Here is a 284340-nt window from a genome sequence, read left to right on the forward strand (position 1 = left end):
CTAGGAGGGGTCTGGGTCAGGAACATTGTTAATATTGGACCCATGAAGTCAGACTTCATGATATGCAATGTGCTGTCACTGCCATCTGTTAAATATAGTTTAGTGAATTTCTGTGCTGGGTAAAGGTGCTGGATTAATAGTCTTGGAAACTGAGGTTTTATATTAACCAGTAAAATAAATGCAGTAAAAGAAGTATCTGTGCAAGCTGCTCCCCACAGCCTAACCTAGGGCTGGGCAAACTATGGCCCGTGGGCCGGATCCAGCCTACCAGTCATTTTAAGCCAGCCCTCGAGCTCCCGCTGGGGAGCAGTATCTGGGGCTTGTCCTGCTCCAGCATTTCAGCTGGGGAGCAGGGTCGGGGGCTACTCCACACAGCTCCCAGAAGCAGCAGCATGGCCCCCCTCTGGCTCCTACGTGTAGGGACAGCCAGAAGGCTCCGCTTTGCACACTTCCCCTGCCCTACATGCTGCCCCTGCAACTTCCATTGGCTGGGAACTGCCACCAATGGGAGCTGAAGGGGCGGTGCCTGCAGCTGGGGCAGCATGCATAGCCACCTGGTCGTGGCTCTGCGTAGGCACTAGAAAAGTAACATGCTGCTGCTTCCAGGAGCTGCTTGATGTAAGCGCCACCCAGAGACTGCACTCCTGAGCCTCTCCCCACACCCCAACCCCCTGCCCCAACCCTGATGCCCCTCCCACCCTCCAAACCCCTCAATCCCAGCCCAGAGCACCCACCTACTCCCCAAACTCCCTATTCCCAGCCCTATCCCAGCCAGAGCCCTCCCCTCCTCCCCACGCAAACCTCCCACCCAGCCTGGAGCCCCCTCCCGTACCCTGAACTCCTAATTTCTGGCCCCGCCTCAGAGCCCTCTCCCCCAACTAGGGCCCTCACCCCCTCCAAAACCCCAACCCCAATTTTGTGAGCATTCATGGCACACCATACAATTTCTATTCCCAGATGTGGCCCTCGGGCCAAAAAGTTTGCCTACCCCAGCCTAACCAGTGTATTTCAACCATGATCTGGAGGGAACATCTGCAAGGATGAGAAAAGGGTTCAGTGTCCATAATAAATTCAGTCCTTGGCTTCTGCTATCATTGCCAGTGGTTGTGATGTCTTTTTTCTATGAACGGGTACCCATTAGGGAGTGACCACCGATTTACAGTATTTCACATAAGGCCACCAGACCGAGAAATTCTCTTTGCTAGCCACCAAAGCCTTGATTTTCTCTGTGCTGTGTTTGTACTGAGCCTGACTCAGAGACTGTAGGGGATGCAACATACTTTGCAATGCCATTCCCTTCCAGAATAGATTAGAGCAGCCCTGATAGGACATTTGGCAGTCAGGAAAGCTATCAGCATAGATGATGTGCTACAGGTCACACCTTGAACCAGGGATAGACTGGGATTTGTACCCTAATTGGGGGGAAAATCTCACTTCAGATACCTTGGTTCCCTTAGTCCCTTGCAGGGCCAGATTTAGGGGCAAGTGACCGAGGCAACTGCCTGAGGTGCCAGGCTTTTGGGGTATTGGGGTTGAGGTGCTGTTTTTGTTTTATGACTTTGATGCATGATTTGTGTGCAAATTTATCATCTTATATGACAGGGATAAATCATGCATGCAAATTGTGCATCAAAGTCATGAAATGGGCTACAAATGCAACAAAAGTAAGGTATCCAAAAGTTTAACAAATGGAGGGGGCAACATTTGGTCTAGGGTCAGTCCTGGTGCCTTGTTCTAACCACTAGACATTGCTGCCTCTGTATATACATTATTGTATGCAGTGGGGCTGTAGCTGTGTAGATCCCAGGATATTAGATGTAATATTTTTCATTGGACCAACTTCTGTTGGTGAGAGAGACATGCTTTCCAGCTTACACTGAGGGCTTCTTCAGGAAGAAACTGTAAAGCGTGTCCCTCTCACCAACAGACGTTGATCCAATAAAAAATATTGCCTCACCCACATTGTCTCTATGCAGCCTTCCTTCAGTTGTTAAGATAGTTCTGAAGCCGGCGGGATTATGGTCTCTTAACAGAGAGTTTGTGTTGGGGGAAGGGAGGAGAGTGGATCCCATTCTGCTGAAGTGGCCAGAGGGGTCATTTTTCAGCTGCAGTCTCAGACAAGCTAATTGTAGTTTGCCCAGAAGCCCATTTCACTTACAGGAAGATGGCCAAGAGGTTTCTTTACCTCCAGTTATTCTTAGCACACTGAGCATATTGCCTGCAGCCCCTCATGTTCCTCATTACACCTTGTTCCTGTATTTCTCTTGACTTTTAGCTGAACCCAGCGCATGGCAGCATTTCCCCGCAATAAAAATCCACTCTTGGGTCTTGTCCCTGATGGACTGGAGCGACCCAGCCAGCCTCTCTTGCTGGACTCCTGCGGAATATAAATGAGTTATCGAGCGACTCTTAGTGGTTCAGAGCTACTCTTACAGCGGGAAGTTACAGAGAGGGAGTGCCGCGGAGAGACAGAGACCGGGGCAGCAGAGAGCTGGTTTCCTTCTGACACTGGATGCTCCTCATCAGTTTTCACGCCACACGAGCCCTGTATTGTGCTCGAGGAAAACACAGGGGAAAGGACGATGGCACCATCATTTTTGGGTGACACCTGCCTGGGATTTTAACCTTCTCCCTCCTAACACATCAAAAACCAGCCTTTGCCAAGGTTCTCAGAAACGACTTCATTGCTTCTTGCTAGCCGGACAGGTGCAGGCAAGTGCAGTTCAATGCGGGCTTGGGGATTTCTTCAGCACGATCACGAAGGGTATATGCTCTAAATGCCTACAGCACTGAGGACTCTTGCAACTTCTTATGTGATGCATTTGCACAAAGGGAGAATTCCTCATTTAAGATGGGTAATAAGCAAACGATATTTACTGATGAACAGCTAGATGCCTATCAGGTAAGATTCCTAATTCTGCATTAAGGAGAAGGGGGTGATCTGAATTTGCTGCTCTGGTTTTTGATGTATGATCCAACTTAGCTTGTAGGGACATGTTTATCCTTTACTGTCACTCTCTCTCACCTCTTATACCTGTTAATTAGACAATTAGTGGGGGTTTCCACGTGCATATAAATCTAGTTCCCTATCCCGGTGCAAAAAGAACTCTTCCCCCTCCACCTGGAAGGGGAATCAAATCCCAGACATGAAAAGGCCAGGAAACAGAGATTGAAGTTTGTGACCACAGTGATAAATGGGAGGTTTTAGAGTGATCCTTGCATTGAGCATGTTTTTAAAGAGATTGTGTCAGATACACTTGCACTTTATGTCCCTGATTCCTTCAATGGCAAAGAAATTTATACCGGTCAGTTTCATGTCTCCTAACAACTATGTACTGCACTCACTGCTCTTTGAAGAGCTAGAGAGGTGTTTCAGTTTTAATCCGTTAGATATGGTTGCCCTAGGTTTGCTCACACTTCTGGGTGGAAATATTCCTTCTCCCCTTGACAGAGAGAGATCTGCATTTTGGGAGCAGCACTCTCCAGAAGTGACAGTTTTTTGAATACAGCATGTCACCTCAGTTGCATTTTTCTCTCCCCACTAAAGTCTTTCCCTATCTCCATTCACAACATCTCAGCACACTGCAGAGATGCCTGAAGCAGAGTGGGGAGCTGCCCACACTAACTGGCATCTTGCACAAATCCAAGAGAATAAAAGATAACAGAATGTAAAATAGGAGAAAGCAGAGAAAAAGGGGAGCTGTATAACCATCCTGAGAGGTATAGAGGGCTGGCTGCTCTGTTTTCTTCGACAAAGGGTTTATAACATTGCAACATTCAGCTTCTCTCCTGACCCAGGACCTGATCTAAAGTCAATAGTCTTTTCACTAGCCTCAGTGAGCTTTGGATCAGCCTTTAAAATGGAATGCATAATTTCAGAAACTAGATTCATTTAGAACAACCCCAGATGGGGATGTTCTCAGATTTCTTAATATTTAACAAATACTGAAGTAGGCAAATAGCAATGCTCTTCTATACTTTGCTTGTTACTTCTCACCTTAAAACAGCTCTCCCATGATGAAAACAGGATAGTTTCATAATACAATATGAGAATAAATACATTCACACACTGATCCAATATCCTGACTGGATTCCTCCCTTTCATAATGTCACAGACGTGTGCTTTGTCATGTTCATATACTGATCACAGCAGCATGCAGGGAAGGTCCATTTAACCTCACTTAGTTGCTGATCACACCCCAACCTGCTATCGGTCATCGCAGTATATTCTGTAGGCTCAGCAAGCTTAACCAAGGCTATGTTTATAGCGATGCTCAACATGCTTCAGAAAGGGAAATAAGAGATCTGTAAAACACCTAATGTCTGTATTCCTACTACCAATAAAAGTGAACACAGAGCAGAGACCCAGCTGCAGTAAAACAAAACAAGACCTGAATGTAATTAACATGAACATCTTGGCACAAGCTGGCAAATGTTAGAGCTGAAATGCCATCCTTAATTCATTACACTTCATCTAGAATTTGCAGCCCATACCTTTCATAACATCGGGAAATTTATCTCAGACTCTTGCAGTAGCTAGGCACAATGGGTTGAGTTAGCCTATGGAATTCCTCTTCTGCAGGATGTCATAAAATTAATTAAAGTCACTGGATCTTTAAAAGGGCTGGATAATTTTATGACCAGTAATAACATTTGTTTTTATGCGTGTTAAGAACAGGGCACTTGAATCTCATGCTTCAGGATATCAGCTAATCACCTCATGGGTCAGGAAGGAATATTACTCATATATACTGTGCAGATAGGTAGGCAAAGTGTTTTGTTGCTTATTTGCCTTCTCTGGAGTATCAGTTATTACACGTTGCTGGGAGCATGAGTGAAGGAGCAGGAGACCCTATCCTGCTTGTCTCATTGAGGGTAGGAGGGCTACCTGCATGAGTAAGGCAAACAAGATTTAGCCTAAGGATGGAGTTTAAGCCTTTTTCTTTGAATATCCCAACTTGGGTAAAGTAATTGCAGCTTCCAGGTTACTCAGGCAAAAAGCCAAATTCCCTGTGCTGGTTATTCCCATCTGTGGATGAAGGACTTCTATGACACTCACCTCAGAGCTTCCTTTCCATTCTTCTCTGAGGGCAGATTCAGGGGATCAGTGTTTGGATCCTGTAGATCTGTATGGAATTTGGGAGAACCACCATAGCCCTGGGGCATCCACACAGAGAATTCTTTCCTCCACACTGCATTGTGTTCTCCCACTCTTCATCCTGAACCACAGGAGTCATGTGGAGTGTTCCACAGGGAAGAGGAAGAAGCCGCATAACTCCCTGCATACTCCAGAGTAATTCCATTGAAGCTGAAGATTTACATCAGCATAAGTGGGGCAAGATGTGACCAAGAGTATGCAGTAAGTTATGCCGTTTTTCTGTCATATACTTGGCAGTGGCCCCATGGCTGCAGTAACTTACATGCTATGCTTTGTAGGTTTGGGGAGGTGGAGAATAGGCTGGAGACCTGCTGACCCACCTGCCCCCCTTTCCACCATTGAAATTCTTCAAAGATGTCTCTGTTGTGCTGGAGGCAGGGGAGCATGGAGTACTGGGCCAACAGCTTTTTAAAATATGGACTTCCCATTGTTTGGAAACAGTGGGTGGGAATTTCAAAGGGGCCTAAGAGAGCTAGGATGCCAAATCCATTAAGCCTAGGAGTTCCAGATCTAAATAGAAGAGCCTCGACCATTTGAGCTAAAGGACCAGTTCCTTATAGTATATGGAGTATATAGATTAGAGTACTCTTGATATGCACCTGTGTGCATGTAACTCACAGATGGTCTTTATAAAAGAGAGAACTCACCTCAGCAACATCAGGATTGTGGATTAAAAACATTACTCATTAAATGTTGTAAAAACATTTAAAATGGACCTTGCAGCTTGATCAATTCTTATTTTGCACTTCTGGTAATTGGAATTAGGTAGCTTTTTTCCCCTCCTCTATCTATCTAGGCCAGGGGGTAAGCAAGCTATGTATGGCTAGCTGATCTTCATTGGCACTCACACTGCCTGGGTCCTGGCCACCGGTCCGGGGGCCTCTGCATTTTAATTTAATTTAATTTTAAATGAAGCTTCTTAAACATTTTGAAAATCTTATTTACTTTGCATAGAACAATAGTTCAGTTATATATTATAGGCTTATAGAAAGAGACCTTGTAAAAATGTTAAAATGTATTACTGGCACACAAAACCTTAAATTTGAGTGAATAAATGAAGACTCGGCACACCACTGCTGAAAGGTTGCCAACCCCTGAGCTAGGCATTTGTACCATACTCATCACAGTGGCATCTGAATGACTTCTTGGCAACGGAGGTATTGCCTTTTTATACGTAGTACTTCAATAGTCTATACCATATAGGCTTAATGAATTGGTCATTTATTTCTTGCTTTTAGATCCAGAAATTTTGGGTTCAATCATCCAAAAGAGGATCCGTGTGTCATTACACTATATAATGTGTTTTAAGGAAAGGTTTTTATAAGTCTGAAGATGAATATTTGACTGAAACTGTAAGAGAGCTATGTAGTGAGACTTGATCATATTTAAACCCTCCCCATCTCTTATTTTAGTGAAAGGTGGAGGCAACCATCACAATTCTACAAAGCTACAAATCTCCTATTACCTTCTCCTATCATTTGGCAGCCTTTATTCCCTTAGTGTAGTGCACCAGTTGATAGCTCTTTAAATTATCATAAGCACATTGAAAAGCTTTGGAAATTTAAAGGAAATGGGCTTTTGCACAGATTGGTTTCCCAGCAGAACTTCATGTCTGTTAACAGCTATATACTAATAGGAAAGTGAATCCTGCCAGGGCTTTCTGCTGCCATTGCCCTATGCTCAGGTTGGTGAAATCATTTAAACTGACAAATGCAAAACAGAAGTAAGGTCTCAAGGAGAAAAGAGTAAACATTAGTCAATAGAAAAGAAACATTTCTCTAACAAAGTGTATTTTAAGATTGAGCTTTTAAAAGCTCCTAAGAGACAGTGAACACTCAATTTCCATTCAAATGAAACCCCTGGTGGCTTTTGAAAATCTCATTCTCTGTGTCTAAGGGCCAGATTTTGTCACCCGTACTCACACTGAGTAGTACGTACCTAACATGACTTTGTGGGTGTCCCCATGATTTAATTCAGATCATTTGTGGGCAATTGTCTACACATGCAAGTTCGTCCAGAATATGGTAGGGCTTGAATTTAAAGCAGAATAGCTATTCCAGAACACTTCCACTTTCACTGATAATTTGGAAAAGGGCACTCTTATTCTGGAATAAGAGTGTCCACACATGGAGTTATTCTAGAATAGCTATTCCAGAATAACTCCATGTGTAGAGACACCCTAAAATAAGCATGTGAGGAGTCCCGGTGTCGTCACTGGAGTCAGACTACACACACTCACTCACTCTCTCTCTAAAAGATAAGTATATATTTAAGTGTTTTCCTGAACTGGAGCCTTAGTCAAGTTCATGCTTGTGAAAGCTGCCACATTGACAACCTGGCAAACAAAGTTTTATGTCTATGCACTGAGCATGTCAAGCTCAGGCAACACCATTGTAAGGTTCCTTTCACCATACAGCTAATCTGTGTCAGCCCTCAGTTTGGGGGATCACGGCTACGGTGGGAGGGTGGTTCTGTCCTGTGTCATTGGCCTTGAGGCTGACACTTCCAGGTTCCAACTGTGATGTGGGCAGGGGCAAAAGTAATTTTAAGGACTTACCAGAACTCTGGAATCCTTAGGAGGGGCAGAGCCTCAACCAGAAGAGGCGGGGCCTTTAAATCCCTGGGTGCTTTAAATCAGGATTTAAAGGGCCCAGGGCTGGGGCTGTGGTAGCAGCAACTGGGAGCCCAGGCCCTTTAAATCACCCTCAGAGCTACCAGCTGCAGAGAGGGCTGGGTGCCCCGTGGGTGATTTAAAGGGCCTGGGGCTTCAGCTGCTGCTACCACAGCAGAGCCCTGGGCACTTTAAATCATCATCAGAGGGGGCCCTGACCTCTGGTGGAGCTTTAAAGGGCCTGGTCCTCTGCCGCACTAGCGGCAGCTGGGAGCCCCTGGCCCTCTAAATCACCACCAGAGCCCTGCCGCCGCTACCCCACGGCTCCAGCAGCAGGGCTCAGGTGGCAATTTAAAGGGCCCCAAAGGGTAGCAGCAGTGGGAGCCCCAAGCCCTTTAAATTGCCACCCAAGCTGCATTGTCAGAGCCCTGGGATAGCAGCGGCAGCTGGTGGCTCAGGGAGTGACTTAAAGGGCCTGGGACTCCGGCTGCCGCTATCGGCCTGGGCCCCTTAAATCATCCCCAGAGCCCTGCTGCCGGAGCCCTGGGGAAGCGGCGGTGGTGCTCTGATGGCAAGTTAAAGGGCCTGGGGTGGTACTGGCGGTCAAGCCCCTGGCCCTTTAAATTGCCGCCAGAGCCATGCCACCACTACTCCAGTGCTCCGGCAGGCTCCGGGGATGATTCAAAGGGCCTGGGGCAGTAGTGGCTACCGGAGCCCTGGACCCTTTAAATCGTCCTCGAAGCCCTGCTGTCGTAGCCCTGGGGAGGCAGCGGTGGGTCTCTGGTAGCTATTTTAAGGGCTGGGGTGGTAGCAGCTGCTATAGCCCTGGATCCTTTAAATAGCTGCCAGAGCCCCATTGCCGATACCCGAGGGCTCCGTGGATGATTTAAAGGGCCCAGAGTGGTAGCTGCGGCAGGCGCCCAGGGGCCTTTAAATCGCCGCCCGAGCTCTGCCGCTGCTTCCCCAGGGCTCCGGCAGCAGGAATCTGGTGGCAATTTAAAAGGCCCGGGGCTCCAGATGCTGCTAGGAGCCCCAGGCCCTTTAAATTGCTGCCGGGGAAAGCAGATCTTCCCCGGTATGGTGCACTAGCTCTTGCTGGTATGCCATACTGGGGCATACTGGCTTACTTTCACCTCTGAATGGGGGTTCCTGCTTGCTAAGAACTAAGCTGCAACTTCCAACTCATTACACATATGGCAGGGAACAACAGTTAGCTTTTGACAGGGGTGAAAGTAAGGTGGCATGGGCCAGTACAGCATACTGGTAAAAAGTGGCACCAGTACCAGCCCCTCCCACCTTACTTTAAAGCACTGTCGCGGCATAAGGACCCTTCTTAAAGCGCTGTCACAGCAGCACTTTATCGTTGCTGCCCCTTTTGCTCCCCCCCAGACTGCCAACGTGCGGGAAGGGGCAAAAAGAGCAGCTGCCCCGGGGCTGGCGATTTAAAAGGGCCTGTGGCTCTAGCCGCTGCTGCGGTAGTGGCAGAGGCAGCCAGAGCCCCAGGCCCTTTAAATTGCCGCTGGAGCCAGTAGCGTACCTAGCAGGGTGCTGGGGAAGCAGCCACTTCCCCTCAGCACGTTTTCCGAAAGCAGCACCTGCTGGGCCAGCGCTGAGGGCAGCACGACCAGAGGAGCCATGGGTGGGGGCGGCAGGCACGGCTGGAGGAGCGATGGGGCTGGCTCCTCAGCCATCGCGTCCCATGCTCAGCACAGTCCCAACATCGCCGCAGCCACCATTAGCAGGCCCCAGCCACGCCGCAGGATCGGGAGTGGGGTGCTGAATCTGGGGGGTACTCGCCTCAGGCAGCTCACCACAACTGGCGACCAGCCCTGGCTGCTCCTAGGTGGAGGCACAGCTGAGTGGCTTTGCGTGCTGTCTCTGCCCACAGGTGCCTCCCTTGCAACTTCCATTGGTCATGGTTCCCAACCAGCAGAAACTGCAGAGCTAGTGCCCGAGGTGGGGCAGGGGCAGCACGCAGAGCCGCTTGCTGTGCCTCCGCCTAGGAGCAGCCTGAACAGGTTGCTGCTTGCGGAGAGCCACCTTAGATGAGCGGCACCCAGATCCAGCACCCTGCACCCCCTCCCATGCCCCAACCCCCTGCCCTGAGCCCCCCTCATACCCAATCTCCCTCCCAGAGCCCATGCCCTGCACCCCCTCTCATGCCCCAACCGCCTGCAGGCCCCATGCCAACTGGACTATAAACTGGAATCTCAATGAAGATCAGAAATGACAGTTTATCAAGCTTTCCGGTTGGTGAAGTGCCAGATAAAACAGCTTTTACTGTATATGCTAAATAGTAATAATAATAACAAACAGCTGAGCCATTGGCTAATGTTAGCTTTTAGCTCAGACTATTTCACATCCCACATGCCCTCCTTTGTAAAAACACTGATCACTACAGGGTTAAAAGATCAATTGATAAGAGCAAGGTACTGATCTGAAACAAATTACTTTTATGGCCTACCAAGAAACACCATTTATAAAATAAAAACAGGTCAGGAAGTTACATTTAATGGTTTTTAAAAACTCTGCTTAACCCAATCATAAGTAGGGTGCATAAAGAAAATAAAATCTAATCCTGGGGGGCTAGATAGTGCTACCCTCACTCACATTAGGTGGTTCTTTACTCCACAAGCAGTCCTATTGAAATCAATGGAACTATCCATAATGGAAACTACTATCCAACATGAGAAAGGGGATCACAATTTGGTTCTTGGGCCCTGATGTTACACACATGAATAGCCTCTAGGGTTGCCAACTTTCTGTTAGCACAAAACCAAACACTCTAGCCCTGCCTCTTCCCTGAGGCCCCACCCGTGTCCCACCCCTTCCCTGAGACCCTGCCCCCCACTCACTACATTCCCCCTCCTTTGGTGGCTCGCTCTTTCCCCACCCTCACTCACTTTCACTGGGCTGGGGCAGGGTGTTGGGGTGCGGGAGAGGGTGAGGGCTCTGGGGTGGGGCCAGAAATGAGTAATTCAGGGTACGGGAGAGGGCTTGGGACTGGGGTAGGAAGTTGGGGTGTGGGAGGGGGTGAGGGCCCTGGCTGGGGGTACTAACTCTGAGGTGGAGCTAGGGATGAGGGGGTTGGAGTGCTTGGGGGTGGGACGGAAGGATTCAGAATGTGGGAGGGGGCTGCGGGTTGATGCAGGGGTTTGGGGTGTGGGAGAGGTGAGGGGTTTGGAGTGCAGGAGGGGGTATTGGCTCTGGGCTGGGGATGTGGGCTCTAGGGTGGGGCTGGGGATGAGGAATTTGAGGTACAGGATGGGGCTCTGGGTTGCGGGGGGGTTTGGGCTTACCTTGGGTGGCTCCTGGTCAGTGGTGCAGGGGGGCTAAAGCAGGCCGTCTGCCTGTCCTGGCTCCGTGCTGTGTCCCAGAACTGTCCAGCAGGTCTGGCTCCTCGGTGGGGGAGGAAGCTCTGCAGCGTGTACTGCTCTCACCTGCAGGCACCGCCCCCCAGCTCCCAGTGCTGCCCCCCCATTTAGGAGTCAGACCTGACTTTTAATGGCCCAGTTGGCAGTACTGATTGGGGCTTCCAGGGTCCCTTTTCAACCGGAACACCGGACACCCGGTCACCGTAATTAGACTCATTGACTTCAATGAGACTCATAGGAGGCAAACCAACGTCCTGATCTCACATTTCATATTGCCATTGAACATATACCACATTAAATTACTTTTACTGTCCATCAAATTGCAGCTGCAGTCATTCAAAATAACAATATCAAGATCTTAAGTGTTCTTATGTGACATTCTAACAGCAGATTTTAAAGGCAAAGCTTTACCAAAAACCAATGAATATAAAGCAGTTTTGCCTTTACTACTGTAAATTATCTTGCTACAGATTTAGGTAATCTAGATGTTAAAGCCTACATTGCACATTCTTAGTGTGTGTGTTTTTCTGAGATGAATCAAATGCCCACTTAATAGCTACTGTCGTCAATATAGACCTAGCTGGCATTTTGTTGGTCAGTTTTTTAAATTTGTTTGCAAATACAGACCCCAGTTCAGCAAGGTACTTAAGTATGTACATAACTTTAAACCTGTGAGTAACCCAGTTGACTTCAATGGGACCATGAATGTGTTTAAAGCAAGTGCTTGAATACTGTACTAAACCTGGGCCGTATTGATTTAGAATGATAAAATAAATTTCAATTTCACAACAGCTCAACGATAGTCCTAGGGACATATTTTTATCTGTACAGTAACTGATTACATTTGTAGAACATTTGGTGATCAAATCTTAAAAACCTACTGGAATCCCAAGAAAAATGGCTGAATTATTATAGTTATGAAAAAAATCACTAATAGACAGTGGTGGAAATGAGGATACTATTTGGAGATGATATATGTTTCAAGTGGCAAGAACTCCTGTACGCACTCACTTTGGGCAGACTCTGGTTAATTCATTATGTGATTCCCTCATTGTGTGTTGGCAAAATCTTCTTTGCCTAGTGCAGTACAATATAAATTTTGACATACTGTGAAAAATAATTAGGAATTTTCCAAAGTAAAACCTCTGGAATAAATCTTTTAAAAAAAATCTAAAACAGATGCAAGTGTTGCTGCATCAAATATTTCTTGTTTCTGGAGGCTGCTTTTGGAATTGAAATAAAATATATATTTAACTTTTAGGGGCCTGACCCTATTCACATTAAAATCAGTGGCAAAACTCCCCTTTGGTTTCAGTAGGTGAGGAACAGATTCTTGTTACTTTTTGCCTCAGTTTGTCATCCTCTTCTGGGATAATTGGATTGATATGACCCTTTTGCATGATTATTAGTCAAGGTGAGTGAGGTAGTATCTTTTACTAGACCAACTTCCGTTGATGAGAGAGAGAAGCTTTTGAGACACACAGAGCTCTTCTTCAGGTCCTGCGTACATGATTATTAGTTGTATTATAGTAGCACTTTGAGGTCCTATTGTGATAGAAACACATTGGAGCAGGGACTGTCTCTTCCTGAGAGTTTATAATCTAAATAAACCAGTGTCGAGCCAAAGGGAGGGTGGGGAGGAACTCGGATACACTCAATGAAGCCACACCAGGTGCATAAGTATAACCAGCTTTATTGCCAAAGTATAATAACCTTCCCAGCCTTCACATGTTACTAAATACGTGCTTTCCAGCAAGCAAGCAAGCATCAATGCTTACACCTCTTCTGCTACGGACAGTCCCAGACCCTCTAGCCTTGTCCTTGAGAGCTTGTAGCAGGTGCTGCTCCAGCGTGGGGAATTCCTGGGCACCCATAAGGCCAGGGTCCACAGGTGAGACTGTTCATCTAAAGCAATTCACACAGCCATTTTTAATCATCACCTCCTTCTAAGGTGGTGGCGGGGGAAGGGGGGGTATTCACCCACAAGCAGGCTCTGGCAGGAAACACTGCTGTTTTCTGTTTCCACACTTCACGGTCTTAGGCCTCGCTTATCACTTCACTTGTTTATTCAGTCCAGTGGCTTCAAGGCAGCCCAGCCGATCAAAGCCAGTTCACTACTAGCTCCCCCCAAAACCATTCTGAAACAACAGCCCAAGGTAACTTGTGGTCAGCCCCAACAACCAGACACACAAAGAGTGGGAGAGCAGAGACAGAGGCCCAGATCCTCAAAGGCATTTAGTTGCCTAATTTCCATTGATTTCAATGGGAGTCAGGCACCTATCTACCTTTGAGGATCTCAGCCAAAGTGACTTGCCCAAAGTCCCAGCAGCTTAAGTAGCTCAGCAAAGACTAGAATCCAAATGTCCTAACTCCCATTCTTGATCCCTACTCACTAGGCCATTCTACCTTCTACTACTATAGAATAAATCTTTCCCCTACATATTAACTTTTAAATGATAGTAATCACTCCAAAACCACACTGTGTGGAAGTTATGATTCATTTGGAGTTGATCCATTGACTGCAATTGTGCCTCACTTAATGAATAAAAAGCATGCACATTTTCTACCATAATATTTGCCTGGTTATTTCATCATTCTTAGAATCCTCTAATGAAGCTGCTGCCAGTTCATAATTAGGGTGACCAGATGTCCAGTTTTTGACCAGAACACCTGGTCTTAGGGGATCCTGGTAGCTCCAGTCAGCACTGTTAAGGCAGGCTAGACCCTACCTGTCCTGGCACCACTCTGCGTCCCAGAAGCAGCCAGCAGGTCCAGCTCCTAGGAAGGGGGGCCAAGGGGGTCCGCACACTGCCCCTTCCCCGAGCACCGGCTCCACACTCCCATTGGCCAGGAACAGGCCAATGGGAGCTGAGAGGATGGTGCCGGTGGCGGGTGAGAGCAGTGCATGGAGCCTCTTGTCTTGCCTGCCTACTAGTTTCAGACCTGCTGGCCGCTTCTGGGGCATGTGCAACGTGTCAGGACAGGCAGGCAGCCTGCCTTAACCCCGCTGCGCCACTGACCGGCAGCTACCTGAGGTAAGCCCCTTCCCCATCCCTGAGCCCCACCAAACCCAGAGCCCCCTCCTGCACCCCAAAGCCCTCATCACTGGCCCCACCCCAGAGCCCATACCCCCAGCCCAGAGCCCATACACACTCCTGCACCCTGACCTCCTGCCCCATCCCTGAGCCCCCCTAAACCTGGACCCCTCTCCTGCACCCCAATGCCCTCATCCCCAGCCTCATCCAGAGCCTGCCCCCAACCCAGAGCCCTCACCTCCTGCACCCCAGCCCTGAGTCTCCCCCCAAACCTGGAGTCCCTTTCTGCACCTCAAACCCCTCATCCCCAGCCCCACCCCAGATACTGTACCTCCAGCCCAGAGCCCTCACACACCCCTGAACCCCAACCCCCTGTAACAGCCCTGATCCACCCTAAACCTGGAGTCCCCTCCTGCACCCAAATCCTTCATCCTCAGCCCAGAACCTGCACCCCCAACCCAGAGCCCTCACCCTCCCTGCACCCAACCTCCCTGCCCCAGCCTACAGCCCGCTCCCACACCCTGAACCCTCATTCCGAGCCCCATCCCAGATCCCTCACCCCCTCCTGCACTCCAGCCCCCTGCCTCAACATGCAGCCCTCTCTCGCACTCCAAATTCCTTGGCCCCACCTTCTAGCCTGGAGCTCCCTCCCACACCCCAAGCCCCTGCCCTAGTCCAGTGGGGGTGGGGGAGAGCGAGCCACCAAGGGAGGGGGAATGTAGTGAGTGGGGGTAGGGCTTCTGGGAAAGGGTGGGGAAGGAGGCGGGGCCTTGGAGAAGGGCCGGGGCTAAGATGTTCTGTTTTGTGCCATTAGAAAATTGGCACTCCTATTCATAATAAATATACCCTCTATGAAGCATGTGCAATATAAAGAGCAGAAATATACACTTGTAGTCTTTCAGGTTTATTTATCCTTAAATAATTGATGTGGTAAATATGCATTGTGGTAACCTCACAAACCTAAAGCTTTAGTCTCAGAGCATCATCATCTTTGAATTCCTTTGTCAGTCTTCCTGCATCCCCTTCTTGCTTTCCATAGCCCAACATGAAAATATTTGCCCCCAGAATTAGTGAATGATTGGTTAGTATGTTAGTCTGGATCTGTAAAAGCAGCAATGAGTCCTGTGGCACCTTCTAGACTAACAGAAGTTTTGGAGCCTGAGCTTTCGTGGGTGAATACCCACTTCGTCAGATGCATGATGCATCCGACGAAGTGGGTATTCACCCACGAAAGCTCAGGCTCCAAAACTTCTGTTAGTCTAGAAGGTGCCACAGTACTCTTTGCTGAATGGTTGGTTGTAAGTCACTCAGTGGGCTTTGCTGCTGCCATTCATAAACTGCAGGCTACACTTCTGTGGCTGGCAACACCAGCAGACTCCACTGAGGGAATTGCATCCTATGTACTCTGGGGCCATCTATCATTGCTATGCTTTAAATGTATGTTTGATATTTTTGTAAAAGTAAGTATCAGCATTTGCAGCACGATTATCTATCTCCCTAACTGTTAATGCTGTTGAAAATTTGCAAAGATGCAAATAATAGTTTACAACAAGGTCTTACAGCAGGGATAGTCAATTATTTTTTATCAAAGTCCAAATTTCTTGGTCAAGGTCCGGACTCCAGAGAAAATAATATTAAAAAAATGTAATAATAAGTAAAAAGATTTCTTGGTCTGTTCAAAAGCTTCTGGAGGTCTGGATTTGGCCTGCAGTCTGCCTGTTGACTACCCCTGACTTCCTGGACTGGGAGAGAAACTATCTGCAATCATGTCAGTGGATCATTGCATCTCAGTACCCCTAAGGTCTACCACTGTGTTAGCATAAATCCTCATCCACCAACTGTGGCACATTCATGGACACAGAAAGCCCTTTCTCTCCCCTTATTATATTAACACATATAGCAGCCTCTATAGTGTGTTGTGTGTATATCAAAGCACTTTCTAAAGTTGGGTAGAGACAATTAACCTCATATTATAAGCGAGGCTGAATGACTTGCCCAAGGTCACATACCCAGTCAGTAGCAGAGCCAAACCTGATTTGCTAACTCAGTGCCTTATCCTTTATATCATAGGACCCTTATAAACTTGACCAGTTCAGCTCATCTGCTCCCTGTGCCTCTCCTGAGCAGAGGGTCTTCCATCTCTCAGGATTCTCAGTTAACATGTCCATCCACACAGTAGCACCCTAATCCAGATTATAGCTGTATTTAAACAAAATGCTGTTAAATTAAGGACTGGAGGAAAAAATGCCTGAAGCTAGCGATTTTGTAGTCCGTGCTGAGGAGCGAGATGGTACGTCAATTCCGTAAGTCGTGGAGGTTCCCCCTCTTCGGCAATAAGGTGAGCACGGCTCGCTTGCATGAGAGAGGGAGGACCCCATTCAGCAAAGACTCGGCCCAGATGGTGACCAGGTCTGCTAGCAGGAGGCATTTACATTTAATTTCACCTAGTCACATGCTCTGAGAAGCTATGCTGGAAAGGTCTACAATTTACAAGGCCTAATTACAAAAGGTTAAAGGGGTGCACTTGTGGACCTTATGGAGGTAATGTCCAGGCTCTTGTTCTCTCAGTGAGTAGCTCATGATGTGTCAGGACACCTTAACTCCAGAAAGAGTGTCAGTAAGGGAGACCCTTGTGTTGAAAGTACCCTAAAAGCATGTCTGTTCCTTAGCTTGGCCTTTTTGCTTTCCCTTCAAATTGTCTGTTTCATGACTCCTTGGAAAACTTCTGCAAAGCTGGACCAATGTCTCTTTATCATAGGGATTCAAGGCTCTGTCCTAACACACTCAAGACTGTATCCTGTGAAGGGCACTTCTCTGGCCATATAGTGTGCTGGATAGCTCATGAATAGTCCCTAAAAATCTGTATACAGAGCATGGCACAACGAGAGTTCGTTAAGGGCTCTGCTAGCTAATGGCAAATCTAGAGACACTCTGGCCCTGATTCACCACTGCCTTGTCACTTATGTAGATATTTAAACCTGTGTAAAGTGGAGGTGAAACTGTGCCATTCTCACTTGGTGATGTTTTCCACTCACTTTGCATGAGAGCACTGTAAATAAGTACAAAAAGGGTACTAGAGTATCGGGCCCAGTAAATTTGCTTGTGGTCACATTAAAGTTAATGGCAAAACTTTCATTTACCTCACTGTAGTGGGGTGACCACCCACTCCAGCCTGGAAAAGGTTGGAAAAGCCCTGCAGAGGGCTGGTGCTGGGCACGGTAAAACCCTGGCTGACTGCCGGAAGTGGCTACAGCTGGGGCCACGCCCAAAACCGAGCAACAGGGCCTTATAAGAAGGAAGAGAGAGACCTTCTCTGATTGGAGAGGGAGACAGGCCTGGCTACTAGGGAACTCACTCAGGGGACTTAGAGTGAGGTGGAGCTGGGAAACCCTAGGCCAGCAACTCCCCAGGCTGCAGGGCCTAGTTATAGGCCCACCTAGGTATTGAGTTTGCAGAGGGGCAGCCTGAGGATGGAAAAAGGCAGCCAGTCCAGACCCCTTTCACTAAGATGAGTGGCTGATACTGCAGTCTGCCCAAGTGAATGGGGGTTAGATGGAGACTGGGCAGTAGCCAAAACTGAGGCAAAGTGGGGATAGTGGGTTGGGGGTTCCCCAGGGAGGGAAGACCCAGATTGTACTGGGGGCAGCACCCCAGTTAAAGGGGCACTGGGGTCCAGGGAGGGACATGGGGGCCAGAGGACAGGCAGATCACTGGCCTGCAGAGGGTGCTCCAGAGCTGGATGAGCTAACTCCTGGAAGTCACTAGCAGGAGGTGCTGCAGGGGTGAGTCTGCTCCTCTACACGTGGTGGAGAATGTAGGCAGGGTGGTCTGCCCTGACCCAAGGGACTAGAGAAAGGACAGCAGGGGATGATGGACCTGGAGAAGAAAGGGCTGTGGGGGAGCACCCCCTGACCCTGCTCTCTCTGGAAGAAGCCCCAGATGTACTGGGACAAATGGGGGAAACTGAGGTGCAGAAGGCCCTGCCCTGAGGTGAGATGAAGGCTGACACCCCCCCTCCCCTATCAGAGGGGCCTGAACTGCAAGGAGAGCTGGGGGAAACTGAGGTGCAGGAGATTGTGCTAAAGTTGAAAGAAACTCTGAACCCCAGCCAGATGCACAGGGGGAGCTGGGGATAGGGGGCTTTCTGCCCTACAATTGGTGTGATGACCTGTGGGTGGAAGCAGAGATGGGCGGGGGGGGGGGAGCACCACTCCTGGAGAAATGCTCCTTCTGTGAGAGAGAGATGAAAAAACCATCTGGGCTGCTGGCTGGGAGTGACCCAGCGGGGAGGGCTCCCCAAAAGAGCCTCCTTTGGGGGAATGGTGGAAGGGCTGAGAGGCCAAAGGTGGCCTGGGGTGCTGTTCTTAAGGGGGAGGGTGTGTAACAGGGTGCTGGACTAAGAGGCACTGAACCAGCCTCTGTTAGCTCAGAACCTGCTAGTGCAGCTCCCATTCAGGGTAACTGATTGGAACTGGCAGGGTGTCGCTTATTAAAGGAGCCTATGCGCAATCACCTGTGAGTCTGCTGAGAGGAAGGCCTATAGGCTGACAGTAAGGAAGTGAAGGCAGGGAGAGAAACAGCAGGGTAAGGAACTGCTGCTCCTGGCTAGCAACAGGCACTAGCTGTCCCCAGGCTGGCTACCTAGCTGCAGTTGATTTGTATATAGATGGTGGTGGGAATCAACACAGGGAAATAAAAGGACACTGGGTTGCAAAATAAGAGGTCTCCGGCTAACTTGTACAGCAAGCAAGAAGGCGCTAGTCTACACTCACTGATAGCAAGATTGAACCCTATATCTGCAGTTCAAGCTTTGAAACTGCACATCAGCCAAAGGTCTTGTGTGAATCTGCTAACTGTACTTGTGCTGTAAACAGGTAAGATATGTATTGAACACTTATCTGTATTAGTTTTATTCTTGGTGGCTGGATAGAAGTCTTCATTATTTCAAACTTCTTTTAATGCTAGAACCAAGAATTTATGTCCAAGTTTTAGAACTATCCTATTTTACAGCTTGGGTTGGAGTCAAGTCTCAATCCTGCTCCCACTGAAGTCAATGGAAGTGTCCCCATTCACTTTAAGGGGAGGTTTAATGGGCCTGATTCTCCATTGGCCCTGGCATAGGTGTTCATAGTGCTTCTATGCAAACCGAGGGCCAACCGCTACCAGATTAGAATGGTGACATCATATCCCCACTTTGCTAGGTGTAAATATGTATTATTAAATTATAAACATTTAGGTCTGATCTACAGAGTTTATTAACAAAATCTGTTCAAAAACAATTCAGCAAAATTGGTGCCAAAACTGTAGACCAGCCCTTGCACTGAGAACATTAAGAATGCAAAGTGAAGCACTCAAAAGTTAGGAAATACTAAATTATGGTTATCCATGCAACCTTAATTCAGCCCTCTTGTACACATACTATTTTTGCCACCGAACCCCAGCTTTAGCCAGGGCTTTATCTTGCATCATTAAAGATAATTGGAACTGTTCCTTTAGTTTGAAAGGGAGCTGGATAAAGTGCTCAATGCTGAGCTTGGACAGTAAATGAAGCAATTTTCTAGTCTGTTTACATTTTTCTTTTTTTTAAAAAGCCCTCAAAATTCTGCCAAGTGCATTTATTTATTAGACATCAATAGAACTCTGGGTGTCAGAATTCCTGGGTTTTCTATCTTGCTCTAGGAGGAGTGTATGTTATAATGATGAGACCAGGGGACTGAAATTTAGAACTCCTGAGTTCTATTTATAGTTCCACAAGAGAAGTATTTTCCAGTATTTAGAGCAAGGGACTAAAATTATGGCTCTTGGGTATTTTTTTTTTTAATCTGTAGGTATCATAAAGGTAAGTATGCCAAAGTAGCCCAATTTTACTGAAAGCATATCCAAGCCTATAGATTTGGCGCATTCTTTGTGAGAAGCAGTGTGGCTTAACACAGTGGCTCACAACCTTTCCAGACCACTGTACCTCGTTCAGGAGTCTGGTTTGTCTTGCATACCCCTAAGTTTCAGCTCACTTAAACTATTTGTTTACAGAATCAGACATAAAAATACAAGTGTGACAGCCACATTATTACTGAAAAATGGCTTGCTTTCTCATTTGATATAATTATAAAATCAATTGGAATATAAATATTGTACTTGGATTTCAATGTGTAGTCTATAGAGCAGTATAAACAAGTCATTGGCTACATGAAATTTTAGTTTGTACTGACTTCACTAGTGCTTTTTCTGTAACCTGTTGTAAAACTAGGCAAATATCTAGATGAGGTGATGTATCCCCTGGAAGACTTGTGCATACCCCCGGGGGTACGCATACCCCTGGTTGAGAACCACTGGCTTAATGAATGAGAGTTTGGTGTCCTATATTGGAGATCTTGTTTCTAATCCTGGCTTTGCCAGAGTTAATCTATAAAATCGTGAAAATGATACTTGGTTCCCTCATTGCGCAGTGGTTCTCAAACTTTTTTTTCATAGACCACTTGAAAATTGCTGAGGGTCTCAGCGGACCAATTAATCTTTCCAAATGTTGTTTGTACCATTAGCTAACTATATTGTAAAGCGCTTTGGATAAAAGCACTATAATTAAACAAACTTAATTTTTTTGTCCTACAAATAAAAGCACACTACTCATATTTTAATATCAGTAGTCTTACCTTCCTAATGTGAGGTATGTGACCCTCTACCCTGCTGTGGCAGCCACCAAGCTGGGACTGGGAAGGAGGGTTGGGGGTGGGGTGACATTGATTAAGATGCAACCATATAGAACATGGTTGCAATCAAGGTCCTATAGTGACACCAAATCTTACATAAAGGGGTCATATAAGGTGTTTAAGACAAGATTATGGGTTGCTGGTTATGATTATGCTGTCTATATGTATGTATCATTTTGTAGTTGAAGTTATGAGTATTGGCTCTATACTGTCTGTATTTCAAACTTATGCTATGCTTCTGGGAAACATCCCAGACAAGTGGGTATTAGCTCTGCCTAGCCTGCTTGATGGCCTATTAAGGACCATCAGCTACACAATTGACCCATTGAGAGAAGGCAGATACACCTTGTAACTCAGCAAAGTATGCAGGGACTTGCCCATATGACTCCAGACTTCATTTTGCTGTAATCTTACATCTGGAAAAGACTATAAAAGGCTGATGCCTCATCTCCATCTTGTCTTCAATCCTGCTTCTTACCTCTGGAGGAACTTTGCTACAAACTGAAGCTCTGAACAAAGGGCTGAATGACCCATCCCAGCTGTGGATGTACTCCAGAGACTTGATTTGAACCTGCAGTTTATTCTATCACTGCTACAAGCCTGAACCAAGAACTTTGCCATTATTGTATGTAACCAATTCTAGCTCTCCATCTAGATCTCTTCCTTTTCTGAATAAATCTTTAGAATTTAGATTCTAAAGGATTGGCAACAGTGTGATTTTGTAAGATCTGATTTGTATATTGACCTGGGTCTGGGGCTTGATTTTTTTGGGATCGAGAGAACCTTTTTCCTTTATTGAGGTGTTGGTTTTCATAACCATTCATCCCCAGGATGAGTGGCACTGGTGGTGATACTCGGAACTGGCATATCTAAGGGAATTGCTTGTGTGACTGGTGGTTAGCCAGTGGGGTGAGACCAAAGTCTTCTTTGGCTGGCTGGTTTGGTTTGCCTTAGAGATGGAAAAACCCCAGCCTTGGGCTGTAACTGCCCTGTTTAAGCAGTTAGTCCTGAATTGGCACTCTGTTAGGTCCCGCCAGAACCGCATCGTCACAGGGGGTCTCTCCCCTGCCACAGTAGTCACCCAGTTGGGGCTGGAACGAGGGCCATCTCTCCCTGGCAGCTGCAGTACTGGAGCTGGGGAAAGTCACCTTTTTCTCTGGCCGCTGCAGCCCTGCACATCCCAAATGCTTCCCACCCCGTCTTCTCACCCCCCTCACCCCAAGACCACCACTTCACCTTACATATGTATCTTCTCCAGGGTTCAGCCATCTAATTAGTGGAGCCTGCCTGCCAGTTCCCTCTAAGGTGCACAATCTGTGGACCACCTGAATGGAGCTCATGGACCACTGGTGGTCTGCAGACCACAGTTTGAGAACTTCTGGCACAGGGAAATGAAGCCCTGCCCAATAGTAAGGGTTGTATAGTGCAGAGGGTGGGATTGGAGCTCATGGCTGCTTGGCTCTCAGTCTATGCCCTTTTTCCTAGACCAAAGGGCATTTTGGTGAGGAAAGTAGGAGCAGGCACCCTTTTGCCAGTGTTCTTAGCATTTAGAATTCAGTGTTCACTTTGAAGGGCTGTGGGATGCTCATTAAGGCCTGAGAACATGTACAATACAGCCTGGAAGGAGATCAAATTGTACCAGAAACTTGTACATATGCACAAACGATGATTTTCTGTGGCTTAGATTTTGGCTTAATCTAGAGAGATTTTTCACAGGGGCAGCAAAAAGGCATCTCTCTGATCCTAGGACTATATTGTTCTGCTGAAATTCAACTTCCTCCTGCAACCTTGTCCAAACCTTGTGCACCCAGGAAGGGGTGGCTGGAATTTATCCCTGAAAGCACAAGATGGTTATTAATCCTCCCGTAAGAATGGAAGAGAACCCCTCCCCCTTTTCTCTTAAACTTCCACCCCAAAAAAAACCTCTTTCAAAAGTCATCCAAATTAGGGTTAAATTTAAGAATTGATTGCCTTTGCTAAAAGGCCAGCACTTCACTCTTGCTAATTAAGGCAACACATAATACACTACTTGGAACAAATTTCAGATTGAGCACATTTGAACAGACTCAGGACATTTAGGCCTAGTGTTCAGGGTAAAGGTGATGGGGTATGGGAGAAAGAGAATTCTGAAAAGTTAATTGGACTTTGGTTGGTTTATGACCTAAAGAAGCTCAGTATATTCACTGCCCCAGTCAGATATACAGAAAAAAGAAACTTTACTAATGAAGGTGCATTAGTAGATAATGTGCACCTTTGGTTGTAGGACTTCTAAGGACATCAATGACCCTTCAGCAGACATCTAATTAACTTTTTTTTAAGGGCATTGGGACTGCTTGTATTGAATGTTAGGCCTACATAAAAGGAGAAGACATCCTCTCAGTGGCTAAAGCATGTAACATTGTGCATTTCCTACTTGGAGAGCAGGATCTTGGTTCCAGAAACTTTCACACACAGAGAGCACCTCTAGTGGGTTGAAGGTAGTTCAGCCATCTGTATAACAGTGGGGATCAAAAAGGAGGGGAATATTTTGGCCGGGGTCATGGGGAATAAACTCTTCAGGGCAAATTTTCAGTTTGTGTAAATTGTTATAACTTGGTTTACTATGGGCATTTACATCAGCTGAGGATCTGCCCCTTGCTTTTATGAAAAATGCCATCAGAGCTTCAATACCTATGCAGCACAGACAGGTGCGTGGTTGGTAAGGGTCTGGTCAGAAAGACCCACGTGCAGTAATGTACATGGTAGTAAATATTCTCTCTCTTGGAAAGATGGGGTGATTCTATTGGGATTTGAACTTCCAGTCTGAAGGAGGCTGGGTATTGCCAAACTAATACATAGACTACTAAACCCGTGTCTCTCCCAGCCCCATTCACCCTCCACTATGAAGGAGGTAATATAATGTGCTAGTTTACTACTTATTCTTTCTCATTATATAATTTTCTGTATGAATGAAATTGCCAGATGAAAATTAGATGATTCACCTCCACGTTTATTCTGGCCAAAAGTCTTTAATTAAATTGGAATTAAATTGCCAGAGTTCCAGCCACTACAAAATTTAATAAAATTATTTACTATATGCCAGGTGGGATCAGCCAATCTTCTCAAATGCAAAACACTTTTTAGACATTGGGCTGATATTTGAACATGCAGTCCTGAAATAAGTTTATAGACAGTGTGTTATGTAAAGTGCCTATATAAAGGGATGATGCCTTAGTTACTAGAGAGAAGCTTGAACCAAAATCCAGGATGCAAACATCCATGAAGTTTCTATGACAGAACAAACCAAAACTGCAGCTATCAACATATCTAAACTTTGGGATAGTTTTAATCATATCTACACTTTGCAACTGGGCAAAGCCAGAGTATGGAGTCAGGATCCAGGAGTCAAAACCTGAGGTCAGAAAGTGGAGCAAGTAAGGTATTAGGCAAGGAAGGGCTCCAGGTAGGGACAGGACCAAGGCAAGACTAGGTGCAAGGCAGGAGCAGGGTAGCACAGAAGCAGGTACAGTGGTGGGCATAAGTGTTGAGAAGATAGCAAGCTGTTGCTCTTGCTGGCTTAAGAGCCACCCTGCTGGCCTCAGCAGCCAATCAAGGTGTGTGGCTAATCAAACTGCTGCTGCAGACCAGCTGTACTGATGAGGTTGCCTCGAGACTAGTCCTGCTGTAGGCCTTAATTCCTGATGGTTACACTGATGGCATTTTCATCCTCTAGACAGACAACCTAAACTCCTTCGTACATTTCCACCATAACTTCAACAACCACCACCAATACAATAAAATTTCTCTAGAACATTCTCATATTAGCATCAACTTCCTGGACTCCACAATCAGCTTCAATAATGGAACCCTACAGACAACTATATACAAGAAACCCACGGATCACCACACCTACCTTCACAGATCCAGTAACCACCCCAAACACACCAAGAAATCTGTTCTCTACAATAAGGCACTCAAGTACCACAGAATATGCTCGATGACAAGATCTGGAAAATACACCTTAATTCACTTAAAAACACCTTCACCCAACAAGGACACTCCATAAGAGAAGTAGGTCACCGCATCATAGAACTGGCCACACAAATACCCTGAGAGAACCTTCTTCAATACAAAAATAAAACCCCCTCCAATCACACACCTCTTGTTGTCACTTGGAACCTATATGGGATATCATCAAACAATTACAACCCGTACTTGATGGGGACCACATCCTAAAAGACATCTTTCCTGAGCCCCCTCTTCTGGTCTTCAAATAATTCCCCCAGCCTCTCCAGGCTCATCTCTAGAAGCAAACTCCCCACAGACCAGGACCCACAAACTGAAACTGTTCTTCTGTCAGGGTCTGGTGCCAGATGCAAAACCTGTAGCCATATCTCAACTGCCATGATACAATGCCCCCTACACCACACCTTTCAAGATCCATGAGTCTACCCATGCCTATCACAAAATGTGGTGTGTAGTAAGAAGAGGGCCTGAAACAGAAGCCCTTGTATCAGAGGCCTAGTATGAGTCCTGAGCTAAAATAGTGGTCAAAGCTTGACACACACACAAACACATTCCAGAAGGATGGTGGCAACTAGCCCTCTCAGAGGGGCAATACTTAACTTATTCGTATTGGTGTATAAAGAGGTATCACAAAAGGAGTGTCTTTGGCCAGCTGATGGGGGAATGGAAAGTCCAGCCATTCACTAAGCTGCATCCATTGTCACAGGCATACATGTGCTAGTCTAACTGAAGGCATTGATCTGGGGAGCTAGGACTGTGCTTCGTTGACAATAAACCTGACCAAGTGCCTTCATACCTTAACAAATCTTGTGGTCATTGGGCGGTTTGCTCAAGGTCTGCTGTGCCAGCTACTTGCACAGAACTGGGATGGCACACAGAGGGAACCCAGGCAGCCAAACAGCTAACAGCATGGTGTACTTCTTCCAATGCACTAAATGCCCCAACAACAACTTATGTGGGTGAAACAAGACAATCATTCTTGAATGAATTTACAAAGAAAAATGATAAAAGACAAAAATATATCTTATCACCTGTGGGTGAACACTTTTCACAAAGTGATCACTCTATATCTGACCTTTCAGTCCTCATCCTCAAAGGAAACCTGCACACCTTCAAAGGACAAACCTGGGAGCTTAAATTCACAACTTCGCTAGATACTAAAAATCATGAACTGAACAGAGTCACTGGATTGATGGTTCTTACAATAATCTGTAATCCACTTAATCCCTCCCCCAGCCTTTTCCCCCTTTACCCTCTCCCATAACTGGTGAGATGTTAATGGGTCACTTCATCTTGAATAGTCCCTTGAAATATGTTAACTACTTATGCTAAACAATCTGTTCTACCTTGTATATAGCTGTGATACTCTGAGTACATTTCCCGAACCTGAAGAAGAGCTCTATGTAGCTCAAAAGCTTGCCTCTGTCACCAACAGAAGTTGGTCCAATAAAAGATATTACCTCACCCACCTTGTCTCTCTATACCACTGTAACACCCCATTGCTATGTTCAGACTTGGCTGAGGGACATTGTCATGGCCCACCTTTGTTATAATGTGTGATGTATTTTTTCCTGGATGCACTGTGGAAAGCCATGTAAAGGATGCAGTAGCAGAGGTCTCAACATGGTGATCCTGGAAGTCACTTCCAGTTCTATGTCCTATGTCACTATGGTTTAGGCTAAGGCTCTAACAGGATTAAAACATGGCTCCCTAACGTGATTAAACCATGCTTTTTTCTGTCCCCACACTCAAAAAGAAACTATGTTATAAAATAGCTGAGCCACCACTGTGTTTCCAAATCATCTTTAAATGTGTTTATTTCAGGAATGTAGAGCAGCTTAAGTCATTCTTAAAAGGTAATTTTGTCCTTTTCATCTTTGCATCCACTTGCACATAAGACCCCCATTAGCTCGCTAGTTAAATAACAGTTTCCACTGCTTTCCTGAGTGTATATAATTACAGGAAGATTGCTATTGACAGCATCACATTTATTTGTCAAACTACACCAGCTGTTCTTTGGTAAATTAAGTGTCTTTAAACGATACCTTGACAGTAGGTGTTACATGTGCTGGAATTAATGAAGACTTAACCAGCTGGCTCTTATTTCACTTTGTGCAGTTCCAGACAATGTGACATAACTGTCAGCAGCTCACAAGGAGCCCTTCGATTGTGCCCCTGTAACACTATTCTGTTACACAATACACGAAAGGAGGAGCAGCCTTTCCTACCACTTCGTATAGATAGGAGCAAGACAACTTAATAATTGATGGAAGCAGGTGTGATCGCCTACCTGGAAACCTGAGACAGCCTAGAGGATGCTGCTACAACCAGCTATTGCTCCTTCTGGAAGGAACAGGCAGTTGGCTAAAATGATTCTCAGTGAAGGAATTAAATGATTTTTCTTCAGGGGTCTAAAGAGCAAGAGTATTTGCTTCCCCTACCTGCTCTAATCAGGACATCTAACGGGTCAAACATTATTACTTTGTCACTAACTAACTGTGGAAAATGCAATATATTTTACATTATTTACATTAAAAAGAAAATAATTAAGGCCCAATTCCTCGTGCCAGCCTGATAAGCTGGGCACTGGAGTATAGTGGGGTGGAGCAGGAGGAATCTTCCTGCCAAGCCATGGAGCTGTGCTGCTGAGGCTCTGCTCCCTTCATGTGCCTCAGCCACAGACTGGAAGACCAGAGGATGTCCATTCCCTGTGTTTCCTCCCCAAACATTGCCCCTAGCCTCTTGTCCAGGAGAACTGTACGAATTCTGCTAGCAGGGAACCCTTCCCAGACGTGGAGGCTGGGGCGAGATTTGCTCCAAGTGAATGACATTATAGACCAGTCAGCCTAATTTTGATACCTGGAAAGGTACTGGAATACATTAATAAACAATAAATTTGTAAGCACCTACAGTCAAATAGGGAACAGGCAACATGGATTTATCAAGAACAAGTCATGCCAAACCAACCTAATAGCCTCCTTTGACCAGATTGCTGGCCTTGTGGATGAGGGGAAGCAGTAGATGTGATGTATTTTGATTTTAGTAAGGCTTTTGACAGTCCCACATGAAGTTCTCATAAGCAAACTAGGGAAATGTGGTCTTGATTAATTTGCTATCAGTCTATGCTGGAGGAAGGCGCTGGATTAACAGAGCTGGTGAAGAGGAATTTTCTCTTTATCCACAGAACTGCACACTGCAGTATGGTCAGTGATAGGTTATGTTTCCCCACAGTGCCTGACAACGTAGCCCATCCTTCACCTTGTGTTAGATCAGCAAGGTGCTGAGTACTCTGGCCTCAATCCAGCAAAACACTTAGGCATATGCTTAGCAAGTGCATTGATTGATTAAGGCCAGAGTGCTCAGAACCTCACAGGACTGAATCCCAGGGGAGCTTGCTGATCTAGGTGTGAATTTTCCACGGTCCATTCAGTTGTTGGCCATTACTGAGACTTCCACCAAGGGCATCAACTAGAAGCAATAATGATGATGGGCTCTTTGCGGTATGGTCAGAAGTGCCAATCCTCAGGAGGAAAAAAAAACATTCATATGAATGTTTGTAAACAGTGACTAAAAAAGAAACAGACATGGTTGAACCAGACAGCCCTCAGAATCGCCATGAGCTCTGGGTCCTGTGCTTGGTTGTAGTCAGCCAGCTCTGCTTTGAAGTTTAGTAAATTATTTCTATCTATGCAATGGCTTGTCTCTCCAAATACCATTGGGAAGAAGGTGGATTAATTTGTAAGCTCATTGGAGTGGGACCATCTTTTTGTTCTGCGTTTGTGCAGTGCCTACGATAAGGGAGTCCTGGTCCATCACTGGGGCTCTTAGGTGCTACCACAATATAAACAAGTATTAATAATAATTGTTTGCAATTTAGTTTGCTGTGTATATTTTGCAGTACAAATTTAAAAGTTAAGACAGATTCCCCCAAGTCCATTTATTGCACGTTTTTGGCACAGAGCTCTTCTTATTGGTCTTAGTCCCCTTTCTAGTCTGGTCATCTCACAATTCTGGGGCTAGCCTGAGCAATGCTACACGTAGCATGTATAGCAGACATGATATGTTTTCTGATGTTTCAGTCCATCAATAAATAAAACCCTTCTGACAGTTGCGTCCTCCGTTTTAGGTCAGTTCACATTTCAGTTATTTTACAGCCTACATTTCCCAACACCTCATTGTGAACCCAAACCAGGCTATGCATAAGTTTACCTTCTTTCCAGGAAGGTAGAAGCCATTTTCTTGCAGTTGATAAGTGTCTCTCTCTCTAGTACAGTAATGTGTTTTCTTTTTTAACAGGATTGTACCTTCTTCACTCGGAAAGAAATCCTTCGGTAAGCAGATCATATTCCATTCTTCCTTCATAATTTGTATGGAAAGGGCCAAATTATGCTCTCCTAACTCATGTGAGGAAACTCATTAAAGCCAATGTGAGTAAATGAGCACAGGATTTGGTCCTAAAACGTACCTATAATACACAAATGTATGAACTCACCAATACCCTACTAGCTAGGGAATCAGTTCTGCTACTGTTCTTATTGTAATACTGTTACATTGGCAAGACAGGTGATAGCAAAAAACCAACTCTTGTAGTACCATGGCAGGGAAAGTCAGGGAAGTCGTTCCTCTGTTGAATGCCTGCCAACTTGTACTGTCATCTAAAATAACTTCGTAATTGCTAAACCTGCTCAGTTTAACCACTAAGGGCTCCATCCTTTCTTGTTAATGAAAGTTTTGCTATAGACTTTAGGGTGAGCAGAACAGGTGGGCCTGAAATTGTAGTGACATTAAAATGTGCTGGTTTATGGACAGCTTAATTTTCTTGATGATACTAGGGCCTAATCCCATCCTTCTGAAGCAGGCAAAAATCTCATTGACTTCAGTGGAGGTGTTTTGCCCGCATCAGTAGTGCAGGATTGAGCCATACTCTGATCATCTGTGAGAAATGTCAGGTAAAAGGTTTTTGTCTTTGCAAATGTTAGGAGCTGTGTTGAGCTCAGGAATAAATGTGTTCTGTATTGAAAACATTCTTTGCCTTTGCCTTGTGTCTGTAAAACTCCGTGAGTCAAATGTTCAATGAGTTCTGTCCACAAAAGACTAAACGGTTCCATGATGAGTACGCAGTTATTGGGAAAGTGGAGGTGAATTTTAGCCAATAACTTGGATTATCTCACTGCGCACAGAGGAAAGGATGCAGTCCTGTCCTGGGCTTCCTCAAAGCCACTGAGAGATGCATCCACTTATGCTGGGGCTGATTGTGTCCCAGGTCTCTACTGTCTGTAAGTTATTATCTAAAATACAGCAGGGCTGTGGGAGAGCATTTCTGTGATGTGAATTGGCTGGATTGTACTCACTCTGAGCATGGGTGCAAGAGCCAGACAAACCCAGTCCCTGAACATAAGGTGTGAAAAGCTGTTCCAAGCTAGCACCAAGACAGGCACTAACTTCTTCAAATGTAGCTGCAACAGGTGTAGCAGCTGCTACTCTCTCATCTTAGGCCCCCAGACATTGAACCTTTCTCAGGTGCATACTGTGATGGACTCAGTCACAGAGACCTCCTTGGGACTGTCACCTGATGTGCTGAAACTACCTCTGAGCCCATTTTCCCTGCCAGCTTGGGACTCCAGAACCCTGTCTTGTTGAAGCAGACACTCTACGCCACTGCAACACAGCCCAGGATCTGAACCGTGCCCCCAAAGTTGCAGACTTTAACCAAAACTGCTCAGCAGGTTTCCTACCTCCAGCGCCCAGACACTCAGTTCCCAATGGTATCCAAACCCAAATAAATTTGCAGTACTCTGTATAAAGCTTATACAGGGTAAACTCATACATTGTCCTCCCTCTATAATACTGATAGAGAGATATGGACAGCTGTATGCTCCCCCAGGTATTAATCACTTACTCTGGGTTAATAAATAAACAAAAGTGATTTTATTAAGTATAAAAACTAGGATTTAAGTGATTTCAAGTAATAACAGACAGAACAAAGTAAGTTACCAAGCAAAATAAAACAAAACACACAAGTCTAAGACTAATACATTTAAGAAACTGAATACAGGTAAATCTCACCCTCAGAGATGTTCCAATAAACTTCTTTCACAGACTAGACTCCTTCTTAGTCTGGGCCCAATCCTTTCACCTAGTACAGTTCTTGTTAGTTCCAGCTCAGGTGGTAACTAGGAGATTTCTCATGACTATAGCTCCCTTTGTTCTGTTCCACCCCCTTTTATATCTTTGGCACAAGGCAGGAATCCTTTGTCTCTCTCTAGGTTCCCACCCTTCCTTCTAAATGGAAAAGCACCAGGTTTAAGATGGATTCCAGTGACATGTTCACATGTCCTGTGAGACTTCATTACTCACTGGCTGGCACCCACATATACAGGAAGGCTTACAAGTAAACAGAGCCATTTACAACCAATTGTCCTGGTCGATGGGAGCCATCAAGATTCTTAACCACCATTAATGGCCCACACGTTGCATAATTACAATAGGATTTCAGAGCAATACTTCATATTTCTAGGTCTGTATACAAGAATGATACATTCATACAAATAGGATGAACAAACTCAGTAGATTATAAGATTTGTAATGATACCTTACAGGAGACCTTTTGCATAAAGCATATTCCAGTTACATTATATTCACACTCATAAGCATATTTCCATAAACATATGGAGTGCAACATCACACATACCCCCAGGAGTTCCTGCTGGGGTTAGGCAGCTCTGCACCATTCCCTAGCAAAGTCTGTGGCTAAAAATTATCCCATAGGTTGTGATTTGTTGTAGACCTGGCTGTAACTTCTTTGAGAAAGTTGTGTACCCCCAGGAACGATACGTTATCATTACAGCTGGAAAGACGTCATTTCTGTGTTCAGTGTACCCTACAGAAAGCCATGCAGATAAAATAAAAATGAATGATAATTGTATGTCCAGTCAAGGCTGCAGGACTCTCAGTTCTGCTGAAGGACAGCAACTTAGACAATAACAGAATTTGTCACAATTGGTACAGAAGGATGAAGTGGGCACCAAACTAATGGACAAATTGTAATGTAACTTTTAGAAATTGTTCAGTGATATTCCTGGGAGTGTGATACTGGGAGAAAGCATATAGTTTCCTGTGAAAATTCAGCCTATTTATGCAGACATGGCAGCAGTGTATTCATCAAGAGCTCTGTAAAAATCAGCTGATGTTGCACTCCTATTGCACAGGTTAATTTGATTCTCATATGCCCACCAACGCACACTTTTATACACATTTCTAAAACGAACTTCTAACACCACTTCCCTCTGTGGAACTCAAAGCACTTTGCAAACATTAATGAATTAATTGTAACTGGAAATAATTATGACGATCTCCATTTTAGATAGGGGAAACTTAAGGACAAAGAAGTTAAGTGACTTGCCCTGTTTTATACAGGAAGTCTGTAGTTAGGACTGAGTCTGTAGATAGGACAGGGAGTCTGTAGTTAGGAATGAGTTAGGACTAACACACAGCTCTCTTGATTTCCACTCCTGGACTTTAATCTCAAAACCATTCTCAGCAGCACGAGGGTGGAGAATGCTTTTGATCATTCCCACGTTGCTGAAGGAGGTGCTGTGTGTAGATAGGATCTGGAGAACAAAAGGCCAGAAAGTCTGACTTAATTTCTGAGGAGAATCTATTAAGAAATATTGATCTGGGAGAAGGCTATAAAACTCTTTAATAAGTTAGAGGCTTTGACATTTAAGCTGGAGTGTGTTACAGCAGGCATCCTTCAGATGCACTCTTAGGTGACACAAAGTTAAGTGGTTTACATTCAAGGTTCTGATCAGCTGTGAGTTGCAATTTCATAGAGACATGTTAACAGAAGGTCAGAATGTTTGAACCTTTTTTAGGTGTGGTGATTTGCCAAGCCTGATTCAAAGCTGCCTTCTTTCTCTCTGGAGTCATTTCTCTCTCTCCTATTAGTTCATTTCTGAGGGCATGCTGGAAACACTCAGTAATAGAACCAATAGCCTGAGAGAATCATTGGCTTCATCACAGTCAGTGATGGGATGAATTTCTGCTAAACATACAATATGCAGGATAGGCAGTCCAGAGAGAAAAAATTACATACCAGTGAAGAATTCAGAACACCTGCATTAAAAGCCTGGCTGACTGTGTCTCGGGTGACAATCAGTACTAATGTGTCAACTAAATTTGTGGCAAGAATTCAATATTTGGGATAGCTGAGTGGTTTGAGCATTGGTCTGCTAACCTAGGGTTATGAGTTCAGTCCTCAAGGAGGCCATTTAGGGAACTGGGGTAATATTCTGCTGGGGATTGGTCCTGCTTTGAGCAGGGAGTTGGACTAGATGACCTTCTGAGGTCCCTTCCAACCCTAATAGTCTATGAATATTTGGAAAAAACAGATGTAGGCTCAAAAATGTGGATTCCCAGAAATGAAAGGAATTAAGGATTTAATTTTCATCATTAAAGTTCTTATTCTCAAACTGCTAAAGCTGAACATGCAGAAGAATTTTTTTTTCTTATCAGAGAAAAACTGCTTTATACCCACCCCCCTCACAGCCCTGCACCAGTGACCAGCTTACTTCAGCTGTCTGTATCTGGGCTAGAATCTCAGTTGTGCTGAGTCTAGACTCACTGCAGAATGGGAAGGAAAGGCCACCTTTGTGCTTCCAATTCTGGGGTATCCGTGGGTCAAAATGGCCCCCAGCATAATTTAGAGCAGCCTGTGCCATGTATAGCGGTCCCAAGGTAATCACAGTAATCTCAAAACTGGCAAACTGTAGCTTTTATACATAATTTAGAACAACTTCTGTGGTCTTATTGCTTCGCATGGCACAAATCTGTGTAATATATTGGTTCATGAAATTTGAACAAGCACAGTAATGACTGAGGCACTAATGACATTTAACTGGATTTGAAAGAGACAATGTTAGAGAGCAAATTTCCAAGTACATACATACAGATCATGGTTAATATGTTATTGTAGGTGAAACTTTAGTTAAAACTCCTGATAGGTGTCTGTACAAAGAAAATGTTTCTGCAATAGCGACTAAACGGCTGGAGAAATAGTTAAAATGGAATAGGTTCAGATGCTTATATGATTTACAAGCTCATTTGAGCACATGTCCATTTTATGTGCTACTTGCTGATGTGGCAAGCAATTGAATCCATCCTTTGTTTCTATAAAAGTAAGGCTGATTAATGTTGTCCTGCTCCAGCTGGCTGATTGAACCCACAGCCAATCTAACTGCATTGACAGGCAGTTGTCAGTGGTGATGAATCTCTATAGAGGCAATGAAGTAATTTGTTCAACAGGATCCTCCCACATGTTAATGTTCTTATCTCTTTGGCCCACTGCCAGATTGGTTGCCATATGTCATTGTGTAGGTCTCTAGTCCCTGTTACACTGACTGGGGGTATGTCTACATCTACAATTTTGCAGCGTTGGTTGTTACAGCTGTATTAGTACAGCTGTATAGGGCCAGCGCTGCAGAGTGGCCACACTTACAGCAACCAGCGCTGCAAGTGGTGTTAGATGTGGCCACACTGCAGCGCTGTTGGGCGGCTTCAAGGGGGGTTCGGGGAACGCGAGAGCAAACCAGGGAAGGAGACCAGCTTGCCCGCGGTTTGCTCTCGCGTTCCCCGAACCCCCCTGCAAACCGCAGGGAAGGAGACCTGCTTGCACGGGGGTTCGGGGAACGCGAGAGCAAACCGGGGAAGGAGACCAGCTTCGCCGCGGTTTGCTCTTGCGTTCCCCGAACCCCCCTGCAAACCGCAGGGAAGGAGACCTGCTTGCTCGGGGTTCGGGGAACGCAAGAGCAAACTGGGAAAGGAGACCAGCTTCGCCGCGGTTTGCTCTCGCGTTCCCCGAACCCCCCTGCAAACCGCAGGGAAGGAGACCTGCTTGCACGGGGGTTCGGGGAACACGAGAGCAAACCGCAGGGAAGGAGACCAGCTTGATTACCAGAGGCTTCCTCAGGTATGCTGGGATACCTGCTTATTCCACGGAGGTCAAGAAAAGTGCTGGTAAGTGTCTACACTTGATTACCAGCGCTGGATCACCAGCGCTGGATCCTCTACACCCGAGACAAAACGGGAGTACGGCCAGCGCTGCAAACAGGGAGTTGCAGCGCTGGTGATGCCCTGCAGATGTGTACACCTCCTAAGTTGCAGCGCTGTAACCCCCTCACCAGCGCTGCAACTTTGTGATGTAGACAAGCCCTGGGTCTCATCATGCAAAGGATTTGTGCAGTTATCAGTTTCTAGGCTCAGGAGATTTTGTCCCGATGACTCTGAATTAATAATATTCTATTTCCTTGGAATCATAATCATCTTGATTTTTTTTAAATTACTTAGCCTTTGTTTTTAAGAAGGCCCCTTCACAATGATCCCTGTTAACATTATGTGATCTTAGTCTCACAAGCTGAGAAGTATTATCTAGCATGTTTGATCTTCTTAAGCAATCTGACAGAAGGAACATCTAAAAGATCATTTGTAGAAGATAAGATAGGTTTCTGCTTATTGTGGTCATTGTTTGTCTCAAAAACATTTTTTATATATGCAGCCATATAGTTCAGTGGACAATCTAGAGATAGATTGAAGCCAGGGCAGATGAATTACATCACTTTTGTTAAAGCAAAAGTTTTCTTTGGAGACTTTTCCCTACAATATTTCATTTAGTGAATCTAGCTGACGGCTCTAGGGACAGGAGGTCTTTGTCCATAGTTAGAGAGCAGACAGAAGCAATACAAGCTTCCTCATGCCACCCTGTCAATGTGTCTGATCCATGACTTAGAAGGGAACACGGGGACTATGGCTCAGATTCTCAAAGGTATTTAGGCACCTAATTCCTATTGAAGTCAATGGAGTTACATACCTAAATATCTTTGAGGATCTGGAATTATACCCATTTAATCATTGGCCTATTCACTGAGACCGATAGAGGAATGCAAAAGTAATGGTGTTTTGTATGATCTGGAGCATGTGCACTATGACAGAGAACTGGACTGAGACTATCAACTTATTTCACATAAACAGTAGAACAACCTTTACAATTGGTAGGGACTATTGGTCACTACTGAATTGGGTCAATTATGAATGAGCAACCCGAGGAGATAGGTTCTCTGTCCCATTATCGCTTCTCTGATTCATCCAATTACTCAGCTATATTGTTTTAACCTATGGTTCAGACTGTGCTGTTGTAATGTCAGGATCAAATCACTTTGTTATGGAGGCATAAATACTTTTTGTCAGTAACCATCTGCTCGACATAAGGTCCCTACAAACAATTTTTCATGTGCTTAACTTTAAGCAGGCAAGCAGTGCCTCTGATGTCAATGGAACTACTCAGACTTAAAGTTTAAGCATGTGCATAAGTGTTTGCAGGATCAGGATTTAAGAGAATGCATCAGGCGAATAGCACTGCACAAGTTTATTATACAAAAGTCAAGTTTTTAATAGTGGTCTCTCATCAACTGAGACACAGTAGCAGTTCATTTCAATGTTCCTGGCATTACGAGGAAGAAGAGCCGCCAAAGTTACATGGAACAAAAATCAAGTGTCTCCTTGTGCTGGGGAGGCACAGTGACAATGGGTCTCCTATCACTTCTTCTAAGAGGCTGGCAGGCAAAGAGTTAGTTCCCTAAGTTTCCTTCTCTCTACTTTGTTGTGTGCTCATAGGGTTGATTAATATTAGGGTATGTGATGATCCTGTAAAATTTAGGCTCTGTTTCAGTTTTATTTTTTGTTTAACCTAGGCGATTTACCTGGGAGGTAGGCACACACAAAAAGACTCAGTGAGGCAGCAAAAGACAACCACAAAAGCACATTTGTCATGGTTAGTTTTGTGAAAAATCCTTTGTGCTCTCTTCTCTTTTGTGGAGTTTTCTCAATACTACTAAACTAGCGTGAGCATCACCCTTCTAAGCCAGTGCGTGGGCTCTATTTCCCCCATGTAACATAGATGGTTATGCAACATGCTTATGTTTAGCTTACAGCAAAATATCCAGTAACATACTTGGTCCAAAATTTAGATTTTGTGTGAACAACCTTTACCAAGTGTAAGAGCACTAGGAATGCGGATGTGATTTTTGTAATTCCAATGGAAAACTTTTGTCTTCTTAAAAAAACTAAAACCAAAACCACCTCAGAGGTGTCTGCATCCCAAATGATGCAGTCTTGTGCTAGAGCATGGAACCTAAAATTGAGACTTGTATGAAGGATTCAAAGTTAATTGCCACTTTTGAATATATGAGTAACAAAAAAATTTATTGATTAGATAGTAAGCTCTTTGGGCAGGGGACAGTCTTTTGTTTGTTTGTTTTGTTCTGTTTATACAGTGCTTGGCACAAGTGATCCTGTTCTCTGAGTGGTGCTCCTAGATACTACAGCGACACAAATGATGCATAGTAATGATATTAGGAACACTGGAATTGCCATAACAAATCAGACCAGTGATCTCTCTAGTCCAATATTTGGTGTCCAGCAGTGCCGGTGTCAGCTGTTTCTGAGGCAGATGCAAGAAACCCTGCAATGGGTAACTATGGAATAACTTGGCCCCAGAGAAGAGAGATTGGGAAATAAAACATTAGTTAGATGCTTGTAGATTTCAAGGCTAAAAGAGACCATCTAGTGTGACCTCCTGCATAGCACAGTCCCTACAATTTTACCAGCTGTAACCTGCATTTAATAACCAGGAATGGTTTGTGATCTGAAGCATGAGGGTATATATTCCATATTGCCAGCCCCAAACATTGAAAAATCACGAGTTAGAGTCTAAAAGATCATGTGATTTCTAAACATAAGGTTTTTCGGGTGCTTTTTATTTGGTTTCTGGTTTCTGAGCCTGTAGAATTTACATTTTCATGCTTCTTCCACAACCATGAGGGCTAGTAACTGTTTTAAAAAATGAAAGCTGATATTCTCATGTAATAACATGACTCCAGGAGCTGGGGCTATAAGAAAATCAACAAATATTGTGAGACTCTTGATACAATCATGAGTTGGTAACACTGATATCCCACCCAAAACTCTTGGTCTTTTAAATATCCTTATTATAACTCTGGACATTCTTAGCCATATAACTGTCCAGTCTTTTTTATTAGTTTTTCTTCATTGTCCAAGCTCAGTGAAATGCAAAAATTAAACAAGCAGTGAGAACTAAAATAGAACTTTAAAATACTTTCATCTAGAACAAGGTAAGATGTCAGTAGTACAGGCAAGGAAAATTGTTTTAAAATAGGATTGTGCTCAGAGTCCTTCCTTAATATTAGGGAACCCCAAAGTCAGAATTTGTATATAATTATATGGAAACAATCTATGGGCTTCAGAATTATTTTCTCTCGCAACATGTATAAAGGCACATAAGTCTTAGCACTGTATGTTGTCAATATCACATGTATAGCTTTGTGTAGCAAATTACTCAACTTGCTCTGGACAGTGCTATGGTTGAAAATTCAGGGCTAATTTATCAAGGATAATTGACCCTGAAGAAATCTGTAGCCTGTATTGCTTCTTATTCTGCTACTAATTTGAAAACTATAATGAGGAAAAATGACATACAAGTTCTTGCACTGCAAAAATATATGGTGATCTAATAGCACATTAGTAATACATAGTCACAAATAATGGATGAAGATGAAGAACAGACTCCTACAGAAAGCTGACAGGCAGCAGTTTATGTATCAGTACTCTGGGGGAGGAAGGGTTGAGTGTGTGCAGTATCAACAAGATATGACCTCACTGAAAATGGGGTCCTTGGTATTGATGGCAATAGCTAGGTGTCTAATTTTGTAAATAAGAGCCACATGTTCTTTCTTTTTGCTCCATCACCCCTAGGCGATTTGTAGGGCAAAAGATCTCTCTTTTCTTCTGATCTGCGCACAGTGCACAATATTCCAAGTGGCCCACTTCTGAAACATGATATTACATTTGCCTTTTTCAAACGTTTATAATTTTGGCACTTACTCTTGAAGAAAAATACCTAGTAGTATTTCCCCCTGTAAGATATATTGTGATATGGTGTAGAGGGGCTCATTGAACCTATGAGTCATTCCTCCAACAGAAATAGGTGTCCTGTTCAGGGATCTACATGCAGATTGGGGGATAGAATTCACCTCCTAACCCCAGGGCAGGGCACGAGGAAGCAATCTAATCTAGTTGCAGAATACTAGATGGGAATCAAAAGACTGCAGTTCTGCTCCCTGCTCAACCACTGACTTGCTTATGTGACCTTGGGCAAGGCACTTTATCACTGTGCTTTTCATCTTTAAAATGGAAATAATGAATCTTATACTCCTTTATAAAGTGCTTTGAACTCTGTAAATGAAAAGAGCTTTATAGTAGCTAGGTAGAATTATTTCTAACATACCTATCGCCTAGATCCATAGGCTCTGCAGCCCCTAAAATCCCTAGGCTGGAATAGGAGCTCTGATTCTTGGGCACTCACTAGATCAGGGGTTGGCAACCTTTCAGAAGTGGTGTGCCAAGTCTTTGTATATTCATTCTAATGTAAGGTTTCACGTGCCAGTAATACGTTTTAGTTTTTAGAAGGCCTTTTTCTATAAGTCTATAATATATAACTAAACTATTGATGTATGTAAAGTAAATAAGGTTTTTAAAATGTTTAAGAAGCTTCATTTAAAATTAAATTAAAATACAGAGCCCTCCAGACCGGTGGCCAGGACCCAGGCAGCGTGTGTGAGTGCCACTGAAAATCAGCTCGTGTGCTGCCTTCGGCACACGTGCCATAGGTTGCCTACCCCTGCTCTAGATAATGGTTTGTGGACATCAGATCAGCTTTTATTGTGGACCATGGCTACACCTCTTCCCTTTGCCCAAACTCTTTCCCCTCTCCCTTGGGTGGAGCTTGTGTGAATCCCAGCTAAACCACTGACAAGGGGTGTGAAGTGCACCTGATAGGTGTTGGATTGAAATTCACCACTCAGCAGATGGGTCTAACAAATCTGTTAAGGCAAAACACCAGCAATCATGGATCAGTTAATTACAATTGGGCAGCAGATCGGGACAATCTAACTGTTGCAGAGGTGAAAGTAAGCCTGTACAGAGGACTGGTAAGAAAAGGAGACTGCCTGAGGGAGGGAGAAGCCTGCTCCCTGCAAAAGAATAGTTTAAACTCAGCTGTTCCCTGAGTGGTTCAGCCCCCGGGGTTAGGAGCGGTTTCTGCCATCCTTGTTAATTTCACTCACAGTAGCTGGGGGGAGGGTGTGTTTGACCATGGCAGGGGTAGTCCTTTTCTGCCCCTGGGATGAAGGGATCTCTCCAATATTAATATACATAACAAATATAAGCATTTGGCTGCACAGCTTAAATCCAGAGCTAATAAAAGCACGTGGAAGGGGAAAACTCACTGTCCTCCCTCCCCCTCCTCCAGCCAGGCTGCAGACAAGGCTCTGCATTCCTCTCCCTCCCCCAGCAGGGGTTCTCCTCTAGGCTTTAGCTTGCAGTAGAGAGACTGGCTGAGATGCCTGCTGCTGCTGCCTGCATAAGAACAGTTTAAACTCAGCTGTTCCCTGCGTAGTTCAGCCCCCAGGTTTTGGAGCCGTTTCTGGCATCCTTGTTAATTTCACTCCCAGTTGTTGCGGTGGGAGGAGGGTGTGTGTGACCATGGCAGGGGCAGTTCTTTTCTGCCCCCGAGATGAGGGGATCTCCTATACACAAAAAACACAATCAAAATCAGGAACAATTTCCAAGTTCAAATCTATCTCATTCCCTCCCCAGCAGAGGATCATGGTTGTGATGTCCAAACTGCTTGCAGATCATCTTTGAAATGTTACTGAACCGTGCAGGGAACAACTGAGTTTAAACTGTTCTTATGCAGGAGGCAGGATTCTCCCTCCCTCAGGCAGTCTCCCTGCTGCAAGCTAGAGGGAAGCCCCTGCAGCTGCTGAATGCCAGGCAGGGAGAAAGCATGGAGCCTAGTGTCAGCAGCCTGGCTGGAGGAGGAGGGAAGACACAGAGAAAAATGTGACAGTGAGTTTTCACTTTATCAGGCTTATTCCAATAGTAAAGTTTTATTATAGGCAGTACTGGTAGTAGTAATAGTAGCTTTATTTTCTCTATCTATGTCATGCAATGGGAGGGATCCATGAAGTATGTAGGAGAGGTGGGTTGCTTGCGATTGGACCATATGGGTAAGAAATGTAAATTACTTTCACCCCTGCCCAAACCCCAGGGCTCCCAGCTGCCTCTGCAGCTGGTAGCTCCAGGGGTGATTTAAAGGGCCCGGCTCCTAGCTTCAGCCAAATCCCTGAGCCCTGTAAATCCTGATTTAAAAGCCCTGGGATTTAAAGGCCCCACCTCTTCTGATAGAGGCCATGCCTCTTCTGGTTGAGGCCCCTCCCCCTCTGGAGGACTCTGGAGTACCGATAAGTCCTTTAAGTTATTTTCACCCCTGCACTATTTTCTTTCCAGCACTGGACAATTCAAAGCTTCTACTTCCCTTTATTAAGCTGATTTTATATAGCTTTTGCTGGGGGGGGGGTTCCTAATACATATGTATTAGTTTCTCATTTCTCTATCAGTTCTCCAGCCCTGTCGTAAAAGTATTGTGCCAGCTTCCAACTTTATGCTGATCTTTTCTAGCTCTGTAGTTGCTTGCATCTTCTGTTTTCCTCACAAATCTGATTACTCTGCAATTTCTTACACATGTGCTACACTTAGAGTGACCAGACATCCCATTTTTAAAGGGACAGTTCCATATTTAATCCCTCCTGCAGGTGTCCCAATTTTTTTCTTAGAAAAGGGCAAATTTTCCCAGATTTTCTGTCTCCCCCCATCAGTACTGGCAGGTCCTACTGCTGGGCAGATCCTTGCTCGCCAGCTGCCTGCTGACCAGCAGTGAGTGGCAAGGTCCAGTGATTGACAATGGGGATGGGTGTGTAAGGCTGATGGCAGGGCACAGCTGCAGTGTGTATGGCCGGTTGCTCCCCCTGCTGGTCCATTAGCACAGTCCCTGCTGCGTGCTGGCTCTCAGCCAGCAGGATCCTGCCCCCCATCCCATTTCTGGATGGCACTGGCTGTGAGCTGCGGTGGCTGGTGAGTGCAGGTAGGTGCTAGGCAGTGGCCGGTTACATGTCACCTCTGCTGCCTACACATTGTCTGTTTACCTGCTCCCCCTCTTGATGTCCTCTCCCTGCTTTGCCCCTTCACTGCTCCTAGCCCCTCTGCTCCTCCATATCCCCACCAGTGGGGCGTATCCTGCTCCCAGTGCTGTGCAGAGAACCAGACCCTAGTTGGAGTGCTGAGCCTGGCTGGAAGGCTCCTTCCTTCTCCCACTGCCTCTGGCTGGGCTGGTGCCCTGCGAAAGCCCAAGACCCTCCGGACTAGGGCACTGTCCATGAGGAGCCGAGCTCTGCATTTGCTAAAGCCCGGCACAGCACTGGCATGGGGAAGCCTCTCCACCCCTCAGCTAAGCTCTGTAGTGGCAGGGGGAAGTGATTTCCAGCCTGTTCGTGCCCCAAGCCTGTAGTCTCCACAGCAGTCCCCTGGGCAGGGGCTTAGCACCCTTTTCACCCACTCCGTCCCCTAGGCATGCTCCCCTGCTAAGCCACCTCAGGGGACAGGTGGCAGTTGGGTTCTGTCGGTGGCCAGCAGCAGCCTGGAAGTGTTAGCTGCCTTTCGACACTGTGTGAGCAGGAAGGGACAAGCTGCTTCCAGCCATAAGGGAGCGGGTGGGAAGAGATGAATTCTGCAAAGACATGGGCCAGGTCATCCCTCCCTCCCCCTTCCTCCACCTGTCTCATGGCTGGAAGCAGCTCCCATCCCTTCCCTCCCACATTAGTGCCAAAATGCTGCTGCTGGCTACATTCTGATATGGCAGAAATCTGGGGATGGGGGGCATGAAACCCTGCGTGTCCCCACACATGTTGCTTCAGGAAGACATGGCACAAGGAGAGGTGGGTCCATCCTGGGGGGCCTGCCAGGCATAGAAGGTGGGGAGCACCAGGCAGGGAGGGTCGGGTCGGTCGGTCACTCCCCTGTGTGGGAGAGGTGTACAGGAGTGTGTGTGTGTGTGTGTGTGTCATCTCTCCCCGTGTGAACCCTAAAGCTTGAAAGATAAGAAGGTAAATAAAACAACTACGCCATATTTATTTTTAACAGGGGCTCAGTCAACTTGATATTAATCTGAATGTTTGTACTGCATAGTGCTGATTGCCATTGGACTAGCTTGAACATGAGTCATTTTACCAGGTGTCCCGTATTCAGCATAGGGAGATATGGTCACCCTAGCCACATTACATATGGTCAAACTGTAACCCTTTTAAATCCCATCAGGCTTATATGAGGCCTAAATACATCTTCACTACCAACAATAGGGAGCTGTCTACTCCTGTACAGTGGAGAAAAAGGCCTTCTATTCCTATTGGTGAATCTTCTCCTATCTGGATAGTACACTGGTGTGAACATAAGAATGGCCATTCTGGGTCAGACCAAAGGTCCAATCAGCCCAGTATCTGTCTACCGACAGTGGCCAATGCCAGGTGTCCCAGAGGGAGTGAACCTAACAGGTAATGACCAAGTGATCTCTCTCCTGCCATCCATCTCCACCCTCTGACAATGAGAAGCTAGGGACCCCATTTCTTACTCATCCTGGCTAATAGCCGTTAATGGACTTAACCTCCATGAATTTATCCAGTTCTTTTTTAAACCCTGTTATAGTCCTAGCCTTCACAACCTCCTCAGGCAAGGAGTTCCACAGGTTGACTGTGCACTGTGTGAAGAAGAACTTCCTTAAAAGCTTTCCCTTCAAATCTAGGACTTATAATCAATAATACTCTTACTGAATCAGCTGATGGAGGTTTTTTCTTTCTGCTGAAAGGCTGGATGGCTAATGGATTCTGCAGTACCGTTGATGTCCTTGCTTAGTTTTCATTTTGGTTGCATTGGGTTCAGTTCCTCTCTGTTTCCAGAATCCTATCATTAATGCCAATGGTGACACCAACATGACTTCTTTTTAAAACTGAATATAAACTAGCAGCTGAATTTGTTCATATGAAAGTCTTTGGGAATGCTCAGGAATCAGCTCCCTTGCTTGCCTGCTAGGCTAACTTGCAGTAACCTGTCATGGCTATGTTTGCATCTACTCCATACGAGAGGATTCAACGTGCTTTCCAGTTTCATTCATGCAACAACTTGCAATGGGCCAAATTCACACCACCCCTCTTGTGCACACACAACCCAAAATAGGGTGCCTGGAGAGGAAGTGCAGGGTACTCCAAGCCCTTCTTCTGGCTTCATCAAAACCAGTTCAAACTCTACAGTTTCTCTGCTGTTAAAACTGTAGAGTGGGTGACTGAGTCAAAGTGGGGGCTGGTGCAAAGGAACAGGATTGGCACATTCATAGGCTCCCTGATGCACCCCTCCCCCACTTCACCAAGATCATTCCATGCAGTGGTAGGAGTAAAGGGATTGGAGGAGAAGGCCTTAAGTACACAGTAGCTGCTTTTACAGGGATGAGGTCAGGTCAGGACAAAGGATGAGGCTGAGGCACCACTTCTCAACACTTTCCACTAGAGCTCCTGTGCAGTCTCAGCCAAAGATAAAGTTACCTGCCTGAAAGGCATCAGGAGTTAGCGAGGATGGATTATCTCATAGTGAAGGTCACTGAACTGAGATTAAGGAGGTCAATCCTTGTGTCTGCCATAGATGTCTTGTGTGACCTTGGACAGGTCACTGAATCTCTCTTTGCTTCTATTCTCCACTTATAGATATGGGGATAAATAATACTCGCTCTGTCTGGCTTGTCTATTTTGATTGCAAACTCTGCAGACATAGGTGCCAGAAACTAGCGATACTGGAGGTGCTGCTGCACCCCCTGGCTTGAAGTAATTTCTATCATATACAGAGTTTACAGTTTGGTTCAATGGCTCTCAGCACCCCCTCTATACAAATTGTTCCAGCACTGCTGCAGAGCAGGGAGAGTCTCTTACTGTCTGTATATACAGTGCAGAGGGGCCCTGATCTTGGTTGAAGCCTTTAGGCTCTGCTGTAAGATGAATTGCACATAGTACTGCCCCTGGCCCTTTCTTTAAATGAATACTCTTTCAGGTGCATGGAGCCTCGCTAACTTAGGGAGGTGTAATTCACCAGCATTGGTTAAACCTGGCTTTACAAGTCGAGTGATTAAAGAACTGGGAAAGGAATGTACTGAATGTTGCAAATGGAAAATTGTATTTAACTTAGAACCCCTAAATGAATCGGGGGAAATAGATGTTTCTAGAAAACAGAAAAAAAAATGTACAACAGTGTAAACAGAGCACTGTCTTGACCTGCTCTTATCAATCCAGTAAGGCACCTGGGGATAAGAGATGACACTAATGACACCAGAAATGGTAACAATTTATTATGAAATTCAACTAGCTGCATTTTCCTGTGACAATTATCTGTTGTGATACATCACAGTCTGACTGCCTCAAAACCCTAATATATCCTGAGTATCATAACAGAAGTTGTGAGGAAGCAATATTTCATACCAGGCTGTTATGTTTCCCTAGACACACAGTCCAAAGCATGCGCTTACAGCCTAGATGACTTCGGTCACATAAAGAAAATAAGGGGCTGATCCTCGGATAGGACACCATGTAGGGAGTGAGGGAACCCCGGTCTAAAATGCCCCTTGCAGGATCTGGCCCAAAGAGAGAGAAAAGTGCACATGTCCATGAGAGAGAGAAAGCAGAGTGTGAATCTCAGATCCTCGCATTACATAGAAAAAAAGGCTTGTACAAATAGACATTCTTGGGGGCAAAGGTTGGGGCTAAACCCAGTGAAAATGGGTTATTCCATGGGCTGAAAAGATGCTTGTGTCTGATGCACAGTGTCTAGAACAACAAAAACATGAGAATAGCACTATCAAGGGCTGAAAATCATGGGAGGGAGGAAGGAAGGAATGGAGGCTTCTTTGGATCCTCATGTTTCCTCCTCATCCTACTGTGACAGTTCTGAGAAACTTTATATCTATAACCAGCATACATTATCTGACAGACAGTAACCCAATCAGTGGCATTTTATTTACTGTATAACTGTCTTCATTGAGTGCAGAGTATTATCTGCAGAATAGATCAGAGTGGGAGTCAGTTAACTTCCTGTTGCTAGTGTATGATCTTGGGCAACTGAAATCCTCTTTCTTTCTGCCATAGTTTTGCCTTCTGTACAATGGGGATAGTACTTACCTGCTGTGATGGGTTGGATCACAGAAATCACCTTGGGACTGCCAACTGATGTGCTGAGACTACTTCTAACCCATTTTCCCTGTCAGCTTGGGACTCCAAAACCTTGCCTGTTTGAGACACAAACACTAGCCTACTACAAACACAGACCCAGGTCTGAACCATGTCCCCCAAAAGCTGCAGGCTTAACTGAAAACAGCTTAAGAAGTGTTCCTGTCTCCAACACTCAGATGCCCAGCTCCCAGTGGGGTCCAAACCCCAAATAAATCCGTTTTACCCTGTATAAAGCTTATATAGGGTAAACTCATAAATTGTCCACCCTCTATAACACTGATGGAGAGATACGCACAGCTGTTTGCCCCCCCGCACAGATATTAATACATTCTCTGGGTTAATTAATAATTAAAAAGAGATTTTATTAAATACCGAAAGTAGGATTTAAGTGGTTCCAAGTAATAACAGACAGAACAAAATAAATTACCAAATAAAATAAAATAAAACATGTAAGTCTAAATCCAATACAGTAAGAAAGTGATTACAGATGAAATCTCACTCTCAGATATGTTCCACTAAGCTTCTTTTACAGACTAGCCTCCTTGTAATCTGGGTCCAGCAAACACTCACACCCCTGTAGTTACTGTCCTTTGTTCCAGTTTCTTTTAGGTAGCCTCTCCACCCTGCAAAGGATATCTTTTGAGCCAGCTGAAGACAAAATGGAGGGGTCTCCCAGGGGCTTAAATAGACTTTCTCTTGTGGGTGGAGACCCCCTCCTCTCTCCTATCTAAAATCCAGCTCCAAGATGGAGTTTTGGAGTCACACGGGCGAGTCACGTATCCGTGCATGACTGAGTTCCTTACCAGCCAGGCCACATTCTCTCAGGAAGCTGATCAACTGCTTCATGGAGGCTATTTAAAATTAAACAAGTACATAGCCAATATTTATAACTTTGAATACAAAAATGACACGTGCATACAAATAGGATGAATATATCCAGTAGATCATAACTTTTACAGAGATGTTACATAGCATATCTAGCATAAAACATTTTCCAGTTATGTCATATTTACTTTCATAAGCATATTTCCATAAAGCATTATGGGTTGCAACATTACACTTGCCTACCAGGGCATTGTGAGGTTGAATTAACTACGCATTGCAAAGTGCTTTGAGAACTTTGGATGGAAACACTTTGAATACAACTGTTACGTGTTGTAATCACTGAATATATCTCAGTTCTCCAATCGCACTTTAACTTAAATTATACTAAATGTAGATTTTCCACTGAAAGATGACTGAATACACTTACTTCGCCCAAGACCTATACACTATGGAGAAGGATTAAAGTCTAGATACCAATAATGATCTTAAAGCTCTGAGTCAACAGCATGGACTTCATTCTAGACCAAACATTGCCTCATTTTGGTGATGGTCAATGCACAGGGAAGATTTGGTTTTTTAAAATAATTTTAAAATGTATTAAAATAATTGAGTGCAGAGCTTAAGAACAAGTTGATTTAAAAAATGCAAAGCTGTCAGAAAAGGCAGTTGCAACCTACACATAGCAACACACTTGCTGGATAATATTTTCTACTTATGACTAAGGCCACGGATTTAAGGTAAAAATGTGCAGATATAGACCACCGAGCAGTGTGTGTGATGTGTACCCCTCTGTGTGCAATCCGCAGAGGTTACGAGTCTGTTAAGTCCCCAGAAACAGCCCTTGACTCTTTAGCTCTAGAGGTTGAGACTAAAGCATTTTGCTCTGGGAGCTCCTAGCTCAGTCTTTGTTCATGATCAAAATGGAAACAGTCACACAGAACCCCGGTAGGAACATGGGTCTATTCAGACCTTTCTATTGTCTTCTTGCCTCAGAACCACACAGATTCTGTGCAGCTCACTCAGCAGAGAAGACATGTGCACAACCTGTCTCTAATTGCTGATGATAACAAATGGTTAAATTGTCCTATGTAAGGCAGCCGGTGAGCTATGGTATTTCTGTTATGTGTTTTGTCAATCTAATTTTCCGGCAGACAAGTTTTTATTCCGGTAATAATGTTTCTGTTAGCAAGCCTGTCTGTTTCTATTTCTCCCTCTAGAGTGGTATAATTTGGCAAATACCCAACTCTGCAAGTACAGGTGTTCAGGAATGCTTGGCTCTCCCAGCCAGAACACACCAACTCTGTAAATAAAAGTTATAATGCTTGAGATGGACTGAGTCTGGCCAGCAAACTAGTGGGGGAACATGGTGCCAAACAGCATGCTGCAGAAGGGGTGGGCAAATGCACCCAACAAGCCTCAAAGCCTGCAAAGGAGGGAGAAACTTATGCATTCTCTTCTCTGCCCCTTATATTACAGGATCCCTTCTGTGCCTGCCACCCAGGGGGTGAAAGATATGTGCGGCTCAACATAGCATGAGCTTAGAGTGGATTTCCAAGCAGAAATCTGCCTAGGAGTCATACTGGCCATACCAGCAGTGACCCCCATCTAAGGGGCTGGAAATCCTCCATTTAAAGGGAACAAGTGCAGCAAACTACTGATGAGGGAGCATGCAGCTCTTACTAGTGCAAGCTGCAATGCGGAAAATGGGGAGCTGAAACAATGCAATGGCTCTTGTTCTATACACACATACTTACAACATCACTCCACATGGGGTGCTCAAGAGCCACACAATTAAGGGGAGAAACCCCCTGTATTTTCAGCTTATAGGGAAACTCATGAGATTGTGCCCAGCAGACTGATTTTGATGAAGCTCTGTTAGTAGATTGTGGATCTTCCTACCCCACATGAGAATAGCATATAATCTGAAAAGTCTGTAATGCTGGCTCTAGTTTTTGATGGTTCTGGTTTTTAACTAATGTTTCTAGTTCCCTGATTAATGGAAAATGTGGCTTCCATACAAGTTTTCATCCCCTGCATCCCCATTCAGGTGCGTCTTTTTGGCAAAACTTTCCCCTTTAATACTCCAGTTGGGATGCTTCTTTCCTGGCAGTCTCAGCTGAGACAGGGACTGAACTATTCTGCTTTCCAGGATGGTTCCTAGATGTCAGAGTTGAGACACAGTGGCAAGATGGGGAGTGTGGGAAGGGTGCATAGTGGAAAGAGGAATACGAGATTCTTAAACAGTGCTGTGAATTCGTATGCCTGTAATGTTGGGAATAGCCACACTACATTTGCTGAAAGATAAAGAACAAATCCTCCCTAATGCATGAACACAATGTTCACAGTAGTTTAATTATTCTAAAACAAAAAGGTCGTCATGGCTGGCTCAGAAGCTTGTCAACACAAGTAGAGTAGTATGTGGTTTGAAGTGGAAGTGGTGGCGAGGTCAGTGGGAAAATATTTAATATTGGTTTGAGTGGCTCTACAATTTACTTACTGAATTAACAGAAGGAATCAAGCTACATTTGACATATCCACTAAAAAATTGTCTACATGTCCATCTACCTGCCCCTTCTCTTTCCTTTCCCTTTCTTATACTATTTTATTGTAGACCTATTGTTTATAAACAATAAGAAGTTCTCCAGTGTATTTCTGTAATCAGGAAACAAGAGAGTCTGGATCCATAATACATCAGCATAGTGATGGATATCATACAAACTTCTTAAACTTCTCAAATGCCCTCTTGGGTACAATCCCCCTCCTTACTAATTTTTCTAGCCTTCCATCCCTCTATTAGAGAACAATTAAGTATTGAGCTGCAGGTCCCGCTGGCTGGGGTTCAGTCCTGTAGTCTCTGATCTTGTTTTCTCTCTATTGTCACCCTGAGGTCCAGATCTAGCGGTTGCCCCATGTTTCCTGTTATGAGGCTGCTTCAAGTGTGTGGTGGCAGCACCCTTCTCTGCTAGGTTGTCTCAAACTCTTACAACTAGGGCTGTCAAACAATTAAAAAAATTAATCACGATTAATCACGTGATCGTGCTCTTAAACAACAATAGAATGCCATTTATTTTAAACATTTTTGGATGTTTATTACATTTTTAAACATTTTCAGTTGCAACACAGAATACAAAGTGTACAGTACTAACTTTATATTTTTTTTATTACAAATATCTGGACTGTAAAAAAAATATTATTTTTTAATTCACCTCATACATGTACTGTGGTGCAATTTTGCTCTTTATCATGAAAGTTGAATTTACAAATGTAGAATTATGTACAAAAAAAACTGCTTTCAAAAATAAAACAATGTTAAACTTTAGAGTGTACAAGTCCACCCAGTCTTACTTCTCGGTCAGCCAATCACTCAGACAAACAAGGTTGGTTACAATTTGCAGGAGATAATGCTGCCTGCTTATTGTTTACAATGTCACCCAAAAGTGAGAACAGGTGTTCGCATGAAACTATTGTAGCTGGCGTTGCAAGATATTTACATGGCAGATGCACTAAAGATTCATATGTTCCTTCATGCTTCAACTACCATTCCAGAGGACATGCTTCAATGTTGATGATGGGTTCTGCTTGATAACGATCCAAAGCATGTTCATTTTCATCATCTGAGTCAGATGCCACCAGCAGAAGTTGATTTTCTTTTTTGGTGGTTTGGGTTTGTAGTTTCTGCATCAGAGTGTTGCTCTTTTAAGACTTCTGAAAGCATGCTCCAAACCTCATCCCTCTCAGATTTTGGAAGGCGCTTCCAGGGCCGGCACTACCATTTATGCAGCCTAGGGAATCGCCTAGGGCGCCAGAATAAATGGTGGGCGCCGTTTTGCCGGAGGGGGTGGCAGGCGGCTCCGGTGAAGCTGCCACAGTGGTGCCTGTGGAGGGTCCGGTGCTCTGCAGCTCCGGTGGAGCTGCCGCAGTGGTGCCTGCGGACGGTCGGCTGCTCGCGCAGCTCCGGTGGACCTCCCACAGGCACGACTGCGGCAGCTCCACCGGAGCCACGGAGCACCGGACCCTCCGCAGGCACCACTGCGGCAGCTCCACCGGAGCCATGGGACCAGCGCACAGGGCAACGAAATTGCCGTCCACCTAGGGTGCTCAAACCCCTATCGCCGGTCCTGGGTGCTTCAGATTCTTAAATCTTGAGTCGAGTGCTGTAGATTCACTGGGTCTCAGTTTTTTTGTGTTCAGACCACCACAGTGTGCATCTTTCCCTCCATTTTAAAACAGTGTTACAAAGGGATAGTTAGCTACCAATTCCATTATCTTTTCTGTCTAAACCCCTTGGCCAATATTTTTCACATTCATATGCCTGTTAATTTTCAGGAAGTTAATCTCCTTCCAATATATCTAGAACCTGGAGAATTCATTCTTATCTCCAGTTTTCTAGAAGCAGTTAAAAGTTTTTATATGCACAATTTAAATTCACCACTGGCATAAGCAGCTACAACTCTATTGACTTCAGAAAGACCGAAGGATCAGGCTCATAGTGACCAACTCTTCCATAGTTGCACTTCATGCCTTAATCTCAAATAGCCATGTAGCAATGTAGATTTTCTGTTTCTTTCAGGGTTTAAACCTTCACTGAGATCTTTCTTTGTCTTGTCTGATAGACAATACTGACCTATAGTAAAATTCACTACTGGAGTGAAGCAGCGCAACTCCATGGATGCCAATGGAATAGTGCCCGCTTACACCAGGAGCAGACTTGGCTGCTGCTGTGATTTATCCTGACCACATAAGCGCTTCAGTGGGAACTGTGAGGGTGCATAACACCTTGCAAGATTGGACCCTAAAGTAAAACACAGAATCTATTTGTCCACATAGGATAGCTAATGTACAGAGAAACCTACTAATACAAATGGATTGAAAATAATGCATAAAAATGAGTGTATTGAATGGCACACTCTCACTTGAGCACAATCCATCTCTGAAATGTTGTTGCTTTTTTCATAAGCTTGAAGCCATATTTTGCACTGGAAGAAAATAGTATTGAGAGGAGCTAAGCTGCTTTGTTGCATTATCTTGCGATGGTGATGGGCTGATACGAGTCACTAGTGAATGGTGAACTGGGCGCTGAGCACACAGCTGGTTTATAATGAGAAGATGTCACCTAATCAGCATTTCACTTGATACTGATAGTTCTTTCCAAGACACACCATTGTCACTGAAATCGCTTGTAATTTTCTATAAATATGCAAAGTAATCTAGCATTCAATTTTGGATGTTTTTATTTAAATGATTCACACTATTAAATGTGTTGGAATAGATTCCTGATGTATAGGAGAATATATAATAATCTGAATAAATATGTACAATCTAGTCTGGCCTTGCTTCTACTACTAGCTTATAATATTGTGAAAGCACTGCAGAGTTAATGAGATGTTTAATGTATTAGGGTCGAATAGCCACTAAAGCTTCTACTTATTTCCAATCAATGAGCCATTACCAGCTTTTATCTTTTGTTTTCAGCACTCCTCCTTGTGTGGCGTTCTTATTACTAAGGCAGTGTAGCCAGCTATAGTGTGGTGTCATTGCCTAGCATGGGGGGGATTTATGGGTACCAGGCCAAAGAAGAGTTTGCTTGCCTTGGGGAAAATCTGAGCCTCGCTCTGATAAAAAAATTGACAGCAAATGAAAACAATCACTGCAGCTGTGAGAGCTTGGAAATCCACTTGGCCATTTTACTGAAAGAATAGGCTCTCTAAGCCCACACATGTGAGGTCAGAGTCCTGGGATGCTCCCTTCCTGAGATCTGTCACCAAAAGAGAACCCACAGTGTGTCTGCTCCCTCCTAATCACCTCCACAGTACCAACTTCTTCCTTTCCCCTGTCCCCCCAGCCACCAGAACACACATTGCATCTGAGATCTTCACAGGGTCAAGACTGAACAGAGTACAGAGTAGATGGATGCTTATCCCTCCCTGATCCCTTTGAGATTCCCTGGAGAAGATACTATAGCCTGCAGGACTGCTGCAGTCAACGTAGCAAGGGAAGTGGGAGCTGCTGGGGGCTAGAATGAAGGTGGCTTCCATGTGGTTGGGCCCCAATTTTCCCCCAGATCCCAAGGGTTGGGACAGACCCTGATACCTTTTCTAGGGGGCAAACCCCACGTTGCCCCCTTCTGACAAGATATGGAGTTTTTCATGAGAGGGGACAGGACCAGAGTAATTAATGCAATTTCAAATTATTTCCAAATACCCCTCCTCCTTTGAAGGCCACGGAGAGCTCAGAATCTAGGTAATGTGAGAGAGACCTTCATCTCCAGGCCACTGATCCATCAGATCCAACTCAGGCTGGTATGACCAGAGGTCATCAATGAAAGATGAAGTGATTTCTGCTCCTGTAAGAAGCAGCAGTGTTAGAGCTGCTAGCCTTTAGCATAGAGGTTGATTGATGTGCTGTATTAATTTGGGATTAATAATAATTTTCAGCAAGAGATGACTCTCAGCAGACAATATTCCATGCAGTGCCATTCACTGCAACTTTTGGGGAAATGGTAGCTGAATCTGACTCTCAGCACTGAGAACTGTACTTGTTCCAAATAGTGGTTGTTGCATGACTGACTGACATGATTATCTGCCTCATAAAAATAGGAGAATTATGGTCCTGAAATGAAGCAAGTATTCAGTTTAGGAAATAGCCCCTCTATACTCTGGCTTTTACACTGTAAGATTGATTAGAAATGCATTCAGCTCCCCTGTCAAAATCAAATCTGAATCCATGTCTGCAGAAGTGAAAAGCTAGTGCAGGAACCCAGGTAAACTGCAGCTTGTTACTAAAGCACATTCCTGAATGACAATCTAATGATGCCATGCTGCATAATCAAAGCTATTCCACTCCTTCATACACTGTACTCTGTCTGCCAGTTCTCCATTAAGGTCGATTGTAGAGATTGACGATACAACACTCAGCTCCCATAAAGCACAGTGTGTGCTTACCAGAAACAGCCTTCTAGAGAGGAACTGGTCTGCTCAACAACACAAGTTTTCAGGGGATTTGAAAATGGAGTTAATCTTTGCAGCTTGAATAAAGCTAAGTGGAACCTAATATGTGCCCTCTTTTGGCAACAGAAGCAGGCCTAAGCTAGAATAAGATAGTAATAGAGAGGGAAATAAAAATGAATGGAAAAGACATCCAGTATCCTTGATCATGACTGAGCAGCTGCCCCTCTCTTCCTCTAAAAGATACTTTACTTAATGGTGAATTGTTATCCTGGGATGCGTTAGACACTTGCTATTTATATTAGACAAACACAGAAACAGATGTGCTATGCTAGATCTTTCTTGTATTTTTCTTCTCCTTCATTCGGAGTTCCATCATTTCCTGATTGTGTCGTTTCTCATCTGCCAGGATCTGCATCTGGATCACTTCTGCATTTGGGACATAGGGGAGAAGGGGCTGAGTCCCTGCTTTTTGGTCATAGTCCATGAGCAAAGCTCTCAGCTCCTGATCTGAGGTGGGTTTTTTTTCTTAAAAAACAACCCCTTTTGTGAGCACAACTGCTCAAGGTCTCTTCTGTCAAGACCCTCAGGGTATGGCTACACTTGCAGCTGTACAGCACTGGGAGTTAAACCTGTCTTCCTATAGCTGAGTAGGGAAAGTGCTGCAGTCTGTCCACACTCACAGCTACCAGCGCACTGTCGTGGCCACATTTGCAGCATCTGCAGCGGCATTGGGAGCGGTGCATTATGGGCAGCTGCAATATGCTTTTCAAAAGGGATAGGGTGGGGTGGAGTGTGACAGGGAGCGTGGGGGAGAGAGAGTGGATTTTTGGAGCCAACACTGTGTCAGCAGCTGCCTTGCAAGTTCCGGCCCCCTCCCTCACCTCTCTCTCACTCACTGAAAGCAAACAAGAGCTATTTGTTTTTTTCCTCACAGACCAGATAAGCAGCTGCTCCAAAACGGATCTCCCCCCCCTACCTGCCGCGCTGCTTCTCTCCTCAAGCCCCCTCCATCCCCCTCTCTTTAAGCAAACACTAGCTGTGGGCGTTCTAAAGGGAGCCCCCCTGCCTGCCTCTGCTCATTCACAGCAAACAGGAGCTGTGTTTGGTTTTTTGATAAGCAGCTCCGGGAGCCCGCAGTTCACAACAAAACAAAGAGCGGGACCTTTACTTAAAAGGATTATGGGAAGCTTCTGGAGGTCAGTTACAGCGTACTAAGATTATTCCCTGTTTACACTAGCGCCCCAGTGCTGCAGCAGCAGCACTATACTCTTTATTCTTCTCAGGGAGGTGGAGTACAAGCAGCGCTGTAGCCACGGAGATACAGCACTGTATGTGCCTTGCCAGTGTGGACGGGGAGTGAGTTACAACGCTACAAAGCCACCAACAGCGGTGTAACTCTCAAATGTAGCCAAGGCCTCATATGTTTGTGGTTCACCCATTGTAACTAATCTTTAACCCTTAAAACTCTCAATATAAAACTTTAATTTATTTTGGGTTCTGATCTTAAAGGCCAGTTGGCCTGTGGCATGTGAATCCTGCAAAGACTACACTAATTGTCATGGTGCCTGGAGTGGCTCACAGCTAAGAATGCCAAACTCAGGTCAAACTGTCAGAAACCAGGGCAGACACTCCAGACTGCTGGTATATTCTATCATTAGATTTCACTCAGCCAGTAACAAAAGTGTACTCGTGGCTCACTATACAGTATTAATTTTACCATGGACATATAAATAGTCCCCTGATGCTCTGTAGCTTTATTACCCTGACAAACTGGACTTTGTGATAAAGGTTATTAAAACCCAAAACCACATACACTAGGTTCTTCCAACCCCAAAGAATCAGCCACTCACCCCAGGTCATTGGATGCTTCTGGATCTCACACCAAAGACTCACTGTAGCCAATTTTCTTTAGTAAACTAAACTAAAGATTTATTAGCTAGGAAAATAAATTAGTTATTAAAAGATTAAAGCAAATAAAATATGTAACAGGTGAATTAAAGTTTGTAAGTCCAAAATGATAGTAGAGAGTAGTAATCTGCCAGTCTCTTAGAGTCTTTTTATAAGTTCCTCAGGGCTTCCTAAAATGTCTTTTGGGGACCTCTGTCTGGTATCTTGGAATGCTCCCTGACAGAATTCAGATGAATTAGAGATGCAGAATCATTCCCAGTATGCCTTTTTATAGTTGAAAACAGTCTTTAGAAAGTGTTTTCATCACCTCGTGGGCTTTGCTTTGTTGACTAAAAGCAGACAAAGTCTGTGGATCTTCCATTGTTTTTCATATAATGACCCATGCTTAGAAGTCAACAGTCTTCTCATTCCAAGTTCTAAGGCTTCAATTCCAGTTGATAGGCTATTTAGAGATAAAGTAAACACAATGTGATGGCCAGGAACAATTCTTCATTAGATTTTACAAATCAAATAACTTTACATCTAAACATTTAAATACAGGCCTTTTGACCTAATGTTAATTAAGTAGCATTGCATACACAATGTAAAGGTAATTACAGAGTTACAGGACATGGAGAAAGGATAGAGCAACAACAGGTTAATTGAGTTAGACTAATATACATTAAACAGGATGTAGGTAGATCAGGGCCGGCGCTTCCATTTAGGTGGCCTAGACAATCGCCTAGGGCGCCAAGATTATTGGGGGGGGCGGCATTTTGCTGGGGGGGGGGCGGCAGGCGGCTCCAGTTGACCTGCTGCAGTCGTGCCTGTCATAAACAGATAGCTAAGGGTTAATGTCTCTTTCACCTGAAGCACCTGACCAGAGGACCAATCAGGAAACCGGATTTTTTCAACTTTGGGTGGAGGGAATTGTGTCTCTGTGTCTTTGTTTTCCGTCTGCCTGCTTTCTCTGAGCTTTGGAGAAGTAGTTCTACTTTCTAGTCTTCTGTTTCCAAGTGTAAGGACAAAGAGATCAGATAGTAAGTTATATGGTTTCTTTTCTTTGGTATTTGCATGAATATAAGTGCTGGAGTGCTTTGATTTGTATTCTTTTTGAATAAGGCTGTTTATTCAATATTCTTTTAAGCAATTGACCCTGTGTTGTATCATCTTAATACAGAGAGAACATTTGTACTTATTTTTCTTTCTTTTTATATAAAGCTTTCTTTTAAGACCTGTTGGAGTTTTTCTTTACTTCAGGGAAATTGAGTCTGTACTCACCAGGGAATTGGTGGGAGGAAGAAATCAAGGGGAGATTTGTGTGTTGGATTGCTAGCCTGACTTTGTATTCCCTCTGGGGGAATAGGAAAGTACTTTTTGTTTCCAGGATTGGGAACAGAGAGGGAGATTCACTCTGTTTGGAACGATTACCCCAGGGGGCACACAGACCATAAACCCTACAACCGAGGACAGCCAAAGACCCCACATACCACCCAAGTAAAGCCACAGATACCCTACCCTTCAACCTCACCAGTCTCCAGTAACTCACCTCGGCCCAGTGACCCATCAGATGGAAGATGCTTTAAGTGTAATGAACTGGGACATATCAAGGCCAAGTGTCCCAAGAACACCATGCGAGTGCAATTCATTACACCACCATCACACCAAAGATCCCCAGGCCCGGATGCCTCTCAAATACCCTTGGAGCGAAGGGAAAATTTGAGAGTGGGCGGAAAGAAGGTTACTGCGTGGAGAGACACGGGGGCACAAGTGTCAGCTATCCACCAATCCTTCGTTGACCCCAAATTCATCAACCCAAAGGCCAAAGTTACAATTTACCCCTTCATGTCACAAGCTGTAGACTTGCCTACAGCTCAACTGCCTGTCCAGTACAAAGGCTGGTCAGGAATGTGGACTTTTGCAGTCTATGACAATTATCCTATCCCCATGCTACTGGGGGAAGACTTGGCCAACCAGGTGAGGCGGGCCAAGAGAGTGGGAATGGTTACACGTAGCCAAACCAGGCAAGCTTCCAGACCCATTCCTGTTCCTGAGCCGTCCACAGAGGCCCCGTCTGTGTTACCAGAGACCCAGACAGAGGTAGTGGACCCGGATTCCATGCCAACCACTGAAACAGCCACAGCACCTCCAGTCCCAGGCCCGGAACTGGAACAGCAACCAGCACCAGCAAGTGCAACCCCATCTTCAAACTCAACGCCAGAGGGCGCCAGCGAGCCAAAACTGGCAGAAGCAACAGACAGCCATACCCAAAAGGCTCAGCCGGAGCCTGAAATACCCTCAGGTGCACCAGCGGAGAGCGGTTCACCAGCAACGGAAACAACCCCATCACCTACATCGCTTCCAGAGGGACCAAGCCCAAGTCCACAGTCTGAGGAAGAACTGGTGACCCCAGCCTCAAGGGAACAGTTCCAGACTGAGCAGGAAGCGGATGACAGCCTTCAGAAAGCTTGGGCGGCGGCACGGAGCACCCCACCGCCTCTCAGCTCTTCTAATCGATCCCGGTTTGTTATAGACCAAGGACTTTTATACAAGGAAATTCTTTCTGGTGGACACCGGGAAGAATGGCAGCCGCAAAAACAGTTGGTGGTTCCAACTAAGTACCGGGGGAAGCTCTTAAGCTTAGCCCATGATCATCCCAGTGGCCATGCTGGGGTGAACAGAACCAAGGACCGGTTGGGGAAGTCCTTCCACTGGGAGGGGATGGGCAAGGATGTTGCCAAGTATGTCCGGTCTTGTGAGGTATGCCAAAGAGTGGGAAAGCCTCAAGACCAGGTCAAGGCCCCTCTCCAGCCACTCCCCATAATTGAGGTCCCATTTCAGCGAGTAGCTGTGGATATTCTGGGCCCTTTCCCAAAAAAGACGCCCAGAGGAAAGCAGTACGTACTGACTTTAGTGGACTTTGCTACCCGATGGCCAGAAGCAGTCGCTCTAGGCAACACCAGGGCTAACACTGTGTGCCTGGCCCTAACAGACATCTTTGCCAGGGTAGGTTGGCCCTCTGACATCCTTACAGATTCAGGGTCTAATTTCCTGGCAGGGACCATGGAAAAACTGTGGGAAACTCATGGGGTGAATCACTTGGTTGCCACCCCGTACCACCATCAAACCAATGGCCTGGTGGAAAGGTTCAATGGAACTTTGAAGGCCATGATACGTAAATTCATCAACAAATTCTCCAATAATTGGGACCTAGTGTTGCAGCAGTTGCTGTTTGCCTACAGGGCTGTACCACATCCCAGTTTAGGGTTTTCACCATTTGAACTTGTGTATGGTCACGAGGTTAAGGGGCCATTACAGTTGGTGAAGCAGCAATGGGAGGGGTTTATGCCTTCTCCAGGAACTAACATTCTGGACTTTGTAAGCAACCTACAAAGCACCTTCCAACACTCTTTAGCCCTTGCTAAAGAGAACCTAAAGAATGCTCAAGAAGAGCAAAAGGCCTGGTATGACAGACATGCCAGAGAACGTTCCTTCAAGGTAGGAGACCAGGTTATGGTCTTGAAGGCGCAACAGGCCCATAAGATGGAAGCATCATGGGAAGGGCCATTCACGGTCCAAGAGCGCCTGGGAGCTGTAAACTACCTCATAGCATTTCCCAATTCCTCACTAAAGCCTAAAGTGTACCATGTTAATTCTCTCAAGCCTTTCTATTCCAGAGATTTACAGGTTTGTCAGTTTACAGTCCAGGGAGATGATGCTGAGTGGCCTGACGGTGTCTACTACGACGGGAAAAAAGACGGTGGCGTGGAAGAGGTGAACCTCTCAACCACCCTGGAACGTCTGCAGCGGCAACAAATTAAGGAGCTGTGCACTAGCTTCGCCCCATTGTTCTCAGCCACCCCAGGACGGACTGAACGGGCATACCACTCCATTGATACAGGTAATGCTCACCCAATCAGAACCCCACCCTACCGAGTGTCTCCTCATGCCCAAGCTGCTATAGAACGGGAGATCCAGAACATGCTACAGATGGGTATAATCCGCTCATCTACCAGTGCATGGGCATCTCCAGTGGTTCTGGTACCCAAACCAGATGGGGAAATACGCTTTTGCGTGGACTACCGTAAGCTAAATGCTGTAACTCGTCCGGACAACTATCCAATGCCACGTACCGATGAGCTATTGGAAAAGTTGGGACGTGCCCAGTTCATCTCTACAATAGACTTAACCAAGGGGTACTGGCAAGTACCGCTAGATGAACCTGCCAAGGAAAGGTCAGCATTCGTCACCCATGCGGGGGTGTATGAATTCAATGTCCTTCCTTTCGGCCTTCGAAATGCACCCGCCACCTTCCAGAGGCTGGTAGATGGTCTACTAGCTGGACTGGGAGAATTTGCAGTTGCCTACCTCGATGATGTGGCCATTTTTTCAGACTCCTGGCCCGAACACCTACTACACCTGGAAAAGGTCTTTGAGCGCATCAGGCAGGCAGGACTAACTGTTAAGGCCAAAAAGTGTCAAATAGGCCAAAACAGAGTGACTTACCTGGGGCACCAGGTGGGTCGAGGAACCATAAACCCCCTACAGGCCAAGGTGGATGCTATCCAAAAGTGGCCTGTCCCACGGTCCAAGAAGCAGGTCCAATCCTTCTTAGGCTTGGCCGGATACTACAGGCGATTTGTACCACACTACAGCCAAATCGCTGCCCCACTGACCGACCTGACCAAAAAGACCCAGCCAAATGCAGTTAAGTGGACTGATGAGTGTCAAAAGGCCTTTACCCAACTTAAGGCAATGCTCATGTCTGACCCTGTGCTCAGGGCCCCGGACTTTGACAAGCCATTCCTAGTAACCACGGATGCATCTGAGCGTGGTATAGGAGCAGTGCTCATGCAGGAAGCAACAGATCACAACTTCCATCCTGTCGTGTTTCTCAGCAAGAAACTGTCTCAGAGGGAAAGTCACTGGTCAGTCAGTGAAAAGGAATGCTATGCCATTGTGTACGCCCTGGAAAAGCTACGCCCATATGTCTGGGGACGGCGGTTCCAACTACAAACTGACCATGCTGCACTAAAGTGGCTTCATACTGCCAAGGGGAACAACAAGAAACTTCTTCGTTGGAGTTTAGCTCTCCAAGATTTTGATTTTGAAATTCAACACATCACAGGAGCTTCTAATAAAGTTGCTGATGCACTCTCCCGTGAGAGTTTCCCAGAATTCAGTAGTTAAAAAGTGTTCTTAAAATGTAGAAGTCTGTTAGTTATATACTTAGGAGTATATGTAAAGGTGTATGTGTTGTATTAATCTGTTTATTTTCAAGTTCTAGAAGGAAATCGCCGCCAGTGAGATTCCCCACTGTCTGCAATTTGGGGGGCGTGTCATAAACAGATAGCTAAGGGTTAATGTCTCTTTCACCTGAAGCACCTGACCAGAGGACCAATCAGGAAACCGGATTTTTTCAACTTTGGGTGGAGGGAATTGTGTCTCTGTGTCTTTGTTTTCCGTCTGCCTGCTTTCTCTGAGCTTTGGAGAAGTAGTTCTACTTTCTAGTCTTCTGTTTCCAAGTGTAAGGACAAAGAGATCAGATAGTAAGTTATATGGTTTCTTTTCTTTGGTATTTGCATGAATATAAGTGCTGGAGTGCTTTGATTTGTATTCTTTTTGAATAAGGCTGTTTATTCAATATTCTTTTAAGCAATTGACCCTGTGTTGTATCATCTTAATACAGAGAGAACATTTGTACTTATTTTTCTTTCTTTTTATATAAAGCTTTCTTTTAAGACCTGTTGGAGTTTTTCTTTACTTCAGGGAAATTGAGTCTGTACTCACCAGGGAATTGGTGGGAGGAAGAAATCAAGGGGAGATTTGTGTGTTGGATTGCTAGCCTGACTTTGTATTCCCTCTGGGGGAATAGGAAAGTACTTTTTGTTTCCAGGATTGGGAACAGAGAGGGAGATTCACTCTGTTTGGATTCACAGAACTTGTGTCTGTGTATCTCTCCAGGAGCACCTGGAGGGGGGAAGGGAAAGGGGATTATTTCCCTTTGTTGTGAGACTCAAGGGATTTGGGTCTTGGGGTCCCCAGGAAAGGTTTTTCAGGGGGACCAGAGTGCCCCAAAACACTCTAATTTTTTGGGTGGTGGCAGCAGGTACCAGGTCCAAGCTGGTAACTAAGCTTGGAGGTTTTCATGCTTACCCCCATATTTTGGACGCTAAGGTCCAAATCTGGGACTAAGGTTATTACAGTGCCTGTGGAGGGTCCGCGGCTCCGGTGGACCTCCCACAGGCACGACTGCGGCAACTCCACCAGAGCTGCGGACCAGGGGACCCTCCGCAGGCACAACTGCGGCAGGTCCACCGGAGCTGCGGGACCAGCGCACGGGGCGGCGAAATGGCCATGCACCTAGGGCGCTAAAAATACTTGCACCGGTCCTGAGGTAGATGAAGACAAATACAATTAACATCTATTCTAAAGAGTGAATTGACTAGATATACAATAGTACCTTTTAACATTCTTTTGAAGCTCACCCACCAATGAACTGGTACACTTAATACTTCTTTGAGGTCTTGACCTGAGCTAGCCAGCTGCCAGAGCCACATAAACCACCTCCTATTTCCCTAAATACACACCAGAATGCAACTTTAATTCTAGATATTATCAGCTAAATTATGAACCAGTGGCAAGGAGAGATGCACAGTTGACTACATAGGTGTACATAAGGTAAGTTCAGGGATAAAACTGGTGGAGTAGAGCAGGTCACATGTTCAGAAGTGGCCCTTCCTACACTTTTTAGAGGTCTGTGTTCTCTCCCCCTAGCATCAGTCTCCACATGCTAGCAGAGCTTTGAGGGGTGTGTCTGTGGACGCAGTCCAGTTTCAGCAGTGATTGCATCCCATAAGGATGCAATGGGTACCTCAAGGAGCCTCCTGCAATCTCTTCCTTACCTCCCCATGCCAAGGAAAACTGCCCTGAGAAACTGAGATTACCTTATCTATAGGGCAGGGGTTCTCAGACATCATTGCACCGCGACCCGCTTCTGGCAACAAAAATAACTTCACAACCCCAGGAGGGGGACTGAAGCCTGAGCTCACCCAAGCAGCACTGCTCTGGGCAGCGAGGGCAAAGCTGAAGCTCAAGGGCTTCCGCCCCAGGCAGGGGGCCTGCAACCTGAGCCAGGAACGGCGCCAGGGTTTTTGGCGCCCTAGGCACAGGGCCGGCTCACCGGTCCCGCAACTCTGGTGGACCTGCAGCAGGCTTGCCTGTGGATGCTCCACCGGAGCCGCGGGCCCAGCGGACCCTCCACAGGCATGCCTGCAGGAGGTCCACCAGAGCAGTCTGCCACCCTCCCAAATCCTGGGCGGTCGCCTAAATGGAAGCGCTGGCCCTGACCTGAGCTCTGCCACCCAAGGCTGAAGCGCCTGGGCTTTGGCTTCAGCCCTGGACAGTGGGAGTCCCGAGACCCAGCAAGTCTAAGCCAGCCCATGCAACCCTTTTCAAAGGGGATTGCAAACCACTTTGGGGTCCCGACCCACGGTTTGAGAACTGCTGCTATCGGGAAAATGTTCCACTCAGAAGGTACATTCTCAGCCTGTGCACAACAGCATTATCCTGCCTTAACTGTTTATTCACCTCACAGTGTTTAATCACAACTAGAACTGTTACTTGAGCTAAAATTCTACTCCCTCTTCTCCTGTACTTTGCACAGTCATCCATTATCCTGAATGAAATGTTTTACAATAAAGCAATTGCTTGTAAAGTTCAGCAGGTGATTCATTCACTTGATCCCATCTCCAAAGATTCTCAGAAACCTGTCAATACGTCCTGTCTGTCAGACTCCAGAAAAGAACAGGGACAGCCTTTGTTTTTTGTCTAAAAGGTTAATTATTTACAGGAAGTAGCTGGAAATCCTATTCCTCTTCAGCAGATGTATTCCCAGCTCTCCGTGCTCGAGATCAATGCTGGAATAAACAATATATGAAAAAGCATAGAAAAAAATCAATAGATGCATTTTAGTAAAAACATCATGGCAGTGAGATGAAAAGCCAGGTGATCAGACAATTGCCTGGGTGAGAGAAGAGATAGAACTTAGGGCTGAATGGGAGAAGTTTGTGACTGAGTTTCAGTTTAGATTGTCAGACTTGCCTCTCCCTTCAACTGTAAGCCAGCTAGAACTAAAGCCTATGGGCCCAATCCTCAGCTGGAAAAAACTGAGGTACTGGTTCATTAGCTAGTAGATGGATGGGTCCAAGAAGAGAGATCTGATCTGTGATGACAAAGAAACAAAGCAAACAATAGAGAATAAAATGTCATTTTTTTCTACCATTGGGATGGTGGCATTTGAACCCTTTCTGCCCTTTACCTCACAATGCCTCTTTTGTCTCTAACTCTCTGGTGTTTTTATGGGGGAGTGGAAGGAGGGAGGACAATCAGATGGGAAAGCAGCTCAGTCAAAATTACTGTTAATTATTAAGCCATTTATAGAGCACCCTGCCATGTGTCCCTGCTTTCACAGCTAGCATTGGCAGAATGGCTCTGATAAGCACCTGTTTGTTGTTAGTTCAACTGTCTTTAAAAATAAATGTTTGTGTGTCTTCATAGAGAGACTTCCAGATAAAACACATAGGTGCATTATTACCAAGTACAGGAAGGACAGATATTCAGGTACATGGTGCTGTGTTTTTCTACCTAAGAATATGCATTTTCCTTATGATTCTAAAAACTGAACTTAGTTCTCTGATCAAAAGTATTGTCCAGTTCTAAAATTCTGGCCATGCTTCCTGGCAGTAGGGCAAACTGGAATGGGTTTTATTTACGATCTCTGATAAGCTAACCACATGGAACATACTCCTTTCTATGTCTTTCTGCCTTGTTGTGTAGCTTAATCATTCTAATAGCCTGCCAAGGAACATTGCTTGTAACGTTCCCTTGGTGATGCCTCCTAACATTCATGGACTGCTGAAATGCCACAAAGAGATGCAAATGTACTTCAGGAATATCGTTTTCCTTTATACAGTTGCAACAGCTAAATGTTTAAGCAATGAGAGAAGCACAAGCAAGGAGACATGATGCATTAGTCAAGGAGGCACCACTCTTGCACAATTTTACTTCCCAAAGTGCTGTACAAGGAAGCTAATTATGTGAAATGGGTCCATGGTAAATAAGATGAGCACTATCGTTGGACTTACACTGGAAGACACAAGTGGCTTGGTATTCTGTGGGACAACAAAAGCAGTGCTGTAATCTAATGCGAAACTCAGTCACTTTTCTGAACAGGATGAGATTGACACCACCATACTCTTATTTTGCAATTGAAACTCACATATCAAGTTGAGGAGCCATATCAGAATTTGGACCATTTCTATATAAATGGATTGATTTGGTTTCTCTGGACAGGATAGGGGGTTCATTAGCAGGAAAGGTCCTTTTATTACTCTTAGGGTGTGTTTACTCTGTGCTAATGTTGTATATGTCACAAAAAGACTGAGTCTCCGTCTTTATACTGAGCAAAAATAATGGCTATTCCAACTGCTGTTCTCCTAACCCTCCCCACCACCCACTCACTGAGCCCTTATCCATTCCTCTTATTTTAAAAAGTCAGATACTGCACACAAACACAAGTCCATGACAGCTGGGATACATCATTGCCATGTCTCACACACCTGCCCAATGTGTTGTTCCTAGCAGAATGTTACTTGCACAGGGGACATCATTTATTGTGACACCAGTTAATTTTGTGAGCAGAACAAGACGCCTTTTTATCTGTACCAAAATTTCACTCAAGATCGGGTGAAATTCTACGCTCTGTGTTGTGCAGGTCAAACTATGATACTAATGGTTTTCTCCCCACGTAAAATTTATGAAACACAAACTGTTGCTCTGATTCCAGCAAAGCATCCTAAAATGAGCAATGGGGAAATGCAACTTTGCTATGGCTACCTAAGAGGTCACATTAGTGGCTGTGTTGAGGGAAGTTCTGATGGATGGACAGCACAGAAGCCAGATAGCAGGGGACTAATGAGAGAACTGGAGAAGAGTAAATCTAAGCAATACGAATAGGCACACTTCATTGTAGGTGTGCTTTGGAATGGAGTCCAGAATGATGCCCAGCTATCCCATTGACAATACATGTGGGGAAGCTTGGAGGGAATGGAATACCATATTTTTGTAGAATAAAACACCACTCCAGTCTCTGAAGGCTACAAAGGGTTAAAACATTAATTAATCCTAAAAATTAATATTGGTTTGAAGTTTTTGCTTTCAGCTGCTTCTCCCAGTGCATTTAGAGAAGCCCTTGCAAATGCTATTTAGAGAACTGTTTAAAGCTAGAAATGGCTGCTTTATCCCAAAGTGCACAGTATTTATGAAATTGCATATTGGACAGAGTCAGAAAACTATCTGTGTGATAGCAAGTGCTGCTGAAATGTGATGAGGTCAGTGGTATATTTAATTTCCTGGATGGCACAATTTTTGCTGTGCATCATAGTTGAAGATATTATTTTCTTAAGATGCAGGCAAAAAATGCTAGCAAGACTTGGACACTCCTTTTATGTTCAGCTCCATCTGCTCTTTGCGATACTGCCATGGCTATAGTGAGAGCGGGACTCCAGAAGGAGCTGCCAGCAGGATATTTTCCATGAAGACACCTTGACTCCAGAATGTGATTCCTCACCTTGGGGTGAAACAGCTCAGTTCTTATATAAAGAATATCTGTTGGCTGTGGCGTTGAGGCCAGGCTGAGGCCTCAGGAGGGAGAGGTTTTAGAGGGGTCTTGTTGCTTGAATTACTGGCTGGTTGAATTAATTCTGTTGTGCAAGGGCTCAGTACATTGCCGTGTCTCTATGTGGTTTATCGGTCCTCATCCTTGAAGGAAACCTTCACAACACTTTAAAAAGACAAACTTGGGTGTTTAAATTCATTTCTCCGCTAGACACTAAAAATCATGCACTGAACAGACACTGGATTTATGGTTTATTATAAGAATCTGTAATCAATTAACCCCCTCTTTTTGTCCTATGACTGCAGAGGTGTTAACAGGCCGCTCTGCCTTGAATGGTCCCTTATAATATGTGCTAACTACTTAAAATCATAGAATCCATAATGTTAGCAGGGACCAAAAGGGTCATCTAGTCTAACCCTATGCCAAGATGCAGGATTTGTTGGCAGGATAAGCTCAATAATCCACCTTGCATTTTGCTGTGATGCTGGAATTACCTTTCCCAGATCTGAAGAAGAGCTGTGTGTGGTTCGATGGCTTGTCTCTCTCACCAACAGAAGTTGGTCCAATAAAAGATATTACCACACGCACCTTGTAGCTGTCTCAGTCCCAGGCTATTAGAGAGACAACTACTCTGCATACATAATGTCTGTGAAAACTATTATTTTAATTGTTTCCATGCCTGCTGGTGGGAATAGATTTATCTAAACTGAAATAAACAAAATTAATAATAGCAGTATTATTATTTTTATTGCAGTAGCACCTAGGAACCCCAGTCATGGACCAGGGCCCCATTATGCTAGATGCTACATAAAGACATGATAAAAAGACATTCCTTGCCCCCAAACAGCTCATGATCTCAGTATAAGACAAGACACAAACAACAAGTGGATACAGACAGTGGCAGTTAAGTATGCAGCACCTAACATCTTCACAGTGTTTTACAAACAGTACCTAATCTCTGTTCATGATTAGCAAGAGTACGAAAGTTTCTTCCTTGTGCAATAGAAAATGAACCCATACTATTTTGTTGCGAAGTTATCTTAAGGAAGCTAAAGGTTAATATAACCATCAAAGAAATACAATATAATTATCAGGGAAATGTAGGCTAAAGTTGAAGCAGAGATAAATACCTGCAAGATACCCTTACTGACAGCTGGAGATTAACCACTGGCTATCCTCACTCTGAATTGTATCTCCTATCGCATGAGAATGTGAGAAACAGTTTTCCTTGAGTCCCTTTCACACTGACGCCACAGGAAGTGCATGAGAGTTTTGCCATTGATTTCACTTGAGCCAGGATTTCACTATAGGAGTCTGACTTTTTTTCTGGCCCCATTCTATCATTATTCATATACCTCCAAACCGCAGCACCAAAACTAGTTAACTGAAGCTGTATGACAGAAGGCATTGTAAATGTATTTGATAAATCACAAGCTTGCTGACAGAGGGCCATCCATTAGCATGTAACCACATTCATCATACTATGAGTGTGCTGAAAGCAGCTTTTGCACGGTGATAAAGAAAATGTCATTTCAATAGTTGCTGATGGTTATATGAGCCAGAAGCTGATTCAAATGAGCTTAGAGAACTTTCTAGTGTGCTGCTGAATATGACTGTGGTTCGTTGGATTGTTTAAACTAATGCATCTCTAAAAAACTCTTCCCTATTCTTTGTCTGTCTAAATAGCAACCTGATTCATGTCATTGGATTCTTTTCATGATCAAATATAATACCAACTAGATCTACAACAGATGGGAGCCCTGGGTGTTTTTATATGCTTATTTTTCAGCACTTGATGTCATAAGTGACCTCTGACAAATGTGTGGAAAGAGAACATAATCTCAGAAGAGCACATACTGCAAAGCATATGATGTCCTTTGGAATGTTGCTCAGAGTAAAATTAAAACATCTAAGGTGCAGTGGAGGGGATGAAAGAAAAAAACATGGGGCCACAGGGAAGCAGAAGTAAAGAAATGAGATTATAGGGGGCACATCGTAGCTTTCAGGTTTGATCCACTTTTATTGCAGGTGATCTTGAATCCATCAAGTATCACTTGAGAAAGTTTATTTGTGGCATTTCTCGGGTGCCTAACACCTTGGTGTCTAAGTGCTGAGCGAGTTCTGAAATTGCTGTGGATTACTCAAAAATAAGATACTAGTCAGCATGGTGGAACAGGGTCCTTGGTGAGCATGCAGAATGTCATGATGCAGTGACATCCTTGATCATGATGATGCTGGGTTATAATAACATTGTGTAGTATCATGACTTACCAAGAAAACATCCTAGCATGAACATCCTGATCTTGTGAGTCAGGAGCTTGTTCTGTGGGACAGTTTAGGAAATTGGCAGCCTTAGAAAAGAGATGAGAATAAGACTTGGGGCCTGATCCTTGTAGTTAGTGGAGGCTGTGTACTCACATACCCCTCAAATCAAGCCTGTAGTCTGGGAAACAATAAGTATCTTCTCGGTAGCTGTTATTGTTTGTAAATAACTATGCACAATAGTGCAGCTTCATGAGGATCAACCCAGTGTAGGGGCCCCTCGGTGAGTCAAACACAAGCCATTGGGCTCAATATAGGCGTTACCGGGTAAAATTCTATGATCTGTGATATACAAGAAGTCAGATCAGATGATCTGCTGCTCACTACTGGCCTTAAAATCTATGAGTTTATGATACAGAGCTAGTGTAGAGTCTTCTATGCTACCTCCCCTTCTCCTGCTCCTGGTGCAGCAGGTATAACTGGAGGAGAAAGGGGACGTGGCTAGAGCTTCCTTATCCTCCAGCAAACTTTGGTTGCTGTATCAGGCCCTTGTGCCTTTTGACAGCCAATGTAATTTAGAGCAGCTCTTAGGCTGTTCTGTGTTATACCCGGCGAGCAAAGAGATGCATAGACAGGTCAGGCATCTTTGCAATATCCGCCCTGAGGTGCACTGTGTGATCCTTAGCCATAGCCAAGGCTCTGAGCCAGGATGTATAATTCTGTCCTCTGGGGTTTGGTGATTATCTGCAAGCTAAGCAGTGGTTTATAAATGCTTTATATGTAATGTGCCTAGATTCCCTTGATGAAATTCCATCTGTAAATGTACATAGATAGGCTATATCATACTGTCATTTCATACTAAGAACATCCTATAAAAACCTTCCAATAAATTGAACCTGTAAAAGAAAAATATGACATTCATTTTTCTACTAAATGCATAAAAATGACTTTAGTTGAAACAGTACACATGGAATCTTGGAAGCATAAATGAGATTTTTAAGGGATCTAGAAGTGGTTAACTGTGTTTGATAGCTGTGGGGACATTGACTTCTCTTAACATTTTGCTCTTGAAAACCTTTGTAAAACAGTCTGGCCTACATGTGACACTAAAGAGCACATCACAGCTTGACACAACTTCTCTGTGAAATGCACTGAATGCAGCTCAGAAGAACTGCAGAGAACCAGCTGACAAATTATTATGCTGATGCAGATCAGCCTTTATGAGACCCTTCAAGTATTTCTTGCTGTATAGCTAGGTGATATAAAATATTTAGGCACAAATTGTTGTATAAAATCACTTCAAGGGGCACTCGACTAGATGGCATAGGGAATTGGTACTGTAATGCAATCTTTCACTTGTAGATCATTGATGCTGATCCAAACTAGGGGCCAAATCCTGCAAAGAGAATGAGAATTGTCCTTATCTTCCCATGGGACTAGTCCTTACTCAGGTGTGTAATGCCATTAAACTTTGTGGAGCTACCTATTCATAGATTCCAAGGCCAGAAGGGACCATTGTGATCATTCAGTCTGAGGCTGTTAGTGAGGGTGTGCGGGATCAGACAGCAGGTCAACAGTAAAGAGCCTTTGGCATTGTTAAGTGAATACATGCTCTCAGTAGCAACTACTGAGCACCCTTGCTGTATTTTCCAGTACAGCCCAAAGTTAAGTTTCCTTTATCTCACTAGAACATATAGCAAATCAGTGTCAGTGGCAAAACGACTACATTATCCTCCTCTAAACCCTGTCCTTAAAACCCATTTATACCATGCTGCTGGCAATGATTAAGGCAGCTGGGGCACTATGCCCGCTGCTTATTACACTAATTATAACTGACTCTTTGTTCCTCCATGTGTGTTTGTATCCACCTGTTGTCTCTCATCTTCATTAATCTGTAAGCTCTTTGGGACAGGCACTATGTGTACAGCACCCAGTACAGGGGAGCCTGATCCCAGAGCAGGGCCCCTCGGTACTACTGCAATACAAATAATATTGTGAGACCAGGTGTCATAAACGGATAGTTAAGAGTTAATAGAACAGAAGTACTTCATGTCTCTTTTGCCTGTAAAGGGTTAACAAGTTCAGCGAGCCTGGCTGTCACCCGACCAGAGGACCAACCAGGGGACAGGATGCTTTCAAATCTTGAGGGAGGGAAGTTTTTGTGTGTGCTGTTAGTTTTTGGTTGTTGTTCTCTCTGGGTTTTGAGTGACCAGACAAGCAACCAGGTTTCTTTCCAATCTCCCTGATACAGGTTCTTATAGATTCAAAATAGTAAGTACTAGGTGATAAGGCGAGTTAGGCTTATGTTTGTTTTCTTTACTTGCAAATGTGTATTTGGCTGGGAGGAGTTCAAATGAGTATTTGGCTGGAAGGCGTTCAAATTTGTATTTGTATACTTAGGCTGGGAGGGTATTCCCAGTGTCTATAGCTGAAAGACCCTGTAACATATTCCATCTTAAATTTACAAAGATAATTTTTACTGTTTTTTCTTTCTTTAATTAAAAGCTTTTCTTGTTTAAGAACCTGATTGTTTTTTTATTCTGGTGAGACCCCAGGGGACTGGGTCTGGATCCACCAGGGAATTGGTGGGGAGAAAGGTTAATTTCTCTCTGTGTTAGGATTACTTTCTCTCTCAGGGACAGTCTCTGGGAGGGGGACAGAGAAGAAGCGGGGAAGGTGAATTTTCCTCCCTGTTTTAAGATTCAAGGAGTTTGAATCACAGTAATCTTCCAGGATAACCCAGGGAGGGGAAGCCTGGGAGAGGCAACGGTGAGGGAAAGGGTTTACTTTCCTCGTGTTAAGATCCAGAGGATCTGGGTCTTGGGGATCCCCGGGCAAGGTTTTGGGGGGACCAGAGTGTACCAGGCACTGGAATTCCTGGTTGGTGGCAGTGCTACAAGTACTAAGGTGGTAACTGAGCTTAGAGGAATTCATGCTGGTACCCCATCTGTTGGACGCTAAGGTTCAGAATGGGGAATTATACCATGACACCAGGGCTTTTCTGAACTATCGCAGCTGGATTCTGGGATACTGACAAGTGATTTCTCCGGTATTTGCTTCTTTTTTGCTTTCTGTCTCGTGACTGGATCTCTGACACACAGATGGTCAGGGCAACCATTGTCACTGAGCGAACAATTTGTAGCAGATAGTGTGTTATAATTTCACCTCTTTCCCTATATGTGAATTGTCCACAGAGAGCTAATGATTTTTTCTTAGCTGTGGTGTTCTTTAAAATTAGTCACCAGACAGTTTTTGCAAATAATGTTTGGTCTGCAAGTTGTTTGAGAGCAGTTCATTGTGCATATATAAGGCCCAGAATCTGATCTCAGTTGATTGGGCACAAGGTATTTAAGCTCCTTGAAATCAGTGGAAGTTAGGAGCTTAAATACCTTTGTGGATCTGGGCCACTGTTCACATGGGATGATTCTGTTATAATCAGTTTGCTGAAGCAAAGACTCATGTTTGCAAATTCAAAATTTGTTTCCTGCTAACGTTCTTCAATGTTTTCTTTAAAACTGTCTGTTTCTGCAAATGCTGCCACCCGTAAACTCATTCACTGGGCTATTTGCCATGAAAGGACACAAGGATGCCATTGTCCACTGGGGTGACCACAAGCACAGTCATATATCCTTTGTCTTTTAAACACCTTTTTGCCCAGGTCATTGACCCTCGAGGGGTATGTTTATGCTGCACCTGGGGCAAGCCTCCCAGCCTGGATCCACAGACTAGTGTTAGGGGGTCTCACACTAGGATGCTAACAATAGCTGTGTAGACATTGCTTTGATGTTGCAGCTCAGGCTGTATCACCCCTGCCTCAGGCTTGACAGCCCAAGCTCCAGCCCTTAGCTACAACATCTACACAACTATTTTTTGTGTGCTAGCGTGAGCCCTGCTAACATAAGTCCGTGGAGCTGGGCTGGGAGTCTTGCTCTCATAAGCAATCTAGACATATTCCAGATGACCCTGTTCTTGCATCACTGCATATCAATTGCATAGACATACCCTAGGTGATCCTGTTCTTGCGCAGTTGCACAGCAAATACATCTAATGAATGGCCATGGGCCACATTTGCTGTGTGGACATATTATATAAACTGGATCTGAACCACTCACAGACTCACCAGTTCCATACCTAGCTTATTGTATACTGACACCTGTGAATGCCACTCCTGCTTTGCACCTTGATAGGGGTCTAATGGATATTATTTGCCATGTACTGGATAAAGCTCTCTTTCTTCTCAGTAGTATGCAAAGGTTTAGAGAAAATTATGAAAGTAAAAATAATTAAATTCATAGATCTAAACAGTGAAGGGGATTTATTGCAGCACGGGTTTACCAAAGGTAGATAATGCCAGACTAATCCGATTTCCCTCTTTGAGAAAATAAATGATTTTTTGATAAGGGATGCTCAGTAGATCTAATATATTTGGACTTCAGTAAAGCATTCAACACAGTTTTAATTCAGTTTAATTCATGTAATTCAATTAGGGAAGGTGTGGTCAGTACAAACATTGTAAGGTGGCTAAGGAATTGGCTAAAGAGAAGAAAACAGGTTGTGCTGAAAGGTGAATTATTGTATTGGAGAGAGATTACAAGTAGAATTCCTTAAGCATCAGTCTTGGGAACAATCTTACTCAGTATTTTTATTAATGGCCTTGGCAGAAGAAGTAGGAGTGTGCTAATGAAATTTATTGCTGACGCAAAGTTGGGAGGCATCGTCCATAGAGAGGTGGATTGAAGTATTATACAGGAAGATTTGGATGAACTTGAAGACTGGACTGACAGCAATGAGTGGAAATTCAGTAGTACAAAGTGCAAGGTCATCCCTTTAGGGTCTAATAATAAGAATTTCTGCTACAAGCTGAGGGCTCATCGATTGGAAGTGACAGAGGCCATGAACATATTCAGGCTGGAAATTAGACTATTTCTAACCATCAGAGGAGTGAGGTTCTGGAACAGCCTTCTCACAGGAGTTGTGGGTCAAACAACTTAGTTAGCTTTGAGAGAGCGCTGAACAAATTTGAGTGCAACTGTATGATGGGTTGCTTGTGATGGTGTGTGGCAGGGCTCAACAGCCATGGAGCTCACTTCTGGTTTGTATCTTATGTTCCTAAAGCTCATGCTTCAGGGCTTGAGCCAGCCACTGGGAAGAATAAGGAAGGGATTCCCCCTCCCCCCCCAGTGTATTCTTGGAGGTTTTTTATCTCTTTCCTCTGACACATATGGGATGGCAGTGGCTGGAGATGGGCAGGGTGGGCTAGGGCTCTGCGGTGGCACCAAGCTTTCTCTCTATCAGGTGCTTGGTTGTCTAGTTCTTGCTCACATGCTCAAGGTCTAACTGATGGCCATATGTGGGGTTAAGAAGGAATTTTCCCCCAGGTCACATTGGTAGTGACCTTGGGGTTTTTTGCTTTTCACTGCAGCGTGTGGGAGTAGGTCACTTGACAGGATTATCTGGGTATATCTCATTTAATCAATTCCCTGCCATTATGCACTCTGCCTCGAGCACTGGTGCACTTTGATCCCTCTCATTCTCTGCCTGTGGCACATGATAATTTAGTCTCCTGTGGGTCTCATTTCCATTGGTCTCATTTCCGTTGTTGGATTTAGTGTGCTGGGTGGTGGTGGTGTACTCTGTGATATACAGGAGGTCAGACTAGTTGATCCTTTCTGGCCTTAAATGCTATGACTCAAGCAGCAAGACTCTTGTTTTAATAATAGTAAATGGAGCCTAGAGCAGCAAAACAATGTGAGCCTGTTTACTGAATGGAATGGAATGGAATTAGTTGCTTAAAGGGCTTCTTTTTCACTTGTTTGCAGGTTGCACGGCCGATACCATGAAATGGCACCGAACATTGTGCCCATGGACTACACCAAGGATCCAGATGTTAAACTACCTATACAGCTTATAATTAACATGCCTGAACTAAAGGTATTGCTTCTAACTGCTTAAAAATGGTATCATGTTAAATTTGCCTCAAGGGAGTGAGTTTGTTACCATGGTTGAGTGATAACTAATGTGAGAAGCTGAGTTCCTCCCCTTCCTATTCCAGGCAGGACCAATGTCAGACATTGGAAATTATTTATGTAACTACAGGAAGTACAGACTTCCCCTTCACCCAGGGAGCCAGGCCCAGTACTTGAAAGGGTGGAGAGGTGTCTCATCATGATGTCAGCTGCATGTATGCAACTCCTGTTGAAATGGATGGAAGCAGTGTGCAAACAACTTATAGGGCCCCCCAGGAGTTCCTGGCTCCTAGCTCTGTGCTCAGATCACTAAGCCAGTAAGTCTTTCACTGTGATCTGTGGAGAACTTGCTGGTGGTCTTCAGAGAGTTGGCTTATCACAGGTGCTGGTTCCTCTTCCTTGTTTCCTGATGCTAAATTACCTAAAAAAGAAGCTGAGAACACACTAACTACTCCCCATATTACTTTTCCATATAAGCAAGAGCTTGTGTTGCTACAGGAGTATCACATGATCTTAGTGGGAGGAGAGGGTGTCCATAAGACAATCAATATGTGGTTTACATCATGCAAAAATTTAGAGTGAGAAATATGAGTCCGCACATCTATCCTTTATCTAGTACAGCAATTAAATGTACCATAGTTTAATAGGACAAATGTAGATTGTTAGACACCATTTAACCTTTTGAAGCAAAGTATTGAACTGCACCAGTTATGACAAAATGTTTGTTTTCTATGTAATATAAAATAGGTTAATAGAATTTCTATGTACTATCATGCAAAAACCACAGTCCACTCATTGCTGCCAGCATTTGAAGTGTCACCCAAATATTTAGGGAATAGTGCAAAAATGTAACGGTGGTCTTCATTTCAGTGGTTTACAAAATCTCCATAATGTAGCACAGCAATCAGCACCTAAATGGAAGCAAAAGCAATTGCAATATTTTTGTGAAAAAATAAATGTACAGTTCTGAAGTCAGCATGCATTGAAATGCATTTAAAGCCAAACTCAAACCAAAGTTCAGTATTATTAGTCCCCTGACTACCGTGTCTGGTGCATGCTCAGGGCAGGGGCAACATCATACATGTTCTCAGAAGCCCATTTGACTCAGAAGAATGTATTTATTGAAGAGCACTTGACGGTATCTAGAAATACATAATTTGTTTAATGTAAATAGAGAAATGAAGGGCTTTCAACCTGTAAGGATTTATTTTATAAAAAGATCTTTTAAGACTTTTTTGAGAACTTCTGGCATAATTATGATTTGCCAGAGGCCTAAAACATGCAGCTCCGTAGTAGGATTCAGGAAGAAAATTGGAGGTTAACCGAGGGTTCTTTTGTCTGGGTTACTTTGATTTCTTTAGCAAGATCAACCCATAAGTCTTGTAGTATTTATAAATTCTCATTATGTGCTAACCCTTTAAGAGGCATAGAGAGGGTACAAGACGAAGGCTTGAAAGAAGCTTTCAAAAGTTGTTACCAAAAATGTAACAAAGAAACACTTTACCGAAAAGTTCAGAAAAAAGTCCTCATGTGACTCAATCTTTTAAATGCCATCAGTGTCATAAATACCATGTTACCAGCATTATAACATATTGATATTCAAATTTTATCACACCTCACTTTTTTGAAATTAGTGATTATCTACCTTATATTGTTTCAAGTCACAATGTGTGATTTAACTCATTACTCTAAAATTAGGACAAATAGAATTTCTACTCTGAAGTCCAGCTGTTCAGCCACTAGCTCATGAAGCTAGGCAACTCAGTTCCACCCAGAACAGAATCCAGCCCCAGAATGGCTTTTATTAATTAAGCATACCAGCTTTACAGGAAGCCTGTACCCTTGGTTGCCATAATTCTATGTATCCAACCAAACATTCCCTGGCACCTCACAACTCATATCTTAAGAAAGTTAGTGCTATTTTAACAATGTGAGACAACGTGGATAATCCATGAATCCAAAAAGATTCCCTGCCATGTTCACCATCATATATAGCATGACAGTAGCAACAGAAGACAAAATGAGGGCAATTTGAGGTTTATTACTTATATACAAACCTATAATATACACAATATTCCAAGACCCATTATTCTTCTGAAACATTCTGTGAAATGATGTTTTAAAACATAATGTTGAATTGTTAATTTTATCATTTGTCACAGTAAAGAACATTTTAAAAGCTCATAATATGAATAGACTATTTTGGAGCAGTAAATATTTATTTCAGAACCCTTTTAATCAGTCACCTATGTCCTTTTACATGAAATATCCTGTTATTAAAGCTATAAAATATTTTTCATAGAGCTCGAAGCATGTGTTAAAGGTGGGTAAGTGTTATTCCTATTTCACAGGTAGGTATACTGAGGCACAGAGATTAATAGCCACATTCTTAAAATATGGCCTTTAATTTTAGATACCTCAGTTTTTTAGTGGATAGCTTTAGACATATTGACTAAGCTTGTCTGACTTCAATGCCTAAAGTTAGGCTCCTAAATCCATATTTCAGTGCTTAAATCAGTGGCCTGATTGTCAGAAGTGTCCAGCACCCAGCAGAACAAATTACATCTTTGGGCCAGATCCTCAGTTGTGACAAGATACAAGCAGTGCAGCTGAGAGGGGAGAGGAAACAAAGGTGGTTTAAAGTCTCCTTTTGCTGCTCCCCAGCCCTACAGCCAACCCTTAGTGTAACTTAGAGCAACACCCAGGTTGCTTTAATTTATGTGCCTTTGCCTGTGACCTGAAGAGGACATTCCAGCAGCCAAGGGTCTATGGCGTGCAAAAGTAACCTGTTCACACAGGCTTCCTTCTCTGGCTGCAAGGGTGGATGGCATAAAGCCTCTCTGGTGGCTCTGTTATTCCTAGGGAATTTCTGATGCTGGGGGAATAATGAGAGGGCCAGATGCACCAAGTTTCCAGTTGTTGTGTGTCACTCAGATGGTGCAAAGCAACTAGAGTGGGACCAAGAATTTGGCCTCTCTATAGCTGTCTGTATCAGATAAGTATGCTTATCTGTAAAATGGGAATAATACTCACTGCTCTGAATTGCTGTCAGATTACTGGATGAATAGTGCTATACACAAGTGCAAAGTATTGTTGTTTGGGGTACTATATTATACATCAGATAGTGCCAGTTGCCAAATCTACGTTGACTCAAAGTGAAAGGTGGTTGATCTGAAGAAACTAACCAGCTCACATATTTGATAAATAGGAGGGTAAAGCAGCATGTGTGTCACATTTAACATACTTTTTCAGAATGGAAATATGTCCCCAGTTGTGTTTAGCCTTCTACCTGCTGCTGCTTTTTCAGAAACATTGCATGCAAACTGAATTATGCCCCTGTCAGAAATGCACTCGTCACTCAGGGCTGTTTGATTTAGAAACAGTTTCTTTGACTCATCCATCCCCTGCAAGGACATTTTACGTAGATATGAAATGTCTCTCTCTAATCTGTCATACTGGAAGCTCACCCATCATGGAAGAATCTAAGGGCTTGTGGAGTTTATATGAAGAGTCAGCACACTTTCCATTTTACATAAGCACCAGATGGAAGAAATTGGGTAACTGAAGAGCTCTGGGTATTGGTGATGGGATATGAAACCCTTTGGCTTTACTTCAGTGATATGAATCCAGAACTGGATGGCACCGACAAAAAATGTAACTGTCAGATGGTGGTTAGTGACCCTACAAGAAGTAAGTTATTAGGACAACTGAGAAACCTCAGTGTTGCTCCCATGTGATGTCAGTCATATGAGATGGGGCCATTGGCCTTGAGAACTAATCCCCAGAGTGACCAGAAGGAGTCACCAGCTCAGCAGTGAGTGGTGCATCCAGTGACAGGCCCCAAATGATGAAGTCTCTAGGAAGCTATCTACCATGAGAGAATATCAATTGATTAGGTATAGTTCCAATAGAACATACTTATTCCTAAATTACTGAGGCATAAAACAGAAGTTTCTTTTAAAAGTGTGATTAGAATTTGAGTTGCAGGAATAAGACTCCCCCTCCTAAGATTAAGGCAGGCTGCCTAAAAGAGAATAGGATGTAATAGTGTTATATAGTTTCTTTATGGTTATATAGTGTTGTATAGTTGCTTTATGGACCAGAGTTCTCATAACTACCTTTAAATTCAGCAGAATCTATTTGGTCTTCTCAGTGAGAATATGCAAAACCTTTCAGGCTTCTTGGTTGGCTTTGGGAAGGGGTTTATAGGAGAAAGGAGCTGGATGAAACTTTTGGAACTTGCTTTTGTGAAAACGGTATGACAAAACTCAGTGTCAAATTTGTGGTTATTACACAACAGTTCATTTTTCAGTTTCATAAGAGTTTGTAGATTTCTTGAAAAGATTGCTGTCAGCTTGCAAATTTTTCTTGCTTGAGAAACTGACTCTTAGACTTTTTGTAAAGAGATTACCTATATTTCAGTGGTTGATGAATTTGCTACCTGTGGGGAATTTCGTTTGAAGGAGGGTATTTGATTTCCTATTTTTGCCAGGGCTGTCTTAAAAATTATTTGTATTTATTTGTAGTGTGGCAGCACGTAGGAGCTCCAGTCATGAATCAGGACCCCATTGTGCTAGGGGCCATACAAATAGAACAAGAATAGCCCCTGCCCAAAGAGCATACAGTCTAACGGCTGTGGTCCCTTGATTTATGTGCAAAGAAAAGATGCATAATCTAGTTCTGCATTTGCAATTTTTCCAAATGTAATGCCAAAGAGATTGCTGTATCGGTCTTTCCCATCAGTAGCTTTTCAGCATCTTAGAGTTGAAGATAAAGCTAACATCTGAGTCTCTCTAAAAAGAAACAAACAAAATATCTATTAAATTCTAAGTACATTTGAGAGATTTCCAGTATACCTGGCTTTTCTTCTACAATTTTTTTTCTTTTTGTATCATTTGTAGTTACTGCCAAGGCTGAGCTCAGCACCACAGCTGCAGGATCTGATAAATAGATAGAATCAATAATGCACTTTTCTAAATTAGATTCAGAGGGAATTAGATGTAGAGGAAGAGGGATCACTACTACACACACTAATGGTTGAGCCAGGCTGAATTTAAATACAACTTCCATAACTCAAGGAGAGAAAGTTTGTTGACAGTCACAAACCTTAATCTGCCAGGAATCGTGCATTAATTAATGATAAAGTGAGAGAAGAGCTTCTATTGCCTGAGGAGGATTCAGTGTTGGGACAAGAAAATATATACATGTATTAGGCCAGATGCTCAGCTGATTTAAATCTGTGTTGTTCTATTGAAGTCATAGAGCTATGCCAATTTATCCCACCACAGTGGCTGTTAAATTAGGTTCTAGATTCTCTAAATTTTAACATTTGCGTTACATAAACACATGTTAATATATCAGGGGTCTTTTTTTTAGTCCTAAATGGGCAGCACTACTAATAGCCTGGACCTTGAGGATTTTTGACATTCAGCTGAAACATGCTGAGCAGAGGTCTTCCTTTACGACCAGATGGCCACATCCAACATGGTCATTTTGTCCTATACAAACCATGCCTGACTATAGCTTCATGACTGAAAAGCCATTGGTAACTTCACTTTCTAGAGTTAGCTTATATTGGAGAGAGTCTTTTTGTTCCACCTGCTGTCCACAGTGCCTTAGGCCCTGGTAATCCTATCAACCTGCTCCTGCAGAAGCATTCACATTGAACCATTCCACTGAGGATGGTTGGACCTCCACATCCCTCTGTGTTGGCTCCAAGGTCCCCAGCACTATTCCCTGAGAGGGGGCTTGCAGTGCAGGGATGCTCAAGGCCATTTTTACACCTTTGATTCTTCTCCCTGTGTTGATGTGGCTTGTGTGCTCTGTCCATTGGATCATTCACATTTAAACATTTTGCTCCTTTCTGAAATGTGGCAAATAGTAAAACAGAAACCCAAGAACTGCCACTGGATAAAGCAGCACAGACAATAAGAAAAAGCCTTTAGCTGGTCATGAGCTGGATTTTTGAGCAGAGTGTTAGGTGCCAGAGAGCTGCAGCAATTCTTGATCAGGAAAGACACTGTGCTGAGCTATGGATACAATTGTCCCCAGTGTCTTTTGTTTGCTCCCTATGGTGAAATGATTACACATTTGGCTAAACTATGTCACTGCAGTTAGCAATAGAAAACATTTATTAGATCATTGCATCTATTCCCCTGCCTTAGCTAAAGAATTTATCAGATATTAACCTGATACCTAACATGATCTTAGCTAGCATCTAAGAGCTGTGTGACAAGCTCAAGCTCAAATTTTGGCATTTTTTTCATTATGTAGGGGAGGTAGCTTGGTTGATAATCAAACAGACAGTTGAGCATCCAGATCTATAAAAGAGGAAAGTAGAAACAAAAGAGACTTTAGTCTGGCAAAGGTATGCATGCACGTTCCATGTGTCACTCAGGTTACTAGGATATTATTATCCTTATTTAGCATCATGCATGTGTATTGTGCTTTACAAGCAATAATAAAATAACAAGGGCCTGTGTTCTGCTAGTTACACTGTGACGTTGCACCCCATAATGCTTTATGGGAATATGCTTGGGTAAAACATTCCAGTTACGTCATACAGGGTAAAACAGATTTATTTGGGGTTTGGACCCCACTGGGAACTGGGCATCTGGGTGTTGGAGACAGAAACACTTCTTAAACTGTTTTCAGTTAAGCCTGCAGCTTTTGGGGGACATGATTCAGACTTGGATCTGTGCTTGCAGCAGGCTAGTGTGTCTGGCTCAAACAAGGCAAGTTTCTGGAGTCCCAAGCTGGCAGGGAAAACGGGTTAGGAGTAGTCTCAGCACATCAGTTCCTAAGAGGTTTCTGTGATCACATACCCGTCACATACACACCTACCCACAATGAAATCAATTTGGATGCACAGGTATAGCTTAGGGCAGAATTTGTCCCAAGTTCCCTCCCTAGAGAAGCTTAGAAAGTAGTGGAAAAGAAATTACTAGAATTGGGTAAGACCACAAACAATATTCAGTAAATATTCCTTTAAATCTCTCAGAAAACTGATAAAACAAGCTACGGACAAGAATTATTTGCAGCAAATATGTGGTAAATTCATTTTGATTAATGAATGCAGCTGAAAACATTTCAGTTTGCTCAATAGAAATACATGGCCATAGGTGACATTTGTCCAATTACTTAAGAATTAATCATCAAGCGCTAGCAATTCCATCTTTCCCTTTCTAGTCAAGTGCTTTATTAGAATCCATATCCACATGAGTAAATTAGTATTTTGGGGGATGTCAGTTGATAAGGGACCTTTTTAAAGACTACAAAGATACTTTTCTCCTGCTTCTACATCAATTATTGCACTACTTATTGTAGATGCAAGTGAGGTCAAGACTTTTCTTCTTTTCCATACTATATTCAAGGCCAAGTGCTGACATAAACCATTCCTAAAATATGTGCTCTCTAGTCAAGGAGTCACCTGGGAATGTCACAGAGTGACAAGTCTTTGAATAGCAATGTCAAAGCTGAAACATAGGAGATTTCGTGTAAAAGCAAAAAATGGCCAATGAGACCTAGGGCCATAGAGGCTGGGACTCTCATCAACATCTAAGGATGTTAAGAGTCCAGCTAATATCAGTGAGAGATGGGGATGTAATTCCCAGAGGCTCCTCTGAAAATCTTAAATTGTGTCCACACTACCCCAAATTCAACCTAGCAATGTCTATTTCAGCACTAATCCCCTCGTCAGGGAGAAGTACAGATATCGATTTTAAGTGCCCTTTAAGTCGACAAAAATGGCTTTGTCTTGTGGACGGATGCAGGCTTAAATTAATCTAAGGCTGCTAAATTCGACATAAACTCATAGTGTAGACCAGGGTTTTGTCATAATGCCCTTGTCTACAAGTATGACTCCTCTTGGTATTAGCATATGGGTCTTAAGCATTCCAGATGAATCTGCGCTATTGATTTACATAACACAAAAACATTTATAATGCCATCTTTCTCCATCCCATTCCTTATGCATACTAGCATCCTTTTTGATACTTTGACTACAGCTGCACATTGAGCTAACACCGTCATTGAACTGTCTACAGTGATGTCCAGGTCCCTGAGCTGACACTGTGAATTGAAAAGGTGTATGTTTTAACTCTGAATATTTGTTATCCATATAAATAGCCAATCCTTTTTTGAATTTTGCTAAGTTATTGGCCTCAACGACATCTACTTCAATTTTTTTTCCAATGTGCGTTGCTTTTCATATGTTAACATTGATTGCCATCATATTGCGCATCGTAGACTATAAAACTCCCTTATACATACCTGGAAAGACAGACAGGATGGACCCAGACATTTTAAAAATATTTAAATAATCATCTCCCCAGCCCTTGGTTATACAACTGTTTTTTTTATCAGCAGATGATGGGTCACATCTGCTAGTGAACATTTTAGCTGTTTAAAGCATCCATCCATGATATGAACATCTCAAGTTAAAAGTAGAGATGGGCCCAAACCAAAATACCTCAAAATTTGGGGAACTTCTCATTCTGACCAGTTCAGGCCAAGTCCATTTCTGTTTAAAACATCCTGACATGACCTCAGTAATCCACATAGCATATTATTCTCTTGCTGATGCAGTGAAACTCCTCCATTAAAGTCAGTGGGGATTTATGTGCAAACACGGAAGGGAGAATACTCTCAAGATTTGTTTTGATATTAAGGCATTTCTTAATAACAACCAAGCCACTCCTGTTTGGTTATCTTGACCTGTTCACAGCCCTGAATATTAGTTTACTTATCTGTGCCTTCTAACTTCATATTTCCAATGTGCAATCAGCTCATGCTCGCAGTACACAGTGTTCTGAATTCACTGATTGAACCACAGATAAATACAAAATGGATCGGATTAAAGCAGAACATGAATGTTTTTTATAAAAGGCTTTGGAGAAAAATGATAGAGGTGTAAACAACAAATTGTATGTCACAATTCATAACTAGAATGGCAGAAAAGCTTACATATAATTACACATACTGTAATGGCCAGGTGCTGCCTTGGTGCATTGTATTCCAGGACTGCGTTTCATAGTATACATTGTAGCATGTCCAAAAATCAATGGAAAGGGTAATGGTTATAGTAAAGGTGGGTTAAAGGGTGGGTTAAAATAATGAGCCTAAAGATTAATGGCAAATGTAATAAGCCCATCCAAAGGAGTTCTGATGATTTCAACTCACCAGACCAAAGTTCAACAGTCTATTAGATTGCAAAATTCTCAGCATTAACGGTTCTTTCCTGCTTCTCTCTCTCCCTTTAATTTATATGGTAACTGGACATAAAAAGCTTTTTTAGCAAGCTAAACCCAGGTTTTGAATTTTACAATGGCTCTTTTTTAAACAATTAATGCTGAAGGGGACACAAGAAACTAGGAAGGAACACAATCCCAGTTTATGTGAAAATGCTTTTCCTTTTAAATATTATGAAACCTTAATCTGTGCTCTTTAGAGCAGAGGTAATGGAATTACGTAAAGGATTTGAGAAATATCTGTTAAAGTAACTAATACTTTCCATTGTGCAAGCTAAAGCTCTACCTCCCTGTATACCTAATACGGGGAAGGTAAAGGAAAGAAATAGATATAAGAAAGATTTAATTTTTTTCATTTAAATTTAAAAGGCAAATATACAGAGTTATTTAAGAAACATACTCAGGCCCCATTAATCCATGCTTGGATGTCCGACATGTTAAATTGGTAACTAGTCTTATACAAATGCAATAAACTTATTCTGCAAGTATGACCATGTCTTTCACTTGTGCTGCTGAAGGTCCCAAGTTTGATCTTCACTGATGTTAAGTATATATGTATCTGTCCAGCACCAGTTCTTTACAACTGCTCCCTCTGATGTGTCAGACTACAAATGATACTTACATAAGATCCAGCTGTAATGAAGTATCTGAGGGGTAGCCGTGTTAGTCTGTATCCAAAAGAAAACAACAACGAGGAGTCTGGTGGCACCTTAAAGACTAAGGGTATGTCTACACTATGAAATTAGGTCGATTTTATAGAAGTCAATCTTTAGAAAGGGATTTTATACAGTTGATTGTGTATGTCCCCACTAAGCGCATTAAGTCGGCAGAATGTGTCCTCAATACCACGGCTAGCATCAACTCGTGGAGCAGTGCACTGTGGGCAGCTATCCCATAGTCCTCACAGTCTCTGCTGCCCATTGGAATTCTGGGTTAAGCTCCCAATGCCCGATGGGGCAAAAACATTGTTGTGGGTGGTTTTGGGTACATGTCATCAGTCACCCCTCCCTCCCTCCGTGAAAGCAGTGGCAGACAATCATTTTGCACCTTTTTTCCTGGGTTACCCATGCAGACGCCATAGCATGGCAAGCATGGAGCCTGCTCAGCTCACCACTGCTGTTGTGAGCATAGTAAACACCTAGCGCATTATCCTATAGTATGTGAAGAACCTGGCTAGGAGCCACCAGCATGAGGACGATTGTGAGGAAGACATGGACACAGATGTTCCTGAAAGCACAGGACTTTGCAATTGGGACATCATGGTGGCAGTGGGGCAGGGTGATACAGTGAAACACCGATTCTGGGCCCGGCAAACAAGCACAGACTGACTGGACCACATAGTGTTGCAGGTATGGGATGATTCGCAGTGGCTGTGAAACTTTTGCATGCATAAGGCCACTTTCCTGGAACTTTGTGAGTTGCTTTCCCCTGCCCTGAAGCACAGGATTATCAAGATGAGACCTGCTCTGACCATTGAGAAGTGAGTGGTGATAGCCCTGTGGAAGCTTGCAACATCAGACAGCTACCGGTCAGTCAGGAATCAGTTTGGAGTGGCCAAATCTACTGTGGGGGCTGCTGTGATCCAAGTAGCCAAGACAATCACTAACCTTCTGCTAGCAAGGGTAATGACTCTGGGAAATGTGCAGGTCATACTGGATGGCTTTGCTGTGGTGGGGCAATAGATGGAATGCATATCCCTATCTTGGCACTGGACCACCTTGCTAACCAGTACATAAACCTCCAGGGGTACTTCTCAATGGTGCTGCAAGCAATGGTGAATCACAAGGGACGTTTCACCAGCATCAATGTGGGATGGCCGGGAAAGGTGCATGATGTTCACATCTTTAGGAACTCTGGGCTGTTTGAAGCTGCAAGAAGGGATTTACTTCCCAGACCAGAAAATTACTGTTGGAGATGTTGAAATGCCAATAGTTCTCCTTGGAGACCCAGCTTATCCCTTGCTCCCATGGCTTATGAAGCCATACACAGGCAGCCTGGACAGTAAGGAGCAGTTGAACTATAGGCTGAGCAAATGCAGAATGGTGGTAGAATGTGCCTTTGGATGTTTAAAAGCTCGCTGGTGCTGTTTGCTGACTAGGTTAGACCTCAGTGCAACCAATATTCCCATTGTTATTGCTACTTGCTGTGTGCTCCATAATATCTGTGAGAGTAAGGGGGAGATGTTTATGGTGAGGTGGGAGGTTGAGGCAAATCGCCTGGTGGCCAATTTTGAGCAGCCAGACACTAGGGCTATTAGAGGAGCACAGCTAGGCATGCTGTTCATCAGAAAGGCTTTGAAAACCAGTTTCATGACTGCCCAGGCTACAGTGTGACAGTTGTGTGTGTTTCTCCTTGATGCAAACCCACCCCCTCTGTTGATTTTAATTCCCTGTAAGCCAACCACTCTCTCCCCTTCAATCACAACTGGCAAAGGAAATAAAGTCGCTATTGTTTTGAAACCATGCATTCTTTCTTTATTAATTAAAAAAAAGTGAGATAACTGATAAGGTAGCCCAGGTGGGGTGGGGGAGGAGGGAAGGACAAGGCCACATTGCTAATTGTAGCCACACTACAAATCAAAACTCGTTGAATGATGGCCTTCTGTTGCTTGGGCCATTCTCTGGAGTGGAGTGGCTGGGTGCCCTAAGCCTCCCCCGTCCCCTGTTCTTGGGCATCTGGGTGAGGAGGATATGGAACTTGGGGAGGAGGGCAGGTGGTTATACAGTGGATGCAGTGGTGGTCTGTGCTCTTGTTGCCTTTCCTGCAGCTCCACCAGATGCCTGAGCATGTCTGTTTGCTCCCCCATTAGCCTCAGCATCGCCTCCTGCCTCTGCGCATCATGCTCACTGAATGCTTTCCTGGCCTCTGTCACTGTATGCCTCCATGCATTCAGCTGTGCCCTATCAGTGCGGGAGGACTTCATGAGCTCAGAAAACATGTCATCTCTAGTGTGCTTTTTTCGCCTTCTAATCTGCGATAACCTCTGGGACGGAGATGATAGGGGAAGGGTAGAAACATTTGCACCTGCAGGGGGATAAAAAGGGAGAATAGAATTTAAGAAGATATATTTCTGAGAACAAAAGGGAGACTCTTTCACAGTGAATCAAGCAATTCACAGCAGACAGCACATGTGCTTTAGGTACAAGGTCACATTTTGCCTTTTATATTGAGTGCCTGCCGGTATGGTGACACATCACACACAGCTGGGCAACAGAATTTGGTTTCCAGGCAGCCATGGTAAGCCAAAGGGTATGTGGGGTTGACTTCTTCCACCTTCATACCATGCGGCAATGGTTTCAAACTGCAGAGCCTTCCTTTCCCGTAGCAAGCAATGCCGGCTGGGTTTGCTGTATAAAAGGAGGAGCTGCTGTTTTTGGGTGGATGTGCAGCACACCCCTCCTCCCACCCCACCATGTGGCTATTCTCTGAGATGATCCCTTTTAGCCAAGTGCAGGTTGATACATGCCCAGCATGAACGGGGTCCTTTTACTGTTCCCTTACAAAAATTCCCCTATTTGAACCAGGTGACCATGAATTATATCACTCTCCTGAGGCTAACACAGAAAGATATAGACTGAATGTTGCTTGAATGTGAGCAAAACCCAGGACCATTCACTGCCATGCTTTGTGCTGCAATGATTCCAGGCTACTTTCTACTGGCTTAGCATGGTAAAGTGTCCTACCATGGAGGACAAAATAAGGCAGCCCTCCACAGAAACCTTCTGCAAAGGCTTTCAGAGTACCACCAGGAGAGCTTCATGGAGATGTCCCTGGAGGATTCCCACTCCATCCCCAGACATGTTAACAGACTTTTCCAGTAGCTGTACTGGCCACAAATGCATCCCAATTCTTCAGGGAAAATCAAACATTAAACACAATTGCTTTTAAACCCTGTAGTGTAGTTACAAATGTGCACTCACCAGAGGTGCCTTCTCCGGCTTCAGGGTCCAGGAACCCGCCTTGGGAGGGTATTGGCTTCAGGATGATGAAAAGGTCCTGGTTGCTAGGGAGAATAGATTCTCCGCTTGCCTGCTGCGCATTCTCCTCCTCCTCCTCCTCCTCCTCCTCTTCCTCATCCACAAAGTCCTCCTCCCTGTTGCATGAGACTCTTGCCTTGCAGATGTCCACAGACAGTGGTGGGGTAATGGTAGGGTCCTCCCCTAGAATGCCATGCAGCTGATCAAAGAAGTGGCATGTATGAGGCTCTGACCCGAAGCGACTGTTTGTCTCCTTTGTCTTTTGGTAGGCTTAACTTTCACGCAGCACTGCTGTGTGTCCCTGTTGTAGCCTCTCTCCACCATGCTGTGCTATTTTTGTTGTATATATCAGCATTTCTTCTTTTTGATCAGAGTTTGGCCAGCACAGATTCTTTTCCCCATACAACAGTCAGATCCAGTGTCTCCCGTTCGATCCATGCTGGAGCTTGTTTGCGATTCTAGGACTGCATGGTCACCTGTACTGCTAAGCTCACCATGCTGACCAAACAGGAAATGAAATTCAAAATTCCCAGGGCTTTTCCTGTGTACCTGGTTAGTGCATTGAAGTTGAAAGCGCTGTACAGAGCGATCACATTGGAGCACTCTGGGATAGCTCCCAGAGGCCAATACCGTTGAATTGCATCTGCACTACCCCAAATTCAACCTAGCAAGGTCGATTTTAGCACTACTCCCCTCTCCGGAGAGGAATACAGCAGTTGATTTTAAGAGCCCTTTAGGTTGACAGAATGGGGTTGGATGTGTAGAGGCATTGCTTATAAAATCGACCTAAGCTCGTAATGTAGACCAGGCCTAACAGATTATTTGGGCATAAACTTTCGTGGGTAAAAAACCCACTTCTTCAGGTGCAGTCAACTTCATATAAAGTGGAAACCATCATTTACCTCAGAATGCCAGTTGTGTGCCTGCAGTGTTTTCCTTTGAAGGCTGCTGGGATTGCTTAAACTCATTGCTGTAGGAATGCGTAGTGATTCGGTATTGGCAGGAGAGCAACATCAACAGAACGATTGTTACCATTAAAATAATGTCACTGAGTTTTTAAAAATGACAATAAGATTTCTTCCCTAATGTGTTACTAATTTTTATTTGCCATTTGTCATGACTCATGTCATTCTGTCTTTCTCCATATTTGGTTTCGCTTCATTGTATAGAAGCACTGAGCTGGGAGTTGTAGAGTGATTTAGGAAGGTAGGGCTGCTGCTAGCATTGTATTTTCTGTTTGACTTAGGAAGAAAGGGTATGAAAACCAGATACATCAGATAATTAATTGCTCCTAAAGAAATAGGGTACTATGGAAGTGTGGTATGCAGGGATGGCTCTAGCTTTTTTGCCGCCTCAAGCACGGCAGGCAGGTGGCCTTTGGCGACTTGCCTGCGGGAGGTCCACCAGTCCCGCGGCTTTGGCGTACCCGCCAACGAATTGCCGCCAAATCCGCAGGACCGGCGGACCTCCTGCAGGCAAGCCGCCTAAGGCTACCTGACTGCCGCCCTTGCAGGGACCGGCAGGCTGCCCCTCCAAGGCTTGCCACCCCAGGCACGCACTTGGAGCGCTGGTGCCTGGAGCCGCCACCGCTGGTGATACCAATAGTATATTTGGCCCATGACTGTACAATACCACAGTCCTTTTTGTACCACATGGATTCTACAAAAATCTGTGGAAGTTCATAACAAAGAAGTGGGCCTTAATTCAAGTTTACCAATCCAGAGTGTCCCTTTTTATAAGATATTTGATTTCCAAAATGTACTGTTTATTTTCAGTAAAACTTATAGTGTTAGTTCAATATGATGCAGTTGCAAAACAGACTAATATCATTCTGGGGTGTATTAACAGGAGTGTTTGTATGTAAGACATGGGAGGTAATTGTCCAACTCCACCTGGCATTTGGCACTCAGTTTGAGTATTGTGTCCAATTCTGGGCATAATGCTTTAGAAAAGATGTGGACAAATTAGAGTCCAGAGAAAAGCAACGAAAAATGATAAGGTTTAGAAAACCTGAGCTATGAGGAAAAGTTAAAAAAACAAATGTGTTTAGTCTTGAGAAAAGAAGATTGAGAGGGGGATGTGATAACGAGGGTCCTACCAAATTCACTGTCAATTTTGGTCAATTTCACGGTCATAGTATTTTAAAAATTGTAAATGTCATGATTTCAGCTGTTTAAATCTGAAATTTCACAGTGTTGTAATTGTAGGGGTCCTGACCCAAAAAGGAGTTGTGGGAGGGTTACAAGATTATTGTAGAGGGGTTGCGGTACTGCTACCCTTCCTTCAGAGCAGGGCTCCCAGCCAGCAGCTGCTGCTTTCCAGCTGCTCAGCTCTGAAGGCAGCGCTGCTGCCAGCAGCTACGCAGAAGTAAGGATGGCATGGTATGGTATTGCCACCCTTACTTCTGCGCTGCTGCTGGTGGGGCGTCGCCTTCGGAGCTGAGTGCCTGGCAACCAGCCACTGCTCTTCAGCCATCAGCCACCACTCTCCAGCCACCCAGCTCTGAAGGCAGTGCAGAAGTAAGAGTGGCAATATTGCACACACACACCCCAAATAACCTTGCAACCCTCCTGCAACTCTGTTTTGGGCCAGGACTCCCAATTTGAGAAATGCTGGTCTCTCCCTTGAACTCTGTATAATATAGGGTAAAAGCACATAAAAGACCAGATTTCACAGGGGGAGACCAGACTTCGTGGCTGGTGATGCGTTTTTCATGGCCATGAGTTTGGTAGGCCCTACTGATAACATTTTTCACATATATTAAAGGAGAACTGTGATCAATTGTTCTCCATGTTGACTAAAGGTAAGACAAGAAGTAATAGTCTTAATCTGCAGCAAGGGAGATTTACACTAAATATTAGAAAAAACTTTCAAAGTATAAGGGTAGTTAAACTCTGGAAACAGCTTTGTAGGGAAGTTGAGGAATCCCCATCATTGGAGGTTTTTAAGAACAGGTTGTACAAACACCTGTCATGGATGGTCTAGGGTTACTTGGTCCTGCCTCAGTGCCAGGGCTGGACTCAATGACTTTTTGAATTTCCTTCCAGTCCTACACTTCTATGATTCTGTTTCTTTTTTGAATAAAAAGGGTGGCATGGATTCATATTTTTCCTTGTAGACTTTCTGTTCAATTCATTTGCTGCCCAGAACTTAGAGGCAATACAATATATTTTTTAAATGATACAGCCCATCTTGGTCACTTTCATTTTCCACTTACAAAGATATGTAAATATATTCATGTGGTTTGTTTGAAAATATATACTCAGCAATATATATACACTAAAATGCCTGAGTTGGCAAACTTCGAAGTTCTTTGATCAGAGATACCAAGGCCATACCTACATTAGCAAGCTTACAGCTGCACAGCTGTACTGATGCAGCTGTGCCATTGTAAGATCGCTCATGTAGCCACTCTATGCCAATGGGAGAGAGCTCTCCTGTCAATTTAATAAAACCACCACAATGAGCGGCAGTAGCTACGCTGGCGAGAGATGCTCTCCCACTGACATAGCGCTGTGCACATTACCACTTATGCCAGCAAAACTATGTCACTCAGGGGGCTGGGTTTTGTTGTTTTTTTTCACACCTATGAGTGGCGTAAGTTTTGCTGACATAAGTGGTAGTGTAGACCTAAGACATAAGTGGTAGTGTAGCACAGAATTACCTTAAGATAAGGTCATTCATTTGACTGTGGCCCACGCACTGAGCAGCACTATTTCAAAGTCAGTCAGTTTTTAAATTACCCCTTACAAAAAGCCATACTTCTGTGAGTGACATAGACTCTTAAGTCAACAATGACCAGCTGATATGTGGTGGTAGGCCTGGGAGTGATATTATAGAAGTGTTTTAGTATCTGCTACAGTGTCAGGTTTTTGTTATACAGTAAAAGCTTTATAATCCAGTGTGTTGGGGAGATGGGGGAGGGAGGTGCCAGCTTGTTAAAAATTCCAGTTTACTAAGCGTTATACTTAACAATGGAATACCAATTTTCAAAGAATTAGAATACAATAAAATAAATAAAGTATAAAATAGTATACAGGTACTCACCAATCCAGTAGTAATACTGCACTTCAGAGTGGCTGGCTTCTTGAAGCACTTAGATGTATACAGGTAAAGTTTTCTATACAGTAGGGTTATCTTATGACAGTACATATTACTATGGGCAGCGCATGGCATACACCGAGATCACTAAAAATGCACTTAACATTAAAACTATACTGAATGTAATTTAATCTTTCTTTGATGATTCAGAAGACACTTCAGGATCTTCCTGTGCCTCAGGGTTGTCATTATCAATATCAATTATCATAGTAGATGTGGCAGGTGTAGGAGACTGGGCTGAATCTGTAAAGACCATATGACCAAGAGTGCTGGAACAATTTTTATAGTGGTAGTGCTGAGAGCCATTGAATCAAATGTTAAGCCCTGTATAAAATGGAAACCACTTCAAGCCATGGGGGTGCTGCAGTTTAGCACCTATGCCTATGACACATCCTGGAAGCGGCTTTTTTAATAAATCCCTGATGATAGCTTGCTTACTTGTCTTCTGCCTCTTTTGCATAAAAGTAGAGTGCAGAATGTGCAATTGCATAACCTCCTGGACAGTATACTAGTCCCAGTTACTAGACTGAAGATTTGTATTGGGAGATATTAGAAATGCTGGTTAATAGAGTTTTCTGGTTGATAATGTGCTGGATAACACAACTTTTACTGATCTAGATTTTTTAAAACTAAACAATTTGCATGCAATCTTTACAATTCCCTATTATTTTAGTTAACTCATCCAGGGCCAAATTATCCTTGCCTGATTCACACAAGTAGCTCCATTGATTTCAATGGGACAACTTTCATGAGTAAGGTAAGCAGGATTTGGCATCCAGATCAGTGTATCTGTGTGGCTGTTTACCTGACCTGCCCCCATCCTATTCTTCACACCAGCCTATTTTACCTCCCAGGCTGCAGTTTGCAGGGGGGAGTCTGGAGGCTGCACTATGTGACTGCTGTGCTTGTGGCTTTCGTGAAGTCCCAGGTTCTAAAAATAAACCTATGTGTTTTATGCAGGAAAACCCCTTCAAGGAGAGGATTGTGGAGGCCTTCTCAGAGGATGGAGACGGGAACCTCAGCTTCAATGACTTTGTGGACATGTTCTCTGTGCTCAGTGAAATGGCTCCTAGAGAGCTCAAAGCAATCTATGCCTTTAAGATCTATGGTAATGTCTGGGGATACTGTAGATAAATGGCTCCATTAATTCAGATTAACTGTCTACCTAGGAGAGATGTTCACTATCAGTTGTGTGCTTAGCCAAAAAGCAAAATGGCTTAATTTTGCAAGGTACTGAGCATCATTGTCATCATTTGCTGAGCCAATCAACAAACATGCACTTAACTTTAAAATCCCCAGAACTACTTGTATTCTTGAAGTTAAGCACATGTAGGATCAAACCCTAGAAGAGATGTTTTGGTATTAGAGATGACTTTAGTGTAATTCAGGGATCTTCCCTGCTAGATATACTGTATTATTTAGTCCACTGAAATGTCTAAAGATCTTGTGGTATGTCATTGTGATAACAGCAAAGATGGTAAATAAGATTGTTTCAGACTTCCAATATCAATTAAATTCTAGAAACCGGAAGACCATCGGAGAGCATGATGTTTACACAAAGATAGTATCTGAATTTTTCTCTTGCTTTTTTCTTCTGGCCTGTTTAGATTATCTTTGCACATCTGATGATTATCTGTACAAGTCCACAGCTGATCATTATGATGTTCATAGGCAATTCTCATTTTGTGTTTCTAATTTTAGACACATGGAAGAATGCTAAATGAAGCACTAATGGTTCTGAAAACATGACTCAAATCTTTTTATATTAGCACTTAGGCAACATTTTTGTAGAAAATATTCTTGTTGTTGCATCTTTGCACAACAATTTCCTGGGAGAAATCCGCTTCATGTGCTTTCCAGGAAGTTTGCAAAGCAGTAATAACAAAGCTCAGGCAACAAACTGCTAATTTCTATAATAATCAGAAGGTTGAAAGTTCTTTATTAGCTAGAGATTAGTGGCTATATCCTGGGGTCCAGCCAAAAAGCATTGAGCACAAGTGAAAAAAGGTAGATGCATGAGTGGACAAGACAGCATATCTCCACTCCCCACTGTCAGTACAAAATTACCGCCTCAGCTTGCCCTCTCTTTGAAATAGATCACACCTTTCCAAGTTTAAAGCAAGGTCTCCCCTCCTGGAATCTCACGTACTAAGAAGGTCTCCCTGCCTTTTTCCAGCTTCCGCCCCCTCCTCCGAGTGATGCCGGGAGCCAGCAGGGCAGGGCGGAGCAGAGCAGGGTGGGCTGGGGCCGGGTCACTCACTGCTGTTGGCGATAGGCCCCCCGCTTATCCCTCAGGCTGCCCTGGACCCTGCGTCCCACTGAAGCGCAGGACCCCTCAAAGCACGGTAAGCCCAAACATCGGTGAAGCTGGGCCCACGTTCCTAAATATTGATGAAGCAAGGGCACCATGGGCCCATATAACTCATCCCCTATGCCTGCGTAGGGTTTCCTTAGTGAGAGCAGAGAGAGGCAACCACTTGGCTATAGCCCATCATAGAAAAGCAAGCAGGAACTAAACCTGCTACGTGTACATTTTCTTGCCAGATAACCTACTAAATCTTGAGGCATACAAGGCTGCAAATCTAACAGTTCCATCAGGCTTGGAATATTGCTACTCAGTGGACAACTAGGTTCTGAGTTCATGTGACCATGGAAGTGCTACATGGAGATTTATTGGCAACTTATTAGCTGTTTGTATTTTAGATGGAGCAGTACAATAATTTACTATTTCCCCCATCACTTCTGTGGTTGGTGTCTCAAAACATCAGTGTTAGCAGAAACCCAGACTGAATGGTAACACTAAAAATAGTACTCTGCAGATAGAGTGCTTTGTTTTCAAAGTACTTTCTAAACCTTAATTGATCCTCCCAAGTATTTGTTATATGGATGGGGAAGCAGACTGCTGTGTTCTTGATAAGGCCTTGATTCTGTGAGTTACTCCATGCCATGATCTCCTCTGGAAGTTCACATATTGCAGGATCAGTCTACAAGTATGGATGTGAGTACGCTGCCTGATAATGGTTGACCCACAAAGAATATAAGCTCTACTAAACAGATATATATACACGCTGTCACTTGCCACAGAAACTGGGTCAGGTGTCTTTGGGAGAATCCAGATGTTGACCAAGAGCTTTGGATTTGAATTAGATGGAAATGCTCCATATTTGGTCAAGTACAGCATCTTCTGAATGCTGGCCTAGTGCTTGCTTGTACCGTACAGAATCAAGTCCTGTTGAAATAAATGAGAGTTACCTGTTGTGAGAGAAATTGGCCCCAAGTTTGCTGGGGTTGAAGACATACGTAAACACTTGTTTAAACTGTTTTCTTTTGTACACATTTTGTTAGAGTAAATTAATCTGGAGAGAGGTATTAACAATCTTCTTTTCTTTCTTCCTTTTCTTGTTTAGATTTTAACACAGATAACTTCATTTGTAAATCTGACCTTGAAAAAACCCTCAACAAGCTGACACGGGAAGAGCTAACAGCAGAAGAAATCACTCTAGTTTGTGAGAAGGTGATAGAAGAAGCTGATATGGATGGTGATGGGAAACTAGCATTTGCAGACTTTGAAAATATGATTTCCAAAGCACCAGACTTTCTCAGGTATAAGAATTGCCTTAAAAACTATCAAATGTTCTTTCTTTACATATTTTGTTCCAGTTGGAAAGACGACGGCCTTGCCAAATGTTGACATGCTGGAGTAACATTTGACAGGCTCTAAGGCTGAGTTACAGTTTATCCTCTTTTGAGGACAGAAAAGCAGTAATGCTTAGGGTTTTTTATTTACACGTCTGCCCTGGTGTTCAGCCAAGGTCTCTGCACTTTCTCCAGGATCAATGCCTTGCCTATACTTGCCTTTTTATATTATTATTCATTATTATTATTATTTATTATTATTCTGGAAAATCTCCTAAAGTATAGTGTAAGCGGAAAGACACCCCTGGGGTCAGATCCTCAGTGGTATTTAGAAACCTAACTCCTATTAATTTCAATGAGAGTTAGATGCACAAATACCTTTGGAGGATCTGAACCCAAGTCCTTCAGCTGCAAACTAGGGAATGACCTCCACCCAGAAATCCCTTACTTTACTGACTATTTGAAGACCAAGAACTCAATGAGTTTTGATTATCTTTGCATTTGATTTTCTTAGATATTTTCTTAGATGTTTTGATCTTTTAAAAGCTCAAATGATACTGTCCTCAGGCAGGTCCACTGACAGCAGTTCCAGGCCCCAGAACAGTCAATGGGCCCCCATGCACGCACAAGCCATGTCTGCGCAGATGCAGTCCTCCTGACATTTGGGTGGTGCTGCTCCTACACTGCTGGTGCCCAGCGAGCTCTTCCATCACAACCAGGGCTTCCATATGCTGCTCGGTAGGGTTGCCAACTGTCTAATCGCGCAAACCCAAAGACTCTTGCCCCTCCCCTGTCCTGTCCCTTTTCTGAGGCCCCACCCCTGCTCTCTCCATCCCCCCTCTCTCTGTCACTCACTCTCCCCCACCCTCACTCACTTTCACCAGACTGAGGCAGAAGGTTGGGGTGCGGAAGGGAGTACAGGGTGCAGGCTCTGGGAGGGAGTTTGGGGCAGGAGGGGGGTGAGGGGTGTGGGCTCTGGGAGGGAGTTTGGGAGTTGGTTGCAGGCTCTAGCTTGGGCGGGGTGTGTGTGTGCAGGAGTTGCCATTGTTGTCAGGGATGGCTGTACCACCTCACAAGGCAGCTGCATGAGGGGAACCCATGCCAAATTTTAAGCAGCTGAGCCCTGTAGCCCTCTCTTTCCTTTCTCAGACCTCTTCTTGTATATTTAGACTGGCCTCCTCCCTGTCTCGCTGCTTGCTCTTTAATGGTACACTCATTTCCAGCTCTGTTCTCCCTGAATGACCACTGTCCTATCTCCCAGCAGACCTGATTCCTAGTTACATCACCCTTATGCTCTCTCATTCCCTCCAGCTGAGGAGGCAAGCTACACCTGCCACAGATGAGGCTGAATCCCCAATCCCCTTAAAGGGACAGCTCACCTTGTGACACCTGTGTTCTAGGAAATTTGTTCCATGAGACAATGTTAGAGACCCAAATGATGTAGACACATTCTTTCTTTGAGTAATGGACCTCTATGGAAACTCCTAGCCCAATTGCATTGCCATGAGTATTACTTAGGGGAACTTGGTCTTTCACTGTGCAGGACAGTTTTTGGTCATCATCTTTAGATCCTGAATGAGAGGGCAGACTGTTTCTAGATTTGTTTTTGTTGTTTATAGTTGTAGCCATTATAAGGAATTTAACTTAGCCATTATGTTCATAAAGGGATACCAGTCCCTTCCAGTTCTTCTTGGAATTCTCTGCTAACAAGGAACTGGTAGTGCTACTGAAATGCCCAGATTTGTTTCAAATAACATGATCCATGGCACAGTAAAACAGTCACAGAAACACATTGCTGTCCTGATGATATATTGTATAGAGGACTATGACAATGTTAATGTCCTGGAGATGACTGTTTCATTGTGGAATATGTGGAGTGTAGATCCAGACTTCCAGGCAAACCAGATTCCCACTCCAGCAACAGCCATATGCGAGATCACTATCCCTTCCTCTTGATGAATTTCAAAATGGCGCTGTATAGTAGACATCTCAGTACTTATTATAAAAAATTGTCAGGTAGAAGCAGCCCAAGTGGTATCTTCCATCATGAGTAGATGCTTAACTGTGAGAATCCCTAAATTCACTATTTTCTGGGGTTCTGAATATGAAGGTTCCTCTGTAGTAAGGCTGGCATCAAAGTTCCTACATTTAAACACTTGTCTGTTAAACTTGCTGATTAATCCAATAGTGGTCTATGATCCTCATTAAACTGCTCCTCAGTAGGATGTGGCAGCAGAGGAGCAGAAACTTCATTCTGACCAGTACCACTTGCCAATATCTGCTGCTCCACAGTCCTGACTGTCATGGGCATCGCTTTCTCTGGCTCTTTTTTACTTTTTTACAATACTGCCACGATCAGCCATTGGCAGCTCTGTTGTCCAATCTACTGTGGACTTTTCCTTTTTCTGGATTCTTTTTCACCACATTCAGCACTGTCACAATCGGGGAATTGGCAACTCCGTAACCCTGTCTGTCATGGCTCTTTTCTTGGTTACACATTCTGATGCCACATGAAACTGCTCAAAATGGTATATCCATTTTGGCCGCACTGATTTATCAGCAGTTACAGCATCTGCAGTTGTTATAGGAGACATTAGTTCGTTGTCCTTATTCTGCTTCAGACTCAATGTATGCTGCTTCTGTCCTTTAAGGTAGTTTGATCTGTCTCTCTGTCCCTGTAGAGCTGCCCCCCCCACTTTTCTGTTTCTAGAGCTCTGTGCTGCAGCTCTCCATGGGCTCTCTCTAGGGCTTCGTGTTGCAGAGTTTATTTTTCTGTGTTCTCCCTCTTTTTGCCCTTGTCATCTCTTCTCTAGGCTGGAGCTCTTCCTGCTCTCACAGCCCTTCTTCAAGCCTTCTCTGCTCTCTCTCTGTTCAGCCCCAGCTTGCTCTGGGCCTGCTCCAGTACTGGCAAGTGAGTAACTCAGACTCTTCCCTCTCCCTGCAGAAGAGTTACACTGACCTTTTTCTTCCTTTTCTTTTTTTTCTTTCTGCACTCTCTCTCTGGAGATGGATCTGGCACAGCTAATGTGAGCCCAGAGATACAGGACTGCAAGCCCTTTAGCAGAAAATGATCTCCTATCCAGAGGTCCCTCAATTTATTAACTTTTTTACAACATGCTGGTCCTCTATGATAACAAGGGGACCATAAAACCTATGAGTAAAAGATATCTCCCTACTGTGCACCAGTACTTTCACCAGTGGAATCAACAGTGGGAGCACTAGCACAGGCAGAGTACAGACATTTTGTCTAAATCCTGCTCTGAGCACAAAAGCTTTTAAAATGAAATGGAACTCCTTTGTTTACAGATGGGCTTGCAGTATCTACTCAGCATTGCTACGCCCACTGGGCCTGCAAAATGCTGTATTATCTGAAGAACACGCTCTGGGATCTGAAAGGGCAGTGCTTACTCTGATAAGAAAAGACCTGACTTTTTTGGAGAGGGAGGGCTGGCTAACAAAAGGCCCAGTGCTATGAGATGCAGAGAACCTCCTGTGAAGGGCAGATTCCCCTCAGTTCCCACTGTAGTCATGAGGAGATAAGGATGCCCGGCACCTAATGGAATTAGGCCCTCAACTTATATTGATTTTTAAAATTATAGAACGTTTAGGGCTGGTAGAGAAAAGAATTAAACTAAAGACCATCCTCTTTCTGGAACAGAAATGGGAAATATGTAACAATAAGTTTTTCAGGGCCTGTTGGGGCTGGATTAATTATATTCATTGGCATAATTTATTGAATGTAAGTCATGATTAAGGCTGTGAGTCTGTCATGGAGGTCACGGAAGTCACAGATTCCATGACTTTCTGGGACCTCCATGACTTCTGCAGCCTGCTGGTGCTGCTAACTCCAGGACCACCCAGCACCTTGGGAAGCCCTGGGCCAGCCACACTGGCTACTGCTCTGGCAGCCCCAGGCAGTTGGTCCCTGGCACTGCCCTGGAGCAGCGGTCCAGGACCGGTGGCAGTGGGACCCCAGACCGCCCCCTGCCAGGACCAATGGGACACCATGCCATCCCCTGCCTAGACCAGCAGTGACGGGGCTGTGGGGCCCCAGGCCACCTCCCACCCGGACTGGCAGTTGCAGGTCCACAGGCCAGCCCTCCACCCCCCAGCAGCAGCAGAGCCCCGGGCCAACCCCACTCCAGCGGTAGCCGGGGGGAGGTGCCTGCGCTGCCCCCTTCCCCTCCCCACCAGCAGTCTTCAGGAGCGATCCCCTCCCAGCAGGTAAGATTTAGTCATGGGTATTTTTAGTAAAAGTCATGGACAGGTCATGGGGCCATGACTTTTTGTTTATTGCCCCTGATCTGTCCATAACTTCTACTAAAAATACCCATGACTAAATCTTAGTCTTAGTCATGATTTATGAATATATATGAAAACATTGTGGTAATTTGTCCTCATGAAATTAAAGCCAGAGACTACAGCAACTGTATAATTCATACTGGTAATACAGAACCAATTAAAATAATTAAATACTGCACTCTTTTCTGGATCTGCAGTTACTTTTGTTTTTTGTTTTGTTTTTTGGCAATTGATTTTCTTTTGTTTTCTAAACGCTACTTGGGCCTATTACTGAGCAAGAAAGATGCCCTTTAAGCAAAGAAGGGAAAGTTGAGCTTAAAATCAGAATCAAAATCAATTTAGCTCACACATACTAGTTTTTCCAACGTATTGGACTTCTGGAAATCATGCATGTTTTCCCTTGCATGTTTCATATTTAAAGGAACCTTGTGAAAAGGCAGAGCTTCCACTTGTTCATACACCTCTACCTCGATATAACACTGTCTGTCTTCGGGGTGTGAGTGGAGCATCCATTCAAGTGTCCTCCTAACAAATAATCACTGCTAAAAAGGCCTATGGGGCAGGGTGGGGTGGAGGTTGGAAATGGAGCCATAGGATCTGCACTTTTGTGACCACAAATGCCTGTAGATGGGTAAATTCCACCCTTCCCTAATTCCTCAGATTTTGTGCTGGGAGGACTGAATTATACCAGTAATGTTTCAGACGGGACTGAACCAAGACCACAGACCTAAATACTCCAAATTTTGAGGAAGATCAGATTTAGATTCAGACCCTATTTGTATTACCAAAGCCCCAAGTATGAATTCTCCCTCTCTTTTGTTTTGGCCCTGAGCTTTGAGGCTTGGGCTCATCTGTCCCTAATAATAATTGCCCCTTGTTAACTTGAATCTGAGATGTTTTCCCCACAACTCTTTGTTCAGACATAGAGCATTTTGTTAGTGTGCACTGACTGGACTGGTGGCATTGATTTTAAAAAGAACAACAGAACAAGGGAACTTGGGGAGAAAATATATGTCTAGAGAATTACATGGACTTTACAAACACTTGTATTGTAAGAGATAAAAAACAGGTAAAGCCAAATTTGGACTGTTAATCTTGGCACCACTGGTTAGTTTTATGACTTGTAAGTAGCCTGGAGGACACACAGCAGTTACATGTATTTATTCAGCACACAAAATTTGAAACATGTCACACTCCAATGAAATTTTATACTGTATTCCACTCATACTGACTGGGAACTGAGTGCTGCATACCCACAGGGACATCACTTGAAGAAGGTCATTGACAATGTACAACTCAAGAGGAGCTGCCACAGTGTCAACGAGAGAGTCTCTTATACATTAAAGGCTGCATGTCAGGCATCACTTGACTAATCAAGTGTATCAGTTTGAACAATTTTAGTACCAGGTACCCAGGCAGTTGAGCATGTCCTCTGAAATAATAGATAGCATTCTAATTCTTAACTCAGTTTAAAAAAAAAACAAAAAACTCCTTTGTAAATTTCTCCATGTAGATTCATTGTTTTTTCCCTTACAGTAGGAAATGCTGCAACTATACATGGAAACCTGGTAGAGAGAATGGATCAGCTACGAGGGATGAGGGCAGGCATGAGGGCTCTGTAGAAGCTGTAGTTTTATAGGCAGCTTGTGCCTCCACTTTCTTTACAGCTGTACAGTGGAGACTTGCAAACTGCTGTCCTAGAACTCAAAGGCAGCTGAGGATGCTATACAATCCCAGCAGCTCCTGAGAGAGGATGAGGCAGTGGAATGTTTGTCACTGTTGTAATAACCTTACTCCCAGATTTGGACCTTAGCGTCCAAAATATGGGGGTTAGCATGAAAACCTCCAAGCTTAGTTACCAGCTTGGACCTGGTACCTGCTGCCACCACCCAAAAAATTAGAGTGTTTTGGGGCACTCTGGTTCCTCTGAAAAACCTTCCCTGGGGACCCCAAGACCCAAATCCCTTGAGTCTCACAACAAAGGGAAATAATCCTTTTTCCCTTCCCCCCTCCAGATGCTCCTGGAGAGATACACAGACATAAGCTCTGTGAAACTACACAGAGTGACTCCCCCTCTCTGTTTCCAGTCCTGGAAGCAAAAAGTACTTTCCTATTCCCCCAGAGGGAATGCAAAGTCAGGCTAGCAATCCAACACACAAATCTCCCCTTGATTTCTTCCTCCCACCAATTCCCTGGTGAGTACAGACTCAATTTCCCTGAAGTAAAGAAAAACTCCAACAGGTCTTAAAAGAAAGCTTTATATAAAAAGAAAGAAAAATACATACAAATGTTCTCTCTGTATTAGATGATACAACACAGGGTCAATTGCTTAAAAGAATATTGAATAAACAGCCTTATTCAAAAAGAATACAAATCAAAGCACTCCAGCACTTATATTCATGCAAATACCAAAGAAAAGAAACCACAGAACTTACTATCTGATCTTTTTGTCCTTACACTTAGAAACAGAAGACTAGAAGGTAGAAAGTACTTCTCCAAAGCTCAGAGAAAGCAGGCAGACGGAAAAACAAAGACAAAAGACCTCAGACACAAAATTCCCTCCACCCAAAGTTGAAAAAATCCGGTTTCCTGATTGGTCCTCTGGTCAGGTGCTTCAGGTGAAAGAGACATTAACCCTTAGCTATCTGTTTATGACAACTGTAGCCATAGAGTCCCTGCACCCTTTCTTTTTTTTGCCACAGCGTGTGGCATTTTGGGATGGTGGCAAGGGAGTGAGTGGGTGGCTTGCTGGTGGGAATTGAACTGTGGATGTAGGTGAGAGAGCAGATGGATGGAAGAGCCAGTACACAGTTAAACAGTTACATAGGAGGTATAAAGCGAAAGCTAAGGGAGAACAAGGGATCTCTGACAATACGGATGGCTCAAAGGACTATGTTAGCTATCCTCCTCCTTTCCACCCCAATCCCCACTTTAATAACCACTTCTGTCCCAGTGATGCCCTGCTACCACGGTGGTCTCACAGAGCCATAGGCAGCCAGCTGTATATCTATTCTAGGGCAAGGCTGGCCCCATCTGGCCTCTGGGCAGCATAAAGATGACTTAATGCTGGCCCCTCTGGTGGTGCTTTGGTTGCAGGTTGAATGAGCCACAGGATCCTTGCTTTCCCAAGGGAAGAGTCTGTAGAAGGAGTCTTGCAGTGCTCAGACTTAAGTGTTCATGATGAGGCATGCCCTGAAGTGATGGACTTCCTTCCAGTCACTCATAAAAGCCATCTGGCTCATAGCTTCTGACCCTGAGCCTTGCAGCTGATCTCTTCCGTATTTAAATCCTCTGTTGTGCAACACTGATACAAATGCATGTGCAGTCTCAGGGCCAAGAGAAGGCTGCATGCTGTGTTTTCTCAGTGGTTTCTCTTAGAGCCACCATGTAATGGCTACAGGAAATGAAACAGACAGTTCCCAGGAGCCTCTTCTAAGCAAGCCAGGCTGCATTCTGAACTTGGAGTCGCCTTTATTTGCTGCTTTATTGTTTGATCATTAAGAGACATTCAGCAGCTTCACAAGTCTTTGTTTACACTTAGCAGCAGAGATGGTTGAAAGGTTCAGGATTCAAGCATGAGGATGAATCTGGCATAGGGTAGGGGTTCATGAGATTTCTGCTGTCTGATCTGCATCCATGTGATGGAGTAGGGACTGTCTGTGTGGGGGATGGGAGAGCAGGGGGTGACTTTAGGTGAGGGGCATGCGCTCAGCCTGTAACCTGAGCTAGGCAGGGGGGAGGGGTCTCAGCACCTTTGCCCGGGAAGCTGGACAAAGGAAGGGACCGGCTGGAGGGAGTTGGGTGAGTTCAGTTTTGGTTTGGGGCTGCGTGGTTGGAATTCAGGGAATCCCAAGCTGGGGACTGAGCTCCCTGAACCCCAGAAGGACTTGATTGAGGGGTCCTGGTTGTGCGTACACGCTCCGCTGTGTCCTTCATTCCTGTTGTCCAATAAACCTTCTGTTTTACTGGTTGGCTGAGAGTCACTGTGAGTCCCAGGAAGAGGGGTGCGGGGCTGGACTCCCCCACAATCCGTCACAATCCAGACTGGAAAATAGTTTCCTTCTGTTTTAAATGGAACCTGGAACACATATTGATGGGCATGTTCAAAGGTGGAAGCTGAGCGTTCACACTCCACGAAATTCATCTCGCTATGTTTTTGAGACTGTGAGAACATGAGTATGATGCATCATTAGTATTGTTTCTAAAAGCTATGCCTACCTTACCGCCTGTTTGCATTATTTTTTGTAGCTGGACTTGGTATGTTTAATTATTCACTGAAATAAGGGAATTATATTATTATTAACCACAGCAAAGCATACTGCCAGCACATGTTGAACAACTGACCCTAGCCTCTCCTCTTAGTGCACCTCTGTCCCAAACTGCACACATCCTCCCCAGTCTCTCCTTGGCACTCCTATTGAAATGCGATGACCAATCATGCTGAATCTCACAAAACTTGCTTAGTGTCAATAAGATGTAAATGTGCATTGAACAGGGACTAGTGCTCAAAGTTTGTATACTAATGATAGACAGAGTGGACAGTAAGTTGACTGGCAGCTTCCATTTCATTGGCTAAAGATCCAGTTCTATTCTAGGTTTTCAGTGGTACTGAAGCTTTTTATTTAACAGATGACACCTGCTGCACCTTCTGTGTACAATATAGTAACATTCCATTGGACTGGTTCTTTGACACTGTATAAGGTTTTATGAAACATTGGGTGGCCAGCTGCTCCTCCTTCTCTGCTGTCACCAAACCATGGTGCAATACTTCGCTCTGATACTTCCTGTACTATATATACTGTGGCATGAGTGTATCATCACTACACAGAATGTCTCAAAAAATCCTTGACTGCTTTTGGGTCTAGGGCTGCTATTCTACATACTCAGTCATATGCATCTCAGATTAGTATGGCCCTTGTCATTTTTTCGATGCACATTTTGTGGAAGGTATCATTTTCCCCTTTAAGAGAGAGAAATTGGCATTGTTGTGACTTGCCTTTTCTAAGTTACCATTTGGATGCCTCTGTATATCCCCTTGTTACCTTGATTACTTCTTGTATTGTCTTGACTGGTTCTCAGGGTCTGTACCTGATCTGTTTATACAATAGGAGGCATTTATTAGAGGTCTTCATTACCTTACTCCTCCTGTGTGCTCTGTATCCTGGTCATACTTGAGTCTTATACTGAACTCTGTGTTCTCAGTTGTTTACCCTTGGTTTTGAAAATCTGCGCAAGTGTATTTTTAATATGAGGCACTCAGATTCAACCCGCAATGGGGTAGGGATCTACTTCACAAACTACCATCACAATAGGGAGACCAAGAACTGAATGGGTCACTGAGACTAAACAGCTCTCTCTGATGGTCCCTTCAGAACCTAGGCTGGAGCCTGCTATTTGATAGCAGTGCAGCAGAAGCTTGCAATTCTTACATCTGCAGTCTGATTGCAAAGCTTCCAGTGTTTTTGTTCTGCCTTTGCTTGCAATCTCCAAGGGCTCAATCATGAACTTTGCAGGGTAAGGAGAAACCATAGGGTTGCCGGTACCTCTCCCACACACATGGGCAGAGAGTGGGCAGGCAGGGGTGGAGAAAGGACAGAGCCAAGACTCCACCCTTTCAACTCACTGACTAGCTTAACTGAATGGTTACAGAGGGGGAAACTGGGACCCTGCCCTGTTTATGGGGCAGTGTAACAAGCTAGCCTTCTCCCCAGCTCACATAGGATCGACTGCCACACACAGTCTTTTCCCAGGCAATTTTATTTTCCTAATATAGACTAAATGAACAAAATCAGTTTCTCAGCTGACTCTGGGCTACCATTCCCAGGGGATTCTCCCTCTTTTCTCAGTCTTCTCTGCTTCAGGGCTTCCTGCAGGAATGTTCTATGCTCTGCTTACTGAGCACTGCTACCCAAGGCTTTCTTCTTGGGGGCTCTTTTTCCCCACCACCTTGCCTCCTCAGAGAGTCTGGCAACCTCTGCTGGGGAATTCCTGCTGCACCTGCTTCTTGCAGCTCCTTGGCTCTGACTCTCTTGTCTCCCTGGATTGGCTACCCCTATTTTGCCACACCGTTCTGGCTTCAAAGTAGGCTTCTTTTGAGTGCCTCACACACTAAGCCAGTCTGGAAACTTACCCAGTTCTGGGGTCTGATGGAAAAGGCCTTCAAAAATGTCTCCAGAACCACTCAGTCCATAATTTTCTCTGTGGAACTAGTCTCTGGGCATAACCACTAGGCAGCCAGGTCCACTACCCATGTTCATGCCCTCCACAGGAATGACTCAGCCCAAAAATAGTGCTGGTATGCCTCCAGAGTCAGTCCCAATCTGTCTAAGACAGCAGCCTTCACCACAGGATAGGAGCGCCGGCTTATTGCTCAGCGCTTGGTAGGCTACCAGCCCCGCACCTGTCAAACCATGCTATGTGGGATGCCCCCGTGAATTCTTCCCAATCCACTGCACTGGGCACTAACTAGAAGGTACATAGGGTGGCCTCTGCATCTTCTCCCGACCTCAGCTTTGCCAGTCCAGGGATCAGCCAGCTCAAGCTACCCTAGGGTTTTTGACTGGAATACCCAGTCGAAAAGGGATCTGGCAGGCAGCTCCAGTCAGCACTGCCAACCAGGCCATTAAAAGTCCAGTCGGCAGTGCTGTGGAGGTAAGGCTAGTCCCTACCTGTCCTGACTCCATGCTGTACTACTGACGGAGAGCCGCCAGAGGTAAGCCCATGCCCCAACCCTGAGCCCCAACCCTCTGCCCCAGCTCTGAGCCCTCCAAACCCAGATACCCCTCCTGGACCCCAAACCCCTCATCCCCAGCCCAACCCCAGAGCTTGTACCCCCAGATGGAGCCCTCACCCCACCTGCACCCCACATCCCTGCCCCAGCCCAGAGCCCCCTCCCACACCCTAAACTCCTCTGCCTCATCCCCAGCCTGGAGTCCACTCTGCACCCCAAACCCCTTATCCCCACCCCACCCCAGAGCCAACACCCCCAGATGGAGCCCTCACTCCACCTGCATCCCAACTCCCTTCCCCAGCCTGGAGCCCCCTTCCACACCCTGAACTTCTCTGCCTCACCTTCAGCCTGGAGCCCCCTCTGTACCCCAAAGCCCTCATCCCCGCCCCACCCCAGAGCCAGCATCCCCAGATGGAGCCCTCACCCCACCTGCATCCCAACTCCCTTCCCCAGCCTGGAGCCTCCTCCCACACCCTGAACCCCTCATTTCTGGCCCCACCCCAGAGCCCACCCCCCCAGTTAGAGCTCTCACATCCCCCACATCCCAATCCCCACCCCAGCCCAGTGAAAGTGAGTGAGGGTGTGGGAGAGTGAGCCACCGAGGGAAGGGAAATGTAGTGAGTGGCAGGCAGGGTCTTGGGGAAGGGGGCTTGGCCTCGGGGAAGGGGCAGGGCTAGGGTGTTCAGTTTTGTGCGATTAGACAGTTGGCAACCCTAAGCTATCCTCTCTAATACCAACCAAATTCCCCAGAGTATCTTGGGCCAGCCACTGCTGTAACCATTCTTGTTGCTAAAAATGAGCCTCTTGCCACCGCTGTTGAATGGCAGATGTGCCTCTTGCTGTTTCTGGAGGCTCTCCATTAACTGAAGGAACCTGGGCTTGGGCTGGGGCCGTTTCTGTTTCTGCTGCCACTGTGCCCTTACCAACAATTTATCACCTCCTCCACCTTGCCTGGTCACCCAAAATGGGTGGGGTATTAGTCAGTGTGCAGAGGCTTCAATCTCCCCTCAGTTCCAGAGACCAATTGTCTGCCCACAGTTTCCATCACATTTAACAAGCTGGTCTTCTCCCCAGCTCACAGAGACCCCACTGCCACACCTGGAGTCTTGCCTCCCGTCCAGGGGATTCTGCAAGCTGGCCTATTGCTCCTGATTCTTTCAGCTCCCTGATTTTCACTCACTAGGCCCAGATGCACTCTTTTAAACTTAACTGGGGTCAGCTGAACAGTGCAGGAAAGATAGCAATTTGCCCTAAGAAGCATTGCCTTTGATTTCCCCCAACATTAAATGTTTGCTTATTCATTGATCTCAATTATTTCTGGTATAACAATCTTGATTGGCCATTCCAAACATTTACTGCTCACTGAGTGGAACAATATTTCCTGTCTCTGGACTGAATTTATCTCAAACTCCATTTATGGCCTCTGGTTCTCTTCTCTATCCAGTGCCACAGGCAGTAATGGTCCTGTAAGTGGCAACTATCTTCATAATATTGGAGTGTGGTAGTAAAACATTTTTTCTCTTTATAAAAATGCTCCTGTGAAGTTCTCCAGATCCATGGAGGAAATACCTACCCAACCATGTACAGATACAGCCACATTTGCAAAGATACCACTGATTTTGTGTGCCTCCGTTTTCTAATACTCAATTTGAGACACACATTAGCCCTTGTTTTTAGAGATGCCTGAGCACCCATTGACTTCCGCTGTAGTTTTGGGTGGTCAGCATCTCTGAAAATTAGGCACAAAGGATCTCTAACTGAGGCACTCAAAATCCAGGGCCACTTCTGAAAATTGTGGTCCTTCTTGAACCTGATGTTCAGAGATCCTAAGTGCCTGCAGTTTTCAGTGACTTCCACTGAGTCTATGGGCATTCAGCATCTCTGAATATCTAGCCCAAGGTATTTCAAATTTGGCACTTAATGTCTGATCCCTTTTGAATATGCTGGTTATACTGGTTTCATCTACTGATCTAGTGTCAGTGACAAAGGACCCCGCCTCCTATTTCTCATCCCCCTCCCCTTCCAAGAAAGCAAATCCTTCAGGTGATTAGAGTCAGAAACTCGAGACTCCTGGGTTCTGTTCCTGACACTTCCACTGGTTCATTGTGTGGCCTGTGGTAAGTCTCATAATTTCTGTCTCACTTTCTTGTTCTGAAAAATTGGGACCTCACTTCTGAAACACTTTGAGAACCTCCTGTGAAAGGTGCTAAGACAAGAGAAGTCATTCTTCCACTCTACTCTGTGCTGGTTAGGCCTCAACTGGAGTATTGTGTCCAGTTCTGGGCACCGCATTTCAAGAAAGATGTGGAGAAATTGGAGAGGGTCCAGAGACGAGCAACAAGAATGATCAAAGGTCTTGAGAACATGACCTCTGAAGGAAGGTTGAAAGAATTGGGTTTGTTTAGTTTGGAAAAGAGAAGACTGAGGGGGGACATGATAGCAGTTTTCAGGTATCTAAAAGGGTGTCATAAGGAGGAGGGAGAAAACTTGTTTACCTTAGCCTCTAAAGATAGAACAAGAAGCAATGGGTTTAAACTGCAGCAAGGGAGGTTTAGGTTGGACATTAGGAAAAAGTTCCTGTCAGGGTGGTTAAACACTGGAATAAATTGCCTAGGGAGGTTGTGGAATCTCCATCTCTGGAGATATTTAAGAGTAGGTTAGATAAATGTCTATCAGGGACAGTATTTGGTCCTGCCATGAGGTCCCTTTCAGTCCTAGAATCTATGAATCTATAAGTACAAAGCATCATTATCATTATCATTAAAATGAAGCCAGTTGCATAATTATACAAGTGATGGTTATATCATCCCTATGCTGCCTGTTGGGAAAACGGTGAAGGCCAGTTTTATATTCAGATGCAGGAGAGTGTTTTTAAATATTTGCTCTTGCACATACAACCAACCATGGATTTTTTAAGCCATGCCATACAGTTATGCGCTTGTACATATATACAGTCATTATCTTTGGCACAAGGGCCCAGCATTTGTCCTGATACCGGCTGAAGTTCACTCATAACATAGTGACTTTTTTCTCTCATTTTTCCATTTGCAAACCTTTATTTAATGACACTGTGTGGGTTTAATCTCCTAGAGACAGTCTTCCAAGCTTTGTATTGCTGTCAAGGAGATGAAGATGCAGTAAAGTGTATTGCCTGATTTGCACTCCTGTGCTGAGGAAATGATTTTTTTTAATACTTTGAGAAAACTCAGCTATAGTCTCTGACCAGGGCAGAGGAAATATGCATTCTTGGCTACTATCCCAGAAGCTGAATAAGTTGTAAATGATAGTGACAGTTGCTAGTTCAGAAAATTTGATCCCACTGGGTTTATTTCACTCAAAAATGTTATCATTAAGAGCCTCCTTGTAGCTTAATGGAAGCATTAGCACTCTGAACTGGCACTGGCTAAGTGTTCTGTTCTACAAGACTGGTTACGTTTTCCACAGGAAATTGTTTTATAAATCATCATGGAAGCTTTAACTTATTTTAAAGCCTGAGGTTGATACACAGCATAGCAATTTGAAACGGGTCTTGAGAAAAACATGATATTAGCAACACGCCAGAGCTGCCAAAACCAGACAGGGAAACAATAGAGAGGATAAAAAGAATATATCCTGATGGGAGATGTACCATCTCTGGACCTTCATCTTCTGCCTTAATCCATTGGAAGCAGAACAGTCTACACTTTGGTCCCAATCCTGTGTGAGGTTGAGGGCTCTCATCTTCCACTGAAGCCACCTCACAAGAGGCACTTAGCTTCTCACAGGATCTGTCCCACAATGCAGATTTTTCAGATCTTAAGATGTAAGACTAAAGCTGGTCAGGGACCTGGGGGAACAGGAGGGCTATTGCAGAAAAATTTGAAAAAATGGGGGGAGAAACATTATTGTCTTTAAAAAAAACCCTAAAACTCTACAATTAAAAACTTTTTTTTTTTTGAGACAAACGTGATTTCTCCCTGGAAACCAGATGCTTTCTGTGCAAAATTTAGTTTACTCAAAAACCCTGTTTTCCATCAAAAACAGTTGTGATGGAAAAGTTTTGACCAGCCCTAACAAAAATGCTTTCCCAAGCAATAGATGGGTTTTCTTTGTTCATGGAAGCTGCAGGTTCTGGGCACTTAGATTTGAAAGTGCTAAAGGGGATTGGGATTAGGGGAGTTACTAGGCACGCTAGCCCTGGAGTTTTAACTGAAACTGATTTAGCATCCCTTTTTTCAAAACCAATCATTTGGAAGCTCTTTGACAAATGCAATCTGTATTTTACAGTCTCCAGGCTAACGGTCCAGACTGGGGTGCACCATCTCTGCCTGTGCCATAGATTTAGATTTTTAAGGCCAGAAGAGACCATTTTGATCATCTAGTCAGAGCTGCTGCACAACACCCATAGGGCTTCCTTGGATTAATTCCTGCTTCAAATCCAATAGCTGTGATTGAGCTAGAACAGATCTTTTAGGAAAACATCCAATCTTGATTTTAAAAATTCTAGAATCCGCTATAGCCCTCGATAAATTGTCCCAGTGGTTCATTACCCTAACTGTTAAAAATCTGTTCTTTACTTCTAGTCTGAATTTGTTTAGCTTCAGCGGCACCAAGTCAAATGCCTTACCAGAGGCATCTAGACAGACACGGTGGATGAGGTACCATTTATTGGACCAACTTCTGTCAACATTGTTACCTTTATCAACCAAGTTTGTAATCTTATCAAATATGATATCAAGCTAGTTTGACGTGATCTATTTTCCATAAACCCATGTTGATTGGCGTTCATTATATTACCCTCCTTTCATTCTTTATTAATTAAGTCCCATATCAGCCATTCAATTCTTTTACTTGGAATCGATGTAGTCCCATAGATCTATAGTAATTCAAGTCACCTTGGTTACCCTTTTAAGCTATTTGTCACAACATTAAATTTCTTCCAATCCTCTGGAGCTTCCCCAGTTATAAAAGTTATTAAAAATCAGCATTAGTGGTCCAGGTTCTCCTGAGCCAGCTCTTTTAAAAACTCTTGGATGCAAGTTAACTGGACCTGCTGATTTGAAAATGTCTAACTTCAGTAGTTACTGTCTAGCATTTCCTTAGCTATTGTTGGAGTGGAAAATATTTAATCTTCCATTGATATGAATATATCATCTGGTTTTTTCCCAAATATTCTAGTCAGAATAGAAATATTTATTGAACATTTCTGCATTACAGTTGTCAGTTCTACTAGTTCCAGCTAGTAATGGACCAATACCATTGTTAGGGTTCCTTTTTTCCAGATACATTGAAAAATTTCTTATGACTGTCCTTAATTCTGTTGGCAATAGATTCTCCTTGTGTCCTTTTTGCATATCTTATTGGTTTTCTGCAGTTTCTAGCTTATCGTTCATATTCATTGCTATCAACTTCCTCTTTTTTTCATTTGTTATATTGTTTTTAATTTTTATTTTTGCTTTCACTACCTCTAAGCCAGCCTGTTTTTTTTAATTTATTTATTATGGCCTTCTTTCTCAATTCTGGAATTGTGGCTTTTTGAGTATCTAGTGAAATGTTCCTAAACAGCTCTCAATTATCATTCATATTTTTCTGTTTAAATTCTTTCTCCCATTTGATTTGGCTCATAATTATTTTCAGCTTTGTGAAATTTTGCCCTTTTAAAGCGACCAACAGTACGCGTAAATTAAAATGTCATACAGACAATGACTTGTTTATACTGATCTATGAACTGAAATGTAAGTACAATATTTATATAGCAATTGATTTATTTTATAATTATATGGTGTCATAAACAGATAGCTAAGGGTTAATGTCTCTTTCACCTGAAGCACCTGACCAGAGGACCAATCAGGAAACCGGATTTTTTCAACTTTGGGTGGAGGGAATTGTGTGTCTGAGCTTTTGTTTTCCGTCTGCCTGCTTTCTCTGAGCTTTGGAGAAGTAGTTTCTATTTTCTAGTCTTCTGTTTCCAAGTGTAAGGACAAAGAAATCAGATAGTAAGTTATATGGTTTCTTTTCTTTGGTATTTGCATGAATATAAGTGCTGGAGTGCTTTGATTTGTATTCTTTTTGAATAAGGCTGTTTATTCAATATTCTTTTAAGCAATTGACCCTGTGTTGTATCATCTTAATACGGAGAGAACATTTGTACTTATTTTTCTTTCTTTTTATATAAAGCTTTCTTTTAAGACCTGTTGGAGTTTTTCTTTACTTCAGGGAAATTGAGTCCGTACTCACCAGGGAATTGGTGGGAGGAAGGAATCGGGGAGATCTGTGTGTTGGATTGCTAGCCTGATTTTTGCATTCCCTCTGGGGGAATAGAAAAGTACTTTTTGTTTCCAGGATTGGGAACAGAGAGGGAGATTCACTCTGTTTGGATTCACAGAGCTTGTGTCTGTGTATCTCTCCAGGAGCACCTGGAGGGGGGAAGGGAAAAAGGATTATTTCCCTTTGTGTGAGACTCAAGGGATTTGGGTCTTGGGGTCCCCAGGGAAGGTTTTTCAGGGGGACCAGAGTGCCCCAAAACACTCTAATTTTTTGGGTGGTGGCAGCAGGTACCAGGTCCAAGCTGGTAACTAAGCTTGGAGGTTTTCATGCTAACCCCCAGATTTTGGACGCTAAGGTCCAAATCTGGGACTAAGGTTATTACATGGTGTAGCAGCGGTGGGATATAGACAGAATCCAGAAGCCAGTAGGAATATAATATTTTTCTTTTCTCTGCTAAGGGCTTTTTAGTAGAGAGAGAGCAGTTGGTTTTAAAAGGGAACCAGAGAGAATTTTTTTTTCTGCTCTCTCTGGCAGTTTGTGGCTTGCATGTTAAGGGTCTTTTGTCATGCAATAGCCCTCCCATTAGGAGGCAAGTACCAGCACTTATAGGCATGCAAATAAAGTGGTTTTTCTGGTTTCCCTTCATTGAACATTAGCTAGAGAGAGAAAAGGAAAAAAGCACTGTTGTTAGGCAGACTTCAGGAGGCAACAGAGCCTGCAGTTCAGAAGATAAACACCGGAGGGCACCCCAACACAAGAAAACAGGAACCATGACTTCTAAGGCAAAAATTGAGGCCGAAGAGCAATTCAAAGAAGCTGAACACAGGCGACAGATGGAAATGAAAGAAAGAGAAGAACAAATCAAACAGGCAGCACACAAAAGAAAACTAGAAGAAGAAGAGTTCGCCCACCGAAGGAAACAAGAAGAAGAAGAGTTGGCCCACCGCCGAGAAATGGAAAAACACCAAAAAGAAATGGAAAAACAACAAAAAGAGAATGAAGAGAAGGAAAAACAGAGAAAACATGAACTGGAGTTGGCAAAAGCTGGGCTGCATGTGCCAGCCAACCCTAACAACCCGGCGCCCATTATTGCTCCACAGCACAGGAAATTTCCCACCTACAAGGCAGGTGATGACACCGAGGCCTTCTTGGAAAATTTTGAAAGAGCCTGTCTTGGGTACAGCATTCCCGAAGACCAGTACATGGTAGAATTGAGGTCACAGCTCAGTGGACCTTTAGCAGAGGTGGCAGCTGAAATGCCTAAGCAGCAAATGAATGACTATAAACTTTTTCAAACCAGGGCCAGATACAGAATGGGGATAACCCCAGATCATGCCCGTCGGCGCTTCAGAACCCAAAAGTGGAAACCCGAGGTGTCATTTCCCAAACACGCCTACTACATTGCAAAAAACTATGAGGCCTGGATAACAGGAAATAACATTCAAACCTTGGAAGAACTAAACCTCCTCATACAAATGGAACAGTTCTTGGATGGTGTTCCTGAAGACATCACACGGTACATACAAGATGGAAATCCCAAAGATATCGCTGAGGCGGGGGAGATTGGAGCCAAATGGATGGAACTGGCAGAAAGCAAGAAAGCTACTGTCAAGGGGAACGATTACCCCAGGGGGCACACGGACCATAAACCCTACAACCGAGGACAGCCAAAGACCCCACATACCACCCAAGTAAAGCCACAGATACCCTACCCTTCAACCTCACCAGTCTCCAGTAACTCACCTCGGCCCAATGACCCATCAGATGGAAGATGCTTTAAGTGTAATGAACTGGGACATATCAAGGCCAACTGTCCCAAGAACACCATGCGAGTGCAATTCATTACACCACCATCACACCAAAGATCCCCAGGCCCGGATGCCTCTCAAATACCCTTGGAGCGAAGGGAAAATTTGAGAGTGGGCGGAAAGAAGGTTACTGCGTGGAGAGACACGGGGGCACAAGTGTCAGCTATCCACCAATCCTTCGTTGACCCCAAATTCATCAACCCAAAGGCCAAAGTTACAATTTACCCTTTCATGTCACAAGCTGTAGACTTGCCTACAGCTCAACTGCCTGTCCAGTACAAAGGCTGGTCAGGAATGTGGACTTTTGCAGTCTATGACAATTATCCTATCCCCATGCTACTGGGGGAAGACTTGGCCAACCAGGTGAGGCGGGCCAAGAGAGTGGGAATGGTTACACGTAGCCAAACCAGGCAAGCTTCCAGACCCATTCCTGTTCCTGAACCGTCCACAGAGGCCCCGTCTGTGTTACCAGAGACCCAGACAGAGGTAGTGGACCCGGATTCCATGCCAACCACTGAAACAGCCACAGCACCTCCAGTCCCAGGCCCGGAACTGGAACAGCAACCAGCACCAGCAAGTGCAACCACATCTTCAAACTCAACGCCAGAGGGCGCCAGCGAGCCAGAACTGGCAAAAGCAAAAGACAGCCATACCCAAAAGGCTCAGCCAGAGCCTGAAATACCCTCAGGTGCACCAGCGGAGAGCGGTACACCAGCAACGGAAACAACCCCATCACCTACATCGCTTCCAGAGGGACCAAGCCCAAGTCCACAGTCTGAGGAAGAACTGGTGACCCCAGCCTCAAGGGAACAGTTCCAGACTGAGCAGGAAGCGGATGACAGCCTTCAGAAAGCTTGGGCGGCGGCACGGAGCACCCCACCGCCTCTCAGCTCTTCTAATCGATCCCGGTTTGTTATAGACCAAGGACTTTTATACAAGGAAATTCTTTCTGGTGGACACCGGGAAGAATGGCAGCCGCAAAAACAGTTGGTGGTTCCAACTAAGTACCGGGGGAAGCTCTTAAGCTTAGCCCATGATCATCCCAGTGGCCATGCTGGGGTGAACAGAACCAAGGACCGGTTGGGGAAGTCCTTCCACTGGGAGGGGATGGGCAAGGACGTTGCCAAGTATGTCCGGTCTTGTGAGGTATGCCAAAGAGTGGGTAAGCCTCAAGACCAGGTCAAGGCCCCTCTCCAGCCACTCCCCATAATTGAGGTCCCATTTCAGCGAGTAGCTGTGGATATTCTGGGTCCTTTCCCAAAAAAGACGCCCAGAGGAAAGCAGTACGTACTGACTTTAGTAGACTTTGCTACCCGATGGCCGGAAGCAGTAGCTCTAGGCAACACCAGGGCTAACACTGTGTGCCTGGCCCTAACAGACATCTTTGCCAGGGTAGGTTGGCCCTCTGACATCCTTACAGATTCAGGGTCTAATTTCCTGGCAGGGACCATGGAAAAACTGTGGGAAACTCATGGGGTGAATCACTTGGTTGCCACCCCGTACCACCATCAAACCAATGGCCTGGTGGAAAGGTTCAATGGAACTTTGGGGGCCATGATACGAAAATTCATCAACGAATTCTCCAATAATTGGGACCTAGTGTTGCAGCAGTTGCTGTTTGCCTACAGGGCTGTACCACATCCCAGTTTAGGGTTTTCACCATTTGAACTTGTGTATGGTCACGAGGTTAAGGGGCCATTACAGTTGGTGAAGCAGCAATGGGAGGGGTTTACGCCTTCTCCAGGAACTAACATTCTGGACTTTGTAAGCAACCTACAAAGCACCCTCCGACACTCTTTAGCCCTTGCTAGAGAGAATCTAAAGGATGCTCAGGAAGAGCAAAAGGCCTGGTATGACAGACATGCCAGAGATCGGTCCTTCCAGGTAGGAGACCAGGTTATGGTCTTGAAGGCGCAACAGGGCCATAAGATGGAAGCATCATGGGAAGGGCCCTTCACGGTCCAAGAGTGCCTGGGAGCTGTAAACTACCTCATAGCATTTCCCAATTCCTCACTAAAGCCTAAAGTGTACCATGTTAATTCTCTCAAGCCTTTCTATTCCAGAGACTTACAGGTTTGTCAGTTTACAGTCCAGGGAGAGGATGCTGAGTGGCCTGACGGTGTCTACTACGACGGGAAAAAAGACGGTGGCGTGGAAGAGGTCAACCTCTCAACCACCCTGGAACGTCTGCAGCGGCAACAAATCAAGGAGCTGTGCACTAGCTTCGCCCCATTGTTCTCAGCCACCCCAGGACGGACTGAACGGGCATACCACTCCATTGATACAGGTAATGCTCACCCAATCAGAACCCCACCCTACCGAGTGTCTCCTCATGCCCAAGCTGCTATAGAACGGGAGATCCAGAACATGCTACAGATGGGTATAATCCGCTCATCTACCAGTGCATGGGCATCTCCAGTGGTTCTGGTACCCAAACCAGATGGGGAAATACGCTTTTGCGTGGACTACCGTAAGCTAAATGCTGTAACTCGTCCGGACAACTATCCAATGCCACGTACCGATAAGCTATTGGAAAAGTTGGGACGTGCACAGTTCATCTCTACAATAGACTTAACCAAGGGGTACTGGCAAGTACCGCTAGATGAACCTGCCAAGGAGAGGTCAGCATTCGTCACCCATGCAGGGGTGTATGAATTCAATGTCCTTCCTTTCGGCCTTCGAAATGCACCCGCCACCTTCCAGAGGCTGGTAGATGGTCTACTAGCTGGACTGGGAGAATTTGCAGTTGCCTACCTCAATGATGTGGCCATTTTTTCAGACTCCTGGCCCGAACACCTACTACACCTGGAAAAGTCTTTGAGCGCATCAGGCAGGCAGGACTAACTGTTAAGGCCAAAAAGTGTCAAATAGGCCAAAACAGAGTGACTTACCTGGGGCACCAGGTGGGTCGAGAAACCATAAACCCCCTACAGGCCAAGGTGGATGCTATCCAAAAGTGGCCTGTCCCAAAGTCAAAGAAGCAGGTCCAATCCTTCTTAGGCTTGGCCGGATACTACAGGCGATTTGTACCACACTACAGCCAAATCGCTGCCCCATTGACCGACCTGACCAAAAAGACCCAGCCAAATGCCGTTAAGTGAACTGATGAGTGTCAAAAGGCCTTTACCCAACTTAAGGCAACGCTCATGTCTGACCCTGTGCTCAGGGCCCCGGACTTTGACAAGCCATTCCTAGTAACCACAGATGCATCTAAGCGTGGTATAGGAGCGGTGCTCATGCAGGAAGCAACAGATCACAACTTCCATCCTGTCGTGTTTCTCAGCAAGAAACTGTCTGACAGGGAAAGTCACTGGTCAGTCAGTGAAAAGGAATGCTATGCCATTGTGTACGCCCTGGAAAAGCTACGCCCATATGTTTGGGGACGGCGGTTCCAACTACAAACTGACCATGCTGCACTAAAGTGGCTTCATACTGCCAAGGGGAACAACAAGAAACTTCTTCGTTGGAGTTTAGCTCTCCAAGATTTTGATTTTGAAATTCAACACATCACAGGAGCTTCTAACAAAGTAGCTGATGCACTCTCCCGTGAGAGTTTCCCAGAATTCAGTAGTTAAAAAGTGTTCTTAAAATGTAGAAGTCTGTTAGTTATATACTTAGGAGTATATGTAAAGGTCTATGTGTTGTATTAATCTGTTTATTTTCAAGTTCTAGAAGGAAATCGCCGCCAGTGAGCTTCCCCACTGTCTGCAATTTGGGGGGCGTGTCATAAACAGATAGCTAAGGGTTAATGTCTCTTTCACCTGAAGCACCTGACCAGAGGACCAATCAGGAAACCGGATTTTTTCAACTTTGGGTGGAGGGAATTGTGTGTCTGAGCTTTTGTTTTCCGTCTGCCTGCTTTCTCTGAGCTTTGGAGAAGTAGTTTCTATTTTCTAGTCTTCTGTTTCCAAGTGTAAGGACAAAGAGATCAGATAGTAAGTTATATGGTTTCTTTTCTTTGGTATTTGCATGAATATAAGTGCTGGAGTGCTTTGATTTGTATTCTTTTTGAATAAGGCTGTTTATTCAATATTCTTTTAAGCAATTGACCCTGTGTTGTATCATCTTAATACGGAGAGAACATTTGTACTTATTTTTCTTTCTTTTTATATAAAGCTTTCTTTTAAGACCTGTTGGAGTTTTTCTTTACTTCAGGGAAATTGAGTCTGTACTCACCAGGGAATTGGTGGGAGGAAGGAATCGGGGAGATCTGTGTGTTGGATTGCTAGCCTGATTTTTGCATTCCCTCTGGGGGAATAGAAAAGTACTTTTTGTTTCCAGGATTGGGAACAGAGAGGGAGATTCACTCTGTTTGGATTCACAGAGCTTGTGTCTGTGTATCTCTCCAGGAGCACCTGGAGGGGGGAAGGGAAAAAGGATTATTTCCCTTTGTTGTGAGACTCAAGGGATTTGGGTCTTGGGGTCCCCAGGGAAGGTTTTTCAGGGGGACCAGAGTGCCCCAAAACACTCTAATTTTTTGGGTGGTGGCAGCAGGTACCAGGTCCAAGCTGGTAACTAAGCTTGGAGGTTTTCATGCTAACCCCCAGATTTTGGACGCTAAGGTCCAAATCTGGGACTAAGGTTATTACATATGGTAAACATGAGAAAGTAGGCAATTTTTCAGTAATAGTGTGTGGTGACGCTTTTGTATTTTTATGTCTATTTTTTTGTAAGCAAGTAGCTTTTAAGTGAGGTGAAAATGAGACAAATCAGACTTCTGAGAGGGCTACAGTAGTCTGGAAAGATTGAGAGACACTGTTTTAAAGCACCAAGTATATATATTACTGGTTGAGGATTTATTCTGTTTGCAAATAACAAATACAATCAAGTCATGATCACTTTCATCTAAGCAAGCATTAACTTTTAATTCTGTGATCACTTCCTCTTTATCTGTCAAGAGGTCTAATAGTGAATTTTCCTATGTTGGATGCAATAGTTTTGGAGTTAAAAAATTGTCATCTATAATATTCCAGGTGGTGGGTAGGGAAATTGTACTGGCAGCATGAGACCTCTAGTTAGTACATATCATTCAGGTTTAAGTCCTCCATGATAATGCAATTTTTTTTTCCTACACATTTTAGATAGGTGCTTAAAGAGCCAATCATCCTGTTCCCTAGTGTGATTTAGTGCTTAGTAGCAGACACCAACTAGTATCCAGTCTTGTTCTTTATATGAAGTACAAGATCATTTGCTTGTGAGTTGTCAGTGACTTGGAAACAGGTAATGCCATTTTTTATGAATACCACTTCCCGTCCCCTTATTCCACTCAATGCTTCCTTAATCGGTCATAACCATTGATTGTAACATTCTAATCATATGGCTCTTCCCACCCAGATTCAGTAATACCAACTAGATCAAATTAATGCTCATAAATGAGCAATTCCAATTCCTCTTGTTTATTACCCAGGCATCTGGCTTTGGGATATAGGCAATTTAAAGAATTTCTTCTCTTCAGTGGTTGAATAAGTTTGTTCTTGACATCAGGATTTTCTATTACATGAGGTTTCATTTGTTCCTACTTTTCATCATCTTGTTTTGTTGTGAGTTTAATGCCCTCCCAGATATTCTACCTAGACTGTCCTCTGGAAGGTTCATTGTTCTTCTTCTGAATGGAGGCCACCCAAACTATACAGCCCCTTCTGGTCCATCTTCTATGGGTAATGTTCCACCAAATCAAAACTTTCGCCCTGATATCACTTACCTAGGCAGCACTTTGTTTTCAGAATCTTCACAACCAGTGTTCCATTGCTTGCCATCACAGTACTGAATGTAGAACTGTACTGAGAAAGAAAACCTTTCGCATTTCCTCTCTAAATTCCCCTCTTTGCTGATCCTATTCACCTGCTGAATTTGCTGGCAACTGACTTCTGTACTAAGCTTTTCTACTTAACTCCACCCCCTCACTACCAGCGGGGATTAACCACTCAATACACTTCAAACATAGGGCTGATGACAGACCCAGAGGTCCCACTCATGCAATCCTCACAGAAACACAAACAGACCTGTCTCACCTGGCCTTTCAGGGACCCTGAAATGTTCTGAAGCTGCAGAGGACCTACTGGGGCAAATTAAGCACTGGTATTAGCAGGCCTTCCCACCATGAGGTCAGTTCAGTTCCATCTATCTTATTCCAGGACTGAATTTGGCTCACTGAACAGATATTTCTGGGAATATGGACATTCCCTCTCTCCCACCCCTTCCCCTCAAAAAACCACAGGACTTGACAGGACAGGACTTGTCCTACAGATAACTAGCAAGTACAAATGCAGAGTCCAGCCCTGGATCTTAACCATACCAGGGAATGGAAGTACAGATGTCATTTCAGAACTTGATCATGATGCTAAGGCTCCATCAACCTCAGGTCTCAGTAACTTGTTTATATTCTGCCGATGTCATATGAACTCCAGAATGAGTTTGCATTCTTCTTGTCTTTCTATTTGAGATAGATTCAGGTGACAACATTCAAATCCAGTACTAGGGTCTTGATTCAGTCCAGCACAAAGATTGAAGCCATTTGCAAATTTCTGGTCTGAATCAGAGCTTGAATGTAAGATTCCCCTGAATTCCATAGGTCTTGGTTTGTAACTCCACCCTCTACAGCACCATAATTACGAATGAATCAGTTACTCTACTGTATTCTGGAATAAATTTTTCTCTGTTTCACTGTTATAAATCCAGATCAACACTACTGAAATCAGCAGAGTTTTTCCAGATTTACATGAGTGTATGTGAGAGCAGAATTTGGGCTTATACACACAAGAGAGTGTTAGACATCGCAGTGCTCATTGCTGAGAGACTAATGAAATCTTCCAGCGACAGGGATGCATTCTAAACTGGCTGACCTTGTCATCCATTCATGTGTATAACTCTGTAGTCTGGTTTACAGCCAGAACCGGAACCAAAAGTCTCTTTAATTAAAATTTCTAAAGAACAGCTTGGTAGACTGAGCCTTGGGTTAATGGTTTTGAAGAACTTCTGGAGGTCAACTGCAATACAATGCAAAGGGGCTCTAGAAATCATAGTTGTGACAATATTGGACTAGATCACTACTGCTATGTAACTCCATAACTAATGCTGCTTTGATTGTATCTTTAAGAACATATTACCACCCTGTGTTTACTTAGCTTTATTGCAAGGAGAAAGGAAAATATGACACTACTACTGGGAAATGCATCTATTTTTTTCTTATGGTACATTGAGGTTTTGAGTTTGAACTTGTGCTGTGTGATCCTTTCTATCCATTCCCCCTCTATAAAAGTGTCCCTGTAAAGCCAGGCTTCCAGAGTTGTTCATCCATGATAACATGGTGAAAATCTTTTTAAAGGGCAGTACTTTCCCTCCTCAGAATAGCATCACTATGCCCCAAGTACTGACACTTAACACACAGTTTGAGTAGTTGGGCTTCTCTCTGAAGGCCAAGAGAGAGAAACTCTTCCCAGGCCATTTCATGGCCATTACTAAACAGTGTAGCCTAGCGTATAAAAGCACTGGACTAAAAGTCAGGAGACATGGGTATCGCCACCCTGCTGGGTCTTAAGCATGTCACTTCACTTCTCCGTGCCTCAGTTTCCCCCTCTGTAAAATGTGAATAATGATACTGACTGTTATTACTACTGTCCTGAGGCTGCAGAAGCTTCCTAGTGTAGTGGTGAATCCACCAGCTGTGTTCCTACATGATTGGCAGGGAAGTAGGAGCAATGCAGTGTACAAGGAGACCCTGCAGAGCTTGGCTCTCTGCCTCCCAAAATCTTGTCCCTTCCTTCTCCCCCTCCCCCTCCCAACCCACACAGTCTGTGGCCCTCTGTACCTGTTGAAAAAGGACAAGGGTTTAAACAAGACAGAGCACCTCTCAAACCTCATTAGCTATCCCATCAAAAAGCTAGACACAGTGATGTACCAGGCTATACCTCTGTGTGCCATATGTTTAATTGTCAATAGCTCTGGTAGCTTCTTGCTTTGTGAAGTTATATAATGTTTAGTGGCGAATAAGTTAACATGCTGTCCTGTAGTCTAGCCACAGTAGATAATACAAGCCCCACCCAATGCTGAATATTAGTCACCTAAAGCAGGGGTCTCAAACTCAATTTACCTTAGGGCCAGTGCCAGTCCTCAAATCCTCCCAGCGGGCCAACAATGTGACTGAAGATAGTGTTCAGAAAAGAAAATGTTTATGTTGTATTTTTTATTTTGAATTTCTTAGAAATAATAAAACTGCCATACAACGTTATACAGTTCTTAGCCTGCCAGATGGTTTTTAATGTTTGCCAGACACCTGGCAATGCTTCAGTTCTGTCAGTTTGTTGATATTTGGCCTCAGTGACTGATCAGTTGAAACCTTCGGATTGCAGCAAGGTGTGCATCAGATAGTTGTGTTCAGCATTTTGACTTGTTTCTATTCATTGTGGAAAAAAGTGTTGCTGCCTCCATGGCTGACTCTGCCTGTCTACTAGTGATGGTATCTCTGTCCCTCTCCCTCAGCCAATGGGAGTTGTGGGGGGCAGCGCCTGCAACAGACATTGCAAGCAGCATGGCTGAATGCGTCTCTCCTCTGTGGGCCACAGTAAGGAGGTTCTCGGGCCACAGATGGCCAGCGCAAGGCCGGTGCTACCATTAAGGTGAACTAGGCGGTTGCCTATGCTGCCAAGATTTGGGGGTGCCAAAAAGATGTGTCCTCAATTTTTTTTTTACAGAGGTTCCTCTCCGAGCTTGCGGTCGCTGCTCCACTTCTCCTTCCTCCCAGACTTGCAGCGCCAATCAGCTGTTTGGCGCCGCAAGTCTGGGAGGAGAATTAGAGCAGAGGCGGCATGCTCAAGGAGGACACGGAGCAGAGGTGAGCTGGGGTGGGAAGGTGCTGCATGGCTCCCGGGAGGAGGGAGCTGCTGCGGGCGGAGGGGGGGGCCTTAGGGTGGGGGGGAGCTGCCGCAAGGGGGGCACCTCAGGGTGGAGGGGGGGCGGGGAGCTGCCACAGGGCTGGGGGGGAGGGGCACAAGGTGGAAGTTTTGCCTAGGGCATGAAACTTCCTTGCACCAGCCCTGGGCCAGTGGGCCGGGACTTTGAGACCCCAACCTAAGGGATCTAACCAATAATGACCTCCTGAGATTGCCCCAAATAAAAACTTCTCCACATTCAGCAGAACTGCCAGAACATCCCCACCAGCCCCAAACACAGACAACACTAAGCAAAGAGGAGACCAGGTAACAGTCTTTCCTGCCATATCTCCAGTTACTTAGTGAAATTGTACCTGGGATGAATCCTGCCCATTGTTTCTTGACTGAGTTGCAGAGAGAGGAAAGGCAATGTAACATCCGACACAGCTTTTCCTAGAAGATCCTCCTTCCAGCAGGTAGAAAAATAGTGTCATACTGTGGTGTTCTAGGTCTCCATGCTGGCAGTCATTAATGACCAAGGCCCCAGTTCAGCAAAGCACTTTAGCACCTGATTGAGCAAAATAGGACTTCAACACATGCTTAAGTGCTTTTTTGAAGAAGTAAATTAGCCACTACAATTAAATGCATGCAATTTGCACATTGACACCCCTCATTTGATAAATAATGAGTTAGATCCAAACTGAAACAGCAGATCTCAAAACCTTCTGCCACTGGACTCTCAATAACCAAGGCTGAGCATTCTACTTGGGCCCATCTCTGAGAGACCAAACTCCCCCTGTATCTAGTTTTGGAAGAGTTCATACCTGAATCTTCAGCTTTCTTCCCCTGGGCCATCTCTAGATAAGCTATTGTTTTGTGCCATTAATTACCTTCCTGTCACACACTGATTGAAACTGGAAAGGGAACTCCCTGCTGCAGAAGGTCAGCAAGTCAAATACTGTGTCTGGATTTAAAAAGAGTGGAATAGTTTTGTGGTCAGCACTACTTCTCACTATCTTTCTAAGAGGGTCATTTCTAAAACAATTGAAGATATTAGCGCTTCCAGGAAAACACCCTATTTTATGTTGTTAGGCACTCTAAGAGAAGTATAATCCAGCCTTATGCTTCATGGTATAAACAAATTACTACAGGGTCAGGAAGGGGTTTCCCTTTCACATATAACACTGTGCGGTTGGCACAGTTCACCTTCATCTGAAACATCCATATTTGGATAAAGGGCATGGTGGACCAGTGATCAGTTCCATCCCTTCCCACTTTTCTCCATTAAAAGGGGCTCTTCAAGAAAATCCCTTGTATAATGACAAGTGTTGATACCTCTTAATCTCTTTTTTCTTTACAGTACCTTCCACATAAGAATCTGAAGATGCTGGTATGAGCCACTGTTATCAGAAATGACTTGACATCAGTCCTGCCTCTCTGAATCTCAGGCACTTTGGGGGCTTTTGTCCTCTTATTATGGCTTCTTAGAACTCGGCAACAAGAACTGAAAACATTCTGGCCCATGGGGGAAAAGACTCATCACTGATCTACAAGACCTTTGGGATGTCCAAGTTTTTATCTTCAATGTTGTCCAACAATGGCATTCTGGAAAAGGATGGTTGACTGAGTTTTTTTAAACAAGAGAATACTATTAAATGTATTTCCCTGTAGTTTTTATATTTATGAAAATTTAATATTATTCTTCAAAGCAAAAAAGAAAGACAGATATAAGCTATGGTGATTTTCCCAGAGGTTATTAATTGAAAGAAAGCACTGGCCTTAAAATAATAAGATGCCTCCACCATTCTGTTACACAGCTGGGGATCATGCGTGGAAATAATTTGATTAAAATTTGCAGTCACGATCAAATTCAGGGTGTTGAAGACAACCACATACTGGGCTTGCCATTTAGGGCTGAAAAATGTCAGGTTGCTGGGTCTGGTGCTTAACCCTCAACCAATATTTTATGAATTATCATATCCTTATGAAACTTGAAGTATTTTGTATGACATCTGCCTAAGTGATTCACTTCTTCCCAAGACCAACTTTAAATTGTGTCTTTGTTCTTCAAGGAGGTCTTGCCTTTTCTCATGTCTTGGGCTGATAATGTTGGCTAGAAGAATACTGTCATCTGTAGCCCCAACAAGCACAGCACCAGTACCAAGGACACAAAAAAGACATTTTTTTAAACCAGCTATGCAATTTTTCTCATAAAATGCATGAATGCAGCTCTGTATTTCTCTCTCCTACCCTTCCTGAAAATCAGCTTTGTCATTCCTTTTTTAAATTCCACCATTGGTTAGGTACTGGAGCATGACGACAATCATACTTGTATAACTGTTCTAACAGTCAAAAGAAGGGCTCTGTCATTTACATGGCTTCTGTATCAAAGTCACCTACAATTAAAACATCTTACTGATTTATCATTCTTTGAGGATTTTTGTCCTGAGCTATAATATGAACATTAATTCCCTTTTCTGTCAGTATTTTCCTCCAATCAGTGTAATCTTAAATCTTTCAGGGAATATGTGACTGTCTGAAATTTCTGTTGTATATTGACCTAAAGAGCTCCTTGAAGGAGAGAGGGGGAACCCAAGGGTAAAATGTTCAAAAATACTTAAGTGAGTTAGGCGCATGATTTCAGGTATAGCGGTGTCTATCTATACACCAATATACCTGAGGTCAACCTCTGCATCTGGCCTGAGGAAAGCAGAGGATCCTCTGCTGCGGTGTTTCCCATCCTGCTTTGCCTCCTCTTATTTCTTTTATTTAGACATTTGCTACTGTATGTTCTTCTGCTGCTTGATTGTGACAATTTCCTCTGTGTCAGCAGGCGTACGATGCTGCAGTCACCTGACTTCTCTGACACCTCTTGGAACTCCAGGACTATATCCTACACATGGCTCCGCTTATCTGGAACCAGGATCATACTCCTACTTCCTGTTGGCTGGCTCATCATGTCATTATGCATGCTAGAAGCATTGATGTCACACTACCACTGGATGGCATCATAACACCATCTCCTGTCCTTTCTCAGAACAGAATTCTGTTCTACCAGGTCTTTATTTAAACATTCCTCTGACATGTATGATGTCACTGTGGCCTGTATGAAACTATATTAAAAGAGGAAAATTGTTGTTTCAGCAGAGATATAGTACCACAGAGAATTACATAGGAGTGCTGTATCTGATTAGACCTGTGATGCACCTAGTCTAGTATCTTGCCTCTTGATACTGGACAGTACCAGGTGCTTTGAAGGCAGGTACAAGAAAACTCATACTGGACAATTTTATAGAAAAATTTGTCCATAGGAGAAGTATTTTTCTAACCCTCTGACATTTAGAGGTCAGGGTTATGCCCCAATACATAAGGATTTATATCATACACTTATCCATATACAGCAACTCCTCGCTTACTGTTGTAATGTTCTTGAAAAATACACCTTTAAGCGAAACGATGTTAAGCTAATCCAATTTCCCCATACGAATTAATGTAAATAGGGGAGGGTCAGGTTCCAGGTCATTTTTTCCACGGGATACATTATATACATATACAGTATAATTTTTAAACATTTTTTTTTAAAAAAACTGTATAATACTGTACTCACCAATGATTATTGTGATGCTTGGTTGAGGTGGTGGAGTCAGAGGGTGAAAGAGGGTGGATCATCCAACTGCTCCTCTTGCTGTTCTTTCCAAAGTGCCAGGCAGTGCTCGACCCCCAGCTCTGCCCCAGGCCCACCCCTGCTGTGCCCCTTCCCCCAAGGCCCTGTCCCACTCCACCCCCAACCTGCTTCTTCCTGCCCCTGCTCCACCCCCTCCCACGGAGCATGCCGTGTCCTTGCTCCCCCCTCCCCCAGCCTCCTGAAAGCTGTGAAACAGCTGATTGCTGCAGGCAGGAGGCATGGGGAGGGATGGGGGAGTTGCTGATCCGTGGGGCCACCGGCAGGTGGGAGGCGCTGGCACAACCCATTAGGCGACTGCGGTGCTAACATTTGGGGGGCGGCCACCGCAGGGTCCGGACCTTCCGCCACCTCTGTCAGGGGCGGCATTTCGGGGGCAGGACCTTTTGCTGCCTAGGGCAGCAAAAAAGCTGGCGGTGCTCCTGGGTGCTGGTGGGGGTGGAGGGGAGCTGATGGGGGGCTGCCGGCCCACCCTGGTTCCAAGCCCCCACGGCCAAACAACATTATAAGCAAACATTGCGCAACTTTAAACAAGCATGTTCTCTAATAGATCAGTGAAGTAACAATGAAATAATGTTAACCAGGATGACATTAAGTGAGGAGTTACTGTAAAAATATAATCCATTGTTGAATCTTATTAAGTTCTTGGCCACAATAATATCTAGTGGCAGTGCATTCCACAGGTTAATTATGCCAGTAAGTAAGTAAGCGTGTGTGTGTGTAATTTTACCAATTTAAATATGCTAACTTTCAGTCTCATTGCATGTCCCCTGATTCTTTTATTATGAGAAAGGGTAAGTACAAGCACCCATTTTTTCTTCTCTGCACCATTTATTATTTTGTATATATTTATTGTGTCCCCTCTTACTTATTTCCTCTCTAAAGTCTGAGTCTTTCAATACACAAATCTTTGCAAGTCTCTCATAATTTTTGTCATCTATCTCTGAACCCTTTTTATTTCTGCTATATCCTTTGAAGATATGGTGACTGAAACAAAATGTATTATTCCAGGTGTGAGCAACCCATTGATTTGTATAATATTTTCAATATTTTCTATACTGTTCTTTACAAATCCTAATATCTTGGTTACCTTTGAACATGGCTGCACATTGAGTACAGGTCTTAATTAAGCTGTGTATAATGATCCACATGTCTTTGTCCTGCACTGTTACAGTTTATACAGAGCCTACTAATGTGAAGGAGTAATTCAGATTAATCTTTTAGATGTGCATTATCCTGTGCATTGAATTTTATCTGCTTTGTGTTGCTTGTTCACCAACTTCATTGAGTCCCTCTGAAGTGCCTCACAGTCTTCACTGACCTAATAATTTTGTGTCATCTGCAAAATTTTTATTTCAGTGGGACTTAAGCACATGCTTAAAGTTAAATATGCGTAAGTACTGTCCTGAATCGGAATGCTTTTCAGAATTGAGGTCATCTTGATGAAAGGGTCCATATCACATTACCTGTCCCCTGAGTAGGCCAGAACCTGATGCAATATTTTTTTCATTTCTAGATTCTGGCTAGATTAGCTATTCCAGGTAAAATATTTGAAACTCCCTAAATATAAATTAAAAAGTGAGATAATGTTATGCAGAAAGCAAGAGTCACAGTAGTGTGAGAGACTTGAATGAATTTAGATTTCAATACCACCTGATATCCTGGAATAACAGAGGAGAAAGGAAGCCGGAGGTACAGTTGTATGTCAGTGAAAATGTATAGTGGAAGGAATTGCACTTGTCAGCGCAAGAGAGCCATAATGAATCAATTTGGGTTGAAATAACAGAAGGATTAGAGGACTTATAATGTTAGTGCACTATGCACCTTCACTGCAGGCCAGACAGTGGAATGAAATTTGATGATGAGATAAGGAAGGCATTAAAAGATAACAGGATTATGATTATTGGTGATGCCCTTCAAAATAGGTATGATAGAGACAAAAAGGAAGGGCACAGTGAAGCAGGGCTGAGCAAATGTCCTGCTTTTCCTTTCTGAATCTGGTTCCACTTATGTGTGTGTGCGCAATATTCATGGAGAGAGATAAATAACACTAAGTGACTATCAAATTCCCTCCAGTGGGGAAGAGGAGGAGACTGATCTGGTTGGAATTTAAAGGGTATCAGTATTACAGGAGAAAGTGCCTGTCTTTCTTCAGTTCTTATCTCTAAAAGAGCTCCTCGCCTTTCCACAGTCTGGAAGAAGAGGAAGCAGAGGAGGGAGCTCCTCGCAAATTCATTGCTGCCACCCACTTCTCGAAATGCCCCATGTTTGTGAGACTGGTGACAAGCCAACATTATGGTAGTTCAGAAGCTCCACAGAATACACCTGGGATCAGTCTGGCCCACTGTGTTCGTGTTTTCCTCAGTCAATAGATCCAGATATTTCCCTCAACATAAATCAATAGCTGCTTGTTATACCCATTTTATGTATAGCTAAGTGGAGACAGTGAGTTGCCCAAAGTTACTTAGCAAGTCAGGGATTGCCAGAAACAGAACACAAGCGTCTGGCCTCCTAATCTCATACTGTAACTTCTAGGCAATCCTATCTTTCATCTGTGTATGCTTTTGCATATAAATATTTTGGTCCAGACTGGCTGCCTTTATGGTGTCTGCAGATTGTGGGTGGAATTCTGCATAATTGAAATGTCTACTTCGGTGGTTGATTGTTTCCAGTCTTGATTTTATAGGAGTTTCAAAAATCTTAATTGTTTTCTTTGTCAGAAAAGACTGAGGGCCTGATTGTGCAATCTTTACTCATAGGACTCATGAAATTAGTCATATGGAAGACAATAGTAAATCTGTTATTTACATTGGAAGTTTATTTGGAGCAGGAACCTATCATCTTTGTGTGTGTGTCTGTGACTACAATAAAAATAATGATGGTAGGATTGAGCCCTGTAATCAGGGTGCCTAGGCAACCTCCCCTCTCCTCCCCCCCCCCCCCGGCTTGTGCACCCAGCTGCAGGTCCCCATTGTTGGATGCTGACCCTCCAGCTATGGCACGTTTGAATCCTACCCCTTCCAAGGTAGCAGAGTCCAAAATAAAAGGATGACAGTTAACTTAAAATCAGGGTCACCCGAGGATTGGTCAAGAAGATCTTGCCCTTCTACCCAGAGCTTGTCACTGTGCAGTTAATCCTTTTAGTCTGTCTTCCTTGAGCTACACATCCCATCCATGGGGAGGTGCATTCAGGTAGCATGTTGGCTCAGGCTCTTGTCTGGAACCAGGTTTCCCTCATCAAGGAAGAAGCAGAGCTCTGTTCTCCTTCCTGGTCAGCCCTGAACTGGACTAGGCCTCCTTCTTTTAACTCCTCTCTCCTTGCCAGTCATTTGTTGCCGGTGTAGCAGGATGGGCTGGCTGAATACGTAAGCTCTCCTCAGTGCCAGCGTGGGGCCCATCTGCTCCATCCTAAACTCCTTATTATCAGTCTAGCACTTTCATTCCATTTCTGTTGTAGAAGCCAATCCAACCATTTAGGATGTAAGAAATTTTTTTCATGGTTTTTAAATAAGCAGACTCAATTAAGGCTGAATATCAGGAGAGTGTTTCTAGCTGGGCCAGCTGTTAGACTGAGAAATGGTCTCCTAAGCAACGTGATGGAAGCACCATCGTTTGGGACATGCAGTAATGTAATGGTCAGTGGACTGCAGGGAACAATCCCAGCAGGGCTGCTCGGAGGATTCAGGGGGCCTGGGGCAAAGCAATTTCAGGGGCTCCTTCCATAAAAAAAAAAGTTGCAGTTTTATAGAATACTATATTCTCATGGGGGCCCCTGTGGGGCCCAGGGCCTGGGGCAAATTGCCCCACTTGCCCCACCCAGGAGGCCCTGAATCCCACTAGGGCAGAAGATGGGCTAATAGGGCTTTTCCATCATGTGTCTATGAAAATAAGAGCTGCCTGTTGTGACAGTGCTTCAAACCCTGTCATGGAAGTTTGCTCTAAAACAGAACCACAAATATTAAATGATTATCAGCTCTTTGGGGCAGGACCTATCCTTTTGTTCTGTATTTATACAGTGCCTAGCACAATGAGTTCTGGGCCATGACTGGGGCTGCTAGGTGTTACCGCAATACAAATAACATACAACTGTTCAGTGAAGGTGACACCATCATCCACCATAACACTGACAATAAAGGACAGAGTGAGACTGCCCAATTTAAAACCAGACTGAGTGAATGCATTTTAGTATCTGCTGTAGATTATACAAATGTGTCACTAACTCCTTCTTCCAGATCATGAAAGAAGATGTTAGGGCCAGGACCAGCCCTACTCCCTGTATTACCCATTAAGCCCCTCCCCACAATTTGTCTTTGGTCCTCCACCAGTAACGAATCCATGTGACTGTACTCCTGAGAGTGAGTTTTTGGGAGATAGTGTAACAAAGGCATCGCTGAAGTCAAAACACACTGAGCCAAATTGTGCCAATTAGGCACTGAAACATCCTGGGGCTGCTGCAGAGCTGTATTCAGGTAGGGAGCTGCATTTCAGACACAAGCTTCTCAGTGCACAGGGGCTTGTACATAGCCTACACTGTCTTTAGGGTGGTGCAGCCTGCTTCCCCCAAGTCCCCTCCACGGGGAGGGAGGTCAAGGTGGGAGCAATCCCTGCCCTCAGAGTATAGGGAGTGTGACCCTGCCTTTGAGTGCTCTTCCCTCTTCTCCCAACACAAGTGCCAGCCTCAGTTGGACCCATTACATGTGCTGCTTTCCTTTTGGCCACTGATTTAATTGTTCTGTCAAAGACAGTGATCAATGTCAGCTGGGAAGATTTACACTGCAGAAGCCCAGAGCTGCTTACAGTTCCACTATTCTCCAGATGTTGAGTGGGTCATTTTTTTTGAATAATTATCCTGTTTTTCTTGAAATGGAAGTCAGGCTTATGGAGCAGACATTGGAAGGCATCCCTTTGCTTTCCCTTTTTGAAAATTAGTCTGTTGTGCCTTCATTCTGGCTGGCCTTGATAGTGGATTCCAGGCTGCAGGCTCCCAGTGATGCAACGTCCACCTGCAGGGGAGGACACAGTAACTGGAGCTACTTAAGACAGCCCAAAGCGTGAGCAGTACTGGGCAAGGAGGGTTTGGGCCAAGGCACCATGTCTCTTAGGCAATCTCCCCTAGCAGGGTTCCAAAAGACACCTGTCCTGAACTTAAAGCTGCACTCTACTAGCAGAGAACCTGTGGCAGGATGTCCATGATCCATATGCCTGGCCCCATTCTGAATGACTACCCTGGAACAGCTGCCCTGCCCCCCACAAGCTTGAGGGGGGCACATTACCCTCCACTGCACTCATGTCCATTTTAGGATTTGGCAGCCTTTGCTAGACAGATGGATTTTATTTCATTCCTCCCATTATATTTACTCCCAAGGGCCCTGGTCCAACTCCTGATAGAGCCAAAAAGTCTTACCAGTGGCTCAGTGGGTTTTAGACAGGGCCACAGTCTTAATTTCTCAATATTTGTTTTGCTGAAATCCAATCCCCTGGTGCTGTTGTGCCCTGTGAACCCATTCATTTATTAACCCATTCCTGGCTATGTTGCCTCTTGTGAATCCATTCCTCACTACACTATTAACCTATTCCTGGCTATGCCACCTCCTGTGAACCATTCCTTACCTAGCCATGCCGCCTCCTGGGAGCACCTTCCTCGCCACGCCGCCTCCTGGGGACCCCTTCCTCACCACATCGCCTCCTGGGGACCCCTTCCTCGCCACACTGCCCCCTGGGAACCTCTTCCTCCCCACACTGCCCCCTGGAAACCCCTTCCTCGCCATGCTACCTCCTGGGAACCCCTTCCTTCATGCCACCTCCTGGGAACCTCTTCCTCACCATGCTACCTCTGGGAACCCCTTCCTCCACACTGCCTCCTGGGAACCCCTTCCTCGCCATGCTACCTCTGGGAACTCCTTCCTCCACTCTGCCTCCTGGGAACCTCTTCCTCGCCATGTTGCCTTCTGGGAACACCTTCCTCCACACTGCCTCCTGGGAACCCCTTCCTCATCATCCTGCTTCCTGGGAATCTCTTCCTCACCATGCTACCTTCTGGGAACCCCTTCTTCACCACGCCACCTCCTGGGAATCTCTTCTTTGCCATGCTGCCTCCTGGTGACCCAGTCCTCACTATTTTGCATTCATATTGCATTGTAGTTCATGGCCACTACTTCTAAGCTTCTCTACTACACTCACTTCTCTACTACACTCCCTCTTACCAGTTGGTTTCCAGTGGTTTCTCCTCTATAAGGAAAAGAAAGCTAGAGGGTGACAGGGAACAAAGAAAAGGGGGAGGAAACAATAGTAAACGTGCTAAAATGCATGTCAGCTGCTATGTGGGGAGTGGTTTAAAACAAAAAAAAGACTTTAGTAGGAGCTACAAGAGCTCAGCACCTTGGAAAAGATGCTCAGCACCCTGCAGCATTGGGCCCACCAGAGTAATGGAAAAGTCTGGAATAGTTTCCAAGTAAATAATTCTCCATCAAGATGAATAAAAAGTGACTGCTCAGAGAAGGTCCAGGCCCAGCCAGAGGGAATTTGTTACTGAGCTAACTTTCAGAGAGAAAAAGGTTGGGAGAGGCAGCTGGCTAACAGAGGATTTTCTCATACAAGAGAGGTTATTAGACTCTTGATGTATGGATGTTATCAATTTTGATGTCATCAGCCAACGTTTACAATCTTGTTCCCTTTAGTTCCCTACTAAGGGATAATAAGAAAACAAGACTCTTCTAGACATAAACAAAACAATACAATGGAAGGAGAAACATCTCTCTGAAGATGACTTTCCCTGTTGGATGCAGGTGCAGGGTTGGAAGGCTGCACCTTCCATATAGGCAGTATCAATGGAAAAAGCATACAGCCAGGTCTTGGGGAGAGGGTGCAAGGAGCCTGGAGCATTCACAGTCCTGAGTCTTGCACTTCCTGAGTCACAGTGGCCAATGTTACTGAGTAATGTGTGATTAAGGATTAATGACAGACTGGAAACTGTTGGAAATATATGCCTTCTAAACTAGTGGAAATAATTTCAAAAGCATTGGGGGTTAGTTGCACCTGTTAATGAGAACTGAAGACAGGTGCAGCTTTACTTTCCTGGAACAGCAGGAAGCACAATCTATTTTGCCTGTTCATGCAACCTTACATAAGAGCACCCAACCCAAGCTCTGGGCACCTTTGACAAACTCTTAACATTACTTTCATACATAAACAGACTCTGGCAATTACCCACAGAAAACAGCACTCCCCCAGCAGCAACATGAATATAATACAAATGTAATGTGCCCCACCCATCACACCACCACCAGAGACCCTCTCTCACTATTCCCCAATCTCTCAGCTCCAGTGGAAGATATTTTCACAAAAGTCCCAAGCATTAAGCACTGATTCATGTGTTTCTAAATTCCTAAGAATCTTTTGCTATCCTGTTTCTATCATTATTCAGGATACTAACATCCATCAAGTGAAAATTCTCTTCTTCCATAGTTTAAAGATGAAAGGCAATTTGGTAATCCCCTATCTGGATTTCACAATTGCCAGAGTGGTGGTCATGTGCCTGTGATATGTAAAAAAGAAAGTGCTATGTGGGAATAGAAGAAGAGAGGAGAAATTAGAGAGACTGTATATTGGATCCCATAGTGTGGCATATGGAGTGAAAAGTTAAAAGCAGATTTCAGAAATGCACTAGATTAAAAGAACATATAATGCAGCCTTTCCAATCCCTTATCACCACCTTATTAATTGTGATTCTGAAATTTAAAAGACATAGATATGGATTCAAACCCCCTTGTACTTTTAGGAAGTTTTCATTACTGAAAAGTAAGTTGTCATTACAAATATTTCATCTGCAAGTTTCACAGTGATCTGATTTCTGCCTCTCAGGGATAATTACTTCATCACTGAAATTGTTCATGGACAGGAGGAGGAACTGAAAATCTTTCATTGTACCTGTCATGATATAATTCCCCACTCTGAACCTTAGTGTCCAAAAGATGGGGTACCAGCATGAATTCCTCTAAGCTCAATTACCAGCTTAGTACTTGTAGGGCTGCCACCAACCAGGAATTCCAGTGCCTGGTACACTCTGGTCCCCACAAAACCTTGCCCGGGGACCCCCAAGACCCAGACCCTCTGGATCTTAACACGAGGAAAGTAAACCCTTTCCCTCACCGTTGCCTCTCCCAGGCTTCGCCTCCCTAGGTTACCCTGGAAGATCACTGTGATTCAAACTCCTTGAATCTTAATACAGACAGGAAAATTCAATTCCCCCCTCCTTCACTCTTCCCCTCCCAGACTGTCCCTGAGAGAGAAAGTAATCCTAACACAGAGAGAAAATTAACCTTTCTCTCCCCCTTCTCTCCTTTCTCCCCACCAATTCCCTGGTGGATCCAGACCCCGTCACCTGGGATCTGACACCAGAATGAAAAAACAATCAGGTTCTTAAACAAGAAAAGCTTTTAATTAAAGAAAGAAAAACAGTAAAAATTATCGTTGTAAATTTAAGATGGAATATGTTATAGGGTCTTTCAGCTATAGACACTGGGAATACCCTCCCAGCCTAAGTATACAAGTACAAATTAAAATCCTTTCAGCAAAATACAAATTTGAACTCCTTCCAGCCAAATACACATTTGCAAATGAAGAAAATAAACATAAGCCTAACTCACTTTATCTACCTAGTACTTACTATTCTGGACATATAAGAGACTGTATCAGAGAGATTGGAGAGAAACCTGGTTGCACGTCTGGTCACTCTCAGAACCCAGAGAGAACAACAACCAAACACTAACAGCACACACACAAAATCTTCCCTCCCTCAAGATTTGAAAGTATCCTGTCCCCTGATTGGTCCTCTGGTCAGGTGATAGCCAGGCTCACTGATCTTGTTAACCCTTTCCAGGCAAAAGAGATATGAAGTACTTTTGTTCTATTAACTCTTACTTATCTGTTTATGACAGTACCATAATCAGTCATTATACAAATGGTCTTCCCTTAGATTTGTATGATGAAAATGTCAATTGACATAGACTATATCATTGACATAATCACCACACCAAGATCAGGGACCCGTGCTCCATTCTCCCCTTTCCTCCAGGACTCAGATTTGTTAAATGCTCTGTGAATGAGTCAAAGGTCTTAGTGGGCATAAGACATAAGAAGACATAGACATAAAACATAAGAATGGCCATACGGGATCAGACCAAAGGTCAGTATCCTGTCTTCCAACAGTGGCCAATTCCAGGTGCTTCAGAGGGAGTGAACAGACCAGATAATCATCAAATGATCCATCCCCTGTTGCCCATTCCGAGCTTCTGGCAAACAGAGGCTAGGGACACCATCCCTGCCCATGCACAATGCCTAATGTGTGCTTACAATCCAGAGGGAGCTCCTGCATAGGCATGTGGGGAAACTATCCCTGATTTATGCGGGTGTGAGCATGTGCAAATCAGACCTGTGCATTCCTCAAATGTAGGCTAAAGTGTCCTCCCTTTTTGCTTTAACTTTTTCCTTCTCAAAGCCACTGCGTCCTTCCTCAGGCCTTCGACTGACCTCAGTGGGCATTCTACCTGCATATGGACTTCAGAACTAGGCCCTCAATTACTATTTTAATGTAAAGCAAGAAACTCCAAATAGTTGTATACTAGTAGTGTAAGTGTGGTGGGCTTTTGAGGGAGAGGATTGGATAAGCTCCTATAGGTTAATGTCCTAGCAAGCATTTATATAGGATCATTAAAGTGAGTGATGGAAAAGACCCACCAGAGCATCTGGACCATTTCCTGCAAACATATGACATAATCCCCAAAAGAGAAGCCGGGTGGATAGTAAGCTGATACTAATGTTGAAGTAATCTTTACCAATATATCCATGCTACTTTAACAGTGCTTAGATGTTACAGAGATAGGTGCATTAGAAATGCCTTTGATAGATTCCATTTAAATTTTCTGCAAACCTTTATTTCCCTAAAAAAGCAAATGGTCTTCTGCAGATCCAGTAGAGAAGTCTACTCCCTTCTGTCTTCATGGCAGGATGGACTGTTACAGAAAAGGAGAGAATGATGGGATTTTAGCTAAAACAGAAATTTTGTTTTCAGAATATGAATTTAGGCTCTGATCCTGCAATTGACCTCAGTGGGTCTGCACATGGGAGGAGAACTTCACACAAACAAAGCCAGTTCAGGATCGTTGACTCAACTGGAATATTATGAAGCGAATGTGAGGGAAGTTGCTCCACCTGAAGAAAGGGAGTAGTAAACATGCATGATCTCAGAAGAGGGTTTGATTCCAGGAAATTCAATGAGGCTCTTCAGTTACATAAACGCCCTGGTGTGTTATATAGACATTTCAACGACCATAATTATTTGAATGATAAAAACACAGATCAAAATGAAATGGAGATACATTCTCTAGCATAAATTTACATTTCTTAATGACGTCAATGGCACTAGGCTTGATATTTTCACTGAGTATTCTTTATGCACTGATTTAGCTTTGGCCTTCCATTGAACTCCGTAGTAAATGTTCCTCATAGAAGCTGGGAATGAGTCTTATAGGAGTGATTCATTACCAGTATTTTTTCATTTTCAGTTATTTCCAGTCATTGACATAACAGAAGCCAGCGGTGATGCGCAAGGAAAGAGAGTGGAGTCCAGAAGGCTGACTCCACATCACTGGGCTTTTTGGACCTTCTCAGAAATTCACAAAGTCTGATGCTGAGGATATTAATGCTATGAGTCCAGCCTAAATCTGGCTAGAAAGCTACTTGTTTATCTCAGTGTGGTGGAATCAGGATGGATAGCTGATAGCCAAAGACAGACAGGTGACTTTTAAAACCTTTTAAGCCAACAGAGGTCAACAGAAAACTTCCCATTGACTTCAGCAGGCTTTGGATCAGGTATGTAAATAATATCTTGCTTTATTCAAACATAGGGGTGAATAAAGCAAGTAGATGACAAACCAAAGAGGGCAGATGACAAATGGGCTCTATTTTCTGTAGAACATTAGTATGAATTCCCCCCTCAAAGAGTGTATGAAACGAGGTTTGCTGCAATGCCAACCAATCTTCATTATTGTCTCACTGCACTGTTCAGTGGGTGAGGTGCAAGAAGAGAAGACGCTAGGCTCATATTTAGAAAATATGTTAAGGGAAGGTTTGGATAGTAGTAGGCACTAGAACTGAGGGGAGCAGTGAACTTTTGTGGTTCACAACCAGTCTGGTAAACCTGGGCCATTTTTAGGTAAGGTGGGACTGGATTTCAGGCAACTCACATTCTGCTCACCGGGGGAGGGATTTCCAATGTCAATTGGTATTCACATGAGGCTCAGCAGTTTCAGCCAAGTTCCCCTTTGACTTCTCCAGCCAGCACCTTCAAAAGTCAAAGCAGAACTGCCGAAGTGTGAACTCTATACATGAAAAATGAATAAGGAGAGTTACTGAATACCCCATGAGCCAGCACTGCTGAGGCCTGGTGCTCCTAAATCTGTCACTGTGGCCTGGTCTACACTACGCGTTTATACCGATTTTAGCAGCATTAAACCAATTTAACGCTGCACCCATCCACACAACGAGGCCCTTTATATCGATATAAAGGGCTCTTTAAACCGGTTTCTGTACTCCTCCCCGACGAGGGGAGTAGCGCTGAAATCGGTATTACCATATCGGATTAGGGTTAGTGTGGCCGCAAATCGACGGTATTGGCCTCCGGGCGGTATCCCACAGTGCACCACTGTGACCGCTCTGGACAGCAATCTGAACTCGGATGCACTGGCCAGGTAGACAGGAAAAGCCCCGCGAACTTTTGAATTTCATTTCCTGTTTGGCCAGCATGGAGAGCTCACCAGCACAGGTGACCACGCAGAGCTCATCAGCACAGGTAACAATGCAGTCTCTTGAGAATCGAAAAAGAGCTCCAGCATGGACCGCATGGGAGGTACTGCATCTGATCGCTATATGGGGAGAGGATTCTGTGCTAACAGAACTCTGTTCCAAGAGACGAAATGAAAAAACATTTGAAAAAATTTCCAAGGCCATGATGGAGAAAGGCCACACCAGGGATTCAGTGCAGTGCAGAGTGAAAGTTAAGGAGCTCAGACAAGCCTACCAGAAAAGCAAAGAAGCAAACGCAAGGTCTGGTGCAGGGCCGAAAACATGCCTCTTCTACGCTGAGCTGCATGCAATTCTAGGGGGGTCCACCACCACTACCCTCTCCCTGTCCATGGATTCCGAGGTGGGGGTGGTAATCTCAGCCATGCTGAGAATTCTGCGGACGGGGAAGATGAGGAGGAGGAAGAGGAGGATGAGCTTGCAGAGAGCACGCAGCAGTCCGTTCTCCCCAACAGCCAGGAGCTTTTTCTCACCCAGACGGAATTGCCCTCCCAAGACACTAGCCCAGACAATGAAGCCATGGAAGCGACCTCTGGTGAGTGTACCTTTGTAAATATAAAACATGGTTTAAAAGCAAGCGTTTTTTAATGATTGATTTGCCCTGAGGACTTGGGATGCATTCGCAGCCAGTACAGTTATTGGAAAAGCTTGTTAACATGTCTGGGGATGGAGCGGAAATCCTCCAGGGACATCTCCATCAAGCGCTCCTGGAGGTACTCCAAAAGCCTTTGCAGAAGGTTTCTGGGCAAGGCAGCCTTATTCCGTCCACCATGGTAGGACACTTGACCATGCCATGCATGTAGCAAGTAGTCTGGTATCATTGCATGACAAAGCCTAGCTGCGTATGATCCCGGTGATTGCTGGCATTCAAGCAATATCCTTTCCTTATCTCGCTGTGTTATCCTCAGGAGAGTGATATCGTTCATGGTAACCTGGTTGAAATTCAGGAATTTAATTAAGGGGACAGAGATGGCCATTCCTACTGGGCTGTTTGCCTGTTGCTTAAAAGAAATCCTTCCTTGCAGGTAGCCAAGCGGGGGGGAGGAGAATGGCGCTGAGCTTTTTTCGCGTTTGGCTAGCAGGGATCTTCTCTGCTACCAGCCACGTGGTGAAGGGGTAAGGGGGGGTGATTAGCAGTGATCTTCTATGATACCAGCCACGCGGTGGGGGGAGGGGTAAAACGATCATCTCAGAGAATTGGATTGGGGGGTAGTTTCTGCTGCTGCAAGTTAACAGGAAAGAAGCAGCACTGAATGGGCTTTGCTTGGTATTTGGGAAAGGAGGGCACTGTGTATATGAAGGCTGCAGAAGCCGAAAGACAATGGCTTACCATGGCCGCATGCAAGCTGAATTCTGATGCCCGGACCTGCGTCTGTGAGATCTCTAACACCAGAGCCGCAGGCACTCAATATTAAGATGCAAAATGCGACCTTGTAGTGAAATCACATGTGCTATGTAAGGTAAATAGTGTTGTTCACCGTAAAAGAGTATAACCATTGTTCTGTAAAATGTATCTTTTTAAATACTTGTCTCCCATTTTTCCCTCCCTCATGCAGCTGCACATTTTTCAAGCCTCCCTACTCCATCCCGAAGGCTATCTCAGATAAGGCGGCGGAAAAAAAAGACACAAGACTAAATGTTCTCGGAAATCACGGAAGTGACCCACCATGAAAAAGCTCATCTGAATGAGTGGAAGGACGTGGTAGCAAATTACAGGAAAGATGCCAGTGAACGTGAAGACAGGAGGGACCAACATGAGGATAGGAGGGACGAACGTGAGGAGAGGAGGGACGCTCGAGATGAGAGGTGGTGGCAGGAAGATCAGTGGTGGCGGGATGCAATGCTGGGGCTGCTGCGTGATCAAACTGACATCCTCCGACGTCTGGTGGAGCTTCAGGAACTGCAGCCCCTGTGTAAACACCCTCACCGTGTTCCATATCTTCCTCACCCAGACACGTAAGAACGCTTGGGGGAAGGCTTCGTACACCTGCCCACTTCACCCGCATGGACAGCCCAACCAAAAGGCTGTCATTACTTTGAAATTTTTTTAGTGGCTTTTTCCTTCCCTCCTATCCTCCTCCCAAACCACACCTGGGCTCCCTTGTCAGTTCTCTCCCTCTTTTTATAATGACTTTTTAATAAAGAATACATGATTTTTAAATGATAGTGACTTTATTTCCCTAAGCAAGCTGTAATCGAAGGGGGAGGGTGGGTTGCTTACAGGTAATGAGTCAATCAAGAGGTGGGGTTCATCAAGGGGAAACAAACACAACAGTCACACCATACCATAGCCCGTGATGAAACTCGTTTTCAAAGCTTCTCTGATGCGCACCACTTCCTGGTGTGCTCTTCTAATCGCCCTGGTGTCTGGCTACGCGTAATCAGCGGCCAGATGATTTGCCTCAGCCTCCCACCCCGCCATAAAGGTCTCCCCCTTACTCTCACAGAGATTATGGAGCACACAGCAAGCAGCAATAACAAAGAGGACATTGATTTGGCTGAGGTCTGAGCGAGTCAGTAATGTGCGCCAGCGCGCCTTTAAACAGCCAAATGCACATTCTACCACCATTCTGCACTTGCTCAGCCTGTAGTTGAACAGCTCCTGACTACTTTCCAGGCTGCCTGTGTATGGCTTCATGAGCCATGGCATCAAGGGGTTGGCTGGGTCCCCCAGGATAACTACAGGCATTTCAACATCCCCAACTGTTATTTTCTGGTCTGGGAAGTAATTCCCTTGCTGCAGCCGTTTAAACAGAGTAGTGTTCCTGAAGACGCGAGCGTCATGAACCCTTCCTGGCCATCCCACGTGGATGTTGGTGAAACATCCCTTGTGATCCACCAGTGTTTGCAGCACCATGGAAAAGTACCCCTTGTGATTTACCGACTGGGTGCCCTGGTGCTCCGGTGCCAAGATAGGAATATGGGTTCCATCTATCGCCCCCGCCCCCACAGTTAGGGAATCCCATTGCAGCAAAGCCATCCACTATGACCTGCACATTTCCCAGAGTCACAACCTTTCGTAGCAGCAGCTTAATGATTGCTTTGGCTACTTGCATCACAGCAGCCCCCACAGTAGATTTTCCCACTCCAAATTGATTCCCGACTGACCGGTAGCTGTCTGGCATTGCAAGCTTCCAGAGGGCTCTTGCCACTCACTTCTCAACTGTGAGGGCTGCTCTCATACTGGTATTATGGCGTTTCAGGGCAGGGGAAAGCAAGTCACAAAGTTCCATGAAAGTGCCCTTATGCATGCGAAATTTTCACAGCCACTGGGAATCATCCCAAACCTGCAAAACTATGCGGTCCCACCAGTCTGTGCTTGTTTCCTGGGCTGAAAATCGGCATTCAATAGCTAGAACCTGCCCCATTACCAGCAGGATCTCCAAAGCGCAGGGGGCCGTGATTTGAGAGAATTCTGTGTCCATGTCCTCATCACTCTCGTCGCCGCTCTGCTGTAGCTGCCTCCTCCTCACCTGGCTTTGCAGGTCCTGGTCCAGCACAGACTGCACGAGAATGCGCGAGGTGTTTACAACGTCCATGATTGCGGTCTTGATCTGAGCAGGGTCCATGCTTGCTGTGCTATGGCGTTTGCACAGTTCACCCAGGAAAAAAAGGCGTGAAACGGTTGTCTGCTGCTTTCAGGGAGGGCAGGGTGAGGCTGTACCCAGAACCACCCGTGGCAATGTTTTTTGCCCCATCAGGCACTGGTATCTCAACCCAGAATTCCAAGGGGTGGGGGAGACTGCAGGAACTATGGGATAGCTACGGGATAGCTACCCACAGTGCAACGCTAGCCTCAGTACATGGACGCACACCACCGAATTAATGCGCTTAGTGTGGCCGTGTGCACTCGACTTTATACAATCTGTTTTACAAAACCGGTTTATGTAAAATCAGAATGATCCCGTAGTGTAGACATACCCATAGTTACAATGAAAGAGTTCACTCAATCTTTTCAAAGCAACCTTCTTTGTTATGGGCTGCCCACATCTAATCACATTGCTTCCTTCAGAAGAAAATAACAAACTTTCTATCGAACCCTGTAATTTCTGGTATAATTAGGTATTGAGGTTTATAATGTTAATAGTCATGCCAAGTCATGCCAAGTAGCCAGCATCATCCCTTTCTCCCAGGAACATTTCCCTTGGTCCTGCAGCCCAGGACTCAAGCACAGAGAGATGTTCCTGCTGAGTTGTGCTGATGTGCTCTGCGGGTACCACACAGCACAGAAGAATGTGCATCATGCCTAGCACAGTGATCTGGCTCCTGTACACAGGCCCCTCTGAATAGAGTGTGTGCTATCTGGAGACTGATATGTCTGGTGAAATGGTGCGGAGGCCTTATCCAAAATCCAGCCATACATTTCTTGGTAGCAGGAAGGCTATTAAATTAATAATTTTCTGTTAGTGGCTTTTTCTACTATGTCCTCTGTTTAAGTTACACCAATGACAGCTACTCTATTGAGATGTACACAAAACCTTTGAATTTGGCCCATTGGGGTCCCAGTTATGTTTCCCTTTTACTCACAATGAGTAGCATCGTTCTCTACAATAAGTCCCATTTGTATCACTGGGTCAGTTGCAGACTAAGTTGTTAATCAATGTTGGTAAAGCGGAGTGTACCTATTTGGTGTAATCGGAGAGTATCTATTGGGTTTCTGGGAAGTGGGTGGGCAGAAGCCCACCCACTGCTAAAGGATCCCTCCAAGCCTAAGGGGAGGACCCACAGGACCTCAGAACCCCACTGATTTCGGGGGACAACTAATAAAAGAACAGGGACAGGAGTGCAGTCAAAGGGTCATAAGAAGGGAACCTGACGGGGACACCGAGCAGAGAACCCCAGACAGCGCCCACTGCTCCTCGAAGGCATCAAGGGAGCCAGTGGATGTAATCAGAGAGTATCTATTGGGTATCCGAGAGGTGGGCGGGCGAAGCCCACCCACTGCTAAAGGATCCCCTCCCAGCCTAAGAGGAGGGACCACAGAACCCACTGAGTTCGAGGGACAACTAATAAAAGAACAGGGGCAGGAGTGAGGTCAAAGGGTCATAAGAAGGGAACCTGATGGGGACACCGAGCAGAGAACCCCGGACAGCGCCCACTGCTCCTCGAAGGCGTCAAGGGAGCCAGTGGATGTAATCGGAGAGTACCTATTGGGTGTCTGGGAAGCGGGCGGGCGAAGCCCGCCCACTGCTAAAGGATCCTCCCCCAGCCTAAGGGGAGGAACCACAGGGCCACAGAACCCACTGAGTTCGGGGGACAACTAATAGAAGAACAGGGACAGGAATGAGGTCAAAGGGTCAGAAGGAGGGAACCTAACGGGGACACCGAGCAGAGAACCCCGGACAGCGCCCACTGCTCCTCGAAGGCGTCAAGGGAGCCAGTGGATGTAATCGGAGAGTACCTATTGGGTGTCTGGGAAGCGGGCGGGTGAAGCCCGCCCACTGCTAAAGGATCCCCCCCCCCAGCCTAAGGGGAGGACCCACAGGACCACAGAACCCACTGAGTTCGGGGGACAACTAATAGAAGAACAGGGACAGGAGTGAGGTCAAAGGGTCATAAGAAGGGAACCTGACAGGGACACCGAGCAGAGAACCCCGGACAGCGCCCACTGCTCCTCGAAGGCGTCAAGGGAGCCAGTGGATGTAATCGGAGAGTAGCAGGGTGGTTACCGTGTTCCTGCCCTGAAGGGCTTAAAACAGCCCTGGGGGAAAGTTGTGGCTGGGAGCTGCTAAGCTGGGCTGAATGGGAAGTGGCTGCAGCTAGGCCATGCCCCAATCAGGCCACAGCTGGCCTGTATAAAGAGACTGGGAGCCAGGAGCTCAACAGTCTCCCTCTGTTTTTAGAGGGAGAGTGGCCTGGCTGTAGGGAGCTAGAGGTGGGGGTACTTGAGTGGAGCAGGGCTGAGGAAAGGCAGAGGAGCTGGGGAGCTCTAGCCTGGAAAGCCCCAGGCTGTAGCCTAGTAGAAGGCAACAGGTACTGGGAGTTGCATAGGGCAGCCCAGGGGAAGGCCAAGGCAGCATATCCAAACACAACCTTGCCAGTGATGAGTAGGCTGATACTGCAGTCTGCCCCAGGGTGTTGGGCTAGATGATGACTGGCAGTAGCTTTATACTGAGGTAAGGTGGGACTAGTGGGTGGGGGTTTCCCAGAGAGAGGAGACTCTAAAAGAAAGGCGTTACTGCCAGGGGGCAGCACCCCAGCTAACAGGGCACTGGGGTCTGGGAGAGACACAGGGGTCAGAGGGCAGGTGGATCACCAGCCTGCAGTGGGTGCTCTGGAACTGAAACAAGCTAATTCCTGGAAGTCAGCAGCAGGAGGTGCTGCAGGGGTGAGTCAGCACATCCACACTGAGATGGAATAAAGCCCTGAATGTAGTATGAAATGAAACTGAAACCAGAGCCGTCTAACCTCATTGTGCCTGGTGCACCTTTCCAGTTGAGGTTTCTTGAGTGTATGCTATCCACAGCAATGAGCACTGGGGTTTTTATGAAGAGTACTGTTCTTTGAGTGTGCACTGTATGCTCATTTCCTGTAACATTCCGCAGTGAACTCCTCTAGCATTTGCCATCATGCCCGTGGTTGAAATGAGTACATCTTGTACATATGGTGGCTGCATGCTACTTGCCAGCAGCATTTCCTTTTCCTTTGGCATTACTGAATGAGCACTTACTACAAGTGTCCTGATAAAATATTCACTAGGAAATATGTACAATAATGAACAATATTTTGAAAGTGTCATCAGCAAATGCACCCCAGCTCCAACCTCAGCCTTTTGAGAATTCCAGCCTCTGATTTGCTGCTTTAGAGGCTTACTCATTACTCTCATTTCTTTAGAGCCAGTCAGAGGATTGAGTTAGTGGAATAGGTCTGGCATTAATATCCTTGTCTTTCTGGCCACATTATGTTTTTCAGGTGCTACAAAGGGAATGTGCTTTTGGTTCTGATTCTGATCATGCTGATGTAGCCCACGAGTAACTCCCCTGAACTCAATGGATTGGTACTGGTGTAAAAGTTACATAAGCTAGAGGAGACTCAGATCCATTGTCTGTATGTGTATTCATTTTGTTATGTGTACTACAGTAGCATCTAGGAGTTCCAGTCACAGGCTAGCACCAGGAACTCCATTGTACAAAGAGCTGAGAAGGGAAGTAATATCTGCATTCCATCAGCTGGCAGCTTTTTATTGTCCCTGTGAGCAGATGTCTTTCCCAGCTTGCCCTAAAAAAAAAGTCTATGCATGGTATAGAGTCAAAACTCCACACTTTTCCTTTGGCTTGACTTTATTAAGAAATTAGTAATACACAGTTCATCTCAACTGCCTCCTTAGGTTTGGCTACTCCTAGGGTTCTAATTTCAGGTCTGATGAGTTCATACTTTAAATCCTCTCTCCTCCAAGAGCCACTCTCACCTCCCTTATAGCCAGTGGGGTAATGAGTCACCTGCCTCATTGAGTTGTCAGGATCCACTTAACTCTTTCCCCAGCAGAATAAATATCTGCTCACAGGTTGGGCAGTTCAAGCAAACACTGCCATCTTGTCCAGATTCAATTTTAAAGCCGTTACTAATAAGAATACTTTGCAAAAATGCATTCCCCCTTTAAGAGCATAGAGGGATGGGTTTGATGATCTCATGACACCCTTCCAGCCCTACATTTGTATGATTCTATGATTCCCCTCCAACAAATTCTTGGCCCATCCAGCATATGCAACCCAAGTTAAATGAATGCAAGTATCTTGTTAGCAGCCACCTACTACATAAAAAGATTTAAAATGTTATTTTCCACTTCTTTAGTGCAATATGGCCATGCTCAAACATTCAAAAGTCATTAATCAGATTTAGTTTTTAAAAAATCGAGATTAAAAAAAGTTGGATTTTTTTCCTTCTGAGCTTTTAGCCTTCACATTTACAAGCTTTTTTTCTACAGTCATGGGGCCTAGAAACATTTTTTTTAAATGAAAGCAAAAATTCTTACATCATCAGAGGACACACAGGAACTGGGGTTTTAAGAAAAATACCAAATATGGCAAGATTCATAATATGGTCACAAAAGCTAGCAACACTGCTAGCATCTCCCACCCAAGTGTCTCATAACCCTTTTATAAAGATTAACTAATTAAGCCCTTGTCTACCCACTCCAAAATTGAGCCTGTGATGGAGCATGTGACCCCACACAGGCTCCAAAAGAGTTAATGCAGGGGTAGGCAACCTATGTCATGTGTGCCAAAGGCAGCACGTGAGCTGATTTTCAGTCGTACTCACACTGCGTGGGTCCTGGCCACTGGTCTGGGGGGCTCTGCATTTTAATTTAATTTTAAATGAAGCTGCTTAAACATTTTAAAAATCTTATTTACTTTACATACAACAATAGTTTAGTCATATATTAGAGTTATAGAAAGAGACCTTCTAAAAGTGTTAAAATGTATTACTGGCATGCAAAACCTTAAATTTCAGTGAATAAATGAAGACTTGGCACACCACTTCTGAAAGGTTGCTGACCCCTGAGTTAATGTGTATCTGAATTGCCAGTTAACATACTGGGCTGTACCTGGAGGAAGAGCTAGGCTTAACTGAGGATAAAACCCAGCTGGTGAGAGGCTGGGTGAGTAACTATAAAGAGAGGAAGTTGAAAGCAGAAGGAGCTGGGGGAAATAGTGCAGATAAGAATACTAGACAAATATCTGAGGAATGCTGGGCATTAAGCAGATGAAATGTAGCTCAACACAATAAACTGCCTCATGCTGTTAGTGTTAAAATGTGAGTAAAAAATTCATTGAAAATAAATGACTAGAAATTAAAATCTATAGTTACGGGGTAGTAAACCATATCTGCAAAATCATCTCCCTGGATGTGGATATAGAATTATATGATGGAAATAAAGGGGAAGAAAGTGTCATCCTGTATAACAGATAAAGTTTGACAGTGGCACAGGAACCAGGGGGCCAGGGCCCTCCCACTCTTTGTCAAGGCAGACCCTGGCCCCTTCCCCTCCGAAGCCCTGCCCCATGTCCAGGCCATCATGGAGCCCAGCCAGGGAGCCCAGGAAGCTGGGAGCCGCACAGGCCTTCCACCTGCCTGCAATGCGGAGAGGGCTGAAAGCCCCTTACCCCCTGGTCCCCAAGCCCAGGGCAGGTGGAGGGACCCAGGCGCCCCACAGCTGCCCACGTGGCTCTCCCTGACCCGGCTCTGGCCAGGGTGGTGGGGCCTTGGAGCCACAGCCTGGCCATGGTAAGAGCTGAACTGCAGGCAGCTGTGGGGAGATGGGGAGCCTCCACCTACCCTGGGTGGAGGGTCCGGGGGAGGCCTCGGGTGGAGGCTGTTCTCAGTGGGTCCCCTGCACCATGGGCAGGTGGAGGGTCTGCCACAGCTGCTTGCATGGCTCTTATCATGTCTGGGTTGCGGTTCCAAGGTCCCACTTTCAGTGGAAGCCAAGTTGGGGAGAGTCGTGTGGGCATCTGTGGGGAGCCTGGGTCCTGCCACCTGCCCTGGGGGGTAGGGACATGGGCAGGGGGCTGCTTTTGGCCTTACCCCAGGGGGAGTCCCCAGTCCCACTCTGGCTTCCAGCTTGGCGGGGCCTCGGGGATGGGAGGGGCCTTGGAGGGGCAGGGGACCCCAGCCCCCCCCCTCCCTTTTGGGAAAGCTCCAGCACCCTTGGTGTATAAGTTTACATATGGTAAGTGGAGTCACTTTTGCATTGCCAATATATACTGATGGGTCTAAATATAAAAAACAGGACTAGTGGGAGCAGCTTCTTGCATCCCTGAGATTGGAGTTAGGAAATCTAAAAATATCTACTTTTGTAGCCATTCTGACAGGTGAATTGGTGGGAATACTGTTAGCATTAAACTGCATAAGTGTGGTACTAAACTGAGACCTATGAGAATAGCATAGCTGAAGTTGACGTATCTTAGTTCGACTTACCTCTCATCCTCACGGCGCGGGGTTGATTGCTGCTGCTCCCCCGTTGACTTTGCTTCCACCTCTTGCCAAGCTGGAGTTCAGCAGTCAACGGAAGAGCAATCGGGGATCAGTTTATCGCATCTACACTACCCGCGCTACATCGATCCCCGATAGGTCGATTGCTACCTGCCGATCCAGCGGGTAGTGTAGACGTACCCTAAGAGATTAAGGGCCTGATACTGCAAGGTGCTGAGCTCTTACAAAGTCCTTCATTGGGAGTTGAGGGTGCTCAGCACCTCACAGGGGGCTGTTAGCACTTAGAAACCCAGAATCCTGACTCACTGTTCCCCAGCTCTAACCACTGCAAAACATCCTCCCTTCCCCATCCCCTCCCTCCTTCACCTCAGGTAAAATGTAAAGGGAGTGGAATATGTGAATTACAAACTAATCTGCTGCTGCAGAATCTAATCAAGTCATTATTACAAATAATGTGACTTCTGTGTTTGGGGCTGTGGCTTCTAATTAATTTCCATCTTCTGTCACACTAAGGAGGGGAAATGATGCATTGGCTGCTGAGGAATAGAGTCAAGAGCACTTCCCTGGTCTCTCTATGACAGATTTGTTCTGCCCCCACATAGGACCCTTAATCACCTCCATGACTGCTGAGGCAGCTAATTTCTAAACTCTTCTTCCTGTACTTATGACTTTTTAAACTGAAAAAAGTCAACTGGGGTGATCATTTTTAATCAAATTTTTAGAGCATTTATTTTTCTTGCAAGGGATTTTTTTCCCCCATCTAGTGTGGTTTTTAATTCTCTGAATGTCCCCTTACTCTTAAGCATTCTGTAGATGATGCTGACTGTGTATGTATCTCTTTATGATTAAATTCATGTATATATTTAGGACACAGGCTTTGTTTGGTTTTAATGATTCTTGTTGGATGAAAATTAACCTCTGACTTTTTTCTGTTTTCAGTTATGATTTATAGCCATCTGCAATGCATAGTAGTGATTCATAATCTGACTCTTCTGAGTCTTCTAGCTATGTGTTTTGAGATTGTGAAATATATCTTTAAAAATATAACAAATAACTGTAGGCAAGCTTGAGGAAACATCAAGAAAGGTATGGGAATTTGGCTCTGATATTTCTTTGAACAAATGTGGTCAATAAATCAGACTGGCAAGAAATTATACAAGAACAGGCTTTCTTGCAAGATTCCCAGTGCTGCTTGATTTGGATGAGAATTGATGTATCTTTTCATGATATTTCTCCCTCCAGTCCCTGCTGAAATGAAGAAGTTCCGAGAGATGCAAACTTTTGCTTTTAATTTTAGGCAAAGATTCTGATGGGTTGTTATGACAGACAGGCCCCACGTACAAGTCTTAGATTTGGATTTTGAATCTCAAAGTTTTGGGGGTGTTCAGATTATGGGTTTTGTTTTAGACCACTATACAGCTAGGCTGCACAGGCAAAATTTGAATTTAGAATCTCCCTCAGTTTAAGGGGGTTGGATACAGTAGATGGGAATGCCTGATTCTTCCCTCAGTCCCACTGGTGTAAATTATGAATAACTCCACTGAAGGCAGCAGTGTTATAGGTGTAAGATCAGTGTAATTGAAGGGAGAATCCAGCCTGGACATTTGGGTCTGGCCCAAATTTAATTGTTTTACCTGAACATGTTTACCCATCACTAGCTTAAAATGGTCTTCACAATAATTTAGAAGGAGTGTTATGTTCTTTAAGGACATCTGAACAGATAAACAATCAATTATCTAAACTTCAATAGGGGAAAAAATATCTGCTAGATTGGGTAACTTTCACTCCAGTTTCCCAATTAATCTTCCCCATGCTGTGGTAGTTTCCATTCATATTGTATTAGAGTAATACATGGAACTGCATAGCATATGGTACAATTGTTTCATATTCCACTTGTGCACAAAAGACCTTGCATTTAGACAATCTATATCTGATCTGCCCATGATGTGGCAGTGGGGAGGAATCACATTGACTGGGTTCTCCATAAATACATCACATCAGAAGAAGCAAATTGCCTCAGCTCTGACACACTATAGGCCAGATATCTCTGCTCATGCTTAACTCCCTTCCTGACTAGTCTGGAGGCTGAGGAGCATGAGCAAGGCTGGCTCCTCTTTGCTGATCAATCACTCACCATGATTAATAATACCTGGAGGATGCTTCTGAGATTATTATTTATCTTCTGCAGTTCCCTGTGAACGTTGCAGTAGGTAGTCCCCAGCAGCTGTCTGCGTTCTCAGGAACAGAAGGGGCTGTGTCAATACATTCCCATTAGTCCCCGATAGCTTCCATTCTGGGCTACATAGGACTCTTGAGACGATTTAAAACATTGTATATATAGGCAGCAAGATCCAGGAAAGGATAATGAGCCTGAGCCTGTGTGATGGCTACCATCTCACCCAATACACTTGGGCCTTCTAGAGCTAAAAGCATAAGCTGCTGTAAGTTGAGCCCAAGAGCCAAGGATCATTAGCTGGGGTCTGTAATAACGACTCTCTTCTGCAGATTGGCACAGGTGGGACCCATAACCCAAACTTACCAGTGGGTTACGTGACATACTTCCTCTGCTCAAAAAAACTCCCCCAAGCATCTGAGGTCCATAGTGGTTTGAATCCAGGATGGGCCCCCACTTGTGTGACAGCTGCCATCTTGCCTGACACACCAGGGTCTGAACCAGGGACCTACAGAGCTAAATGCACGCGCTGCTACAGCTTGAACTAAATAGGTTGCACCAACTTGCTATACCTGGGGACTGTAGCAACTACTATCCCCTGCACATCTGTACAGAGGAAGAACTGTAACACACTCTCTCTCCACCTGAAGTCAGTGTCAACTCTGATTAACTTCCAAAGGACTAGAATTTGGACCAATGCCTTTAGAAATGCAGTGAAGCTGTTTGCATAATTGGCCAGGTGATGGAAAAAGCTCCTTGGCAATTCTTTTTTTTTTACATTTATTGTGAATTTGAAACCACCTGTTGCAATTATAGGCTCAAAGTCTCAATAGGCAGCCTCAGTTGTATGTGCAAAAATTCACTTTTGCAGCCAACAGATGCACTAGCAAGTCTTGTGGGTGCAGCTAGCAAGGTCAGTTGAAATGTAGAATGTGACACAACATGCTATTGGAGCTCTAACTTTGAGCTACTGAACCACTAAAACTGCAAGTACAGGAACTACTATAGTAAAGAATATTCAAGATAAAACTACGTTGCTCTGGATCTTATGTTTAATGTGGCCAATTTGAGTGGTGTTGTGTGCATGCACATTTAGATTTCATGTCCCAGATCCTTGACTGCAGATGAGAATCCCATATTGCAATGCTCCGCTCAAGCTGAGCCTCCCATTTTGAGTTAAAATTTTTGGTTATGCCCCCCAGAACCCAGACAGGCTGGGTGGCCTGCTGAGGTGAGTCGGGGATGGAGGTGGTGGCACGGACACTCCCTCCTTGAGCCCCACCATGCAGGGCTGGCCCAAGCCACCTAGTGAGTCTGCTCCTGCCCCCTAGATGTTCCTCCACACATCCCCTAGGGAGGCTATGACCCACAGTTTGAAAACATCTAGAAGCTGTTGCTAAATAGAAGGCAGAAATCTGGGGGGGGCATGCCCCCGTGTGTCGTCCTGTGTCACCTCTGGGGTGTATGTGGTAGACAACATTATTTGGAAAGGGATACGTAGCTTCCAGCATTGGAAAACCACTGCCTTAGTGTAAAATGGGGAAGTGGGGGCTGTGGGAACAGAAAAATGTGTGGGTTAAAGTTACATAGCTGCTGAGTAATCCTTAAACACCAGGCACACATGCCAATGGGAAGATTAACTAACATAATGGCTGTGTAGCATATTGGTAAGCACCAGACACACAGTGCACACCAGGCAGGGACTCAGAATATTCCCCAAATAACACAGATCCACATTTGAATGTGATGCATCTGTAAATCTATAAATCCCTGCAGTGTGGTGAGCTGATGAGCACCTACAAAATGTCTTTTCTAATGGCAGCACTATTCGGTGTAACTGTAAGATGCCTTCCGACAAGAGTAGCCTCTATCTGGAAACTGTGGATCACCTTGTTGGCTTGTGCTAATGCCTGCTCTGCAGTAAATTGAAAGTAACTCTGTTTATGTCTATTAACCTGATCCCACAACCCTTACATCAGCAGTCCACTCAGTTTCAACAGGATCACTGCCATGAGTAAGCACTGCAGGATCAAGCCCACTGATTTTTCTCTCACACCAATTTTACACTAGTCTAACTCCACTGTTTTGAATGGAGTTGTTCTGGATTTTGTGCTGGTGCAATTAGGCTCCAGAATAGGCCCTTAGGTTTTACCAAAAGAGAATGCAGTTTGCTGTGTCACACTTAGGGCATTTCTCCTTGATTTGAAGATGGGCTTATGGGTGGAGCAGCTCCGCCACTGAAACACAGGCACACTGACAGAGCACTAGCAATGGACTTGCGCCAGGCACAGGGATAAGGCTATAAAGAAGAGTTCTTAGAAGGAGAGTGAATAACTCTCCTGCCCTGTCCCCATCACACACAGTATAGTGATCTGTTTCTGCAATGACTATTTCTAAGTCTGAAGCTGTTCCGCAAAACATGCAATATCACTATTATTGTGTGAAAAGAACCACAGGCAGTGAAATAAATTAATTTTAATGGCTCTGAACAAATTACATACAGGATATGAATGTTTGTATCTCTGCAAGATGCAATCTTTAGAGCTCTGATTGAAAAGATACATGCAGGAAAGAGGGCACATTTCCAAATAAGCTACAAATAGCAGGATAATTTATTTTTAGTTACTGTGATGGGGCATCTGCCCCACACTGGTGGAGAAAGGGTTAAAAGCAGTCCTGGGGAGGCTGCGCAGCAGATAGCCAATCAGATAGGGGCTGCAATGAGCAGCCAATCAGGGCAGAGCAGGCCCATATATAAAGAGAGCTGCAGGGCAGAGAAGATGCTAGGGCTAAGGGGAAGTGGCCAAGGGAAATGGATGGTGGGAGTTGAAGTAGTGGATGGGCCTGGGTCTTCCTCCCTCCCCTCCTGAGGGGAGTGGCCAGTAAAGAGCTGCAGTTTGCCACTGAGGCAAGTAGCTAGAACTTTGGGCTGCAGTTGGCCATGGAGGCTAGTGGCTGGACAGAGGACAGCTGTTCCCCAGGAAGTGGGGGAGAATGGAATGGGGTATGGCTGGAGGGCTGTGTCCTGAAGAGGATGCTGTGATCCTTGAGGCAAGGGGGGTCTGGAGCAGAAGTGATGGTGGTGAGACACCACCGGAGGAGGGTGCCCTATGAAAAGACTGAGCTAATTCCCAGAATGACCAGCAGGAGGTGCCACAGTGGTGAGGTGAGACTGTTACAGTTACACATCAGAAGCATTTAATTCTAAGTCCTAAGCAAAAAGTATGAAAGTATTGCTCTATCCTCAGCATTCAGTGTGGTGATTTCAAAATAAATAACTACATCAACTTAAGTTCAAAGGGCTTTATCCTGCTTTCACTTACATCTATGCAAATTAGGAATAACCTGAGCAAATAAAGTTTAATCAATATAAAACTGATGTAGGATTAGAATCAGTCTGAGGTTTTTTTAAAAAATAGAAAAATAACATTGAAATAATTTACTGGCATTACTCAATTACCTGTGTCATGAGAGTTGTGTATAAAAAGTAAGGCTGTCAATCACAAGCTAACTGCAATTAACTCAAAAAATTAATCATGATTAATTGCAGTTTTAATCGCACTGTTAAACATGAGACTACCAATTGAAATTTATTAAATAGTTTGGATGTTTTTCTACATTTTCATATATCTAGTATTCTGTGTTGTAATTGAAATCAGTGTTTATTTTGATTACAAATATTTACACTGTAAAAATGATAAACAGAAGTAATAGTATTTTTCAATTCACCTCCTAAATGTACTATAGTGCAATCACTTTGTCCTGAAAGTGCAACTTACAAATGTAGATTTTTTGTGTTACATAACTGCACTCAAAAACAAAACAATGTAAAACTTCAGAGGCTACAAGTCCACTCAGTCCTACTTCTTTTTCAGCCAATCGCTAAGACAAACATGTTTGCTTACATTTGCAGGAGATAATGCTGCCCTCTTCTTAGTTACAAAGTCACCAGAAAGTGAGAACAGGTATTTGCATAGCACTTTTGTAGCCAGCATTGCAAGGTATTTACATATCAGATATGCTAAACATTGGTATGCCCTTTCATGCTTCGGCCACTATTTCAGAGGACATGCTTCTATGCTGATGATGCTCGTTAAAAAAATGAGTTAATTAAAATATATGACTGAACTCCTTGGGGGAGAATTGTACATCCCCTATTCTGTTTTACCTGCATTCTGCCATATATTTCATGTTATGGCAGTCTCGGGTGATGATCTAGCACATGTTGTTGTTAGTTTTTAAGAACACTTTCCCTGCAGATTTGACAAAATACAAAGAAGGTACCAATGTGAGACTTGTAAAGATACTTACAGCACTCAACCCAAGATTTAAGAATCTGAAGTTGCCTTCCAAAATCTGAGAGGGACGAGGTGTAGAGCATGTTTTCAGAAGTTTTAAAAGAGTAACATTCCAGTGCGGAGACTACAAAACCCGAACCACCAAAAAAAGAAAATTAACTTTCTGCTGGTGGCATCTGACTCAGATAATGAAAATGAACGTGCATCAGTCTGCACTGTTTTGGATGGTTTTCGAGCTGAACCCGTCATCAACATGGACTCATGTCCCCTGGAATGGTAGCTGAAGTATGCGCATCTGGCACATAAATATCTTATGATGCTGGCTACAACAGTGCCATGAGAATGCCTGTTCTCACTTTCAGGTGACATTGTAAACAAGAAGCAGGCAACATTATCTCCTGCAAATGTAAACAAACATGTTTGTCTGAGCGATTGGCTGAACAAGTAGGGCTGAGTGCACTTGTAGTCTCTGAAGTTTTACATTGTTTTATTTTTGAATGCAGTATTTTTGTACATAATTCTATATTTGTAAGTTCAACCTTCATGATCAAGAGATTGCATTACAGTATTTGTATGAGGTGAATGGAAAAATACTATTTCTTTTCTCTTTTTACAGTGCAAACACTTGTAATCAAAAATATAAAGTGAGTGCTGTACGCTGTATTCTGTGATGTAATAGAAATCAATATATTTTAAAATGTAGAAAACATCCAAAAATATTTAAATAAATGGTATTCTATTGCTTAACCAAACGATTAGTTTTTTTTAATCTCTTGACCACTCTAATAAAAAGGTGTTTGTGTGTGATGTGAATTGTGGAACCCCGGTCATAGACCAGAACCTCATTGTTTTAGGCACTGTACAAAGAACAAAAGCACTGACAGTCCTTGCTTCCAAAGAGCTTATAGGCTAAGAATAAGAGTTACAGGTTTCTACAGACAGACAGGGAACATATGTTCATATATGCCAGTAGTTCTTATTACAACAAGGTCTGCAATATTGTTCATAAATTTGTATGATCAATAAAGTTGTTGTTGCACTGCAGGTCCAGGATTGCTTCCTAGCTGAATAGCTCTAAATTGGGTCCTTAGAAACGGATATAAAAACAGTGCTGTCCCTGTTGCTCTACCCAACCAAGGACACACAAGGCAAGATGATGCACACTTTCAGCTAATCCACCCAATCTGTCTCTCTCCCCTATTCCAATTTAAAACTGTTTGTGACTGAGGCCTGGTTCACACTACGCAGTTAAATTGATTTTAACAGTGTTAAATCGATTTAACGCTGTACCCGTCCACACTACAATGCACTTTAAATCGATTTTAAGGGCTCTTATAATTGATTTCTGTACTCCTCCCTAACGAGAGGAGTAACGCTAAAATCGATATTAGCATATCGATTTAGGATTAGTGTGGCCGCAAATCGAAGTTATTGGCCTCCGGGCAGTATCCCACAGTGCACCAGTGGCCGCTCTGGACAGGTAACTGAACTCTAATGCACTGGCCAGGTATACAGGAAAAGCCCTGCGAACTTTTGAATTTCATTTCCTGTTTGGCCAGCGTGGAGCTCTCATCAGCACAGGTGACCATGCAGAGCTCATCAGCACAGGTAACAATGCAGTCTCCTGAGAATAGAAAAAAAGAACCCGCATGGACCGCACGAGAGGTACTGGATCTTATTGCTATATGGGGAGAGGATTCAGTGCTATCAGAACTGCGTTCCAAAAGACAAAATGAAAAAACTTTTGAAAAAATTTCCAATACCATGAGGGAGAGAGACCACACCAGAGACTCACTGCAGTGCAGAGTGAAAGTGAAGGAGCTCAGACAAGCCTACCAGAAAACCAAAGCAGCAAACGGCAGATCCGGATCAGGACCAAAAACATGCCGCTTCTATGCTGAGCTGCATACAATTTTAGGGGGCTGCGCCACCACTACCTCCTCCTTGTCCGTGGATTCCGAGGTGGGGGTTATAATCTCAACCATGGATGAGGATTCAGTGGAGGGGGAAGATGACGAGGAGGAAGAGGAGGAAGAGCTTGCAGAAACCACACAGCACTCCATTCTCCCCAACAGCCAGGAGCTTTTTGTGACCCAGACGGAATTACCGTCCCTGCCCTCCCAAGCCACTAGCCCAGAGAGTGAAGCCATGGAAGCGACCTCTGGTGAGTGTACCTTTGTAAATATAAAACATAGTTTAAAAGCAAGCGTTTTTTAATGATTGATTTGCCATGAGTGTTTGGCATGCATTAGCAGGCATTAAAGTTACTGGAACAGTTTAACATGTCTGGGGATGGAGCGGAAATCCTCCAGGGACATCTCCATCAAGCGCTCCTGGAGGTACTCCAAAAGCCTTTGCAGAAGGTTCCTGACATCCTCCTCCGTCTGGTGGATCTTCAGGAAGAGCAGCGGGGTCACAGAGTGCCGCTCCAGCCCATGTTTAACCACCCTCAGTACTCACCATGTTCCATATCTTCCACACCCAGACGTGTAAGAACATGTGGGGGAAGGCTTTGTGCACCCGCCCACTCCACCCCCGTGGACAGTCCAACCAAAAGGCTGTCTTTACATTGATATGTCCTTAATGGCCTTTTTCTTCCCTCCTATCCTCCTCCCAAACCACACCCGGGATACCTTGTTAATTCTCTGCCTCTTTTTATAATTACATGCTTCTTAAACGATAGTAACTTTATTTCCATAAGCAAGCTGTAATCGAAGGGGGAGGGTGGGTTGCTTACAGGGAATGACTTTTAATAAAGAATACATGCTTTTTAAATGATAGTAACTTCATTTCCAGAAGCAAGCTGTAATCAAAGGGGGAGAGTGGGTTGCTTACAGGAGGAGTCAATAAAGGGAGGGAGGTTCATGAAGGGGAAACAAACACAACAGTCACACCGTACCCTGGCCCATGATGAAACTCATTTTCAAGGCTTCTCTGATGCGCACCGCTTCCTGGTGAGCTTTCTAATCGCCCTGGTGTCTGGCTGCGCGTAATCAGCGGCCAGGTGATTTGCCTCAGCCTCCCACCCCGCCATAAAGGTCTCCCCCTTACTTTCACAGAGATTGTGGAGCACACAGCAAGCAGCAATAACAAAGGGGACATTGGTTTGGCTGAGGTCTGAGCGAGTGAGTGAGTAATATTCTCCAGCGGGCTTTTAAACTGCCAAATGCACATTCTACCACCATTCTGCACTTGCTCAGCCTGTAGTTGAACAGCTCCTGACCACTGTCCAGGCTGCCTGTGTATGGCTTCATGAGCCATGGCATCAAGGGGTAGGCTGGGTCCCCCAGGATAACTACAGGCATTTCAACATCCCCAACTGTTATTTTCTGGTCCGGGAAGTAAGTCCCTTGCTGCAGCCGTTTAAACAGAGCAGTGCTTCTGAAGATGCGAGTGTCATGAACCCTTCCTGGCCATCCCACGTGGATGTTGGTGAAATGTCCCTTGTGATTCACCAGTGCTTGCAGCACCACTGAAAAGTAAACCTTGCGGTTTATGTACTGGGTGCCCTGGTGCTCCAGTGCCAAGATAGGGATATAGGTACCATCTATCGCCCCCCCACAGTTAGGGAATCCCATTGCAGCAAAGCCATCCACTATGACCTGCACGTTTCCCAGAGTCACAACCTTTCGTAGCAGCAGCTTAATAATTGCTTTGGCTACTTGCAACACAGCAGCCCCCACAGTAGATTTTCCCACTCCAAACTGATTCCCGACTGACCGGTAGCTGTCTGGCGTTGCAAGCTTCCAGAAGGCTCTTGCCACTCGCTTCTCCACTGTGAGGGCTGCTCTCATCCTGGTATTATGGCGTTTCAGGGCAGGGGAAAGCAAGTCACAAAGTTCAAAGAAAGTGCTCTTACGCATGCGAAAGTTCCGCAGCCACTGCGAATCATCCCACACCTGCAAAACTATGCGGTCCCACCAGTATGTGCTTGTTTCCCGGGCCCAAAATTGGCGTTCAATGGGTAGAACCTCCCCCATTACCATCAGGAGCTCCAAAGGGTGGGGGCCCGCGGTTAGGGAGAAATCAGTGTCCAGGTCCTCATCACTCTCGTCGCCGCGCTGCTGTAGCTGCCTCCTCCTCTCCTGCGTTTGCAGTTCATGGTTCACCATAGACAGCACGAGAATGCATGAGGTGTTTACAACGTCCACAATTGCTCTACTGAGCTGAGCAGGGTCCATGCTTGCTGTGCTATGGTGTTTGCTCAGTTCACCCAGTAAAAAAGGGGCAAAATGGCTGTCTGCTGCTTTCAGGAAGGGAGGGGTGAGGCTGTACCCAGAACCACCCGCGACAATGATTTTTGCCCCATCGGGCACTGGGGTAGTAACCCAGAATTCTAAGGGTTAGGGAAGACTGCGGGAACTATGGGATAGCTATGGGATAGCTACCCATAGTGCAACGCTCCGAAAATTGATGGTAGCCTAGGACCATGGACTCACACTGCCGAATTAATGTGCCTAGTGTGGACGCATAAAATCAACTTTATAATATGTTTTATAAAACCGGTTTAAGTTAATTCGAAATTATGCTGTAGTGTAGACATACCCTGAGGGATTGCTTCCTCACAGGCTTGGGGGAGAATTGGCATGGGGTGGCCAACTTCCTTATGTGCTTCATGCTCCTGGGCTTAGGACTGTAGGCAGGAGTGAAAGGAAGCTGGTATGCCCCAGTATGGCATACTGGCAAGAGCCGTTATTCCATACCGAACTGGCTTCCCCAGGCAGCAATTTAAAGGGCCTGGGGCTCCCAGCAGTGGCTCGAGCCTCAGGCCCTTTAAATTGCTGCCCAAGCCCCACTGTCGGAGCCCTGGGTAGCAGAAGTGGCCAGGACGCCCGGGTCTCCAGCAGCGATTTAAAGGGCCTGAGGCTTTGCTGTGGTAGCGGCAACTGGGAGCCCTGGCACTTTAAATCATCGCAGGAGCCCTGCCACTGCTACCCCAGGACTCCAGCAGCAGGGGTCTGGTGGCAATTTAAAGGCCCTGGGGCGGTAGTGGCAGCTGGAGCCCTGGGCCTTTTAAATTGCTGTCCGAGCCCCATTCCTGGAGCCCTAGGGTAGCTGCAGCAGAGCTCTGGTGGCAATTTAAAGGAACCGGGGGTCCGGCCACCACTACTGCCCCGGGGCCTTTAAATCTCCGCTGGCTCCAGCAGCGGGGCTCAGGAGGCGATTTAAAGGGCCCAGGGCTCCCAGCCTCCACTACCGCAGCTGGAGCCCATGGCCTTTTTAATCTCGATTGAAAGGGCCCGGGGCTCTAAAGGAACAGCCTCTTCCAGTTGAGGCCCCAGCCCCTGCTCAGGACTCTGGAGTACCAGTAAATCCTTTAAGTTACTTTCACCCCTGACGCTAGGTCAGTGCCTGAATTTGGTCCTAAATTCACATGGCTCAAGTGAAAAGAAAATTGAAGTGGTGCAGTTTTCTGTGAACTAGGGGCTTTATAACTATCTGACAAACAATAGGTATTATTCACTTTCCAGCATTTCATCTCTCGTTTTGCTTTTATAAACAGTAAAGGCTAAACATGTCCCTGGTTAAACCCACAGGCGCTGGGGAAATTACCCAAGGGACGAATTTGTCTCTGTGTGTTTTTCTATGATCTTTAGTCTAGGTTAAATGGAACAAATTTAAAACGCCTCCTTCATGATTTATTCTTCTTGTCAGCAAAAAAAAATCTTCTTCGCTTGTCCATCTGCCAATAAAAAAAAAAGGAGAAAGCATGTATTTTAAATAGATGGAAAGAAATAGTTCCCAAGTCTCTGACAGCACAGTTGAATATTCTGTATATTTATAGTCATTAATACTTGAAAACTAGCAAATACACAGATTCAGTGACTGGAACAAACCACCTCCAGATGTTAAACTTTTAAATATACTTTTATGTGTTTAACCATAGACTTATATTAGAGATTAAAAAGTTCTATTGGGCCCATCTGGTCCATCCAGTCCTGTCTGTTTTATACAGTAGTTATTATACAGTAATTAATGCATTGGCCACTGTAATTTTGTATGTCCAAACCAAGGGTCCACCACCTCTCTTGAGAGAATATTCTACAGCTTAATGCATCTCCCTGCCAAAAAGTTCTGTTTTCAGGATATATGGTGATTTCTTTTCCTTTATCTTGCCCTGTAATAGGAATACTCCCTATAACAGCAAGCTATAATTGCAAGAAATTTTAATTTTTGGTCATTTTTGCCTGGCTTTTTTTTTCTTTTGATATCTAATCACAAGCTAAATATGTTTATAACTTTGAGTTTTCTGTCCTGAATGGTATCCTTTAAACAATCCAAATCAAGTCCTAAGTTTAGGACTTTGGAAATTTGCCTGAGGAAAACAGGATCTGATCCTTTTGAATTATTCTGGATGGTACTTAGGTTTTATTTTTAAAGTCTCTTAATGGTACTGTACCTTCTGGTTTGGTTTTGCTTCTGCTCCCTTCAAAGGGTCTAGGGAAATTTGCTCATACATGTTATCAGGAGCAGGAATTTTCTTTGCAGATGAGCCTTTCTGGAAATTTTCAGGAATCTTTTCATATGTATTTTCAGTACAGTTCTCTGTTCTGGAGGATCCTGTGTTCAAAGAAGACACCTCATCATAAGTATCATTGGGTTGTCCTAGGGAAGACTTAGAAAGTCTCTCAGAAGCTTGATCATGGGTAGATGACTTTGGTCGTCCGACTGGAATCTGTTCATAAGTATTGTTCCCATTATCAGAGCCAGAAGCAAAAGGCTTACAAGCTTTCACCTTCTCAATCTGCCCATATATGCTATGTGTTGGTGAATCATGAAGGATCTTGTTGTATGGTTTTCTAAGCCCTTCATTGCTTTGGAGAGAGGTTGCATAGGTTGCAAATAGCTGTTCTGAATCTTGGGACTCCACAGAGGTCCTAGCTTTAATGGGTAACTTAGGAGATAACTTAGGGGACGTTGTAGCAGGAGTACTTAATGTCAATTTCTTTGTGTCTGCAGAAGTTGATGGACAAAGGGATAGGGAATGGACATTTTGACCCCAAGGAAGTGAGGAATGGCTTTTGCCTTGCTCTACCATAACTTCAGAATAAACAGTTTCTGGAGGCGATGGCTTTATAAGATCAATTTTTTTGTCATAGAAATGTTCAGCTTGCTTAGCCAAAGCATACACCGAGCTGATTTTTTTGCTAGGAGAGTAGTTTGCTTGGTCTGGTTCTCCTGGTTTTTGCTGGGTGTTACCTTGTGATGAACAGGCTGATTTCTCAATGAGGATTTTGTCAGTGGCAGAGTGGGTCTCCAAACTAAGGCCTCTGCCATTCAAATGGTGTTTGTTCAGCTCCGCATATACAGTGTTTCCTTGATCATTTAAATCTAGTTTGGATGTCTCCTGCATAAGCAAGCTGCTCCTATCCGGCAGTGGTGGGGCTATGTCTGGATCCTGAAATGATGGAGAGGAAAGAGAGGAACATAATTTTCAGGAGTCAGTAGTGTATATAAAATGCAATGCATCAACAAAAGTGATGAGATACATTCAGACCATGGTTACTCCCAGGCAACTTCACAAAAATCAAAGAATCCTTAGGCATTTTAAAAATCCTGTAGCACTTACTACATCCTTACTTATATCCGAGTCCTTTCTCAGAACCCTTATTGAAGCCAATGGGGAATTTGGCCTGATTCAGAATAAAGACAGTGGTTGAGATTTTCAAAGCAACATAGGGAACTTCAATCATTAATTTTCAAGGAGGATGTATGGTTACATTCTCTCTAGTATTTCTCTGAAAATCTCAACCAGCAAGAATTTGGGCCTGTCTCTAGAAGTCAGTTCCTCACCCCTTGACAAGCAGCAGCTGTTCAGCAGCTCTCTACCTCTTTTTTTTGATGGAGGAGGAGGTCGGACGTGGGCCTTAGTGCACTGTGGAGAGCCACAGAACCAAATGTTCTACTCTAGGTAAGGCGTCACCAGAGCCAAACAGTAGAAGAGACCATCGCCTCCTTGCTCTGTGACTTGATGCCTCTGCTTATGCAGCCCAAGATTGCACTGGCTTTTTTGATGCCAAGTCACATTACAAATTAATATGTAACCTGTCCACAATCACTGCTAACTCCTTCAGCATCACTGCTTTCCTATGACGCTTCTGAGAAAAACAGGGGATATGTGCTTATAACAGTGGTTCCCAAACTTGTTCCGCTGCTTGTGCTGGGAAAGCCCCTGACGGGTCAGGCATGGGCCGAGGGACGTACTGGCCACTGCTTCCAGCAGCTCCCATTGGCCTGGAGCAGCCAACCGTGGCCACCGGAAGCCGTGATCGGCTGAACCTGCGGACGCGGCAGGTAAACAAACCGGCCCGGCCCGCCAGGGGCTTTCCCTGCACAAGTGTGGAACGAGTTTGGGAACCACTGGTTTATAGGATTTCATTCATCCCCGTGTGAAAGGCCAGTTCAAGGCCTGTCCACAACTTAAGGCCCACTTAAAGCTCTATTTTGAGTGCCCACGCCTTATACCTGGACAGCTGCATAGGGGTGAATTTCACTCTTCACTAGTGGCCAAAAATATGATCACATTTTTTTGCCTAGTAAAGTCACCTCTGGCAGAAGCTGAGAATGGATGACAGGGGATGGATCACTTGATAATTACCTGTTCTGTTCATTGCCTTAGAAGCAAGGGCAATGGCCACTATTAGAAGACAAGATACTGGCCTAGATGGACCTTTGGTCTGACCCAATATGACCATTCTTATGTTGACGGAAAATAATTCCAAGGGCAATGTTATAATGTTACTGAATCTGTATTTCTGATTCTGAAACATCACCAAATTGGTACTGCACTTCCTAGAACATGGTCACAGCACAGCAGATCACCCTAGAGACACTAATTAATTCAAGATACCTGCTTTCTCTGCTTCAGACAAGTCCCCAATAGTGGGACATTACTTTTGCATTCTACATAAATCCTACCTCGGAGTTAAAGTTCTTTCTTTCTCCTGATAAGTTCTTGTGCTCTCTCTTTGACTTTGAAGGTAGAGAGGTGGCTTCCTTCATTAGCACAGTGGTTTGTGAGCTGCCAGACACTTGCCTTGTCAGCAAGAGATTGACTTCTCCACTGTTTGATTTACTTTCTTTTGAAGAGGTTTGCTGATCCAAAGCGATCTCATCATATAAACTTTTCTCAATTGACTGTGGGGGAAAAAAATAGTAGTTAGTTACTAAAACACGTCATGAATAACTACTATGGTGGTAAGTGGGAGGTTCATGTCTTTCCTGAGAGATCAATAGCATGAACTCTTCACTTTTTAATAATGATATAAATAAGTTCAGTTAGCAACCCTGAATTATTCATTCTGCATAAGGCAATACCTTCTTAAATAGCTTTATATAATACTCCACAAGGAGTGTTAGGAACATCAAATTGCTGTACCCAAAAAGACCCATGGTCCATCTAGTCTGGTACCCTATTTCTGACAGTAGTTGAGGTGGGATGCTTCAAGAATCAAAGCCTCAGGAATTGTACACACTACCACTTATGTTGGTGCAACATATGTCACTCAGGGGTGTGAATAAGCCATTTTTCTAAAGTTATCTTATAATCTCTGATCAAATTTACTCCTGGGGGAATTCTGCGGGAAGCTTCACAGGGGGATGATCATGGGTGCAGTTTTTGGGTGGGGGGTTGCCTTGAAACAGTGGCAAGGCATTTGGGGCAAATGGGGTTACATGCCACTGCCCCCACACATTTCTATAAGCATAGAGCTGCCCAGTTGAAGGAGGCTGTGTCTGGGCTCCACTGACTCTACAGCTGAATGTCACCTCCTGGGTCCTAGTACCAGTCGTGCTTCCCTTCTGTATGCAGGGAGCCTTCCTGTTTTCTGTGTGCAACAGTGAGTGGGTGGTGGGGCTGGGTAAGGTGGGGTGGGGAAATGAGGGAAGGGGGGGCAAGGGGAAGAGGCAGTTGGGAAGGAAGGGGAATGGAATAGGGCAGGGAGGGGGAATGTGAGAGTGAGGCATAGGTGCTGGAAATAGGGATGCTGCTGCACCCCCTGGCTTGAAGTGATTTCCATTATACACAAAGTTTGCACAGTGGCTCTCAGCACCCCACTATACAAATTGTTCCAGCACCCCTGGAGTGAGGGGAGGAGGATAGGGCATGGGCATGAGATGGGGAAGAAAAGGTGTTAGGGGAATTGCGGGAGCGGGGGAGTGGAAGCCAGGCATCCTCTTGGCAGCATCTGGGCTCCCACATTAAGCAGACGCATCAAACCCTCACCTTGACAAGCCCTACCCCCCCCACACACACATCTCGATTTCCCCAATGAGCCCCCAACGCCCAGATCCCCACCGCACTGAGCCCCAGTCAGCTGCACCTGGACCCCCACCCCATCAAGACCCACTCCCCCAGCACCTAGACCCTCCACTAAGCTCTCCATACCCAGCTCCCCCTGCAACGCCCCCTCTCCCCACACCCAGACCCCTCCCCCACTGAGCCCCAACCACCTTCACCTGGATTCCCTCCAGAGTCCCATTGCCCTTGAACTCAGAACCCCCTAACAAGCACCTGTGCATTCAGATCTCCCACTGAGCCATCCACAACCAGATTGTACCCCTCAGAAATCTCTCACCTCACAGCTGGATCCCCCACACTAAGCCCTCCACACTTGGATCCTGCTGGGATGAGCCTGCCCACCCACACCTGGTGTGCCTGAAACAAGGGGTAGGACCTCGGGATGTTTCTGGGGCAGGCCCAGCCCTTGCACTGTGTCAGGGTCAGGTGCAGCCTCATTGATGAGTCCCTGTACTAGAGGAGGTGAGAGCTTCAGGGTGATCTCCCACTTCAATGCAGCCAGTGGCCTGTGCTCCCCACTGCCATGCTGGAGCCACATTTATTTATTGACAAATAAAATGTGCAGAATTTTAAAATATCGTGTGCACAATATTTATTTTTGGTTCAGAATTTTTATTTTTTTGGCACAGAATTCCCTCAGTAGTAGCTCAGGCACCTTCGCATTGCTGCAACTTATCACCCACTCTGTCTCAAATCTAAACCTCTTAAGGGGCCAAAATTGCAGGCCTGATCATAGAGCTTCAAGTCTGTAGTATACTTTCATATGGAAGGAAATATTTCATTCTTTCTAGGTACACAATAAACTTCAAACTATACTGCTAAAATCCTATCAAAATCATGCTGTCAGTACTGTCCAGGAGCCAGAGTTGGAAGCTGTTAAGAATATCTAGGACTTCTGCACCAGCAATACCTAATAAGGCAATTTTCCTGATACCACCCATTCTGTCTGCATCCACTGCAATCATACATAATGGGCACAGCTGACTCTTAGCCTGGTCACTAAGCAAACTCAGGTCTACTGGTGGCTTCAAGCCATTCATTTGTACTGGCTGGGTGTGTGAAGTCCTGGTATCTGAAGTCACTGTGAAAATTCTTCCTGATGGATCTCAAATCCATCCACTCCTGCTAGTATGACATGTTCTTTGTATTTTAATTTATTTTATTTTATTTTCATGTTACATAATTCTAACACAACAAAAACCAGAGCCTGGTGCTGGCTGAAGCCTGCAGCTCCCTGATCTAATCTGAGCTGTCCGGCCACACCCCTGTCTTTATACAACAGCTGATACCTTGCAGATATTGTGTCCAATGCATTCTTTCACATATTTTAAGTTCTATCTACTTGTCTAATTTGACATCAATACTCAAGGCAGCTTACCAGAGTTGAGAACAAATGTTTTGCTTCTTGCACATAGGTGGAAAGACATGGGGGCAACAAGAGAGAACATGAGTTGTGGGGAAATCAAATCAGTACCTCAGATGTCTGTATACTAATATGAGAAGTATGGGGAATAAGCAGGAAGAACTAGAAATGCTAGTTAATAAACACAACTATGATATAACTGGCATCACAGAGACTTGGGGAGACAATGTACATGACTGGAGTATTGGTAAAGAATGTTACAGCTTGCTCAGGAAGGACAGGCAGGGAAAAAAGGGAGGAGGCGTTGCCTCATATATCAAAAATGTGTACACACTTAGAGTGAGGTTGAGATGGAAATGGGAGGCAGACTTGTTGAAAGTCTCTGGGTACGGATTAAAGGGGTAAAAAAATAGGTTGATGTCATGGTAGGGGTCTACTACAGCTCCCCTAACGAGGAAGAAGAAGTGAATGTTTTTTTAAACAACTAACAAAATCATCCAAAGCACAGGATTTGGTGTTGATAGTGAATTTCAACTACCCAGACATCTGTTGGGAAAATAACACCGTAGGGCACAGATTATCCAACAAGTTCTTGGAATGTATTGGAGACAATTTTTTATTTCAGAAGGTGGAGAAAGCTACTAGTGGAGAGGTTGTTCTAGATTTGATTTTTATAAATAAGGAGGAACTGGTTGAGGATTTGAAAGTGGAAGGCAGCTTGGGTGAAAGTGATCATGAAATGATAAGAGTTCATGATTCTAAGGAAAGGTAGGAGGGAAAACAGCACAATAAAGATAATGGATTTCAAGAAAGCAAACTTTAGCAAACTCAGGGAGTTGATCCCATGGAAAGCCAGTCTAAGGGGGAAAAAAGTTCATGAGAGTTGGCAGTTTTTCAGAGTTTCATTATTAAGGGCACAAGAGCAAACTATTCCACTGCGAAGGAAAAATAGGAGGTACGGCAAGAGACTATCCTGTCTTAACCAGGAGATCTTCAATGATCTGAAACTCAAAAAAAGAGTCCTACAAAAAGTGGAAACTAAGTCAAATTGCAAAGGATGAATATAAACAAATAATACAAGTATGTAGGGAGAAAATTAGAAAGGCCAAGGCACAAAATGAGATTAAACTAGCTAGAGACATGAAGGATAACAAGAAAACATTCTACAAATACATTAGGAGCAAGAGGAAGACCAAGAATAGCATGGGCCCATTACTCAGTGAGGGGGGAAAAGCAATGACAGAAAATGTTGAAATGGCAAAAGTGCTAAATGACTTCTTTTGTTTGTTTTCACCAAAAAGGTTAGTAGCAATTGGATGTCTAACATAATAAATGCCGGTGAAAATGAGATGGGAACAGAGGATAAATTAGGGAAATAACAAGTTTAAAATTACTTAGACAAATTAGATGTTTTCAAGTCATGAGGGCCTGATGAAATACATCATAAGATACTTGAGCTGACAAAGGAGATATCTGAGCCATTAATGATTATCTTTGAAAACTCATGGAAGATGGGAGAGATTCCAGAAGCCTGAAAGAGGGCAAATATAGTGCCAATCTATATAAAGGGGAATAAGGACAACCCAGGGAATTACAGACCAGTTCAGTTTAACTTCAGTACTCGGAAAGATAATGCAGCAAATAGTTAAGCAATCAATTTGCAAACATCTAGAAGATAATAAGGTGATAAATAACAGTCAGCTTGGATTCTCCAAGAACAAATCATATCAAATCAAATCATATCAAACCAACCTAGTAGCTTTCTTCAACAAGGTAACATTTAGCCTTGTGGATGGGGGGAAGCGGTAGATGCAGTATATCTTAACTTTAGTAGGACTTTTGATACTGTCTCGCATGACCGTCTCAAACAAATTAGAGAAATACAATCTAGCATGAGCTACTATAAGATGGATGTATAATTGGTTGGAAAACCATTCCCAGAGAGCAGTTATCAGTGGGTCACAGTCAAGCTGGAAGGACATATCAAGTGGGGTCCCACAGGGATCAGGTCTGGTTTTGTTCAATATCTTAATCAAGGATTTAGATAATAGCATAAAGAATAGACTTATAAAGTTTGCAGACGATACCAAGCTGGGAGGGTTTGCAAGTGCTTTGGAGGATAGGATTAAAATTCAGCATAATCTGGACAAACTGGAGAAATGGTCTGAAGTAAATAGGATGAAATTCAGTAAGGACAAATGCAAAGTACTCCAGTTAGGAAGGACAAATCAGTTGCATACGTACAAAATGGGAAATGACTGCCTCAGATGGAGTACTGCAGAAGGGGATCTGGGGTCATAGTGGATCACAAGCTAAATTTGAGTCAACAGTGTGACACTGTTGCAAAAAAAGCAAAGATGATTCTGGGATGTATTAGCAGGTGTGTTGTAAGCAAGACATAAGAAGTAAAATTCTTCTGCTCTACTCCACACTGATTTGACCTCATCTGGAGTATTGTGTCCAGTTCTGGATGCCACATTTCAGGAAAGATGTGGACAAATTGGAGAAAGTCCAGAAAAAAGCAACAAAAATGATTAAAGGTCTAGAAAACATGACCTGTGATGGAAGATTAAAAAATTGGGTTCGTTTAGTCTGGAGAAGAGAAGACTGAGGGAGGACATGGCAACAGTTTTCAAGTACATAAAAGGTTTTACAGAAGGAGGAGGGAGAAAAATTATTCTCAGTAACCTCTGAGGCTAGGACAAGAAGCAATGGGCTTAAATTGCAGCAAGGGCAGTTTAGGTGGGACATTTAGGAAAAACTTCCTAATTGTCAGAATAGTTGAGCACTGGAATAACTTGCCTAAGGAGGTTGTAGAATCTCCGTCATTGGAGATTTTTAAGAGGAGGTTAGACAAACACCTGTCAGGGATGGTCTAGATAATACTTAGTCCTGCCTTGAGTGCAGGGGACTGGACTAGAAGACCTCTCAAGGTCCCTTCCAGTCCTATGATTCTCTGATTTTTAGCCTCAGCCAAAGGCAATAGTCACTATGTTTGATTTCATTTCATCAGGAACTAAGTGAATTCTGAAGAGTTGAACATACCTGAGCGCAAACTGTTGTAAGATTTTCTCCAAAAGGCTCGATTTCTGAAGTCTGGTAATAGCCTATCAGCTGTGCAAGGCTTTCATGGGTACAGGTATCCCCTGATACTACATAATGTCCATTCCGTAGGTGATTAATGACAAAATGCCGACATCGATCTTTTCCTCTGCAGTTGAAATACATAGTTTAGACTTAAATAGCAAGCACAACACACAGGCTGAGAAAACTGTTCTGTTTTTGCACTCATGGTTCAGGTTTGCAAAACCAAAACTTATGGGTATTTGGAACCAGCTTCCTTTTTATTTGAAACACTAGAAAGGAAGAGATTTTGAGTGAAAGGGTCTGATTTGGCCTATTGTTGCATGGACAGGTTTAATTCTGGAATGTCCTAACTTTTGAATGTTTGACTTTCACCCTTAATATTCTTTTAGTGTAGTTTTTAAATGTAATCTCTTACATTAAAAAAACCTGAAAAAAATTGAAATTCCATCATGTGGAACCATATTGACTACAAATTGGGTCCTCAGCAAGATTGTAACTGGTAGCATTAGTAGGCTGTTATCTTCCATGTGGACCAGCCACTAGTAAGGGATGAGAAACATATTCTGGCAGTGGATTTCACAGATGCTTGCTGACCGTGGAGGAATGGTGAGATCCAGGAATAAATGGGCTCCATTCCAGGGCCTGGAGGGGAATGTGCTGTAGTGGACAGACCTTCTGTCCCAGTGCCCCCAGCCTGTTTCTGTTCCCCTTTGCTCCTATCCACCCTTAATCCCAGCTCCTGCCCTGTCCCTTTCTGTTCCGATCCACCACACCCAGTCCTGACTCCTGCCCTCCTTCCCCCTCTGCTCCTATCCATCATGCCCAATCTTGGTTCCTGCCTTCCTTCTCCTCCTCTACTCCTATCCAGCCCTCCAGCTCCTGCCCACCTCCCGCTCTGTTCCTATCCAACCCAGTACAGTCAGGCCATTTCTCCTTCTCACTGCCTGGGCATCACTTTGGGAAGCATTGTGAGCCCAGGAGAGGCAGTCTCCCTGCTCTCAGTTCTGGTGCCTGGGGCCACTGGAGCTGTAGGCATGCAAGAGTGGCTGTTGCAGGGAAAGACCAGCTCAGACCATGAAGCCCTGGGATGAAACATGCTCAGTGCAGACAGAATTTTTGAAGAATTTAGTGGTCATCTGCAAGTTGAGATTTCTCAAAGGCTTTTTACACTGTGAGAATGTGGCTGTTTTTTTCCACAAGAGCAGCTAATGACAGATTTCTGGCACCATCTCACACATCACCTCTGAATCTGATCCCATGAACTTGACTGAAAATCTATTGCATCAGCAGCAAACCTAGGAAAAAACCATCACTAGTGACCAGCTATTGAGCTAAGTACTAACACCTTTTGGTAAACAGCAGTGTGAGGTTTAACACCAACCTGTTAGCTGAAAAGCAGCGTGAATTCATGGTGCATCTAATGAGGAAGAGGAAGTGTTGTCTGTGTTCTGAGGTAGGGTGTCAGTGTGAGAAAAGGAGAGGAGAAACTCCCATGACATGCTAGTTGAAGTGTAAAACAGTTTTGCATTTGACCACAAAGAGTCATGCTGCTGCTGCTGCTGCACACACAATATCTAACAACTGTGAAAGGCCAGCAGAAGTGTTTTGCATGTGCCTCTCCCCATGTCCTATACTGATCAGATTGCAGATCCTCTCTGATAATTGGGTTTCATGTCCCTTCTTCACTAGAATGATCAATTTAAAATAGGCCTTGCTTTTTTAGTCCTATATAGGGCCCAGTCTTGAAATCCCTACTTATTTAATGGAGTGAGAACTCCAGGACTGGGCTCTTAGTGAATACAAAAATCCAAAAGATAAAATCATTACCGTAGGCTTTGGTAATATATTTCTTCTTGGTTTCTCAATAGCTGTAAATATGACATTTCGTGCCATAGTGTAGATTACTGACCTCTTTATTCTTTTGGGATATTTAGCTAGGGGAGAAAGTGTAAGAGAGATTCTCATTTCCCATGCCTCAAGGCATAAACTAATCACCTGAGCAGGTCAGGAAGCAAACTCAAAGGTGTAAAGGGTGCATGAATCAAAGTATGTAAAAAGAAGAGCAAATTACAAATGGTGACATTTCCCAACCAAATGGCAGCAGCTTTCTGTTCCGTGTAAAGTTCAGTCTTACCTATATGACAGAATGTAACCAATTGTTTTGTCGCTTAATCTGATAAGAAAACAGCCAACGTCTTTGTCTTTAAGCAGCTCTTCACTCTGCCTGTAGAAAGAGAGTGAATTACAATGAATTTCAAGTTTCAGAGTGGTAGCCGTGTTACTCTGTATCAGCAAAAACAACGAGGGGTCCTTGTGGCACCTTAGAGACTAACAAATTTATTTGGACGTAAGCTTTTGTGGGCTCAAACCCACTTCATCAGATGAATGGAGTGAAAAATACAGTAAGCAGACTATATATTATAGCACATGAAAAGATGGGAGTTGCCTTACCAAGTAGGGGGGAGGGTCAGCGCTAACAATCCAATTCAATTAAGGTGGAGGTGGCCTGCTACAGACTGCATGGCCCCACAGTATGCCAACATTTTTATGGCTGACTTATAACGCTTCCTCAGCTCTCGTCCACTAGTGCCCCTACGTTGCATGCGCTACATTGATGACATCTTCATTATCTGGACCCATGGGAAGGATACCCTTGAGGAATTCCACCAGGATTTCAACAATTTACACCCCATCATCAACCTCAGCCTGGACCAGTCCACACAAGAGATCCACTTCCTGGACACTGCAGTGCAAATAAGCTATGGTCACATAAACACCACCCTATACCAGAAACCTACTGACTGCTATACTTACCTATATGCCTCCAGCTTTCATCCAGACCACATCACACGATCCATTGTCTACAGCTCTAAGATACAACCACATTTGCTCCAATCCCTTAGACAGAGACAAACACCTACAGGATCTCTATCAAGCATTCTTAAAACTACAATACCCACCTGGTGAAGTGAAGAAACAGATTGACAGAGCCAGAAGGGTACCCAGAAGTCACCTACTACAGGACAGGCCCAACAAAGAAAGTAACACTAGTGCATCATCAAGTATCTACAACCTATCTGAAGGACGATCCCTCACTTTCACAAACCCTGGGAGACAGGCCAGTCCTCGCTTACAGACAGCCCCCCATACTGAAGCAAATACTCACCAGCAACTACACACCACACAACAAAAACACTGACCCAGGAACAAACCCTGTTGCCAACTCAGTCCGCATATCTATTCAAGGGACACCATCATAGGACTTAGCCACATCAGCCACACCATCAAGGACTCATTCACCTGCACATCTACCAATATGATATATGCGATCATGTGCCAGCAATGTCCTTCTGCCATGTACATTGGCCAAACTGGACAGTCTCCACGCGAAAGAATAAATGGACACAAATCAGACATGGAGAATTGTAACATTCAAAAACCAGTAGGAGAACACTTCAATCTCCCTGAACACTTCACTCCACTCAATAACAGACTTGAAAGTGGCAATTCTTCAACAAAAAAAACTTAAAAAACAGACTCCAATGAGAAACTGCAGAACTGGAATTAATTTGCAAACTGGACATCATCAAATTAGGCCTGAATAAAGACTGGGAGTGGATGGGGCACTACAAAAAGTAATTTTCCCTCTGCTGATACTCACACCTTCTTGTCAACTGTTGGGAATAGACCACTTCCACCTTAATGGAATTGGTTCGTTAGCACTGACCCCCCACTTGGTAAGGCAACTCCCATCTTTTCATGTGCTATAGTATATATTCTGCTTGCTGTATTTTTCACTCCATGCCTATGATGAAGTGGGGTTTAGCCCATGGAAGCTTATGCCCAAATAAATTTGTTAGTCTCTAAGGTGCCACATGGACTCTTCATTTTTATTTTTTTTTAATGAATTTCAGGTTAGTATCCAGGTCTTTCAAGGTAGTACACTAAAATTCCTAGTGACTCCTACAGACACAAAATGCACTGTATTGCCATACTAAGACACTTTTACAAGTCATTGGACATTACAGTTATTTCCAGACAGAAAAGCACTTCTCACACCACCACCACCAAACAAAAACATTCATTTTTAAAGTTTCTGGTCAGAAAAATTAAGATGGACTAAAAATATGTCAATTATTATAGATCGTCATAATCAATTTCTAAAACTGACACCTGAATGACTAACGAATGTACAATGCATTACAAGCTGATGCAAAACTGCATTCAGGCATTCTCACCTCTCCAGAACACATGTTAAATACCAACATGTAGGTGATGAAACAGTGACATCATTTAAAACCTGCTTTCTCTGCATATGAATGCCATCCTGTTAAACACTTCTCACTAGAAGAGCAGTGACTTTAAAGTAAGCAGAGGTTGGTGGGTTGTTGGTTTTTTGCAAAGTAAGCTGAAACCTAGTCTGAAATATGAGAGGATTTGTGAAGACCGAGGCACTTGACAAGCATATTTATTTAATCTACTTTATGCTATACTGTAAGGTATAGGCTGTCTTACTTTCTTGTAATGAATCCATAGAACCACTCAGGTAAAATCCCATTCTGTAATATAAGAGGAACCTGCGTCTCCATAAACCACTTCATTGATAGTTCTTTTAGCATCTCAAAGGACTGGTTTTCAGTTGCTGGGTTAGTTTCCCTTCCTAAGAGTAATTGCTGCTGTTTATTCTCCATGCTGTCTTGAGGTTGAATCTGAAGTATTTGAAGGGAGAAAAAAGAGAGCAATGCTACTTGTAAACCTCCACTGCTGTCTTTATTATGGGGAATATGAGATCTCATTTGCTTATTGTACTCTTCCCTGTGGCTCATTAATCAGATGATAACATATGCTCAATGCTGTCATTGTTATCTGGCTGTAATTGGCTATCTGGTGCTTTTCTCTTGTGCAAGGACTTTAAGGCAAAATCTTCCTCTCTGATCCAAAGGATAGAATTTGGTCCCGATATTCAATATTTCTCTGTATACTGGAACAAAACTGATATCAGTGCAAGCTTTGGGTATGTAACAGGGAGCAGCAAATTATTATTTGTATTGCAGTAGCACCAATCTAGATATACCACGGGTCTGACAGGAAAAATTTCCCTTACATGTTTACAAAAAAGTGTTTTGTCTTTGAGTGGATTAAGTAAACCATCTTCAATATTGGAACGTCTAAACCATAGTCACTGAGGAATCTACGTTATTACAATTTCAGCCATATTGTAAAGGAATGTAAACATCTAAACGGCTCCAAACAAATTTTAAAAACTCTTTTATGTAATATGTACAGTAAAGAAGATCTAGCAGAAAGCATGATCCAGATTAACATAGATATTAACTCTGTTAGATGGAGACCTATATAGTTACACATAGATATACTGATGGGCTTAAAACAGCAATAAGAAAAAAATACACAGGAAACTAGTCCACACTGGTTGAATGCTGCAAGAATGCTAGTTTAAATTCTAAACATTTCTACCACATGCGTACATTATCTCTTTATTATTTGCTCTTTACAAATATATTTTTGTTATACAAATGTGTGGGGAGTTGCTGTTCCTTACACAAATACCCATATTCATTACATTGTATCTACTCACCTCTTTTATAAAAGTGGGTTAGTGTATAGATTTGGGCAGTCAATTCTTCTTTGTCACACTCCAGATTTCCTGGTCAAGGTCTGGACTCTAGAGAAACATTTTTCACACCACAAGTGCCCCTGTTTAATGAACACATATGATGCTGTGTAATATACCCAAATAGTCAATAGGTGGACCGTGGGTCAAATCCAAACTGCCAGAGGCTTTTGACGGGACCATGAAATTTTAGGGGGCTGTGGGCAGTTAGTGCAGGGGGGGTGGCTAGTGTGGGTAAAGGAGTGACTGGCTGCATGCTGGCAGGCTTGGGGGAGATGGTGCCTGGGCTCACATGTAACTTAGGGTGCAGGTGCCCCTCCCACTGCACTCCCTAAATGGAGCCCTACCCCTGCAGGGCTGACAGCGGGAGCCCTGGCAAATGCTCCAGGCTGACTCGTAACTCAGGCAGGGCAGATATTCCCACGCCATCTCTAAATAGAGCCCCACCAGGTGCACCGGGGGCACTGGAGCTTGAGGCTTCATTCCCACAGGAGGCGCTGGGCTCCAGGCTTCAGCTGAAGCTCCTAGCTGAAACCCCAAACTCCAGCACACCTGGGAAGGGCTGAAGCCCCGAGCCCTAGCATTCCAGGCAAGGCTGAAGCCCGGAGTCCCAGCACAAGTCCCAGTGGGGCTGAAGCCCTGTGTCCCGCAAGGCCTCCTGTGGGGCTGCAGCCCTGGGCTCTGGCATGAGTTCTGGCAAGGCTGAAGTCCCGGGATCTGGCATGAGTTCTAGTGGGGCTGAAGCCCCGGTCTCTGGCCTGCCCCGCGGTTCACTGAAGCCATCACAAGACATGAAGGATGCCAACATCATAAAGCTGTACAAAAACAAAAACAAAGGAGATTGGAGTGACTGCAACAAATAGAGAGGAATTTCTCTCCTTAATGTTGTGGGCACAGCATTTGCACAGGTCATTCTTAAAAGACTGAAAGTTCTGGCTGAACATGAATATACAGAGAGTCAGTGGTACTTCCGTGCCAATAGATCACTTATCAAGATGGTCTTCAAACTAAGGCAACTGCAAGAAAAGGTCAAGAACAAGGAAAATCTCTCTGTAAGGCCTTCATAGATCTCAAAGGCTTTTGACTTGGTCAGCAGAAAGGGGTTTTTCCAGTTGCTAGAGAGAACTGGCTGCCCCTCGAAGTCCTTCTCAGTCTGATTCAATCCTTTCATGATGGCCTAAAGGCTACAAGCCAGTAAGATGGTGATCAATCTGACGGCTCTAAGATCTGCAGCAGTGTCAAACAGGGATGTGTTTTAGCTCCAGCACTCTTTATGTATTCTTCTTTCTGCTGCTTCATCACACTTTCTCATTTAGCACTGAAGTTGTACATTTCTGTGCAAGATCAGATGGAAAACTCTTCAACATTGCATGTCTAAGAGCAAAAAGTAAAGTCAAACACTTGCTGTTAAGAGAACTTCTTTGCTGACAGCACAGTGCTTATCAGAGCAGCTCCAGAAACTTTGCAATAGCTTTGTGATAGTTGTTGACGAATCTGGGCTAATCATCAGTCTAAAGAAGACCATGATCATGGCACAAGATGTATCGTCTGCACCAGAAGTTTCAGTAGCACAACTTCTGCTATCTACAATCAATTGTATTGCATACCTTATCTCTAGATGACTAGCATAATTCTCACATTGGAAAGGAAGCTAAAATATAAACTTAAGAACTGCCATGCTGGGTCAGACCAAAGGTCCATCTAGCCCAGTATCCTGTCTTCTGACAGTGGCCAATGCCCTGTGCTCCAGAGGGAATGAAGAATAATCATCAAGGGAACCATCCCCCATCGTCCACTCCTAGCTTCTGGCAAACAGAAGCTAGGAACACCCTCCCGCCCCCCCTGGCTAATAGTTACCGCATTCAGCCAAGCATGTATGGGATAACAGGAAACTAACACTGAATCCCAAGATACAGGCCTACCACACATGCATTGTGAGCATGCTACTGTATAGTGGCAAGACCTGGACCACTGTAATAGGGTGCTGGCTAGGAGAGACAAGCCAGGCCCCTGTCAGCCCCGTTCTAGAGGAAGAAGGGTATTAGTTGGCCTGGCTGAGGGGCCACATCCTGATTACCAGAGTGGATCCACCTGCAGGCCTGGTTAGCCAACCTGCCCTATAAAGCTGGCTGAGTAACAGGAAGCAGGGGGAGACAGGAAAGGGAGGAGTGCAGGCTCTAAATCCCTGCTGGCTGGGAAGTTAGCAGTGTCCCAGAGTGTTGGTCTCTGTAAATACCTGTAAATAATAGGTGGTGGGAACGGACACAAACAATAAAATGACATAGGTGCTGCACTTCAAATGGTCTCTGACTGCATTTGTGGAGGGGCCAGGAACAGGAACCGCTACAACCACTTACAGCAGGTAGGAGAGAAGCCTAAACATCTTCCATACCCTTGGCCTTCCTCATTTTAAATATCAAGTGGGAAAACAAAGTTCCTGACATCAAAGTATCTGAGAAAGAAAAGTTGCCAGATCTAATCATTCTTCTCAAACACAGATGTCTCTGTAGGCTTGGTCATCTGCACCAGATGGATGATGGATTCATTCCAAAGGATCTCCTGTATGGAGAACTAGTGGATGCTCCAAGGCCACTGTGCCAACCAAGGTTCAATGTCAAGGACATTTGGAAGAGGAATTTGAAAACTTTAAAGCTGATACTGCAAGCTTGGAAGATGCAGCTTGCAACAGGCTACAATGCAGGGCTGCGCTGCACCAGGGAGTCAAAGAGGCTGAAGAGAGGTAGTTGAGAGAGAGGAGAATGAAGAGGAAAGTGCAGCGGACCTCAAGCACCAATAGTGTGCTGGCTTCATTCTCCAGCCCTGCTCCTTACAACAGCACTATCTGTGGCAATGACCGTCATTCAAGAATTGGATATTTTTATCCACTCATGATGCTGCAGCATTACATGCAGTAACAGAACTGCTTTGGTGCTTACTTACACCATCATCTTTCAAGACAGACATTTGCCTGTGAGGTACACATAATTTATCTGAACCAGTTTCAATAAAGTGAATCCGCAACCTCAAATACCATCTCCCACTCATAGTCCCAGTCACTTGCCCCATCAGACCTTCCTTGGCCCTGGGAAGGTCTTGCAGCATGTCCTAAAGGTAACTGAGTCAGGACTCTCACAGGGAAGGAAGCAGATTCCAGAACCAGAGACCCTCTTACCAGGAATGTCCTATCACTAGACCCTCTAGTTTATACCTAGAGGAGGGAGAAAGTGAAAGCACTTCACCTGACCTCAGCTGCTGCAGCATCCCCCGGGGAAGAGGCAAACTATCTGGGGCTTGACTTCTCCAAAGAAGGGAAGTTAGGGTGAAGGAGGTAGCTGTGAGAGCTCACAAAAAAATGAGCCTCAAGATTATGATGGCCCATTTAGAGAGAGCAGAATGACAAGATTCAGAAAAGCCAGTGTGTACACTTTTAATGTGAGATATGTTAGTGAGCCAGTCATCCAAACAACTATAGACATGGGCTTCCTGCCTGTACAGGTGTAATGACATCCTCTTGCTGGCTAATATGGCATACAGGTGACAAGCATAGCGTTGGTATAAACAGCATATGTTCCTGACATTTTGCTTCCAGAATACATGGTCTTCTAGTTGGAGCAGCTCTGTTAATTTAACCCTATGTGTATAATATTCTCACTTGCATAAAAAGGGGCTAATGCTTGCAGTGTTTTCCCTTTTGCTATGTCAGGGCCAGCAGCAGCCTGGATTGGGCACAACACATCATTTTTACAGAAGACTGACTCCTCCAGAATAGTCAATGTGGTGTTAAACAGTGACATTTATCCATTTACTTGAATAAACCCCTACTTGGTTTTAATTTTGAAACAACATAAACTAATAAAATGAGTTGCATGTGCTCTTGGGAGGGGTAAACACTTAGAATAGAGGCTCCTGTGAATTCACGTGAGCTGCTTTTCAGAACTATATTTCACATCCTGATGTTCTGTCCATGTCAAATAGCCATTTCAGTCAGTCAATGTCAGTATTTCACTTTCACGTTGCCTGCACAATACAGTAAAATGTTAAAAAAGACAGCATCTTAAAAACCTATCTAAATACATATCTAACTAAGAAAATAGATTAAGCTGATCTGTTCTCCTTCACTACTAATTACAGTAGGGTCTTTAAATATGTATCTACTTAAGCCATTGTTGTCATTGTTGAGTTACAAGGGATCTTACAAAACCAGGTGACTGGGCAACAAAATGGCAGATGAAATTCTGTGTCGATAAGTGCAAAGTAATGCACATTGGAAAACAATCCCAACTCTACATACAAAATGTGCTTTAAATTAGCTGTTATCACTCAAGAAAGAGATCTTAGAGTCATTGTGGATAGTGCTCTGAAAACATCTGCTCAATGTGACTGGCAGTCAAAAAAGCAAACAGAATGTAAGGAACCATTAGGAAAGGGATAGATAAGATAGAAAATATCCTTATGCTGCTATATAAATCCATGGCATGCCCACACCTTGAATACCGCATGCAGTTCTGTTCTTATCTTAAAAAAGATATATTAGAACTGGAAAAGGTACAGAGAAAAGCAACAAAAATTATTAGGGGATGGAACAGCTTCAATATAAGGCAAGATTAAAAAGACTGGGATTGTTCATCTTAGAAAAGAGACGACTAAGGAGAGATATGATAGAGGTCTATAACATTATGAATTGCATGGAGATAATGAATAGGAAAAACAGGGGTCACCCAATGAAATTAATGGGCAGCAGGTTTAAAACAAACATAAAGAAGTACTTCTTCACACAATGCAGTTAACCTGTGGAACTCATTGTAAGGCAATGTTATGAAGGCCCAAAGTATAACTGGGTTCAAAAAATAATTAGGTAAATTCATGGAAGATAGGTCCATCAATGACTATTAGCCAAGATGGTCAGGGATGCAACCCCGTGCTTTAGGTATCCCAAAGCCACTGGCTGCCAGAAGCTGGGGCTGGATGACAGGGGTGGATCACTCAATAATTGCCCTGTTCTGTTCATTCCCTCTGAAGCATCTGGTGCTGGCCATTGTTGGGACACAGGTTACTGGACTAGATGGACCAGTGTTCATGGACCAGTATGCCCATTTTTATGTAGGAATTGAACATGCTGGTCTTTCAATATTCCATTCCCTTGGGTAAATAAAAACATTTTTAAAAACCTTTGACAAGAGGACCTTTTACTTTTTCTTTTTATAAGTGGAAAGAAATAATATTCCCATTTGACTAAAGCCTTTTACACTTTGCATAAGGGAACAAACGCTTTTGTTCATTCATTTGCAAACTGTTAAAAATAGGAATGTCAAACTGGTAGGTGTTCATTTTTCACAGAAATACAAATTATCTGGACTCTATGTTTAGAGCTAATGTCATTAGCTCTTTCATCATCACATGCTTTCCTGCAGTTTTAAGTTTAAAACCTTGCCCAAATTTATAAAAGTGCCACTGATCTTTGGATGCCAATCTTGAGCTGTTTGGGACTGATTGATTATTCAGAGATGCAGTGTGCCCACAATCCCAGATGAAGTCACTGGGAGCTATGGGTGCCGAGCACCTCTGAAAATCAAGCTTGAGGTATCTTAACTTGTGCATCCAGCTGTTGAGAATTTTGGCCTTAACACTGTATCTGTCTCTTCTGGGATGCCTTTTATTATTGTTCCCTAATACATAATGCAGATTGCTGCATGGGTCAGAGCTCTGAGACTTTACATTGCTTTATGTAATGCTACACATCAAGACTAGTTATTCTGTCCCTTTGCCTACTGCCAAGCCCCAAATAAGATCTTCCCTAGGAACACAACAGCCAAATTTATCTAGAGTTTATATCAGCCTCTGCCAGCATAGATCCATGCCTGGGGTCCTCAGAACACAAAATCCACTGGGGAAGAGGTTACAAAGCAGCTGCACCTTCTCCTTCACTATGTATGGCCTGGATTAATAGGGGCTGACCCAGCACAGAGCAACATCAGGATCTGTTGTTTTAGTGTAGAGCTCTAATTCACTTTTGCACATCACCCCCTAACTGTGCTCTGTACAGTTCAGTCTCAGCCCAGGGTCTGGCCCATGTTTCTGCCAGAACTCTAGAAATGAAGCAGCTCTACAAATCAACAGGTATGAACCCTCCAACAAGCCTGGAGGACAGTTGACCATATAAACACTTGCATAGGGTCTGATTCTGCCCTGCCCTGCACTGTGCATAGTCATTAATATCTGTGCAAAGTGGGTGTGCAACGCTACAAGTGCAATTTGGGAGCACATTTACACTTATTCTGTACAGGTACAAAGGACTATATTAGGGGCAAAGCAGTAGTGAATCAAACCCACAATCTCCCGAGTGTCCAACTAAAAGTTCTTGGGAGCAGGGCCCAATCTTATACCTAGTGAAACTATTGAGGATGAGAATCTGTGCTGCAGTTTTAAGAGATGCAGCAAAGAATTCACACCCCATCGGGAGGAGTGGATGACGTGACTTTACTTGCCTGCCTTTGCACCCCCCACAAACCTGGGCAATCTGGGGGCTAGAGCAGCCCTGACTGTAAACCATCAAAGGGGCTTATCATAGTTGCAGTTGCAGGAACCTCCCTGGAACTGTCCTATAGGTCAAAACACTGCCCAGAAAACCATCGTACTCCATGCTGCAGTCCTGATCCAGACACATCTCTCTTGCTCCCAGCCTCACTCCCTCTATGTGAGAGCTTGCAAAGAGGTCCTCTGAGGACAGCCCATGGTTGTTCTCTGCGGTATCTTCACCAGAGCAATTCCCCCATGACTGGATCTACAGATATCAGGGTTCCCTTACACAAAGGGTGGGCATGTGAAAACCTCACGCTTGTTCTAATGCCACTGCTTTCAGCAGAAGCATGTTTAGACCTCTGTTGTATTTATGTTTCTTTCATATGGTTACATAATCTAAGCAATCATTGCTTTACTTCAGATTTTTAGGCAGTATTCTCATTCAATCAGCAGGGATTTCACTGTGAGAGAAATAGTAGAGAGAAGAGCACAGTGCTCCAGTGAAAACAGGTTGCTTTCTAAAGCACTGTAAATTCGTGCTGTCTGTTTTTCACAACTCTTGATTTGGAATGCTGATACATGAGGTAACATTTTCTAATCTTTAAATAGTGATTGGCTGAGTAATAATAACAATAATAACTTGATCTCACAGAGTATATATAATCACACCAATGTATCACAGTGTTTTGTTGCCCCTTTTCGATTAGAGTGGCTGCTCAAATTTCAGGGTTCTGGGATGTTCCAGATGGGAGTAGAAATTGGTGATAGTCAGGTGGTTCTTTGATGCAGTTTTATTTATTTACAAAGTTCTGCATCTGAATGCAGATGGAACCAAGAACAAAAGGAGCAGTTTCTTGGCTTACAGCCCCCCAAGCCTCTTTAGCCAACAGACCCAAAAGCGCGCTCTAGCTTTCTCCACTATGCTCACAACCTACTGCTTGGCTTTCTTCCTTTTTGCCTCTGCCTGCCTCTCTGTCTCTTCTCAGTTTCTGGGTGTTCTCTTACATACCCATACCTGGTTACAATTCCACATCAAACCTTCACATTGTGCTAATTTCTAGGCAGACTCTTTTAGGCTTTGTCTACACTTAAAATGCTACAACTGTGCCACTGTAGCACTTCAATGAAGACATTACCTATGCTGACAGGAGGGATTCTCCTGTTGGAACAGGTAATCCACCTTCCCAAGGTGCGGTAGATATGTCAACAGAAGAATTCTTACATTGACCTAGTGCTTTACAGATTTTATTAAAGCTAACATTAAAAAATTATATAATACATAGGTTGAGAAAAGAGTGTCTAAACCTCTGGGTATAGTATTTAGATTATCCACAAATACAAAGTTTGTTTTTAAAAGTCACATGATACATATAGTACATAATCAGCAATAACCCAAATTTAGGTGAATAGATTTAGTAATACAGTTTAGATATTAGAATCCAAATACTCGGGTACATCACCCATGAAAAGTTGTACAAAGATTTGTTTGTGGAAAGCAAAAATATATGAATGAGTGGAGGCTGTCTCTCACTAACTGAGAATTAAGTAGGTTGTCCATTGAGAAAATACAATCCATGAGGAAAGTATTTCAGTTACTTTCCTGACTGTGCTTCTCATCGGCACTGCAGCTCATCGCTCCTGGTATTGCTGATGTCCGGTGATGTGTTCTTTGTAGATGTGCCTCGACCACCTGATGGCATCTGACACCATGAGTTGCTGCATCAGCCGAGCGTAGCACTGACTGGTTCTGCATTCTCTCAGCACTTGCTCGTTACTGGGGTCCCATACACGATCAGTGCGTCTGAACCTGGTAACCCTTAGCTCTCAAGGTTTCGGCCAGAGGGGTGTATTTCTCCACCTTTTGAGCTCGGGCATTCTGAAAGGTATGGGTCCTGTTCTTGAAGGGCACTGTGATGTGAAGGACCTCGCTCCAGGGGCCCTGAAAAACTCTCGTGGGGGCCCTTGCGGGACCCGGGGCCTGGGGCAAATTGCCCCACTTGCCCCCTGCCCGGGTGGCCCTGCTGTACTGGCAGTGAGCAGATCACGTTAGTCATCATTATCATCTCTGACTCATCTTCATTTCAGAAAAGTTTTACTCTTACCATCCTCCTCACCTCCATCCCTCTACCTCCAAAAACCCATACCCCATGTTATTTGTTAGTACTGAAACAGTAAATTCTCTCAAGGGAAATTGTGTTTTCAATGAGCGCTTTTAAAGAGTGAGATCTTAATAAAAGAGATACAGTGTTGTCTTGACTTACCAGACCCAGACAACTTCCCCCACTTGTTAAGGGGAATAACCCCCCAATGCAAACAATGTATTCCCTAATAAACAGCCAGGAGGGCTGGGAGTACAGAGAGAGCATTGGATACAGGGGAGAGGTGGATAGTTGGCTTTATGCCCATATCCCACTTCCAGGAAATGTTAGCAGGCAGCAGTATTGAGACTGAATAGCTATGTAGCAAATATTTAAACTAACTGATTAAGTAAATAAACTTGGAAATGGTTCCTGATTTTGATTGTATTTTTTGTGTATTATATTATTGAAGATCGCCCCATCCAACGGGCAGAAAAGAACTGCCTGGCTTTGGTCACACCCCGCCCCCCCCCAACAACAATAAGGGTGAGTGAAATTAACAAGGATGTCAGAAATAGCCCCGAATCCTGTGGTTCAGACCGTGGAGTGAATAGCCAAGTTTAAACCCTTCTTAGGCAGGCAGCAGACTACCTGGGGAGGCTTCTCCCTCAGCCAGTCCCCCTGCTCCCTGCTGCAAGCTAGAGAGGAGCCCCTGCTGAGTGCGGGGGTTGGGGGAATGGGGAGCCTAGCCACGTCAGGCAGCCTGGCAGGAGAAGCGAGGACAAGGAGAAAAAATTGACAGTGAGTTTTCAGTTTTTCAGGCTTACTCCAATAGTAAAGTTTTATTACAGACAGTACTGGTCATAGTAATAGTAGCTTTATTTTCTATATCTAGGTCATGCAATGGGAAGGATCCATGAAGTATGTAGGAGAGGTAGGTTGCTTGTGTTTGGACTGTATGGGTAAGAAATATAACTTACTTCCACCCTGGCCCCGCCCCTTCTGGGGGTGAGCAGAGTGGGACTCCTACTGGTAAGAACTGTATTTTACTTTCACCCCTGAGTACAGAGGGAAAAACTTCCATGTGATGTAACATGGAATGGGAAGCCTATGCAGAATTAAGTAAGGGGAGGGATGTTGTCAGAATGACAAGCTGGAAGGCATTGTGGCTGCATGCTGGGTGGAGGGGTTCATGTGGGTATAGAGGATGTGAGGCAAAAGGAGGCTGCAGTAATCGAGAGAGATTAGGCATAGATGAGAATTCTGGCTGTCAGGAGGAAGTGAAAGGGATGGATCTTTGACTCCCATATTACAAGCCTGAGAGTAAGGGAACATGGTGGTGGTCTCCACAGTAACAGAATGCAGGATGTGAAGGTAGTTTTAGCCATGCTGTCTCCCATACTATCCTATCTTATGGCAGCTTTGCACCAGCACGAGTCCTCTTACCTGACCATTAGTTAATTCCCTCAATGGAGGGGAATTGTGAAATGTTGTGGCAATACATTGGTAGTTTCAACACTACCACTCTTCTGGCAATGGCATAGGTGTTGCTGGAGCTCCCTTAGGCACTAAAAATCCTTGACTGTAGGAGTGATCCCCTTGGGTCCTTGAACAACCTGCATAAATCATAGCAGCCTCTAACTTAAGCCAGTGGCTGGACTGGCCCCAGGATTGGGGCCTTCACAATTTCCTCTCTTGAGCTGCCCTCCGTGTTCCTCAGACACTACTCAAGATCTGGGCAATTGGAACACAGGTCAGGGAGTCAGGATCCCGGAGTTCTATTTTGGACTGTAATGATAACTTGGTGTGTGCCCCCTGGGCATATCAGTTAACCTAACCTCTCTGTGTGTCAGTTTCTCATTGTGTAAAATTAGGATAATATCTCACAGGGGGACTGCATAAAGCATTTTGAGAAGCCTGGATAAAAGGTCCTATGTAAATGCAAGTATTTATTTTAGATGAACTCTGTAGATTTTCTGGCTATAGAGCTTTGTTTGGTAAACTAAAGGACACCCTCCACTGGCTCTGTCATCACAGGCATGTTATATAAATCATCACATCAGCTACCTTGTAAGAAAAGGTCGTTTTATTATTTCCTAATAGGAAAAATGCAAATATATTAGGATAGAACTGATGTCATAAAACACACTCTGAAACCAAAGCCAATGGAAAATTCAAGGACTCTGTCACAGGGTAAGGTAGCCCTTTCAGGAAGTGGGTTTAGCTCCCACCTGTGATTAATCACTTGCCTCCTAGCTGATGCTATCAGACTAGTGATCAGGTGACAGCTTGCTCAATTCCTGCAGGAGTCTCTGGATCAAGGGAAAGAACCCAATTCTTATGTAATTGGCCTGTAGAGCAGTGGTGCTCAAACTTTTTTTTACTGGTGACCCCTTTCACACAGCAAGCCTCTGAGTGGGACCTCACCCCCTTATAAATTAAAAACACTTTTTAATATATTTAATACCATTACGAATGCTGGAGGCAAAGCAAGATTTGGGGTGGAGGTTGACAGCTCACGACCCGCCATGTAATAACCCCTGTGGGGTCTCAACCCCCAGTTTGAGAACCCCAGTTGTAGAGCATAGCTCAGAAGGTAGCAGGCTAGGAAAGAGTGAAAAAGCTGCAGAGAGTATATGGACTTATTTCCTTGCTTCATTACAGCCCATCTGTAGTTGCTGCAGGTTAACAGGAGAAAGAGCTGATGGTACATAGCATCAGTCCCATAGGCACTGACTCAATGGGTGCTCTGGGCTCAAGCACCCTCCCCAAAAAAACAGGGGTGCTCAGCACCTGTAAGATCAGATTAATCTTTTATGGGCTCCAGTGCTTCGTCCCCCTGAGGTCCCATGCCCACTTGACCTCTTCCCCCCGAGGCCCCACCTGCTGCTCGCATGGGGGGAGGGGAGGAGCACCCACTAATAAAAACAAAAGTCAGCACCTGTAATCAGCCCAATTCATCCCAGAATTAATGCCAAAGATTACAATATTTAGCACCATTTTACTTAATCTGACTGCTCACATGGTTAGAGTTATTCTTGTGTTTTCAGGACTGGCCCCTTATTGTCAGTTCTTTGGCGCAAGGACTGTAGACCTGTGTGTTTACTCTTTTGAAACCAAGTGTAAAACTGGAGTAGTGCAGTGGTGCATCAGGTCTTCTGTCTTTACTTGCGTCTGGCTCCCTTCGGCCACAAGCAAGTAAATACCATGCTTAAATTCAGCTTTTAAACTTGATTATTCCATCAGTGTAGATGGCGTACAGTGTTGCCGCTGGCCCTATTTCCAATACAATTATTGCAGGTTTTATGGCAACAGAATTTGCCTCAGCCTCTTGCTCTTTTACATTTGGCACCAAGTCCTACTTGCATTATTCATATTACGTCAATGGACTACTTGTAAAATTCTGCTTTCGGATCTGCAAAGCAGTTCCCAGCCCTTCCCTACATATATGGGACACTCAGTTCTGTACATACAGGTACAGCAGGATGTACTAAATACTTTACAATTCTCTCTAAAGACCTCAAGATGAGGAAGCATTATCCCCACTTCACACAAGGAAACAAAAAGATTATCAATGACCTTTGCAAGGTCACAGTGAGCTAGTGGCGCACACAGAACCCTCAGATCTGTACTTTTACCTACAAGATAATTTCTCCTCTCTTCAAAGAGGATATCTGCTGTGTGGAGAGGACGGCAGAATTTTGCCTGGAGAAAACTGCAGGGGAGGTTTGAGGCAGACTTTGACTAACAATTGAGAAGCACTGAACTAAACTTCTGTTTGAAAAAAAACTAGTAAACTTTTCTTTTTTAAATTTCCATGTTTCTATACATCTCAATTTTAACCTGGATCAGAAGTAGCAATGTATACTATTCTGAACAGAAGCCATTTTGTTTCCCCCTTGTTCACAAGATCTAATACTTCTAATCTATCCCCCCAAAACAATGTAGACCAAAGAGGTTCATTACAGTGTTCCAAGTTTTCAGCACGTAACCAATGCCATGATTAACACTTCAAAAATTTATCACTGCTAAATTAGTAGTCCTCTTACTTACTTTTCATCCCCTTCTGTCTGGATAGTTTTAAAAACATTTATTGGTATTAATATGCAAGAATAATTGCAGAGATCTATGCATCTAGCAGGACATGGATTTTGCAGACAGAGGTCCCCACCCTGCAATCAGATCCAGGCAGTTCCTTGCACCTGTGCAGAAACCTGTTGTAGTCAGCGGGGCTCTGCAAGCATCTACTTATATGGATTTGACTGTAAGGTCAAGGCCATAGGGAGTACAAAGAGAAGTTGTCTGTGTTTATTTCACACCACTGTCTCTAATCAAGGAGTGTACAAATCTAAAAAAATAAAAATAAAAAAATCTTATTTCTCCATCTATAAACCAGTTCTTCATAGATGGCAGACAGTGAAACTTTTGGGATCTTTTCTGGTTCCCACCAATGAAAGATATAAAAAAATCACACAAAGACATATGCAGAAATGTTGGTTTGTGTCCATGTCTCTTCCTTACTCATTTTCCATTTGGTCTTTCTCGTAGTCTTAGTGATCTCCCCACTTTCTCATGTGCTACATCTGAAATCAAATGGAAAAAAATTCTCGTTATAAAGGAACATGAGAATCCATCAATTTAATTAGTAGATTATTTCCCTGTTTTAGTAGCCCCCCAGTTTAGGTAATTTAAAAAAAATGTTTTCTGCTTATTTTTTCTCTCTGAAATCCTCATTGTTTCTGCCACCTGTGATGTCAGATTCAGATCAGAAACACAACTAGAAACCTATGCTACCTTTCTTCTTTGATTCCGTCCCCTTCCCTGTCGTATGACAAGCAAAAACCAGTTTTCGTGGTCAGGAGATGCTCTTCTACCACAACAAAAAGATACATTTTACAACTTCCCTTTAAAAAATGCCAAATATATTGTAATCTCTGAGGTTGAGTTAATAAAGCTAAATGACACCTTTCCCACTGAAATAGTGTTATGCCTTAATTGCTCTTAGTACAAAAGCCAGACGATTTAGAGCTGTACATATTGTGGCAAACTCAGTACAATTAGCTACCAGGAGAGGGGTAGTAATTAGTCCCAGAGAGGTTAAAAGGCCTCTCCCTATCCATTGAGGGGAGATAGCCACAGAGAAACAAGGCTCAGCTGGAACAGGGGTTACCAGGGAACTAATTAGCTTCAGCTGGCCCCAGCTGCTGGGGACCTTTTTAAACCCTCCCTGGCAGGGAAGCAGGGGGGAGGAGAGAAGTAGAGTAGCTGCCAGTGAGTAAGTGCAGCAGGACTCTGAAACTCTTCCTGCAAGGCAGATTGCACTCTCCCCAGAAGGAGAGAAAAACTGAGCAAGGGACTGGCTGAGAAGGGATCGGCCAGACCCTGTGCAATCGGGAAGGGCTTTTGCTTTGCCCAAGCCTGTGGCTCCAAGGCAGCAAGGGACTGAGCCAGCAGAGGAGAAGCAGGTACTTCGCCACATGTGGTGTCAGGGGTGGGATGCATTAGTGAGGGAGGCTCTGTGGCAAGCCATCACAGGGCAAGGTAACCCCCCCCCAAAAAAAATGGAGGACGTAGTGAAGGCGTTGATGCAGGCCACTACGGCTCAACAAGAGGCTACCAGAGTACAGGTGGCGGCCCAGCGAGAGTCAGTACGGGTCCAACAGGAGACAAACCAGCTGCTGATGAGCCAGGCGGCCCAAGATCGAGCCACACTGAATGAAGTAGTGAACCAGTTGAAAGCCCTGACCACGATGACGCACGCAGCCCAAGGGACCCGGCTGCTACAGGCGAGCAACTATTTACACAAGATGACAGCAGACGACGATATAGAGGCATATCTCCTTGCATTTGAGAGGATGGCACTGCGGGAGGCCTGGCCCCAAGACCAGTGGGCAGGTCTCCTGGCTCCATTCCTGTGTGGGGAGGCCAAGAAAGCCTACTTTGACATGACCACAGAAGCAGCTATGGATTACCCTCAGCTGAAGGCGGAAATCCTGGCGAGGGCAGGCGTGACGCCAGCTATAAGGGCCCAGCGCTTCCACGAGTGGAAGTACCGGGATGACAAAGCACCGAGGTCCCAGCTATTTGACTTGATACACCTTGCTCGTAAGTGGCTCCGCCCCGAGACCCATGGGCCGGAGAAGGTGGTGGAAATCCTGGTATTGGACAGGTACATGAGGGGGTTGCCGCTGGACATACGGGTGTGAGTCCGCCAAAATGATCCCTCCTCTTATGACGAACTAGTTGCTCTTGTGGAGAGACACTTAGCAGCCCAGGAACTTTCTCGAACCACCGGGGAAGGAAGGCGCCAGAATCGGAGACCAGCCTCTGCGCCGAGGCCCCGGTTTGCCCTAGCTCCAGGCCGGAAAATGGAGGGGAGGCTGGAGGCGGAAGAGCAGCCGGCCGTCCCGGAGAGACTGGAAGACTGGGGAAGGAAGACTCGGGGGATAAATCCCAGCAGCCCAAAAAATAGGGGGCTGCCCCGGGTGGGGTACCGATGTTATGCCTGTGGTGAACTAGGGCATTTTGCTGCCCAATGCCCTAATCTAGGAGAGCCTATGCAGTGTGAACTGGAAGATATAGGGGGACCATGCAAGCTAATAAGTCTAGTCAGGGTTGCGATGGTCCCTCATAGATACACTCATCCTGTTAAGATGAATGGCATAGAGACCACAGCCTTAATAGACTCGGGAAGCGCAGTCACACTGGTCTCAGGGAAGCTGGTCAGGCCGGGCCAACTATCTCAGGCCAAATGCTCTGGAATATCCTGTGTGCATGGGGATGTCAGCTATTACCCGACCATCCCCGTACGCACAGAAGTTCTCGGAAACCCCACTAAGTTAACGGTGGGAGTAGTTCCAAAACTCCCTTACCCTGTCCTTATCGGACGAGACTTCCCGGGGTTTGATGGCCTACTCCCCGAGGATGAGGGAGAAGAAAAGGAGGACCCTGGGACCCAAGGGGTGGCCCAGATAGGGGATCCTCCCCCCGCCTTCCATAAGTTTAGCCAGGATGTGTTCTTCCCACCAGGGAAGTCCCGGAAGACTCGGAGGGAACGGAGGGCGGATAAAAGGAGGGGGAAGAGGATCCTGACCCGGTACCTGAAGTCTACACTAGCAGGGGAAAGAAGGGACTCAGCTGACAGCGGGACTGGGTCGGCCAACTACAACCCAATTGTTGGACCTGGTTCCCCAGGGGCTGTCCCCGAGGGGGAGACGGAGGTGGATGCCCCCGAATTGGGGCAAATAGGGACTGCACACGGGAATTTTGGTCAGGATCAGGCCAATGATCCCATATACCACAACATTTTTAAGGAAGTAGTCGAGGTAAATGGGGTCCCAGTGGAGGGGAGAGCCAAGGGCCGTGGGCCCTATTACATGATTAAAAGAGATCTGCTATATAGAGTCGTCCGTGTCCAAGAGCAAGTCATAGAACAACTCTTGGTCCCCCGGAAGCATCAGAGAGCGGTAATGGATCTGGCCCACAGTCATCTGTTTGGGGCCCATCTAGGGATAGATAAGACCCTCGATCGGATTCTACAGAGGTTTTTTTGGCCTGGTATTTATGCGGCCGTCCGGCAATATTGTTCCTCCTGCCCGGAATGCCAAATACATGGGCCCCAACCATACTTAAGGGCCCCCCTGGTACCTTTGCCAATTATTGAGGTTCCATTTGAGTGAATAGCTATGGACATAGTAGGGCCATTGGAGAGGTCAGCCCAGGGCCATCAGTACATCCTGGTAGTATTAGATTATGCCACCTGATATCCCGAGGCCATCCCCTTACGGAATACCATGTCCAAGACCATAGCCAAAGAATTAGTCCAGATCTTTTTCAAAGTAGGGATACCTAAGGAGATCCTGATGGACCAAGGGACCCCCTTTGTTTCTAAACTGATGAAAGATTTGTGTACCATGCTCCACATACGGACCCTTAGAACATCGGTCTACCATCCCCAGACCGATGGCCTCATTGAACGTTTTAATAGGACATTGAAAAACATGTTACGGAAGGTGATTAGCTGTGACAGAAAAGACTGGGATGCCCTGCTGCCTTATGTACTGTTTGCCGTACAGGAAGTTCTTCAGGCTTCCACTGGATTCTCCCCCTTTGAGCTGTTATATGGTCGAGACCCCAGGGGCATACTGGACCTGGCTAAAGAAGACTGGGAAGAACAGCCGAACCCGAGGAGAAACATTGCGGAACATGTGCTGCAGATGAAAGACCGAATAGCCCGAGTCACCCCCCTTGTGCGCGAACACATGGAGAAGGCCCAAGGGGCGCAACGGACGTACTATAATCGTCAAGCAAGGTCCCGGAAGTTCCAGGTGCGGGACTGGGTGATGGTGCTCATACCCACAGCAGAGAGCAAGCGCCTGGCCAGATGGCAGGGGCCATACAAGATAATAGAAGCTGTAGGAGAAGTCGACTATAAGGTCCGGCAGCCAGGTCGCCGGAAGCTGGAGCAGATCTACCATATAAATCTGCTGAAACCTTGGCAGGATAGAGAAGCTCCAGTAGTTGCGCTGGGGGCACCATCCTCTAAAGGCAATCAGCCCAACCTGGTGGGAATATCTCCGGAGCTGACTCCGGAACAATGATCAGAAGTGATCGGCCTGATTAAGTGCAACCAAGATGTGTTCTCGGAAAAGCCAGGCAAGACTACTGAGGTTCACCATCACATCTTCACAGAGCCCGGAGTGAAGGTGCACGTCAAGCCGTACCAGATCCTGGAGGCCAAGAGAGAGGAGATTAGGAAAGAGGTCAGGAAGATGCTGGCCTTAGGAGTCATTGAAGAATCTCATAGTCAATGGTCCAGTCCCGTGGTTTTAGTGCCCAAGCCAGACGGCAGTATGAGGTTCTGCAACGACTTCCACAAGCTGAACGAGGTGTCCCAATTTGACGCATACCCTATACCCAGGATAGATGAGCTGATTGTCAGACTGGGAAAGGCGCGATTTATGTCTACCCTTGATCTTACCAATGGCTATTGCCAGATCCCCCTGGCTAAGGTCGACAAGGAGAAGACGGCCTTTGCAACCCCAGAAGGACTATATCAGTACACTGTTCTCCCCTTTGGGTTGCATGGGGCCCCTGCTACCTTCCAATGGCTAATGGACAAACTGTTACGATCCCATCGGGAGTACGCGGCTGCCTATCTTGATGACCTCATCGTATATAGCCCCGACTGGGAGACGCACCTAGAGAAGGTAGAAGCAGTTCTAGACACCCTGCGAAGGGCAGGACTGACTGCAAATCCCTCCAAATGTTCGATCGGATTACCTGAGGCCAAGTACCTTGGGTATATAGTGGGGAGGGGCGTGGTGAAGCCCCAACTCAACAAATTAGAAGCTAAACAGAAGTGGCTCTGACCACTCCGGAAAAAACAGGTCAGAGCATTCCTGGGGCTAGTGGGGTACTATAGGCCGTTCATTCCCCACTTCGCCACCAGGGCATGCCCGTTAACGGACCTGACCAGAGCTCGGGGCCCAGACATAGTAAAATGGTCTGCTGCGGCCGAAGCCACTTTTGCAGATCTGCGGACAGCCCTCTGCACAGACCCCGTACTGGTAGCCCCAGATTCGGGGGAGGAGTTTATCCTACAAACAGACGCCTCAGAAGTAGGGCTGGGGGCGGTGCTTTCACAAATGGTCGGAGATGACGAACACCCCGTCCTCTTCCTCAGTAGGAAGCTCCTACCTAGGGAACGGAAGTATGCCACAGTGGAGAAGGAATGCCTGGCAGTAAAATGGGCCATAAAAAGCATCCGCTACTATCTACTGGGATGGAGGTTTATCCTGGTCACAGACCATGCCCCTTTGCAGTGGATGCATCAAAACAAGGACAAGAATGTGAGAGTAACAAGATGGTTTCTATCGCTTCAACCCTTCCACTTCACAGTCCGACACAGGTCTGGAACCCAACATGGTAATACGGATGGCCTGTCGAGGGTGCACTGCTTTCCGACCCAAGTAGCCCAACCCCGTAGCATTGAGCAGGGGGGTGGGATATGTGGCAAACTCAGGACAATTAGCTACCAGGAGAGGGGTAGTAATTAGTCCCAGAGAGGTTAAAAGGCTTCTCCCTATCCATTAAGGGGAGATAGCCACAGAGAAACAAGGCTCAGCTGGAACAGGGGTTACCAGGGAACTAATTAGCTTCAGCTGGCCCCAATTGCTGGGGACCTTTTTAAACCCTCCCTGGCAGGGAAGCAGGGGGGAGGAGAGAAGTAGAGTAGCTGCCAGTGAGTAGGTGCAGCAGGACTCTGAAACTCTTCCTGCAAGGCAGATTGCACTCTCCCCAGAAGGAGAGAAAAACTGAGCAAGGGACTGGCTGAGAAGGGATCGGCCAGCCCCTGTGCGACCAGGAAGGGCTTTTGCTTTGCCCAAGCCTGTGGCTCCAAGGCGGCAAGGGACTGAGCCAGCAGAGAAGAAACAGGTACTTCGCCACAATATATATTTTTCTTGCTTTAATCTGCAGGCCTATTCAGGATACATTTTTTCCATTTTGAGAAAAAGAGAGCAAGACTTGCAATAGAGAATGTGGAACAGCAGAGGAGCGCCACCTAGTGTTTCTATAGAGCAGTGGTTTTCAACCTTTTTTCATTTTTGGACCCCTAACAAATTTTGAATGGAGGTGCAGACCTCTTTGGAAATCTTAGACATTGTCTGCAGACCCCCAGTGGTCCACAAACACAGGATGAAAACCACTATTCTATGGTAATGACAACCTTTCACAGATCCCTTAGACAGTCTGCAAACCCCTAAGGGTCCACAGACCACAGGTTGAGAACCACTGCTACAGAGTAAAATATTGGAACACCTTATGGTACGTTAATACTGATCAACTCTCCTGACCACTTCCAATTAAATAAACTATAGTACATACCATTTAATATTTTGGGTGATTAGCTCATACATAAGGAGGGATTTGCTTTGCAAACTGGATACATTTGATATTCATAACAGACTTTGAAATGACCTTCAAGCTGCCCTAAAGGTGAGGGAGTATATGGAGCAAATGTGCTCCTCTGATCCCTTGCCAGCCAAATGGTCTCTAGGAGACAATCTAGCAGGTCAAGGTGGGTTGAGGTAATATTATTGGGACCAGCTTCTGGTCGAGAAAGAGACAAGCTTACAAAGAGCTGTGTAAGCTCGAAAGTTTGTCTCTTTCACCAACAGAAGCTGGCCTAATAAAAGAGATTACCTCTCCCACCTTGTCTCTCTGATATCCTGGAATCAACACTGCAAACATCTAGCAAGCCTAAGGGTATGTCTACACTACTCGCCAGGTTGGCAGCAGGGCCGGCTCTAGCCATTTCGCCGCCCCAAGCACGGCGGCACGCCAGTCCCGCGGCTCCGGTGGACGTCCCACAGGCGGCCCTGCGGAGGGTCCGCTGGTCCCGCGGCTCCAGTGGACCTCCCGCAGGCGTGCCTGCGGATGCTCCACCGGAGCCGCGGGACCAGCGGACCCTCCGCAGGCACGCCTGTGGGAGGTCCACCGAAGCCGCCTGCCGCCCTCCCGGAAACCAGCAGAGTGCCCCCCGCGGCATGCTGCCCCAAGCACACGCTTGGTGCGCTGGGGCCTAGAGCCGGCCCTGGTTGGCAGGCAGCGATTGATCCAATGGGGGTCAATTTATCGTGTCTAGTCTAGCTAATAGATGCTAGCAATCCCCGAGCAGTAAGTCAATCTAAGTATGTCTATTTCAGCTACGTTGTTCATGTAGCTGAAGTTGCATAACTTAGATCGATTTCCCCTTCCTCCCCAGTGTAGACCAGGCCTAGGTTAGAGCAATTTTCTACCTGTTTGGCTCCTGTTGTAAAAGTGGCTTAGGTCACCTTTGCCTCCTGCCTTCCACAGCATTGTGCCCTCCCTCTCAAGAACCTGAAGTGCAGTGGGTCAGGCACATCCATCCCACAATACAAACAATATAGCGCTATGTCAAAGTCCTTCACATTAGAACCCTGCAGAGGTTCTTGCAACAGAGAAAATGATTGTCTTTGACAGTGACAGACTGTACTTGTGATTCAGTCTCTGCAAGATATTTTTTCTGAGGGACCCCCAAAACTGGATCTGAATTTTGCAGCTCAGGCCCAATCTTTGTTTTTGTTAGGTGTGGCTCTCCTGCTCTGTAAACCAAAGGCAGTAAGTGTTTAACCAAAGGCAAAGTACTGATGTTGTGCTGCTCAGAATTTACCAATTTCCTGCACTTGTGTAAACACAAGTCTGAGCCAAAGGATCTGCACTGATTGTACTCTTGATACATTTGTATTAAATAACATGCCCTAGATACTGATTTCCTTATTGTTTCTGTTACATTGAAATGAGAACTTAAGCACTGCGAATACCTATATTCACAACATGGTGAAAGTATCAGAGGGGTAGCTGTGTTGGTCGGGATCTGTAAAAAGTGACAAAGAGTCCTGTGGCACCTTATAGACTAACAGACGTTTTGGAGCAGAAGCTTTCATGAGCTGACGAAGTGAGTATTCACTCACAAAAGCTCATGCTCCAAAATGTCTGTTAGTCTATACGATGCCACAGGACTCTTTGTCACTTTTAACATGGTGAAAAACACTCAATGTTATGAAATAAGTAGTTGAAGGGTTCTCATTATTCAGAGTAAAAATGGCTCTCTCATTTGATATGTTTTGTAAATGAACATGTTTGAACCAATAATGTGTCTACAAAATTACTAGTTCTTTTTTAAAAAAGGTAAAAATTACCAAAACAAGTAGTAAATATTTTGTCAGGCTTTATGAGCTGATCATCAATATAACCATAGAAATCTCATCGTGTATGTCACACTTTTTAGGTGAAATTTACCCCTTTGTGGTAGACCAGTATAATATCTACACTCCATCAACTCCCACTTTTGCCCTATATGGAGATGTTTGCTGGCATTGTATCGGCCATCTGAATTTCACCCTCTTATTAATTTGCTATTTATATTCATTTTCTAAACATCTGCCAAACAACTGAATGTCACCCACATGGACTCTGCATTCTAGAGCTGAAGGTGGAAAAGAAAAAGCATGTAAAGTGAGTAGAAACTCACTACAAACAGTAATAATGTTGAAAGATGCAGCTATCGTTTATCAGTTCACATCTGGATTACATTTGTAGAAAAAGGATATGCATGAAATAAGGAACTTATCTTCCTAAGAGGAGGAACTTTCTGTTTCAATAAACTAACTGTAAAAGCAGTACAGCCTGATTAGAGTGTCGTAAGGGAGGAAGCTGCACAGCAAGTATGAAAAAAGAGACGTATTGAGAGCAAAAGTCTTGAGAGTATAGAGCCTGATTCTGTGAGTTGCTGGAACCCCAATGTTTTTGTTGATGCCAGTAGCAGCTGCTGGAGCAAGATCATGGTGCTAAACGCTTCAGAGGAATGGGCCCGCTGCTGGTCAGGTGATAAGTTAAAGAAAAATATTGGAGACAATCTCTTTGGTATTTAAACATATCTGAATGAATGAGGCCAGGTCAATGCGAGACTTCTAAATAGTGCCAATATCGCTCCTGGAAACTAGGAAGAAGAAAGTGTCATATGTTGTCTGGTAAATGACACTTTACAAGAAAGGCCTGATCCTGCAGGATGCTGAGTGCCTTTTGTGAAAAACTGGGAAAACGTCTGTATTATGAATATTATGTGTGACTTGGTTTCAATTTTGTAGGCTGCCTGACTAAATGCATACAGCAAAATCAAAGAAGGCTGTAAAAGAACCACACAGGAAAGCTAAAACAAGAAGACAAATAAGACAGGTGCAGGTACATACCTTCAAAGCAGTAAAGAAAACAACTGATCCATTACTGGGAGATATTATTTCTAGATGCCAGCAAAGTTATCAGGATTTGTTTTGCCAGGGCTGAGACCCTGATCAGTTAAAAAGGTGCCCTCGACAGAAGAGGAAGGGGAAGTGGTCAGAATGTCAGTAAAAAGGCTGGCAATCTGACAGAGACAAAAGGAGAAGGCTGCAAGAAGTGTAGGCCAGAGCTGCCTGAGTTGTGGCTATCGCGAGGTTAAGCTTAGTGTAAGCGGGGGAATGGTCCCGCTATTGTGGGGAACTTTCCTGGCTTCTGCACTACCCGGGTGAAGCGGGCTGACGAAAGGATCTGAGTTCTAGCTCCACTTCCTTTAGCCAGAGGCCTCCCTGCTCTTGAGGACTCCCCTTCCACTCTCCTGTCTGGCAGAGTCCTCGTAACCCCAACAAGGCTGGGCCCAGGGTTCCTGGGAGGCTCAACCCCCAACCCTGCTGGGGTCACCTAGGACAAGGGCTAGGGTGTCCCCACTCCGGGGTACTCTCTTTGCACTGCGCACCTCCCTGGCCCACTGATCATATCATACAATTTAAAGCAAATACAAGTTATTTAATTAACAATTAATTTAAAAAAAGAATAAGGAAAAATGGAAAAGGTTAAAGGAAAACACATCACCCTGCTCTGTGGCAGAGAACATTACAAACAGTTTCTCTGGAATGTCAGGGCAGTTCACAGTCTGTTCCTCGTAGGTCCCAGGCCTCCTTCTCAGGCCCTGGCTGTGCTGCAGGGACGCTGCGGGTTGGACACTTGCTCTGGCGGTGGCCACACACTCTCAGGCTCTGGGTGGCAGGGATCCTTCTCTCCAGTGTCACCCCTGCTCTGTCAGGGTTATGATCCCCCTCCAAGTCTGGCCTGCAGAGCCTCTTGGCTGAGGCGTCTCCCTGTGCTGGGCCCACTGCCGAGGGTCCCCCTCGCTCTCCCGAGCTGCTCACTGCACCCAGCTCCACACTGCCTCAGCATGGCTGCTGCTGCTGCTCTGCCTTCAGCTCCCTGGGCTGCTTCTCTGGCTCCAGTTGCTACAGCTCTGCTCCCAGGGCAGGTCTGCTCTGCAGGCTGCTTCTGTGACTCTCTCTCAGCTCTCACCTGCTTCCTGGGCTGCTTGTCTGGCCCCTCTGGTTCTGGTTGCTGCAGCTCTACTCCCAGGGCAGGTCTGCTCTCTCTGGGCTGTGCTCCTAGCAGCTTAGCTTGGGCCCCTGCTCTCTCCTTAGCTCGGCCCCACTCCGTCTGACCCAGGCAATTTCAGCTCACACAGAGGACAGGACCCACCCTGGCCTTCTGTCTCTGTGATTAGCCTGCCCGCCCTGTCAATCAGGCTGACCTGGAGCATTGGTCTCTCACCATTGTTCCTGGGGACTGTCAGTCTCAGGGTCCTGATTTGCCATCAATCCCTCCCCTTTTAGTGCTGGGAGCTAGCAACCAAACACCTCCACTGAATGTTAGTAAGGGGATAAGTCCCCTTACATTCGGTAAGGGAATATGCATATACATCTTTGACCATGTCTACACTATGGCGCTGCTGCTGTAACCCCATAGTCACAGACTACAGCACTGTAGGAACTCTACCTCCCTGAGCCATTCTAGCTAGGATGACGGAAGCATTCTTCTGTTGCCCTAATTGGGTCTACATTAGGGTTAGGTTGGCATAGCTATGGCGCTCAGAGACCTGGAACACCATATCTATGTTGACCTATTTGAAGTGCAGATTAGTTATTTTAAATCTATCTCTCTAAGTGCTGTATAGCTTTATGGCAAAATCATGCTTTGTGTCTGAAGAAGCTGTTTCAGTCTCACTGCAAAGGTATGCCATCACAGGCTCCAACAGAGAAACCCTGGCAGGGTCCAACCCCAGGTGGACCCACTGAATCAGTCAGTGGGTATGCAAGGGGCTGTAAGTGAAGTCCTGGTCTAAAAGTGGATGAATTGCAGAATTCCATCCCATAAGAGGTCAACGCCTGAAACCTGTGGGGGTAGAGGAAGGAGGTTCACTCAGAGACTCCCAAGAAGGGACAGCAAAGCAACTAGCACAGTAATACCTTCAACTCTCACTGAAGCAAATGGAAGTTGAGATTGCTCAGTACCTTGCAAGTTCAGACCTTGGAAGATTTGGCAATTGTTGACAGTCGCGGGGTTTTGAATTTGTACACATTATGGGATTATTTGGTAGAGGAACTATTGAATAGCCTATCACATACAGGGCGCTTGTCACTCGGTGCCCAATACCTCTGGGAAGGTCTGAGACAAGAGCCATTAGCTGCCCTTGCAAGGGCATCACCTGCTGCAGGTGGATGAGTTACCAGCTATGTTGGGCCCTGGGTGTGGGGCAAATTGGGCAGGAGAAGCTAGAGAAATCTCCCTAGTAGATGCCTAGCCCCCTCCCACGGGTTTGGGACAGACTCATGGCTGGCAGCACTGAGCTCTATATTATAGAAGTGACATTTACTTGCCCTTTAAGTGAAATCAGCCTTCTTTCGCCTCCATGTCTATTAACAAAGCCTCAACATCCAGTAAAGCTTTAACAGATATGCCATGATAAGCACTGCACTGATGTGGCCTCCTTTAGCTAAGCCACCTCTACATAGCTTGAATATACATCAATGCCAGTTAAGTATTATCTGTCCTCTAGGATTAAAATATCCCCTCATAATGTATCATCTGCTGATAAACAATACTGAAATTTGCTATGCTCTGTTAACAGGGAAATGGGTAATTCAGTTGTAGAAATCAAACTTGAGAAAATAACTCTTCAGCTACATATGAAATGCAGCATGACCTAGTGAAGGCTGGAAACCCAAGAACTGAGACTAAACATTTTGCTTCTGTTTAACCCCACAGTTTTCTACACAACATTCAGAAGGGAGGAATAATGATGTTGGCTATACCAAGGGGATTTGAAATAGAGAAGATCTAGTCCCTCATTTGTGCCTTAAAGTGGGATCTAATGACAGAAGCACTGGCTATTCCAACATAGTCTTGGCACTGTATGAAAAAAATCAGACAAATTAGAACATTAGACAAGTTATGGTAATTGAGACTGATCTGGGGATATAGAGATGAAGATAGACCAAGTGGCTTTTCTGCATGTTGGATTCAAAGATACATGGCAAATTTCTGAAGTTGGGGAGGTTGCACAGGGTGCAAATCAAGGCAGAATGGGGGCTGAATTTTATGTGGCTCAATGAATGGGCAACAAAAAATGACTGAGTAAATACAGCATTACAAAAAGATTGTGCATGTACTTCATTTTGGCATGTGCACATCTTGAGCTTCAGTTACACATAATCATTGTTTTGCAATTAACTCAGTACACCAGAGATAACTGAAATTAATGTAGAGATTTCACAGATGAGTAGCACAACGCCGCAAGACTGAGAGGGATTCTAATCTAATCTTATCTGTAGGTTAGGCTATGAGATGGAAAATACAGTTGAATGTAGTCATAATAGTGAGTCTGGTAGCAATATACCAAGAGGGGATACCTCAAAGGGGCAGACATGGAGCATACTAGCCAAAAACTGATTTCCTGCAAAGGGGCTGCTGGCTGCGTTAAGGGCAAAGCCAATCTCAGGGGTTTGATTACTGGCAGTACCTCAGTCAGGCACTATCCCAAGAAGGTTTGGGTAGTGTCTGCTTATGGAGACTTTCCTTGGCGGAAATGCAACCAAAACTTGAGCTGGATCATGTCAAATGTCCAGGGACATCTGACAGGCAGGATTTAGCAAGGCTCACGCTCGCCGCGTACTCCGCACCGAAAAGACATGCGTAAAGCCCAACTGAACTTCCCCATGGAAGGGGCCCAGCTCCGTGTGCACACCCATAACGCGTGTGCACGAACATGCAGCCACGATTGCACAAGTAGCGGCTGACGGGGGCGGAGCGAGGCCCTGAGCATGGGAGATTCCCGACTGCAGGGCCTGGCTGGCCAGGGGTGGGGCCGGGCAGGAGATGCCCGGGCAGCGCCCGTAGCGCTCTCTCCTCTGTCAGAGAGAGGGCGGAGGGACGCCCGGGGACTACAAGTCCCGTCAGGCGGCGCGCCGGGCTGCCCCGCGGAGCGGCCGGAGGGAGGCCGTGTGCCCGCGGCAGTGCTGGCAAGGAGGCGAGGGGACATGCCGGCGGCGGGGTCCGCCGAGGGGGAGGAGGCCGGCGGCGGGGACGCCGCGGTGCCGCTGAGCCCGGCGGAGCAGGCTGGGCCGGGCGCCCCCAAGCTGTGCGGTTACCTGCAGAAGCTGTCGGGCAAGGGCCCGTTGCGGAATTTCCGCAGCCGTTGGTTCGTCTTCGACCCCCGCCGCTGCTACCTCTACTACTTCAAGGGCCCGCAGGAGGCGCTGCCGCTCGGCCACCTGGATATCGCCGCCTCCTGCTTCAGCTACCACCAGCCCGAGGCCGCCGCCGCTACCGGGGACGAGGCCGCCGCCTTTGAGGTGCACAGTCCTGGCGGCACCGTCACTGTGCTCAAGGTACCCCCACGCCGCCAACAGCCCCGGGCCTCGCCCCAGGCTGCCTGCTGGGCCCCCCTGGAGACCCCTGAGCCGCGCCTTAGGCCCCCCGCCAGGGAACGTCCTCCGACTCCTGAGGGGTTGAGGCAGGGGTCTCTCCCCCCGCACATCCCCTACAGAGACCCCAGTCCCCTGGGGGGCTGGGCCAGGGATCCAGCTCTATAGCACCCGAGGCCCTGGCCTTCTTAAATCCCTGTTATCGCCCCCCAGTGGGCTGAGTCAGGGACCCCTTTCCTCACTCACCTCACCCCTTTGGTAGCTGATCCGAAGCCCCGGGGGGTGTTCCCCCAGGCTGAGTACCCATGATGGCTGATGTCTGCTAGAGGCTTCCTCACTCTATAACAGACCACTTGATGCCTGTCTTTTACGCAGGGAATCTTGTGTCACTCCAGGTGCCAGGTAGCAAACAAGGGGCTTTCCCATGGAGTCTCACTAAGTGTAACTGTGTGATTCCCCGCCAGCAGGTTCCCCTTCCCCACAGTCTGGAACCGGGATTGTAAATGAGATGTTACTGTTCCTCCTTGGCTTGCTTTACTGTTAAGCACTGCCAATGTCAGATGCTGCTCTGTGAGGCCAGATCTACACTATAAACTTACATTGGTATAACTGCCTCATTCAAGGGTGTGAAAAATCCATCCCCCTGAGACACAAAACTGTACCGACATAAGCCCAGTGTAGACAGTGTTATATGTCAATAGGAGAGCTTCTCCTGTCCCTATAACTACTGCCTCTCATGAAGGCAGATTAACTGCGCCCCACGCAGCTACCGCCTCTCATGGAGGTGGATTAATTATTATGCTGTTGGGAGAAGCTCTCCTGTCAGCGTAGTAGTAGTGCTGTAAGTGTAGACCTGGCCTTACTCTTTAGTTTGCTATTCTATTGAAGCATAAAGCATTTAATAATGGTACTTAAAGCTTAAATTAAAAAAAACAAAAACTACCATTGTCCAGTAGCCTACTCTGAGACTAGCTAGCTAGCTTCTTTTTCAACTTTATTGTTCTATCTCCAACTTTCTCTAAATAGGTTCACTTCATTGTATGATTAGGTTTACTGTTGCTGTCCAAATGTGACTCAGAAGCCCAACATTTGGGTTTGCTTGGTAGGCTTTTTGCCCAAACCTGGGAATTAGTACTGGTAGCTGTAAGGTACAGAGCGACATGCCCACTCCTTTGTGTAAGTGTCTTACCCAGAGTGGAGAAAGTTTAAAAAACTGTTTGCTCCTTTTTAGCATGTTTTTGTTAAACAGGTTTTCATTTTTAAAGTAGTGATACAGTATGATTGCTGGCAAAGATCTCCTCTGTCGAATAATCTAAGAGGCTGCTTTAGCTGATAATTTTTTTATTTATATGTTTGTGAAAATGAAAGGCTCTCCTTCATATGTGTTCACTTTTTGATGTGGAAAGTACCCCATAATGCATCTTAACGTACACATCCAAACTTGAAAATAACCCATAAATTTTGTCTTTTCTCAAGAAATGACAAGAACATCTTTCAAAACACAGGCCAAAAGTATAGTCCCAAACTACTCCTGGAAGCAAACACCCTGAGAAAGAAAAATGTTTGTGAAACCTAGTCTGATCCTGTGAAGGGAACTGAGCTCTAGAGCTGGTTGAAATTTTTTTTGTCAAAACACTATTCCCATAGAAAATGGCTTTTAAATGAAATGAAAATGTCATGGAAAGAATCTGGCTTTATCAAAAATCTTAGGTTTTCATAGAAAAGATAAATATTTCTATATGTGATGAAAACAAAAAAAGTGTAACACTTTTTTTTTTTTTCAGGGGAAAGAGGTAGAGGATGGAGGGTTTGGGGGAATCATTTCCTGATCAGCTTTAGTGAACTGCCTCAGCTCCTGTTAGCAGGAGCTCAGGCCTTCATAGGATTGGAACCTTAATCTTATGACCTTGTATTTTATGTATGCATCCTTTGTTCCATCTCATGATGAAAGACGTTTGCATAGGTCTGTTCAGCCTACAGAACAAGGGTTCACTTTAAATATATTTGTTCATTATTGGGGGAAGTGTTTCTCTTTGAGTATTATTCCTATTCATTTAATGTCAGTTTTTACATGACACATTTTATATTGCAGCAACATGTTTTGTAGGAAAAGATAATAAAATTAAGTAAATATATATATTAGACTTGGTCATGCTAGTGCGAGCAACATGTAGCTCCTGTACTCAAGTTTCCCTGCATACATTTTTCTTGGCTCCTGTGGTCTCAGACTCCTCTTTGATGTTACCTACTCCTGCCCAAAGCCCTCTGGGAAAGAGAGGGGTTATGTGAGGGTAGGGCCTTAGAAGTCTACATTTGCTCAAGCACAATCATGAGGCCAGAGGTGATGGATAGGTACCAGAAATAAAAGCAGATATCGTTGTCATCTATTTTAACCTTCATGGGGTTGTGATGCTTGTCTTAAGCAACCATATGATTGACAATCAAAAAAGCTATTGCCTAATATATGTAGTCCTTATTTAAAGACCAAGCAAACTTTTATACTAGAATCTTGGGGACATTTAGAAAGGAACTGGTTAAGTGAAGATTTAGTTGCTGGAGGTGGTCATTAGCGTATGTTTCACTGCACTCGTAAGTTTTTATTCTGTGTTTTGTACAGCACCTAGCACGATGGGGTCCTGGTCCATGACTGTAGCTCTTTGACAGTATGATAACACAAACCATAAAAAAGAATTCTGGATCCAGGATTTAATTGATCTCTTTACTCAAAAGCAACCAGAACAATAATATTTTAAGAACTAAAATGTCTTTCAGTCAAGTTCTGCAGAAATAAAAATAAAGAGGAATTGATGTTCAAAATAGTGGTGGCCTGATCCATCCCTTGTTGAAATCAATGAGAGCTGTATTGGGCCCTTACTGAATTTTTAATACAGGATAACAGCCTAGCTGATTTAAGAAAAAATTACACATAGAAGCACGAGGACCTTACTGAGGAAGAAAGTCGAGTCAGGTGTAGCTTTCATCCTTCCTCTATGTCATATGCTTCATTTTCCTCAATTTGCTTCTTGTTCATAATTTCCAAATCTCATGGTACAGTCTTTGTTCGGTATTTATAAGCTTAAATAAGAAATAAGCATCAACACCCCAATCTGAAATGACTGTATTATTGAAGAACATATTACTACTTCACAGTGCTTCAGATTAACTTTCTTAACATTCATGACCTAATCCTCAGAGTTGCTCAGCACTTGTAACTTAATGGGAGTTGCAGATAATCAGCTCAGTTACTCTCAGGAGATTTTTCCTGAAATGTTTGTCAAATGGGAAAACAGTGTCACAGTCTTCATGAAATAATATGCTGATCCCAAATTGAGATTAGTGGACCATCAGTAAGACTATGAGTCTGTCACAAAAGTCACAGATTCTGTGATTTTCCAGGACTTCTGCAGCAGGACCGGCTCCAGGCACCAGCTAAGGAAGCAGGTGCTTGGGGAAGCCAATACAAAGGGGTAGCTCCCATGGTCTGTGGTTCTTGGCCAGTGGGAGCTGCAGAGCGGGCGCTCAGGGAGGAAGCAGTGTGAGGAGCCCTCTGACCGCGCCTCCATCTAGGAGCCAAGGAACATGTCACCACTTCTGGGGTGCTTGGTAGGGAGCCTACCACCCCTCACCTCCCCCAGCAGCAGTGGTTCCAAGACGTGCACCACTGCCCCCCACACAGACCAGTGTCACCCCCCAGCCACCACCCCCCAGAGCATCCGTAGTGCCCTCAGGCTGTCCCTCCCCCACCCGCAAGAGCACCCAAGTTTTAGTCAGGGGTATATAGTACAAGTCATGGATAGGTCACGGGCTGTGAATTTTTGTTTACTGCCTCTGACCTGTCCATGACTTTTACTAAAAATACCCATGACTAAAATGTAGCCTTAACTATCAGTGGTCCTTGGACAATTTGCTGGCTGCATTATGCTGGCTTTCCTTCTTATTTATAGCTCTTAAAGCACATAAAAATGGTTAACAGAACATAAAAGGTTTTTTCTAATATTACTTTGCTTCATAACCAATTATTGTAATTGCCATCGCAGGCCCTTCATGAGTGGAGTGAGGAAGGTGGTTCTCAAAATTAATCTGTCTTCTGGTGATCCAAATCATGAAAAATTTGAGGACCTTTGCTTTAGAATAATAGGGCCTAATCCTGGAACCATTTGCTACCTGCACTTAATGCTATTGACTTGACTAGATATGCTCAAGATTGAACATCAATTTCTGTTTGCAGAATCAGGTCCTTTGTTTCATAGAAAGGAAGGGGGAAAAACAACCACCCTGTGAGGGGTTACCCCCTTTTAAGATGCCACCTGATGTGTTGAGATATCACTGATCCCGCCTGTTCTGCCACATGGGCCCCCTTTAACTTGTCTGGCTGAGCCTGGCTCTGAAGCCTCCTCTAGCACACACGCAGGGAGGGCCACACCCTGCTGCAGAAAGACACAGAGACTGAGATCAGCTGTGGGAAGACTCATCTTAAGGGATTTGGCCCAGCACTCAGGTGCCCACCTGCTTTGGAGTGCAGACCCAAAGGTATATTGTCCTGCGTTGTATAGAAAAATCTGCACAGCTCAAGCTCATAAAAATTTGCCCTCTTCCTCAATGTGAAGAGAGACGCCCAACTTCTTGCCTGCCCAATTAGAAGTTACATAAACTGGGTTTAATAATAAACAAAATAAATTTATTAACTATCAAAGGTAGATTTTAAGTGGTTAAAGAGAGAGCAAACAAAACAAAGGAGATTATACTAAGCAAATAAAACAAAACACATACTAAGGTTGATTCACTAAAAAAATTGGTTACAAATAGTAATTTCTCACCCTAGATATTGTTCCGGGCAAATTACAGAAAGGCTTGAAAGTCAGCTGCACTGGCCTGCAGCTTGAGACCTCAGGTATTATTACTCACAAGCTAGGTACCCTTCCAGCTTGGGCTCAGCTCCTCTCACCACAGTTCAGTTCTTGCTTCCAGGTGTTTTTCAGTGTCTTTCCCAGCTCTGGTGCCGCGACCACACTCGCACTTCAAAGCGCTGCTGCGGGAGCGCTCCCGTGGCAGCGCTTTGGAGTTTCGAGTGTAGCCAAGCCCATAGTTGGTATGCCTAATTTCAGATACAGAAATGATACAAAAACACCAAGGAGTCCTTGTGGCGCCTTAGAGACTAACAAATTTATTTGGGCATAAGCTTTTGTGGGCTAAAACCCACTTCATCAGATGCATGGAGTGAAAAATACAGTAAGCAGTGTATATATTACAGCACATGAAAACATGGGAGTTGCCTTACCAAGTGGGGAGGTCAGTGCTAATGAGGCCAATTCAGTCAAGGTGGAAGTGGCCTATTCTCAACAGTTGACAAGAAGGGATGAATACCAAAGAAGAGGAAATTACTTTTGTAGTGCTAACGAGACGGATGCAATCAAGGTGACCCATTTCCAATAGTTGACAAGAAGGTGTGAGTATCAGCAGAGGGAAAGGTGTGATTGAATTGGCCTCGTTAGCACTGACCCCCCACTTGATAAGGCAACTCCCATCTTTTCATGTGCTGTAATATATATGCTGCTTACTGTATTTTTCACTCTATGCATCTGATGAAGTGGGTTTTAGCCCTCAAAAGCTTATGCCCAAATAAATTTGTTAATCTCTAAGGTGCCACAAAGCCTCCTCATTGGTTTTGCTTATACAGACTAACACTGCTACCAAACTGAAAACTGTCAGAAATGATTCAGGCATACAAATTGGACAATCACATTCAGTATATCATAACCTTTCCAGTGATATCTTACATGTGCATCTTGCATAAAGTATATCTGTTATGCTTATGATATGGATATGGCATATTTCCATAAAACTATGGAATGGAATGTGTAACCCTCCTCCCCACAAATCATATAAATATTTCGTACCAGGTATCACGCTGTCTGATGTGGCTCACGACTGTGAGTGCTTGCCTCATGGCAGACTCAGAAAACAGAGCAGATACCCCAAACTGGTGGTGTAGTCTGTAATTAGATTTCCCTAAGCTAGTACCAAATGTGAACTCCTGGATCACTGTGCCAATCTTACCATGGAGTCACAGACAGTCCCCTTAGATGATCCAGTCTATCTTGCTACTGAGACAAATGAGATTTAGTGATAAATGGTCACGTGTACCAAAGATCACATCACATTTAGGTTGCTTCCAGACCCAAAAGACCAATTACTTATCCCAGATCAATGGGTACTCTTGATCTTACACCAACGACAACGTTGGTAGCCAGTTCTACAGTAAACTAATTAAAGGTTTATTAGCTAAAGAAAAGGAAGTGAGTTTTTGAGAGTTTAAAGCAGGTAAAATATATGTTCAGGTGAGTCACAATCTATAATTCCGAATGGTAGCAGAGATGTAATAATCTGCCAGTTTCCCAAAAGTGTCTCAAGGCTACCCAGAATAATTCTGGGGATCTCAGTCTTCTCATTCAGTTATTCTGCCCTGTTAAAATCCAAACAGTCCAGAGATGCAGGATCTTTCCCTGAATCCATACTTATAGCTTCTTCTCAAAGAACACAAGCTGACAGGGTCACTACCCATGTGGGCTTTTTCTTTGATGATAAAAAGCAGGATGGATTTGATTTATATCATGATTTAACTCATTAGTCAGAAAGACTTGATTTAATCATAGATTTCTACATAAAAGTTCATTCTTGTTGGTTGTTATAACCTTAATACGTATTCTTCACAACTCAGAGAGAGATGTAGGTTTCATTTTTAGAAGGTACACAGTATACATTTTAAGTGATTTATTTTGAAAACTTTTCAGATTAGTTTTACAGCTATATCAGCTAATGAATGATTATTTCATTTTTCAAAAATAAATGAAGCAGATATTTATGAAGTCATTGGGCGATAAGCTATCTCCAATTCAACAGGTTAATCATTAATATTTGGAGGATGTTGTATTAGGAGGAGAACATCACTGGACAGACATTTAACTTGTTTTATTTAACTAAAACAATGTTATGTGTTCTGGATTTTTTTTACTTCAACAGCAAACATAATATTTTAACAAAACAAGCATATGAATTTTTGAATTTAGTTAAACATTCAAGTTTTTTAAAATCAGGTTTGTTTTTGTTAAAATTGTTTAACTAGAATAGTTAAATGAAATATTTAAAAAAACAAATTAAATTGACTATGTCAGCTAGGTCAACATGAAAAACTTAAAATATTGGCTTCTGCAGCTAACTCAGTCGTCTTCACCTTCATTTTCCTGTTCACTGTCTGGAAAAGAAAAACAGATTTTCCTGCTTTTTCAGGTCCCAAATGGTTTCTCAATTTGAAATGAATTAGTCCAGAAGGAAGAAAATACTCTTTCTACACCCGCAGAAGAAGCTACTGCTGTTAAAAGTGAGATTATCACTTCAACAGTCTCTGAATCCAAGTGCTTAAGTGACTTCCACCAGTTCAGTGGTGTGACTTTCTTTAAACATCATCAGCAAACATTTATTTCTTGAATGGCTCTTATTCCCAAACTGGGTCTCTTTTACGGCCTGCTGCCATTATAGGTTTTCCCTCCTAGTGAGAAAATGGTATGGTAGATCTCAAATCAACGAAGGCTACACTCAGAAAGACCTCAAGACTTCTGGAATATGCTGCTCAAACAGTTTGAATTTTATTTCTACTGCCTGTCCCTCCCTTCTCACATTTATCTCCAGACTTCTTCTCCTCGTCCAGATCTATTCTGCCCCCCAACAATCTTCTAGTCATTGAACTTTTTGAAACTTTGCACTTTTAGGCTAGGGTGACCAGCCAGCAAATTTGAAAAATTGGGATGGTGGTGAGGGGTAATAGGAGCCTATATAAGAAAAAGACCCAAAAATCGGGACTGACCCTATATAATCGGGACATCTGGTCCCCCTATTTTAGAGAGAGGTAAGGGATTGACTCTGTGTACACAAATTTGCAGACGGACAATAGGGTTGAGGTCTATTATTTCTCATCTCTATATTATTTATTTATTTATTTATTTAAAAACATTTTTGCTGTTAACAAGCACGTTACCTCTAGAGACACAAATCCACAGTTTGGGAACTGCAAAACTAAGCATCTCTGATGGTATCTTCTAGATGGAGCACTGACTCCCATTAGGTAGATAGAAAGATTAACCTAAATAATCTTTACAGAAGCCCCTGGAGCCCCATAAAGTTGGGTCCCTAATCCATGAACTGTTGGAACCCATTTACAAAACTTTTCTTAAACATTACATGAATATATTGTCTCATACTATAGAATAAGAATTTATAATCCCTATTCCATTATGAGATATCTTTGAGCTATTTAATTAAAACCATCTTAAGATGCTTTTTGAGGAAAAACTATCTAATCAAAAAAATCTGATTTTTTTTTGCTTTTTTTTTTTTTTAAATCAGTGATTTTCATCCACCCTGATACAGAGTGAGGAATATATTTTGAGTCATTGACCTCCGATCATCACATACAATGACCACTTGCTTTGAATTTAGCACTTTTCTGTTAGAGCAATGGTGGGGAATCTCTTGTCTATCAGGAGCCGTAGACCCACAGAAAATATCAGTCCCAGGCCACACACAGCCCCACGGGGGTGGGAGCTGCGGAGCCAGTGCTGGGGACAGGGGCAGCACGTGAAGCTTCCCTGATCCTCTCTGTGCCTAGGGGCTGCAGGGACAGGCTGGCCGCTTATGGGAGCTTGCAGAGCCGGCAGGACTTTTAACGGCTTGGCAACCCTAGCTTCCCCCTGCAGCAGGTTGAGCTGGAGCTTGCAGTTCCAGCCCTGCAGGGGGAGTGCCAAGGCTCAGGGTTTCCGGCCTGTGGTGAGGAGACTTGCTGTGGGCTTGATGAAATTAAGCAGCAGGCCGGATTCAGCCTGCGAGCTGTAGGTTCCCCAATTCTGTGTTAGAGTTCTTCATTTGTTTTTCACAAGGTGTAATAACCTTAGTCCCAGATTTGGACCTTAGCGTCCAAGATATGGGGGTTAGCATGAAAACCTCCAAGCTTAGTTACCAGCTTGGACCTGGTACTTGCTGCCACCACCCAAAAAATTAGAGTGTTTTGGGGCACTCTGGTCCCTCTGAAAAACCTTCCCTGGGGACCCCAAGACCCAAATCCCTTGAGTCTCACAACCAAGGGAAATAATCCTTTTTCCCTTCCCCCCTCCAGGTGCTCCTGGAGAGATACACAGACACAAGCTCTGTGAAACTACACAGAGAGAATCTCCCTCTCTGTTCCCAATCCTGGAAACAAAAAGTACTTTCCTATTCCCCCCAGAGGGAATGCAAAAATCAGGCTAGCAATCCAACACACAGATCTCCCCGATTCCTTCCTCCCACCAATTCCCTGGTGAGTACAGACTCAATTTCCCTGAAGTAAAGAAAAACTCCAACAGGTCTTAAAAGAAAGCTTTATATAAAAAGAAAGAAAAATAAGTACAAATGTTCTCTCTGTATTAAGATGATACAACACAGGGTCAATTGCTTAAAAGAATATTGAATAAACAGCCTTATTCAAAAAGAATACAAATCAAAGCACTCCAGCACTTATATTCATGCAAATACCAAAGAAAAGAAACCATATAACTTACTATCTGATCTCTTTGTCCTTACACTTGGAAACAGAAGACTAGAAAAAAGAAACTACTTCTCCAAAGCTCAGAGAAAGCAGGCAGGCAGAAAACAAAGACTCAGACACACACTTCCCTCCACCCAGAGTTGAAAAAATCCGGTTTCCTGATTGGTCCTCTGGTCAGGTGCTTCAGGTGAACGAGACATTAACCCTTAGCTATCTGTTTATGACACGCCCCCCAAATTGCAGACAGTGGGGAAGCTCACTGGCGGCGATTTCCTTCTAGAACTTGAAAATAAACAGATTAATACAACACATAGGCCTTTACATATACTCCTAAGTATATAACTAACAGACTTCTACATTTTAAGAACACTTTTTAACTACTGAATTGTGGGAAACTCTCACGGGAGAGTGCTTCAGCTACTTTGTTAGAAGCTTCTGTGATGTGTTGAATTTCAAAATCAAAATCTTGGAGAGCTAAACTCCAACGAAGAAGTTTCTTGTTGTTCCCCTTGGCAGTATGAAGCCACTTTAGTGCAGCATGGTCAGTTTGTAGTTGGAACCGCCGTCCCCAAACATATGGGCGTAGCTTTTCCAGGGCGTACACAATGGCATAGCATTCCTTTTCACTGACTGACCAGTGACTTTCCCTCTCAGACAGTTTCTTGCTGAGAAACACGACAGGATGGAAGTTGTGATCTGTTGCTTCCTGCATGAGCACCGCTCCTATACCACGCTCAGATGCATCTGTGGTTACTATGAATGGCTTGTCAAAGTCCGGGGCCCTGAGCACGGGGTCAGACATGAGCATCGCCTTAAGCTGGGTAAAGGCCTTTTGACACTCATTAGTCCACTTAACGGCATTTGGCTGGGTCTTTTTGGTCAGGTCGGTCAATGGGGCAGCGATTTGGCTGTAGTGTGGTACAAATCGCCTGTAGTATCCGGCCAAGCCTAAGAAGGATTGGATCTGCTTCTTGGACCGTGGGACAGGCCACTTTTGGATAGCATCCACCTTGGCCTGTAGGGGGTTAATGGTTCCTCGACCCACCTGGTGCCCCAGGTAAGTCACTCTGTTTTGGCCTATTTGACACTTTTTGGCCTTAACAGTTAGTCCTGCCTGCCTGATGCGCTCAAAGACCTTTTCCAGGTGTAGTAGGTGTTCGGGCCAGGAGTCTGAAAAAATGGCCACATCATCGAGGTAGGCAACTGCAAATTCTCCCAGTCCAGCTAGTAGACCATCTACCAGCCTCTGGAAGGTGGCGGGTGCATTTCGAAGGCCGAAAGGAAGGACATTGAATTCATACACCCCCGCATGGGTGACGAATGCTGACCTCTCCTTGGCAGGTTCATCTAGCGGTACTTGCCAGTACCCCTTGGTTAAGTCTATTGTAGAGATGAACTGGGCACGTCCCAACTTTTCCAATAGCTCATCGGTGCGTGGCATTGGATAGTTGTCCGGACGAGTTACCGCATTTAGCTTACGGTAGTCCACGCAAAAGCGTATTTCCCCATCTGGTTTGGGTACCAGAACCACTGGAGATGCCCATGCACTGGTAGATGGGCGGATTATACCCATCTGTAGCATGTTCTGGATCTCCCGTTCTATAGCAGCTTGGGCATGAGGAGACACTCGGTAGGGTGGGGTTCTGATTGGGTGAGCATTACCTGTATCAATGGAGTGGTATGCCCGTTCAGTCCGTCCTGGGGTGGCTGAGAACAATGGGGCGAAGCTAGTGCACAGCTCCTTGATTTGCTGCCGCTGCAGACGTTCCAGAGTGGTTGAGAGGTTCACCTCTTCCACGCCACCGTCTTTTTTCCCGTCGTAGTAGACACCGTCAGGCCACTCAGCATCCTCTCCCTGGACTGTAAACTGACAAACCTGTAAGTCTCTGGAATAGAAAGGCTTGAGAGAATTAACATGGTACACTTTAGGCTTTAGTGAGGAATTGGGAAATGCTATGAGGTAGTTTACAGCTCCCAGGCGCTCTTGGACCGTGAATGGCCCTTCCCATGATGCTTCCATCTTATGGGCCTGTTGCGCCTTCAAGACCATAACCTGGTCTCCTACCTTGAAGGAACGTTCTCTGGCATGTCTGTCATACCAGGCCTTTTGCTCTTCTTGAGCATCCTTTAGGTTCTCTCTAGCAAGGGCTAAAGAGTGTCGGAGGGTGCTTTGTAGGTTGCTTACAAAGTCCAGAATGTTAGTTCCTGGAGAAGGCGTAAACCCCTCCCATTGCTGCTTCACCAACTGTAATGGCCCCTTAACCTCGTGACCATACACAAGTTCAAATGGTGAAAACCCTAAACTGGGATGTGGTACAGCCCTGTAGGCAAACAGCAACTGCTGCAACACTAGGTCCCAATTATTGGAGAATTCGTTGATGAATTTTCGTATCATGGCCCCCAAAGTTCCATTGAACCTTTCCACCAGGCCATTGGTTTGATGGTGGTATGGGGTGGCAACCAAGTGATTCACCCCATGAGTTTCCCACAGTTTTTCCATGGTCCCTGCCAGGAAATTAGACCCTGAATCTGTAAGGATGTCGCAGGGCCAACGTACCCTGGCAAAGATGTCTGTTAGGGCCAGGCACACAGTGTTAGCCCTGGTGTTGCCTAGAGCGACTGCTTCTGGCCATCGGGTAGCAAAGTCCACTAAAGTCAGTACGTACTGCTTTCCTCTGGGCGTCTTTTTTGGGAAAGGGCCCAGAATATCCACAGCTACTCGCTGAAATGGGACCTCAATTATGGGGAGTGGCTGGAGAGGGGCCTTGACCTGGTCTTGAGGCTTTCCCACTCTTTGGCATACCTCACAAGACCGGACATACTTGGCAACGTCCTTGCCCATCCCCTCCCAGTGGAAGGACTTCCCCAACCGGTCTTTGGTTCTGTTCACCCCAGCATGGCCACTGGGATGATCATGGGCTAAGCTTAAGAGCTTCCCTCGGTACTTAGTTGGAACCACCAACTGTTTTTGCGGCTGCCATTCTTCCCGGTGTCCACCAGAAAGAATTTCCTTGTATAAAAGTCCTTGGTCTATAACAAACCGGGATCGATTAGAAGAGCTGAGAGGCGGTGGGGTGCTCCGTGCCGCCGCCCACGCTTTCTGAAGGCTGTCATCTGCTTCCTGCTCAGTCTGGAACTGTTTCCTTGAGGCTGGGGTCACCAGTTCTTCCTCAGACTGTGGACTTGGGCTTGGTCCCTCTGGAAGCGATGTAGGTGATGGGGTTGTTTCCGTTGCTGGTGAACCGCTCTCCGCTGGTGCACCTGAGGGTATTTCAGGCTCTGGCTGAGCCTTTTGGGTATGGCTGTCTTTTGCTTCTGCCAGTTCTGGCTCGCTGGCGCCCTCTGGCGTTGAGTTTGAAGATGTGGTTGCACTTGCTGGTGCTGGTTGCTGTTCCAGTTCCGGGCCTGGGACTGGAGATGCTGTGGCTGTTTCCGTGTTAGGCATGGAATCCGGGTCCACTACCTCTGTCTGGGTCTCTGGTAACACAGACGGGGCCTCTGTGGACGGTTCAGGAACAGGAATGGGTCTGGAAGCTTGCCTGGTTTGGCTACGTGTAACCATTCCCACTCTCTTGGCCCGCCTCACCTGGTTGGCCAAGTCTTCCCCCAGTAGCATGGGGATAGGATAATTGTCATAGACTGCAAAAGTCCACATTCCTGACCAGCCTTTGTACTGGACAGGCAGTTGAGCTGTAGGCAAGTCTACAGCTTGTGACATGAAGGGGTAAATTGTAACTTTGGCCTTTGGGTTGATGAATTTGGGGTCAACGAAGGATTGGTGGATAGCTGACACTTGTGCCCCCGTGTCTCTCCACGCAGTAACCTTCTTTCCGCCCACTCTCAAATTTTCCCTTCGCTCCAAGGGTATTTGAGAGGCATCCGGGCCTGGGGATCTTTGGTGTGATGGTGGTGTAATGAATTGCACTTGCATGGTGTTCTTGGGACAGTTGGCCTTGATATGTCCCAGTTCATTACACTTAAAGCATCTTTCATCTGATGGGTCACTGGGCCGAGGTGAGTTACTGGAGACTGGTGAGGTTGAAGGGTAGGGTATCTGTGGCTTTACTTGGGTGGTATGTGGGGTCTTTGGCTGTCCTCGGTTGTAGGGTTTATGGTCTGTGTGCCCCCTGGGGTAATCGTTCCCCTTGACAGTAGCTTTCTTGCTTTCTGCCAGTTCCATCCATTTGGCTCCAATCTCCCCCGCCTTAGCGATATTCTTGGGGTTTCCATCTTGTATGTACCGTGTGATGTCTTCAGGAACACCATCCAAGAACTGCTCCATTTGTATGAGGAGGTTCAGTTCTTCCAAGGTTTGAATGTTGTTTCCTGTTAGCCAGGCCTCATAGTTTTTTGCAATGTAGTAGGCGTGTTTGGGAAATGACACCTCTGGTTTCCACTTTTGGGTTCTGAAGCGCCGACGGGCATGATCTGGGGTTATCCCCATCCTGTATCTGGCCTTGGTTTGAAAAAGTGTATAGTCATTCATTTGGTGCTTAGGCATTTCAGCTGCCACCTCTGCTAAAGGTCCACTGAGGTGTGGCCTTAATTCTACCATGTACTGGTCTTCGGGAATGCTGTACCCAAGACAGGCTCTTTCAAAGTTTTCCCAGAAGGCCTCGGTGTCATCACCTGCCTTGTAGGTGGGAAATTTCCTGTGCTGTGGAGCAATATTTGGCGCCTGGTTGTTAGGGTTGGCTGGCACAGGCAGCCCAGCTTTTGCCATCTCCAGTTCATGTTTTTTCTGTTTTTCCTTCTCTTCATTCTCTTTTTGTTGTTTTTCCATTTCTTTTTGTTGTTTTTCCATTTCTTTTTGGTGTTTTTCCATGTCTCGGCGGTGGGCCGCCTCCTCTTCTTCTTGCTTCCTTCTGTGGGCCAACTCATCTTCTGCTTGTTTCCTTCGGTAGGCCACCTCTTCTTCTTCTAGTTTTCTTTTGTGTGCTGCCTCTTTGGCTGCCTCTTTGGCTGCCTGTTCTCTTTGGTAGGCTGCCTCTTTGATCTGTTCTTCTCTTTCTTTCATCTCCATCTCTTTTTGTTTTATTTCCAGTTGTCGCCTGTGTTCAGCTTCTTTGATTTGTTCTTCGGTGTCAATTTTTGCCTTAGAAGTCATGGTTCCTGTTTTCTTGTGTTGGGGTGCCCTCCGGTGTTTATCTTCTGAACTGCAGGTTCTCTGTTGCCTCCTGAAGTCTGCCTAGCAACAGTGCCTTTAGCTAATTTTCCTTTTCTCTCTCTAGCTAATGTTCAATGAAGGGAAACCAGAAAAACCACTTTATTTGCATGCCTATAAGTGCTGGTACTTGCCTCCTAATGGGAGGGCTATTGCATGACAAAAGACCCTTAACATGCAAGCCACAAACTGCGAGAGAGAGCAGAAAAAAAAATTCTCTCTGGTTCCCTTTTAAAACCAACTGCTTCTCTCTGCTAAAAAGCCCTTAGCAGAGAAAAGAAAAATATAATATTTCTACTGGCTTCTGGATTCTGTCTATCTCCCACCAGCTGCCACTCATGTAATAACCTTAGTCCCAGATTTGGACCTTAGCGTCCAAGATATGGGGGTTAGCATGAAAACCTCCAAGCTTAGTTACCAGCTTGGACCTGGTACTTGCTGCCACCACCCAAAAAATTAGAGTGTTTTGGGGCACTCTGGTCCCTCTGAAAAACCTTCCCTGGGGACCCCAAGACCCAAATCCCTTGAGTCTCACAACCAAGGGAAATAATCCTTTTTCCCTTCCCCCCTCCAGGTGCTCCTGGAGAGATACACAGACACAAGCTCTGTGAAACTACACAGAGAGAATCTCCCTCTCTGTTCCCAATCCTGGAAACAAAAAGTACTTTCCTATTCCCCCCAGAGGGAATGCAAAAATCAGGCTAGCAATCCAACACACAGATCTCCCCGATTCCTTCCTCCCACCAATTCCCTGGTGAGTACAGACTCAATTTCCCTGAAGTAAAGAAAAACTCCAACAGGTCTTAAAAGAAAGCTTTATATAAAAAGAAAGAAAAATAAGTACAAATGTTCTCTCTGTATTAAGATGATACAACACAGGGTCAATTGCTTAAAAGAATATTGAATAAACAGCCTTATTCAAAAAGAATACAAATCAAAGCACTCCAGCACTTATATTCATGCAAATACCAAAGAAAAGAAACCATATAACTTACTATCTGATCTCTTTGTCCTTACACTTGGAAACAGAAGACTAGAAAAAAGAAACTACTTCTCCAAAGCTCAGAGAAAGCAGGCAGGCAGAAAACAAAGACTCAGACACACACTTCCCTCCACCCAGAGTTGAAAAAATCCGGTTTCCTGATTGGTCCTCTGGTCAGGTGCTTCAGGTGAACGAGACATTAACCCTTAGCTATCTGTTTATGACACAAGGCTTCTTTCTTGTTTGATGGCTCATTTGATGTGTTGTTTAGTTACAAGGTATACACAATGTAAATGTTTGCTATTGCATTATAATAGGGTACAGATAAGTGAAAATAATGCAAGTAGCATCCCGTTAGTTTTCATGACGTTTAAACACCAAATACACTCTTACACATTTAACAATTATTTTGATCTCTTCTAATATACAAGTGAATTGACCTGGTTCATAAAAGCACCCTCTCACAATAGTGCTTAGGGTATAATGTGATAAAACAAAACAATGTAAACTACAGTAACAACATAATTAAAATTCCCACATATAGATTCAAACTAAATAGATTAAAGGGGGTCATATGAACATCCAATACTTGGTCAGACCAATGGTCTGTCTAGCCCAGTATCCTATCTTTTGATAGTGGCCAATGCCAGGTAGGGTGACCAGACATCCCAATTTTATCGGGACTGTCCCGATATTTGCTTGTTTGTCCCACGTCCCGACCCATGTGTGGTCGGGACGCTGGACAAACAAGCAATTTTGCCATCCCGGAGGGACTCTCACCCCCCCCCGACTCTGTCCCCTCCTTCTCCTATTGGATCTCTCCTCAAATTCCCACCCTGGCCCCGCCTCTTCCCCAAACACATGGCATTCCCCCTCCCAGGTTTGCAGCTGTAATGGCGGCACAAGCCCGGAGGGAGGGGGTGGTGGCGTGGCTTCCAGTTCCTGGAGCTGGTGGTGAGTAAGAGCTCTAGCACCAGACGGGCAAGAGGGGCTGGCAAGGGGACTGCTCCCCTAGGAGAGAGATGGGGAGGGGGGCCTCCGGAGCTCCGGACCCCGGCAGCAGCGGGTGAGAGCGGCTCGCCACATGAGCTGGTCATGTAAAGTTTATTGGCTCGAGGGGGACCCCCAGCCAGTTCCTCGCCCCTGTAGAGGGGTAGCGTCCCCTCCCTGCTTCAGCATGTCCCACCGGTCGCCGCAGGCCAGGTAAGGAGCTGAGTTTCCCCCTTCCCCCCTCTTCCTGGCTCCTCAGCTGAGCCCCCCCATCTCCCTTCTGGGGGAGCAGTACCCTTGCCAGGCCCCCGTGCCCGCCTGGTGCCGGAGTTTGTACTCACCACCAGCTCCAGAAACTGGAAGCCGCGCCACCACCCCCTCCCTCCAGGCTTGCACCGCCATTACAGCTGCAAGCCTGGGAGGGAGGAGGAATACCGCTCAGCTGAGGAGCCAGGACGATGGGGGAACTCAGCTTCTTACCTGGCCTGCGGTGGCCGGTGGGACATGCTGGTGCGGGGTGGGGATGCTACCTCCCTACAGGGGTGAGGAGCCGGCCGGGGTCCCCCCCCGAGCCGATAAAATTTACATGGGCCGCTTGCGCGGCCCTGAGCCGCTCTCCCCCGAGTCGCTCTCCCCCGCCGCTGCCGGGGTCCGGAGCTCCACACCTCTCCTGCTCAGCTGCGCTGCAGGCGTGGCTCCTTCCCGTTGGGGTGATGGGATGTGCCACGTGCCTGGGGCCGCGGGGAGGGCAGCGCGCACAGCCATGGTGCGGCCGGGGCCTGCTAATTTCACACCCCCCCCGTGAAACGGCTTTTTTTTCTCCACCCCCCCTTCACCCCCACGTCCCGATATTGCATTTCTGTAATCTGGTCACCCTAATGCCAGGTGCTTCAGAGGGAATGAACAGAACAGGCAATAATCACGTGATCCATCCTCTGTTGTCCACTCCCAGCTTCTGGCAAACAGAGGCTACGGACACTCAGACATGGTGTGGCATTCCTGCCCATACTGGCTAATAGCCATTGATGGACCTATCCTTGAGGACCTTATCCAGTTCTTTTTTGAACACTGTAATACTTTTGGCTTTCACAACATCCCCTGGCAAGGAATTCCACAGATTGACTGTGCGTTGTATGAAGAAATGGTTCCTTTTGTTTGTTTTAAACTTGCTGCCTATTAATTTCATTGGATGACCTGTAGTTATTGTGTTATGTGAAGATGTAAATAATGCTTCCTTACTCACTTTCTCCACACCAGTCAAGATTTTAGACGTCTGTTGTATCCCTCCCTTAGTTGTCTCTTTTCCAAGCTGAAAAATCCCAGTCTTTTTCGAGTCTCCTCAGACAGAAGCTATTCTGTACCCCTAATAATTTTTGTTGCCCTACTCTGTACCTTTTTTCCGACTCCAATATATCTTTTTTGAGATGAGGTAACCAGATCTGCACACAGTATTTAAGATATGGGTGTACCATGGATTTATATAGAGACATTATGATATTTGCTGTCTTGTCATCTATTCCATAATATTTCCTAACATTCTGATAGCTTTTTGTCTGCTGCTGCACATGGAGCAGGTTTTTTGTTTTTTTTTTTTTTTTTTTTAGACAACTATCCATAATGACTCCAAGATCTTTCTTGAGTGGTAACAGCTAATTTAGATCCCATTATTTTGTATGTATAGTTGGGATTATGTTTTCTAATGTGCATTACTTTGAATTTGTCAACATTGAATTTCATCTGCCATTTTGTTGCGCAGTCACCTGGTTTTGTGAGGTCTGCTTTGGACTTAACTATCTTTAGTAATTTTGTATTATCTGGAAATTTTACCACTTCACTGTTTACCCCTTTTTCCAGATCATTTATGAATACGTTGAACAGCACTGGTCCCACTATAGACTCCTGTGGGACACATTATTTACCTCTCTCCATTCTGAAAACTGACCATTTATTCCAACCTTTGTTGTCTGTTACTGATCCATGAGAGGACCTTTCCTCTTATCGCATGACAGCTTACTTTGTTTAAGAGACTGGTTAGGGATCTTATCAAAGACTTTCTGAAAGTCTAAGTACACTGTATTCGCTGTATCACCCTTGTCCACATGTTTGTTGACTCCCTTCAAAGAATTTTAATAGATTGGTGAGGAATGATTTTCCTTTACAAAAGCCATGTTGGCTCTTTCCCAACAAGTTGTGTTTATCTGTGTTTCTGATAATTCTGTTCTTTACTATAGTTTCAACCAATTTGCCTGGTACTGAAGTTAGGTTTACTGGCCTATAATTGCCGACATCACCTCAGGACCCTCTTTTGAAAGTTGATGTTACATTAGCTATCCACCACTGGTACAGAAGCTGATTTAAATGATAGATTACATATCACCATTAGTAGTTCTGCAATTTCATATTTGAGTTTCTTCACAACTCTTTGGTGAATACCATCTGGTTCTGGTGACTTAGTACTGTTTAACTTATCAGTTTGTTCCAAAACCTCCTTTAATGACACCTCAGTCTGGGACAGTTCCTCAGATTTGTAACCTAAAAAGATTGGCTCAGGTAGGGGAATCTCCCTCACATCCTCGACAGTGAAGACCGATGCAAAGAATTCATTTAGTTTCTTCACAATGGCTTTATCTTCCTGGAGATGCTCCTTTAGCATCTTGATCATCCAGTGGCCAAACTGATTGTTTAGCAGGCTTCCTGCTTCTGATATACTTTAAAAAAATTGCTGTTACTTTTTGAGTCTTTGGCTAGTTGCTCTTCAAATTCTTTTTTTGGCTTGTCTAATTATATTTACACTTGACTTGCAAGAGTTTATGATCCATTCTAGTTTCCTCAACAGGTTTTAACTTCTAATTTTTAAAGGATGCCTTTTTGCTTCTAACCACTTATTTTACTTCATTGTTTAGCCATGGTGGCACTTTTTTGGTCCTCTTACTATGTTTTGTTTTTTTTAATTTGGGGGATACATTTAATTTGAGTCTCCATTATGTTTTTTAAAAAGTTTCCATGCAGCTTGCAGGCATTTAACTTTTAGGACTGTACCTTTTAATTTCTGTTTAACTGGCCTCCTCATTTTTGTGTAGTTCCCCTTTCTGAAATTGAATGCTACCGTGGTGGACTTCTTTGATGTGTTTTTCCCCCCCACAGGATGTTAAATTATATTATAGTCGCTGTTACCAAGTGGTTCAGCTATATTCACCTCTTGGAGCAGATCCTCTGCACTACTAAGAACTAAATCAAGAATTGCCTCCCCCCTTGTGGGTTCCAGGATTGGCTACTCCAATAAAGTCATTTATGCTGTCAAGAAACTTTATCTCTGCCTCTCGTCCTGAGGTGACATATACCCAGTCAATGTGAGGATAGTGAAATCCCCTGTAATTATTGAGGGTTGTTTTTTTTCTAATAGCCTCTCTAATCTCCCTGAGCATTTCACAGTCACCATCACCATCCTGATCAGGTGGTTTGTAGTATATCCCTATTGCTATATTCTTATTATTCAAGCATGGAATTTCTGTCCATAGAGATTCTGTGGTACAGTTTGGTTCATTTTAAGATTTTTACTGCATTTGACTCGCTATTACATGCTTTCTTTCACATATAGTGCCACTTCCCACAGCACAAACTATTCTGTCATTCCTGTATATTTTGTACCCTGGTTTTACTATTGTCCCACTAACTATCATCATTCCACCAAGTTTCTGTGATAGCTATTATGTCAATATCTTCATTTAATACCAGGCACTCAAGTTCATCCATTTTAGTCTTTAGTCTTCTAGAATTTATATATAAGCACTTATAAAACTTGTCACTTTTTAGCTGTCTGCCATTATGTGATGTTAATTGGATGGGACTCTTTTTTTTTCATTTGACTGTTTCTCATCAGATCCTACCTGTACTTAATCATCTTCCATCCTCTTCTCCTTACTAGGATATAGAGAATCCTCCATTAATAGATTTTGCCCTAAGGGATGTTTCTGTCTGAACTGCATGTTCCTGCGCACCTGTCAGCTTTCCCCCAGCCTAGGGTTCTCACATTTCAGGTTCCCAAAGAAAGGACACTGCCGGAGGGGAGGGTATTTGTGAGGGAGGGTGGTACAGTTGGGGGTGCTGGAGGGGGTACCTGCAACAGGGATACTCGCTGAAAGTGGAGAGCACTGTCGCTCCCTGTCACAGTGGCAGGGCGGCTGGTGCAAACTCAGGATGCAGCTACAGCCATCAGTCAGTGCCTCCCTCCGGGACCCCCTCCCTAGGGTTGGGAACTGGGTCCTGGATGAGTGGGATCCTGCAACTGTGGCTTGCAGGGGAGGGATCAATTGGGAAGTGGACCAATCAGGGCTCTTTCTGAGCTGCAGCTTGTCTGCTCTGCAGAAGCCCCGGACATTTCCTGTTGTTTGAAAAATCTTCCCGGACAAAGAAAGGAGGCTCAAAAAAGAGGTTGTGTCCAGGAAAATCCAGATGTATGGTAACCCCAGCCCTTAGTTTAAAAACTCCTCTATGGTCTTTTTAATTTTACATGCCAGTAATCTGGTCATGACAGATATGAAAGGAAAGATATTAAATATGGGGGCAGCAGTGATACTAACAATTCTTCTGGGAAAATGATGAGTTGGTTTTTAAAAATGGGACTGAGATATGAGTTTTATACCCTAAAGTAACTACAGCAGAAGCACAATTGCCTGCTGACATAAAACACAACTGTGGGATCCCAAGAAGCTGGGAATGTCTGGGTGCAGTTGAAGAAGGAAATCAAATATATCCAGGGCTTTGAGTTTAAGCTGTTGCTTTTTTTTAATCTATCCCTTCCTAGGTAGCTAATATGGGGGAGGAAGAGGAGGAGGAGTATAGTATGAAAATGGCTGTGAGCGAATTGTGAACAGAAACACTGTAAATATGAATAAACATACCTTTTAAAAAAAGCTTGAGGCAGTGAGACTTAGCAGCTGCTACTGAGTGACAAACAAAGAACAGCTTTCTATATTCTAAATACTGTGTAGATGTATAGCCTTGTAAATACTCAGTTGCCTTCTGCTTTAAGACAGTAACATGATAGTTGACAAAGTCTACATATAGAGAGACCTAAAGAGAAATACTAATCTACCAGGTAACCATGGCTCTATAATTTATTAGTAACTAAGATTGCCACTGGATAAAAATTGAGCAGGAGATAACTTCTGATGTAGATGTGGAGAACAGAGTTTGGTTTAGAAATTTCTCAAGGACTCTACAGCCAAGAAGTTTTCCATTTTCACTTTAGATTAGATCTAAAAGGAGAGACATTTAGAGATCTCTGACTCAGTCACTCCCAATGATAGCTGAATGGATGGATGAGTGTTTTACTTTGTGTTCTGTTTTTCACTTTTGTTCTTCAATTCATGGCACATACTTTGCAAACGAGTCATTTTCCATCTCATTTTATAATGCAAATTCATCTCCACAACTGGTGGGTGAAAAAGAACAGAATGTGTGTGTGTGACGGGTTGGATCACAGAAATCCCCTTGGGAACTGCCACCCGATGTGCCCAGACTACTTCTACCCCTCCTTTCCCTGCCAGCTCAGGACTCCAGCACCCTGTCTTGCTGAGCCGAACGCTCCCGTCTGCTCCAACAAAGATCCGGAGTCTGAATTACTTGCCCCAGAGCTGCAGGTTTACCTGAAAACAGCTAACAGAAGTGTTCCTGCCTTTTGCACTCAGATGCCCAACTCCCGATGGGGTCTAAACCCAAATAAATCCATTTTACCCTGTAAAAGCTTATACAGGATAAACTCATAAATTGTTTGCCCTCTATAACACTGATAGAGAGAGATGCACAGTTGTTTACTCCCCCAGGTATTAATACATACTCTGAGTTAATTAATAAGCAAAAAGTGATTTTATTAAATACAGAAAGTAGAATTTAAGTGGTTCCAAGTAGTAACAGACAGAACAAAGTAAGTCACTAAGCAAAATAAAATAAAACGCTCAAATCTATGTCTAATCAAGTTTTTTTCCAGGCCTGGGCACAATTCTTTCCCCTGGTACTGCTCTTGTTCCAGCTCAGGTGGTAGCTAGGGGATTCTTCATGATGGCTTCTCTCCTCCCTTTGTTCTGTTCCACCCCTTTATGTATCTTTTGCATAAGGCGGGAATCTTTTGTCCCTCTCTGGGTTCCCACCCCCTCCTTCTCAATGGAAAGACACCAGGTTAAAGATGGATTCCAGTTCAGGTGACATGATCACATGTCACTGCAAGACTTCATTGCCCACTTGCCAGCACACATATATACAGGAAGACTTACAGGTAAAACACAGCCATCTGCAGACAATTGTCCTAGTTAATAGGAGTCATCAAGATTCCAAACCACCATTAATGGCCCACACTTTGCATAATTACAACTGGCCCTCAGGGTTATATTTCATATTTCTAGTTTCAGATACAAGAGCGGTACGTTCATACAAATAGGATGATCACACTCAGTAGATTATAAGCTTTGTAATGATACCTTACAAGAGACCTTTTGCATGAAGCATATTCCGGTTACATTATATTCACTCATTAGCATATTTTTATAAAACCATATAGACTGCACCATCACAATGTGAAACTGCAGTTCCGCTGGCACAAGGAATTTGAAATACCTCAGGCAGGATGTTTCTTGCACAGCAGCCAACAAAAATGAAACTTTGGTATCGTATCTTCTGTGAGTTTTGTTTAACAAGGCACCATGACAGGAGATTTAAGGTATCTCATTCTCATGTGAAGTGCTGAGAGTCATTTGTGTAAAATCTGGTCACCAGATCCATAATCCCGAGAGATCTTCCGCGAGACCTCTCCAGGCTGCCGGTCTTCTACCAAGACCTCCTCCGGACCTGGAAGCTCTTTTCAACGACCAGGTCCGTGGCGGCCACTGTGGGGGCCGATCTCCTCGCGGAGCCCCTGCTACACAATCCCCAGCTTCATGTGCAGGTGGCGGAGTCCCCCACGGTGTGCCAGAGGCTGGTCTCGGTGGGAGTCACCAGGGTCGGAGACCTCCTGGACTACGACCGGGGAGACTGGCTGGATCCCCTGACGCTCGCTCAGCGCATGGGGCTCTCCAGACCTCGTACTCCCCAGCGCGTACTTCAGGAGGTGAAGGCCGCTTTACTGCCTGCTGCTCGGGTTTACCTCGACCGGGTCCTGCGAGAGGGCACGCCCCGCCCACCCTCCACCCAAGGCCCCGTGGACACTTTTATCGGGCCCCTGCCCCGTGGACCCAATCGGCCCCCTCACCCTTTCACTGCCAGCCGGCTGCATGATCTGCAGCCAGTTCTGTTTCAGACCGCGCCACGGAAACATCTGTACACGCTCGTGCTCCATACCCTTCACTACCTCACCCTCGCATCCCGCCCCGATACCAAATGGCGGGACCTCCTGCCGCCTCTCGAGGGTGAGGAGCCCCGGTGGGCCAGCTTGTACTCTGCCCTGGTCCCGAGGCCCGCTGGGGATATCAGTTGGCAGCTCCTGCATGGGGCCGTGAGCACGGGCGTGTACTTGGCGCGGTTCATGTCTGTCCCTAGCACCTGCCCTTTCTGTGGCGAGAAGGAGACCTTGGCGCACATTTATTTGGAGTGCGCAAGGTTGCAGCCCCTGTTCCGGCTCCTCCTGAATATTTTCTTGTGTTTTTGGTTGCACTTTTCCCCTCACCTTTTTATCTACACGCTCCCCATCCGTGGCCCCACAAAGTCGCGGGATCTACTTCTCAACCTCCTTTTGGCTCTGGGCAAACTGGCCATCTACAACACCAGGGAGAGGAGGTTGGCCGACGGGATTTCCTGCGACTGTAGGGCCTATTTCCGTTCCTCCGTCTGTTCACGCATCCGGGCAGAGTTCCTATGGGCGGCGTCCACTGGCTCCCTTGACGTCTTCGAGGAGCAGTGGGCGTTGTCCGGGGTTCTCTGCTCGGTGTCCCCATCAGGTTCCCTTCGTTTAGCCCTATGACCTCACTCTCGATCCTGTTTTTTCATTAGTTGTCCCCCGTAATTACTTGGTGTCCCAGACCTGTGGGTCCTCCCCTTAGGCTGGGGGGAGGCCCTTTAGAAGTGGGCGGGCTTCGCCCGCCCACCCCCGCTGGATGCCAATAGGACCAGATTCATAATCCTCTTTCTTCTACCCAGTCATTTTTCCTTATTGATTAAACAGAGGAGACCAATCTGATAAGAATAATGGCAACAAACACTCTCAAGTAAAATATAATAAAAATGTATTTAGATATGGGTTTTACTGCATAGTTTAAAGATATTTGCATTTCCGTTGCCCATTCTGTTAATTAGAAGAGGACTTAACTCTTTTTAAAATTTGTAGATTAAATGTCTTAAATATTTATTTTATTGTAGTTTTGTTACACTTCCTCTTGCTGTAGGAATTAATAGTTCATATGCAATAGATACACAACAGAACATGTAAATATATTATACTGTTACAGTGCATCCTTTTAATATATGTTCTTGTCCACTTTCAGCCAAGCTCGTTACATAATCTTAAAATCAGGTTCTTGCTGATTGTAGGTATGGAGGCTTGGATTTTTCTGCAGTCTTTATTCATGTATATAAAGAATTCTTCATAGTGTCTTGGGCTACTTAAATGTGCAAGAGTCTGTCAAGGAAGCAACCATATTGTGGCTATGCTATAGTATGGGAGCAGCCTCTTGAGACTTAGCTGTGGTCTACACTATGAGTTTATGTTGAATTTAGCAGCATTAGATCAATTTAACCCTGCACCCGTCCACACGACGAAGCTATTTTTGTAGACTTAAAGGGTTCTTAAAATTGATTTCTGTACTCCTCCCAGACGAGGGGATTAGCGCTGAAATCGACTCAAGCATTAATAATGATGGGAATATTGGTTTCGCTGAGGTCTAACAGAGTCAGTAAACTGTGCCAGCGCGCTTTTAAACGTCCAAATGGACATTCTACCACCATTCTGCACTTGCTCAGCCTATAGTTGAACAGCTCCTGACTACTGTCCAGGCTGCCTGTGTGTGGCTTCACGAGCCATGACATTAAGGGGTAGGTTGGGTTCCCAAGGATAACTATAGGCCTTTCAACATCCCCAATGGTTATTTTCTGGTCTGGAAAGTAAGTCCCTTTCTCCAGCTGTTCAAACAGACCAGAGTTCCTGAAGATGCGAGCGTCATGTACCTTTCCCGGCTATCCACATTGATGGTGAAATGTCCCTTGTGATCCACCAGTGCTTGCAGCACCATTGAAAAGTACCCTTTTCAGTTTATGTACTGGCTGCCTTGGTGCTCCGGTCCCAAGATAGAGAGATGCCTTCCATCTATTGCCCCACCACATTTAGGGAATTCCATTGGATCAAAGCCATTCACTATGACCTGCACATTTTCCAGAGTCACTATCCTTGTTAACACAGCTCAGTAATCACGTTGGCTACTTGGATCACAGCAGCCCCCACAACAGATTTGCCCACTCCAAATTGATGCCCAACTGACAGGTAGCTGTCTGGCATTGCAAGCTTTCAGCAGGCTATTGCCGCTCACTTGTGAACTGTGAGCTCTGCTCTTATCTTGGTATTGTTGCGATTCAGGGCAAGGGGAAGCAAATCACAAAATTCCGTGAAAGTGCCCTTATGCATGTGTTCTACGGCATGAACCAGCCTCATTACCACCATGATGTCCAAATTGCCAGGGCCCATGCTTTGAGATAAGTCTGTGGTCATGTCCTCATCACTCTTGTCACTGTGCTGCCGTCACCTCCTCACCTGCTTTTGAAGTTTCTGGTGCTGCATATACTGCAGGATAATGCACGTGGTATTTACAGTGCTCATAACTGCCACGGTGACCTGAGTGGGCTCCATGCTTGCCGTAGTATGGCATCTGCATGGAAAAAAGATGCGAAACGATTGTCTGCAGTTGCTCTCATGGAAGGAGGGGCAACTGACGACATGGCTTACAGGGTTGGCTTACAGGGAATTAAAATCAAGAAAGGGGGCGGGTTTGCATCAAGGAGAAAGACACACAACGGTCACATCGAAGCCTGGCCAGTCATGAAACTGGTTTTCAAAGCCTCTGTGATGTGCAGCGTGCCTTGCTGTGCTCTTCTAATCTAATTGCAAACAGCCTAGTCAGCAAACAGTGCCAGCGAGCTTTTAAACGTCCAAAGGCACATTCTACCACCATTCTGCACTTGCTCAGCCTATAGTTGAACTGCTCCTTACTACTCTCCAGGTTTCATGAGCCATGGGAACAAAGGATAGGCGCGACCGCGCGGTGCGCTGGCTGGGAGAGCAACCTGAGGCAAAAGCCTCCAGCTCGCATGATATTCCAGGCAGGACTGAATTTCCATTAGATGAAACTTAAAGAAGAGAATGACCTGAAGTCACTCCCATTTATGTCCAGGCGCCGCCGACTGACCTCACCAAGACTGGCCAGGAGCACCCGTGTCTGCCCAGGTGAAGTCAGCCAGGAGCAACCAGGAGACAGCAGCAGACGGTGCAATAGAGCTGCTAACTGTCTTTGCTAACTTGCAACGGCAAGGAGCTGCTGCTGTGTAGCAATGCAGTACTGCGTCTATCAGCAGCACCCAGGAGACGTACAGTGACAGCGAGCTGAGCAGGCTCCATGCTTGCTGTGGCATGTCGTCTGCATGGGTAACTCAGGAAAAAAGGCGAGAAACAATTTTTTGCCGTTGCTTTCACAGAGGGAGCGAGGGAGGGGGGCCTGATGGCATGTACCCAGAACCACATATGACAATGTTTTTGCCCCATCAGGCATTGGGAGCTCAACCCAGAATTCCAATGGGCAGCAGAGACTGTGGGAACTGTGGGATAGCTACCACAGTGCAATGCTCCGAAAGTCGACACTAGCCTGGGTACTGTGGACTCACTCTGCCGACTTAATGCGTTTAGTTGGGAGACACACAATCGACTGTATTGAACTGATATTTCTAAAAAATCAACGTCTATTAAATTGACCTAATTTCGTAGTGTAGACATACCCTTGGGGAGATGGAGATGTGAAGGTGGAGAAACTAGGCATGCGTGATTAATTTTTTAAGGTAGATTTGGCTTATTAGTGATGTGTATGCTCTCTTGGCACTAGAGCCCTGCAGATCTTTATATCCGCGGACTATGTTTGCAGATTACGGATTGGATGCAGATACAAATTTTGTATCCGCGTAGGGCTCTACTTGGTACCTCTGTTGTCTTCCTTTCAATGCAAGTTAAATTATATCCATGCTTGACAAGTGTCTCAGTCTCTTTATTTTTCAGTACTCTCTTTTTTTTTTTTTATTTTTGTAGGCTGCTACCCGTCAGGACATGACATACTGGCTTCAAGAACTTCAACAGAAGAGATGGGAATATTGTAACAACCTTGATGTAGCAAAGAGGGACAGCAGAACTTCACCTACACCCAGTGATTTTTCCAAAGGTCTTGTTGCCAAAGACAATATAGGTAAGTTGAAAACTTAAGATACACATATGGAGCATGTCGTATTCTGTTTAGTAAGAGTTTGCCACTATGATTTTGTTCATGGTACATTTTCTACAATTTTTCTCCTTTTTTTTCCTCCTTTAAAGCGGATTACAAATGTTTTTGTGAAGTTTTGCAGAATCATGTTCTCTTTAAAATCAATATATTTGTATTCATTTCTTGTGTTTATAAATGTGCCTCTTAGACCTAAACATAAGTTCATATGGCTGTCCTAACTTATTTCAGTCATGGAACATAATGACACTTGGAAGAATAGATTTCGTAAATGGAAGCAAAATGGAGTACCGTTAAGGTTGGGTCACATAGTGTGAAAGAGCTCAGTTTAAAGGGTATTAATTCATCCTTTTGTTGTCAGAATATCTTAAAATGTGGCATGTTTAGTTTCTTGGCATTTAAGGTCCACTCCCTCAGTGGGAAGGGAGAAAAATCTTTTCAAATGGAAAGAGTCTAGTTGGTTTATTACTTTGGTCAACTACAGAAAGTATTTAAAATTATCTTCTACATTTTGAACAGTTATTACAAATGTAGAAGACCAAATAAAGCTCATGCCTTTACGACTAAGGGCAGTGCATTGGTGTAAACATAATTGCTATGGTCGAGGAGAATAAGCAAAACAAGACTGCTGAAAGCATGTGGTGAGAGAATATTTTGAGTTTAACATAGTTTGTTAGGCACCAGTTGTGTTTGATCTTTGTTTTTCTTATAATCATTTCTTACTTTTATGTCTCATTAGTTGTACTCACTTAAGATCTATCTCTTTGTAGATAATGAACTTGTTTTATTGTTTTATCTAATCAGTTTGTTAAAATTGTAGTGTTTGGGAAACTCCAGTTATGGTGGCATGATGTGTGCATATTATTTCTATTAAAGAAATAGTGGATTTTAATTGTCCAGAAGAGTGGGCTAGGCAGTACAGGACATGCATGTCGGGGGAAAATCTAAGGCCTGGTCTACACTATGCGTTTAAACCGATTTTTAGCAGCGTTAAACCGATTTAATGCTGCACCCGTCCACACAACGAGGCCCTTTATATCAATATAAAGGGCTCTTTAAACCGGTTTCTGTACTTCTCCTAAACGAGAGGAGTAGCGCTGAAATCGATATTACCATATTGGATTAGGGTTAGTGTGGCCGCAAATCGACGGTATTGGCCTCCGGGCGGTATCCCACAGTGCACCATTATGACTGCTCTGAACAGCAATCCGAACTCGGATGCACTGGCCAGGTAAACAGGAAAAGCCCCGCGAACTTTTGAATTTCATTTCCTGTTTGCCCAGCGTGGGGCTCTGATCAGCACGGGTGGCAATGCAGTCCCAAATCCAAAAAGAGCTCCATCATGGGCCGTATGGGAGATACTGGATCTGATCGCTGTATGGGGAGGCAAATCTGTTCTATCACAGCTCCGTTACAGAAGAGGAAATGAGAAAGCATTTGAAAAAATCTCCAGGCTATGATAGACAGAGGCCACAGCACAGTGCTGTGTGACAAGCGTAACGGAAAGCCAAAGAATCAAATGGACGCTCATGGAGGGAGAGAGAGGGTACTGAGGACTCCAGCTATCCCACAGTCCCCGCTGTCTCCGAAAAGCATTTGCATTCTTGTCTGAGCTCCCAATGCCTATAGGGTCAAACACATTGTCCGGTGTGTTTCAGGGTATATGTCATCAATTTACCTCCCCTCCCCACCCCTGTGAAAGAAAAGGGAAAAAAATCGTTCCTTGACTTTTTTATATATCACCCTATGTCTACTGCATGCTGCTGGTAGACGTGGTGCTGCGGCAATGAATAGCAGCATTCTCTCCCCTCCCCTCCCTGGTGGCAGACAGTACAATATGACTGCTATCCATCATCATCAGCCTGTGAGTGCTCCTGGCTGGCCTCAGGTGAGGTCGGCCGGGGGTGTCTGGGTAAAAATAGGAATGACTCCCGGTCATTTCCGGTAGATGGTACAGAACGGCTGGTAACCGTGCTCATCATAGCGACTGAGGGCTGAGTTCCATCAGCCCCCCCCCCCTTCATGTCTAAAGAAGAGATTCTATACTGCCTGGACTATCATAGCAGCGGGATGCTGGGCTCCTCTCCCCCCCACCGTTTAATGTCCTGCCTGGACTATCATAGCAGCTGGAGGCTGCCTCCCCCTCATTTTATCTCACTAAAAAGTCAGTGTTTCTTATTTCTGCATTCTTTATTACTTCATCACACAAATGGGGGACACTGCCACGGTAGCCCAGAAAGGTTGGGGGAGAAGGGAATCAATGGGTGGGGTTGTTGCAGGGGCACCCCTCGTGAATGGCATGCAGCTCATCATTTGTGCAGGATCTGACACGGAGCGGCTGTGCTCTCTGCTTCTCTAATACACTGGTTCTCTAGTACACTTGCCCCAAATTCTAGGCAGGACTGACTCTATTTTTAGGTAAAACATAAAGGAGGGATTGACTCAGGGAATCATTCCCATTTTTGTCTTTGCGCCCCCGGCTGACCTCTGCTAAGGCCAGCCAGGAGCACCCGTGACAGCAGCAGACGGTACAGAACGACTGATAACCATCATCTCATTGCCAATTTACAATGACACAGCAGACGGTACAGAACAACTGGTAACCATCTCCACTACCTTGCAATGGCAAATGAATGCTGCTGTGTAGCACTGCAGTACCGCCTCTGTCAGCGGCATCCAGTACACATATGGTGACAGTGACAAAAGGCAAAACGGGCTCCATGGTTGCCATGCTATGGCATCTGCCAGGGCAATCCAGGGAAAAAGGGCGCGAAATGATTGTCTGCCGTTGCTTTCACGGAGGAAGGAATGAGTGACGACATTTACCCAGAATCACCCGCGACACTGTTTTTGCACTATCATGCATTGGGATCTCAACCCAGAATTCCAATGGGTGGGGGCGACTGCGGGAACTATGGGATAGCTACAGGATAGCTACCCACAGTGCAACGCTCTGGAAATCGACGCTAGCCTTGGTACATAGACGCACACTGCCGAATTAATGTGCTTAGTGTGACCGTGTGAACTCAACTTTATACAATCTGTTTTACAAAACCAGTTTATTTAAAATCGGAATAATCCCATAGTGTAGACATACCCTAAGACTAGTGGTGTCTTGGCGTCACCCTGCTGTATAAATAAGGCTGGTGAGAGCCAGAGTCTAACCCAAGTGTGGCTGGCAGCCTGCAGTTATACACAAACACTCAGGGTGTGACTTGCATGCTGTGGAAAACAGTTTGTAAGCAGCTCAGGTGGGAATTACTTCAGCAAAGCATTGTAAGGCACTCAAAAGTTGCAGGGCCAGGGTGGCATACCTACTCATTAGTCTAGATTGTATCCTGGAATGTCACAGCATGTGCTTAGGTGCTTTGCCAAATCATGGACTTAGTCTCTTGTCCTTCGAAAGCATATACTTTACTAAAAGAGAACCTGATTTCAGGTCTAATCAAATGCCTAATATACGGTGCCCTAAAGAGAGTGAGTGGGTATAAACTAATTTACAAAGTACTGCGTGTTGCTGAATAATGCAGTTTCAAAATAGGCCACTTTCATTTTGTGATAATATTCACTTTCTGTTGTGTTACTGTGCAACAAGACTTACATGCAGGTGATATATTGTATATTCAGAACTAATTCTGATAGTTATCCTTATGAAAGTGTGGAGAGGTGGAAGCAGCTCTAGTTAGTAACCAGCTTTTCATTAGAAGTTTGATGTTTTTCTCCCAACCTTTAAGACAGTGAAAGATAACTTTTTACTTCAAATTTGCATGTGTGGTTTGACAGAAAGAGAATATCTTTAGTCAAGCTTAATATAAACCTTTCAGAAGTGGTGTGCCGAATTTTTATTTATTCACGCTAATTTAAGGTTTCACGTGCCAGTAATACATTTTAACATTTTTAGAAGGTCTCTTTCTATAAGTCGATAATATATAACTTAACTATGTAAAGTAAATAAGTAAAGTAAATAAGGTATACATACTATGTATGTAAAGTAAATAAGGTATTTAAAATGTTTAAGAAGCTTCATTTAAAATTAAATTAAAATGCAGAGCCCTCTGGACCAGTGGCCAGGACCCAGGCAGTGTGAGTGCCACTCAAAATCACTCGCATGCCACCTTTGGCACACATGCCATAGGTTGCCTACCCCTGATATAAACTTTCAGAGAGATAAGAGGTCTAGAAAGTGCAACAATTCATGTTTCAAACTTTTATGTTTTTGCTGATGTAGGACAGACACTTCGATTTGGTTTGCTCTTTGATTATTGCAGAAAACTGATACTTTCCATCATATCCAGAAATGGGGAAGTAGATCCTGAAGTAATTCTATTGTATTCCAAATGGGATGTGACAGAAAGCTCCCTTGGGCTAATGAAGACTTTTAAGGTCAGGTATACTTTTCCAATATTTGGCAAAACTCAAAAGGCTTTAAAATGGATTGGGTTAGGCTGGTTCATTCCATAGTAACAGGAAATTTAAGCCAACCCCTCCCCCCCGCCCCGCTCCCCAGAGTTCAGATTCCCCTGTTGACCTGCTGCAGCACTACCCTCTAACCCATTCCCTGCCTACATTTGAGAGAGTAGCTGTAGTTTGACTATTCTCTACCACAGGGAGTTTGAAAATATGAGATTAGTTACTTTTACTAGGTCTCCCTTTCTTACTACTTGATTAAACTTCTAAAAATAATATGTGCCACTTACAATGATTTATATCTGTAGATTAAGTGCTTTACAATGGGAGGGGATTTTTCCCCTCTGATCAGAAGCTGTAAATTACATCTATAACTTGTAAAAACCTCCTACTGTACTATTGATTACATACCTTGTAGCAGAAGATACAAGCTGCATTACAGAAGTGAGTCTTTAAAAGCAGGTTCAGTTACTAATCATCTGAATGGTGAAGTAGTGCTGCTTCAGATCAAGAAAAATATTATGCATTGCAATATCTTTTTTAAAAAATTTAGATTATAGGAGAGAAGTAATTTTTCTTTTCTTTCAGTTACTCAGATTTCTAACTTAAACTATTTTAGAGTGAAAAGTAGAGGTTGTCCTACCATTCTGTCTGATGTAGCCTTGACAAGGAGGCATTCTTGTTACTCGTTTCTTTTAATATTCATGTTTATGAAGAAGTGGGCTATGAAAAGCAAATATAGTAACACTACTTTTGTATGTCTTGTAATGGAGCCATTGTACTGTTCATGGATGTCAAGTAAATAATTTGTTCTTTTCAGTGCATTGAACTTTCAGTTTCTTGAAATTTCATATAGCTTCCATTTTGTTTATTTGATTCTTAGTTTTTAGGCGATCCGATATTATTGCATTCATCTACATTTAGTTTCTCAATTAATATCGGTACACTGTGTATTTATAACAAGCCCCATATATTTTGACATAACTTGCAACAACTGCTTTCAATGTCAGTAAGCTTTTCACAGTTCTGCTTACAACAGTGCACCATGCCTAATGCTTCATCAATTAAGTATTCATTGAGAAGTTATCACTCTATCTAGCATTAAGACATAAAGGAAAACAACTGAATGGAGATATTTTATATTCAAAATTGCACACCCATATTAAGTAGTAAGAAGCCAATTATCTTAGTCTGAGAAAGACAGGATTAAAAGAGAAATATTTTAAGAGTATTCTTCTTCAGCTTGCCCTAGAGTCTATGAAAGGTGCTCTGAAGTCTACGAATTCATTGACTAGTGGATAATTTCCTCTGATTATATATCTAGCAGAACTGTTGAACAGTGGTAGATGTCTCTCGTTTCAGATTCCGTTCCAGCTAATACGTAACACTGATGTTTAGTTCATAGAATGGCCAGACACACAGTTATCCTGATATTTTAAAGGAGCATGATTTGGACTCAGTTTCTTTGAATTATTGATATCTTCAAATATATTTCTAGCACTCCAATAGTGATGCTATAATTATGGCTGAGGAGGCATTTTCAATAAGCTCCTATTTTCAAGTTCTATAATAATAGTAATTTCCCCCAAAATATTATGTTGAAATTTCTCTTGCTGGGTCTCTGCCCAAGAAAGTGGGTGAGCTTTCTGGAAAACTTGAGTAAAAATCCTTTCAATAAGTGAATAGTTAATAAAGCACATGAGAACAATTTCTCTATGGCTCCAGGTTCTATGGCCAGCAAAATAGGAATAATTACCAACTTCAGGGATGTTGTGAAGCTAAATTAGTTAATATTTGCAAAGACCTTTGTGATGAGCTGATAAAAAGTGCTAAATAAATGCAAGAAGGTGGCAATTGGAGTTCTTTAATTTTTACAACTATTGTAGAACACTAGGGAAGAGATGAGATGAGATGGAGAGACAGATGTCTTTTCTTCACAGAGGGCCTGCTTATGCCGCCTCCCACTGTGGGACCACTCACAGCTTAAGGTCCTGTTCAAAGTAATGTGACAGAATGAGGCCCAGACTTTGTATCAACAACTTGTAACCAGGCCAGAGATGAGCAAGGAAATCACTCTTTCCACTGCTTCGTGACAGAGGGACAAAGCTACCTCTTTCCCGCTAACCACAAAATCCTAGTTAGATATTTGTTTATATACATCAATGTCTATCACTTCATTTGCATATCAGTGTGGTGTTTATTTCCTATTATATATTTAATGGGTTGAGCTGTCATCACAGAATTTGTTACTATCTGGAGTTGAATTCCACCATTCCTCAGTGTTGCCTTAGAAAAATGGCACCCTCCTGTTTGAAATTTGTTTTTAAAAATTTCAGGTGGGATAAGAGGCTTTCATCTGTTTCCATCTTCTTTTTTTGCAGCCAAATTTGTTTTGTATCACAAAAGCCGTAAGTAAACTGGAGCTCAACCAGAGCACATTTTACACATTCATCTTTTGACATCCTCCAGTGTTCATAATATTGAATCCATTTTTGTTTTGACTTTGATATCAAGTACTTGATTATTAAAGGAAGGTGGTAAAGTGGTAATGAAACCCCAAATGACCTATTGCAGTTACCATTGTTTCCAATAATATTGTGTTATGCATTAATTCCTGCAAAATACTTCATATCTGATGAAATAACTCAAATATTCTGTTTCACCACAAGACTGAACGATGTGGCCTCTTCTTAAATGTTGGATTGCTTGCTTCAAATTAATGGTGGTGGGGATATGTACTTTTCTCATTAACTTTTGATCTCCATTATTAGTGCTTTATCTAGTGATCTCCTTAATAGAACAAAAGTTTTAAAGCTACATTTTGTTTTTTACTGGGTCAGATTGTTTAACAAACCGGGACTGACATTTTTCATTAGCTGTGGAGGTATATGTGGAAACCTTCTCAAAGAAAAGAAATTCATCAAGCTTAACTTTTTTTTTCTTTAAAAAAAAAAAAACAACAAAAAAGGTGTTAACTGTTTTTAAAATAAAACACCACTTTAAAAAAGAGGGAAGATTATGATGAAAGCCTAGATAGTTACACAGTAACTTGTTTTTCTTGTAGTCCAACAATTGTGTGCATTTTGTGCTAGTGATGAGCTATATATATTTAATTGCTTCAACAAAGGAATGTGCATAAATGTAAATGTGGTTTTAAAATCCTTTGCATACATCCTTACCATAGTATAGTGAGACATATTGTAATTACTACTGCATCTGTCCAAAAACTTCTAGATGTTGAGTAAAGTGACTCACTGTTCAGGTGCAAGATTTGCTTTCCTTCCCAATCAACTTGTATGTGGATGTTTTGGAGTCAAATAGGTACTTGTTAAAAGTGCTAGACTGACACAGGATTCATACCTTTCTTTAATGGCTCTCAGGTTACCCACGAGACTGGTCACATTGTCACCCTTACTGCCTCCAGAGTGAGGGAGTCCTGCTTGTGCTTAACTTGGTGTCCACTCCGACACCACCAGCTCGTTACTACTCAAGTACTTTCCTCTGGGCAATGCTCGCCTTTGTCTTGCATATTAACAATAGTTGCACCCCAGTCCCTGAGTCCCTTTGAAACATTTCCCTGTAGTGTCCAGTCCCTTATCCACTGAACACCCACAGATATGCCAGGTCTGTCATCCCCAATGGAACAGTGTACACACTATCTTGTGTGATTCAGCTCAGGCTCAGCACCTTGCTTAATATCACAACACTTAGATATATTTGTAGTGAAAACAACAAAAGTTTACTGAAGGGTCAAGTGATAGTGAGTAAGAATATTGGAAACAAAAGGTTACATATAAAACAAAATCATAATGTGCTTTCTAGAGACTACCCTTAAGTAACAGGTTAACCTCCTGTCTAAAGAAGTTTCTCATCCCGAAGTCCTCTACAGCATTTTCAGCCACGTTTGGCTGAGATCCCATTTTCATTAATATAAGTGCACTGTAAGTTTACTTTCTAGTTGCAGGACAAGGGGATGTCCTCTTTGTCTTCTACTTATACTCCCTAAAGCTCATTGTCTCTGCTCAGAAACAGTATAACCAGTGGGACTTGTGTTTTCCTGTGTGCTCCTTCCCAGTTGACTTCACATCTCTCTGTTGACTTTGTATGTAAATTGATATCCTTTGTTAGCTTACTATGCTTAATTTACATTTACAGAGAGGCAAATAAACATCTCGTCTGACAGAAAACCTGTTTCTGATAGTGACTCATACCTTGATACAGAATCTAAGACCATATTTTCAGTAGATATACAGTACCTCCTCGCTTAACGTTGTAGTTATGTTCCTGAAAAATACTACTTTAAGTGAAACGATTGGATGTTAAGCGAATCCAATTTTCCCATAAGAACTAATGTAAATGGCCGGGGGCCGGAGGGAGAGGCTAGGTTCCAGGGAAATTTTTTTTCACCGGACAAAAGACTCTCTCTTTTTTATTTATATATGTTAAAATAAACATAAATAAATATAAAAGTTTTAAACAAACAGTTTAGTACTGTATACAGCAATGATGATTGTGAAGCTTGGTTGAGGTGGTGGAGTCAGGGAGTGGAAGAGGGTGGGATATTTCCCAGAGAATGCCTTACTGCTAAATGATGAACTAGCACTCGGCTGGGTTAACACACTCTACAAGGCAGCACAAAAGGAGAGAGGAGACACAGCATGGCAGAGAGAGAGAGAGAGAGATGTGCATTGCCCCTTTAAGTACACTGACTCCACTCTAAGAACACTGCCTTTTTACGTAGATCAGCAAATTGAGAAAGTAGCTGCAACAGCTCTCTCTGTCCTGAGCCCTGTCATGTCCCCACTCCTTGCTCTGAACAAGGGGAGGGGGACATCCTGACATTAGCACCCCTCTTCCCCCCTCCCCTCCCTGCACAGAAAGCAGGAGGCTCCTGGGAGCAGCTCCAAGGCAGAGGGCAGGAGCAGCACAGGGCAGTGGAGAGAGGGACAGCTTCTACTGCCTGACAATTGATAGCCTGCTGGGCAGCTGCTGCACAGGGAACTTAGGAAAGCTGATGGGGGGCTGCTGGTCCACCCTGGTTCCAAGCCCCCACCAGCTAGTTCCAACAGGTTGCTCTTTCTGCATGAAGTGGAGAAAGCAGGAGGCTGCCAAACAACGTTATATGGCAGCATTGCACAACTTTAAATAAGTATGTTCTCTAATTGATCACCACAACAATGTTAACCAGGACAACGTTAAGTGAGAAGTTACTGTACATAACTCCTTACATAGTGTGACGGGTTGGATCACAAAAACTGCCTTGGGAACTGCCAACTGATGTTCCAAGACTATTTCTGCCCCTGCTTTCCCTGCCAGCTTGGTAATCCAGCACCCTGTCTTGTTGAGCCAGACATACCAGTCTGCTCCAGCACAGACCCAGTTCTGAACTACATGTCCCAAAGCTGCAGACTTAACTGAAAGCCACTTACAGAAGTGTTCCTGTCTTTAACATTCAGATGCCCAACTCCCATGGGATCTAAATCCCAAATAAATCCATGTTACAGCTGTATACAGGGTAAACTCATAAATTGTTCGCTCTTTATAACACTGATAGAGAGAGATGCATAGCTGCCTGCCCCCCCCCCCCGTGTATTAATACATACTCTGGGTTAATTAATAATTAAAAAGTGATTTTATTAAATACAGAAAGTAGGATTTCAGTGGTTCCAAGTAGTAAGAGACAGAACAAAGTGAATTACCAAGTAAAACAAAATAGAACACGCAAGTCTATGTCTAAGAAAACTGAATACAGATAAAACCTCACCAGTTCCAGTAAGCTTCCTTTTACAGACTAGTCTCCTTCTAGTCTGGGTCCAGCAGTCACTCACACCCCCTGTAATTAATGCCCTTTGTTCCAGTCTCTTTCAGATATCCTTGGGGGTGGAGAGGTTGTCGCTTTAGCCAGCTGAAGACAAAATGAAGAGGTCTTCCACATGCTTAAATAGACTTTCTCTTGTGGGTGGAGACCCCCTCCCCTCTCCTATGCAAAGTCCAGCTCCAGGATGGAGTTTTGGAGTCACATGGTCAAGTCACATGTCCATGCATGACTCAGTTTTTATAGGCAGCAGCCATGGCTTACATGCTACCTTGGAAGTCCTCATGTAGACTTCCTATGTGGATTGGAGCCTCCCAAGATTCATTGTCCCTTAAGTGTTTGCACATTCCTTTCTCAAGAAGCTGACCAAATGCTTTACAAAGGCTACTTAGAAATCTAACAAGTATACAGCCAATATTCCTAACTTCAAGTATAAAAATGATACATGCATACAAAGAGGAGGAATGTATTCAGTAGATCATAACCTTTACATAGATATGTTACATGGCATATGTAGCATAAAACATATTTCAGTTATATCATATATACATTCATAAGCATATTCTCATGAAGCCTTATGGGGTACACCGTCATACATAGTATCTGTATATATATTTCATAACAATATTGATGACCACTCTGAGCCTGGTTTTCAAATAGAATCATAGATTATCAGGGTTGAAGGGACCTCAGGAGGTCATCTAGTCTTCATTTAAGACCTCACAAGATAGTCCTTGATGAAACAAAATGTACATACCAGAATCAGGATATTCCTGTCACTCCTTTGCCAGTTGGCATTCAGGGACTCTTAGTGGTCTTCATCTGTCCACAGAACTGATACAACAAGCGTAGGTACAAGTCTTCCCTGGTTATGGTCTCTTTGAGCTTTGGCTCACAATAACAGACCTACCTTCTGCACCAGAGAGCAAATAACTTAAAACAAGGTTCAGGTGTTGGCCATAAACTTACAGGGAAATAACGACTAGGAAAGATATGAGTGACAATATTACAAGCTTACATGGTAAAGCATGTACACATCTTATTGGTTCCAGGAGCATTTGTGATTGGTTTGGTTTTTTAAATATTCCATTGTAATAGTTCAGAAACAGATTGTGATCATGTACATAAAGTGTTGTAAAGCATACCCAGGAGGAAGTAGAGTTCAGCTTCATTGTTTCACGCAGCCTCATCCTATGCATTTGAGTGATGCTAATGGTACATTATAATTCTTTTGCAATAGCTGGAAGTGTGGCTGTTGGCTGAGATAAAAAAATCTGCATTTTTCTTCCTTTTAAACTTAGCAAAATGGTTAACTTCTGCTGTCCTACATACTGGTAGATCATACAAAGCACTCCTCCAAATCTGAATGTCACCACTTGGAAAGAACTTGGCCTCGTCTGCTGTAATAAAAAAAGCTATTGTAGAGTCCCGCAGTCGTAGGATGAACTGAGACTATGGCTGTCAGTGCAGCCTTTCAGCAGCTACATGAGCCTTTGAAAGTCAATTCAGACAGTGTCTATTAAATGGGGATTGGTCCTGCTTGGAGCAGGGGGTTGGACTAGATGACCTCCTGAGGTCCCTTCCAACCCTAATAGTCTATGATTCTATGAAATAAATGCAGCATTGCAGAAGGCAGAAAACATAGGGTATATCTATTCTGCAGTTAGACACCTGCACCTGACCTATGCCAGCTGACTCAGGCTTGCGGAACTCAGGCTAAGGGGCTGTTTAATTGAAGTATTAGACTTTCAGGCTTGGGTTGGAGCCTGAGCTTTAGGACCCCTGTGAAGTAGAGGATCCTAAAGCCCACGCTCCAGTTCGAATGTCTACACTGCCTTTAAACAGCTCTTAGCGTGAGCCCCACGAGCCCGTCAGCTGGCAGAGCCCAGCTGCAGTTTTTAAATTGCAGTGTAGACATGCCTGTAGTGAGTTCTGGAAAACCATGCTGAAGCAGCAATTAAAAGAACATTTTTAAGAGACTGTCAGACTGCTGACATCATGGATCACAGTATTTCTAGAGAGAAGAAATTAAGCTGTCCTTTTCTGCTTACAATCTTACATTGTAATTGGTAGCAGATGTTTTTATCATCTGTTGCATGCTATATTTTGTGCCACCTGTCAGAAAACAATTGCAGAATCGATATAGACACACAGTATGATGAAAATGAACTTCTTTTTTACACAATGCATGTGTATAGTTAATAATTTTTCTGTGGAACTTTCATTCATGACTGTAAATGGACTAACTCCACCAAAAAAACAATACTCCGTTTATCCAGTCAGGTTGGCCATATGTGGTGCTGCAGGAGCTTGGTATCCACTTCTGTTCATGACCCTAGTAATGTTCTCTACTGTACACTGACCTACAGTAGATAGACCTATGACTGTGCATTTTGTTGTGCATGAGACTGGAAGATGTGTTCCATAATCCCAGTTTTGAGTATTTGGTTTAAAAAGTGAATTATACTTTATTCACTGAGTTATGCAACCTAGTTCTCTAAAATATAATGGAGGAAAAATGTGAGAATGGTTTTAATGTTGTTTTTCTTTCTTCCACCTCATATCTGGCACACAATTTACAGAGTTACTAAAGTTACTTGTAATCTGTTACCATCCAAAACTGCAGTATGATAACGAGTATTCTATAAAAGACTTCAGTTGCAAGTTTTGCTTACGACTGGTAAACGATATAGAAGAACTATGCTGTTAGTATTGGAGCCATTTGGTTGTATTCTGTAGCAGGTCCTGCAATGATTTCTGCCTCACATAAGCATTCTGTTCAGGTTATCTTACAGCCCCCATTGCCAAGTGTCTGCAGTCAAATGTAGATTTGTTCTGCTGTTGCAATGCATAACTGCATAAATTTTCTTGGCTGGTGAAGCTTTGTACAAGAAACTTTGTAGCAGTGTTGAGGTTTTCCGCTAAGAGTTGTGGTGGTGTTTGTAGAAATGCCAAAAGCTTATGGAAGTCCATGCTGGGAACTAAAGAAAGGCAATCACACATATTAAAAAGGAAAGACTAGAATATTACATGAAGTATTCGGAAACAAAAATTAATACTTGGTAAAACAATTCCATTCAATACAAGAGCTCTTGTATTTTCTGTTTCACTAGCTGTAAATCTGAACTTTTGTTTATACAAATGGAGCTTCAGAAAACTGCTTCAGATTGTCTTGCTGCTAAAGGCACACTCTAAAGCATACGCATAAAACATAAGGGGTAACAAAATCAGTCTGTGATTTACCTTTACTTTCTGTAACTCAGAAAGGTGAGTGCAAGTAGAATTGATAACACTTCAGCTTCTGATTACAACCATTTGGATTTACACTTGTTTTTCCTGTGGCACAGGGCAGCTTTTTAATGTTTGTCATAAAGATATTTCAAGGTTGTTTACTCTAATTTACCCCGCTGGCTTACATGTGAGGCCCACTTTGTCATGCACCTCCTTCCTAGTAATGAAAATCTTGAATGTGTTTCCAGTCTTGACCAGCATAAACCTAGCTACCAAAGTGTTTCCAGAGTATGAATGTCTGTGCCCTGTCACCCCATCTGCTTTCAAGCAGAGTGTCTTGATGATTTTCTGGGACTGCAGCTGTTAATTTTTGTAACCGGTTGTGTTTGCTCTTGAAAGTTAGGCTCTGAGAGCACTGGCTAGTTACAGGCACTGAGGCAGCTGCTGAAACATGCTTGCTATATCAGTGCTCAGGAGCAGAGACTCTTGTCCGTTGTTCCGAACTGTAAAGTAGTTTTGAATGAAAACTATTGCTGGAGAGGGAGTCAGGCCTTGATGAAAATGTATGTTGCTGTTACTTATAATCTTGTTCGCAGATGCCCATCATTTTTTGAAGAACTTGGCTATTGGGCTGAAATTTTCCATACTTTTTCTCTTCCAGAAAATGAATTTTATCAGTGATTGGTTTTTTATTCAAATCAGCTGTTTGAGTTAGGAAGAAGTGGCAAAGCTTCACTCTTGTCATTTGTAAGACTATTTTGACAACCATTTTTTTTAATAGGGCTACAGCAAAAGTGGCTGAAGATTGAGAGTTAAAACTTGGCTGGAAAATAGTCCTCACTGAAAAGTTGTGGACGGACTTTGGGGTGAATGAGGTGTATGAAGGAATGGTTTTGCCTAAGCAAAATTGTATTTGAAAACTGTGTACTCAGCATATACTCTAGGTTTTTTTCATGAACTCTACAACTTGCACTCTTAAATATATGCACATAGTTTGGGTTTGATTTTTTTTTTTCAGAAGGTTGCATCCAGTTGTGCTTGTGCAACATTGACAACTGTACATGCAGACATATGCACAAGCAAGCACCAACATCTGCATGCACAGATGATTTTTTTTTTAAGTACGCACAAAACCATGTCAGTCATAGTGCTTGAAAGGTGCACCCAAAGGTGTCATGTGTACATGGCAGTAGACCAGGTTAAGGACCCTTTAACTAGAGGCTGGCCTTCATTCAGCGATGGTCCAATAGAATTTAGGACTCTGTAAGACTAAGGTTTGGCCCTGTGGGAACTTTTTACAAGACTTTATCAGCACAAGATATAAAATGAGAGCACCAAACTCACTGTTGCCTATTCAGGATTTCACTCCAGATTTTCAGAGGTGTAAGGTACTAGCTACATTTCTGACTTGTTAGACAGTTCTTCAGAGTTCTGCATCATAACAGATATTTTAAAATGTTTTATTTCTCGCTTTCCCTTTTAACATTTCAGAATCTGAGAGATCTTCCTGTTTATCTGCTGTGTGACTTCAAAGCAGGATATTTGTAAGCCTGCTCATTGCTAACATCAGCAAAGGCTGTATTTTATTTTGAAACTGCACTGGAGTGAAACTAACTGCTATGCAGAGGGTTAGCAGAAGGCCTCTGCTAAAAACCTCAAACTAATGCCTTGTGCTACCCATAGTACATTCTTCAGCTTACGCATTTGCAATACATTGTTTTCAGCCATGTACACTGTGTACCTCTGAGATTTTATTAGCTAGTGCACAACAATATGAATGCAATGATATCTTAGCATACTGAGGATAAAGACACAGTCCTGTTGTTTTTCTGTAGTTCAAATACACCTTTTTAAAAACATGGCATTTGTGGGGGCCTTGTGCAATGTTTAAGGTGATAAAATCATAATAATAAACAAATGTTGCTTTCCTTTCTCAGATTTGAATATCCTGAATCCAAATGTCTCAGCAGAGAAAGCTAGAAATGTCCTAGCTGTGGAGACTGCTCCCACGGACCTGGTAGGAGAACAAGCAGCTTGCCAGCCAGCACCAATCCAACAAAGTGCCATCAATTTCTCCTTGAAACAATGGGGTACTGAGATCAAGTGAGTTCTTTTTTCCACATGAGAATTGTACTAGTCCCTAGCAAATGACCATTGATACTTCAGGCTGCTCAGATACAGTGGTGATAGGGTCAGTATAAGATGGAGAGATAAAATGTACAAATTAAGCAAGAAATTGGAAAAATTAGTAGCCTGTCCATTGTCACAATATCTCTTAAAGTAGACTGTGTATTTGTACATACTAGGATTACTAATTTAACAGGTAGAGTTGGGTATAGAGATACAGTAATGTTTGTTTATTTTACATCGGATGTTTTACTATCTGTCAGACAGTGAGTAATAGCTTTACGGTCTGAGCACAAGACTAGGAGCCAGGATCTATTTCTCTGTGCCCTTGGGCAAGTTAAATACTTAACCACTCTTCATCCTATTCTTTTTCTGTAAAATGGGAGTAGTAATTCCTTACTTCAGTGGCGATATGGTGATTTATTAGTTAATACTTAAAATAGGGTTTTTCATCTCCAAACTACTATTAATATTCTTAGTTGTTTGTTCCATTTTTTAAAAAGATATGTACTGTAGATTAAATACAAGATGTTCAGGCCAACATTGAGCAAGTTATGACAACCACTTTCTTAAAGTAAGAAATATTTTTTTAAAAGCATGGAATGGAAGTAACTATTTTAAGACAAGTTTACTTGAGTTCACTCTTTGACACCAATTGTTTTCAAAAACAGTCGTACAGTGACTGACTTCTGGCTCTCCTATTACTGTAGGTTCTTTATGAACATTTCATATAATCTGTCTAGTGACCTTTCGCTACTGTTCAAAGGACAGCTGATCCTTTTCACATGATGTTAGAGCAGTTCATGATGCAGTGGCTGCTGTCCTGTCAACTAGACCACATTCTTCTTGTGCTGTCAATGAGAATATTTTTTATTTATTTTTTACCAGTGCAGTTGAGTTAAATAAGGAAACCTTTAAATGAAATCAGTTAGGCGCAGAAGTTGGAAGGTGTGTCGTGAATGAGGTAGGAGGCTGCAGGAAGAGAAAGAATGGTCTCATGGTTAAGGCAATTGAGTGCTGCTCTGGAGAACTGGGTTCTATCACTGCGTGTGCTGGAGAGATCCTGTGTAATGCTGAGCAAATCAATTTCAACCAAACTTTTCACAGGTGGTCACTAACTGTGTGTTCTTCATATTCTGGGTGCACAGCCTGAGAGTGTCTGATATACAGAAGTGCTGAGCACTAACATCTGCAGTCATTGGGAACTATGCTTTGAATGTATAAAGTGTTCTATAATTCTGGAAAATCCAATCCTAGCCGTCTCAAGTTGGATGCCCAAAATTAGTGATTACTCTTGACCTTAATATCTGCGTCTCAGTTCCTCACCTGTAAAATGAGGATAAACGTCCCTCATCTCACAGGGTTTCATGAAGATAGATTAATTGTTTCTGAAGTATCAATACTGTAGAGATAAGCACCATGGAAAAGCCCGTGAGGAAATTAATAATTCTGTCTTCAGAGCAGGGTTTGAATAGTGTGCAGTAAATAAGGTCTAGGACCATGCATTGAATCATGAGGATAAAAGAAAATATTGTGAAGCTGCTCATTAGCTGAGCACTGTTGATTCTGTACACTGAATAAGGTGACATCCTGTGGGGGGAAGAACAGTATGTGATCATGTAATTAAAGACTGTATCATAATGCATATGCATGAGGGACCCAAATGAAAGTTGCGCAGGCAACCTTATTATAAATTCCTAACTTTTGAGTGCTGGACTTTGCAGTCTTAATGTTCTTTTAACATAGTTTTTTGTATGTAAGATAGAACTCTGATAAATTGTAAGCAAGTTCTGCTTATAGAGAGCTTATGGAATCCAATCCTTAAGGGGTAGTTAACGACATCTTCAAAATCATTAACTTAAAATACAAATAAAAATCAGTTTTTAAACCGGATTATAATTTTTACTGTAATAGTTAATGATGGCTAAGCAGGCTATTGATGTGATAGACAACCTAGAAATACCTAAGATGCAGAGCTAATATAGTTGAGGAATGGGAAGGATAATATCTAAACTTTAAGCAATTTTATTTATTTGTATAGGTCATCTTGTGGTTTTCAGCACCTTGTTACCTGTGTGCCTTATACAAAGATTGATTGATTAATTAATTCTTGCAACATACTATTAGTAGGGCCCTACCAAACTCATGGTCCGTTTTGGTCAATTTCACAGTCATGGGATTATAAAAATCATAAATTTCATGGTTTCAGCTACTGAAATCTGAAATTTCACAGTATTTTAATTGTGGGGAGTCCTGACCCAAAAGGAGTTGTAGGGGGGATTGCAGTACTGCTACCCTTACTTCTGCGCTGCTGGTGGCAGCACTGCATTCACAGCTGAGCAGCTGGAGAGCGGTGGCTGCTGGATGGGAGTTCAGCTCTGAAGGCAGCAGGGCAGAAATAAGAGTGGCATGGTATGGTATTGCCACCCTTACTTCTGCACGGCTGCTGGTGGGAAGCTGCCTTCAGAGATGGATGCCTGGCCAACAGCTGCTGTTCTCTGGCCACTCAGCTCTGAAGGCAGCGCAGAAGTAAGGGTGGCAATACCATGACCACACTAAAATAATCCTGGGACCCTTCTGTAACTTCTTTTTCGGTCAGGACCCCTAATTTGAGAAACACCAGTCTTCCCCATGAAATCTGTATAGTATAGGGTAAAAGCACACAAAAGACCAGATTTCACAGCAGAGAGACCAGATTTCATGATCCGTGACGTGTTTTTCATGGATGTGAATTTGGAATTGGTAACTCTATAGTACAGAAAGTGAACTGAGGCACGAAGATGAAGGGATTTATCCAAGGTTTCAGAGGAAGTCTGTGGCAGTGCTGGGAGCCCATACTTGCTGAGTCCCCTGGGTCAGTGTCTTAAGTACAAGAACATTCTTGCTGCTTTAGCCATGCAGCACAATTTCATCACAGTAGTTCTTTGTGTAGAGCTTTAACATATGGTTAACATCTGCTTGACAGCAAGGGCTTGTTGTAATATCTGCATATGCCCTAAGCAACAGTAAAGAAATAACAAGAAGGAAGTGAAGAGAGTATGTTTCATATAAAGAATGTACTATACGTGCACGTTAATTGCACTTGCCTAACCTGGAAGTTGCTTCATTTTACATCAGCTTTCAACAATTAAAGCCACCAAAAACTAATTGGATCAGATAAATGTTCAGAGCTGAGTAGTCCTTCCTTCTTATGCTGACAGTTCCTGCAGCCTCATTTGTTTATGTAGAGTCCTGCTTGTTTAAAAGGATGTACTGTAATAACCCTGAGTTACCTAATCATATGATGGGATGAGCCAGTAGATCATTTTGAACTTTCACATATTTTGTGTAACTATGTACAATTAAAATATTATTTAAAAGAATAAACTACCTTGGTTTGCTGTTGTAGTTCTGTAAACATAAAGTCCTGTGGTACTATAGCTTTACATAAATGTCAGTAATGTGGGGTGGGGGAGGGAGGTGTGCTGTATTTAATTATTGAAGTACATATTATAAAGGAATTCAACCAGCTACTCTTTATACTTAATTTGTAGTCCAATAGCACATACTTAATTCTCAATCCTCAAAGAGTCAGCAAACAAAATCCTTATGAAAATACATGTAGAAATTAAACACCAACTATGACACTTGCCCTCATGGGGAATATATGAAAAACATTCTCAAGTACCTTTTGCTTGTTATTGTTTCTCTTGCCTCATTATTCTTTCTGAACATAAGTTTCAGAGTAGCAGCCATGTTAGTCTGTATCCGCAAAAAGAACAGGAATACTTGTGGCACCTTGGAGACTAACAGATTAATTTGAGCATAAGCTTTCATGGGCTACAGCCCACTTCATCAGATGTACAGAATGGAACATATGGTAAGGAGATATGTTACATTCTGTGCATCCAATGAAGTGGGCTGTAGCCCACGAAAGTTTATGCTCAAATTAATCTGTTAGTCTGTAAGGTGCCACAAGTACTCCTGTTCTTTTTTCTAAACATAGTTATCTTAAAACTCTGGAAAGGTAGAGGTTTGCTGGCATTTAAGAATGAAGTCCTCCAGCCACAGGACAAGACAGGCATGGACAGTGGAAAGCTCACCTCTTGTGGAAAGAGAATAGCTCACTCAGTCCTTTGCTTCTATACTGAGAATTCCTAGAGAGATGTCTGAATTTTTTGTGATGTGGATTCTTGTTCACCAGGAATTAGTCGGAGACTGCCACATTCACTCCACGCAGACTTTGTAGATGTCTATCAAAGAACCGGGGCTGGATCTGAACCAGTGACTTAGAAATAACAGGCTCACTGTCTACACCATGTGGATCTTGTAGTCCTACATACACAGAAAGAATAGCGGTGAAAGGATTACTGAATACATAATCAAATCGCAGCCAAGTTTGCAAATCGGATGCTCCTTGCTTTATGAAGGATTACATTGTGGTTTTAAAAAATTGTATCAAAATGATCATTATCATACTGCTTAATTGAACCAAATTATTTGGAATCATGGTATTGTGATATGTATAGTGTATCACAGTGTTTCCCAAACTTGAGATGCCGCTTGTGCAGGGAAAGCCCCTGGCGGGCCGGGCCGGTTTGTTTACCTGCCCCATCCCCAGGTACAGCCGATCGCAGCTCCGACTTGCCGCAGTTCGCTGCTCAGGGCCAATGGGAGCCGCTGGAAATGGTAGCCAGTACATCCCTCGGCCTGCACCACTTCCAGCAGCTCCCATTGGCCTGGAGCAGTGAACCGTGGCCAGTGGGAGATGCGATTGGCCGGACCTGCAGACGGGGCAGGTAAACAAACTGGCCCTGCCCAACAGGGGCTTTCCCTACACAAGAGGCGTCCCAAGTTTGGGAAACACTGGTGTATCCGATCACCTAGCTCAGATGACAATTTCCTGTAAAACTTTAGGGAAACATTGGGTCAAGCCAGCAAATAGTCTCAATAGTAAGACAGCTATATGGTCAAATAAACATCGTAAGTCAATTACTTTTCCATAAACAGGAGGTGAGCTGCTTTCAGGGAAGGGTGATGATGGGGCCTCCATCCTTAAAGGCTGGAGATTAAACATACTTGTATTTGACAAGTTAACTGATCCTTAAATGTAGCGGTGCTACATTTAGAAAGAGACTTGAGATGCAATGTTCAGAACTGTCTGAAGTGCACAAATATATTGATATGCAGTGTTAGTTTAGGCCTTTGTCACTACAGTGCTTCTACAGCATAAAATCTTTTACTCGTATGAAAAATAGGTTACGCTTCCTACAAAACTGTCAGACTGGACTCTAGAGATTGCCTTTGCAAGTCCCTTGCAAATAGCTTGACAGCATTCTAACTAGCATAGAGATTCTCTCCTCAACATCTGTGTAACTACAATAGATTCATCTTTTGGATGACCCCAATTTTATGTTAATTCAGTTTGTGATACGATAATACACAGTGGCCTTTTGACCTGCATACTCCCTATTCTGTTTAACACGTAGCAGTTGTTTACCCTGACATTTAAAATAAAGAACTATTTTAATAAATAGATTAAAAACAAAAAAACAAAACCCCATTCCCCAGAAAAACCAAATGTTTCACTGCCAAAACACATGGATAAAGCAGGGCCAGGAGTGAAAGACCGTAGAGGTCTCATGTATTTTGGGCATTTGCCTCACAGTATCACGTGCTGCAGCAAAGCCGCTCTCCTGGCCCTTGAATATGTTATGATCAGTGCTTAAATACTGATAGTACGTAATACAGGGCATGACTACTTGGTTTTTGTTTGCATTTTATTTAGCATTGATTTTGTTAATTTAAGCTCTGTTTAACCAAGAGGATTCATTGATGTGTTTTGAAAGTGTATGTTTGGGTGATTCTCATAAGGTGTGCATGTATGATGTGACTAAAAAGGTAAATTTAAAAAAAGATACTTCCCCCCCCCCAAGAAAAAATGGCATCACTATGATTATTTTCTTTATTCCACAGAAATTCAATGTCTTCCTTAAGATCTGGAAAAGGAAATAGTGAAAATCGTAAGAGTGTGTTTTATACCAGCGAAGACTGGGAGATGTTAGATCCAACCCAAAAGGACTTAGAGGAGTCAATGGCACTGGAAGAAAGGCGGAAACATGCATCAGAAGGAAACAAAGGTACCAGAAGGTTCTTTTTCTGTTAATATACCGCACTGTTAGCTGTATCTTCAGAAAATATAAGTCATTCAGTCATTTCTTTGCAAACCAAATCTTTGCACATGAAATTATCTTTTTGTGACGTAGTCAAGGGTCAAACAGTGGTTTGTCCATAGTACTGTATACTGTGGTGCATGTGACAAAGGTATACGAGAGATCTCTTGTATTTGACTCTGTGGGCAGGTGTGTCTTTGTTTTGTTGCTGAGACGCAGGGCTACAAGAAGGAAGAAAAGAATCAAGATCTTTGATTATAATCTTACATAGGGGAGTCACTGGTTTCAGACTTCAGAGATGTCACTCTTCATCCAAAGTGGATGAAGCAACATCCTGGTTGCTGCTACTTGATGGGGGAGGGGGATAATGGGTGGGAAATGCATCTATGCTTTGATTAATTCTTATAGTCCATAAGTTTTTGAAGTAACTTCATGAAAATTTGGACAACTCTTTAGAGCTCTTATGAAGCAGTAGTTAATGTAGGAGATAGCATCCTTCTGTCTAAAGAAAGGCACTCGTCCCTCACACCTGTGGAGAACACTAGTAGCGTAAATGGTGCTGCACAGGTGTGGCTGCCTGTTGGGTCTGATTTTTAGGTTAGGGCCATAGTTGTTTAAAACAGAAGAAATCTTAACAGTTAGTAATTTGCTTCCGTGGCAAAATAAACTTGGTGGCTTGGAATGTCTCTCATTTTTGTAGTGAGTATGTAAAATTCTGTTTAATTCGTCAAGCGTATTTCCTCAGTATCGCGTTCATATCTCTCTAAAAAAAGACCTTTAATGCCAAAAGAGATGTCAAAGGAAGCAACTTGGAAAATGAGCCATACTGAACAATGATGTGTTGGCTGTGTTTAAAGTTTGGTGTAAGTCTAATTTTAGTGAGCAAGTGCAGACATATTTTATAAAGAAACTTTTTGAATGCATTGAAACCTCTAGAACAAATTGTGTTACACAGGAGCGAGCAGTTCAGCCTTTCCATTTGATTTTGGCCGCATTCCATACAAAGCAAGACGTCCATTGAAAGAAATGATTGGATCAAGCAAAAATCGGAATAGCAGTGACACATCTCCAGTTGAATGGAATTCTGGGAATGGCAACAAGCTAGCTTCTGAAATGCAACTGAAGTTTCAAAGCCAGCAAGAAGAGTTGGAAAGGCTAAAGAAAGATTTGTCGAGCCAAAAGGTAATTCACACAAGAAGGACAAGCGCAGCATTGTCAGGCCTGTCCACAACTGAGAGTAAATCCACCCTTTTAAACTACAAACACCAATGCTAAATGTACCTGTGCATTTGAAAATCTCAAAGCAGAGTACCAAGAGATGGAAAAGTCTTTAGGTTACACAGGGTTCAGTAACTGCTCTTTTGGCTTTTATATCCTCCCTTATTTACCTATTGAAACCAGCTTTCCAGAGTATGTCTGTGGGGAATTAAAGACTATTCACCCCCTGTATCTGCAGTCCCTCTTTGTTCTCCCTCAGAGAGCTTCTCATGTCTGAGATCCATCGCTTTCCTAATCGCATTAAAGAAAAACAAGCATTTATGCCTAATTTGGATACAGTCTGTATCACCAACAGGGTTTGATAGAGCATGGTACAAGGCTTAGACCAGCAGCTTTAAGTACTGGTCCACACACTATGAAAGTACTCTCATAGCCCCATTTGTTGTAGTAAATGATGTTTTTGACATATTTAAAACTAGTAGAAATAACTCTGTTCTTTCCAAATTTATTAGATTGTGAGGCAGGTTGTTTTGAATTTTCCTGTGTGACCTTATTGAGGGGAAAGCTAACTCAATTTAAATGAGTTCCACATTTACTCACAGTCCTCTCATAGGAGTGAGTTCCCTATTCTAGATCCAGCTCCTGTGAGAAGTCTTTCTTCTACACTCACCAGTCTCCTCTCAGTTGGTTGATAGTTTCATTGGTCCAGTAGAACGTAGCTGTCACAGCTACTTCTTCCATAGCCAAGAATTATTATCTTAAAGGAAACTAGGGCTGATCTAGCAGAGAGCTTTGAATATCAGTACAGATATGTTGAACTGGGTTCTTTGGGAGCTGAGCACCAGAAGGATGTGTTCACAGTAACTTATATGATTAAACTGTCTGCATTTTGAAGCAGTCAAAACGTTTTTAGGGTATGTAGATTCATTCCTAGATATGAGTTAAAATAATCAAGCCTGGAGTCAACACTGTATACTAATAGATTCTCTTAGCATCTTCTTCTTTATTGACTACCAGCTCCAGGTGATGTTGTGATATGCTGATAGCCCTTAGGTTATCAGTGACCTCATCTCTGATCAGTCAATTCAGAATTGGTTCCTTGATTGTGCAGAACATTCTTGTAAGAGAGCCTTGAAGTTTTCCAGCTGGGTTAGGGCTCCAACTGTTCTCTTCAGCAGTTCAGGCTCTTTGGAATAAAATACCCGAAGAAAGGTGATAAACCCCAGAGGAGGATGAAGAAAAGAGAGTCTGGCTTTCCTTTTACATCGGAAACCTATCTCTCGAAATCCATAGGGTTGCTCCAAATGCCTCCAAGGATCTTAGGCTTGATAGGTAGACTTATAGGAACAGTTCTCTCTGCTGTATCCTGTTTTATTCTAGGGAACAAAATAACCTACCATTTTCTCCACTGTTGTGAGGTCCTGGTTCAACCTAGACACATCTACATGGTTTTTCAAACCACTGTGAACTTCCAGATCCATCTTCACTGGGCCCCCAGGAGAGAATATAATTATGTAAAATGAAAGAAAAAACAGAGAGCCTGAGACCATCCCCGGACTCTACCCTTCATCTCAGTTTAGGGGAGGAGCTCTATTCCTCTATCCCAGAAGTACAGCCCCATTACATCCTATTGAAATTTATAGCCTATTAAGGCTTCCTCTTAATGAGCTCAGTTCCACTCTTCAGGTACCTAATGGGCCACAGCTGTCACTGCTTTCTGCACACCTGACACATAATATAGCTTAATACATACATCAGTTAATGGTGTGCCAGGTGTATGTATTCACTTAGAATTATTGTTCTTTGCTTCAGTGGCCTCCAAAAACCCACTGACCTTATTCCATTTGCACTTGTTACTTCATGTAATGTTCCAAGTCTTTTTTTTCTTTCATTTTACTTAATTATTTTCTTAGGCTATAATGTCTCCTGCCTTTTCTCCACCCTCACTTTACTTTACTCTTTTCAGGAACTTGTGCGGCTCTTGCAGCAGACGGTCCGGTCTTCCCAGTACGATAAATACTTTGCAAGCCGTCTTTGTGACGGGGTTCCAAAAGACAAATTAGAGCTGCTACACCAAAAAGATGATCAGATTTTGGGTCTCAACAACCAGCTTGAAAAGCTAAATCTGGAAAAAGATAGTCTCCAGCAGGAAGTAAAGAATCTGAAATGCAAAGTTGGAGAACTCAATGAGCAGTTGGGTATGTTAATGGAAACAATTCAAGCCAAAGATGAAGTGATCATGAAGCTCTCTCATCAGCTCAGTGAATGTGAGGACAGTCCGTCCTTCCAAAGTGGAACAGCAAATTCTTCCATGTCATCCTCTTTTAACAAGGAGCTACAGGAGCTGGACAGACTAAAAGTAAGAGCAGTGTGTCTCTCTGTTGGGGATAGAGGAATCCCTAGTTCTCTATAATGCTTCACAATAGGCCATCCTGTGTAGGAGATCACAGGAATCTGCAGCATTGCTCTAGAATACTCACACTCAATGATTTTGTTTATCTCTTCCCTGTGGCGCTTGGGATCTACATTTTGCTCACTGCAGGACAATATAATCCATAGCCGCTAAAGGGTTGTGCTGGTCCATGCTGCTGTAGTACAGTATATTGTGTTTTCAGTAATACATTCATAGGCGCTGACTCCATGGCTGCTTCGGAGCTAGAGCACCCCCGGGGGAAAAATGGTGGGTGCAGAACACCCACTGGCAGCCCCCCTATCAATTTGCCCCCAGCACCTCCCCCTTCCTCCCTGCGCCTGCTGCAATCAGCTGTTTCGTTGCATTCAGAAGGCGTGGGAGGAGCGAGGATGTGGTGTGCTCAGGGGAGGGGACAGGAAAAGGCAGAGCAGGGCCTCGAGGGAAGGGTTGGAGTGGGGACATGGCCTGGGGCCAAACTGGGGTTGAGCACCCCTTCGCGCCCCCACCCCCGGGCACTTTGGAAAGTCGGCACCTGTGAATACAGTAATTACTATGGAGGAAGAATACCATAAGATGTAATAAGGAATACAGGGGGGAAAAATAGAGGGTAGAGAGAAAACAAGGATGTAAGGGAAGAGTCAGAAACAAAGAACAGATGGTAAATATAAATGAGAGCTAAAGGAATAAAGGGGGAAATAAAAGACCAATGTAAAATGATGGAAAGGTCACTTAGATGTAAAAGGAGGAATAGACCGGCAATAAAGTCAAAATGAATAGTGCTGGCCCTATTGCTAGTGACCTACTTTCTCCCCTAACTCCTTTCACAGTTTTATCGGATATCGGAGTTTGGGTTCAAAAAAAATTTGTATTTTTGGTAAACTGCCATTTAAGCTTGCTTGCCATTGGATAATTACTCTACTCCAAAACAATTTGGAATATGATTGTGTTCCTATTTAAATAAAACTTGCAAAGGGAAAATCCCTTTTTGTCATTTCATCTGCAACTTCCTACATCAGAGCATAAGGAATTCTGGATAATAAAGGATTAAACTACAGAAATGAATAAGCAAATAGTATTTTATCTTCTGGCAGAAGTGGATGTAGCAGATGAGGAATGCTGAAGATGTGGGAGTAGCAAGAGATGATTGTTTGTTTGGAAAGTACCATCTTTCTCTCACTTAGCTCATAACTTCAAGCTCTAGAGGTCAGGGTTTAGACAGGTTGAAGTGGGAGAGCTTTTTGCTAGATACTTGTATTTCTGCATCGTGGACATAGCCTTTGAAGTACTCATATATAGTACCAATTGATTGAACCTATTCCTGGAGATTTGTACTAGCAATGTAAGTTTTTGGCTTTTTTTGTGCAAGGCTAGAAATTAATATATTATCTAGTTTGGTAGTGATATTTAACTGACAAGATCTAATAGTGAGACAAGATGGGTGAGGTAGTATCTTCTATTGGACCGGCTTCTGTTGGTGAGAGATACAAGCTTTCGAACTACACAGAGCTTTTCTTCAGGTCAGGTCAAGATCTAATAGTGACTGCTTGTCCTATATTCTACTGTATGTTGTCAAGTAGAAGTTTAAATGTCAATATCTATAGATGATAAACTTCAATTTTTATTTTTATTAACAGGACAATCTTCAGGGTTACAAAACCCAGAATAAATTTTTAAATAAGGAGATTTTGGAACTTTCTGCTCTACGAAGAAATGCAGAAACAAGAGAGAGAGACTTGAATGCAAAGGTCAGATTAACCCAGCTTTGCTATACTTGAAGGGTTCCACTTGTTTGAAAATGTCTAAAATAGATATTGAAGAAATGTTTAAACAATGAAAATGATCCTTTCAGCACTCAGAACTGCACAGCTCCTTAAATCCATTGTCTTTTTTAAAGTTTTATTTCTCAGTTTTCTTGAAGAGTGACACATGGTAATGTGGGCATGACTTGTTCCTCACACACACACTGTTTACATTCCATTGTGTTGCAATTTCATTTGTAAATCTGCCCAAGAAACTCCACTTCACAGTAGAAATGGAACTGTTTAGATATGTTTTGTATGGCAACTCTCTGATGAATGCCACTGTGCTTCTTACAATCTATTTAATCTATTTAATCTTGCTGCATGAATGATTTCTCAGAGATTTGTATGACTTGACATTACCAGTGAATTAAAAACTGCAGTCTTAATTTATGAGCACAGAATATTTCATACAACACTAAGATTGCAACATTTTGCTTTTTCAGTACACACAAGTCACACTGAAAACAGTAAGTTTAGTGAGGGGGAAGGGTGAATACATTTTTTGTGTAGCCTGTGTCAGTGTATGTAGATTTAGAGCACATTTGTGTACAGATGAGTAGAGTATTTGAATGAATGTTGTCAAGTTATTGTTTGCTTGGGGCTAATTAGATATGTTTATGTATGTGACTATACTATTTGAGCAGGACATGTCCAGACGTGGAGTGCGTTTTTGTATGTTTCGTATGTGGATTCCATGAAATTGTAGCCAGGTCTGGATGATATAAGTATGTGTGGGGCTAGGTTTTTGGCATGGAGGTGCAGGATCATAATTGCTGGACTCTGGAGGAGTCTATATGTGGAGAATGAAAGCAAGGAATTTTGAAACATTTTATAATTTTGAAGATATATAACCAATATCTATCAAACTTTGAGGACTACACGCACACACAATCTGACATTTTTAAAATGTATTTTAATTGTAAGAGTATGAAAGATTGGTGCTACCACTCACATCACACATCAGTGGCTGAATGGATTTTGTTCAAAGTGCCCTCCTCCCCGCATAGCCCCCGCCCCAAAAAAATCACCTTTGTGCTGATACTCGGCATATGACAACTCAGCCCAAAATAAGACACCCCTCTCTCCCCTCCCTGCCAGGAAGTTGTGACTGTAAAGATCCGTTCCAGTCTGAGTATGCAGCATTTAATTATATTATTTACCATCATAAACAGTATATAATAAAATCCATTTCAGAATGTTTGTTCAAATGTTTGTCATTTTGTGCATTCTGGGCATGTAAAAATAGGAAAGGAAAATGGACTATTTTCAGGTTATAGATTTGTATCCTTTTGATCTTCAGGCTGTGTGAATTTTGAACCAGATGTTTAGAAAAACTTAGTGTATTTGTGTTTCAAATTAGTACAGTAATTTGGCATGTTATTCTCTACAGTGTGCTAGCCTGGAAGCCAAACTTTGTCAGATAGAAAGTAAATACTTGATCTTGCTTCAAGAAATGAAGAATCCTGTTTGCTCTGAGGAACAGAGCCCTGCTCGTGATGTCATTACTCGGTTGCTTGAAGATGCTTTGAAAGTGGACAGCAGTGAGCAACCAGAACAAGCTTTCTTTAAACCTTTCCTTGTCAGGTAAACCTTAGGCTAATTAATTATTTTGAGGGAATCCAGTCTGTATTTCGAGGGAGGCATGGGCAGAGAATGGATTTCAGATATGAAACTTCATATATATTGTAAAGTCTCAAGTATCCTAAAAGTACTTCAGGAGAATGAATATACGATGTTTTCTCATCCTCCATTTCCCCTCTGAACAGTACACTTATACCCTAGGCATCTTGACTGATGTGTATTGCTGGGCTAAAGATATTTGCATATGAAAATTGATAGTGGTAATTTTTTTTTTTAATTTCTAGTTTACTTTCCTTCCATGAATAATAGCATAACTATATCAGTGAAATCACATAACAGGCCTTGTAAGGACAATACTTTGTTTCAATTATATTAAATAATTAAATATCGGCAAAATTATCCAATACGTTTAACTATTCCAGATATTAATGCAACGTGGTTGTCCCATAATTCTATGTCCTTAAACTCCTTGCAGTGACTTATGTAACATTAATTCCAAATGTAGATACAGCCTTTGAATACAGAATTATTCAAAAAGTAAATTATATTTTGTAATAAACTGAATAGGGAACTTTAACACTTTTATTAAAATATATGAAAGCTCTGGCATGGTTTTAAGGATATTGCTATATAAACTATTGCCAAAGTAATTTAAGAATAACTATTTGGAATGTCTTTAGAACATACCAGACTGCAGACTTTTTGTAAAAATCATATTCTTTTTTTTTCTTACAGTGAACATGATATTTATGGGTTTCAGACAGTCCCAGAAGATGATGAGGAAGAGAAATTAGTAGCAAAGGTGCGAGCCTTAGATCTGAAATCCATTTCTCTCACTGAAAACCAGGAGATTTCCACAGGAGTAAAATGGGAAAACTATTTTGCAAGCACAATGAACAGGGAGATGATATGCTGTCCAGAACTGAAGACTCTTATCCGCTCTGGAATCCCACATGAACATCGTTCCAAGATGTGGAAGTGGTGCATCAATCTCCACATTAAAAAATGCAAGGACAGCACTGATCCTGGATATTTCCAAACCCTGCTTCAGAATGCTCTTGAAAAACAGAATCCAGCATCCAAACAAATAGAGCTGGATCTCTTGCGAACTTTGCCAAACAACAAGCATTACTCTTCTCCAACTTCTGAAGGGATCCAGAAGCTAAGAAATGTCCTTCTGGCATTTTCGTGGAGAAATCCTGATATAGGATATTGCCAAGGTCTCAACAGGTATTTATATTTCAAATCTGATAAATAAAAGAGCTGTATAGTGAAACATTTAGTAGACTTGTACAGTAAGGATAGCACTGTGCCTCAGGAAGATGAATTTCTTTATGGTTGACTTCACTAGAGAAATTCCTCATCTTGCTGATTTGCTAATTTGGAAGCTGTTTCAAACCTTGGTAACAGTTTGGGAGTATATGTATCAAATAGTTGAATTATTTAACAGGAAGAATTTGCAGGAAAAAGTCGGTCAAAATACTGTTTAAAAGTGCCATTTTAAGACGGTGATCATAAAATTGATAAATAATTTCCTGAAAAATAAGGGGCTTAGCTCTCCCTTCTATAATATGAGAAGCAAGTTCATCCAAGGGCCATACTGTGGTGTACTTGTTCATCTTTCAAAGACATGCACTAGATGATGATAGGTTTTTTTCTATTCAGAGGAATTGACAACTTGATCAAGTGCTTTAATTTGTTGGCTTTTTTAATGAGGAGAGAAATCCATACTTGGGCCATAAGCATGGACTGACAGAAATTTGTAAAATACAATTTTTTCCAGAAGAGGTAGAATTGGAGGAAACTTGTACAATTAATGTGGTGTTTAATTGAGTTGAGGTGTTGTGTTGCTTTTATGTCTGTCTTTAGTTTAAAATATAAAAAAATAAAAGCTCTGGCTGATGATTAAAAACGTTAAGCACTAGAAGGGCTACTCCTGGGGGAATTCTGTGTCATATTGCGTGCACAGAATTCATTGCTCCCGCAGATTTCTTTGCTTACGCACAGAAAAATGACTTCTGACAGAGAAGCAAAGGGAAGCTGCATGAGTGGTCATGCACCCACTTCCTGGCAGTGCAGACAAGTTGGTTTGGACACCCAAAGTCGCCAGTAGAGATGTAAATCACTGCCTGAGAGGGAGGATGGGGCTGAGTAGTCGTGTGTGTGTGAGGGTACGTCTACACTATGGGATTATTCTGATTGTACATAAACCGGTATTATAAAACAAATTGTATAAAGTCGAGTGCACGCGGCCACACTAAGTACATTAATTGGGCAGTGTGCGTCCATGGTCCGAGGCTAACGTCGATTTCCGGAGCGTTGCACTGTGGGTAGCTATTCCGTAGCTATCCCATAGTTCCCACAGTCTCCTCCGCCCCTTAGAATTCTGGGTTGAGAGCCCAGTGGCTGATGGGGCAAAAATCCATTGTCGCGGGTGGTTCTGGGTAAATGTCATCAGTCATTCCTTCCTCCAGGAAAGCAATGGTAGACAATCATTTCGCGCCCTTTTTCCCTGGATTGCCCTGGCATACGCCATAGCACGGCAACCATGGAGCCCGTTCAGCTTTTTTTTTGTTTTTTTTTTTTTTTACAGTCACCGTATGTGTACTGGATGCCGCGGACAGAGGTGATACTCCAGCGCTACACAGCAGCATTCATTTGCTTTTGCATGATAGCAGAGATGGTTACCAGTCATTCTGTACCATCTGCTGCCGGTGTAAATTGGCAATGAGATGACGGTTATCTGTCCTTCTGTACTGTCTGCTGCTATCATGGGTGCCCCTGGCTGAGATCGGCCAAGGGCGCAAAGGCAAAACTGGGAATGACTCCCCGAGTCAATCGCTCCTTTATGGTTTCTAAAAATAGAGTCAGTCCTGCCTAGAATATGGGGCAAGTGTACTAGAGAAGCAGTGTATCAGAGAGCACAGCTGCTCCGTGTCAGATCCCGCAGAAATGATGAGCCACATGCCATTCACGGGGGGTGCCCCTGCAACAACCCCCTCCGTTGCTTCCCTCCTCCCCCAACCTTCCTGGGCAACCGTGGCAGTGTCCCCCCCATTTGTGTCATGAAGTTATAAAGAATGCAGGAATAAGAAACAGTGACTTATTAGTGAGATAAATGAGAGGGAGGCAGCCTCCCGGTGCTATGACAGTCCAGGCAGAACAGAATCTTTTCTTTACACAGGAAAGGGAGGAGCTGGTGGAGCTCAGCCCCCAGTTGCTATGATGAGGATGGTTACCAGCCATTCTGTACTATCTACTGGGAATGACCGAGAATCATTCCTATTTTCATCCAGGCGCCCCCGGCCAGCCTCACCTGAAGCCAGCCAGGAGCACTCACGGGTTGATAACAAGGACGGCTACCAGTCCTACTGCACCGTCTGCCACCAGGCAGGGGAGAGGAGTGGATACTGGTCTTCACTGCTGCAGCATCGCATCTACCAGCAGCATTCAGTAGACATAGGGTGACATTGAAAGAAGTCAAGAAATGATTTCTTTCCCTTTTCTTTCACGTGGGGAGGGGGGAGTAAATTGAAGAGCTATTCCCTGAACCACGCCGGACAATGTGTTTGAACCTACAGGCATTGGGAGCTCAGCCAAGAATGCAAATACTTTTTGGAAACTGCTGGGGATTGTGGGATAGCTGGAGTCCTCATACCCCCTCCCTCCCTCCCTCCATGAGCGTCCATTTGAGTCTCTGGCTTCCCGTTACGCTTGTCACGCAGCACTGTGTAGCCTGTAGATTTTTTTTTTCAAATGCTTTGGCATTTCGTCTTCTGTAACGGAACTTTGATAGAACAGATTTGTTTCCCCATACAGTGATCAGATCCAGTATCTCCCGTACAGTCCATGCTGGAGCTCTTTTTGGATTTGGGACTGCATTGCCACCTGTGCTGATCAGAGCTCCATGCTGGGCAAACAGGAAATGAAAATCAAAATTTCGCGGGGCTTTTCCTGTTTACCTGGCCACTGCATCCGAGTTCAGATTGCTGTCCAGAGCGGTCACAGTGGTGCACTGTGGGATACCGCCCGAAGGCCAATACCGTCGATTTGTGGCCACACTAACCCTAATCCGATATGGTAATACCGATTTTAGCGCTATTCCTCTCATCGGGGAGGAGTACAGAAACGGATTTAAGGAGCCCTGTATATCGATATAAAGGGCCTTGTAGTGTGGACGGGTACAGCGTTAAATCGGTTTAACGCTGCTAAAATTGGTTTAAACGCGTAGTGTAGACCAGGCCTGAGAGAGAGACACTCTCTCCCTTCTCACTCGCTATTGCAGCATACTTGACGTGAAGGGGGCAGGACTTTGGGGTATTTCTGAAGAGGTAGGTGTAGGGCAGGGTCTGTTCCCTCTGGCAGAGGAGAATGTAGCAGCCTGTCTGCTTAATTAGTTGTTCCCATTGTTCTTAGTGAATTCCCCCAGGAGTATAAAACAGATGTAAAAAATTGTAAGGCTCCTTTACATTGCCAGAGTGATGTAAAGTAGCCTTGCTGTAAAAGACAGTATGGCCTTATAAATCTTACGGTGCTTTAGTGATTGGAATTGGTCCAAATTTTTGGACTGAAAAAAATTCCTGTCAAAATGTGCTCCATGAGCTGTTTGCTACTGACCTTTTCGGAGATGGTCAATAGCCAGTATAGATTGTGAGTTTGAGTCCCTGGCCCTCACTTGCTCTTCGGTTGCTTATGATGTAACACTGAGCATATGGCTGCATATATTTTTTTGACTAATAATTAGAAGTAAAGGGTCAATACTACCTACATTACTATTAGACGGGGGTGGGGGGGGACTGATGATTTCCTCCAGTGCCCCACACTCCCATTCTCCATCCATTGTATTGTAGTTTAAATAAATTACCGAAGTTATTGAAACAAGCTGGATTATATTTGCATTATTTTGACAAAAAACATGCAGAATTTTGCAGAATTTTAAAATATTGGTCGCTGGATTTTTAATTTTTTGGCACAGAATTCCCCCAGGAGTAAAGGGCCACAGACCCTATCATTTGCCTAATGCATAGCATAGTGCATCTTATGCTAATAAATCCGGTGAGGAAATCGTGACCATGATGTTTCCATTCTAAAAAACATTTCAAGAGTTTGTAGCATTCCTAACTTAAGTACAGAAGAATATTCAAGATCCATAAAAGGCCTCTATAAAAGGAGGAGTTGTCTGCACTTTTTTCACTGATGTAATTACACTGGCAAATACCTGTGGAGTTTAGTAAGTTTACTTCATTGGTGTAAAGTGACTTGCCTGGTACAGCTTTGTCCTGGTTTGAAATCTATACCAGATGAAGCTGGTGAAGCTATGTGTGCATAAAAGAAAAAGAAAATAATGTAGACAATCCCAAAAGGATTCCTTTCTGGGAGGAATTTGTGGTAAATTAATCTTGTGTCTTAATGTGTGCAAAATATTTCCAAAATTTTCCAATAAGTTATTTTCGCATAGGCCTCAGCTTGGGCAAGAACATTCTGTTTGGTCTTCACTATGCAACAGGTACTTCTACTTTTTTTAACTAAGAGAATATGACCCAGAAATAAAATAAAATAAAGGATTGCAGGAAACAGGTGGTAAGGGAGACTGGCTCGGGGGGGAGGGGATGGTGGGGAATTGCAATCACCTAGTTCATATGTAGGTGAATCTAATAACACTGTGTGACAGAAATTTTCATAAATTCTATAATTTTATAAAAATTATATAAAATCATATTTTGTATTGAAATGAAATTCTCATAAATTAGAGAGAATTATGTATAATTTACTTTTTTTAGATTTAAAAAACAAAGTGCCTAAATCAAGAGAGCCCAGGAATCTGTTGGTTTAGAATGCTTAAATAGTACAGAGATAGTTGCTGACGTAAGAACTTAGCAAAAAGTGGAGTTGGGGAATGAAGTGTATTAGTTTTGCTTACTGTGCTAGATAAATGAAAGAAATAACTAGTTAAACAACTTTGCCCCTGGACTTGTCCAAGACTTGGGAGCTTAAACAAGGTCTATAGGATTTCACACAAAGGTAGAGGGCACACAGAACAGAAGTGTTCCTTTTTGATTGCTTATCAGTCACCTGTGCTTAGAAAAACGTAGATCCTGAAATTAATTGTACTGTGCCCAAAAATGAACTGTCCTTGGATATCACAAAAGGAATGGCTATTTTGGATCAGAGCCATCATGCTCTTCGTCAACACCAGGTGATTAAGGAGACAATGCAAGAAACCTCATGGCTGAATTAGAATTTCAGACTGAGTGTGACCTAACATTAAAATAATTATAAAATGTGTTTGCTGTTTTTGAACGTTAATTGTCAGACTTCAGCAGATTCACAAAACTTAAGGAAAAGTTAGTATCTATGCCCTCACTGTAGTTTCCTTCACCTTGCAAAATCTGAGAAGCTGTCAAAGTTCTATGATGTCCTAAGCAGTTACTGTTTCCACATTCAGAAGTTTCGACAAGCAGGTGATGTTATATTAAGATTATCTGACTTGAAAAGGAAAAGTCAAGTCTGATATTACGTGCACTTAATGTAACTTTGGTTTTCATTGCTCCCCTTAACTGTGCAAACAGGAAGACCAGAAATGCAGCTAAATGTCCTTTGATCATGTTACGGTTTTCATGAAATGCAAAAGTAAGACAGACACATTAGTATTTTTATTTTATTTTTCAAACTACACAGCCCAACCAATTACTTTTTTGGAAGCCCTGAATATGCCACACTTGCTGTTACATTCTTGAAAGCTCCTTCACTTAGCATGCTTTATAGTAGAGCCCTAGGGGAATTTTTCCTCAAACAGTTCACTCCTTAATTGTGTTTTTTTTCTGATTCAGTGGCCATCCCAGCTTCTTCACAAAAGGCAAAAATGAAATTCAGTTCTCTCTGTTACCAGAAAAGAGAGATTGTTATCACGTTATACAACAAAATATAATCAATATTTTTTCCCCATAGCTTTTGGCAAATAAACTTCTAAGGCTCCAAACCTACAAGATGCATTATGTGGGCCGATCCCTGCAAGCGCTTTGTGCTCCATTGACTTCAGTGGGGCTCTCTGCGGGCACAAAGGTGCTCCTGTGCCAAAGCAGCTTGCAGGAGTGGGCCTTAGTATATTACAAAATACCTTGAAAAGCTGCACAGAAATTTCACTTCAGATGCTAGATACTTTTGGAAAGCTCACTAAATAACTTGGAAATCAAAGGAAAATATCAGCTTAAAATCATGCTTCAGTTTGAAATTTTTTTAGCCTAATTTCTCAACTAAGACCTACAGTGACTATAACTTGGAAGAGATTGGTGAGAAATATTGATTTTATCTTTTTTCTGTTAATTTATTTTGTGAGTTTGCTGCCAAACTATATATAATCATTGTCACTGTTTCCCTTATATAGTCAGTTAGTTTTTTCTGATTATTTATGTGAAGCTGTCATAAACAGATAGCTAAGGGTTAATGTCTCTTTCACCTGAAAAAAAAAGTAACCTGAAGCACCTGACCAGAGGACCAATCAGGAAACAGGATTTTTTCAACTTTGGGTGGAGGGAAGTTTGTGTCTGGGTTCTTTGTCTTCTGCCTGAATCTCTCTCAGCTAGAGAAGGATTTTTCTATTTCCTGCTTTCTAATCTTCTGTTTCCAAGTTGTGAGTACAAAGTTGGTTTTTTGTTTTGTATTTACATGTCTATAGTTGCTGGAGTGCTTTAAATTGTATTCTTTTAAATAAGGCTGTTTATTCATATTTCTTTTAAGCAATTGACCCTGTATTTGTTACCTTAATACAGAGAGACCATTTGTATGTATTTTTTTCTTTTTTATATAAAGCTTTCTTTTAAGACCTGTTGGAGTTTTTCTTTAGTGAGAAACTCCAGGGAATTGGGTCTGCAGCTCACCAGGGAATTGGTGGGAGGAAGAAGTCAGGGAACCTGTGTGTGTTAGATGTACTAGCCTACTTTGCATTCACTCTGGGTGAGGGGGGAAGAGAGATTGACTCTCGGTAATTCTGTTCTCCAGGCTGGGAACGAGGAGGGTGGAATCCCTCTGTTTAGATTCAGGGAGGTTGCTTCTGTGTATCTCTCCAGGAACACCTGGGGGGGGGGGGGGGGAGGGAAAAGATTTATTTCCCTTTGTTGTGAGACTCAAGGGATTTGGGTCTTGGGGTCCCCAGGGAAGGTTTTTGGGGGGACCAGAGTGCCCCAAAACACTCTAATTTTTTGGGTGGTGGCAGCAGTACCAGGTCCAAGCTGGTAACTAAGCTTGGAGGTTTTCATGCTAACCCCCATATTTTGGACGCTAAGGTCCAAATCTGGGACTAGGTTACTGACAGAAGCACACAGCAAAAAGAGGGAGAATTTTTTAAGTAACTTGTGATCATAAATCCGTAAATATTGGCATGGGATCTTGGGCATGCATAGCCCTTAGAATTACTTTTAGTTCATTTTTAGAATTATGGTAAATTTCAAGTTGGCAGTGTTGTACATAAAACAATAGCTATAAGAAATGTTAACTCCTTTAATTCTGTTACAGAAGGCTATTTAAATAATGCACAGGATTTTGTGTATAAAGTGTAGGAGGATCTTTGTTTTCAACTCTGCCATTAAAGGAGGTGTGCGGATTAGGAACCACAGCAATGGTCTTGGAACCAACAGATTCCTATTACTTTAATTTGGCCAAGCCACTGACAGAATGGCTTCCTTCTGCCTTAATTGGTCCACTTATTTAGCTGAATAGAAGTACTGATGCCCAAGACATGCCTCCTGTTCAAAGTATCTTAATAATTTTAAATGTATTTAGCAAATTGGTTAATGTAGCCTATTATCAGTCCATTATTCCTTTATGAACAAAAAGTAAGGTAGTTTTATTTTAAAACTTAATTTAACAGATTTGATTTGTGTTTCAGTGGGCTTGTTTTCAAAACTGTCTCTTTTTTATTTTATTTTTAGATTGGTAGCAATTGCACTTCTCTACTTGGAACAGGAAGATGCTTTTTGGTGTCTGGTTACAATAGTGGAAGTTTTCATGCCTCGTGACTATTATACTAAAACTCTGCTAGGCTCTCAGGTATGCAAAATAAAACAGTCTTCAAAACTCCTGCTGAAATATGGTTTCAATCTAATCCTGACTTTGAAAGCTGCTACTTAGTAATTGGGTAAAATGGAAGTAATAATACTTGCCTCCAACAATGGGGCTATTGTGAGAATAGATTGGTTAGTATATGTAAGTGCCTTGTACAGTGGGGACCCAGACCTGACTGAGACCTTCTAAGTATTACTACAGTGTAAATGTATAATAAAAAGTGGTGTGCTTTGAAACGCGTACAGAGCTATGTAAGTGCTTAGCAGCAGTAATAGCATGTCTGTGCTCTTTAGGTTGACCAGCGAGTGTTCAAGGATCTAATGAGTGAGAAACTGCCACGATTGCATGCTCACTTTGAACAATACAAACTTGACTACTCACTCATAACTTTCAACTGGTTTCTGGTGGTATTTGTGGACAGCGTGGTCAGTGACATTCTCTTTAAAATATGGGACTCTTTCCTATACGAGGGATCAAAGGTGAGTTGTATGAGCTAGATGTTTTTCAGTTCATATCAGATGCTGTAACGACACTGTGGTGTTGAGAAATTCAAGATGGGGATGGTTGTATTTTGCAAGAGTATGTTAGTTCTAAGAGCTGATCAAAAAATGGAGTGAGGAGGAAATTTACAAAACAGCTTTTCCAGCCAACAAATTCTTCCATTTTAAGTCTAAATTTTGGGGCTTGGAAACTTTCCACAACTTTCAATAAGCAGAATAAAACCAAGTATTTAGAGAGTTCCCTCTCATAACACTTTAAATGCATCAAAGCCCTTTTTGAGAAATAAGCAGATATCTAACCAGTATTTCCTGGGTTACAAATATTCCAAAATAGAGGTATACAAAAGTGCAAGACTTGGCTGAGAGTAGGGAGGTGGCATTTGTTTTCCTGTCACCCTACAACAAAAAATTTTATTATTATTTCTGTAGACACCCATCTAGTGTTGTGGACACCTAACCCATTAATTAAAAATTGCAGCATTAAAAAGAGACAAACAGCTGCCTATAAATGTATCTCAGCAGAAAGTTACATGTGAAATGGTAGCTGAATAAAACTGACAGTTTTATTTAAAAGGTTTTATTCTTCTCAGACACTTAGATGCAACAGGAACACAGCACTTAAGCAAATAGGGGAAGGGGGAGGAGAGAGAGATGGGGGGAAATAGGCAAGAGTAGTAAGTTCACTGCCATAGCCTTCTCTTAAGTGAACATTCCAGTTTACAATGTGGCTTTTATTTTATTTGTGTGTGTGTGTGTGTGTGTGTGTGTGTGTGTGTGTTTGGTTAAAATAACTTTCAAAAGACCACAGTACTGGGATAAGATACACCTGTACAGAGTTGCAAAGTGCTAGGTCTGCTGAACCCATTCCATCATGGAGACTGTGTCTAGAGTGTTGTCACTCCTACCAGTGACTGACTGAGCAGCTGTTGGCAAAAGTTGAATTGGCTTGCAGTTCCCTATAACATATATTCCCAAGTGTTCAAATACTCCACAAGACAAGATTGTGAGGTCCCAGGCACTGAAAAGCCAATTACTTTTTTTTAATATGATGCAGAACATTTTTTTTATTTCAACTCTGAAACAGCTTTGGTGGTTTATTAGGCCATATTGTCTTTGCTTTACAAATTAGTTTTTGTAAAGAGCTCAGAAGCCTTTAGGCATTAGTTTTGATTGTGCCCAAATTATTGTTGTACCTGGGAAAAAATGTTTGAACATCACAAACGGAGCTGTTTCCCCTGCAGAAAGCTGCCATTAGGCTAAACAGCACACACTAATGCAGAAAGACCACAACATTTCTAAAAATCAGTTTTATTATAAAAGTGTATTGAGAATGCAGTGTGTGTGTGTGTGTGTGTGTGTGTGTGTATATATAATATAAAAAATCTTTTTTGAATATCCAGGTCATTTTCCGTTTTGCCCTGGCTCTTTTTAAATACAAAGAAGAGGAGATCTTAAAACTGCAAGATTCAATGTCCATATTCAAGTACCTCCGATACTTCACTCGCACCATTCTTGATGCTAGGTAAGTACTTTAAAAACATTTTTAATATCAACAGTATTTTGTGTTGGGGCACAAATGAAACACTTCACCTAGATGAATGACATCTGTTCAGAAGAATACCTAGCGAGATTTCTAGTCATTGGTTTAATTTTTGTTCTATTCTCTTCCTTAAAATGTGTATGTGAAAGACTCCCCCATTCAGAATACAAAAGCAAAAAAGTAGATAAAAGCATCATCTTCTAAGCAATTCGGCACTTTAACCCCATATTACTATATTTACTATGTAGTGTTGCCATTTACTCTTATTGTTATTTGTATTACAGTAACACTTAGAGCCCCATTGTACTAGGTGCTGTGGAAACACACATAAAGATAGTCCCTGCCCTTACTTTATGCTTAGATTATAAATGGTTAAGAGAGGTGGACATGTCCTATTGAATCAAGGTTATATAGTGTACTACTAATACATGTACATAAGAGAGGGAAGTTTGACTTTGGCTCCCCAGAATACAGTGGCTCTGAGGGGATGGTACACAATGTTTTGTGTACCTCAGCATTGACTCCCTCACCCCACCCCTTTGATAATAATGATTTAAAGATTGATTGCAGAGAGTTGTGTTTAGTTCTTGGCCAAAGGAAAATAATGATCATGACTCCCAACCTACAAGTGGAGAAAAGTGTGTGTGGGTTTGGGGATGTGGGTGGAAATGTTTTTAAACACACAAAGCAACAGAAAGATAAATAGTGCTTACTAAACGTGAGCCTTTGGAGTATTCCAGGAATTTTTAATCTATAATCTTCTTTGAATTAAAATGACTTCCCACAACAACACTGCCAGAAACTGATGTGTGGAAACTGAGTTGTTGTCTCTCAATAATTTAAACAGTGGTGCTTTTTTCTTTGAGATAATGTCAATCTTGAGGCTTACAAGGCTTATAAAGCTGGACCTTCTTTTTTTTACCTAGTGATGGAATTCAATATTGATTTTTAAAATTGGATTACTGCAGCTCCCACAGAAACCTTTTTGTATTACCAAGGCATGTTTACTAAACCAGGCTGGCTGAAGTCTAAAACTTGGGGCTTCAACTATTTACTTTTTTAAAATTATATTCCTTTTATCTTAGGGATGGCAGACTGACATTCTCTGATGGTTTAAGTTAAGGCACATGTCAGTGTACAAAAGCTTCCTAATACATAGGCACTGTGTTCTGGTTTTTAAATCTCATTCTGTATTTCACTTTAAAATTGACACTTGTATGAAAATGTTATAATAGTACAGTGCCACCTTGTGGATTTAAGCTGAATTAACTTAATCAGTCTTTGTAAAGTAGGCTATATGATTCACGCCCTTCTAGCCTCTCAAGTTCACCATTCTACAAACAATTTACTTTTAAAAAATATTTTTGAATTTGTAAAGCTAAGTGATAAAAAAAATGTAGAAAAATGACTGTTATACATGTGAGTCCACTCTTGTGGAAAAACACACATCATCCTGTTCATAGTACAGGAAAGATGAACATTCAGTTATGTGATTCCTGGACATTTTCAATAGGCTAGAATAATTAATTGGCACTAACACATTTCTGAAGTTTAAGCTGCCTAACTGGAAAAGTCCCAACTAATACACCTCTACCTCAATATAACGCTGTCCTCAGGAGCCAAAAAATCTTACTGCTTTATAAGTGAAACCGTGTTGTATCGAACTTGCTTTGATCCACCAGAGTGCGCAGGCCTGCCCCTCCAGAGCACTGCTTTACCACATTATATCCGAATTTGTATTATATCAGGTCGCGTTATATCGGGGTAGAAGTGTATGTGCATTGGTGCAACTTCAGAGCAATGTATAGGAAAATAAGAGTTGTATATCTAATTGTCTCATTATGATAAAAATTGTACCTCAGATGACCTGTTTTAGAGTATATATTTAGTGAGAGGCTATTGATGTTTGTGTACATAGAAACAAGGAAATTGTTTTAACCTGTAAGACCTCTGAGTCTTATATAATATGAATGTAGGAAAATCCCAGCCTTTCAATGTGTAAACTGCAGACCACCTTAAGAGAAACTAACAAATCAATCCCAGTTGTTACTGAAATTAATCAGGCGCTCAAATGAGCTGTTAAGGGGAAAAAGAGAACTTCAGATATAATCATTAAAGATCTGTTTGATTACAGTTGCAAATCAGCAATAGTGCTTATTCTCCTACAAGAATGGGCTAAATAGAATGAGACAATTTTTTTTATAAGGAAACTGATGCAGTACGTTCTGAAGGAGCCATGAAATGCAGAATGCAACTGTTGTTGTGTCCCTTTTATTTTGAAAGTGCAGTGCATTTGGACTTGTACTGTAACCTAATGTCAGATTTCTCAAGGCAGTAGTATTGAATTAATTTCAGCAGAATGAAAGCAGAAGATCTGAAAGAAGGAATGTTTAGGAAGTAAATATTCAGTAACCACCCTGGTTGATAAAACTCTTGTTAATCAAAGCTGGTTTCGCCTCCTGCTCACAATGTTTCAAGGTCCATAAAACCGTAGTACAGTGTAGACTTGGCAGCTGCTTCTGTGGTCTGGCCAGCATTTAAGGGGACATTCTGTAACTAAAGTGGTCATCTTAAAACTGCTTCTTTTCCAAAGCTACCTTGAAATTTCAGCATTTCATCTAAGACACAGCAGGTACATGGGGAGGGCTATGCCAGAGATTCATTTCACATCATGTATAAAGCACTAAAGTGAATGAAGTTTAAAACTGTCATTAAAAGCCATAGATCCAGTGGTGGTCATCTAATGCTAAGTAATCTTTCAGGAAGCTGATCAACATTGCTTTTGGCGATCTGAATCCTTTCCCGCTGCGTCAGATCAGGAACCGGAGGACCTACCACCTGGAGAAAGTGCGCTTGGAGCTAACAGAACTTGAAGCCATTCGTGAGGACTTCCTACGTGAACGGGAGACCAGCCTAGACAAAAGGGACCTTATCAGTGATGACGAAGAAGATAGTTGAGAGAATTCATTGACTTACACTCTCTTTTGGAATCGTGACCAAAGCTTATTGAGTGGGTAAACTTCAAATACACTTCTATTTTATTAAGCCTTTAAAACTGAATGTAAAATAGTGGCATTTGGAAATATGCAGGACAGATTTCCAAACCTCAGCACTTTCTTTCAAAAATATTGTTTTGTATCAGAGGCCAAATCGTTCTGTTTACTCCTTTGTTCGTGCAACTGTATAGAGCACTTAGAAATTAATCTCTTTCATTCAGTTAAACAGCTGAGCTGCCAGTTGTTCTTCTGAAGTGCCTTGTCACAGTGCCTATATGTGAAGAAGTAGCATAGAAAAGTCCTTGCTCTTTTAATCTACCATTTTTGTCTCATTTCTGAACTTGTGTATTATACTGAACATAGTTATACATTTTTATAGCACAACCCCACAACATGAAAAGACAGCATTTTTCAGTTTCAGGCAGATGCACAAAACTGGCTTTCATAGTATTGTCATGAATTAATCAGCCGTTGTTTGTGTTACAGCTGAGAGGATATGGAATGGAACACAGCAAGAGCTTTCACGTTGCTCTGTTTCTTTAAAGGCAGCATAAAAATGAGATAGCTAAAAAGAAAGTGTATGTGTGTGTGTATATATACTTAAAATAGAAAACAAATAATCATTTAATCTTTCCGACTACTTTAAGTACAGGGCAAAACATAGCGGTTATATTTATTTTGAACAGCTGTTTTATATTATCAAATTCCCCTTAATGCAGAGGGAAATATCCAAACAAGTTCTGTTATTTAATCTTTTTGTTTTTCTTCTGGCCACAACTTCTCAGAAATGACAAGCAGCTGTTAAGGAAGATGGAGTTCACCACAAGAGTCCCACAAACATCTAGCAGATATTCTGTTGCTTATGTTCTAAAATTTGTTTTTTATAAAGTCCTATTCTGCTCCCTGTTTGGGGTCTAAACTAGGATAATGTTTGGATTTTAGAAAAGCATCCAAGGGAACAACTTTTTTCATGAATATAATCTATATATTGCAATGTTTACATTACAGTATTCTTAGAAAGGAAAACAAATGTTTAGCCATTCATCAGAGAAGCCTAAAGGCCACCGAGCCTGTAAAGAAGTTGGTTAAAAAAATTATTTTTGTGGAAATAAACCATGTAACACACTTCCAAAAACATGCTGCTGTGAATGCTGTATGCATATGTATCCACGAGAGAGCTCAGGAAACAGTCGGTGTTATTCACTTAGCATTGTCTCTGACATTTTGACTATGAAAAGCTTGTTGGGTACCACTGTTATTTCACTTTGTGATGTATGCTGTTAGAGGACCTGATGGATTTTTCTTGCTTTGTTCTCATTCTGTTTAGGTTTGTATATAATCTTCTTTCACAAGCTTTTCAATCATCAGAATGTCTGTTTGAGCTAAACATTACCTTTTTGAGAGCAACAGAAAACAGGAATTCAAACAAAAGTCATTAAATTTTTTCTTTCCTTGGCAATAAAGCAGTGAGAATTGCAGTAGCAGTTTAAAGTGTCAGCTTTCAGTAACCTTCCATTCAGCTGTTAGATGGCATATTTATTTAGAATTGGATAGGACTCTTCTATTTCAGTCCTATTCATGTAAAAAAGGTTAGAATATTGTCAGGGAGAGGGGTGGTGTTTCACAACTTTTTTTTTTCTGTTGGCTTAACTGAAACTTGGTTAAAGATATTTTGCTTTCAATAAACATTTCCTTTATAAAGAAATTGTCCAGTGTTACGCCTAAACAGAATAAGATCAACAGATATCATGTAACTTGAAAATCTTGGTTAGATATATATTGAAAGACGTGTTTGTTTGTTTAACTAGCAAAACATGTTAAGTTCAAATATGCAACAAGCCCTTATGCTTATTAGAGAAACCTGGAATGAGCTACAGAATTATTTCAGTTGTGTTTTAAAATGTTTCTAGCATGCATTGTACAAGCAGTAAATTTCTTACGTGCACCTCTTGCCTTATACTTGAATTGACTAGGCAAGTTTTTCATATTATTGCATGTTCTGTATTCTTGTTACACTTACTACTACAATGAGTATTTGAATATACAAATCAGACCGACTTTTTATGTGTTCTGATTGTTTGCTGTCAGTGTCTTGGAGGAGCTGGCCTCTAACCAGATCTGTCTCTCTTCTTTTAAAAAGAAAATTATCTTCAAGTGTTAAATGAAATCCGTCCATGTTTTGTAAACTTGTTTAAGTTCTTCCTTAGTATAGCAACGTTGAAAATACTAGGTTGGAACATTTTGCTAGACTACCATTTATGGAGATCTTGCTATTTTGAGCCTTAATTACAGACCAGTTTAATGATGATATAAACTGTTTCAAACTGAATGCACAAAAGCCCTCAGGTGATGAAGAGAAAACCGTTCACTTTTGAACCGCTGTTCAGGACATTCCCTATAGCTGACAAGTGTATGGAGGAGTAGAGTTGACTTGCAATGTTGCAGGCCCATTCCTTGTGTTCCTGCAATTCATATTAAATGTTATTACTGGGGTGTAAAGGTTGTACAGTAACGTTGAATGACTGTTTACTGTTTTGAACCACAGGTGTGTAAAAATCTGATACACAGATAGCATTTGTTCAAATTGTTTTGTTGGCACCATATGTGAAACGAGTTGGTGGCTTCAGTCACATTCCCTGTAGCCTGGTGCTTACATCTCAATTGACATCCTTGCTGCTGTCTTGGGCAGAAGGGCCAAAAATGTAAAGGGGCAGTGAAGACTGAACTGCACTCTCATCCCTAGAAAGCCCTATAGAACAGGAGCAAGGTGCAAATATTAGGAGGCAGTGGGAGGGGAAGCTTGCTTTGCTATTGTCCATCCTTCTCTGTGGGCAAATAAAGGATTCTGAGTGCTGCTTAATCTGGCGGCTTTCAAGAGCACTAATGTTCATCTTTTTAAATGAACATGCAAGGTTACACACGTTCAGTATCTTCATCAGGTGACACCAGACAAATACAGAGCGACCTGCAAAAGCTGGAATGTGTCAACAAATAATGTTAACATTTAGGGCCAACTTTCAAAACAATGCATGAGGATTTAAGTGTGCGTCCCTGCCATTGTTTTGGAAATGAACTCCTTAATGAAAATAATAAAGATCAATTTAAAATTGGTGACCAAACATCTTTTTGTATGTTTGACATCTTGTTTAGTGCTTTCATGTCTCTTCACTACAACACTTTTACAGACTTAAAAAAAATAAATAATTTCAAGGTTATATACTTATGTGCAAAATATTTGTTATGCTTGGCTCACGTTTTCTGTTTATGTAAACCAAACCACTCAATTAAAATCCTGAAGACTATTCTTCCCTCAGCCATTATGCATGATTCAAAATACGAAGTATCTTTCCAATTACTTATAAAAAATGTTATCTTCTATTACATTATACAGAAAAATATGGTGCACTATACATCTTAGCTATTATAAGTACTGCACAGTATTCCAGTTCCACCTATGCCTACAGTATTATAATCCATTATTTTTGGATAGTTTCTTTTACCAGTTAAAACTATATATGTAGTTAAGTAGACAGAATTTGCTTTTTCATTGTTCTTCTGTAGGTGTACAGGTATGTACACAAGGTAGGGTGTCTAAGCAATAAGAATAGGATTTTGTGGTTTGAAAAAGCTGGAATAAGAGCATTCTTTAATTTGACAAATAAGTCATGTTCACAATCCATGCTAGTTTGTTCTGTTAAACTATCGAGAAATGAAACTAGTCACTTTTCTACTCTGGAGCTATATACAGATGTTTAAATAAAACTTAAGTACCGTATTTCATAAACAAAATCAATGGTGCATGGTATAATAAATCACTTTCAATCAAAAAACTTAACTGATCTTGTTTTGCTAAAGATTGTTGTAAGATTGAAAGAAAAATAAACCATTTATTACTTGGTATTATAATTTGGCTTGAGTTATTTTTAACAGTCGTACGTGCTGGAGTCATTAAAACATCTAGAAGAGGAATACATTTTGACACTCTAGTTCCTTTAAAAGTCAGATCATCAATTTGGAGTTTTAGTGGAACACTCTTGTCTAGGGATGGAGCAAGTATTGTCTGATTGATTGCGATTGTTCTGGAATGAAGTAAAAGAAAGCAAACACAACAAGGGAATGAGAATATGAAAATCATTACAGGAATTCTCTTTAATGAAATTTCTTTTGGCTGAATTAATCAAAACAACTGGAATTTGATGCAATTTTGAAGGTACTATGCCAGAAGTACCTGAGGCACTTGATGTGGCTTAATTAGGCCAGAACTTTATTCTTAACTGTCTGGGATTATCCAGCAGATGTGTACAGTGAAAGTAATTCCATTATTGTCCACGGGGGGGAGTGATACTCTCAGCTCTCTCCTTAACCTGTCTTGGACTCCTGCCAACCTGCTGCTGGGACCTCACCATACCCTCCCTTGAATGAGAGTTGGGGAGAGAGTTATAAAGGAGGAGGGTTTGGCTCCCTGCTGTGCCAGTCACAGGAGTCCCAAACCCCCCATTTCTGTTCCTTTAATGAATACTTCCTTTAAATCCTTTATCAATCCATTTTATCTGAGTGCTGTATCCCTTCCCTATGCAGTACCTGCACAGGACATCTGCCTCACCTTTACATAATGAGCTGTGACATCACAGCCTAACTCCCATTTAATGTTTGCCCCAACTAAGCTCCCCTGAATACTCTCTAGGGAAGGTGAAATAACCCCCACTTTTCCTTGGCCAATCTGGCGATGAGGGGAAAATTCCTTCCCAGCCTCCTTGAGAAAGGAGCAACTAGTGTAATGCCCACAGCACATCCTGACAATCTAGTATTTCACCACTTCCATGGGTGGGATAGTGGATGCTGTTCTGCCTGGTCTAGGTAAAAGAGGGCTTTTCTTACCCAGCATGGACCTATATAGTACCCCCTCTCTTCCGGTCACCTGGTGGGGAGGGATGCTAACCTGATCTGTGGCTGCTGTAAAAATCACTCCATGCCTCTCTAACTCTTTAAAGGGGTACACACCTTCCTCTGGTAAGTCCAACAACGGCCTCCCCTGCTTAATATGCAGTACAGTTCTATATCTAGAATAGGACACACACACTTTACACTTCTAGCACATAATGGTTTGGTTTTGTATTTACTAATTCAGCAAAGCACTTAAGCATGTGCTATGCTTTAAACATCTGTTTAAAATACTTTGTTGAATCAGGGCTTTAGCCAGTGGCCTGCGCTTTCTAGGGGTAAATTCGTGCACACTCCATGCCCTCCTCCCAAAAAATAATCTTGTAATGGGTGCGATTCTTAATATGAAACTTCAAACATTCAGTGTGACGTGATTATCATTCACATGCACCTGTACGCATAATAGGTACTACTCATTCAAAGATGTGTTTGTATTGTAGATTGAATATGTATTTTCATGCCTGAGCATGCATGTACTGGTACAATACGTTCAATGTTTAAGACAGCACGAGTGTCTTCTGTTCTTGACCAACTTCCAAGGCATTTAGCTTCCTCCCCAAATTGTGTTTTGGAGCTAATTTACAGTTACACTGATGGAAGGCTTTAAAGCTGCATAAGCATCTTAAACCAATCTACAGCCTTAAATTAGTTTTATAAACTTGTGAGGAAGGTATGGAATTGGGCTTATGCCCAAAGAGCTATTTTTTTTCTGTTGACCTGTCTGCAGTAAGCATGGTTAGACTTTTTTTTTTCCCCCCTCCCCTCTCTCTCTCTCTCTTTTCACTTTCCCTTAAGTTTAAAATGGCTACAGGGCTTTTGCTCAAACTTCCCAGAAAAATTCATCTTCAGACAGAGTCTGAGCTTGAAAAACATCTACTTGAAGTTGGAACTGTTTTGCAACCAACAGCTGTAGTGGATGTGATTGATCCAGGGGGCAGAAGGGAAAGAAGAGAACTTTATTCTGCAGTAATCTAATTTTCCTTGAATAATGCAGCCAGTCTGTGTTTCTTACACTGATTGTAAGGTAAACTGTTTTGGAACTGAAAAATTCAGTATTTAAAGTCTGGTTTTTGTGCATGCAATGGGATATGGAAAAGTTTCTATAGAAGAACAAACATGCAAATTTGGATTTGAACTTGGAAGATCCAAACTGAAAATGTGAATGTTAGACCAGATTTTTCAAAGATATTTAGGTATCTATGGGATTTTCAACACCCCTAAGCAGGTCAGGCACTTAGCTACTACCATAATCTCAATAGGAGTTAAGAACCATGTAGGGGGCTTTGAAAATCCCATAGACACCTAAATACCTTTGAAAATCTGACCCTAACTCTCATTAAAATGTGTGCTAGTTAGGTGCCTAATCTACTTAGGTGCTTTTGAAAATACTACTAGTTTCCTAAATAAGTTTGGAAAATCTGTCCCTAAGCTCCTTTTTTAAAAAATAATTAGTAGTCTGAATATCATTGACTTTTAATGAGATTTAAATTCTGAAACGCCTGTGTCACTTTTGAAAATTGAATTTAGGAGCCTAAAGTCACTCAGGCAGTTTTGAAAATAATTACCCTTTGCTAGTGCTGTTCCGTTTAACTGTGTTATGCAACCAGTTAGTTGCATGCCTAGCACTATCACTTTATTTCGTAGTGACTTAATAGCACATATCACTGTCAGTTGATAGGACGTTAGCTTTGTCAGAGCACAGCAGGCTTTTAAAGTGTGGGATCTCATTCCACTGGGAAATCTATGCTAATCACAAAACAGGGTAAAGTAGTGGTCTCCAATGAGGTGCCTGTGGGCACCATGGCGCCTGCTGGGGCATTTATGTGTGCCAGCCTAGTGCCCAGCAGGGGAGAGAAGCCATGACCCCACGCCTGCTGGGGACAGAGAACTCCAGGACTGCAGGCTGCGGGCGCTGATGTTCTCTGTCCCTGGCAGATGCGGGGCTGCAGGTGCCAGTGCTATCTGTCCCCGGCAGGTGTGGGGCTGAAGCTTCTCTCTGGCTTGGAGAGAAGTTGCGGCCCCACGCCTGCCAGGCACAGAGAACTCCAGGGCTGCAGGCGCCAGTGTTCTCTGTCCCTGGCAGGCGCGGGGCCGCGGCTTCTCTCTGGCTTGAAGCCGGGGCCCTGCACCTGCCAGGCACAGAGAACTCCAGGGCTGCAGGCGCCAGCGTTCTCTCTCTGGCAGGCATGGGGCCGCAGCTTCTTGAAGCTAGAGAGAAGCCGCAGCCCCGTGCCTATTGGGGACAGAGAATTCCAGGGCTGCAGGCTTCGGGCACCAGTGTCCTCGGTCCTTGCAGCTTCTCTCAGGCTTCTCTCTGCACTGCCCAGAACTGACGCCACAACAAAAAAAAAAAAAAAAAAAAACCAACCCTCTGCCTCTGCAGAATGGACTGAATGTTTGATATTTATTTTGTAAAAACTCCTTAATTTTTCTTACAGGTAGATAAAAAAGAGCAAATTCACATGGTAACATGAAAGAGTAATTGCTGAATAATTTAATTAATACCTTTTTACATGTAAAATTACCTTTTTTATCTTATATTGTGTAATATTTAATATAATGTTTTTCGTATTATTTAATGTACAAATACAAAATAAGCCTTGAAAAATTGTTGGCACCCGCCACACTCTTCTGAAAACATGAATGTGCTACTGGCCACAAAAAGATTGGGGACCACTGAGGTAAAGGATAAAGAAGAGCATCTGAGACAGAACATGGCTGCAGGTGGGCTAAGGACTTTCTATCTTGTGTGCGGATGGTAATCTGAAGAGATAAGGAGTAATCAGCTCCGGCACTCAGATGCATCAGTGAAGTGTACAGAGGTGATGTCCTGACTCAGGACAAACGTTTTTCTGAATTTTTGTTTGTTTAGTTAAAAAGCCATTTTTAAACATTAAGAAAAATGAATATTTGTATTGCAGTAGCACAGCAGCACCTACGAGCCCCTGTGTTGGGCTAGGATTGCATTGTGCTAGGCATTGTACAGGCAAAATTTTGACTGGCTTTACAGCTTGGTTTAAAAGATTTGGAAAGAAGAGGTAGTAAAACAGCTGGGAAAAACCCTCTGCCAAAAGAACTTACAAGAAGAGTGGACACAGATGAGCATTAGTGTCCTGAGAGCGAATGAATGCAGCATCCGAATTCTGGGGATGTTATATTAGGGAAGTCTGGAGGATATGACGTGTGCTCTGAAAACATCCTGGGTTAGTGTGTGACCGAATTTTCATGTTGAAAACTTGAGTCTTTTTAGATGTAATAGGCAGCCAGAGTTGTCATTATTGTTTAAGAACTGCAGTGCTTTGAGGAGCCAAGTCGGCCAGTTCAGTTAAAAAACAAAACTGCAGTTTGATGCTCATGTTTGCTTATGCAAATACTTTGCCTTGACGCTCTTATCATGAACATAGCTAATAAATGGGCAAAGCAAATATAATTTTCATTAGTATTTGAGCATATGTGACAAATAATTGTACCCTTAATAGGAATTATTTTATATGATCTTATCCATATGCCTACTGTTGTTATACACTTTTGTCTAAAAATTGAAGGTAACCCAGACCTCTGGGGTGGCACAAACCAGCCATAGTTAGACTGAGAATCTGCCCCAGTGTCTTGAGTGAAAGAGAAGAGTCACTTTTAACTGGAGAAGAGCAGAAGACACTGTGAAGTCCACTGGGGACCTCATTATACCAATCTCATTTACCACGATTTCACTCCTAGGGTGGGATTTTCTAATCTAAAGCATTTTGCATTGTTCTAACTCTGCTCCCACTTGACTTCAGTGCTTTGGAAAATCCCACCCCTTAAGGTTGGGTGGGCTATCAAACTAGGCTTTCAATCAAAAAATAAAAGACTAAAACAATTGTGTGATTATATATTAGTTATAGTGAAGTCTCCAGTACCGGAAGTCTTTATTTCACTCAGATAGTACAAACAAAGGTCATATTGGACCTTGAATACTTTTCCCAGGGAAGCAGAGAGACTAAAGGTTAAAGAAAATCCAAAGGCAAGCTACCACATTGGCATTTCATCGTCATGGGAAGGAGCTATTTTTCTGAAAAATGATACCCATTGATTGCAGCGTGGCTGCTAGTATCTCCTGCTTTAAATGTTGCCCATTCCTATTTTAAGACACTGGTTTTAGTTGCTTATAACTTTGTCAGTCTCTAGCCTGTTTGGGCTGAAATTTTCCATGCTGGGTGTCTGCCTCAGGCTGATGTGTTTTTTAATCATTTCAGCGAAAAGGGTTTAGGTTCAGCCATTTCTGAGACTAGGGGAAAATTCATTGTTTTGCCCATATTAAAAATGTCTGGTGCCCTATTTTTTTTTTTTAAACTCTAGCTCACCCCACTCCTGCTTTGGTGCAGCAGGGACTTGAAATTTGGCTGTGGAGAAAGAGGGCCTCTGTGTCTGAGATGTGCCTTTTGCTGTCTTAGCGAAAATCTGCCAACATTTGGCCTCGTTATAAGCCTCAGTAGAGATGTGCTAGAGCTTTGCATCTTAATTCCCTAAGAATCTATCCACATAAGTATGCTCCAGACAACGATGGGCTGAGCAGGACTTTCCCTGGAGGAACGTGTGGAAGAGATAGTATGCGGTCATGTAATTAAAGGCCGTATCATTGTACATATCTACAAGGGGACTAAAGATTGCACAGGCAACCTTTGTTTTGGCATTTTGTAACTTTTGAATGCTTGACTTTGCAATCTTAATAATGTTTTAACACAGCTTTTGTGCGTGTGTGTAATGTGTAACATCTGCAACATAATCTTTTATAAGAGCTTCAAATATGAGAGAGGGAAATTACACTTGAAGCAATAAAGGCACTGTCAATATTCTGTAAGTGACACACTTTGTATAAGTACAGATGATGCTTTCTTGGTCAGTCCGTATCAAGTTTGAACTCTCCTTTAGGAATGTAGGATATGTGCTTCCTTTTCTGTCACTTCCTAAATGGGATGAGATAAGGGATGTGTGTGACAGAGTGTGACCAGTGAAGAGAGAGCAATGCTGACCTCCAAAGCTCAATGATTTATGGTGCTGCTCAGTACCGGAAAAGTGCCTCCTCTTTTGAGATCCATTCAAATTGCACAGTTCTCTTTCCTGTATTATTGTCATGCATGCAACCTGACTTCTCTGAGCAATTGGAACACAATCTCTGCAATTGGAGCAGGATCTCTACAATTAGGTCTTTTTCACAGGATCCATAACTGCCATGAAACATTAGAGATTTGTTAGAATAATGTGTTATACAGAGGCATCTCTGGATCTTAAAGCAGTTTGCTAATATCTATTTAAGACCGTTGTCCCCAAACTTGTTACTTTATGCCCTGTCTTACCCCTGTCTGTGTCCCCCTCCCCCAGACAGCAGTGAGACCATGGCTCTGGGACGGGGGTGGGACACAGACAGTGGTAGGGGGGCTGATGCTGGGGCCACAATTGCGGGTGAGAGTGGACCCTCAGCCTGCAACGGTGGCTGGGCAGCGAGAACCCTGTGTGCAGATCCCTGGGCAGCCCAGGCGTGGGGCTGGAGCCAGGAACAGAGCTGGGCAGCAGTTCCTTCCC

At 43.8% G+C, this 284340-nt stretch overlaps 3 protein-coding genes across 3 annotated transcripts; 2 read left to right on the forward strand and 1 right to left on the reverse strand.

The window, feature by feature from the left end:
• Positions 1–2524: 2524 nt before the first annotated feature.
• On the forward strand, positions 2525–125184 carry CIB2 (calcium and integrin binding family member 2). Its single transcript, XM_050967113.1, has 6 exons — positions 2525–2902; positions 29187–29221; positions 74536–74647; positions 92969–93116; positions 95416–95611; positions 124958–125184. The coding sequence occupies exons 1-6, from the start codon at positions 2852–2854 to the stop codon at positions 124977–124979; spliced, it is 564 nt and encodes a 187-aa protein (XP_050823070.1). The 5' UTR covers positions 2525–2851; the 3' UTR covers positions 124980–125184.
• Positions 125185–161174: 35990 nt separating this feature from the next.
• Positions 161175–175088, reverse strand: SH2D7 (SH2 domain containing 7). Its single transcript, XM_050968711.1, has 6 exons — positions 174808–175088; positions 172427–172516; positions 170251–170416; positions 164462–164680; positions 161943–162941; positions 161175–161225 (listed from the first exon to the last, which is right to left on the reverse strand). Exons 1-6 carry the CDS (start codon positions 175086–175088, stop codon positions 161175–161177), a joined length of 1806 nt encoding a protein of 601 aa, XP_050824668.1.
• Positions 175089–202442: 27354 nt separating this feature from the next.
• On the forward strand, positions 202443–277743 carry TBC1D2B (TBC1 domain family member 2B). The gene is made up of 13 exons (XM_050966981.1): positions 202443–202793; positions 230809–230962; positions 246386–246551; positions 252531–252694; positions 253683–253909; positions 255912–256304; positions 257993–258103; positions 259551–259744; positions 260477–260971; positions 268669–268786; positions 269095–269280; positions 270702–270823; positions 273604–277743. The coding sequence occupies exons 1-13, from the start codon at positions 202443–202445 to the stop codon at positions 273797–273799; spliced, it is 2877 nt and encodes a 958-aa protein (XP_050822938.1). The 3' UTR covers positions 273800–277743.
• The last annotated feature ends 6597 nt before the right edge of the window (positions 277744–284340 follow it).

This window comes from Gopherus flavomarginatus, chromosome 9 (assembly GCF_025201925.1).
Source record: "Gopherus flavomarginatus isolate rGopFla2 chromosome 9, rGopFla2.mat.asm, whole genome shotgun sequence".
Classification (NCBI taxonomy): Eukaryota; Metazoa; Chordata; order Testudines; family Testudinidae; genus Gopherus; species Gopherus flavomarginatus.

Bases quoted from the DNA above. Each gene is read 5' to 3' on its own strand.
- TBC1D2B (XM_050966981.1), top strand. From the start codon at position 202,443: ATGCCGGCGGCGGGGTCCGCCGAGGGGGAGGAGGCCGGCGGCGGGGAC. The intron at 230,963-246,385 runs GTAAGTTGAAAA...TTCCTTTCTCAG, and splicing joins TGTTGCCAAAGACAATATAG to ATTTGAATATCCTGAATCCA. The intron at 246,552-252,530 runs GTGAGTTCTTTT...TTTATTCCACAG, and splicing joins CAATGGGGTACTGAGATCAA to AAATTCAATGTCTTCCTTAA.
- CIB2 (XM_050967113.1), top strand. From the start codon at position 2,852: ATGGGTAATAAGCAAACGATATTTACTGATGAACAGCTAGATGCCTAT. The intron at 2,903-29,186 runs GTAAGATTCCTA...CTTTTTTAACAG, and splicing joins AACAGCTAGATGCCTATCAG to GATTGTACCTTCTTCACTCG. The intron at 74,648-92,968 runs GTATTGCTTCTA...TGTTTTATGCAG, and splicing joins TTAACATGCCTGAACTAAAG to GAAAACCCCTTCAAGGAGAG.
- SH2D7 (XM_050968711.1), bottom strand. From the start codon at position 175,088: ATGAGATCTCATATTCCCCATAATAAAGACAGCAGTGGAGGTTTACAA. The intron at 164,681-170,250 runs GTATGTTCAACT...TTTCCCCCACAG, and splicing joins TTACAACAGTTTGCGCTCAG to TCAATTGAGAAAAGTTTATA. The intron at 162,942-164,461 runs GTAGGATTTATG...CCATCATTTCAG, and splicing joins GAAAGAACTTTAACTCCGAG to GATCCAGACATAGCCCCACC.